This window comes from Halichoeres trimaculatus, unplaced genomic scaffold, assembly GCF_033239565.1.
Source record: "Halichoeres trimaculatus isolate MK-OKI-2021-1 unplaced genomic scaffold, fHalTri1.1 fHalTri1_scaffold_19, whole genome shotgun sequence".
In the NCBI taxonomy this organism is placed as follows: Eukaryota; Metazoa; Chordata; class Actinopteri; order Labriformes; family Labridae; genus Halichoeres; species Halichoeres trimaculatus.
Genome location: NW_027437197.1, coordinates 10,382,377 through 10,590,197, shown reverse-complemented (window position 1 = coordinate 10,590,197; position 207,821 = coordinate 10,382,377). Strand labels below are relative to the sequence as shown.

Below are 207,821 nucleotides of genomic sequence, written 5' to 3'. Positions count from 1 at the left end.
CTCTCCTGGTATGGCTGCTAATTCAAGTTCATCGTTTCAAGAGGCTAAATGATTATTAGGAAACCCTTTTGCAATTCTTTGTTTACAGACTCAAATGGAAAAAAAGAAAGAACTTTCTCTAGATAAGATGACAAAAGATGATTATTTATTCATCCCACAACAGGGAAATTACAGCAGCAAACAAGAAAGTGTTTAGCGAAATACATCACAATAAGAATGTATAAAATAGAATAATATATTAAGTGCATCCTAGAAAAAGTATGTGATGACTATTTAATCACAAGAAATATGTTAAGAACTAATATACAAGTATATAATGTGTACAGACTGTGCTGTCACTTTAACATATTAATTAGATTAGTTAATTACAATGCAAATTAATGTGTTATAAGAATAACTGAGATTAACTCATTGGCTGTGAACCATTTTCAGCACATCTTGAACGATCTTTCAAGACCCAAATAATATTGTTTTCCATGTCGATGTTAACACCAAAACTACCTAAAAGAGTGAACTCTCTTTTTTCTATGTCTGTCTTCCTGTTTTTGTTCCAAAAAACAGACAAAGCGTACTTTTTTTGGGATTGCGTTGAACTCGGGGGCTCCATCCTCCATGATCTCTGTCGTCTCTTCTCATGATTGTGCCACTCTTTCTCTTTGAACAACCGTGACATATCCTCAGTTGGAGCATGAGCTGTCTGAAGTTTTCTGACTTGCAGCATCTCACTATGCCTCTGTCATCTCACATCTTCTCCTCATATCCATGCTGATCTCTCATCCAAAGAGAGCACCGCTCTCACCCACAGTAGTTTACCAGCATGATTTTGATTGACAAGCTCCACCAGACCCCACCTCCTCCTGCATAATTTACTTCTACAGATGCAGTAAACAGTCTCACAACGTCAATGGCAGCAGGTGTGGATTTATAAATCTTCTTTTCTTCGTGTATTCATTTGATTAGTCATGCACTACAATTTTGTCTGAACACTGATAACATAAGGGGCAAAAGTCTTCAGAAAGGGGTAAGGGATGTTGTCCATCAGAAACAACAGCTTGGCCAACATTCTCCTGTCAGCCTCCACAGGGTCTACAGGGTCCACAGGGTCTAGAGAACAGTCCGGGACTGAGCTGGTCGTCTTTATAAGTTTATTCAGTCTTGCTTTCTTTTGAAGGTGAAATCCTTCCTCAAAAGTCATTCCAAACACAGAAAGATGCAGAAACTTGAAAGTAATGCTTGGGGTTTTTTGTTTCTTTTGTTTTTTGAAAGGTTCACTTGAGATTTTTTTTTTTTATCTATCTATTTATTTATTTCATTTAGAGGAAATTTTTATGAAGAAACGTTTTAATTAATCAGTTTTCGTTTTATTGTTATAATTCACCCTTCTGTTGACGAGGGTAATAAACCATTTTTAACACCTTTAAAAGTGCAGTAATGATGGATTACAGATTAGGTGGAGACAACATGATGACAACATCAATGATTGTTAAAAGGATCATGATTTAGAAAATTGGTGCGTAACTATATCAGTAATACATAGTTAACAATCCAGCACTTCTTAGATTTCAAGAAGTGATTCATTCAGACACGCTCAGATAAGCTGTTTATTCTCATGTTTTGTTTCTGATGTGCAGCAAACAAAACAAAAAGTCAATATTTCATAATAATCTTATTGTTTCTTCCACTGTTTATCTGTTAATTAATCAACTTGAGAGCTCTTCACTCCTGATGTATTATCTGTTGGCTTGAGCAGGAACAAAGCATGCATAACATTCCTCCAGATTTAATGTTTTGGAAACATCAAAGTCACATTGCAAAACCACAAGACTATTCTAATGAGGAGCGGTCAGAGTTCATGTATGAAGTTCTCATGTGGAACTGTGCTCGGGGTCAACAGCAGGTCATTCTGCCTGACTTAAAAATTGTATCATCCTGTTTTTGATGGACCTGCAGACACTGGGGGTTTGTTTCAATGAAAAGCAGACTGCTCATCCTTTGTGCAACTTTAAATACTGTTTTCTGCTTTTAGCAAAGGATTTTTTTTTTCATCTTTTCTGTTATCTTCTGCATTTATTTGTCACAATATTTCTGTGGTGAGTGAGACAAAAGAAATTCAGAGCATTCTTAGTCTTCTGAAAAGTCTAGGTAGCAGTAGCAACGTCTTCACACTTCATCTCTTGAGGCAATAACAGGCCACTATATTTAGTAAGCCTGCATCTTGCTAGTACTTAATTAAACCCTCCTTTTTGCCTTCGTGATTGTTTCAGCTCTTTGTGGCCATAATTTCCCAAGGTGCTTGAAATATTCCAATTTTCAGATCGGAGGTTTTGGTCAATATTGACATGATAGTTTGATACAGTTGCTGCCAATTTGTTGCATATCCAAAATGCAAACTTCCATTCCACCATCTGCAGGACAGATCAACAAATATCAAAGTCAAATTATTTTATTATGAACATGGCTTAATACTTTCCTCCATGACATCTGGCAGCACCGTACTTTGCACTCTGACCCCTAGCATGCTCTTATTTGTATAGACATCTGTGTGTCTGCACAGCACCCAGCAGACCCAGTCAGTGTAATCCTGTCAGCTTCCTGTTGGTTTGGGCTCAGGTCCAGTGGGCCCGAGGCCAGGGAGGTGAAGGAAGGAAATCTCTGTGAGTGTCTGAGTATCTGCCCTCATCTGGGGTTCAGGAATGCAGTGAATGCTAACATTAATGGAGGGATGGACCATCCCTCAGTGGATTTCCCTTTCACTTAATGAAAGAGATACAGTCATAGATGGTTGGTAAAATTATTCATCCAAAAAACAAAAAGGAAAATTCAGATTCAGAAACTATGATGTGACATTGCTTTTCAGCCTTGTGTGGGTTTACCATTTGCAGCTGTTTCCAGGATTTGCATAATTAAGAGTAAACAGATTATTTTTGAGGCTGCTTGCTGAGGGCAGAAGCTGGAGGAGGACCATACTGCAGCAGTGGGATACAAGTTTAGAATGTAAACTTCTGTATTTTACATAAATTCTTGTCAGTGGAAAAATTTAGACTTGTCACCTTTGCCAAGTATGAGTGTTTTAACACCAGACCTTATCTGACAATAGCAGAAATCATTTGCAGTTTTGCTTTATTTCATTGCATAAGATACTACTTTGAAAAGGAGCTGGAGCTTAAAAAGAGAGAATCAATATCCAAATGATGGCTTCTTGTTTTGCACAGGACAGTTGCTCTGGGGTCCAAGGGATAAAATGCCCTGCAAAGAGGAGGCTGCTAGGAAATAAATTTCTCTCTTTTTTTTTAAGTATTCACATTTTAAATCTGATAATATGGAATTACATGAGGTCAAATGCCCTTATAGGAAAAGCACAACCCAACTCTTGTTCTGTGTTCAGCACAGAAATTATTCCACATATGCAGGTTCCCAACCAAACAACCACTTCAGCTAACAGAAAGGCACTTTGCTTTGGAATCTGACACTTATCTAAGAAATACAGAACTCCTCATCCGCCTCCTTACTACTGTGGATGGTCTGTGTGGACATGCCGGCTTGTTTTCCAAGGCATGCAGATCATGCACACACCGTTGAATGAAAAACTCTCATGTGTATTGAAAGGTACTTGTGATAAATGAAATAACATCAAAATCAAACCATTTGGCTGAAAGGCACACACTGTCTCCCATGAATCCACACATTGGGAACCTTCAGGCTGAATGACTGCCCAGGAGAGCCCTCAAATTGATTTTACAATCTACAAAGTGCACCTCCATTGTTTTGGCAGGAAATGATTGGCCCATTGGTTTGAAAATTGATGGTGTCGGACACATGAACCCACACAAACAAACAAACAAACAAGCACACACAACCACACTTCCTCACATTCTGAGGGGTTTGTGTGTAAAGCTCGACAACACCTCCAAAATTGGTCCATTAGCTCCAGAATTGATAGCATCACAGAAATAAGACACCACTTAACACACACACAGACCAGGATTGGATAGCAGCATCCAAGGCCACCTTTAAGTGAGCGTGTGTCTAACGCACGCTGGTCTGTGAAAAAGGGTCATTTAAAGATCCATCGCCATCTGTTTTGGTCCCAGCATGCCATTTTCCCCTCAGTGGGGGCCTTTGATTTAGCGACAAAAGGGTACCATTGCTTCCTTCCTTCCCACTGTGCAACCAGACATCCAGTCTGAGCTGGTTAAACAAATCAAACACTGCCGGGCATCCATCATATCATCACAGGTATGACCACCTGTGTAGGTCTGTTGATGTTAATCACAAACACTAGGGGCTCCATTTAAACACTGATCAGGGAGCCTGTTTGTTGTGTCCCATGTAGACATTATATAATCAGATTAAACAGAACTACATGAAGAAAGAGAAAAATATCAGACTCTTGTTGTTTTTAATGTCAGAGCCAAGGTTGGGTGCACAGATCACCTAGTTTGGGATTTATCATCAACTTGAAGAAGTAAAAGCACATGCCTCTGCTCTTTCTCGAAAATGCACAATATCTTTTAATATCTACTTGAACTGTGATCCTTTAAATCCACTGTGACAGATATAGGAAAGAGAAAGGTTAAAAAAGTGTCATTTTGCATAACTTCCTGCAAAGCCTCAGCCAACTAAGTTGACTTTTGTGAGTATTTATGTTCCGATGAGGAGGTTTATTTATTTATTTTTTTAATCAATTGTCGTTTAATCACTATTTTTTGTATATTTATGTGTTGCATTTAAAATGATACAAAAAACTTGAAAATTTTATTTACAGCATTTGTCAAAAAAGGAAATGCTAAATGCGTGAATGAAAGGGTTAATGGATAGTAAGAGGGGCGTTAGGTGAAACAAAACCAAATCCACCTTGGAGAAGTCTGTTTCCTAGGTCACTTCATGTCTATTCTTCTGTGGCTGGGCTGTTTTTCCTGCTCTTGTCTCCTCTAACATTGTTTCCTTTATTACTACCGCTAATGACTACTTGTTTGAAGTTGTCACGACACACCCCGGACCCTTTCACCCTTTCACCAAAAACCATGCCAGAGCCTGACTGTGCTAAACACTGGACCTCTGCGTCACATTAACCTGACCTCTTTACTGCCATTGTTTTGAGCCCATTGTTATAGGTAAAGGTTGTATCAATAATGCTGATGTATGGTCTGTGCTCCTGTTGTATTACAACATTAGTGTACATTACATCATACATTAGCATCTGTATCATACCAGGTTCACCCCTTTCAGTTTGCCTGGAGCAAGAAAGTGAACCTTATGAGAGTGCAGCGCTCATTGGAGTCAAACTAGATTTTGGTGTTGCAACATATTTAGTGTGGTAAGGCTTGCCTGGATTGCAGGACATAAAAGTGCTCCACTTTCACTATCGACCCAGCAGCTCATCACTAGTTAAAAAATGGTACCACAGTGTCAACAGGCAGCCCGGACTTTCAAGCTACAAAACGTTTCTTTTCACCCAACTTTGAATTTAAAATAACTATATTTTACCATGTGGTCAATTAGGTAAGTGAAAAAAAAATATGGGAAGACAAAATACTTAAACATTGACTTTTTGTCAATGTTTAAGTCTGCATTGTGGAAACTATATTTTTGATTGAGATAATTTCCACCGTATTTTGTTCAAATCAAACTCATCTCTTGTTGGAGAAAAAAGCAGAAGCAAATAAACAAAACAAACAAAATAAACCCCCATGGATTTGCTAAATCTCTATAGTAAAACAGACATCCAAACAAACACTTTCCTTTAAGGTTCTCCAACTCTGGACAAACTTTACAAAAGAGCACAGACATGCTACTTCCGTGTTGACCTAGAAGTTATATTTAACTTTAATTAGGCCTTGCTGAGGATAAAGGAGTGTCCTGGCCAAAATAGCAGCACCACATAGAACAGCAAACAGAGATGATGCAAGACATGTAACACAGACTCATAACTTATCACAGTTTTACTGAAAACGTTGCTCATGCTTACATCCTCTACGTTGTCTTGAGCTGATTTCTTTTCCTAATTTTACAAAGTAATTGTAAAAAGTTGTAATAGCTTTATACAAATAAGTTTATCATGTGACACAAAGTTGTGCATTTAACAACCTTGAGGCATGTTGCAGTAAAAGAAAATGCAGACAGTACGCACTGCATGTAAGTGTTTCCCTCTGGACCGCACAGCACAGTGTCTCCGTCTGTGTTAGAAACCATCATTAAAGTCACCATGAAGTCTGCCTCAAGGTGTTCCACATGCATTCTTGTATCCGCGTCAGGCAGGCATTTAGACAAACATGTGGCTTGAAGAACACAGAGGAGGAAGGGGACGCATGCCACCATTGTTTTTTTCACTGGATTAAGTTCACAGGACTTTTAAAATAAAACAGAATAAATGAGAAGTTGATGTTGTACAGGTGGCTTAATGTGTTTTCAAAGGGTGTGTGGAGTTGTGCCGACTCCGACTTGAAAGGTTAGCCTCTAAATTACCTTTTTTGTATTTTTAAATTCATTGTTTGTTGAGGCCTTCTCTAAGCAGGGATCTAAATTACTCTTCCGTTGCCTGAGAATATGATTCACATGCAAATAAAACTTGTTCATCAACCAATAGTAGAAACCGAGTCATCCAGCTAAAGGGAGTGTGCCAAAGCAAACGGTTACCACACCTCCTGTTGAAGGTTTTGAAGCAACTCCAGGAAAGTTACCAGGATATAGAGCTCAATTGTTCAGTTAGGTGACTTGCAGTAACACGTTTGTTGATTTGATGGGATATGATGATTGCTGATTCCTCTACAGAGTCAATTTTGCCTGTTACAAAGAAGGTTACAGTCAAACATTGTCTGACAAAAAGTTTGTGAATGTAAAGTCAAAGGTGTCAAACTTGGGTTGAGACTGAAATTGACAAGAAGAGAAAAAGCAAAATGATAAATTTATGTAGATTGTCTTGCTAGTAGAATAGATGTGTTATAATTTATAACTTCCCAAAACAAATAAACAGATGAATATAAAATGAGTAATCCCTGGCTACTGCTCTGATTTTGTTCCAACACAAACGTAACTGTCATAGTACTGTTATGCACTTGCACTTCTTAGCCTCCAGGGGGCATATAGATATCAAGCTCCATCCACCAGCTCTTTTTGATTTGTGTCCTAAATATCTTGGTTGTACTGTACTACATGTAACTGTAGAAAGACAAACAGTAAAAAGGGACGCCTCCATAAATACTGGATGTTTTTATAAATTCATAAGGGACAGACAACGTTCCTTGACTCAACAGTGGAACTATGCGGTGTACCCGATCATTTCAGGGGGAATTCAGGAAAGCAGAAGATAAGTCACAAAAAGAGGAAGAAAAAAGGGGAAAAAGGGAAGCATGGAGAAGAGGTGAAGCAGGGGAAAGGAAAGGAGGGGGACAGCTGAAAGAATGGCAGGATGGGAGTGTCATTCCCTCCACTCTATCCCACGGGTGAAAGTGGGAAAAGTCAGAGTTCAAGAGCTTGGAACAGGGGTCACACTTTTATGTTGACAAACTTACTCAGTCTCCAAGGAGCAGCAGTGACAGAGGGAGAGGGGTGAGAGGCACTACGGTTTTCAGAAGGAAATTTGTTTTGGAGAGTGTGTGTCTCACACTCCCACTCTACTCCAACAGCTTTGAAGCTTGTTGAACGGGTAACCTCAAGAAGAGGTGTCAGTGTTGGATGTTGACATGAGAGACTCTGTCAAGAGAATTGTGACTTACATGCAGAGCTGGTGAAAAAAATGCTTTCATGTCAGTGAGTGCATCACATTTTTATAGAATAGACTCATTTTGTGGGGAATACAATACAATACAATTCTTCAATTCTTTGCCCTGCAGAACTTTACAGCTTCTGCATTTCTAATTGTCTTGAAATCATGTCTTATATTGATTTGGACTTAACCCGAGGAGAACTCTGAATTCTACCAATAGATTTCGATGTTTTTCTTAGGTGTGTCTTTTCTGTGTGTACACAGGTAGAAGCAGGAAGTTTAATCTCAGTTTAAAGGTGTGAGTACCCTGTATTGATTTTAGAATGAATGCTCGCTGATCGAGCTGTTCACATATCAGGGAAAATCCAATAAAACTCTGTGGGCTTGAATGTTTTCCACAGTCTGCAGTGATGGAATAAATTCTTCTCATAGCTTTCCAGTAGGTTTTCTTCACTGGAATTCATATCACAGATAAGCACAGGCGCTTCTCTCTTTCTCTGTATGAATACGAACAGACATCTAGACACTAGTTTCCTACACAGAGACACACACACACAACATGTTTGGGCCTATTTTAAAATGTGCTAGATTGAATGAGAGATTGTGTTACAGTGAATTAAATATTTACAGCGATAGTGACAAAGAGAAAGATTGAGGGAGAGGGGCGGGGGGCATCATGCCAGGGTTCAGATGAGCTCATTGTTGAAACAGGGATTTCCACATTTCCATGTCAGTGTGCCCCATGCCACGGCACAGAGCAGGAAAACAAGAGGGGAGAGGGAAGGGGAGCTCACACCCTGGCACACTCTTACAAATAAGCACGGGGTCAAATGCATACATACCACATGAGGAAAATATGGGCTGTAGCTTATTTCAGCAGCAGTGGAAACAATTCAGCAGAAATCCTTACACACACAAAACCCTGATGCATTTACTTGGATGTATTTGTGGCATATTTTACTGTTTTGTCAGACACGAACAAGAAAAGTCACACACATGGGTGACAACAATGCAGTCCACTACGTTTGGTACAATGCAAAAACACAGCACAGAGCACAGTGCAGTAAACAAAAGTAGCCTTCACACATATTTTACAAATGCAGCCAGGCATGCACAGAGTGGAATTGCTGGCAGTCACATGAAAACACACACATAAAGCGAGCACACAAGGAAGAACACACTCACACAACAACTCTACCTCTATTCTGTCAGTGGGGCTAGGCCTGCCCGGTTACTACAGCAACCTCGCCCCTCCCTTTGGCTTGCAGGGGAGGTGTTTTGAAAGTTCACAGCGTGTATGTGCCTGTGCGTGAGCGTGTGTGGAGAGTGCAAGACAGAAAGGGGCGTGGATGCTGAAGCAAGTTAAAGAAGTAAAACACCCTGAGTTCAGTTCTGAGCAGCAGCAAGTGACAGTAGCATCAGAGAGCGAGTAGAAGTGCTACTTTTTCTTTGACTTTTAGGTGGTTTAGCCCTTTAAAGCGGGACATTTGACCATCTGTGAACCATGGAAGAAGACGCGTCCCGCGCCGAGCAGAGCAGCGTCTCTGGCAGCACTCACACCATCCCGCAGCAGCAGCCCGAAAACACGGAGCTGCTCATCCCAAGCTTCACCCCGTCCTCTGCCCCGTCCTCCCCGACCCCAACCAGCACCCTCTCCCGCCTGGGCTTCAAAAGTCCCACCAGCCCGAGCTCAGCCGTGCCGTGCAGCCCCGTAGACCGCGGCCAGGTGAGCGCCATCACCGTCGTGGCCATTCTGGACAAACTGGTGAACATGCTGGAGGCCGTGCAGGAGAACCAGCACCGCATGGAGCAGCGTCAAGCCGACCTGGAGTGCGCAGTAAAAGTTGTGCAGGGCGATGTCACCCGCCTGTCCAAGACCCACATCACCACCTGCAACAGCGTCAGTAAGCTGCTCGAGCGCTCCCGTAAGGTGAGCGGACACCTGAAGGAAGTCAGGGAGCGCATGGACAAACAGGCGGTCCAGGTGAAGAAGCTGGAGGCGAACCACAACCACCTGCTAAAGAGAAACCACTTCAAAGTGCTCATCTTCCAGGTGAGAGATAAATCGACTCAGACAAACTCACGCTTAAACACCCTCAAACAAAATAATGTATTAAGAGTAGCCAAAGTAGATAGTTTTAAAATGTTAGAGGCATTGATTTCATGCTACGTACAAGTGCTCACCTGGTGGATCCACACCAAGAGTCTGGAAATCTTGAAGTTTTGGTTTGTTAATGCGGTTTAATGTCATTTTTACCTTTTACGAACAAAAGTTTCTTTAACTTTCCTTGTATTCAAGTCTGTAAACACAGTAAGATGTGTGAGAACATTTTTTTCCGTGATTGTTTGAACTTTCCATCGGATTAGTTGGAAACTAACTTTCCTGATTGTCCTCTCCTCGTGACAACAGCAGAATAATGTCTTGTGGCAATTTCTGGGGAGTGAAAACTGTGTTGATGTCATAGTGATGTCATCAGAGTTACCTGAGCTTGGGCTTGAGATATAAGCTAAATTTGTCACCCCAGTTACAAACTGGAGGTGTGGAGTTTCAAGTATGAAGGCATTCAGGAGGCAACTTGATATCTCCTATTTTAAAAAAATATATCAGGTTGCATTCTGGGAAATGTATTACTTAGAACTTTTAGCTTAAGCTTAAACATACTAGCTTAGTGCTTCATTTACTGCTTCAATTTTGATGAATCTCTTTTATATATCTCTTGTCTGCTCTCAGTTTTACAACAGTTGATGTAAAATGACCAGATTTTATCTTTAATGACTCAGCAGGTGATTTTTTTTGCATAAAATATATTTGCCTGTACTCATTCTGATGCGTGATTGTACGTCATATTTGCATCAATATTTGACTGCTGTAGTGGGTGTGTTTGGATATGTTCCTGGTTGGCACTGAAAGGTGATATAGCTGTAGGCGAACCAGCACTTTGACATTTTCAACACTTAAAACTTGTTGAGCAGGACTTACACAACCTGGAGAGCTGAATTCACTCATAATTTAATTAGATGTTTGCAGTTTTCTCTTCCAAATACATCATAGATGCACACATTTATGCAAAAAGCTCTTTGCTCATGGGTCCACTGTGTGAGTGTGTGAAAAGAGGGAGAGAGTAGATGGGTGTGTCTGGGAATGGAGCTATAGAGGATAATAGAGGAGGGCTCAGACACTGACTCTGACTGGATCTGTTTACACCCCACGGTCATGATTCAGACAGACAGATGGCTTTTAGATGGATCTACCACGTCAACTGTAGTATCGTACCTGGAAGGAAAAACTTTATACTGGCATTAAAAAAGCGATAAACATACCGATTTCCCTGGGAATATACAATTGGAAAGCATTAGAGATATCCTTATTTGCCCCATTCCTCCCTTATCCAATGACATAAATGCAGCGTTAATCTCCTTCTTTACTAAAGAGATAAAAGATAGACTTTGGTTGAATTGAATTCTATAAGCACTTGTCATAAGAAATTTGTGCAAGATCCACATTGTTAAAAACAGATGCAACTCAGCTCAGTAATTTAAGCATGGTCCATGCATGTTACCGCTGCATTAGGGGGTGCGTGTACTTTCATGCTTATATATATGTGTGTGGGTGCGTCTAAGCGTGTACGCACAAGTGTATGCCCAGACAGCAAAAGGAGGGGAGGCATTGTTGACACAGCCTGTGCCGCTGAGAGCTCTTAACCGCCGTTGTTATCTGGTTTCCCAGGTACTGAAGCTCTGTTGTTCAAATGCAACAGGTGCCAAGACCTCACTGTGTACAAGGTGGCCTTGTGTGGAGGCGAGGCACTGGGGATCAATTCAATTGAATCAATTTTTATTCAACCCAGAGAGTGTATCCTGTTGCTTTAAAAAGAAGGAGAGAGCAGGGTTATTTGAGAGATTTTTCTTGTGTTTTCTCAGCTACAAATAGGATTTTTATTTTCCACTCTCATGCATCATGAATGCATTCAGTTTGGGTATGTTCATCGTTAGTTGTGTTAAAGATCTCTGTCAAGAGTTATCAAACTTCTGCTGACTCGATCTATTACCTCTAATTTTAAGCAAACTAAGCATGGAGGATTTGTATAAGGGTGTAGCAAGGCCAAGCCAGGGCGTGTGTGCTGCATGTGTGTGCGTGCAACCTACCTATTGGATGTTAAGTTAGTGTGTTGGGTCAGGTGTCTGCAGTTACTGCGCAGGTAAATGAGACTCTGCGTTCCTGTGGGGAGCGGGAAATAAAAGAACTAAGTGCAGGCCTTGTTCCTTCTCCTTCCTTCGTTTGCGTTGACTTTTTGTGTCTATCACTACCTGCCTCATCTCGTCTCTTCTTTTACCTTCAGGGTCTATCTTTGCTTGATTTTCTCCTCCTGGTGCTATCTCTGTTCTAACATTCTTCATGTTTTGTGCTCCCTAATAGATCTGTTGGAAATGCTCTTTGCATGTGACCCTTTTTTGTATTTGGTCAAGCCACCTGTCCTGATTCCCTGAAACCAGATAAAAGCACGTGGCACCGCTAGCCTCACGCTACTCTTTGATAACGTGCATTGCTGCACACCCAGGAGCCTCAAATGCACTTCACAAGCCCAGTAGCTGTTGGCAAAGGGGCCCAACTCTGCCCTCCCCCCTCATCAAAAAGGATCCAGAACACTTATTGCCCTGTATGTGCCAGTTGAGGTGGAAAACCTGGGAGTCTGTGGGCAAATGCCTACTATCGTACAGAGTAGGGGTATATCAGGTCCAGGCTTTAGCTTCTGTCTGAAATGACAGCACCGGCTGCCGCTCCACTGCGCTCTTGTACATAACAAGAACTAATGAGGACTTAATTACCACAGCTTAGGCCTTGTTTGTTTGTTTTTGTGCACCAGTGCTTTCCTGTCTCCACATGGCCCCGCCCACTCTTGGCCTTTTCTTGTTCGCACACACACACAGTCAGAACACACATGCTTCCCTACCATGTGAGAGTCCAGCATGTACTGTGGGCAAACTGTTTTTGTAGTCAGTTTTTTAACAAGTTTCAGATTGCATGATTTTTATAATTAGTGTTTGACTGATTTCAAGGGCTTTTTGCCCGAGTGTTCAGAAATCAACGCTCACTCGGGAGATCTTAGGACTTATCTTGTTTGCATCACCATGGCATGAAATGTGCCGTATGTAGATTGCATATCTGTGTTCATTTCTCTGAGGAATTTCCCCACAATCAAGTCAACCACAATAGCAAATTGAATTTCAGTGGTGTAAGAATTTCATTTGTTCTGCAGCTTCATACACAAGGGCCCAGATCTAAGTTTGTTTGATAAAGAGCAACAAGAGGGGAGTTTTCTGCGTCTTTGGGTGGAATGGGAAAAGGATGTTAGGCGATTGTCTGTGCGTTGGGGAGCTCTAATCGCAAAGTGACAACTGTCAGAGCTCCTGCACACTATCAAAAGACATTCATATCACATGACAGGGAAAGAGAAACATGCTCCCAGGCCAAACCAAACACAATGACTGCTAGCTTTGTCTCAGAATGGAATAAAAAGTGTCCTTGAAAACTTTCTTTTTTCCCTCAAATTTATTGAAAAACTTATTAATAGTTATTGAATGTGTTAAATCAACACATTGTAGAGTTCTCTGAGCGTGCAGCAGAGCAGATTATCACCACACCCTGACCTGTCATTCAGTGCAGGAGTTCCTTGCAGGGGTTTTACGGTTGTGAGTCTGACTGATTGCGTTACCTTCAGTCACTGTCATTTTGTTTACTTTACTTAACAGTCATCATTGTGCTTCTGTGATTCAACACTTGACCAAAGGTTGCAACTTAATCTTAGCTTTCAGCAGCAGGAAGTATAGGCTATTTTCTTGCACTGTGCTATAAGATGGAGGAAAAACTTTTAGGTCTGTTCCCAGCCTCACCCAGAGCTTTTCAGATTGGTTTAGTTTATGACACCAAGCTCAAACTCTGGAGTGGTAAAGATGTAATAACTTGTAAATGTCAGATTCATGTGGGTTCAGTGTCCTGCATATAAATCACATTGACAAAGTACAAGCTTCACCCCTCCAGAAAAGTAACAGCCAGAGAAAAATCTTGTTGTTGAACAGTTTGCTCATAAAACCCTTTTTCCACTTAATACATCTATGCTTAAATGTTATTAAATATGCAAGTGTAATATTAGTGCACAATCTGCTCGAGCTCAGTGCAGAATATTCTGATCTATATTCTCAACAGGTCGGAGCAGGCCATTAGCTGCAGGCTACAGCTCAGATTTGTTGAGTGTCCTGACCTGGTGATATATTGCACCAGTTAATAGCCCAAAGCAGTGCTAGCTGTTGCAGTGCATTTAAAACTACCTGGTTTTCAAGCTTTTCCCAGGGTTATGTTTAAAGCAAGAGAGCTTAAATAAAAGAAACAGGCCAATTAATGTTACTGCTCCAGCTGTTACTACAAAGGATAATAAGACAAATAGAAATCCAGGAATGGTGGGTAGAGAAACAGAGAAATTAGTTGCAATTCTTGGCCCAAGTTTCAATGATGAAACACTTAATGAAAAGTATACCACTTCAGTTAGTTAAAACAGACATGTTCAATTATCTTGACAGTTGATGTCTTGTTTTTGTATGGAATGTCAAGTAAAGGTAAGAAAAGAAAACACTGAGAAACAGTACAAGTTTAATGTTTTTATCACTGCTAACACAGGATCACAGAGTCTGCAGTTAAACAATGCATTGATTTGCAAAGCTAGCACCATCAGCATTCAGTCCTTCTAGCAGGTCAACATCTGCACGTGTGTGGTGGCTGAGCATTGCTCTGCCAAGTGGCTGTATGTTAGTTTTGAGCAGACACAGCCACCACACAACACAGCAGAATTTCCTTAATCAAAAGAAGGCAAAACTGCACCATGCTACTAGTGTCCGTTTGTTGTCTATCTTGACCAGTGACTAGCTCTACAGCTACAACACAACATATGAGAGTGTTTTTTGGATCATGAAATGCTGATTCAGTAGTCCTGATGCTTGAAAGCTAGCAGCTTCTAATTAAATTGGTTATTGAAAACAGTTTGATCAAATTTGACAGTTTGCTAAAACACAGGTACTATTGTCTCACTCTCTAAAGTGTCATGTAGTGGACTTCAAACTGTGTGAAGACACCTGCAGACAAACAAACTAGCAAATAGCATCTCAACATTTCAGATTGGTACCTAGCAACATTCTTGTTGGGTGTTAACATCCAGGCTCTTGAGGTATCAGAAGTTGATGATTGCTGCTTATTTGATTAGCTTTTATGTAAATAAGCTCTTGTTAAAATATTTTTCTGTGAACTAAAATATTAAGGTAATCAAACATTTGTACAAAAAAGTCTGCAGCTGTATACTTTAAAAAATTATTGCATTATGCCAGTCCTTATATGCTTTTCAGATGTGATATTTACACTGTGTCCTGTCAAATCATTTAAAAGTAAAAGTTAGGTATTTCTAAATTTCATGGATAAGACTCTCAAGAGTAAAACTGGTCTCAGTCACAATTGTCTAACCGTACTGCACAGCCTTTAAGGCATCCTTTACCTCATGAACAATGCTGTTTGTTTACAGTGTGGCTTTTTGCTTTGTTATCATTCTTTTTCTCCCTTTGGGGTTCATTCCTCAGATAATCCCTGTGGGTTTTCAGACAACAGACATTACAGAAGGAAGAAGAGCAAAGAGAGATAAATACAGGGAGCAAAAAGACAAAGGTGAAAAAATGGTCTATTTTTGTCAACAAGTAATAACAGGCTGTGTGACCACCAACGTGAGTATGGATAAGAGATTAAAGTTAGTTTTTGCAAACTCAGTGTGTGAAAGCCTCATGTGGATTAGGAAGAATTAACTGAACTGCTCTTTCTCTCTTCTGCCTGATGTCACATTCAGGTTTGACAAGTCTGCTCAACCCTTTCAGTGAGGCAAGTTTGAAACTGCAGATTCCTCATCTGACAGGCCAGTTTTAACAGATCCAAAGAAGAAGTGATGAGAATTTTCCCTAAGTCTGAACTTCCTTTTTCATTTGATTTATAATGGTATTGCTCTCCTGTCTCTTTAAAAAAACATCCAGTAAAATTTCAAAAAGGTTGTGTGAACTATTCAGACAGTTAAGGCTACAAGCATATCTCATGATACATTGCATTTGTTTTCCTTGGAACCGCTAAGAGCACATTTTAAGCATGGTTTTCATTATGACGCAGGTATTAATACGATAATAACATTAAGCTCTTTTCAGACTTGTACTCACATGTACCTTTTCACTCCAGCTTTCACGTTTTTCTACTGAAATTTCTCTTCTTTCCCTCTTAGCACTCAGAAACCGGTGGATTGTTTGGTGCAGGAGGCAGCTTATCAAAGAGGTCCTGGAAAACAGTATCTGGGGTTAAGTTCCTGGTAGTTTGCCAAAAGTGCTCAAGGTCCCATTATACAGTATAGTCAACCAAGCAGAAACCAACCCTCCTTTTTTGACCTCATTTCTTCCATCATCAAAATTTAGTAAACAGACAACATGTCTGCTCCTTCTGGACCTTTAAAATCTTTTTGTCCTTCACGTCTCATTGCCAAGGACACAACATCCACTACAGGAAACAAAACAACAATAGTGATGATGAATCTCTGTTGTTACTCCTCTTTGAGAAAAAAACGTGAAAATAATAACATGTTGAAAGATAATATGATGAGCTTCACTGCAAACACTCACACCCTTTGACCTCCATATGGTGGAAACAGTTGTATGACAATTGGTGGTAGCTTTATCAAACATGCCCCAAGTTCACAGGCTCTCTCGAACAATAGTTTACAAAATGTGCCGATTGGATTGTAATGAAGCATTGTGTAAAGGGGGGGATTTTGGAGATTTGAACAAAATCCCTAAATGAGATTAGTTTTATCACGGAGCAGGGTAAAACCAGCTGTGAAAACAACTTTTAAATTCCTGCTAACTTTTATAGTGGCACTCTTGGAATCATTTGAACTCATCCACTGCATAGAAAGAGAGGATATGGTGCATGAGAAGCAGCAAAAGTGCAAGATTAGCTATTTGCGATGGTTAATGCACAGTAAGTGACAAGAAGCGCAATGATCCAGTCAGCTGTGGAGTTATATTAATGAATACCATGTCGTGCAAGAATTCATTATGAAGGAGCATATGTCGGCGACTACTAAACGTGTCATCAACCAAAGCGCACAGCCTGCCATCATGTAAATTATAGGTTGGCTGACCGTGTGTCTCCAGACGTCCAGCATCATCATTTATGTCATCAGAACTGATCCTCTCTGGATTGCTATGTTCTTCTCTCCATGTCCTCGTCAGCACTGTAATGTGCCTGAATTGGTTATTGTGTTGTGTGGTTATGCAAAATAGAAGGCCAGCAAACAAGTTGTTTTCTTTTAGTGAGGCAGATAAGGGAGGGGTGAGAATGAGAATGAATGCCCTAACTTGTTGTGCAAAGCTTTATGTGTATTAAGCCAGGAGGCATATTTCAGGATTGGTAAGACGTGCTGATGAAGTATTTATACAGGAGTTTCTTAGGTATGATTATATTCAGTGTTGATTTTTCAATTTCAGATATTTGTAGGTTCATTTATGAGATCAAGATAGTTTATACACTCCCATATTCTGTGTGTACATTACAGTGAGAGTTTATCATGTTATCCTGTCCCATGACAAATAGCAGCATTCCATTTCCTTTCCTCCTTCCTTCCTCTATCCACAGATGGCTCCTCATGCACATTAGGTTAAGGGTGGAAGAGTTGGGATGTTATGTAACAAGCTGGGTTGGGGTGAACTTTGAAACTGCTCTTTGAAAGGAAGGAAGAAAGCAATCAAAACATATGCAGATGAGGGCAAATTTGCACATCAGACATGTTTCACCACCGAGTAGACAAGGTGGAGTGTATGAGAATTTGCAAAGAGCAGAAAGGTGAGGTGGAGGGTATTAAGAGAAGAAAAAAGGTGGAATATTCAGAACTGGAGATTTAACGTAAGCCTTTTGTTTGAAATGGGCCAAATGTCTACATTTCAACACCTGTTTGAGCTTTTAATTCATGAAGTTTTCTGGAAAAACTTTTGAGCCTTTTGTCTTGCTCATTATGTCATCAAATACATTTTAGAGGCTTAACAATCGGAAACAACTGGTTCATGAATTTATCTGTGAGCTTTAGTAATATTGTATCTTTTCTGCAGTACGTACCTGAGTCGGTGCCAACACACCTGCACTAACTTTACCTGTAAGAATTAAGAAATCTGTAGTAATCTAACCTGTTTATAATGCTTTTACACATCTCACATCTGCTTATGTGAAAATCTCCTGAACATTCAGCACTGGGTTCCCTTGTGCATATAGATTTATCACATCTGTAGGTGTTTTTAGTTTTTCTATGCGGTTTTCCTGAGTCAAACTTATATAAAGTGTAAGGGAATGTCTAACATGATCAAGCTGGAGAAATGTGGAGATGCAAGGCAAGCTGCTGACTGATGGTGGGAGGAGATGTACCAGGAGTTTTATGGTACAAGATAATGAAGATTTTTCTATATAATATCCTCTGTACAGAACATATGTGATAATAAAATGTTAAGTATGAGAAGGGCCAGGCAGTAAAAACAAACAATATATCAACCTCCCTGTGAAATAATTGGGAGAGACAGTCATATTGTGCCATACTTTTAACTAATGTCTTCTGCAGTTTTAGCATCAGAGCAGATTTTAATTAAAATGCAGCAATGAGTTATGAATTCTGTTTTTTTTTTCATGCATGATAAATGGGATTCAGTGGTCTATTCTGCACTGTGTAATATCAGCAGGATTTACAATCCTTGTATGGGAGTTGTATTGAATGTTCATGTTCGCATGGTGACAATAAAAGATGTGATGAAGCAAAATCACCATATAAGTTTTGCTGATGTAAAGCTAACCTTAGTAGATGTGTGTGAGGATCACAGGAGGCACAATCCAAAAAACCTATTTTGACATGCTGGTGGCAGTAGATCAAAGACCAGGTTACTATGAATGCCACTACTATCACGTATATAAACAAAGACGAGCAAACACACGCACGAGCAGGAGTATAGAGTATCCTTTCCTATATTGTTTAAACAGAGACACACACTCAGAGTAACGTGAGCCCGCTTAAACTCTTTCAGGGACTCTGTCCTGCCCCGCCCTGATCTTTCTCTGTTTGAAAAGAGGAGCAAGCTCCAAAGGACTTCTCTACCAACACCTATCTGGACTTGCATTTAGATGCAGCTAAATGAATCTTAAATTCATTACATAGGCCTACAAAATAGCTTTGAAGCCTGTAGTATTTAATATAAAATATGCAAACTGTCTCACTGCATTAACTTTGTTTTTTTTTTTTTTGTTCTAAATCTGTTTTAATTTTCTTTCAATTTGCACTCTTAAGCAGTTTTGTTTTTAACAATGGTGGCTGTTCAACATTGCTTTGCACAAAGACACACTGATCTTGGAACACACACATATATTAAATTGTCAGGGTCTAATGAGTGCTTGCTTAGAGGATACATTAATTAACAGGGTTCCCAAGAGAAAAGTGCCAGACCATGTCCACACACACTTACACACAGACACACACTCAGGACAGTCTTAGGTTAAATGGTATTCAGGAAGATTATTGTTTGTTGTTGCATTCTTGCCAAGATGGTTAGGGGTTAAACTGGGGACACCCTCATTATGCATTATTGCTCTGATGGGGAATCCAAACACATGAACTTGAAAAAACAAATAGAAGACATGGGGAAAGAGCTAGATGGAGTCAAATCCACGGAAAAGGGAGTAGTGTGATAGTATTCACTTTTACAGTTCTCAGATCCTGTGAGAAAAAAAAAGAACAAAAAACATTTTAAGCTGTTGCACTGCAGCTGGAGTGATTCAGCAGGAAAGCTCCGTTTGCTCTTTGGAAAGTGTTCGCGTTTCATTTGCTGCCTCCCACACACTCCAGTACCCTCACTGATTGTATCAAACATGTTTGGGCTCAATCACGTTGTCTGTGGCATGCCCAGACTGGAGCGGAGGTATCTAAGATTGATTCTTTAGAAACCTGAACAGCACAGATCAATCAGGAACGATTAGTGCGTGTTCTCTGGGACTCCTCCTGAGAGTCAGATGAGGCCGTATAGGCCCTGATTGCCCATTCATGACTGGTCAGTCTGATTCTATCTCAAACTTCACACTGCTCCAAACTATTTGACCGAAAAGGACACAAAGTAGAGTTATTTCAGCATGAACTGTGGAGTAAAATCATCAGCCAATAAGGACGTTTCCCGGTTTTTCTTCATGACATCTGAGATATTCATTACAAAACCTGACACACACATAGTCCCGCCTTTTTGATTTGATTCTGTATGGACACGTTGAAGTGCTCTGTGGGTGTGGTGCAGAGTCAGACCTACAGCAAACTGACTGGAGGGATCAAACAAGAACAAAACTGAGAGGGAGGAATTAGAATCCAGCTCAAACAAGAGCTGTTTCTTAAGACACTTCTTTTGTTTCTTTTTTCAGATGTTCAGTAACAAACTGACCCTGCTTCAAAACCCAAAGCTTTATTGGTTGGTTATGGTCCAAGTGGTTTTTGGTGCTGAATAAGAGCTTCCAAGCTATCAGCCTTCACAAAGAAGAAGTTTCATTATACGTGGTGCTGTGCACTCTGTCATACTTAAACATTTATTGTTTTTCTCATGGCAGCCTGTTCTCAAGCCTGATGTTTGCTTTTAAAAAACACGCTGACAGATTTATTCTCCCGTCCAACGATACCACTCATGCTTGGCACACACCTGAACTGTGAATCATACCTGCATGTTTGGAATCAAGGCAGGAGGTATCAGGTGTCTACAAGCTGGTGAAAAGGAGGGTTTTTGTTTAGTTTCTCATTCTCTGAAGAAATGTATTGGTGTCTAAAAGGAGAGCTGTTTAGTGCTGTGGATTAGACTGAGGTCTAATCAGACAAACATCCCATGGGTAGTAATTTCAAAACTACCTCATATATGAAAAATACAGATCACAGACAAATACAATTAGGTAATCGGGACAAAAAAATAAAATCATGTAATGTGGTTTGAAGAGTAAAACTTTTTTTGACTGGCTAAATGCTGGTTGGGTATCATGAACACACCAGCATCAGTGCTTCAGTATTCCCATACACCTCATAGGAATGTGCTGTCTGCCTACTATAAATTGGTTTATGTTATGATGATAGATCACAAGTGAAACTCCAATGACACTGTGAGCAAAATCACACTATTGGTCATGAAGGTAGCACAGAATGATTGAGGAATCTTCTAGACCATCTGGTTGGCCCAGTCCTGTGGCACTTGTGTAATAATGACACCTTTGGAGAGATGTGTGTTGCACACTCCTTCAACAACCTAAGGCATCCTCTCACCTTAAAAATGCCTTACAACTGGCTTGCATTCTTTGCAATGCATTCATGCTTTTTTGCAGACTCATTCTTCCAACCCTGAACACAGAAACAACTATTGTTCAACAAGTGTCATTCCACCGGTTTCCGGAGATGACTGAACCCTTCATGAGTACTTTCAAATAACAAATGATGAGGTGAAACATCTCAACTATGATGAGCCCACACATTGACATGTGGAAGTTCAAATTCCAAATCATTGCCACTGTGCAGTTGCTTCTCAAACATGCACTATATCTCTGAAGTTATGCAGACATCACCTGGAGGAACTGTGAAATGCAACAGTCTGAATCAGTTAAACAAGACATTACACAAACTGCTTCAAAATATGAAACGCATAATGTCAGAACTTGTAAATGTAAACTAGTGAATGACCCTGAGAAACTCTTCCAAAGTTTAGAGTCTTGATGAGAGACCCAGGGGCTAACAGAAGTATTTGAATTAAGTGTTTGGGTAAAGGCTTGGCTGTACCTAACAACAAGTTGCCATACTCTGTGCTGCTTCAAGTGAACTAAAAAAACAAGTGTCTACTGTTTATACTTTAAGCTGTGTCAGTAGGAGGGCTCTTTTTTTACAAGAAAGAATTTCAAAGGTGTAGTGGAGTATGTCAACCACTGAGGCTGCACCTTCACTCCACTCCTGGGTGTGAAAGGATGGGGGCTACAAAGGGTGGGTACTGTAGGTCATAAATCCTCAGTGGAGTGGAACGTAGTAGGTGCGCTCCTGCATGTGTGTGATTTTCCGGCCTGATTGCGCACATCTAGACAGGCAGTAAGTAAGAGGGTGGGGAAAGTGAGGTGTAGCAAACTGAAACTCCTGATATGAAATCTAGGGTTCTCCGCTCCCTGTGTTTTCGGTCATCTCTGTGTTCATAGAGGGCGGGTTAAAGGCAGAGAGGGGGCAAAGAAGCGAGAAAATTGAGAGGAGTCTGTGACTCCTGCAGAGAAACAGATGGAATTCCTCAGATGTCTTGAGGAGAGATGTTGTAAGGCATGCAGGGACTGGTTTCTTTAGTCTTTAACAAGCAGACAAAACTAAAATATAAAGTGTGCAGAATGTATTAAATTGCCATAGTAAGGTGACCGCAACCATCTTTAAAAAATGATGTAATTGTTAAGCTACTACTTTATAATTCACCCAAGTGACTCCACTCAAAACCTACTTGTTTCTGTCCTATTTCCCAACAGGAAGACAACGAGATCCCTGCCAGTGTATTGGTCAAAGACTCCCTCAAAACCCCGCAACCAAGCCAGTATGATGCAGAATCCACAAGGCCTACTCCATCTATTGCTGGCTCTGTTGATGGCAGCCACACACAAGAGCAGGGTCTTCACACCATTAGTCTATCCTCTGATGAAGAGGAAGATCTAACAGCTCCCAAAGAGGAGGAAGAGATTGAGTTTGAGGAAGGAGTTGGTTTGGGCACCTCTCGTACATATGAGAGAAGAGCTGACAAATTCAAGCGCTCCAGCCTGAAGAAGGTTGATAGCCTCAAAAAGGCCTTCTCACGCCAGAGCTTAGAGAAAAAGATGAACCAGATCACCACCAAGATTGTTCCACCAGAGAAGCGTGAGAAACTCAAGAAAAGCCTCACTCCAAACCACCCCAAGAGCCCAACTGCCAAGAGCTCTTCCTTCAAAGTGTCTCCTATGACTTTCAATGTGAAGAAGGTCAGAGATGGGGAAGTTCCCACACAAGAAGTCACCTCACCTGAAGGAGAAGCCCATGTGGAGATTCCTGCTATGGATAGCTTTGATGGAGAGATTCCCCTGGCAGAGGTCCACACCCAAGAAGGCATGGTGGAGGAAATTGAAGAGATGCTCAGTCCCACCACCCCAGAAAGTATAAAGGCAGAGCTGGCTATCAACGGAGAGGCTCCGAGCATTGAGTGTGAGGTAAATGGTGATCGCTCTGCAGGCCTGGCAGTGCCAGAGAATGATGAAATTGTTGGGGAGGATGAAGAGGAGGAAGAGGAAGAGGAAGGAAAACAAAAAAGTCCTGTTGAGGTAGCTGCAGATGCCCAGATGCCAGCAGCAACAATTGCTGTAGAGCAAGTATCTTAATCTGTTTGATTGTAGCAAGGATCAGTTCTAGTTTCCATATTTTTCCCCTAAGAGTTCTACATTTTTTGACACACAGCAAGCTCAGATTCTCTTAAACATCTTGGTTTCTTGCCCATCACCCAACTCATTCACCACCAAATACCACTATACACTACATTCACCCATCAACACTGGAAGAATACTCAATTCCATCCTTGGAGTAATAACTTGAGTCACCTATTTTTGTACCAACATGCTCCAGTGGTGCATCCATGGAACAACACACTTGTGTCCATCTGAGGATCAACATACTTGTGATGTACATCCAAGAACCATCGTGTAACTCTACCTTTGATCATCACCAGCCCTATATAAAAGCCTTGGTAGAGTGTACCCAAGCAAAGTTTGCTCCCAGGCTTCAAAGTGTACCAGAATCCAGTGCAAGAGCTTCCTTAAGATTGCGCCAGTACACCATAACTCATTCCAATCAACGGGTGCCCACCTCTTCAATAGCAGCACATCTCCAGGGCACTGGGCCAACCATCTCCCTCCTGCTCTGTTTGTCTGTCTCCAGAGCCCTCTTCCTCACTGACAAATAGCCTCTTTGTTCTTTGTGTTTTTTTTGTGAAAAATAGTAAATCTTTGGCAACGGCGGCCCTGCCCACAGCCTGTTTGAGGCAGTGTGTTGCCTGGTTGTGCAAGAGTTGGAATGGGGAGTTTCTGGGGCTTAAAGTAAGAAGATCCTAGGGTGTTTTGAGGTGGACTAGAGGTTGTTTACTGAACTCTTTGGACCTGTGCTGAAAAAAATCTGCATCTCAACAGCTGACTGTAACTCAGTTGTTCAAGAGGCTCTGTGTTGTTAAATTACTCCTATTGGGATGTGTAGTGTGTCATTCATGATTTTATCTCAAACAGCACAAGTTGTCTGTAGGAAATCAAAGTATTTTACTTTGTGATTGCCAATTAAGTTACAAGGAAACCTCTAGGGACTGAAAATTAGAATCAATATAATATTAATTTGCCTTTTGGTGGCTGTAGGTTGCACAAATAAAGCTTGATTAAAAGAAGATAGGAAATAAATTCCCACAGATAGTTTATGTTTATTCAAATAGATGCAGTTACTACACTAGTTGAAGCCGCCTTTGATATTCAGACATAAGTGAAATCATTAAACCTACTGACTTTACTACGCGTTCTCTAAATATGACTTTTACTGCCCACTGCCTTATCTCTAAGGAAACTGTATTTTTGTGTACAGTAGTTATTTTGTCTCTTTCATTGTAAGACTATAATGCTCTCCAGGTATTCAGAGCACATACACCATAGGCTAATAACTTTACAGTAACTGCCTTGAGTGTGTGCTTTATAAAGAAAAATTACATCTGTAATGTTTTTTGTTTGTTTTGGAGTTTCATTACAATACTTTGGTGTTTTTAACCTGTCTTTTTTCTTTTAGGCATCTGCAGCTAACATGTGAAATGTTTCCTCTGTTTTTGTTTATGACGAGAAACAGTGTCAGGGTTCTATCACTTAATTACCTCCTTCTCAATGTAAATGCGTATTTCTACAGTGCCTTTATCAAGTTTATCAAGCATAGGCTGGCATGAGTGGTTTCACTCCTAAGCGAAAGGATACTTATCTTTTTGGTAAATCTGGGTAATAGGAAAGCATGTCTGCTTCCTTTTGTCCTCATCTGAGGAAAACATGCATCATTTTATGGGGCAGAATTCATACTAGCTATACAAAACAGATATAGTGTGAGTTTGAATGAAGTGCATATTCATTTAAAATCATTAAGAAGTCTTTGTTTCAAGCTTCTTTGAATTGTCCTTTGTGCCATTGCACATCAATAGTGCAGTTTTAGCCGTATCAGAGATGTCTAATACCACGACTCCTTAGAAAATAATTGGAAGAGATACCAGGTGCCAGATCTACAGATACAAGAGAGGTCAAGGAGATGGATTAAAGCAGAGGACAACATTCCTAGCTTTGACTGATGACTCCTGCTCGGCCTATTTTTCATGGTCTTGGCACTTCCTCTTGAGAGAGCAGAGCAACAGGTGTTGTGCCCCTGTGGAGGCTCCTGGGCATGAGTTTGTGGTGGAAGGAGAAAAAAGTGTAGGTGTTTGAGAAGTCGGGGAAATCTTAAGTTATTGAAAAGAATGATAAAAAAAAGGACCTTTAACACGGTTGCCTAAGGGTTAGGCAAATGCACAACTTGGCAGAAAAAATGTTAAAATTGTGAATGCCTAGAAACATCATTGTTGGGGGATTTACATACTAATACCCAGCTCGGCAGGATTCCATTACCTGCACCTAATTACATCTGCTATATCTAGATTGAGCGGTGCATTATAAGTGGGAGGACCTAAATATTTTTCTTTTGGCTATGCAATATCATCTACTTTATAGAGGTCTAGTTAATGGGAGAAAAGCTCTGCACATTAGTTGCAACAATATTTCCAACAGAGGCTCAGCCTTACAGTACTTTATGTCTGATGAAAACCTAACAGCCAGTTTACTTAAAATGTGTAGGGAGAATATGACTAATTATGCAAAAATGATTGTTGAAAATTGTTAACTTTGTTGAATTGTTTTAGTCATCCAGGCTTTCTTGTTTTGATTTTTTCTTTGTACAAATCATCTCACTGAAAAGGGATCAAACACTAGGCTTGTTGTGTACATTCTGCGTACTTTAGAGGTTATACTGTGACTGGCTTGACTTATTTCTTCCTAATCAAACAAGTATTACTTTTGTAATACTTCTATGTGCTGATGTTTCTAGCAAAAATGTTAAAAGCAGATTTGATTCAAAAATTTGAATTTGTCTTGAAATAACCTTTTCAATGTTAAGTCTTTTATCTTGTTAGAAACATCTCAATCTACAGGATAACTAGAGATGTATTTTTTAACACCATCTTTGCTTAAAATATAAATATATATATAATCCCTTTTCATTGCTTTTCCCTTAGTTAACCCCTTAAACCAAAGAAGGTTCCTTCACCGCAGAAGATTCCTTGCCACTTGAGTGTTATTGTATTCCTCCCTCTCCTTGACACTTGTTTTGAAGATCTTTTAAACATACAGGCATTTCCTTTCAACATAGTAGTATTGTCATTCTCAATAAAGAATTTATAAGATTCACACGTGGTTTGTGGTTTTTATTTTTAGGGAAGTGATAAAAGTAGATGAATAAGTGACATGCTGTATATGTTAGATAATGGTGGATAATGTTCCATGTGCAATACATGTCATTATCCTGTTATTATATGTCATATTCATGAATTTCTCTTCGGGGATGAATAAAGTATTTTTTTTTATCTTATCTTATCTTATCTTATCTTATCTTATCTTATCTTATCCATGATTGTGACCTGCATATTTGACCAATAGAGTCAAATTGAGTCAATAATGCTGTTAAATTTACTAACATTTGGGTTATAACTAGATAAGGGAAAATACTTTTTGACCCAAAATACACAAGTGATAACCCAAATTAAAGAAGACTTTTTTTTTTTTTTTTTTACAAATGCTAGATTACTTACATTTTGGTTATCGCTGTATCACTTCAGCTTGCTTGAAGTTGAATTATTACAGGCTGGGGGAAAAAAAAAAGAAAATCCGAAACAGTGTGCATTAAGGTAGTGCGTTTTTGGAGTTCATACCAGGGGTGTTAAAAATATGTTCAATACTTATATAAACCAAGACTGGGCCCCAAGTTACGCTTGGCAATAACAATTTTTCATATTCTAACCTAAACAGCTACAGTGTTGCACCAGTAGGTATGTCTGCCTACACCCCCATATCAATAAATGTAAAAGAAAAAAAATAAGGCAAAAAAAATAAGCTGCTTAAATATTCGATAAGGCTTTCTACTGTCCCCTGCTTCTCAGAATGTTCGAGCCTGGTATTGGTAATTTCTATCGCTGTGTTTGTTTCGTGCTTTTGCAACTCTGGGGATGCTAGTTTGGATGGTCTGACCCCCCAAAAAAACACAAACTAGGACTGAAATCAATGAAGACTGCGAATATCAGTAAGTACTGCATATTAAGTGATTCCAATAGAATCAAAAATGATCTCACATGCAAATAGTTCTCCGTATGTCTGCATGACTTATTTTGCATTTTTGCACGTTTTCGAAGCTACTTCGATTCTGTGTCATATTGTTGCGTCGAACAACTGTGGCTGGGCAAGTGTTTCGATGGTGTTTGTCTCCCTCCAATGTCCAAACTTATGGCAACATCCTGTTGTCTTTGACCTACATCGACAATACTTTTCATGTCGAAAGCGACTAGGAACGGGGTTGAAGAAAAAAAGAGGGGGAGATGTGAACGCTTCAATTAGAGCTCGCAATACAGTAGCAAACGGTAGTGGTTTTGATATTCGAATTGTCTAGCAGCATGTATACTGAGTGAGCCGTCACGGTGGCCGAGAGGTTAAGGCGTTGGACTCGAAATCCAATGGGGTTTCCCCGCACAGGTTCGAATCCTGTTCGTGACGATTTCCTTTTCGCCTTGAGTAAAGGAAACGAACGGCAAGGACACATGCGGCAATAAACCGTACGCGAACGGCTCTCATACTCAATCGTATTGTGTAACCTGTATTGCGCTTCGGAATCCATACAATCTCGTACTGTGTGGTGGATAATCCCTATGTTGTCGTTCTATTTTATTAGAAGCAGTAAGATTTGGATGCTTTAAAGTTACTTAATGACAGTGTTTTTTAGTCACGTAATCATAACAATAATCACTTTCACGTAGCCAAACAATCTAACTTCCTTGTGCTTTCTGATCTCGCGTTGTCTGTGAATGGGATCCATATGGGGCAAACCAACTACTCTTTGGAAAAAAATAACCACACTGCGTGCACGTGATTTGAACTCCTTTAAACAACTGCCGCAGAAATAGAATTTAAAAACGTAAAACCCCGAGCACTGTCACTAGTACCTTGATTTGGTTAAATGTGCAAATAGACTGTCTCGATTTGAATCCCCTTTGTCACAATAGATAATGGAACTTCCCAAGATAAATAAAACAGACCGGCACTGCTCACTTACGTAGACTTTGGGGCATTGTTCAAGCAGGGGGAAGCGTGCTGTCAACAGCCTGTACAGATTTTAAAAAAGCGTTTTGAGGCTTTAGTTGGATTAAGGTTTTACTTAATAGGACACTGTATACAATGCTGTTCGGGCAGTTTAAACAGGAAAGGGGCCACTAGTAGTTTTAGACACACTAGTCTTGTAACAAAGCAAACTGCGCGATAGCCAAGCCTTTAGTTCCTCATACTCTACAGACAGAAGCTCATAAAGGAAATGCGATCGATCTGAAAGCCTTAACGACGGATACCTCTAACTGAAGTACCTAGATTGTTAGCGTCAGTGGTTTAAAACCAGACGAGAGGTCTGTGTGAGTCATTTAGAGGCTCGACTCGCTACTACAGATTTTTTTTTCTTATTTTGATCAACCGCTTTTGCACCGTCTTTATGTGCTTGGGAGCCACCTTTGTGCGTTTTCGGATAAATATAGTTATGTGAAGATTGCTGCTGCCACCATGGCAAAAACCGTGAAAATATCCTGAAATTATAAAATAGCCTACTAGCTTCAAGTACAAGTTAGCTCATGGTTAGCTTAGCGCTTCTCAGGAAAGCGTATTTGCTATCCAGTTTAGTCCCCATAATAGTGCTCTAGCTGTATGATAGGGACCAGTTCAGCGCAAGCGCTTATAGGATAGTGATTTAGATACCTTAAAAACAATTATCTTTGTTATCAAGGCGTTACTTTGAAGTCTAAGTCACTGAAGTTGCGATTTGGTTCCCACTTGCTCAGCAGGCTAATTAGCTTGATAAGCTAAAGCTAACATTTTAGCTGCCTATTACACAGGAACAACTGTGAGCGCTTCTTGCTGTAAAGTGACAGAGGAGAGCACATTGATATTCCCTCAAGGCTCACAATGGCAGCCCCGACAGGCGAAGCTGTGTTTTTGATAAAGGACGTGAAGCCGGGGTCGAAAAATCTGAATATCGTATTCATCGTTTTGGAAATCGGTAAGTTGTTGGACCATGCCTACCGAACCAGTCTTTACATACCATCAACTCGTGTGTTGTTTTTCTTAAAGGGGCAGGTTGGAATGTTGCTTATGATTTACGGTTATTTATCAATGTTACCAATGATTTTCTTAACGAATTTTGCTACATTTATAGGTAACATCTTAGAAATTCTGTGCACAAGAGATGTCGAACTATAAAGCATGGCAGCATTATACATTCAACACGTTTTATACAACGTTGCATACTGAGGCAGTTCAACAGGCAGTGTAGTCCGAAGTAATAATAGACAAGAAACACCGAGAAAGAAAATCTTGCAGAGTAAGGATTTGATCATTTTAATCAAACTTCATTCTTAAAGAAGAAGATGAAAATGTACACAGAATACAGGGCGGAGACTGAATTGTAAAAATAAATAAAGCATAATGACTAATGCCTCTTCACAAATCCAGCCACAAATGTGCCCATGGTCATAGAGGTTACTTATGTCAGAGGCATGGCAAATATGTTTTTGTGGGCTGGCCATAATGAAATATTAACATTAAAAAAATGTTTTGTATTGTTTTTCTGGTTAGTAGCCACTGTAAAAGTTTTAGAATTTGGGTTGTGTGATAGGGGAATCATATCTCATACCAAACTCATATATGCTTTGTTCTTCCAGGGCGAGTAACAAAAACAAAAGATGGCCATGAAGTCCGCTCATGCAAGGTAGCAGACAAGAGTGGGAGCATTGCCATCTCCGTGTGGGATGAACTTGGAAGCCTTATCCAGCCAGGGGACATCATTAAGCTGACCAGAGGGTAGGGGTGGTTTGTGCCTTGGAAACTAAAAAACAAATTAATTTTGAGACTTTTGTTGCTAAAATTTCTAGCACCCAACTGTAGAAGATATCTACAGCCAACTAAAAAGGAAAAAAACAATTCCCATATACTGGCCTTTACACTTGTATTGTTGAAAACAATAGAGAAACCCACCATTTCTTATAAATCCCTTTGGTCAACTATTGACGTTGAATCCTTTAACCAAAACAATATCAAGTTTTCCATGCCTGCAAGTATAGAAATAAGTGTGCAGTAGTTCTTAAGTTCTCAGTTGACTTTCTCATTCAAGTATTGCAGAGGCCATTATTTGTTTTCATCACTTTACCTTTCATTGTCTTTATTAGCTATGCATCCATCTGGAAAGGGTGCTTGACACTATACACTGGAAGAGGAGGAGATTTGCAGAAGATTGGAGAGTGAGTAGCTGCTCACAAGTCATTTTGGTTGCTTTTCATCATGTTTTCAAGACTATCTCAATTACAAAGATTTGTCCATATCTTAGAGGCACATATTTTGCTAGCATAAATCTGTTGCAGTTAATTTTTTAACTACAACTGTTTCATTTAAATAACATGCTAATAAAATACATTTCCTTGCATTTCAGTGTTTAATTTTTTTTAAAATTCTCTATAGATTCTGTATGGTGTATTCAGAAGTTCCAAACTTCAGTGAACCAAACCCAGAGCTGCTTGCTCAATCAAACCAGCAAAACAAGTCTGTGAGTATCCATATATCAACACCCAGACCACACACATTTGCAGGATCCCTGTGGAATTTTTATAGCTCTTTGCCTTCATATAACAAACTACCTCAAATTCTAACGTAACTACATTTCATACAAAAGCAATACACTGTGCTTAAGTATTAAAACATGTTAAAGTACATCAAAGTGAGCACTGATTGCCTCAGTCTCTAATTATTCAAGGGGCTGAAAAAGTGCAATAAAGTTGCATGCAATAAATGTGCATAGCTGTTAACAAGCTGCTTAATCTAAAAAGATACAGTAACTGTTAGCAATTGAGCTAAAGCTACAAGAATACACGTGTGGCATGATACATTACCACAGGGCTAATAAAAGGATAGGAAGTTTACCATCCTCATTTTTTTTAAATTAAACTAACATTTCTTTGAAACTGGAATTATCAGGTCATGTGCTTCAGTGTTGGTTACTTCTTAATAGTAGTAATCTCTTCATCTTTCAGGGTAAACCAGATGGTAATCAAAGAGGAAACTCTCCACCCAATCAGAATTCAGGTACACCTGCCCCACCAGGTCAGTATATCATCTTTGTTTTTCAGAAAACTACTTAGAGGAACTCATGGTTTCCTGTTGAAAACAACAGGATGTTTTACTCCACCCTAAGATTGCCCTTTAAGGAGAACAGCAATCCAAAATTGACCCACATAAAATGCAAGCAGGAATTTTACATGTTCGAATGAGATACATCCTGACAAAAAACATTTACTTATCTATCATTACCAAAAGAAAATTAAAGACTGGTATGACCAAACTTTAACTGTTATTGATTCAATTCAATGTGTATTATGAATGTTCCAATAATGCTAAATTCTGAAAACAGAGTTGTAAATGAAATCCTGCCAATGTCGATTTAATGTCAGTGGCCGTGCTGCTCCCTCAGTGACATGAAGTGATCAATGATAAAGAAAAACCTTTCGTAACTTGTTACCCCAAATAACTTGTCTCTGTTTGGGCTTGTTTTTATATTTCTCTCCCCTCAGGTAATGGTGCCATGCCCCCGTTCGCCAATAATAACAACAATCCACCACCTGGTGCCCCCCGTGACCCTGCATTTGGAAGCATGGGGCGACCAAACGGCCGCTCACCTGGAAATGGAGCCCCTCCTGTAACTGCTGCAGGCCCCCCTACATCAGCAAAGTCTTCAGTTACCATTAGCAATGGCAGGGATCCACGGCGTGCCAAAAGATGAAAAACAGGTTATAGGGGATCTTGTGGGAAAATAACGGATGTCACAATGTCCCCCTTTCCTTTTTTTTCTTTATTATTCGTGCCCTCTCCTCATCACAGCCAATCTCTGCTTTCAAAAGAATGAAACAGATTTGGGAAGTTTTGCTTCATTTTTTCTGGAACTTTGTACTGGCTACCATAATTAACTGTGGTGTTTAATTATGTGTAGCACAAGTGGTGCACTCAGTAAAGCAGCACAATGGGATCATGATCTACCATTCGATGCACTATCGGGACTCCTTTTACAGTCAAGCTTTATGCTTGAGTTGTTGTCTGCCTTCTCAGTCTTGTCCTCTTAATCTCACTGCAAATTGCAAGCTCTGTGCCAGTGTTACCCCCAATATACCCTCCTCTGGCCCCCACCCTCTTCTGTTTTGAACTATACACCCTACTTGAACACTTGATGCACTTTCTTCTCTTAATTTATGTCGGCAAGGTTGCCTGTCAGTTAAATCAGGAAAACCATTTCTACTTTTTAGTGGAAAAGGCCTTAAGTTGAGGAAGTGAGTTCTTTGACTGAATGCACAAGCGACATTTCTCTCTTAACCAAACTCTGTCTGATGTGGCTCTGTGACAGGAAAGGTGTTAGTTTTGAGTTTTTAATAAAGGATAGGTAGATTGATATTAGACTTTTTATTTTTCCTAGGACATGTTTTCTCATTGCCATCAATTGTACCATAATCATGGTGGGACCACTTCAATACTGGCAAAACGGTTCACCGAATAAATTTTCCAGTAATTGTGCCACAATTGGTTTTCTGCAGTGTATTTTGCAGTTGAACACAAGTTACTGGGAATGTCAATAAAAGTACCTACATTTGGATAAACTGAACTTCAGTCATTTTAAATCCCTTTTTGAATATTTTGCCATCCATTCGCCTTGAAAGTTTCTTTTTTTTTTGCTTTTTTTGTCCCCAATTTCCTGACAAGTCAAATGCACAAGTATGAACAGTATCGTTATCACCCCCTACAAAATATATTACAAAAAATATAAATCACACACTAATAAACAATATCCATGCCTGTAAACAGATAAGAACAGAAATGTTATACACCCAAAGTAAACATGAAATCCACATGAAGTCCATTTTAAATCTTTTCTACAACACCACCTAGTGTTTAAATAAATGAACTACATGTCTACATAACGCATTTTGAAATACAAATACACCATTTTATATTTGTCTGAAGGGTTACATTTTGACACTAATTGAGACCTTGAATCAGTGTTATAAAAACACCAGTAAATCCCCCTGTCAGTATAGATATATAAAAACTTAAGGCAGAAATTCTAAATTTTCCCACTTTAGTAATATGTTGCACAGATCAAAACTGTTTCCTAATTTCCTTTGTTGCACCAAGCACCAGAGCTATAAGGCTCTCAGACCTCATGTCGGCCATTTAACAAATAACACACTTAATGTCATCCTGGTGAGTGTCTCTTTACTGGTAGCTGTGGAGAGCAGTTTGAACCTACATTTTGGATTTTGGATTATTAAAGTTAATTTCATACCATCCATGTCCCGATAACAACCATAAGTAAAAGCCATGAGAAGAGATAAAAGTGGCTAAGAATGAAGAATACAAAAGAAGTTTTAAAATGGTCATATGATTCTATCTAATGCTAAAAAGAAAACAGTTTAGTAGCAGCTTCTCAGATTTCCCACAGTGCTCATCCTTAAATGATCAAAACAAACTTAGGTATTTCTCCCCCGATTGAAACTTGTACTTGTGACATGAAGGAAGTTAAAACATATGAGAAGTGTTGCAGGAAATGTGATGCTAGTTGCTCATGTGTCAACACAGACGTATGTCATGAGCTGGGAACTTCCTCAGCAGCACTGGCCAGTCGGATATGTGGTTAACCCTTATGGTTTATGACATTATTTCAGCAGGTATAACAAGTGGCACTTATCAAGAATCTTGGGTGTTGCTCTCGGAAACAAGAGCCTGACCCAGTATTTCAATAGATACATAAGTAAAATCACACATCTTATGCTCTGATTTTCTACATTTATGAATTTCATAACAGTTAACTGTGTTTATTTTGAATGTGTAAACATCACAGTGACTGTTAGTTTCTCTTTCGATCAAAATGCAATGTGACACATCCCATGACATAGTGACTTGGATAACAAACCATGTGTTTGTTGATGGGGAAGTTTTGTGTTGAAGTGACAAACGGTGACAATTCAGAATACACAGTTTTTTTTGTTTGTTATGTTTTTTAATTATGTTTTTTTTTCTTTTCTTTTTTAAGTAGGGTCTGAAAAACAATATTTAAGTATGTGTTCTTAATATCAGCTAAAAAGAAGATAAATACATTGATTGTACATGAAATCATTCACTATAATAAAAATAAAAGCATTAAATCTGTAAATATAAAAACAATTTAGATTGAAATAAAAGTATGCAGTAAAATATCTACTACAGATATACCTTATAATACAAGTGTTTGAGAAGTGAACTGCAAAACACACAGAAAAGGTGAAAACACTGTTGGTTTTTGAGAAATGTCATACCCTAAATTTGCTGGGACGTGTGAAAATGTGCCTTCCTTTTTATGTTTTTGAACAAAACACCATGTTTGACTTTGTGGCCAACAGGGGAAAATGGGCTGATGAGAGATGGGAGGGGTGTAGAGACATATAGTGTTTGTTCCTCAACCTTCCTGTCCCAGATTGAGTGCTGTGCATAAAGAGGACACCACAATGACTGGTGAGTATTTTCAACTGTTAATTTTCAACTTATTTTGATGTTTTTGTAGAAAAAGTGGGTTGTTGCAAAAGGCTCAACAGAGATATGTAGTTAGCACATTCAGAATTAAAAGTCCAATAAAATGTAAAAATGATTTCTGTTTTACTGTTTTGTTTTTTTGGTAAAGATTAAAAATTCTGTTTCACCAGAAATATTTCAGGCTGAGCTGATTTATTTAAAATTTGATGTATGATACAGATGGAGTTGTTTTGAACAAATGTACCTTGCTTGTATACAAAGTCAAGCTTATCTGTTAGAAATCTGTTTTGTTACTTTTTAGTAAGTTCATGTCAATTTCTTTGAAAAGTATTTCCAGTACAGTTGACTAAAGTTCTATTTATATTGCTGCCAACAGATCCAAACACATCTTCCTTTTTCATAGACTTCGGCTCTATCTATGAGGAACTCAACTTTACGTACAACGACTCAGAGTTCATCTTGAACCCTGATACGCAGCCATGCAACCCTTTCACCATCCCCGACCCACTGACATTTGTTGTCAGTGCATTTTATGTCCTCATCTTTGTGCTGGCCATCCCCGGTAACCTCTTGGTGGGGCTGGTGATTGGTCTCAGCAAGCAAGCCCTTCCTCCCTCTGACCTCTACCTCCTGCACCTGGCAATTGCTGACCTCCTGCTGGCTATTACGCTCCCATTTTGGGCCACATCTGTCACACGGGGTTGGGTGTTTGGAGATGCCATGTGCAAAATTATCACCATCCTCCAAGAGCTGAGCTTCTACTCCAGCATTCTTTTCCTGACATGTATCAGCATGGATCGCTACATGGTGATTGTTCGAGCTATGGAGGCACGCAGAGCTAACCGACAGCGGCTCAGTTGGATAGTTTGTGCTTTTGTCTGGGGTGTTGGAGCACTTCTGTCTCTCCCTGGACTTTTAAATTCATCTTACAAATCTACAAACTCCAGTAATATGATGTGTGCTGAAAAGTATGACCCTGGCAATGCTGATGTCTGGAGGCTGACCACCAGGCTCCTTCGCCACACTTTGGGTTTCCTGTTCCCATTGGTCACCATGCTGTCCTGCTATGGAGTAACCATTAAACGCCTTCTTCACATCCGTGGAGGTTTCCAGCGCCAACGAGCCATGAGAGTGATAGTGTTTGTGGTTGTTGCCTTCCTGCTTTGTTGGACCCCTTACCACATTGTAGTGATGGTGGACACATTCTTCAGGTCAAAGGTCGTACCTTACAACTGCCAAGCAAGAATGGCGGTTGACGAAGCCATGTTCGCCACTCAGAGTCTGGGTTTGCTGCACAGCTGTGTCAACCCAGTGCTGTATGCTTTTGTTGGGGAGAAGTTCAGGAGCCGGCTGCTTCAGATATTAAAGAGAATTGGCGTTGTACAAAGAAAATCTGTGTCAAGATCTAGCAGGTCTTCAATGTCTTCGGAAATCACATCCACATTCATGTGAGAAAACAAGACAAGCAACTTTTTTTTATACAGAACCAAGTGCTGGACACCAAATCAATATTTTTGATACTCAGATGTGTTGTTTTGACTGTGGATCATATTTTGCTAAAATAACTCATTTTAGAATCTATCTGAGGTAGCCTTGGATAGTCTCACAAATTGGAAAATGCATTTATTTTTTTCCCTAGGTTCTTTGTTTTCATTTTAAATTGACTTTGAATTGCTGTTGTTAAATATTTCACCAACCATTATATCTTTTCCTTTCATTCATTTTTTAAAGTCTTGTGGAAGGATTTTTTAAAAATCTTGCTAAATGATGTTTTGATATGACTAACCTTTTGATATAGTTAGACATAATGTAAAGTTTGTTGATATTTTTCATTTTGTAACTTGGTTTTAGCATAGGTGTATTATTTTATTTTATATTTAGGCCATTACACATTCACTTCTTTTTTTGTCATATGAGGAAGCAGGTGTAATTATAATTTACTTTATCAACAGTGAAATGAAACTGCCCTTAAAATATTTTATAACATTGCACAAAGCTTTCTTTTTGTTTTTTCTTTTTCATTGTATGTTTTACACGTTTGTATAAGAGAGGCATTTTACTTTGCACTGAGTTAGCTGGGCTTATCATAAAATAAAATAATATAGATATAAGATAAAGAACCATGCTCCTTGTCTTTCATACCTCACCACTGATCCACTGATGCACTCAAAAGCTCGCTTTTAGGTACAACAATTAGGATGGCTGATTGAAGAGTAGTTCAGCCCATAAAACCAAATAGGAGAAAACTGTTGATTTATGTATGCCCCAATAAGTCATTGAAACATGTATTAAGTTTTTTTTTTAGTCACAAAAGCAATTAATCGTAGACAATTCTAGTTGCAATACCACCTTAACAAGCAACAGATGCCACAATCAGTTTTTTCAATACTACTAGCAGCCATTTTGATTTTTATTGTGAAGCAATAGATCTTAAACTGTATTATGATAACTTAATAGCATCCCATCACCCTTTTAAGTAACTGTAGTCTAAATAATATTTTGTGCTTGCCTTAAGTGGAAACACAATGTATTTCTTTTTCCTTTGTTTTTTTTTTTGTTTGTTTGTTTTTGTTTGTTTGTTTAAGTTCTTTTTTTTCTCGGTCTTTTATGCCTTTAATTAGAGAGGATAAGATAGCAGATATAACAGGGAACATGGCGAGAGTGGGGAAAGGCATGCAAAGGATAGGTGATGCAGATTTGTCGGCTGCATGTCCATGATGACCATCTTCTATTCCACCACACCTCAAAGATGCTCCGTCCTATTGAGATCTGGTGACTTCGAGTACAGGGAACTCATTGTCATGTTCAGGAAACCAGTTTGAGATGATTGGACCTTTGTGTCATGAAGTTTTATTACTTAAATCACCCCTACATTCTGATACTTAGTTTAAACTAAACCAGCTTTTCTTGATTATACCTGGATGTCTCAGTGCATGGTATTGCTGCCATGTGATTGGCTGGTTATATATTTACATTAATGAGCAGATGGTCAGGTGTTTCCAATAAGGAGGACGGTGAGTGTATGTGGCAATGCTATCAATTCAAAATGACTCGTAAAACTTTATTTAAGCTTTTTTGAAGTGATTTGACCACATGACACGCAGCAGTAAGATGTTGCTTCACTAATTATTTCATTACTTGCTCTCTACATTTTATTGTTACACTGCAACACATGGTTTTCCTCAGATATTTCATGTTTGTAGCATATCAGTAAAATTGTATGCAAAAAGCAAGTCAATTTAGAGGTAAATTTAAATTTTAACCTTTAAAATCAGAAGGCGTTATTTAAGAGTATCCAAGTCTAAGGCATTAATTTTTATTTATTGTGAAATTCTGATCATGAAAAAATAACTTGTGTTGTTCATTTTGTTCAACAGGTTTATTTATTTATTCATTTATTTATTTTACCCCATAGGAGTTTCTTTCAAATTACTTCATTGAGCCCTCATTGCAGTCTAGGATACCAACACAGCATTGTCAGTAATAACAGAAGACACCTAAAACATCTGACATAAGGCCACAGCTTCCCAGCTGCAATATTAATACAGTGTTAACATTTATGTTTGTATGATATTTGACCACCTCAACACCATCAGGAGGCTAACATCAGCCCCAACATTTGACCTACAAATTGAATATCTGTCCCATACTGACCGCCGCCAGCTGGGTGCCAAGTGTTGCACCATCTCACATGTTCTACTGACCCCAGGTTGGCTAAAAATGAAGAGGGGGCGGGAGCCTAGCTGTGAGTGGGCAGACGCATCACCACGCAGCTGTCATTGTAAGGCTTGCCGGGTTGGGACTGTCATTTCCCCCATTGGACTGACTGTCAGAGCTAGGGGAGATCATGAGTGGGGTGGTCTAGCTCATGGGAGGAGAAGGGGGGGGACCCGGTGCTGCTTGCTGGACAGGACTTGTATTCAAACAGAATGTAAAGAAGAACAGATATCAAAGCCAACAGGAATAATAAGAAACTCAAGGAAGATTTGCACACTTGCTCTGCAGAAGAGTTTCCAGAGGTTACACACTTTGGGAAATGGTTACTAAAGGCTGAAAAGGAAGGAACCAGAAGAGGAAAAGCCAGGCCGTCACTTCCAAAAGACAAGTCAAGGGAGCTGTTAATGCAACTTGATCCAGTGGGTCTTGCCCTAAAAATACCTCTGGGCAGGAGAGTGGCAGCTATCTCTATCTGCTAAATTACCTGGTAATCAACAACAACTTTTCTTCATCGGAGAAGAACTGAGGTCAGGAAGTAGTAATTTTAATTAACTTAACCTGTTTCTAAATTGTTTAAAGAGGCATTTCAAATATAATGCAGTTAAAGGTCTCAAATCAAAAATGTAAGAGCTTTGTTTACTGTAATCTACACTTAATCCTGCTCATAGTATTTTATGGCCTCCCTAATTTTTGGAGTAGATAAGTAAGTGAGGGCCTAGGCATTGTTAGAGCCTTACAAACCACACACAGTTACAAAATCCGTTAAAGGATTTACCAAGTAAGTTTCATCATGAGAAAGGCTGAGGTGCAAATGACCCTGAAAAAAGGGGCAGACGATGCCATGGCACCCCCAAGCCCCATCATCCCACCCAAACGATCCAAAGCGAGCCTGGAGCAAGTTGTCCCAGAATCCCGAGGACCTGGTCTTCCCACTCCAACTCCTCCTGTTTTCATCCGGAAAATGAGGAATGCTGCTGTGGGGACGGGATGTGACATCCGCCTCAAAGTGACTGTGGCTGGAGACCCTCAGCCCTCCTTGTACTGGTACCACAATGATGACCTCCTCAACATGGAGAATCAGGAGTATGGGGGACTCTGGATTAGGGATTGCAAACCTAGTGATGCTGGCCTCTATACCTGCATTGCTAATAACCACCTGGGAGAGGCCCGGAGTAGCGCTGTACTTGCCGTCTTGGATCTGGGGGAAGGTAATACCAGTTTATACATTTAAATCTCATATTTTTTTCTCATCTTATTTTATTCAGCTGAATCTGGGATGAATTTTTTTAGCATTTTATGTTGTGTTTAAATGTAACTAAGAAAAGAAATTCTCTGAAAGCATAGAAACTTAAACTGTTTTGAAAGAATATATTTGGCAACAAATTCCTCAGTTCCTCCTTAGCAGTTCACTGCAATATTGTAGGAAATCACCTGGTATTACAAAATATTACTGTATCTGGTACACTGTGGGACAAAATGTACTGAAAAATAGAAGTAGAATCATTCCCAGATTCACTGTGACAATGTAGTTTCTAACACCTTTTGCAATTCTAACTTAAAAATAATCATACAGAATGCAGTCATTCATTCTACACATACTCCTAACAAGCTATCAAAAAAACCTGAGAGGCCAAAGAGTTAACTTCCTTTTCCTTTAGCTGTGCTTAAGATGCTAATATCTTTCCATGTTTTTGTGTCTTTCATGGAATGCGTTGGGATATCTGCTTAGTATCCGTCATACTTAAACATTTATTTAGACAGCTTCAAAAAATGTCTGTCAGTTAGTTTGTTAAAAAAAATAAAGATATGAATTTGGAATAAAATAATGCACAGGTTTGGCATTGCCCAAAGAAACGAAGAAAGGAGACAGATTTGAGAAATAAATATTTGCATTAAGAAACTGGATTATGATGGAACGCTTAGTCTACTCTCCACACAGGTACATTTGTTGTGGATATATTTTTAAGACACACCACTGAGACTCATGCAATAGTATTTCCCAGATGCTGAATTTAAACCCTTGGTTTTTCATTGATTGAAACAGGTTTTATTTCTAAACATGTACATCACTTGTACCATGAGCTGATCTCTCCACCCAATTACATGCTCCATATGTCTCTCCAAGGCTCCTCTGAGGAACTCAGGTTCCTCGATACTTGAAAGAGACATCCCTGCATGAATGTGGAAATCAGTGGATCTGAGTGTACTTAGGTGTTAAATCCTAGAGCAAGGACTTCATAACAGTGTGTCTTGAATAAATATTCAGGTCAGCTGTCCAGTAAGTCAGTCGCCATACATAAAATCTGGTGTAATAGCATATTCTATCTCATACTACTCTGGTACACTGTGTGTAGATACCAAGGAAAATGCAAAGCTTTTATCTTTACCTTTATATATCACAAATGCATTTGTAACAAATAAAAAAAATCCATCTTATACTCATAGATAAAGGCTGTCGGCTTAAATTGGTGGATTTACTTCCACAAGGCTTTACCCCCAAGCCAATCTTTTTTTTTTTTTTTTAAACTTCAAATAGAATCTGTTAGAGACACTCAAATCATTATTTAATCATAAGGTGTTGTCTTTCTACTTTTTGTTTTACAGCATTTCACTATTAGTCTCAAGAAAAAGTGATGTGTGTTGACGTTATGTTTTGCAAATAACAACAGGAACTACTGATGAGTCGACACTGAGAGATCATTATAACACTTAAACTCCAGGTTCCATTTTTCATTAATTTCTTCAAAATCCATTATCCTGAATACAGTTTGTGTGTTGTGCCCTTAGAGATCCTTTTTCTTTTTCTGGTTTTTATCTTTGGTTTATTTTTGTATTGATAGGAGCTTTGGAGTCCCACTGTTTGAGATGAGCAGTCAAGGAAAGTAGTTAAATTAATTTTCTGCAATGCTTACAGAGATGCCAGAAATTAAAAGTTCATTAAACAACATGTGCTTGGACAAATCAGCCAAAGGGAGCTTTTGAAGCATATTTCAGTCAGATTCCTCACTGTCTACGCAGGGATGCACTAAAGACTAATGTGGCTCCTGTTGGTTAACAGACCTGCTTTCTGATCATCAAAACCTCTCTTTATGCATTGTGTGCTCTCCAGCCCTGATCTAAATTCAGCTCACCTGAATGCGTTGACCACCTCAGCTGCTGTGAAAAACGACATTGCCATCAGCACAAATAGGCCCATCATATATCAGCTCGAGCAGTCTGTCATTGTTTGGCAGAGCTCTGCATGAGTGTGTAGTGAAAACTCTCTCCTCATTTTGGATCTGCCTTTTCCTGCTGAGCGAGCATATCAGGCATGCATTTGCATGAACAAAAATGTCAAGTCTCATCACCGCTGAACACAGTTCAATCAGCAGAGCAATCATTTTTGAGGTTTTGGCAAACGATTCCTTTCTCTGATGAAGTAGCATAAAGCATAAAACAGAGTACTTACATAACATTCCCTGCTGATTTACAAAAGACGAGATGCTCTGTACAAGCTTAAGACAAAATGTGGGTACTGAAGGAGTGGTGATATCTGCAGATTAGGCACAGTGATGATGAGGATTCCTTTTATGTGGGATGCAAGACACCACACTGTATAACACAGTATAAGGAGAAAAAATATGGGGGTTCAGGTTCTTAAAAAGAAAATTTAGTTTGGTTTCTATCAAGGTTCTCTTGTTCAAAATACTTGATCGCATCCTCTAAAAAATAACTGCTTTGGACATAATACAGGTCAGCAGGACTGATTTAGTTGTGAATTTATTGTAATTTTTTACAACCAGAAAATAGAGATGAAGCCAAAGTTATGAATACAGTAGTTATGTGAATTTTAACTGATCATTCCATCTGCAGCTTAGTGGTTGTACAGTAAAATGCCTGTGGTCTTTTTGGTGTTCACAGTTTGACAGGGGGGCCACAATGTTCTGAAATAAAATACCACAAGGGAGGAATACACTGCAAAGAATGAAATCTGATCAAGTGTTTTTGTCTTATTTTCAGCACATAATGTATTTTTAGACTTTATATGAGCCACATTTACCTGACTAGTTCAGAAAAATGTCTTGTTTCAAATTATTTAAAGACAAAAGTGAGGCCTGAATTGCTTGTAACAAGTAATAAAAAAAAAGCCGCCAATCGAACAAGAGAAAAGTTACTTGTATAAAGACATTGTTCTAGTTTCAAGCAAACTCAAGCACATTTTTCTTGTTCCAGATTTCAGTTTTTGCAGTTTATGAAAGTGCTGATTTATTGCACCCTTGTGATACAGTATGAAAGCAGCAGTTGTGCTAGGGGACACTAAAAAGTGGTTTTGGGTGATAGTCTTGTAGATTCTCGTGGCTTAGTTTTGTTACTTTTCTGTAGTAACATTGTGTTGTGTTGTCATTAGTAGTAAAGGAAATATTTTAAATCCATCTTTTATTTTGTGTTGTCGTCAGCTCAGAATGATCAGACTGAGACAATTTTCCGATTTCAGGCTAAGAGCTGCAGATACTGTATATCTGAACCTGCTCAGGATCCTCATTTTTTGCTAGTGTCCTGAAAATCCTCTCACTGAGGTTTGAAAGTAACATCTTGATTCAGCAGTGTTCTCTTGATTCTCCATTTTAACCTTCAGTTTGATTCAGCCCCGTATAGCTTTTCCATGTGCGTAGTCTACAGCTGTCCCATCACTCAATGGTCCTGCCTGAACCTTTTCTCTCTCCCTCTCTCTTCCTCTATCTGCCTCTTTGAAAATGTCTCTCTGTACCGCCCCCCTCATCCACCAACTCTCTCTGGTTATTTATACAATGGAATGTGCCAGGCCTTAGATTTTTGTGATGTTAGCAGGCCAAAGTCTCTCCTGTTACATGGGAAGACATCACAGCTAATTTTAGCCCGGCCCTGTGTGACTTTTTTTTCTCTCCTCTGACTAGGGAAAAGGCTTATTATGAATCTGCAACACCTACTAAACATGCAGGGGCATAAAGATGTCTGCCATGTGTTATGGTGTTGTATGTCTTTCATGATCTATGATGTTCTTTCTCATGTAAAAGTCTCTATCCCTCTTTAAATTTTGACCGCTAATAGTGCAGCCAATTGATAATTCATTAATCTGACATTGGTATTCAGGGAAAAAGCAAAAGATAAAACATTCTGACTCATTATATATATATGTTTGAAAAAAAGGTCCAAAGAGCAAATTTGAATAACAATGGAGGTAACAGTAGATGAATAAAGAGGTAGGAGGCTGTAGAGATCCACCATAATTGGAATGGTCCAAAAACCAACAGATGGCATTAAAGAGATGGTGTTCACTTCCTAATACTAAAACAATTTACCAAAAGGCTGCAAAGCTGAGGAGAACTTCAGAATTCGTTGTTTCTATTCAATGAGACTGCACAGATAGTATTTGTAATGTACCGGCTGTACAGTTTGTTCAGTGCTTGAAGATGAATGACACTGTTTGCAGACACATAGCACTGGCAGCTTCAGATGTGGCCCCTGAGTGTGACCATGGCTGCTTTCCAGGGTGTTTGGATAGTTTCCTCACCATGTTGTCTTCTTCTAAGAGCATGAATGTGAGCGAACAGGTGGAGCTGCAGTTACACTGTGGAAATCCCCTACTCTGCCATGCTGCTCTAATTAGCTGAAAAGCAGATCAACAAATCAGTGTTAGTGGAAAACAAAGCCTAACGTAGTTTAGATTAACTTGAGTGACAAATTGTTTTGTCAAAATCCAGGTGTCTCTTGATCATGTGTAATGGGGGACATGTACTCTTATCCTTTCAGATTTGAGAAAATAGATACAAGAGTAATGGTCTGCACTTGTAGAGCCACTCACAACACTTTTACACAGCACGTTACCTTAACCTTATCTTCAGTATTACCTAACCCTATTCATTTGTATTCACACACCTTTAGCTGTGTCATTGTGGAGAAGTTTGAGGTTCAGCCCAAGGACACAACAAGTAGACTGTGGGAGCAAGGGCCGCTATCCAACTTTACCACTGAGGCACAGCCGCTAGCAGCTAGGGATGGGTACCGAATTAGGTACTTTTATAGGTACCAACTAAATTCAGTCAAAAGTACCTGGTACCAATTCACGTAAAATCAAAAGGCATCATGGTTTGGTTCTGTGAGGGAGTGGAAGAGTAGGATATTTCCATGCTGGACATGAACGCAGCATTGCAAGGTGATATACTGAAGAGCAAATATGTTAAATTGAAAAAAAAATGGGATTTTATTATGGAACAAATTTATATTTTTTACCACATAAACACAAAAAAAGTACCAAAAATTGGTAGTGTTGAGTACCGATACCGATTGCCAGGTACCGGGCATCGGTACCATATCGTTTCAAATGTGAAAGGTACCCATCCCTATTAGCAGTTAATGCACATAAAATAAGACAAAGTAATGTCAATATTTTTCAGTCAAGGTTCTGTTGATGCTGACAAAACTATGCTTATCTTTAATGTTTTATCATTAGCTCACATTATAAAGCGAACAGATAAGCTACCTTGCAGCAAATTGCAAAACAAACAATACATTTTGCTGCATGTTCCTGGAAATTGTCAAATGTCAAATTAGTTGTATGTAAATACTTAATGCCGTCCAGAAATTTTTTACACGGATATTAGAGTTGCTCTGCAGGCTGTAAAATGCTTAAAATTAAACACAAATCAGATATGATCAGATCTGTAAGAAGACAACAGAATATAGTGATGACATTCCTGAAAGATACTTCTGTTGCTTTACATGTAACCATTTATCTGGCCGAAATGTATTAGGGTTGTATGTCAGTGACTATGGGAGATATATTAGATAGAATGGCAGCCTATTTATTGAATGTGTTCCACCAGCAATGGTGGAGTAAAGCAGTTTGATGTAAGACATACTCTGAAAAATACTATTTTTACAGCTGTGAAAAGCACTTCATTTGTCACAGGTTATTACTGCAGAACATAGCCTGTGTGTCAGCATGCTGCAGTCAAATATGTTGTTATTTTGACACAGAACTAAGAATCACGTAGGAATTCCCCTCTGTGTAATAAATATTGAATTCATACATTTAAAAACAGAGGAGGTCCACATAAAGTGCAGCTGCCAAGGAAACCAGAAGGCACTCTCCATGACCTGAGATTACATAATACACAGACGATGTAATTAAGCCTGTAGGTATGTGGAGTTTATAGAATCATGTTTGCCTTTTCTGCACAATAATAATGATCATTTAAATGCAGTCAGTTGTTCTAAGCACAGTGCAGTGATGTGCCAATTGGAATAAGCATAGCTATTTCAATGCACTGGTTTATTCTTGGTAGTGAGATGAAATGTGTAAGCAGTAATGCCTTTTCCTCTTCCTCAGGGCTAAGAATTTTTATCTACTGAGTCATTCAAAATAAAGCACATGCTACAGAATTCAGAATATTCAAGGATTGTCCGATTTATTTCATTAGCAGTAAGTGAAACTGGGCTGCACAGTGGCACAATAGCTCTTTTATGTTCAAGGAGCGTAGCTGTGAGTACATCACTTCCATCTATCACATGCTTTGGAAATAGCTTTGCTTTGTGTGATCAGCCCAGCAACACATTTTTCTGTGAGAGCTAACAGAGCTCCAGCAATGCAGAGGAGTGAGGAGCTCCCGTTAGCTGATGCAGTGATTCTCTCCTTCTCTGCCGACAACACACCATCGGCTCATTACACCAGTTGAAGAATAAGACACAGACACATGGGAAGGAAGGAGAAAATGAAAAATGTCAACCAATGCTGTAGAACACTGATCTCAAGAGGGCTGGATCACTCCCACTGGTTTTTCTGCCTATCGGTGTGCACTGCCTGTGGGGTGGAACACAGCGGGGGAAGATGCTTACACTGTCGCTGGCTATTGTGTGGACAGGGGGGCTCCCTCAGAGTGGATGATATGCATTCAACAGACATTTCCACCTGCGAACGGAGGTCTTTTCTCTCTGCTTTTCAGAAACAGATCCTCTCTGAAGAAGTGCTGAGACTCTGAGGAGCAACTTGTTACGAAATGGACCAAAGTGCCTTTTTTTCCTCCTTCTTCCTTTGATTTTGATTGAGGATTATTAACTGGCATCATAGGAGACTTACAGTAGATCACAAGTTTAATCTTTTTTTCACCCACTTGCTGATGTCTTGGTTGAAAAATGCCTAATTTAGGTGTGTAGTAATGGCTCGGAACCCCCCTGTGTTTTGGGGAATACCCTGCTGCTGAATGTAAGCCAAGACAAAAAAATATCTTTCGAGGATATACCAACAGTGGCCATGAACAAAATCCATACCAAGGAAAATATCAGGCAAGTGCTGTTTTATGTAACCTCTGTCAGTCATTTATGTCTTTATTCCCCTTCTTAATTGCCTCAACCATTTGCCATGAGGAGATACAAGGCTGTGAAATATTCCATGTGCAATCTTGAATTGATGAATTATCAAATATTTCTGCTCTTCAGCTGGAACACAATGTTTCTCATTTGACAATGTTTCTCATTAAATACGACCAAGCTATTCTGTAATCTAAAAAGAAACAACATTATACCAGCGTTATAAAGGAATTACATTAGCAAACGGGAACCATCATTAGAGCTTTGATAAGACACACAAGCTCATGGCACAACCACAGCTTTGAACTTACTTCAAAGACTTTCAGAGTTTCACTCAAAAGCTGATATTGTAATGTTTCTTATGCTGCTTATGCAAGAGGAGGATATGGAGTTCCTTACCACAGTTATCTGCTTTTTTGTGTTAAGAAGATGACATATAATACAAATTAACTATCATTTCCCAAACCAAACATGGTAGTTCTTTACAGAGTATAACTCTTATTTTGGATACTACTACTTTAGCTATGTGGTTTTCTATAGTTTATTGAGACAAGTTTGTGATCCAGGACTGTAGTGCGATATTGACAGTAATACCTTTGCATCCATTCTGCCGACATTCCCGTGTAAAGCCCAACAAATTCAGAGATTTGACACGCATTTGCTTCCTTAGAAACCAGCTTAGCGCTAAGATGGGTATCATCACCAGCTCTCCCCTAATAGTAAATTTGTACTCACTGTCAGGTGATAGATTTAAAAAATGCTTCACAAACACACACACTCACAGTTGCATACGCGGAACTCAGAAGAAGAACTTGAGTATTTCATGTGTCATTTTTCCTTCCAAGTTCTCAACAGTTCTGTAACTGAGAGCAGTAATTACTCTACAATGGCAAAAAGTTATCGGCTATAAGAGAAGGTTGTTGAATAGTAGACTTTTTTGGACTCTGTTATTTATAACTCAACATTTTTTTAATTATATGATTACTGGAATATGCATTGGTGACATTTTTGTTCCCAGAAAACAGCTTCAGAATGTAGGATTAAATTATTTTTTCGAAGTAATGTTACTTGTAACTGCTCTCGAGATTTTTGCTATGCTTCGGTACGGTGCAACATGACTTGAAATGACACAACACCGCACTACACAGTACGGTACAGTAGAATGTGGCACTCTTTTGTTTCCTTACCTAATTTTATCTCGAACTAAGGGCAGCAGCACTCAAGTGTGGATGTAAGCAGTTTACTTCGTGTAGTTTTGCACATGATTTTTTTATATTATGTCAGTACCACACACTTTGCTATGTCATATGGAGGGCACTTATATTCTAAATATCTTTATTACATCATTATGTGATTTTTTTTCTGAGAAAAGACTGCAATTTAGATCGGAATCTATAAAATTTTGCCTGGCAATGTAGATTTTTACTTGGCTTTAAACATTTAGCCATGCAATGTTAAATTTAACTGTCTAACATTTGGTATGTCATGGCCTTCCTCCGTATTTCTGAAGCGTTTGTCTGCTGTATTCAGTGCTACAAACATCATCCTATTGTGATCTTTCACTGCAACAGAACAACACATAGCCTCTGTTTATAATAAGCAATAACACCTACTGTGAAGCAAATGCCTCATGAGAGCTGCTGGGATGGCAATGACTCAATAGTGCTTTCTATTTTGAGTTCTACCAATGACTGAGTTCGATCTCAGTCAAGGGGATAAAAGTTATCTTTTGGATGGTTGAACTGGAACGACAAACACCTTTCTTTAAAATACTAGATGTTTGTTCATTTGATCATTAATGTTGTAAAGCTGTTTTCTAAAAACAACATGCAGATGTTTATGAGATAATTATGAATGATATATACTCAGCAATAATACAGCTGCTGCAGATTTCATTACATTTTGCTCAGCTCTACTAATTAGTCCCTGTGGGTGACATCTTTGTAAGTAATGGACTGTGACAGTCAGATAGGAGAAAGGTTTATTACAACAGAAAACTCAACATTCAGTTCATGAGGGTGGTGTTCATCTTGAATATGCTGTACTCTATACAATTCCTCTTATAGTTAATTTTTGACCATCTAACATGTTTTTTTATTCTGTTATGGAAATATACTATTGTCTTGTGTTTCTCTTTGGTTAGCTCTGTAAATTGCCTCTGTATGTATGCATAGTCACAAACCTGTATTTGGCCTTAAAGTTATCTGTATACAAGGATAGTGTGGCTCCAGTTTGAATTTGATAAGATTGACTTGTTCCTGCCTCCTTGAACAGTTGAGATGTTTTTTTTCTAATTGCAGTATAAAGGGAATGCTCACATTGACATCCTAAGCTAAATCTATTGGCCTATTTGATAGAGCGCAACCTCAGAAATGATAAATGCTGAACACGCAGATAATTGACTTTTCCACAAACTATGCATGTGTGTATTGTGGGTCACTTTTCCTTGATCAAGCTATATAGACTATTTCAACTTGAGCCATCTGAATCTCCTGAGTTTACACCTGTACAACATTAGTTTGCACTTGGCAAAAGTTTAGTTGTAGTTTACCTTTAAAGGAGTAAACTGAAAAGGAAAAATGAGGTCTGTTGTTTTTTTTATTGTAAAACTATCTAGTTCTGCTGCCACCATGGTAACACTTTTTTTTCCCATCAAGATGCCAGAAAATAAAACAAAAGAACCGTTCTGTTATGTAAACTCTTTTCACTAACATTCTTTAAATGTATTCTTAAATAGTATTAACTCCACAGGAATCGCTTTGGCTACAATCTGCCTACATAAAAAAATGACTCAATTTCTGTGACATGTTTTTCAGAGTCTGACACAACAGAGGATGAAGGTGGAGACCAACTTGAGACCAAAGAGGAGGGTGGGGATGAGGACAACCAGGCTTTGCATGCAGGTAATAGACATTTTTTCCCAGGTGCAGGAATTGATTTTGACAATTTGTGATATATTTTGATAGGCAAAGTTGAAACCGTTAAAAGTGCCTTTTTGGTGAAAGTGACTGCCTTCAAACTGATTATCCAAGAAGTCAAATTGAAAGCCCTTAAAGTGGCTGAATTATACTGTAGTATTTTATGATGTAAGAGACTCCCTTACAATTAGACACATCTTTCAATAATATCAAAATATCTGAGGCAGATTTACGTTAGACACATAACCAGTGCAAGTCGTATGATTATGAGCCTGTACAATGAGATGTGTCTCCTCTTCACACTTGTTGCAGTGACAGATAGAAGTCCAGAAGATGAAAACAGAGCATATGGACATGAGGATCACTCAAACACAACCAGGCAAGAAAGAACTGTCCAAACAATCCCAACATATTTTTTACTGGAGTTTACTTATTGCATTCTTGTACTCAAATACTCCCCATAGTCCAACATATTCTGCATCAAACCTTCTATTTCAGGAGCCAGTCAGAGAATTTTTCAAGAGAATCTCCCCCAGAAGTCCTCCCACCCCCATCCCCTAGACTCATCAAACGTACCTCCACCTCTCCAATGCCAAGCCGCTCTGGTTCAACCACACCCCTCAGCTCAAGGAAGAAAACAGTTTTGCCAGCTGAGTACCAAGACACAGTACCTGGAGAGTTTGAAGATAAGGTTAAGCAGCCAAAATCTGTAACACAAAGTAGCACCCAGGACTCCCGGCCACAGACTCCAGTGAGCGAGTACTCCCGTAAAGAGTTTACTCACAGACCATCTCCAAAGCTGACCAGGGCAAGCTCCAAGGTCTTCGAGAAGGTTCGTGGCTTAGAAGAGCGTAGGCGAAGCCTTGATATTCCAGAGGGTTCAATTTCTGGAAGATCTTGGGCCGGGTTCAACCGTGCTGGATCTGTGGATTCAGATGATGGAGGAAGCCGATTGGGCATCTCAAGAGAAAGTTCACGAGAAGATCTAAGGGAAGCATTGAAAGAAGATGCAGCTGAACGTAGATCTATGTTTAGACAGAGAGCTGCCTCGCTGGAGGAGAAACCTCGCTACTCCCAAAAAGTTCAGGACATTGAGAACAAGTTCACAGAGGAACTCCAGCGCATCAAGAAACTTGTGGGTAAACCTCATCTGAAAAAGTCTTTTTCAACTGAACAGCTCACTCTAAGGGGCAAGCAGCGTCAGCCTCTAAGGAAAATAGAGCCTATTCCTCCGCAAGTCCTTCAAAAGCTCCAAGAAAGGGAACGAGCCCAGTGGGCGAAGGAACAGAGAGAAAAGCAACCGAGTCAGCAGCCAATGCAGCAACAACAGTCCCCGACCCAGAGTACAGTGAGCACCAGTTCAACAAGTGTAACAGTCAGTAGATTTGGAGAGGTTGCTGGCACCCCAGAGTCCATGCAGTTATCTGACTTACCAGGACAACGATCAGTGAGAGAAATAAGTCGAGTCAGTCCAGTCACAGAGATCATTCAGAGATCATCATCACCAGCTTTATACCAACAGCAAAGGGAGGGCTCACCGAGTAGAAATGTTGCTGAGATGACATTGCGTAAGGTTGAACGAAGGCCCCCAAGTCCACTCGTACAAAGAGTATCTCGAATGCAAGAATCACAGCACATCTCTGAATCTCAAAAAGACGAGCCTTCAGGGAGGAAAACTCCAATTGAAGTTGTATTAAGAAAGATTGAGAACAGACCTGAAAGTCCACTCGTACAAAAAAGAGGCATAATCGCTCAAGATTTTACCTCTCAGCCTCCTCCAAAACCTCCAAGGATGTCACCACTTAGCTCAATGGAGGAGAAAATGGAAGTGGAGCAATCTAAACCAGCCTTAAAAATAAGGATCCCAGCAATCATTGTTGAAGATGAAAAGATGGAGGAAGATGCTCCCCCAAAGGCGGTGGAGCCTCAGACGACAACAACTAGCCCTGCAGAAGGACAACAGCCAAAGACCAAAGCAAAGAAAAGACGGCCTCGACCCTTGTCTCCAGAGTTAGGTACGTTTCTTTGCTTCTTTTATTTAATTCTCTGTAGTAGTTTGAATTGTGAGGGTTGACCTTCAATTTAATCACTGGAAAAAATATAACTGAAAGCTTTCCTTTTGATGAACTGTGCAGATTCGTCAGATGATTCTTATGTGTCAGCTGGAGAAGACCCAATGGAGGCTCCTGTGTTTGAGTTTTCCCTGCAGGATACTGAAGCATCTGCTGGAGCAGATGTGCAACTAAAATGTATTATCGCTGGAACGCCCATTCCTGAAGGTGTTTTATTGTGATATTGCACAGGGATTACAGATGATCTCTGAATTTTAACTAGAAATACCCAGACGGTGGATTAAATATGTAATTTAACCAACATCCTTGTTTCCTCTGCTGTAGTTACCTGGACAAAAGATGACACAGGGATCACTGGGATTGCAAACTACACCACCAAAGTGGAAGGTGAACGACACAGTCTGTTCATTCGATCAGCAAGAGTAGCAGATGGGGGAAAGTACTGTGTGACTGCTGTCAATCAGATGGGCAGGGCGTCGAGCAGTGCGATGCTCATTGTCAAACCAGGTAAGCTTGACTTTTGGGACTATTATTGTGATTCAGCTGCTCATATGATTAATCTGCACCTTTTTAGATTCATGCTCTTCTATTTTGTGGTACTTTACTTGAAGACTTGATGTCTAATCATAAATAAGAGCTACAATAATGCAAATATTTTGTTTGAATTACCAAATAGAGTATTTTTTATCTGGCTTTGTAAAAATAAAAACAAGCCCAATACATTCAGAAAGCAGGCTAATGTACCTGACAGTAATTTGTTACTCATTTTCCATCACATAACAACATCCTATGGCCTCTTTGCACTCTGTTATTGTGTTTCTGCTGATTTCTCTCCCACACCCTTGTCATTATCTCTTTGAGGAAATGTCTCTGCCATATATTCCAGCTGAACAACCTCACTTATAGTTTCCATAGCAACTCAGTGGTGAAACTGAACCTATAAATTGCCCACCGAGGCTCAGTGGCTCCACCCACTGTGAATCCACTATTGTTTGGATATCACATTTGACATCTCAGATTCTAATTGTATTTTATGGGGGCTTTGTCTTTGCTTTGAGAATAAACAACCTCCTTGAACTTGTGTGCTGTCACAGCTGTACTCTCTATAACAATAAACTAAGTGGGCAGAGGGAGGATAAAAGGTGTTTTAAGGACTTCCTTTTAGGGAGAGTAAAATGAAAGCACAACACAAAGCATCATTTCACCCGCTGCTTTCACAGAGTCTCTACATGAGCCGAGGGGAAACCTGGGTGTGCCCATGGAAATCAGCAGTCCTATCACATCAGATGAGGAGTACCTCAGTCCCCTAGAGGAGGGCATGGATTTTGGAGGACCTGAGCCAATGCGAAACATTGACACACGATTCAGATGCCCGCCTTCATTCCTGGTGAGATATATGTGGCTTGATTTGATCCTTTATTTCCTTTCTGAATCTTACTATGATGTTGCTATGTCTGGCAGTTAAATAAATTAGACAACAGGACAGTTAAGGTAAGGTTCCTGAACTTTTCAACCCACAAAATATCAGTGCCGGAGGCTGGCTACCCCTTACTACAAGACAACACTGATAGGCCAAAAATGAACCAAAAAAAAGGGGCAAAGACAATAAACTTAGTTGATCTAAAGAACATCGGACTACCTGTGTTGACATATTGCTGTGTTTCTTAAATTAATTTGCATCCACTGATATTACCGTTACCCTGGCTAGGTCATCAAATGGGTCTTGTGACAACAAAGAAGTGTGGTGAACAAAAAAACAAAAAATGGTTGCTTGTTTTTTTGGAAACTTAAACCCCTATGTTATTTTTATTTTTTGAAATAATGTATAAAAATATAACTTTGAATAGTTTTTGATATTGGATGTGTTTTTCAACTCATTATCAGCGTTTTGTGACCCCAAGAGTTGAAATAATCAACAGGAGGTGGGTCAAACTCAGACATGCACAGACAGTTTTGTTACTGATGTGGCTTGCAGCATTTCTTTGTAACTCTTCATGTCTGATTTTTAAATGAGCTCTGAGATTTGAGGAGTTGTCGCTACTTGAAAGAGCTCTCAAGACATTACTGGAACACGTCTTACAAACTGCTGTCTCAGAGACGGAGAAATACTCCTACACTGATGTTATTGTCTTTCATGTTTGAAGAAAACAGGTGATTCTTCCTCACCAAAAACTTCTCTGAAACAGATTATTTGCTGACTGGCCAGTAAAGATTAAAACACATCACCTGTTTTTCTTTACAGTCACATTTGTGTGTTCTCGAGATCACAAAGCCTGTCATCAGTTATGAAAAAAATAACTTGCAGGTGAATTAAATGCAGTTTTTAATTTCGTTTGCATTATGCTTCAAACAGGTAACAATGAGTGACCAAGCTGTCATTGAAGGACAGGAAGTCACCATGTCTGTCCGGATAAGTGGGCAACCTAAACCCATGCTGTACTGGTAAGTCCTCTCTGTTTTAAAGTCGATCAGACTTTTCTTGCAAGAGAGATCGAAGAGAATCCCTCTACATAACAAACCTTGAGCGAAGCTTGTGCACTTCACTACATGGTTTGTCTTTGAGCTTGCTGCTTGATTTCATCCATTAAAGGAAGGGGAAGCTTAATGTTTACTGCCTAACAATCTCCTGGCTGACAAAAAGAGTCTTAATAGGGAAAAGTGAAGAATAACATGCTCTCCCTGTTTACCGGGGAGCTGCTCAGTGCCCAGAAACACAAATGTCTGCCTAGACTAATGAGCTCTTAGATAACATTCTGCAGTGTTGAGGCCATCCAACACAGAGCCTGCTATTTTTGGTGCTTCTTCACAACAGGCAGGTCCTTAAGTGTTTGTAGCACTCTTCTATGGGATGTTTTATTAGCCAGTTGTTCTGTACTTCTGTTAGAGTAAAAATCTGCATCTTACCAGAGTACAGGAAGTGAAACTTACATTGAAACACAAGACCACAAATCAATTTAATGTCTTTTGATTTTGTTTGATTTGAATAAAGACTAACGGCCTCTGCAGAGAAGATGGGCTGTATTGACTAACACATCGTAGGTGTTGGTCTTTTTATGGGATTTGTTGACACTAAGAGAAATACAAAATATTGCAGGCCCTATCTTTTAATATAGGAGACGAGAATAGGCTGAATCACCCAGGCAGGTTCTGTCACTGGAGTTAGTCATGGCTCTCAAGAGACAATAGCTGAGAAGAAAGTGCTAAACATAATATTGGCAGCCCTGGATAATGTATCCCACCCCCATCTCCTACCTACTAGCCAGAGGAGAGCTTGCGGCTGAAAAAGTGTGTGCTTGGTCATTCTTTATTGCATAAATATAATAAACCCTGAGTGGTGTACGAGTGATTCATCACTTGTTTTAAAGCATTGGAACAATTCTGCTCTTTTGTAGGCTGAGGGACAGAGTTACTGTGAAATCAGGCCCACGCCACATCGTCCAGGAGACAGAGGAAGGCACTTTTGAAATGACCATCAAGTCAGCTGTAAAATCAGACTCTGGCATTTACACCTGTAAAATCATCAATGAGTATGGGACGAAGCAGTGTGAAGGCAAGCTGGAAGTAAAAGGTAGGCTTCTCGTATTTTTTTTTTCTTTTCTTTGGGAGCATGAAATCTTACATTGATTCTTCTTTCTGTGCTTGGCTGATGGATTCATTTGTTGTGTTTACTATGAACCACAATATGGGGAGTTTATCCATTGTTCATTTGTTCATTAGCATACACATTTATACCATTACTCCCAGTTTATGAGAAGACTAATAATTACCTGAGACTAGTTCACACACATGCCCAGGTGTCACTTATCAGCACTCTTTAGGAAATGTCCTTTATTTAAACTCAGCTCCACCAGTTGAGCCGGGTCTGGCTGTGATCCGACCAGTCAGGGACATCACAGCCAAGGCCGGAGAGACCGTTCTGTTTGAGTGTCATGTCATCGGACCAAAGGACACTGACGTGGACTGGCTGGCTGATGGGAAACTGATCCAGCCGGCATTGCTCAACTGTAAGATGCACTTTGATGGCCGAAAGTGCCGTCTGCTGCTCAACTCGGTGCATGAGGATGACAGTGGGACGTACATGTGTAAGCTTAGCACTGCTAAAGGTATGTGTTGGGATTCAAGTAAAGCTTATTAATTATAAAAATTTTGTCTTAGCTAAAATATTTAATTCCATTTCCCTGGCTTATTATTTCTGTTTTCGCGTTTTGACTCTTCAGAGGAGGTTACATCATGCGGCAAACTCAAAGTCCTTCCATCAATTGAGCCTCTGTTCACTCGTAAACTGGATGTTTTGGAAGTGATCGAGGGACGTAACGCTCGATTCGACTGCAAAGTCAGCGGAACGCCTGCTCCTAAGGTCATCTGGAGTCACTTTGGTAGGATTATTCTTTCTTTTGATGTACGTAATGTGCAAAAAAAAGAAAAAGTTATATTTTAATGCTTAAAAGAGGTGTTAATACAAACCATTTCTCATGGGTGATTAATGTTCACATTAACCTGCTCATTTCAAATGCCTTTTCAAAATGTTTGCTAAAAGTTGGCAGAGCCTGAGTCTGAATGCAGCAGTATGAAGATGGTGTACATGAATGGAAAAGTTTGAAAACTACAGCTTTAAACCTGAACATCCATGCTTTTGTAAAACCTGAAGTGTTAACACAGAATCTTGTTTTCCCTCCATCCAGACCACCCGCTCGCAGAAAGTGAGGAAATTCGTATTCTTCAGGAAGGTGGCCGCCATTCTCTTATCATTTCCCATGTGACCAATGATGATGAGGGTTTCTACACAGTCATAGCCCGTAACCCACATGGCGAGGCGGAGAGCTCTGCTGAGCTTTACATACAAGAGCCTCGGCCAGCCATCTCCTCACAGATGTAAGAGCACAGATTACAGATAACCGTGCAAAAGGTTCTGTGTTTATAGATTCCAGATTTTATTTTCTCATGTTCTCTGTCTTGTCTTTCCCTCCCATTCAGGGCCAAACTGGAGAAGATGCCATCAATCCCAGAGGAGCCAGAGGTCCCAGAGAATGAAGTGGAGCGGTTCACCATGCCAGACTTCATCAAACCTCTGTATGACCTGGATGTGATAGAGGGAAAGGAGGCTGTGCTCAAATGTAAAGTGGCTGGTTTGCCATATCCCACCATTGTTTGGTTCCACAACGGAAAAAGGATTGAGAGCACAGAGGATAGAAAGATGACCCAGTGTGAGTATTTGGATGGATTAACTTTCACCAAAAGTTCAGGTCTACTTCAAATCAGCGGTACACCTGGTTCACCTTTTATCCCTGTTTGCTCTTGCAGTCCGTGACGTGCACAGCCTGGTGATCCGCTCTGTGTGCCACGCCCACGGTGGAGTCTACAAGAGTGTCATCTCAAACAAGATTGGCAAAGCTACCTGCTATGCTCATCTCTACGTCACAGGTGACTCACAGACAGCAGCAACTTCTGCATTTCAGCAGAGATGATGTAGAAGGAGAAAAAGATCACCTACTGTAACATTTCTGTTACTGTTGAACTAAACCCACAGCTGTATTTGTGTTTTCTTAAAGCTGATATTTGCATAATTATAGTTAAAGTAGTGGGTCAGAGCATGTGGTGACGCAGCCGTGGCAGGTCAGAGAAAATTATCAACCTCTCATTTCACTGTAATTATCTTCAGATATCCTCCCTGACCCTCCTGATGGGACTCCAGTGATTGAGTCCATTACTGGTAAAACCATCATCCTGAGCTGGAAGAAACCAAGAAGACTGGACCCTTCTATTGGTATGGGTGAACCCATTGAAAATAAATGATAGGTTTTGTATGACATCATAGTTTTTAAAGAGATGTTACCTTTTAAAAGAAGCATATTCTTGTGTCATGTTTTTGTAGTCTACTTCCAGACCCATTTGTTTTTTTTGTTTTTTTTTTTGGAGAAGAAAGGAATGTAATTTAAATACCAGAATGTTTTCCTTTCAGATCCAAGCTCCCTGATGTATGCCATCCAGCAACAAGCCCTGGGCTCTATCCAGTGGACCATAATAGCCTCTGGCCTGAAGGAGACCATCTACACCATCACCACTCTCTCCAAAAATGTTCGCTATGCCTTCAGGGTCCTGACCATCACTTCCAAAGCGTTTAGCAAACCCTCACCTGCCACTGACCCAGTGCAGCTCCTGGACAGAGGTTGATACTCCGCTCGTTCATTGCTTATCCTCACCATCAGTGTTTAATCATGGTTTATTGAAATGGTCTTTTTCTTGTAGGAGTCTATCTACAGGAGGCTCCAGTGATTATTGATAAACCAGAAATTGTGTATGTGATTGAAAACCAGTCAGTCACCATCACCATAACCCTCAACCATGTCAATGCTGCTGTCATCTGGAAGAGGTATCTGCATCATGTGTCTCAAGGTTTTAGTTCTGACTTTTTCTCCATGTGACTGGATCTGTGACTCAGTGAAGTCAGCTGCCACAACTGGCCTTCTCATAACAAGATGAAGATAAAACAGAAAATCACGCTGTCTGAGTGTATCAGATCATAGCCATAGCAGTGTAGCAAGAAATATAAATGCATGAGTCACCACATGACCCAAAATCCCTCCATTCTGGTGAGTTTAAATCAACATCCTCAACTCTCACAGAGGCCACGTATCTAATAAGTCTATCAAATGCTTGTTTGTTGACATTTTAAAATATCTCTTGTGTTTATCTCTAATCACAACCCTACTATAACCACAAGCAGAGATAACAGCCACATTGCTAGTGCTTCAACAGACATACACAGAGGTTATGTACCCGCTGTAGTACATGGTAACCAGGCTGCATGACAGAGCAGCATAAATATGTATGACAGTGCATACAAGCAGCTGTTTAAATCCAAGGGCTCAACACAGATTCCAAACCAATGAAGTCTGTTATAGTGTCCTGAATTACACTCAAGCAGCAGCCAAAAGTGCATAGTCATCCTCTGTCGGCTGCTCTTCTATCTGTTCTAAATTCATCATGTTTTAAAACTCCCCAACAGACGAGGAATGGTACTGTCCAGTAAACCAGGTGTGTATGAGATGACGATGCCAGACGATGACCAGCACACGCTGAAGCTGCTCAAAGTGAAGAGTTCTGATATCGGAGAGATGACGTTTGTGGCATCCAACAAACATGGCAGTGACAGCTGTACCTTTAATGTTGAGATAGCAGGTGGGTTTTGGAAAAATTAACCCATCCATTAAGCTGTCCAGAGATTATTCCGCTTTGATCTATGCTTGTGTAACTGTGTCCACAGCTCCACCCACGTTTGAGACTATCATGGAGGACTTGGATGTTAGTTCTGGAGAGACACCTCGCTTTGCTGTGGTTGTGGAAGGGAAACCTATTCCTGACATCCTCTGGTTCAAGGTGCTTTCTATGGTTGGATTTCAACTTTAAGAAATTATCAAGAAAGACTTCACTTCCTATTGGCTAAACTTTTCAACAGAATGGTGTGATGTTTTTATTTCTATTGAAGGTCTTTGAAGTTTCTTTGTTGACACTCAGAGTTTTTGCTTTCAGAATGATACCCTACTGTCAGAGAGCAGTCATTACACCTTTGTGTATGATGATAATGAATGTTCCCTGGTGGTCCTAAACGCTCGTCCAGAAGACTCTGGGGTTTACACCTGCACTGCAAGGAACTTGGCAGGATCTGTGTCCTGTAAAGCTGAACTCACCATTCACGAAGGTAAGAAGTATGTCAAAATCAGATGCATACATACATAAAAAGGACGTTAAAAAAGGTTTATCCATGATTTTATATGTTGTATCGTTGAGTGAGGTCTGGATTTTGACTAAAAAAAATGTTTTCTATAGCGAAAGCCAAAGAGGACACATTAGATGATGAGGAGACTATTCTCAGGAAAATGCGCCGGCTGACTGACTATTACGACATCCACAAAGAAATTGGAAGGTTAGTTCCAGAGAATCCCTATGTGGGAAAATATATTCAATTATTTCTGTCCTAAAAATTATATAACTGTCTCAACAACAGTAAAATTTTAATTCCCTCTCTGTTTCTTTCTTCAGAGGTGCCTTTTCCTATGTGAAACGTGTAACCCAGAAGGTAGGCAAAATGGAGTATGCTGCAAAGTTTATCTCCACCCGGGCCAAGAAGAAGGTGTCTGCACTGAGAGAAATGAATCTGCTTTCAAAGCTGGACCACGAGAGAGTCCTTTATTTTCAGGATGCCTTTGAGAAAAAGAATGCCGCCATCATCATCACTGAGCTGTATCCTTTTTTAAAATACAGAGAACTCTGAAGCAGGCAAGGGAAAATGGTGAAAGTGTTATCATATGCGAGCAAGGTGTGATAATTTATTTTTTTTACTGTAACTAATGTTTTGTTATGTACATTCTGCTGCTGTTTACAAGCAAGAAGTAATTATTGCACAATGAGCTTTAATTCCCTCAGAGGGCAGCCTTAATTAATCTTTAAAGATGCCATGAGGAGCTGCTTGACAGATTTACAAGGAAATCTTCTATAACGGAGTCAGATGTAAGTCCTTTGTGTTATGACAACACAGCACATCTTCTACTTAAAGCTGGGGTAGGCAACTTTGAAGGAAGCAGCTGGAGTAAGCTGGATTTTAAAAGTAACTTCCATGCAGAAGCCTGGCCCTTCTCCTAAGGTGCACTGCTCTGATGCTGTGAAGGGAAATAATCAAACTAGTTTATGACAGGCCTCCAGCTGTGACTGAGTCTTTCTAATTATGAACTCAGGAGTTAATTTGGTATCTGGATGAAAATAGGAATTCAACAGATATATCTTTGAAATTGTTCGGAAATATTTTGCCTACCCTGGCTTTATGTGTTGTTCAAAATGCCTACAATTTTGAGCTAAATTTCAGTTTTACTATGTTTGTTTTCTTGCCACACCAGGTGCGTTCATGTATTCGACAGCTGCTTGAGGGATTAGACTACCTTCATCATCTCAACATCATCCACCTGGACATTAAGGTAGATTACACGGATCAGAATTTTTTCTGTTTTGTCTTTAACAATTTTACTCTCATTGTTGAATGATTGTAAATTTTCTCAATCCCTCCTCAGCCTGATAATATCCTCATGGCCGACCCCCATGGTGATCAGATCAGAATCTGTGACTTTGGCAACGCCCTGGAAATAACACCTGATGAGGCTCAGTATTGTAAATACGGGACTCCAGAGTTTGTTGCACCAGAAATTGTGAATCAAACCCCAGTGTCAAAAGCATCAGATATCTGGTAAAAAAAATCTCTTGATTTAAAACTCACTGTATTGTTTTTTTTGGTTTTGTTTGACTGACACACAATCAATTTCTAATCTCTGCTCTATTTTCACAGGTCAGTTGGAGTTATTGCATATCTGTGGTGAGATCATTTTTTTTTTTTTTTTTTTGTATATTCCTTTTTGCTATTAAGAATTATCATTAATCTTTAAACATATTTGTCCTATTATGGATGTTTGTATTAGTCTTAATGAATGGATGTGTTGTCTGTTTTTAGTCTGACAGGAGTGTCTCCCTTTGCTGGAGAGAATGACCGCAGCTCCGTCCTGAACATCAGGAACTACAATGTAGCCTTCGAGGAAAACATGTTTGCTGATCTTTGCAGAGAGGCCAAAGGGTTCATTATAAAGCTGCTTGTGGCAGACAGGCTGTGAGTAACAAAACCAGATCAATTTTATTTCAGTTTGTCATACTTAAAATTTTGCTGTCAGAAAATGAAGATCTGCATGAAAATGCTCAGAAAATTAAAGTAGCTATATATTCTGATTACCAGCTGCCAGGGGTAGCTTTCAGTCAGGATAAACCTCTAGACTGCTTAAGGAGTCTTTCTTTAAATAGAGAATTAGACAGTTCCTTACAGGAGCTTTAAGGGAGATTTAGCCAATGAGATCGAAACATGCAATTTCTTTAATTAGTCCACTAATAGATTTATTAAAATATTTTTAAATGTTGTTAGAGTATTCAACTGTTTTCGTGTTTTGTTTTTTTTCAGATTCCATACATTTTTTTTACATGTGGCAACTTTAATACAACATTTATGTTTCTGGACCAAATGTATGTACTGGGGTTTTTTATAACCAGTATACAAAATTTGTTATTTTTCGTTGTTTTTGTCATAGATATCAGATAAGACGGACATTTGGCTCAATATTTAATCACTTCCACTCCCCCACTTGTGCTTTCAGTTGGCTGAACCTTTGCACTTTATGCAACTAGAGAATGAAGAAAAATGGTCCAAGCCGGACGTATGTAAACATGCTGTTCGTTATCTTTCTTTAGGAGACCTGATACTCAGGAATGTCTCAGACACCCCTGGTTCAAGGTAAGTCAGTATCTTTCTGCAGTGGATACTATCTGACAGTTTTTACAAGGTCCCATCCTTGATTTAATCTGTTGTGTGCCATGTTTTATTCATCACTCAGACGCTCAACAAGGGGAAGGCTATAAGTACAGAAGCCCTTAAAAAGTTTGTGTCTCGCAGAAAATGGCAGGTAAGGAATGCTTTACTTTAAATTCTGCTTTTGTGCAGATAAACAGTTCGACAAGTCTGGATCTATAAATTCATTATGTTTTCCATTACAGCGTTCACTTATCAGCTACAAATCGAAAATGGTCATGAGGTCAATACCAGAGTTACTGAATGATTCGTCAAGTCATATCTCCATCGCAGTTCCCAGGCACCTCAAAGAAGGCTCACCTCTACCATCATCATCTTCAGATTCTGATGAAGACCTCGATGAACTGCCTTTTATTCCAATGCCGCTCAACATGGAGTTCTCTGGATCCAGGATGTCACTGAACGACATCCAGACTAATGAGCAGGAAACGGGAAAACAAGATGGCACAAGTAAACGGTCGGGGTCCGTTCAGACTCAGGAGGCAATGGAGTGTGAAATGAAACAAATGGATAAAGAAGGGGCCGATGGAACGGTTAAAGGACGCCACCGAAAAAGGTCATCACCAGACAACGACAGGGGCTCTTCAGATGAAGAGGCGCCTGCTGAATTGCCGCAGAAGTCAGAGCTGAGGAAACCCTTGAGAAGGGGTTCAAGCATGGAGTCAGACAAACCAGAGGGTGGACGACGAAGAGGAGAGCTGAGGCGAGGGGGCTCAGCTGACAGTGCATTGCTGCTTCGAATTACACCTGAAGATGGCGCTACAGAAGGAAACCAAGAGGAAGGCAGGAGAGTTTTGAAGAAAGCTGTCTCCATGGAACTACCAAGGAGGAGCACCAGTCCTGGAACTGTGAAGATGAGCCAAGAGGACTACGCTCTTAAACTGGAGCTGATGAGACAGCGTCTTCTTCGTGGAGGGTCTGCAGACAACAAGATGAGTGGACTGAGGGGACCTCTGTTGGAAACACTGGGAATGGGTGATGAAAAACGGGCAATTTCCTCAGATCGTTACTCCCGCACTGCTCGTTTGGGCCCGCCCCCACTAACAAGAGCTGCTTCCAGTGATTCTGCAAGGGATGAAATTTCCAAACCCAAAATTTTGCGCAAAACCGCGTCTTTCAGTCAGGGAGATTCAGAGCCAATAGCTTTACACCGTCGATCGGGAGCACCCTTGGAGATTCCTTTGGCGCAGGTTGAAGAGAGAAAGCTGAAGGAGGCTATATCTATGTCTGCACTCACTGATCAAAGCAAGTTTGATTCCCGCCCAGTGACTCCCAGGGAGCCTTCACCAAAACCACCGACACCAGAGTCTGTCCTGCAAGACAGTCCAACCAAAACTGAAAGTGAGGAATCATTCATGGACAAAGAGATGAAGCCTGATGAGAGTATGAACGAAAAGATGGACGGGCTAACTACAGATAGTAATTTTGATGAAAGATCGAGTACAAGTGGCTTTTCAGAGAAGGACATGAGCATATCAGAAGAACCAATGATTGAATCAGAGTATACAGGCCAGAGGATTTCCACACCTCCTCTAGTGGCTGATAGCTCTAAGCTTGAAGAAAAAATGGAGGAAGAGGAGAAAGGGAAAGAGCAAGAAGAAAAGGAAGAGCTAATGGAAGAAGAAGAAAGACCTGTAACTCCTGCTGAAACACAGGCTAAGGGAAATGAAGAAGTTTCTGAAATGAAGGTAGAAGAAGTAAACACAGCACCACAGTCTTCTGATATGATCATAAGCACAAGTTCAGTTATGGTGAGACCACCTCAAGAACCACTTCACTCCCCAACAAATGTTGTGTCTACTTATGTTCCACCCTCGCTTCCTGCTCGAGTTGTTCTCCCTGATGGAAGGATGTCAGCGTATGCTAGTATCATGCAGACCATCATGGTCCCAGCACTTCAACCTCTGAATGAACAACCTTTAGGCCCGTCCACGCCTGTAACTGTACAGGAGGTCTCACCATCACCTGTATCAACTGAACCAACTTTACACCCATCTACATCCACTGACATGTCTTCTCCTGTGCCTGGTTCACTAAAGCCAGTCATCATCTCAACAACTGAGCACCCCGCTGTATACTCACGTGTGGCCTCACCAGAAATGATCACAAAAGAGCCCAGCCCACCAAAAACAATCACACATTCCTCATCACAACAAGAGCTCTCAGCAGGAATGGACTTTGAAGACATTACGTCTGAGGAGGTCTTTGAGGCCCGCTTCAAGAAGCGTGAGTCTTCCCTCTCGAGAAGCTTGAAATTCCTGTCACGGTCAAAAAATGATGAGAAATCACAAGCGACTTCCTCAGACTCCACAGAGTCAGGGGAGGAGATATACAGACCTGGGCCAGTTGGTGCACCATTGGAATTCGCACCAAGGAGACTTGAGGAGAAGTCGAAGTCAGTCCAGGACCTCCGTGAAGCTCAAAAGGACCAAGGCTTTATGAGAAGACTATCTTTGCGGCTGAAGAGGACTCCATCTACTGAGCGCAAGGAAGAACAGACCAAAGAAGATGATTCACTTAATTCGAGACGAAGGCTGTCTTGGACTCTTGGCCGCAGAGGATCACAGGAAAAGAGGGAAGTCGAGATGACACGCATGGATGGTGGGGGTGAATCATTGGAAGACCAAGATGAGAAGGATCTTAAAAAGCCGAATCAATCACCAGTCTTGGCAATGCGAAGGAAAATTGAATCCACAGTGGCCGGGATCTCTACCAGAATTCGCAGCTACTCAGAGGAAAGACGAGCATCAGAGGACAAGGAAACTAAGAGGACGCCGATTCTGTCCATGCTTCGCCGTGCCACTTCAGAGAGCCGTGCTCCAAAGGTGACTAGTGTTCCTCAGAACCAGCTGGCAGCTCAGACCAGTAATGGTGCCTCAACGGAGTCTCTAGACTCAATGTCCAGCCTAAAGTCAGACACATTAAAAGGTAAAACACAATTACTCAAATTTTGCTTGTAAAGTTTTTGACTAGGGTTCTTTCAAGTGTATGAAAGATGATTGATGGAGATAATGTTTTTTTCAAATAAAGGTATGGAGGCCGAGCGTAGATCCCGCTGGGACCGATGGGGCCTGACCAGAGGGAGACGGGACAAGACAGTATCACAGCCCGACATACCAACAGCAATCTCCAGGGAAAATAGTTCCATACGCTCACGCCAGTATTCCAAACTGGCTTCAGGTAAGTGCCAAAGAGTCTTCTTGAGGAGACTTTCACTCATTTGAAAATTTGAAATTTTACTTCCCCCACAGAATTGGTACTTTTGATCTGAAACAGATCATAACCATCAATCGCAACAGATTGCCTTGCAAAGAAAATTTGCACACTGTTAAAGGCAATTTTTGGCTAGCCTGCTGCTGGACCTTCATATTTATTAATTTAAGATGGGTGTTCAATTTTTCATCATCTAACTCTTGGTGGTGATATGAAAAAAAAGAAAGAAGTAGGAATCTTTTGTTTAAGATACCTTTCTGTATAACTCATTGACTGACTGTTACGTTAGTAAACCAATGGCATTTGATTGCTGCATGAGTATCCATGTAAGCCAGGGTATATATATATTTACCTCTACACAGCAACAGCAAAAAATAGCAGGTACAGTGTGTGGGTAGACATAAACCTGGATGCTATCCAGAAAGTGTTCCATGAGCCCAAAGATGGTAATAAGCATCACTGGGTAAAAGGGTTTGTGTGTGTTTTTTCCTTTTTTTAAATGTCATCATGTTCTTGTTTTTGGTTCCAGATTTCCCCCCTGTATTCCACATCAAGCTGAGAGATCATGTCCTGTTGGAGGGGGACCCAGTCACACTCAGCTGTCTGCCAGCAGGTAGCCCTCACCCACACATCACCTGGATGAAAGGTAAGGGTCTCTAATGTAAACAAGTAAGCACTTCTAACAGAAAGATGCTCAGTATCACTCCTCTTGATAGTGACAGTCATGCATGTAATAACACCTGGGTGCGCCAATGCAGAGACATGATGATGCTTTACATTGCATTCCACTACATCCTAATAAGCGGTACTATGGCAACAGAAGCTTCATACAGTGATTGAAATGTATAGGAGATAAGAACAATTATGATATGTGAATTCTATTGAAACTAACAAACATGTATGTGTCTGACTCCTCTCTGATCAGGCATAGGCCTAAAAGAAAGCACAATTCACCCTCTTTGAGGGATTTTACCCTTTTCATATTTCATTCATCATCATCAATCTAAAATCAAATACCCATGAATGACTATTTTAGTATGTTCTACTGTGTTCCTCAGATAAGAAGCCTCTGCAGATTGATGCCAGGATGAACATGATTGCCTGTCCTGATGGCCGACAGCTGCTGATGATCATGCAGACGACCAAGAAGGATGCCGGGGTTTACGAATGTGTTGCTACAAACCCCCTGGCTGCTGTGTCCAGCTCTTGCACAATATCTCTCGCTCGTAAGAACTGAGACGTATATTACTCCTGTATCGGTATATGACAAGTACTGAAAACTGTTAGCTCTGCATATAGTATATACAGTATCCAAATATGAAGGCAATCAAAGTGTAATAAATAAGAAAACAGAAGGGAAAACTGATGCTTCAGGAAATATAAGTCGGTAAAAGGGATATATTTGTTTATGCAGGTCTGCCCAATCGTCCTGGGACCCCTGAAATACCTCAGAAGTACAACAATACAGCCTTGGTGCTGTGGAGGCCCTCGGACACCCTGGCCCCCTGCACATACTCTCTGGAGAGGAAAACAGAGGGTAAGTTCACATGTTTATCTCAACAACACACGCTGTCACATAAAAGAAGATATTAACACAACTGATATCAACGAAATTTAAACCCAGAAAGCAACATCAGTGATTAAAAAACACTCATAAGATAGCTACTTTAAGACAAATGTGGTGGAAGGGATGAAATATCAAAGACACAAATCAACTTCTTGAAACACACATAGTCACATTTGAACTAACACTCACACAGATGGAAAGAAAGCTAGACTACCCACCCTACTCTAGTCCTTCAGGACCCTGAGGCTTGCAGGTTAGATTGTGGTTGGCCCTTCTCACCCCAGTCACAGGCAAACAGCTGTGGTTAATTAAGACCAAAACCCTCTCACCACAAGAACAGTTTCTTCCTCTCTGCTGCAGCCTCATGAACCAGGCTCAGTCTTAAATAATTAATCTGGTTCTGTCTGACACTGATCTTTCTTTACTTTTGCTCCTCAGGTGAAACCAACTGGTTGATTGTGGCTACAGGAGTGGCAGACTGTTATTACAATGTGGTTGACTTACCAGCAGGGGGCGCCTTCAGGTTCAGGGTGGCATGTGTGAATAAAGCTGGCCAAGGCCCCTATAGCAACCTCTCAGAGGTGGTCACCTTGGATGTTTCAGGTAAGTGCGACCAAATACAGATTTTAAGTGTGCTGAATGTATTAGTTATGCACAGTAGTGTGTAGTTTTGGTTCAAATTGTTTGAGAGCACAGCCCTGCATTAAGACAGCCATGTTTACATTTTGTCTTGGCTTATAATTTGGGTTCTTGCGTACTATGCTTTGCTTGTTTCAAATATCATATGTTTTCTTATTTTTGGTCTTTTGTTTATTAGAACCAGCTAAATCTAGTGCTACTGTGGTGGTTAAGACTGTCCCAGCAACTTCTCCCCCTGTGGTGATGATGTCATCCATGAAAGTGCCTCCCATCAAACCAGCCCCCAGTAAACCCACTACAGCAACAGCAACCACCCCCTCAACGTCAGCTCCAGCTCCTTCTGTGGTCAAATCTCCCTCTCCAGTGACCATTAAACCCACCGTGCAACCTGTCGTCAAACTGCCTGTTAGCACAGCTGCACCTGTGCAAGTTCCCCCTGTGCAAGTTCCCCCTGTGCAAGCTCCTGCACAGACAACCCCAGTTCCACCAGCCAAAGCTAAGACCACCCTGAGCATCAGTGTGGGCAAACCCCAAACCAAACTGGCAACTCCCCCTGTGGTCCCACCCAAACCTCGAAGCCCCGTGAGTGCAAACCCCACTGTGACCATCAAGCCCCCATCCCCTGTCCCTGTCATCGGGAAACCCATTTCATCTCTTCCCATGTACGTGCCATCTGCAACCTCTCGTGTTACTCCACCTTCTCAAACTACTTCTACTCCAACAATGGCCACCACCACCCCTCCAGTCATCCCTGTGACCATTTCACCACCTGTGGTGGTGGTACAGAGCTTGACACCAGTGCAGGGAGGAGAGAGTAGGGGTACCCCATCAGGGAGGATCACACCATCGGGTCGGGTCACACCCTCAGGTCGGAGGACGCCACTTGGCAAACAAGGAGAGGGGTCTCTGCGCCAGGGAGTGCCACAGAAACCGTATACCTTCATGGATGAGAAAGCAAGGTAGTGATAACTGATAGAACTCGACTTGAATATACATTAAGAGCTGATTAAATCAAAACTAACTCTAAGACCATTTAACAACTACAAAGTGAGTAATTTCATAGAAATAAAACTTAAATAATTTGTGCCTCTTTATTTACAAACAGTAAGTACCTCACTGGTGAACATACTGGGGCACTTGACAGCTGAAGAGCAGCTCAAAGAAGTCTAAAATCTGACTTATTCTAACCAGGAGACAAGAGACTTGAATTGTAGCTGTATTATTTTTCCTTGTCGCACAGGGGTCGGTTTGGTGTGATCCGAGAGTGCCGGGAAAACGCCACGGGAAACCTCTTCATGGCCAAGATTGTTCCATATGAAGCAGACAGCAAGCAGGAGGTGCTGCAGGAGTACGACATCCTTAAGTCCCTTCATCATGACAGGATCATGGCCCTGCATGAGGCTTATGTCACGCCACGCTACCTGGTGCTCATCTCTGAGTACTGCAGCGGGAAGGAGCTGCTCTTCAGTCTCATAGACAGGTGAAGACAAACAGCTGCTCTTGATGAGTGTTTGTTATTCAGATGTGGATAAATGAGTGCTCTGAGCTGTTTTCTGCTCTGCTTCAGGTTCCGTTACTCAGAGGATGACGTGGTGACCTATATCGTACAGACCCTCCAGGGTCTGGATTATCTCCACACACGACGAATCCTCCACCTGGACATCAAGCCAGAGAACATCATTGTCACTTACATGAATGTTATCAAGATCATTGACTTTGGCAGCGCTCAGACGTACAACCCTCTCTTCCTCAAGCAGTTCAGCCCTCCTATCGGAACACTGGAGTATATGTGTAAGAGAATATGAGCAGCTCTCTTCTTTATTAAAGATGAAAACCAAAATTATTCGAAACAAAAAAAACAGATGAAAAGAATACAACTACAATATCTTGCTCTTGAAAGCTTGTTGATCTGTAATACAGATCCTTGGTGATACAGATCCTGTTCATGTGGTCAGTTTATATAACTGTTTTGTCAGTAGGCGTGCACTGGCTGTGAAAATACAGGAAAACTCTGAACAAACTAAAACTATGTTTTCACACATTTCACAAAGCTAATCTCACCACCTAGTCTGTACATCTACAGTTACTCAAGCAGAAACTCATAAACTCTGGTTTCAGTGCTTCAAAGACTTTAATGCAGATGTAATTGAAGTCCTGTGTTGTATGATGAAGGCTGTGTTCCCCCTCTCTTCCTCTTGCAGCTCCAGAGATGTTGAAAGGGGATGTTGTGGGCCCTCCAGCTGACATCTGGAGTGTGGGTGTACTGACTTTCATCATGTGAGTGCAGCCTTCAGAGCCTCCAGGAGGCCCTCTTTATAAGAAATATTCTCTGTGTGAAATTAAGATTGTGGTTCAATATTTGTACACTGCATGGTTTTTAAAGTAACACCAGGGGTGGGGACATCTTGATGTTCATGTGATCCTTGTAGTTTAAGCAAACTGGATTATATCAATAATTGATCTTTTAGAGTCTGAGCTGCTTCTCAAGGATCTGAACTTTCTTTGATTTTCCAGGCTGAGTGGTAGGTCGCCTTTTATTGAAGTAGATCCTCAGGAGACTGAAGCAAGGATACAGGCGGCAAAGTTTGACCTCTCTAAACTCTACCAGAATGTGTCCCAAAGTGCCTCTCTGTTTCTTAAAAAGATCCTTTGTAGCTACCCTTGGTAAGTTGAACACCAGTCTTGTTACTCAGATATTTTTCTGATTCAGACTTTATTTTACCACAAATTGAAAATGTGAATAAATATAAATATTTAAGTACTTGGACCCTTCCTGTCTGATGTCCAACAGGGCCCGTCCCTCCATCAAGGACTGCTATAATAACTCTTGGCTCCAGGATGCCTACCTGATGCGCTTACGTAGGCAGACTCTCACCTTTACAACCACCCGTCTCAAGGAATTCTTGGCCGACCAGCAGCGCAGGCGAGAGCTGGTGGCCACCAAGCACAAAGTTCTCCTGCGGTCCTACCAGAGCTCGCCACAAACCCCCACCAGCCCTGCCATGCCAAATGTGCCAACCACACCCACCACTCCAACAACACCTGTCACCCAGTGAAATAAAGGCTTCCACAAACCAGTTGGCAGGACTTTATGGCCAGACTCCGGGGCCAAGTGGCGGGTTGTTCTTTCAGGTTTGAGTTGTTGAGCCTGATCAGAGGAAACTAGAGAAAGCGGCAGTGGCTGTGATCCACACAGATGTTTCTTTTTTCGTTTCTGGCTCTTAAGGAGGAGCTAGAAGGACTGTTTTACACTGAAAGGAAACTCTTACAAAGTTACAAGAGCCTGATGGCATTTTATATGGTGGACCTCGTTCATATAAGGCAGAATGTTGTGTTCAAGTTTGTACCTCAAGGTTTGTAACTTTGCATATTTTTAGATGAAATGTTCTATTTCTTACTGTCTGCTCTGCAGTGATTAGAGTGGACACATATTAACACAGTGAAAAACCCCACAATATAAAGCCCCAAGAAGCTGTTTAAGAGGTAAACACACATTATTTTAATGAAGGGGTTTACACAAGAATCCAGTGTAAAAATATATATTTTGAAGAAAAGACAAAATGGCAACATCCTGGCTTTTAAAGGTTATCTGACCAGAGGTTTATTCTTTATGTCAAAATATATACATCCAACAAACAACAGCCCAAAATGCAAAGTATTACCTTTTTAAAGCTAATCGTATTTTAATGAAAGCAGTTTTATCTTTGCTACAGTACCAGAGTTTTTATACTGCTGTAGCATTTCAATGATTGTCAAGATTGGAAGTATGTAGCTGTTCCAGTTTTGAGTTTTTAAAAAGTGTTGTAAGTCAGATGGATTGTCTGTAAGGGCTATAAGAAAAGCACTCCTATAATCAGCAAAAAAAATCTTACCCTGTGGTTAAAACTAGGAAAATATGTATTTTCTTATTCTTTAGAGAAGAATTTTTACTTTCTATTAGATAATCTCTGCCCGAGGGATGGTGTGAATAGCAGAACTATCACTGCGATGGTAGGCACAATATTCCCAGCAGCACAAATAAGCTCAGAACCATCACATTGGCTTCCAGGTGAACTCAACTCTTCCACTGGTGCCCCGTGTAAAGGATCAAGATTAATTAAGCGTAGAGGAATAATTACACTCATTAAAGTTTACTGAAATGAGGTTCATGAGTTTATGAGGTTAAACTGCTTCAGAAAAATCTTACTGCTGATACTGGGGTGCATCCAAGTGCCCTTAAAGAGTTAGCATGAGTCAGCATAAAAAATCTTTAATATGAATCAACAAAAGGATGTTCATGAACATAGTTTTAAGTGGATTAGTCCTTAATCTAGCTCATTATTAATTGTTACTGCTATTAACAAGTTTTTGCTTTATTTTGTTTTTATAAATCCCACTTTTTTAGTGCAACTAAGTTTTGAAATAAATAAAACTTAGAATAGCAGAATTTATATTTACCATTACGTTTTACTTAAGAGTCAAAACACCATATCCTAAAAGCTCACAAGACACTTGAAGCCCTTAAATTCTGCAAAAGCAAAACTACAAATATTAAATCAGCAAAATCTACAGAGCTCTGGGAGACTGTAAAAAATAGTGAAACACTTTTGAAATGCCTTTACTATGAGATTTCTGAAATAATATGTGCCCTTAATTGTTGAAGTAGAAATTCACTTTTAAAAAATTAGTTCTTTATTCACCATCAAGTAAATGTGTACATGAGCAACAATCTCCCATTTTTGACTCCAGGTTAAGTTTCAAAAAAACCTTAAATGTTTTTTTTTTTTTTTTTTTTTTTATTGTTTTTGTCATTTTTCGTCATTCAGTCAAAAGAAGTGATCATGCACTTGTGTTTTGGTCCTTCCTCACACATTTACAGTAAATTAATGTCTAGGTTGTGTTGTCTTTTTCAGTTAGCTTTACATTGTGAGTTTAGACTTAGCTTAACACAGCGATGTAAAACATTTGCACAAACAAAAAGATATTAAGTATAGATTTGCACACTTAACACACAAGTGTAATTTTAATGACAGAGTGGTTTAACTTAAAGAGTGCTTTAAAGAGTCACAATCAGACACTGATGAGTGTTTTACAACAGTTTTATGTAGAGCTTGGACACAAGTGAAATCTCCAGTTGTTATATTCTGTGTATTGACTGACAGATTGTTAGCAATTCTATAAAACTATTTTATTAGTTCTATACGTTCTAATGCTACTGCTAGATACTTACTGCCCTTTTCTGCAACTCTTTGTCTTTTTCCTATGCAGTTAAAGCTAATCACAGGAGTTCTTTAAAAATGAAATGAAAACATGCAAGATCAGCATGAGAATGCAATGTTGCATTAACTCTAAACGTCTGTGCAATATATACCGATATACTCTTTAATCATATAAAATGAAACTACAACTGTTTGTAAGCAGACAACAGGGTTTTGAAGATGCTGAATGCTCCACATTTTGTAATGAAATCCTATGCCGTATTTTGTGGAATGTGTTGCAGTGCCTCGTGATGGATATTAGACCCACAGAGAAAATAGTTTGTTTAATGAATGACAAGTTCTTTATTTTGATTATATGGATGTGACTGCTTCGTGTGTGGTTCGGCAATTTGTTTATTTATTTATTGAGTGACTGTATTTGTTACAGCTTCTGCTTTTTATTTTGTGAAATTTCTGAATCGGGCATGGAAAAGGCATGACAGCTGTTAAAAAAGCTATGGAAATAAAGAAATTACGACAAATATGTGAATAAATGTGGCAGGTTATTTCATTTTAGAAATACTTATGATCTTTATAAAACCATGTAGCAGTGAGTATTTGCGTCACTGGTGCTCTAGGCTAAATAACTGGTGAGTCTTGTGGCTGATTTGCCATTAACTAACGCAGGACACTTGCTGTGGGATAACTGGATATTACATAACATTTGTCTTATTCCACGAAGCACATTTAATCAAGGCTGTGCTTAAACTTTTACATAACTCCAATAGATTTGAATGGCATTGTGTTTTTGAAATAGTCAGTGTATTTACACTGACAAAGTCCTTCAAAGTGCAGTGTTGGCATCCAAAACCCAACATGATGAAAAATATTTCATTTTAAAGAAGCTAGATCAGAGAGGCATGCTTTTCCTGGGTTGCAGTACTATCAGAGAGGTCTGTTGCAGACTCTGTCAAGGTTCACAGTGACATGAATATGCTTAATATTGAAAGAAGATGAGGCAACATCATTTCTTACATAAAGTCAGAGATTTATGAAAACTTACACCACCTGGTGGTCAGGTGGTATATTCTTGCGTGTAATGCAGTGAAAACAAGAAAGAGTCAAAGAAGGTTCAGACTAGAGTATGCAAACAAAAAGGTGAGTGTTGGCTTGTTTCGATCCCTCTAAGTATAATATAAACACACAACTGCACAGGTACCTGTACCATAAAGAAATGGTAAATAAACCATGTAAGATATTATAGATACGTAAAAATGGTGATAAGACATCTTAGTCTTTTTTGCCATTTTGTATTTATTAATTTTTTTTAAAATTTTTACTTTACTTGTTTATTTTGTAGACCTTTGATATGATTTAATTTATGATTTTATTTTGTAAAAAGAAAAATGATAATAATGAAAAAATCGTCTTCCTGTCGAGAAAACACATCTGCTTTCTATGATTCTATGATTTAATAAAGATTAGATGCCATGATGTACTGTGAGGAAGCCAATACGTTGATTGTAAGTCCTGTAAACTTGGTGATGTTCATTACAAAATAGTTAAAATATAAATTGAATCATTTAGAATTTTTTTCTTTAATTATCTTGATACGTAAAAGTGGTTTTATTTCTTTGTATTCATGTATGTATTTGTTTTTGTGTGTGACTTTGATCTTACATGGGCACTTTAAAGACCGCCCCTTACTTCCTCTTTCTGATGGACGGTTTCAAGGCCCCCCAGCAAAACGTCAAAGATAGTGCTTCCAAAAATTTAAAATCAGACCATGCACTTGAAACGACTCACTTTAAAGTCCCTAAATTATACAGCATGCAATACAAAATATTCTTTTAGTGTAGACTGTGCACATACATATTGACTCTGCACTCAAAAAAGGAAAAGTTAAAATAAATACATATTTTTTCCCTTCTTGAAGTTTTTCCACTCTACTTTTTTTTCTGAACTTTTATTTCTTTAAACCACACAGGGGTGTTTTGTAAAAATGTTCACATCCTGCATTGTGGCTTTAAGAATGGGGCTCCTTGAAACAGTCCACGTCCATGTTAGCACGGTGAAATTGATTAACTTCTTCAACGTAACATCTTTTTAAATAACTTTTTAGACGTTTTAAACTTTGCATTACGGGTGGTTTTGTCCACACTATACCATTTTGTATCCTTTTCTCTCTCTTTTTAAACATTTTAAGCTAAGTATGCGCGTTTGCAGACAGGGAGTGGCAAAATATAAATACATTTTTTGCCATAAATCCTCGAAGTAAGTCCATCCAGCAACAACGTCCTTGTCTCTGAGTGACTGATCTCATGGACCATTCGTCGTCGATAATCACACAAGTAACTAAAGACGAGGGCGAAAATGCGGCTTGTCGTGAGGAAGGTGAGTTTGGGAAAAAGTTTGTCAGAACTTTTCAGCATGCTGCGCATGACAATGTCAGAGGGGCACGAGACAGCAGTGTTTATACGACGCCACGGCGTCAGAAATGTCAGCCGTGGATCCGTCGACGACCTCAAAGACAGTTTATTTTAATTTTCTGAGACGCATCTGTCCTTGGGCAACTTTGTTATAAAAATCTGCAGACCAGTTTTAAGAGGGTTTAAAGCCGGTCGTCTTCTGGGTAGGCCACAGCCATGCGCAGCCGCTTAGGAGTCTTATCGGTACAAAAGTAGCCGGATTTTCTTTGAGATTGAGCCTTTGAAGCAAACAGGGAACTAACTGAGCTGGTTTCAGGAGAGTTTTGCAGTAGAGTTTCATTTAAACATCACAAAATGATGTTTCTCTCAAAAGGGGGCGGGGTCATTTTGACAGCTCGCTCCTTGTTTTGGACACTGACGTTGCTGCTTCAAATTATATCCTTCTTATTCACTCATACGAGTAGTATTCACACTTATAAAAGCTCCTTCTAAATTACTTTCATACCATATAAGTTTACAATTAATGCAAGTATGTTTCTCACTTCCTTTGGTTATTTATTTAGCGCATCTGCATCCCTCACTGTGTTAAACACATTGATATGGACAAAAAAACGTGTTCAATGATTCCGTATTTGAAACTCACACTAATGTCTCTTTGTGACCTGTGAACTGCTGCAGGTCAGACTGGGGGTCATCTACTAACGACTCAAATAGCTATTTTAAACTTTTCTCCCTCTGAGGGAAATATTTGGCCTGGGATTTGACCCGGACGTACTCTATACCATGGAGAAATGAGTTTTAGACCAAAGGAATATCTTAATCATACTTTATGCAAAAAATGTCCTAAATAAGGATCGAACTCAGGAAAATATGTGCATTAAGTACATTATACAACAAAAAGTAAATATTTGGACATCAGCATCTTAAAGTACCTTGCCTAAATAATGCAAATACTCTTAATGGGAAGTTATCTTGTGACTGTAATCAAGTAATACATGATCAGTGAATGAAGGGATTTAACGCTCGCTTGACTTGTTACACCACCCTTTTTCTCAGTAAAATACAACAAACTTATTGGGGTAGGATGAATGAATGAATAACATATTCTTGCATGTTGGGAATTTATAGATGATCAACACTCCAAGGTTTCTGTCATATCCCTCTGCCACCTTCTGAGTCCAGTCAGAAGATGGCAGTACTGTCTAGCTCACATGATTACTCCATCCTGCTTAAGGATTTTTCCCTCCTGTCCAAGAGGTCATGAGTCCAAATGATGGCAGCTGTCCAGCAGTGAGGCGCCAGGAAGAGAGGAAACTATGTTTTAAAACGTCTTGCAACAGTTTTCAGTGTGTTGACGGCGCTGCTTTTTAAGGGTTTGTGTGTATTTCGTCTCACCTCTGCACTACTAAATGATGTGCGATGCGTGAAATCATAATTCTTTTATAAAATTATATTTAGAGTTTATAGAAGTGCTTGGGGTGCTTTGTGCTTAAGTGGTCACATTTCCTTGAAACATTTTAGCTTGCCTGCCTTGAGGATAGATAACGCTGGTGTTTTTTATGTCTCTGGACTTCAGACAGACTGTAAGGCGAACATGATGAGAGGTTTATACCTGGACCTGACCTGACTTGGGTGTTGCCTGGCCACCATGAACCTGCTGTACCATTTGCTCCGTGGAAGTGTGAAGCGAGTTGTCAGGTTGTAACAGAATATCGAGTGTCAAAGTTGCAGAAAGTCGGTTGTGGGAGGCCTCATTCTTTCTGCGTCTGCATAGGAATAGAAGCTGCAGAGTTTGAAGGCATGCCCTCACGGAGCCTGAAAGGGTCCCAGATAAGTCTGCTTTCACTAAGTAGGCTAAACATGCTGTTGTGGCGTGAGGTCGTTGCTGCCTGTCAAAAATGCTGTAGCCTCATTATCAGGGTCTGAAACTCTTGGAAGAGGAGGTGTGAGGAATGCTGCTGAACAGTTTGCTTCTTTCTCATTTTGTGCAGCCTTATCACAGGAAACAAAAGGAGAAAGGACAGGAGTATGATCAAGTTGAATTATAAAACATATTTCACATATTAGAAAAGACTAATCAGCAGAGAAAATAGGACAAAGTTTATTGATACCACATGTGATAGAAATACAGGATTATAACTTATGGGATAAATATAAATATGGGTTTTAATAAAAAAACAAACAGAATTCATGGGAATAACAGTTCAAGAGTAAGATGATACAATGGTTTACAAGTTACTAGAGTGAAGAATAATATCTTACTTCAAGCAGAGAAAAAGACCGGCCACTTTAAACTGATCCTTCAAACTTAACCTAAGGATTGCATAAAGGTTTTGGGTTTGAATGCTCCTTTTTGGATGAGACACTGTTTTTGCAGACCCTGGTTCATGCAGAACATAATTTCGAAGATAATAGAATACCAAAGTATAATAAGTGAGTAATAAGAATATGGTGCAAGAGGAGTGGAATGACACTGTACAAAAAAACGGCGCAAAATAGTTGCCATGTTCAGGTGCATTGATGACAAGAGGTAATTGTTATATTGTAATTATTATGACGACAATGATACTACAGTACATTGGCTTCAATAAATAAATGTTATCCATATTTGCTACTGGGAGTGAAAGCCATGCAGAAACTCGGGATTGTGCACTTTTGTTTGTACTTTCTATATTTTGGTCTTTAAAAAGAAGAGTTGTAGTTGTTAGTACACACACTGGCATATGACTAAAGGATCTGAACATTAAGCTGAAAAACATACAAGAGCTTTGCCAATGTTAGCGACATCTCTGTCATCTGATTTTAGCCATGTAACAAAAAAAATGAACCTAATCTGGACAGTTTTCCATGTTACTTCACCTTCAGACTGAATGGTTAGTCCAAATTTGAATTTCAGTTTTATGACAGGGATATTTTTGGCTCAGAACATGCAAGTCATGCACTCATCATGTTAATGGGGTAGAAAGATATACTGGTCATAGCTTTGAAAGTCTTGCGTAATATATATTTAGTGTTTTAGTAGGAGCCAGAGGTGAAAACAGGATGATGTGCTGGCGGTCTAACCAAAGAAAGATGAGCGGTATATGCTTTTTAAAGTTAAGACCAGCATCCACATTTATGCAAGTTTGTGATGTATGCACAAGTTGCCTTGGGGGTGTCACACATAATCTGTTTTTATTTTCATTCATTGAGTTGTGAAAAAAAGAAGTAAGAATTATTTTTGTTGAAATTTAAATGCTGAAATGATGACTTTTTTTTTATTTTTTAATCTCAGCAGCTTTTAAGTACTTCTGTTCAGTTCAGCTATACTTGGTGTGTAATCTTGCCTGTGCTCTTTTAAATCTGCCTGCATGGCTATTATCAGTATGTAGGTATTTAAGTGTCTATATTACACGTGTATCTCTGGTCCAGCATACCATGTATATGAGCCACCTGCAGATCAGGATCCAGCCTTCACATGTTACATGGGGCTGCAGTACTGAATGTCTGTACCAGTATTTCCTCTGGAACATCAGTGAGTTGGCTGAGTCAGACCTATTCCAGCATGGGTTTGGCACTTTTTTTAATCAAACTTTGCAGATGTGAATCACATACTTATGTATCGTGTTTATCTGCAAAGTAATGTTCTTTTCTCATTTAGTTTAATGCATACTGTCATGTTGAGGAAATTGGTACACCCATGTCATGCTCCCTCTTTATTTTTAGCCTCACTAGCTGTGGGGCTCTGGGGATGGTTGTGGTGGCATGGTTATGATTACAAGCAGGGGAACAAACTTGAAAAGGATACACCCTCAGCAAGGGTCAAAATTTGTCTGCATTCCTGCTCTACCAGACTTATGGGACTACATCAGTAGAGAGCTAACAGCTAGATGCAGAGATAAGTAAAACTGGATTCCTGTAGCAATCAAGAATCTATCAAGAACATCATATAACTGAGAAGATCTGGAAAGAGACTTTTGTCAGAACATGACCTGATTTATTTTTCACAATATATTTATCATTAATATATAGAACTTGCTGAACATAAAAGTGAGAGTAGGCATAGGAATTCTTTAGAATGAACAATAAGGGTGTTATTGTGCAATACACATAGATCCAAAGAAATCAGCATCTAATAAAAATATCTACAGTCGCAGTCTGTTTGGAATTCTCCAGAAAAGTATTCATCAATCATTATTTTATTCTTCAGATTAGAGAACTAATAGAAAATGAACAAAGACAGCCTGGCAGTCTTATTTTTTAATCATTATAATTAATGCCAGTGAACTCAGCTAATTTAAAGTTTTGCCAAAGCGCCAGAAAAGCCTGTTAAGCATATGTTAGCCTATCTTTTCCGGTGTGCTATTTTCAGTTCATGAATGCAGTTAAGCTTAAAGGCATGTTTCTCACTATTGTAAACATTCAGTCTACTGTTTGATTTGACAGACTGTGACTGACAGGCGCAGCTGGAGTGCAGATTAAGACTGTTTCACCTTACTCACAGATCGGGCAAAAATTGTATGTTTGCATTTTTTGTGTATGAAAATAGCCGAAGATAGAATTATTATTTATACCCTTTTGACTGAGACATGAGTGCAAGGGAAGAACAACTAAAATCTTGGCAATACTTTGTGTCAAGCATTAACCAACAATGTTAGCATACTAACCTGTTTCACAGAGGGGAGCAGGTTAATACTTTCTGAGAATAACCTTTATAGGGGTGACATTGTAGCCAATGGCAATGCTTTGTAAATAGGTCAACATCCCTGAGACTATCATGTTATCTTTCAGAAAAGAAATAAAAATCATGAGAAATGCATTAATCCTAAAGCTGCCTCTTCATTAGCAGCACAGTTCTGTCATCAAAGCTTGGCAAAAAGAAGTAGAAGTAAAGGTTTGTCTTAAGATATTTTCATACATAATACTTTTTCCTCATACTGGATTTGCATTTGAGTGGGAAAAATTAGTACATTTTTTGGTTGAGGTATTGTTTAAGACTCAGATACTCTGCAACCAGGACTTTCCTCCCTGAAAATGCAAATTTGAGCAGGAATTTAATATTTTTGAACTATGAAAAAAAGCACTGAGCTTCAAATGAACCTTGGTAGGAGCATTGGGACCCATCCTGTTTTAGATCTTACCCCAGTCTATTAGGAGTTGGTGCCATCTGTGCAGCCTGGGATTCTGTTTATGTTGACGTGTTAATGTAGACATGACCATTAGGGTGCTTTGGATGTCAGGTGATGTTGCACGGTCTCAGTAGTTAAGCTGTTTTTTCTGTAAATGCACTGAAATCTGATCTCCTGTTCACAGTGGACATGCACAACAATGTTTTGTTTTTGACAATGTATGACTTATGGTATGCAACATTATATTTTTATTCTATAATCTCATTATTAACCAGTATCAGCAGCTGTTTTGGCTATTTCCGTCACTCTGATGTGTAATGTCAGAAGCGGTAAATCCCTGAGCTGCGTGATGTTTTGAAGCGCTGAAGCAGGGAAAGCTTCACCTGCCTGATTCCCTCACACGTGTTTGCACACAAACCTTTCATCTGAGGACCAAGAGAAGAATGTCCCAACAAGCACGCCTGCATGCTCTTTAATGACTGCTCTCTAGTGGCTTCTTCCACTTTGAGCCTTAGTTGAATGAAGCAGTCAGCAGACCAGAGCCATCGCGAACAACACGTGAAAGTGGGTCAGACTAATTCAGGGATAGAGCTCAGAGTGGACCAAACACAAAGGTTATCATGAGGACTTCCTATTTGTTTATTTGAATTTAGCTGTCCCAATTTTTCTACAAGATGTTCATTGATGCATACCTTATGTGCTATAATAGTGTGCTGCTACTAACTTGCCCTGTAACATTGTCATTTTTACATCCTCAGCTCTGCATTTTTTTTGTTTTATCTCATGGGGAGTCAAGAGTTAAGAGGATTTTATGTTTTTTATCTTTATTTCTAATAAGATTGTGAAGATTGTTATCTTATTTGGTAATTAAAAAGGCCAAATTTCACTCAAATTTGTGTTGAACTGACCCATATAGAACAGACCAGGTTTTTTGAATCTGCACACATCAAAACTTGTCAAATATGACTTTTTTTGGAGGCTTTTCCTTCATCAGGATAAATAAGATGCAGGTGTAGAAACAATGCATCTTTGGAAACTTGCAAAAGCAAACACAAGAGAGGAAATACACAGCAAATGAGAAAACATGCTGCAAAAAGTCTTGCAGGTGGTCTCAATGGTACCTCTCATCCCTCTCATTCGGCTTTTGTTCCCACTGTGTCTTTGCCAGAACAGAAACCAGTTCAGATGCCCCTATCAGAAGTAACTTCTTGTTAAGTTCTGATGTCAAATCATGATCATTTCCCTTACCAGCAATACACGCAGTATTTCCTCAATTTCAAGCACTTTTTTGTTTTGCATTAGATGTGTTTTCAGAGCATATTTGGTGTAAATGCATTTGCTTTTTGCAGCACTTTTTCCTCTTTTGTAAGCTGTTGTTGCTGCTGCATGTGCTATTAACTCTTGCAAGTGCTAATGCATCATTTCTGCATTTTCATATGTCTGGATGGAGATCCTTGTGGCCAAAGTACATGGTTTGCCCTTATTGGCTGCCATAGGGAAGTCATACAATACACGCTACACTGTTAGCAAGCTGTAATGTTGCAGTTTTGAATTTGTAATGGATGAAAACCGTCATGATACACACCATCAGGTGTATGAAGCAAAAAAAAAAAAAAAAAAAAAAAAAAAAAATCAAAAAAAAAAAAAAAATCTCAGTTATGATGCTTTTAGGAAATTTACCTATCAAAGGCATTGGTACTCTTTATTGAATCAGATAATGTGACATCATTTCACAGTTCATTTATTAGTGTAGACTTGCTGTGATATTGCCAATTACTCTGAAATAAGTCTCTTAATGATAAGAGTCTCTTTTTGCAATAATCAGTCGTATCAGTACTTCACACTGTGGTTAATATGCAGCAACCATTCATAGCTAAGAAGATATTAAAAGTCTTATTCTGTAGTCTCTCCACTGTGTTTTGGTCTGGGTGATCACAAACGTTCTGCACTGATACTTCCCAACATCACTCAAAGAAATAGCAAAGCTGAGTTTGTATTCACACTTACATGTGTTTTCTGCCAAACAAAGTATCCATTGCAATCACGACACATTTCCACACAAAGCAGGCTGACAGGTCTGTGATAGGCCCCATAGAGAGGCCACAGATATAGCCTTGTTTGAGCAGCAGGCTAATGCCTCGGCTGACAGCTCTGACTGCTCATCAAGCTCACCTAATTTATCTTTTTTTTTTTCTTCCAAACACTGGCTCTCATCACTCTGCCACCAGTTGATGACTTGTTTTCTACTTGATCATGCCAAAAGATGTCAGGACATGGCTGAGTGATGTTTATAGAGATCGTTTACTCTTCTCAGGGTTTGTAAGGCTTTTGAGTGGTTGATGTAAAAGTTGGAGTTGGATTGGTTCTAGTTGTATCAGTAGAGTTGTCCTGGAAGAACAAGTGAACTTTGGTGAAGTTGGCCTGTATTTCTAAGACACAAACCTGGTCAAGAGAGGAATAAATATCAAGTTTTACCATCATTTCCACTGTGTAGCCATCTCTGAAGTGATGCAACTGCAAAATTACAAAATGTTCCTGTTGATTCAAAATGTTCAACAGTTGTAAAAGCAAACATGCACATGAACCTAGAATTAAGATTTGTTGCTGAATACTTGCTTAAAACATTCTTGGCTGTCGTTAACTCTATCAACCTGATCCTGTTACTTTCATAGCGGGTGATTTTAATTTGCTGGATTTATTTATTGCATATAGAATATCAAATATCCACTTCTCTATCTATTTTCAGCTGCTGGCGACTGCTATTTATACTTGTGCACATTGTGTATTTCCAAGTGTTACTATTTGATTTAGTCTTTAATTCACTTGAAAGACATCAAACCTAAAAGACATTGCTACCAATAGGTTTAAATCTTTTTATGAGTGTCGTTCCCTTATAAGATCTACCACCAAGAAAAATCTGAGTCTGAAAAAGACTGAAAATATGCTTAACTTAGAGGACATTTTTTGCTGTCAGAAATCGTTGGATGTTCATTAGAAATGTATAAATAAAACAGCTGAAATATGTATTCCTCTTAAAGAGTAAAATTCACTATGTTTCAGTGTTTCGTTCAGCGTGATGTTATTCACTCAGAGGAATTGTTGATACCCCATTAACAAACTTTATCATAAAAATGATTCTAGTCTGTGATTTCTTCACTCAACTGCTTTTTGGGCCTGAAGCAGACACCTCTGTTTGTTATGTAATGTCTAATAACCTTTAGCTGCACTGCTAAAATAGGCTTGGTCAAGTAATGCATAACATGACAGAACCCAGTGGGGGTCCTGCTGACAGTCCAGACTGATGCGCAGATCAGGTGTACTGGATCTACGCTGGTGCCAGTACTTACATCACGCAGTGGATCACATCTTGGCCTCATGTGACCGAACAACACAAAACACTATTTCTCAGGGGCGTCAGAACAAAATGTTTGCTGAATGATACATTTCGTTCCATAAAATAAAATGATTTATTAAAAAATATGAAATCCATAAAGTACATGAGTGAACAATATGGATGATTTCTTTTAGGCTGTTGCAAGACTTAAACAACCTAGAGAACATAATGGAAAGAACTGGCAAAGTTTAAGGATGATATCTACTCATGCTGTCCCCAGTGGCAAAGCAAGGAGTCAAGAAAAAAGAGGTGTTCTTTTTTTAATCTCAGTTATTGTAGAATACTACCCATCAGCCGTACTATTTTAATTTTAGCCGCAGCAAGTATTTCATGACACATCACATGTGTAACATACTAAAGGTTATTTTTTGAAAAGAAAGAAGAACCTCTTCTCAAAGGCAGAAACCTGGAGCAGAACAATCTGTTTGCGGTCACAGTCATCTGCTGTAGCCAGATGGAACAGAAATAACAAGCTTGTGGCCGAGTCAGAAAGAGAAAGATAGATGAAGAGAGTGGAACAGGCTGATTGACAGACGGACGTAAACACCATAATAAAAATAAGAACAGACATATAATGAGTCTAACATGAGCGTCATGTCTAATGTTTCGTCTCTCCATTTAGGTTCCAATGATGTCTCCCCCTCCAAGAAGCCTCGCAGCAGGGGCCTCCTCCACAGTCTCTTCTGCTGTCTGTGCCACCAGGAATCAGAACCACCTCCCGTCAAAAACAATGCCCCCCTGTTGATCGAAGAAAACGGGAGTCTGTCAATAGTAAGTCCCCCTTTCTCTCCCTCACTCTTCCTTGAGATATCAGCTTACTCTCACCTTGCCCCTTGACCGGCGTTGAACAGCATGTGGTCAGCATTGCGAGAAACACATGTATTCTTGGCTCAGAGGGTTTTTTCGTGTTTACAAGAGCATTTCTCATGGGTTGGACAGTAATCAACGCCAGTGTTGAAAAGTACTCCGTGTTCAAACATCAATCAGGATGATTGGGCGCAAGGAACATGGATGGAAAAGTTACAGAGGGGGGCGCTTGACTGGAAGTTCACTGCGTTGGGAAAATCTAAGAAGAGCTACTGTAGATGTGCCAGCAAAAGGCCCATAACTCAGCCTACAGTGAGGAAGACGCCCCAGGGCTAAAGTAAACTATAGAATAACCAAGGTATCAAGAGTGACCAAGAGTGTGTGGTGATCAACTGTTTTTAAATTTCAGAAGATCTGAATAAAATCAAAAATTCTCAGGGTATTAACTTATAAATGGAGGATTTGCTGGTAAGGCTTGGTTGGATATAAAACGTGTGAATGGTGAAGATGCGTGCCAGGACAGACTGATAGTCCATCAGTGACTGACCACTACTCTTTTACATAACATGTTGGACAATTGACAATTCTGTCTACGGTTACACTGAGTAGATATTCTGGGAAAACAACATGACTTATGAGAGTTATGGTCTTAAGATCAAGTGGTCAAGACGTTCTCAGGTGTCCGTTTCAGATTAATGTCTTAGTTCAGCCTTTTATAGAGATTTGATATTCCAGAAGTTATTTGTCACGGCTCTCCAAAGCCCCAAAAATAAATTGCTTGGTCTCTGGCAAAGGAAAAGGGGAGTTGAGTCAAGGGCTAGGCTCAGTTTTGGTTGTGACAACTTGTCATGTCGACTCGCATGCTGCTCCTGTTGCTGTTACTCTCTTGAGCTCGCTGCAGCCTCAGTGACTCCCCCCACCAGCTGTGTGCATATCCACTCTGAATGGACCCCCCAGTCACCTGCCTGTCATTTGCACTTGGACTTTGCAGGATTCAGACCTAATGCACGGAGCAAAAACTCTGAACAACCAAATTCCAGACGGAGAAAAAGCTTTCTCATGTATTTGGAAGAGTCTGAGAAGAGGAGCAGCTCTGAGGAAGAGGAGCTTTCTACTGAAGCCATGATTGCTGAACAATGCCAGGTTTCCAAAGCAACAGAAGCTGAAGATTTAACCAGCTCTTCAAAGGGGAGCACTGAACTAGGCATGAAGGTCCTTGTGGAATATCCTGAAGAGACTGATAATGCCTCAGAAAATGACTCCTCTGCCCTATGTGTGGATAGAGATGAGAATGCAAACTTCACATTTTGCAGCGGACACTCTGAGAGCTTTGAGCAATACCCTGAAAGTGAAGGATCCTTTGAGTCCGACCAAACCCAAGAGAAGTGTGACACTTCGGGGTTAAGCCAACCATTCGATGAATGTGCTCAACACTGTGAGTGTTTTAAACCTTTTGAGTCCTCTGAGCACTGTGCTAATCATAGCTTAGCTCCTGAATGTGGTCCTTGCTGTGAACATTGTGCAGAACACCTCCAGTTATGTCAGCAATGCCAGTCCTCCGATCAACAGTTTGAGTCTTTTGACTCTGAGCCAGATCCTTTAGCATTAAACGCTGATAGTTATGGGCAGAGTGAAATGTCCGATTTCATCCCTGAATGTGCCGATGACTTTGAGTTACTGCAACAGTATGAGTGTGCTGATCAGCTGAGTGAGGGCTTTGACACTGAGCCAGACACATCAGCACAAGACTGTGAGCAATGCCAATCAAATGGACCCATAACTAATGTTTCTGACTTAGTGGAGTCACTGGACTGTGGTGCTGACCTCTATGAAAACGATGGCATTGAGGAGCAAACTGAATGCAGTGAAGATAATGAGGAAGATTATGAAGAAAGCTATCCAGCTGATGAAGCAGATGAGCAAAATGAAACACAACCTATTGAGGAAGAAGAGTCAGGCATGTATTTCTACGACAATGAGGACAGTTCCTTTGTGGAGGAATGCACTGAAGAAAACTCTCAGCAAGAAATCCCCACAGACCCCACTGACATGTTTGAGACTGATTACCCTGAGACTGCCCAAGACTATGATCCGACAAGCCAAGACTATGATCCGTCAGAGCAGTGTGCAGCTTCGGAGCCCTGCTACTCTGGAAAGACGTCAGGGTTTTGCAGTGAAGAAGATGGCTCCTCATATTCCTCTTCTTTTGAAACCAAATCCTTTAAAACTTGTCCTCGATTCAGTATTCCTTCTGATTGCTACTCTGAATCATCTGGGGAATCTGAAAAAGGAGCTCAGGAGGATTCAGGGGATGAGCAGCTGGAGTGGGAGTCTTTTGAAGACGATGAGTACATAGAGCAAAACAATGTTAACGAGAATAACGAAGACAAGAAGAAAACACCCAGTGTGGATATTGTCATTGAGGACTATTTTGATCTGTTTGACAGAGCAGACTATCATGGACAAGGCTTTGCGCCAAAGAGACATTACATCTCCTGCTTTGACGGAGGAGATATTCATGACGGCTTATTTCTTGAAGCAGTTCAGGCCGAGGCAGAGAAACTTGCAAAGGATGCTTACAAACTTGATGAAGTCAATGAGAATGTTCAAGCATGTGCCACAGAGACATGTTCTGATTCCCCTGAAGGAACATGTGAGGATAATGAGGATGATGAAAGTCCGAGAGATGATCCCTCTTGGGAGTCCTTTGGGTTAGAGGAACAACCTGAGGACTTGACGGTAGAGTCAGAATCAAGTTTGGCGGAGGAATCAAAACCAGAAGCCAAATCTCCTCTTGTGGAGGAGGATGAAGAAGCCTCTGATGGCCGTGTTTCTGAAAGCTCAGGTGAAGAAGACTCAGAGGGGGAGAGTATGTCTGCTCCATGTGCAGAGGACATTTCTGTTGAGGGTGATGCTTATGAAGATGAGATCTCCTGTGCTAACAATTCTGACTCTCTTGCTGTCAGTCATTTTTCAACAGCTGTTACTGAAAGAAAAGACGAGCTTGGGCCAAAGGACAAAGAATTTATTGAATGCTCAGAAATGGAGCCGTATTGGTCACTTGTAGATTATGAGGAAAATGAAAAAGTGTTTATGCCAGGTGTTGAGGAATATTATATGTATCACATTAAAAGTATTGAGTCGTGTGTCAAACAGGCACGGAATGGATTAATTATCAGTGAAAAAGCTGGAAGTGACCCTGAATTAATGACTTTAGAGTTCTGCTCTGTGGCAGAGAGGACATCTGATGAAGAGGAATCAGATGAAGACCCTGAGTTCAAAGAGATTTCAAGAGAATTAAAGGCTCCTGTAGATATCATTCACAGTGTCTCGAAAAATGAGGAAACAGAAGCATATATGCAGAAAAGGACTGAGGACAGTGAGGCCTCTGAACGCAGCACGGATTCAGAAGAGGAGCAGAGTGAGGATGAACAGAGCGAGCTTTGTGAATGCGAGTACTGCATTCCCCCAAACGAGCAGGTATTGTGAGTCTTCGCTCTCAGCCGATGCGTGTTAAGAAAGATTAAAACCAAACTTTAAGAGCCATTGGAGAAACTTCTAACACCCCAGAATAGAGGCAACGCAGTCTATTTTTACATTTATTATTAGTCTGTACCAACTGTGGTCATTAATAAGCTGAGGGTGAACCCATCTGTGGGTCTTGGCAGATTTTCTGTGTCAAACTCCAGACCTTTCATTACCATCACATGTCAGCTCATTCTGCACAGACACGCATGCTTCAGCACTCCTCTCTGACTCTTGATCAGGCCAACTTGTTTTTAGCATCAGAATCACATTAACAAACACCGATCCTTGACCACTTGTTGAGGGATGAAACACAGAATGGTGACACTTACATGCTCCGTCAGCATGGCAGCAGCTGTAGCATCCCAAGCTTCCTGTAACCCCTCAACGAGACACCAAAGCACGATTCATACTCCTTGTGATGAGAAACACACACAAATTAGCTGTAAGTCCAAGGTGACAAAGTGAGACAGCAGTTTCTTTTGCAATCATTAAAGTGTACATCCTGTTACAGACAGTATCATGCTGAATTAACAGATAATATTGATAGAAGTGCAGGCTTTATAACTAGAAGAGCTCTCTGAGTACTTCACACTCTCCCAATAAAAAAGGCTTAAGTCTGAGTTTCCTTTCATCCTCAGGTTCCAGCTAAACCGCTGCTCCCACGCCTGAAGTCCAATGATGCAGGGAAGATCTGTGTGGTCATCGACTTGGATGAAACACTAGTGCATAGTTCATTTAAGGTAAGGCTAACCTTCTTCCTCATAGACAAAAGCTGTGTTTCTCAGTGTGCGAGTATGTGTTTAGTGTGGATGGAGGTTAGATTCTCAAAGTTTTGTTGTGGGTAGGTCTGATTGATTTGCCACAATTTTTCAGTGAAACAAAGACAACAGTTAACTTATCTTTGTAAATGTTTTTTTATTATGGTGATATAATATAAGTTTGACATTTTTAAGGGGGTAACAGAAGTGTCTTTCATATGGAGTGTTGGTACAATGTGTAATCATCTCTGATTTACAGGGTCAAACTCACAGTAGCTCTATGAAAGTTATTGCTCATACTGAAAAAAATGGTTACTATGCAAAGTAACCAATATTTATGTATTTATTTATTCATTTATTTTTTACAATATATTCTTTTTTTGAATCATAAACAAAGCCATGCTAACTGTGCAAATAGCTGTGGTTTAGGCTAACCAGAAACTGGCTCTAGCCACAAACTTTAAACTGAGTCTAAAAATTGTATCAGTGTTCTGATCAAAGTCATCCAATTAAAAAAAATAAAAATAAATAAGTTTGCCCTAATATTAAACTGTGCCTTTTGGTGTGATAATTCTGTTACGTTTCACTCAGTTTATTTCAGATAGCTGTAAGAGTCCATTTGCAGGTAATGAAGCAGCTTTTACATAAAAAACACAAAAAGTACAATTCACAATGACCACATTTTATTTATATGTTTTTAATAGATTGAACACATCTTAAGTGATCAGTGGTAATATAATAATTTCTTAAAATATAATAAAACTTAAAACAACAAAAAGATAAGTCTTGATAAAAGAATAAATCGACTTGTGTTGCTAAAAATGATAAAAAGTCCACAACAGTATACAAAGCACAGGAAACATTAAGCAATGTGATCACAGAGGGGATGACTGTTAGTTTCTCCAACAGATAAAAAAAAACCCACAATGTTCTGGAGGTAATTGAGAAAATGCAGCTAAAAATATGAATATATATGAATATATACTCATATTATATCATTCATATAGTATAAATATCAGAAGAAGCTGAGACACTACTAAAGACTCGTTCACATCAATACTGTATGTGTGAGTATGAAGTATGCCATTCAGCGTAGCTTTGATTGTCAAAGCAAACAGATATTTAAAAATATTTATTAGTTTTTTAATAATAAAAATAATAAACCTGTTATAAAAAAGAAGTTAAAATTAGTTTTCTCATGTACATCTTCAATTAAGTCTTTGATTCCAAAATTTTGCAAGTATTCAAAAATAGATCTCACACTGTCATCGAGTGTGACTGTCAAAGAAAACAACCCGCCTGCCAAACTAAAGAGGGCAAAAATAGCAATAGGATTTGCACCTCATCATTTTGCATATTTTTTAGGGGGGCGATGACTTATTTTTATCTGAAATTACAGGATCCACGTGCCATTTAAGCATTTACCACTTATTTATGGCTGCTCTAGTTTCATGATAAAAACCCACCTGTACACAGATTTCAAAGTCAGATCTAAAAATAGAATGGAAATCTGGATTTAAACATTTGAAGGTAACATGCAGCAGACATTGGTTCCACGGTAAGCTGTAAAGTACCATTAGTACCGATCGTTGTATAATACGTATAGATGCAATCTGCGCAGCATTGTTTCCCAAAAAAAGGTGACTCGTTCGCTACCAAATGACAGTTTGAACTTCACATTGTTCCCACAAATATCAGTCAGTTTGACACCTTTTAAGGTAGCATCCAGTGAACAAAGTAATCAATGCCAAAAGCCAAAGCTCCTGTGACACGACTAATTATGTAATGAATGCCATGTGGTATTTATTCCTTCTCAGGTCACAGACTGTCCTAAAGGATGTCACTGGATATTGCCACTAGCTATGTGTAAACAGGGTCAGACTCTATGAACTCCATGTTTGACACTGGGTAGATAATAAAACTCATTATTACTGTGACCAACATTCTAAAAATATAGTCAGGTAAGACTGTTTTGGAAAAGGTTAAACAAGAGGCAGATGGGACTTTTTTAATCCATAATTAAAAAACTAAAATATTCAGATGAGAACAGAACATTTAATTATTAAACAATTTCATATATTTTAAATGAACCTGAAGATGAACTACTTCTTAACATTTTATGTGTTTTTGCTGCTCTGGAGTTGTCTTTGCTGGTTCACACCTACACCCACACCTACCAGCTTCCTCAGCTTGTTAGTCGAACACACGCACATTTTTTTGAGGTAAAAGGTCAAATTGCCCTGTTCTCATCTGCAGTAAAATTAGAACAAACTTGTCAACACATATTTTGGTATGTACTCTTGAATATTGCAACTGCTGTGTGTCCACAGAAATAAGCTTGAAATTACAGCCCTCAATGTTGCATCACTATTTAGTTTATAATCTGAAATAGTTTTGAAAAATAAAAAGCTGTGGTTTGTTAGGCCTTCATCAGAGCATTCAGGAGTCAAGCAACATACAGGTTTGAAAAACAGGACACAAGTCTTTGGCAGTTTGCAACACCTCTGCAAACCCAGTAGTGTGCACACAGTGGGAGATGTTTCGCTCAGGTCTGAAGAGTCAAAGTAGACACTAACTACATTTTATGACATTAGCTTGGCAGATTAAATCTTCTTTTTTACATCTAATCTCTTCAAAACTCTAGGCTGAGTGATATTCCTACTGTTTTATTTTCAGCCTCAAATACAGGCTGTAAGCTATATCTAAGCTAGCATAGCCAAAAGCCATGAGTCAGGTCTGTAGCTGCAGTTGAAGGATATTGCTTTAATACTACGATGCACTAATAACAGGAAATAAAGAAGCACAGACAGCAGAGTTTTGAGAATAGGTATTCGTCACTTTAAAATACCTGTTGATTTTTGCTAATGGTAATTACATGGAGACAAAAATTTCAGATTCAAATTTGAAGTGCTAAATGCATATAATTGTGTGTTTCAAGATGAAATGGGCGTAATTAAAATCAAAATCAGAATGGTAAGTGTAATGGAGTTTTTTTTTTTTCGAAGATGAGTGCAGCCTTGGGCAATGATTGTGAACAAAAGCCTTAGAAGAGCAGCATGCCTTCACTGTAAGGGGGGGAGATGGAGACTGTGGAAGCAAGTTGCTGGGAGATCAAACCAGACATAGTTTGAATATTTGATTTGCATTTGGACCAAAAACTGTGCTCTTACCAGTTCGTGCTTATTAAAATTCCACAATGTGAGACCAGGATGAGTCTGTCAAGAAATAAATAAATAAATCATGAAGTCTTGACTTTTTAAAAATAATACATTTGACTCCTACTCAGATGCTTGGCCATAACAAATTACACATGCTTGTTTATATCCTGCATTAACACAGTTACTGTACTGGATCAAACTCACTCTGTTCTACTTACATTACCTTAACGTTGTACATATTCAGCCATGGTGTACATTCCCGCTGGCCGGGGGCAAGACTAACATATGATACGTGTATTACAGGTGCTAGACCTGTCTGAAGATCAGAGCTATTTTAACAAGCCCCATCACTGTCTGTAGTGACTTGCTGCCTGTATTTCGATGATGAAAGTGACCAGCGTCGTATTATTTACGATGACGTGTGAGTTGGCGTCTTGGCGTCGGTTTGGCTCATCCTCTCCTCATATTTCTTGATATCAATTACATCTCTGTGACAAGGCACAAATTCTCTTTGGAGATTATGTGAAATTAAAAAAAACTCTCTTCAAGTGTTTAACTCTTAAACTTTTCTTCTCAACAGCCAGTGAACAACGCTGATTTTATCATTCCAGTGGAAATTGATGGAACAGTTCACCAGGTAGGTACATGAGAAAACATTGCTTTTTCATTTTGTTGTAATAACCTTGCAGCAGTGTCAAGTACAAAGCATGAGTTTATATTAGGTTGCAAGACTTCCTGTTAAAAGCCCTAAACATTTATAGAAGACCATTTTGTCAGTAGGTTATTTTATGTACATCACATACTAAAATCAGTGTTACGCAGCTTCTAATCTGAGCATTACTGAAAACTTTAAAAACGTAGATTAAAAAAGTTAGGAAGTAGGACTAGAAGTTCCTGCCCAGACGCTCCAGCTTCCATTAGCAGCACAGTACTCGCAGTCTGACAGAGCTGTGGCCCACTCTGTTGATGGCTCCAAGCAGCAGGTGTCTATTTCCATGGCCTGACGAAATGAGGAAACCCTGGCAGGCTTCTCAGAAATCACTGCCATCAATCTCACACTGCGGTGCATATTATGCACTGCTCATTGGTGCTCTGAAATGGCAGTGACTTTTCCCTGCAGGAGTTAAATGGTAACTGTTGTGCTGGGCCTCTCAGAGGACAGAGGAGCTTTGTTGTCCAAAGGGCCTGGGTCTGTTTCAAGTAATCCAGGATAGGCTTGTTAAAGTGGGGAAAGCCTATTCGGGACAACTTGGTTCAGAAACAGGGCCACCAGCATCTCAGTGGAAGGAGAAATTCCTTAAGTTCTTAGAAGATTTAAAAGTAATATGATGAGTAAAATTAAATACTTCGTGATTTATGATCCATCATTTTATGACAAGTTGGCAACGTCAACTTTTCCATAGTTCCTAAAAAAGTAATGAATGTTTTCTAGGTATGTAAAATAAAAAGAAAGAGTACGGAAGTGTTTCTGTTAATTTGATATAAAATTGAAAAAGATTTTTAAAAAATTATAATTCAACACCCAGTGCTCCGGTGTTTGAAGACGAAAGCAAGGACAGCCAAAATGTTTACCACTGTGAAAGTAACAGCCAAAGTGAGCTTGATGCTGTTGAAAGCCGTGCTCAGGAAGTATGCAGTGTGACCAAATACTAACTCCTTTGAGAGCAGAGTTACACCTGTCTGTCTGTCACAGCCTGCAAAACAGCTCTGCCCCTAATAACTGAAACCAATCTGCAACCATATCAGTCTGAAGAATTACACATGTACAGTACAAAGTGTCAAACACTGAAAGAGAACATTTCGTCCTTTTACAGGTGTATGTGTTAAAGAGACCCCACGTTGATGAATTCCTCAAGAGGATGGGAGAAATGTTCGAGTGTGTTTTGTTCACTGCGAGCTTATCCAAGGTAAGACTGCTCCTTTATTTCTGTGTGGCTTGTGGTTAAAGTTTGACAGCTTGGGGATGAACGCAAACAATTCTGATACAGAGGCTTACACCTGTTTTCGTTCAGAAACAGTATTCTTTGAATGGCCGTGTTATTTGATTTATGGCTGACCTTTCACACACACTTGCACAAATAAAGATTTATTTATGATACCTGTCAGTGGATTGCACAGACATCTTAACCTCTCACATTTACTTTAACCCTCAGCCTTGACTCCGTTTTGTAAAACACTTGGTCAGTTATAACCCAGTGACTCACTCTGTGTTGATTCATGAGATTGTGGTTGCTGTGTTTGTCTACAGCACGTGACAGCATTAGGAGTATTTCGTGACCTCTGTCTGAAACCAAATGCTTGGATGAGACTGATCTTCCACTGCAGAAAGGGCCTTATAGCTGACACCCACAGTATGGATGTGCTCAGGCTGTGCATTGTAATTTGATGCAGCCTCTGGGTTTATGTAGGTTGTAATATTTGAGTTTCAAAGGGTTACTATTAAACAAGATACTCTTTGAAATCACCTGTAAAGTACCACAGTATTTACAGACTAGCATACTTAATATATGATGAAGTTATAGTTTCTTGAAAGAGAAACTTTAACCCTCTACATTCTTCAAAACAACATGTTGCTATGGCAGCCCTTGTTTTTCATCTCTTTTTTGCACAATACCCTTAATTTTTTCATCATTTATTGCTCAAAAATAACTTTATAGAGATTTTTGGCTTTATCTTGAGTATGACTGCTTGGGAAGGAGGAGAGGAGATTCATGCACCAACTTAAATTTAGTTTGGTTTTGTTTTTTAAGCTCTATTTCTGGTTCCTTATACCAAAGCATCTGATTTATTTGTAGCATTTCTCATTTAGGGGAATTAAATTCACCCAATTTCTTCATAACCACCGAAAACACTTTATCGACAGTAGATTGGCATTGTTTTAACCTTGCACTTGTGTTTTTTTGCAGTATGCAGATCCTGTGTCTGACCTGTTAGACAAATGGGGGGCTTTCCGTAGCCGTCTCTTCAGGGAGTCATGTGTTTTCCACAAAGGGAACTATGTAAAAGACCTGAGCCGCTTGGGAAGAGACCTAAACAAAGTCATCATCATCGACAACTCTCCGGCCTCATATATCTTCCATCCTGACAATGCAGTATGTTTCTCAGATTTCTGTAAAACATAGATGTGCATGAGAATAAAGATACTTAGTGGTTGTCTGATGTTGCCTAAATTCTAATTCCTCCTTGTCTTCTTTTAAAACCTTCAGGTTCCTGTTGCGTCCTGGTTTGACGACATGTCAGACACAGAGCTCCTTGATCTTATCCCTTTCTTTGAAAGACTTAGCAAAGTAGACGACATCTATGACTTTCTCCAGCAGCAGAGGACTTCAAGTTAACAGAGGCAGGACACTAGGATGAAAACGATCAGCAGCAGCTGTCTCACGGGGCCACGGAGGCTGGTGAGCCAAAGGCTCAACGCTGCTTCCAACTACATGGACCACACTGCAAAAAAAGGCTTGTCATTGAAACTCATATTCATGCTCTTCATTGCACAAAAAAGGCAAAAAAAAAATCTTCTGGTGAGTCTGGTGCTTGAGCATTGAAAAGTCCACCAGAAAGTCCACAACAGAACCCAATCTCAGTTGTAGATTTTTCTATATTGTTTCCTGTTTAATGCTGAATATGAGGTTTAATGATCTCTGTAGATATCCTTTGCAGTGCAGCTAGTGCGTTGTTGTTGTCATAATGTGACAGCAGTGACAGATGTAAGTGTGCTGTTAGCCTAGATTGTGTGAACAGTTGTTCAGTGCCATTTTACAAATGAACCACATCAGCCATTTTCATGTCAGTATCATGTAGCAGAAAAAAAACCATCAAGGCATTCACAAATTCCCTTGAAATGAATGTGCATGTAGTAAAAAACAGTCACTAACTGTATAGATTATGTTGGAGAAATAATGTCTATAACATGAAAAATGATTGATCTGCACTTATAATGTGGCTCAAAAATATTGAACAAACCGTTTCTTGGGGGGATCAGACTCTAGAAACACCTTAGCTTTCTCCTTCAGATTGAAAAGACTGGAACATGGGAAGCCATATTTGGGTGTCCGTTGATTATTCATAACTCACTACATTACAGATGATTAACAGAGTCTAATCACTAAACTGTGATACTGGAATCTAATTATCTTTGTGTTTTATCCTTTTTATCTGGTGTCTTTTTCCTGTTTAGCCACAACACATCATAAACCTTTCGTTTGGTGTCATACCATCATCCATCTGGATCATAAAAACACAATTATTAGACGTCTATCTCTTCTTTGTTCAAATTTTCTCCACTAATCTGACATTTCACAAACGCACAGACTTGTACATGCAAAATGGTCATATTTCTCTGTACACACCTTGATTTTAAGCAATCATTTGTTTGGTTTTAATTTTATTTTAATCATTTGTGTTTTTATCTTTGAGTTTTATTTGAATCAGCTACAACAATGAGAGGCTAGTCAGATAACGTAAGTCTGTTTTTGTGTGCAAGGTCCATGGCAACTTAAAGGGAAATTTCAGGATTTTTAATTCTTGGTCCTCCTTTTTTTAAATATTTGGGAAACTGAGTAACTGATTGGTATAAACAATTCAGAATTTCTTCACAAGGTTGTTGGAGCCAGTTTCTGTGAAACTGGCTTTAATAGCTGCTATATCTTTTGAGCCACTAAGCAGCTTGGATCATTATCAAAGTGTCTGATATGTTAAAAAAAGAAAGAAAAAAATCATAGTTGTGCCCCACTCTCAGCCCTTTGCCACATGACATTCCCCCTTCTTGCTTTGATGTTTTGTTCTCTATCTACAGTCCTTGCTCTTAATATAGGATTAGAAAAAAGATTACCCTCCAAAAAAGCTGCCTTTATGCAGAAATTGTCTCTTCATGTTGTCAGATCAGTTAAACTATAGTTAAAGCCTTTAAGAACCTATTCTCAACACACCTTTAATTGGACACAGTCATCGAGAATCAAAAGTTGCTATCATTACAGCTTGTCCTGTAGCTGCCTTCTGAGGCAATCTACTGAGTATCTACTGTGACACTTTTTTCACCTACTTGCTGTTTAACCAATGCTGAAAAGAGACTCACCAGGCCTGGTTTTAAAGCTACTGGAATTTCCCTTTAGATAAGTTTGCTGTTAAATTTCAAAGCACACATTGATGGATGCTTTCAGCAAAAGCTGAGGTTTTGTTGTCTATAGGAATCAAGTGTAACAGAATTATGGCCTGTTTATTCAGTTTCATGGGAGAAACTTGAACCAGACATGTGCTTTTGCCCTGATTGATTTTTGCCTTGGTCTGGAGTAAATGTGTATCTGTGTGTGTGTGTGTGTGTGTGTGTGTGTGTGTGTGTGTGTGTGTGTGTGTGTGTGTGTGTGTGTGTGTGTGTGTGTGTGTGTGTGTGTGTGTGTGTGTGTGTGTGTGTGTGTGAGTGTGGTGGATTTCAGTGTGATTGCGCCTGTGTGAGTATTTACATTGTTTTACGATAAAAAAGATACTTTGACAGTATGTGAAAACCATAACCTGTCTTTGAATAATGATTTAACTTTTTTACTGTATACAACAAGAGTATTAACCTTGTGACTCAAGTAAAGAAACTGGTTTATGTTAGAGAGTTTTTAAAATTGCTGCTGATTAATGCTAAGATTGAGAAAAAAAAAACACAACTAGAGATATTTTTCATTGCATCAATAAAGCATGTTTTATTGAAACAGTCATATGACACCACAGTTGTATTTTTTATACCTAACACTCAACCTAACATGATCAAGGTGAAAACAAATGGAAATATGGAATATGGAACAGGTTTCATATGAAAACATTTATCATTTGTTGTTGAATTCAAACACAACACCTACAGAACCTCAAAGCTGGCACACCCACCCAGGTGATTAAGTCAATTTTAGACTATTTCTTTTCTAGATTACCCAATTTTTGGCCCAATGTATTTACAATACAATCCCCTTGAAGACAGAATTCTGTTCATTCAAACTTGAGCTCCCAGTTTCACAAAAGCACAATGAAACAGACAATAATGAAAAAGGCAAAAACTAAATGACCCTAAGTAAAACACGAAGCCAAATGTGAACTTAAGATTCATTCATGTCAACTTACATCTTCTTAAACTGATGCTTATGTTGAGAGTTCTCACTGTCGCACAAAACCATCCTCTAATTTATGTTGAAATTACACTGAGTGCAAATCAGGTTAGACTGTTAGGAAATGACACAAATACATGAGTTTGTCTAGTTCTGAGTACTTCTGATATCATTTACACTGAACATAAATGCTAACAACCAACAAAATAACCTCTTTCAACAGCCACCTGCAACATGACATAATTAAAGAAACTCTACAGAGGACTAGAACATTCGGTATACAATATAAGGATTATGTTGAACTTTTTAAAATTAGGACCAGACCAATAAAGTCTGTCATTTTCACACCCTGCTGTTTTTAAAAACTGTGATCAATAAATCTTTCCATAGTCCTCTGATTTTCACAGAATTCAAATCAAACATTTAGTGTCAAAAATACACATTCAGCTCAAACCTCCACAGTCAAATCACTTACACACAGAACATTATTTACATCCAAACTGTAGTTGGCATTAAGAAACTGTTAAACACGTCCTCACACTAAAAATGACACAAAATAGATATTTAGTTAATAAGAGTTATGATATGAAAAGAAATCTACCCTTTTAATCATTAAAACTGCTTGAAAGTCTATCACAACCCTGTTAAACCAATTTAATAGATGTATCATTTGTAAATATAGAAGCAAAGTCAATTTCACAACTCAGAAGCATCAATCAGTGACAATTAGGCGATGACAGGTAGAAGATGTCAGTTAGGGATCACCTGAAATTTGAGCAGAGAAAAATTAGACTGACAACCAGACAGCATCAGTCAAAAGGTTGACCCTATTCTGTCAAGATGTACAGTAGTCACATGTAACCGGTCCAAACAAAGAGTTTTTACTGTTGCACTAACCATGCAAGTAATTCTGCAATACATCTTTTTGGTTTGTGACCAGGAAAATATAATCATGCCAGAAGGTGTCAAACTTTTTTGGTGCCAAGGAACTTCTTGTTCATGTTGGTTTTTGTGCCCCCTGTGGACAAAGTGATAACTCATATCTTTGCTGATCTCATCTGAAAGGTTTATTCTCTGATAAAATATTATCCTGTTTTTCTTTAACAGCCATGTGGATTCCTTTTCAACATCTGCTCCTGAAAAGGTGAGAAAGGGCTTTTCTTCATGCTTTGTTTTAAATGATCTGGCATCGAGATGCTAGTCACACCAACTTCACAATAGAAACTGTCAAACTTTGAAAGCAAAGGTTTTGTTTGTGGGTCATATACACATAAATATTACTTTGTATTTATGTACAATGGCAATGTACCAAAGATTTAAGAAATTTCCAAAAGGCCCCTGCCTTAGGCTAATGCTCTATGGGGGTCCAAGGCACGGCAAAGTTTGGGAACCCCTGATTTAGGAACAGCACTCTTTAATCGCCCTTTTTGCTGCTACCAGCTGAAAAAAATTATCACTGGAGCTCTCAAGTATAAAAATTCAGTTTCTGATGAGCTTCTTGACATTTGTATTTAATTGTTTTATTTTTCTTTCTTTCTAGGCCAAACATGCTTTCTGGTGGTACTTATCTTCACTACTGGCACTGCATCACTTTCTGAACTGGTTCACCATCAAAGTCACATGCTTGAACTCTTTCTTTAAAGCCCACATAATAAAAAGTAACTAAAAATAGTTTACTCCTGCACATTTAAGAAGCCAAAGAAGGTTTTGAAGGTCTGTGCGCTCTGTATTGGCTGACCTACATAGCCTGATGAACTATAAACACCTTATAATATTTACAGGATGCAGTGGACACGAAGCCAAAACATTCACTGTGTTCATTACTATGTGCTGCATGTGCAGCGCCAAGTCATGCAACCCACTTAACACATTATGTTGCCAACTGGGAATTAGGCTGGAGGATTTATGTATTTATGTGATTCATAGTTTATATGTTTACTTGTAGTTAAACTTGTAGAAATATTGCTCCTTTGCTGAGTAGTTTCATTATAGCTGTGTACTCAAAATATTACACATTTTTCTCCCATAAATTGATAGTTCATCAGTCCACCACAGGTGATGCTGCTTTGCCCGTGGTGGCTAATGCAAGACTGTAGTGTTACCACCATCTTGTGGTAAGTTGAAAAAATTACATCACAGGGCTACAAATGCAGTGTTCCACCTGCTGGTCATATGAGTTGTGACATGAACAGAAAGAAAGAAAGAAAGAAAGAAAGAAAGAAAGAAAGAAAGAAAGAAAGAAAGAAAGAAAGAAAGAAAGAAAGAAAGAAATGTGTTTGGGATGATTATTTTAACTACTAAATCATGTCTTGAATTGAAAATCTTTCTCATTCAAGAAACATTCGACAGCAGTTACAGCAGCATATTCAGGATTGGTAGTTAATGAAACAGACATCTAATTACTCTTTTATTACTGAGTTTTTCAGTCTATCAAGTCCTCAAAGGTGACCACTTTTTTGTTATATATATATACACTTTATCAAACAGTGCAAATTTCACAGTGTTACGGATTCTACTTGCTATAAATTGCCACTATTTTTATCCAGTGCCATTATTTGCCAGTTAATGTTTTTTGGGAATCGTTCAACTCTCATTTATTGTATGGATATTTAAAGGAGCATTACACCGGTACTGTTTCTTTGTGTGTAATATGAGCGTCCTCTGCTGGGCAAAATTGAGACTTGCACCCCATTTTCTGTTGATATGCTAAAACACATTAGGCTATTTCAGATGCATGTAGCTAGTCACTTACTGTGACTTAAGACTTATCAAACCACACTAAGGACTAAACAGTGAAAAAGGTGAAAGAGAATCAAACAGGTTTATTGCCTTGGATGGCTGATGCATGCAAATCATTGTGCATAACTGTCACAACAATGCAAATGCAGTCACAATATACCCACACTGAGTTATCATAAGGTATAATGCTTAAGATGTTAAACTACTACAGCTCCTTATTCTTACCCAGTACCCGAAGATGTGCTCTGCTTTTTGCTTTCCCAAAAGAGAACTCCACCTCTCCACTCATGTCTGGGTAGGTTTGTCTGAGCGTCAGCCTGTGGACAGTGCCCATCTTCTCCAGTAGGACCCGCGAACTAGCCTGTAATGGCTCTCCATTCAGACTCCATACGGGGGCTTTGAGGACCGGAACTGAGACCTCACATTCAAAGCAGGCTTCATCTGGAGCCATGACCTCCACATCTTTCAGCTCTCTGACCACCTGCACAGACTGGGCTGAGTCAGAACACAAACAATAGGGGGAGCCATTAGTTCAAAACACATATCTTGATAAAGTTTTGATTGAGAGAAACAAAATCTCCAACCATATCATCACAGGTGCATTTGAAAGTTGATTTGCAACTTGTCTTACATAAAAATATCCTTGGTTCAGTCATTTGGACACTGCTGTTTTTTTTTAAGTGTTTCTTTTATCATCAATAGAAATACTGACTTTTAAAAAAGTTTTAAAAAACATTTGATCTTTTTGTGCTATGAGTTAAGGAGGTTTAGTTATGTCTTTCTGGATACAACCAGATAAAATACATGTTCTAACTTTGTTTCTCCAGGAGATGGAGCTCTGATGTAATATGAGCTTTAGTACAGATGGGAGCTCTTACCCTCCACTGTTAGTTTTGCAGAGCATGAATGCTCTCCAACCTGCACGCTGTATGTGCCCTCATCATGTAGCGCCACCTCTTGGATGATTAGTTTGCGATAACAGCCTTCACTGCAGATCTCAAAGCGCTCAGAGGGTAGAATGACGTTGCAGCCTTTGTACCAGCGGATGCTACATCTAGGGTTAGACACTGCACAGTCCAGGAGCACACGGGTCTTCTCAAGGGCAGTCTTATCCTCCAGAGGTTTTACTATGTTGACAGGAAGCTCTAGACAAAAAGTAATTTATAAAAAGGGTTCATAGTATGACAAATAACTTTTTTTTTCTTCTTTGATATTCATTTAGTTTGGAAAAATAGAAGACAATACTTTTATACCTTTGACCTCCAGGTGAGCAATAGATTTAACTTGTCTAGCAATGAACTTGATTTCTCCAGAGTCCTCTGCTCGCACATTGCACATTAGAAGAAAATGTTTGGTCCCTGAAATGAGAAAAAAAAAACTGTCAGCATACATTTTTTCTTTCTTTTTTTTTATACTGACTGCAAGTGAAGAAATGTCTCCCCATTAGCAGAAATGTTCCAGAACTAAGACACATGATGGGGATTTTGAAGCTGACCTTCCTGACGGATCTTGATGGTGCTGGTGGGCTGTATCCTTTCGCCATTTTTGTACCATTCTCCTGGCACATCCTCTGCTGAGATCTCACAAACAAACACTGCATTCTGATCTTCCTGCATATCCAGGTCTTCAAGAGCCTGGAGGATCTGCAGCTCACGCTCTGCATGGAAAATTGACAGCACAAAAAAACATTCACAGCCATAACTTCCATCCATGTAGGACATTTTTAATGTGAGATTTTTTTTTTTTTAAGTTTACTCAATACACAGCTTTGCACAACTTTCATCACAGCTATCATTACTCACTGTCCAACCTGAAAAGCTCCACTCCTTTAAATTTTTAAGTTTAAATGGGCATTTTAAACTGTTTTGCCCATGATTGTAATAACTAAACTGTTGTTTTCACTCTAGTCTAGGTAATATATTTAGGAGATTCACAAAAAAAGTATTCCAAATATGCATTTGTGACAAAATCGGCACACATTTTGGCTCATGGAATGTAAAAATACTACAATTTCATTTTATTTTTTTCTTAGGTAATCCAAATATTTGGGTAATTTTAAAAGCTGGTACTCCAACACTTTGCTTTGACTTGAAAATTGAAGCCATGAGCTGTCAGCCACTGTGAGACAGCTTTGAAAACAATGCAGCATGGCTATAAAATAATCGTGCCAATGATTCTGTATGGTGTATCATGCACCAATGATAAAGGTTTACGTGTGTTTGTCCCGCCCTTTTCAGAAGAGCGAGAGAGACGTCAATCAAATCTACGCACGTGCAGGTCTAATCAGGCGCGATTTAAATCACCTGTGGGAACCACAAGCGTATGAGGCCTTTAACCTTTTCATAGCCACTGTATGCTTTCGTGGTAAGCTTTTTATTTCTCGAATTGGAAAATTCGGTTAGTGTTTAAGTATTTTCTGCTACTTAAATCAAAGCTTGGCTCAGTTTACTCAGTTAAGGAAACATGGGATAGAGGTAAGTTTTAGGTTTAAGATAGGAGACCTCAGTTAGCCTGATGTCGTGTTGTTAGCTCTGAAACTTGCAGCCCCCCTAAAAAAATGTTTAAGCCTCCTCTAGAAGAACCCATACAAGAGCACTGTGCTGGAAAAAAAAAATCAGCTTTCTTTAACTTATTTAAATGTAAAATAAACTGCTAAGCTGAAGCAGAGCTTCTTTAAGCTGCAGTTGTACTCAATTAAAGTTAGGGGCTGCAAAAAGTTGTTTTGTTTATTTCTTTTCCATCAACTTTTTAATGAGACGTTTGACTTATCACAGGAGTCAAAACGAGGTTGAAACCTACTTTGGTAAATGAATATCATAGTTAGCAAATATGCCTTGTGCTGCAGAATAAGCTGTAGATAGAAACAAATTGAAGTTTAAAATATATATAAAAGGAAAAAATACAGATAATACAATGCGTCTATTTTTAAAACCAAATGTGAACAGAGTCCATGGTTAAAAGATTGTATACCAAATATGTTTAAAGCTGCAGTCTGTAGTTAATTAAAGCAAATATAGCAATACAATTTTATCTGAGCAACTCGTTTAAAATGGTAACGCTATTAGACACTGAACTTTGTACAAGGATATGTCAGTTCAACACAGTTTGAACATGCAGCCTCAGGGCTCATTGAGATTTTGGAGCTTCATATGGTGTTTTTATAAGGATGGCTCCTTGTTTATCTTTCTTGGATGCATTTTTGTCCAGTCCTGCAGAAATATGACACACTCCTGTTGCTTTCCTGATACACCCATACCTGTTGTTGTTCTGTCACCCAGGATATAGCACAGCTGAACTGCAAAACTTGAGGTCTATGAAATTATGAAAAAAATTTGATGGCAGACTTTACCATAGACCTCCACGGTGCAGGAAGTTGTAACATCTCCAGCATCACAGACGTATATCCCAGAATCACTGACATTACATTTCATGATCTGAAGAAACCGTTTTCTTCCCATTGCATAAATGCGCAAGTCCTTGGTTGGCTTTACTTCAACCCCATTCTGAAAAGAAAAATAGCTATTGAATTAAAGAAATGGGAAAATGTACGACTTCAAAGCAACATACACATTTGTGATTTCTTGTTTGTTTTGGTCAAGACAACATTGATAGAATACAATTAAGAGAGCTCTTCAATAGTAAACCACAGCTTAATAGTTATAATAATAATAATAATAATAATAATAATAATAATAATAATAATAATAATAAAAACTCTCACCTTCAGCCATTTCACGTCAACATTATGTCTTGAAAGCTCACACTCAATAGAGATTATCGCCCCATCAGGGAACTTCTGGTCTTCCAACTTTCTGAAAATAGTCACGGGGGGCTCTGGTGGGGTAAGAGAAGACTTAGTTAAGCAAACCAACCTCATTTAATTTTTCTTACGCTTAAAGAAGCCCATCCAGTTAAGTTATGTGGACTAATTTACCGTGATGACATTTTCATCCAATCGTCATCCTCGGCTTTTCAACCCTGGCCTCAAAGGGATGATGCATACTGAGTGACTGGGTATGAAGCGGATTATTTTACAGCATGAGGTTAAACTAGCACCTGACAGAATAGACTAAACAGAGCTGCCGCTTTTCAATAGGTCATGCTAGGCTATTTTGTGTTGGTAATGTGAGACTAGATAAAGGCAACAGTGGCAGAGCCGTCCCTGTATTCTATTATCATGCCTGTGCTGTTTGGCATTTGGTCTATTGAGAGTATTGACGTGTGCTGTACAATGTTTGTGAGCTGAAAAAATAAACAAGACTTTTTAGAATATTTAGATGAACACTTTTTGTTGTAATTGGCCTACTTAAAGTGACAGTAGTTAGTACATTTCAAAAAGGAAGTGAGGGATTTCTTAACCTAAAACCTTTTTTTTTTTTTTTTTTTTTTTACAGTTAAGTGAAAAAGTTTTAGACTGTAAACATAAAAATGGTTGAATATAATTGCTTTGACTTTATCTCTTAGTTGAACTCAATCCAAAAAAAGTAACATTTACAAGTGGTTGTTTTTGCCTCCAACAGGCTGAAGCTTCAATAGTCTGTCAGGCAGTGCAGAAAGGGTCAAACTACTTGGTTGAGGTAAGATTCTTTTTTTTTTTTCAATGAAAAGAGCTGTCTGCAACAGGCTTCATTGACAAAAAATTGTAATTTACCTTGTAAACTGTAGGAGTCACTGGTCTCCTACTGCATGGTTAGATTTAGGGAGCATGCCTATGTTCTCACACTTCCTGCATTTTTCAGATTTTTTTTCAAAATGTGGTTTTGTCTGACTTACGGAAATGAAATTAAGGATTCGACATCTGTAGACTCTGCTTCAGCTGAATCCCTTTTCGAACAGCCAGTTTTATTCATTTATTTATTTTGTAATGGCATCTGCTGCTGGTGATGAAAAGAAACTACTCATTCATTAATCCATCAATTCACTAAAAAATGCTTCCACAAAATTTTGTAGAAGGATATGGCTTCAATTGAAGGGAAATATAGGAAAACAAGACACAATTTTGAAAAGGTTTAAGAAATGTGGGAGCATAGGGCTGTGGCAACAAAAGGCTGACCCCAGTTTTTGTGTATCATTTTGTTTGATATGAGGAACTCTTTAAAACACCAAAGTCACACTACAACAAAGACAAATTAACCAATGGAGGCAAATGTAGACCAACTCTCTTGATCTGCAAGTTGAAATAATGTATTGCACAAATAAAATCTGGGGACTTGATTAATGGCTAATCTGAAAAATCAGTCAAAGCTTATCAGTAATAAATACAGATGCTTAAAGTTGATGAAGCCATAAGTAGACTTTTTAATGGCTACAGCCTGCAGGTTGGAGGACTACTGTTCCCCTTTAACAACATTACAATGGCTCCTACCTGAAAATTACACTATATTGTCTGAGTAGTGAAATCAAATATAGGTCGATACTTTGAAACACCACCCAAATCTTGTTTTCTCAACCTACCCTTTACAACAAGCCTGGCAGATGTCTTCAAATTCTCCACACAGAACATAAATGTCCCGGTGTCCTCTACAGAAAGGTTAGAGACAGTGAGGCTGTGGACTTGTCCTTTGGCGCTCATACGGAAGTGATTTGTGGGCTTCAGTTTAATCCCGTTTCTTGTCCAGGTGCCTGGAACGTTTGGATGGGAGAGCTCTACTTCAAAGGATGCTGTTTCCCTCTCAGTGGTTCGAATGTCCATCAGCCCTTTCTTGATTTTGATCTTCCGAGCTGTGAAGAGAGATTTTAGAGCTGTGTGAAGAAACGTACTAACAGGCAACATGTAGCTAACTACTTTGTTAGTGATTTTTGTGGCTGTGCTTTTAGTAGAATGAAAGCCTAATTTAAATCAAACAAAGGTAATGATTGCCCCCAGTCGCTAACTATTTCATTCCACACTTACACCAGTAGCCATTGTGTCCAATCTTTGTAGCCAAATGGACTTGGACTCTGTTATGTGAACAGACTGCAGCTAAACAATACAAGCTGGCACACATAGACAAGCTGATATTTTAGTCATTTGAGTATGAGGCTTTACACAAAAGCCACATCTGAAACTGCCAACATTTTTCACTTATTCTAACACAGACGAGCATTCCCCATGGAAAAAAGGAGTGTTTATTTTGGAGACCTGATGACAACAACCTTAGTTTTGAAGGCCAGGGTATAAATTTAGATGCAATGAGAGGAGATCCAAATTCATAGGAGGTGCCAACAGCAGCCTGAAGTCCTGACTGTCCCCTTCCCACCCATGCTAGTGTTGAAAGAACAGCCTTTAATTCAACCATTGGCCTGTGGATCATAGGACTAAGAAATATAATCAGCCTGTACCAAGAAAAACAAGCCTAAGCACATCTTAATCACTACGAGATGTCTGTTTTAAGGTGCATAAAGTGTGTGGTTTTTTGTGGGGCTTCTTCTGGGGGAAATTTTAGTTTTATTCCTTTTCTTATTACTGATAAGCATTTAGTATTTAATGAGAGATTTCACACATTTATGTCAAGTTGATTCCCCCCTGACTTCAGAAATCATCAGGACTTTTTGGATCTTATGTCAACACAGACACCCTGGTCTGAGAGTCTGCCTTGAATGTGAGGTCATCACCTGTTGATTGCCATCATGTTCCAGCACAAGTGCCACCCTGGTCCCCAGTCACTCAAATTACTCCTACTCAGTTAATTGAGCTTTGCCTTCACGAGAAGAAGCAATGGAGGCAGAGTCCTCTGCATTAGCGGTAAACAAACAGCAACAGGGCATAGTGAGAACACGTGCACACTCACGTTCCACTGTGAGCTGGGCCTGCGTGCGGTCATGGAGAGTTTCACAGCTGTAGCTGCCTCGGTCAGACATGGCCAGTGTGTGGATGGTGAGAGTGTGTTTTCGGCCTTTGTGCTTCAGGGTATACTTTGCTCCGGGGTGGATCAGCACCCCTTGCCTCATCCACTGCACCTCTCCAGATTCCACACTCGCCTCCACCTCTAGAGTTGCTTCGCTGTACTCTTCTGCCACAACTGGAGACATTTTCTTGGTGAACATCACCTGTTGCTCTGAAAATGAATTCAGCAGGTTACTTGATCTTTGCGTCGTGTCTGTGTTCAGATATACTTAAACATCAGTAAAGATACCCTGCAAGTTCAAGCACAACAAGGAAGTACAAACATTCAGGAAGACTAGCCCTGCTGTGTCGTATGCCTCAGCCACATGTCTCTGTCAGTTACGTGAAGAAGTCTTACAGGAGAAGCTGCCAAGCACTAACTGTTGACAGCCCGTCTTCATACATTTCATCTCATCTTAAAGAGCTGGTGTGTCTCATAATGTTTGTGTTTGGGCACAGAGCCATTCAAAGTTTCTAGTATTAATGTTCATTTTGCTACCAGCTGATAACAGAGATATGAGGTTACCGGGGAATAAGTGGTTGTGAAATGACTCAATTTTTGTTATGTAATTCCCCAGAGTCAAATTTATGTAATCAGAACGTGTTTGTATGGGGCTACAACTCACCTTGAACCTGGAGTTCTGCCTCTGAAACCAACCCCTCGGCATCAGCTGTCACTCTGGCGCTATCTGAAACCCTGCAGTTGTGGATGCAGAGCATGTGGCACAGTCCATTGCTTGAAACGAGAGTGCGCTCATTCAAGGGGACCTGCTTGCCATTTAGGCGCCACACCAACTTAGTGTCTTCTGGTGAAACCACACACTTAAATACTGCATCTTCTCCTTCACAGATGGTGATGTTACGAAGCTCTGCTATGAACTCAACAACCCGGGGGGCTGAAGGCAAAACATTTAAATGATTAGAGAAAAATCATGTGAATTCCAGTGAATCTAAAGATTTCTGGTTTAGAGTTTACTCACTTTCTACAGTGACCGTGGCTGAGGTCTTGTCATCTGTGGATTCACAGGAATATTCTCCAGCATCTTCATCCTGTACGTGATGGATGGTAAAGCTACGCTCTCGACCCTGTGCCCGTATTGTGTGGCGACGACTTGGAGTGATCTCTTGGCCATTTTTTAGCCACTGGACATCTCCTTTGGGCTTGTTGATATCACAGCGTAATATAAGGCTACTGCCCTTCAAAGACACTGTGTTCTCCAGAGGCCTGTTGAATTTCACTGGCATTTCTGATTTTGAGGGAAATGGAGACAGTAACTTAAAAGATTCACAGGTAAAGTGATGACATTATCTTTAGCAGTGCCAAATTCTTACCTTTAACCAAAAGACTGAAATACATCTCATCCGTGTTTACGTCACAGACATATTCTCCTGAATCTGACAGCTGCAGGGGATTAATAGTGAGCTTGTGGGTATTATCCTCACTGGAGATGTGAATGTTGTCCTCGTTCAGTAGTTGGCCATCTTTCAGCCACCGAACATTAGCTCCTTCACGGCTCACAATGGCACACAGTGTGACACTCTCAGTTTCATAAGCTAAGATTTTATTATTTGCATCTTTATTTACAAACTTGGCAGGTGACTCTGGGGAAATGAGAGAGTTACTCATAAATTGCATGTTCATACATAAAACACTGAGTGAATCAACCAGAAGTATAGAAGTGAAATGTATTGAAGTGCTTTAGCTCTTACCTTGGACCTCAACAATTGTTATCAATTTGTCATCAATGGCATCGCAGATGTATTCTCCAGAGTCCGAAGGCCGAAGTCCAGAGAGCACAAGCTTCCTTGTAACATCATGGCTGTCAATTTTTATGCGAGTGTCTGGTTTCAGTATTTGGCCATTCCATAACCACTGAACAAGGGCGTTGGGCCGAGACACCTCACACTCCAGAATAAGGTCATCTCCTGCCATCAGAATATGATGCTCTGGGGTACCAGAGTTTCCAATAATCTGTACTGGAGGCTCTGAATATAAAAGAAAAAGCATTATTTGAGCTCCAAGCAAAAGAAAGTCCAACAAATACTTTGCTCAATAGTATGATCACCTTTGACAGTGATATAGAAGACCATCTTATCATCCTTTGCATCACAGGTGTACTCTCCTGAGTCCTCCGGTCCAGCATTAAGGACAACCAGAGATCGGAAAACCCCTTGTTCCTCGCTACAGTACCGTTCAGTGTCATCAATTAATTCATTGTCTTTGTACCAGCTGACAGAGGCAGTTGATCTTGATAGCTCACATACTAGAATTATGTCATCCGACACTAAGAACTGCTTTTCTGTTTTTGCATCAGTTTTGCCAAGAATTTTTACAGGCAACTCTGAAAATAAACAGAAAAGAACAGAAAATCTGCTGAAAAACATTTTTTTTGTGTGTTTACTTTTCATGACTCCAAAATTAAGTCACCTGGCCTTTAAAGGGCAATGGTACAAAGAATAGTTACCTCACACCAACTGGAGAAACTTAAACAAAGTAGCTAGATCATGGTCAATGTTGCTTATGATTGCATGATTTATTTATACGTTTTCAGAGCTTGTGCGTCGTAGTAAAGGACTTTGGGTCATCTGTCAAAGCTTTTAAGGTTTTCTTGCCATATTGGAGTAAACCATTTAATAACATACCTTGTACTTTGACTTGGAAATCCATCACATCATCCTTTGCATCGCAGACATATTGCCCAGCATCCTCAACTGTGAGTGAGTGGATGGTTAATTGGCGCAAGACACCGTCTTCAAGGATTGTGACCTTTCTGGAGTCCTCTACTTCCTCCCCATTCTTCTTCCAGCTGACCTCGGCGTTAGATCTGGAGACTTCACAGTCTAGCACAAGCGTCTCCCCAGCCACCTTCTCCACTCTGCTTGCCATTTTCCTTGGACGTATGAAGCGCACTGGGGGCTCTGCATAAGAGAACTTGGTAAAAACAATGAACATACACAAAAGTAAGGCTTTTTAGAGTAAAATTTGGTGTTCTTCACCTGCTATGTTGACAAAGAAAGTCATGGAGTCGTCTGCAGTATCACAGACGTATTCTGCAGAATCTTTGACAGTAGTCTCAGGTATTATAAGTCTTCTGTAGACACCGTCCACCTCAAGAATGAGGTTATCATTCTCCTCCACTTCAAGTCCATCTCGATACCAGCGCACCACTGCGTTAGGCCGGGAGATCTCACAGCTAAGTACCATTCTCTCAGAGGTCTGCTGGCACAGCTCCATTTGAGACTGACTTGGGGACACAATCCGCACAGGAGGTTCTGGACAGAGGGATTACCAACTCGTTAGTCATCAGTAAGACGAGTGCTACAAGAGCTCAGAACCTGTTTATAGGCGTAAAACTGATGGTTGTATCACCCTATATTGTTGGCTTAAATCTTTGACTCTGGGTGACTAGGTAAAGACCTGTGATTACGAATTATATACTAAATACTAAAAAAATTAAATGGCATGCCTAATTTAGGTGGCACTTGGCCAGGTTAAAAAGGGTGAAAGAGGATCCAAGATGTACTCTTGGTTAAATTTATCAGCTGGGATGACAATAAAGTGATCTGCACTATTGGTTACCTGCATGGTCATGTAGACCTTGTATACAAGGGACAGGTTTTTTTAAATAATATGATCAGATTTTAAGATGGATTGAGGAAACCATTTGGTATGAAGAGAGAGCATTAGCATAAAGACGATGACAGAGTCTCCCTACTGTTATGAACACTTGTTAATTATTCCTCTTGCATTTGAAGAATTTGCAATCTCATTGCAAAGGTAATAGTTTGCAAAACTTTCTGTACAGAATCATTCACCCATCTCATTTGCTTCATGAGCGTGTTTTCGATTCCAATTACACATTGTCCTCTTTTTTTTTAAAATACATAATGCGAAATGCTCAGAGTAGTACAATGCCTTTTACCTGTAATATTCAGATGAAAGAATATTGAATCATCAGCTGTATCACAGACATATTCTCCCGAGTCCTCGACTCCACCAGAAAGTATTTTCAGTCGTCTATAAGGGCCTTCAACCTTGAGCTTTATGTTCTCACTCTCTTGCAGCTTTTGGCCATCTTTGTACCAGCTGACCACACCGTTTTGACGAGACAATTCACAGCTCAGAATAATTTCCTCAGGGACGTGGCGGTCGAGATGAACATCTTCCTTAGGATAAGTTATCATCACTGGAGGTTCTATGAAGAAAATACATTAGGTTAGCACATTATTCCCGCAGGTTATTAATGGTGAAACATTAATAACTTATTTGTACTATATGTTTGTATTTTTTCAGTCTTACCTCGCACATTCACCTTGAACAATAAAACATTGTCACCTGTGCGACAGGTGTAAGTGCCTGTATCAGACAGTTGGGCTTGATGTATTGTGAGACTCCTTTTAGTATCATCTGCTTGCATGGTAATATCATTGCTCGGTTGCATTTCAGTGCTGTCTTTGTACCACTGGACAACACCATCAGCCCTCGACACTTCACAAGACAGGACAAGCTCATCCTGCTCAACAACACTCTTGAAAAGGTCCTCCTCTGGAATATCAGCGAACGTCACCGGTGGAGCTGCAGGAAACAAGAAACAGAAATGTTAGTTGTTGCTTGTAGGTAGCACTGGTTGTTTATGCTCATACATGCAGCAGCTGTAAGGGCGGGTTTTTCAAAGTTTAGACAAGCCTTGCCATCCCAACAACAAATCCTTGTAAGTTTGATAATGGCAAGTTTTAAGTGCAGCTAAAAGAAAATTAAGGCACTGCACTAAAGCAATGGTAAAGCTTTTGTGTTGTAAAACAGCCAACACATCAGAAGCTCTGCTCATGTTCAAACAAAGCCTTGATTGTTAGGGATGTGTATGGACAGATTCCAGGTGTTTCAGTAAGGTTATTCTGAGGGAAATCAGCTGTAGAGAAAATGACGATGATCAGGTTTTGCTTCCTTCTGAGATGTAAGCAATCTAGATGGTGAATGAGGCACTACAGTGACCACATCTTCTGAAGAAAAAGCTCAGCATATCACCTGTCACCTCCACATTGAACTCCTCGCATTCTGAATCATCATCAGCTTTACAACTGTACGCTCCCAAACATGAAGAAGTTGAAGCCGTTTTAACTTGTGTCCTCTCAATTCCCTCAGACTTAATGTGTATTCCTGATTTTGGCAACGTTTTTGTCCCATCCTCATACCAGCAGGTCTGGTCTCTGGGGTCTGAGATCTCACACGGCAGCTTGAACAAGCTGCCTGCTTCCACAGACGTGCTCCTTTCAGCCTCTGGAACAGCTGAGAATCAAACCAGTGCTATAGGAATTTCAATTCATTGAACAGTAACCAGATAGTAATCAGACCCACTATGCGCTATCATCCAACATACTTGAATTACCAGACTGGGAGACAAAGTCTAGATTAGCATTTTGTGCCGGGACATGTGTACAGTCAGGTTACTCTGTAACTTGAAACCAGCAAGAGTCATGGACCCTTGTGCAATCAGTGATTCAATATAAAGTGAAATTACAAATGACATTTGAAAATGACAATGATATTTACTGTTGTGCTTGGCATGAGTTGAAAGAGTACATAGTAGTTTGAAGTGTTCTACTCTATTTGATTGTCTTTCTGTTTATACTCTTGAGGTTGTTAATACAGAAGAGCAAACTGGCAAGCTTAGAGTTGTGCTCAGCGTCCTGAAGCAGGTTGTGTACTTGGACGTGGTCAGAGTTGGATCACTACTGTTACTGCAGGACGGAGCAGTTAATTAGCATGTCTTTTCATCCAGCAGAACAAGCTGTGAACAACTTTGCCATACAGGGAAATCACTATTTAAAGTTGTGGCCGTTATGTTAGCAAACAGTTTCCCCTTCACAAATCCAGCTGGTGGTGAGAAAATTTGGCATTTCTTCAGAGGTGTGTTCTTTACAATTGTACTTTTCCCTCTGTTTTGAACCCCACCAACTCCTTTTTAGGATAACTGGCAGTTGTTGCACAAGATTTCTCTATGTTCTTGCTAAGTTACTCTCTGTGCCCGTGATTCAATAGTGATCATGTAAACTTTAACCTGTTTATAGAGCTTGAAGCATCACTTTTAATCAGTTTAAGACGACAATAACATTTGGCTTAATGCCACCTTGCTTTTAATGTTCACTGTTTCACATACCAGTGATCACCTTAAGTCAAATATTTTCTCTCAGGGCCTGTCTGTCCACAAACTTCACAAGTAAATAAATGACTGCGCATTAGTGCACGACTATGGATAATATGTTCAAAGCCTTAATAGACAAAAGTTAGTTATTCTGACAAAGCTGGAAATACTTATATCACCTGCAACATCCACCTTGAATTCTATACGGTCATCTGCAGCCTCACAGCTGTACGCCCCAGAGTGTCTGACTTCTGCTGATTGAATAACCATCGCTCTCAGTTTTTCTTTTGTTTGGATTTCATATTCATTCTCTGGGGGTAGCTGCTCTCCATCCTTGTGCCAATAGACTTGGGCAGTTGGCTCTGAGACTTCACACTGCAGCTTAATTGGGCAGCCTGCTTCCACAAATTTGTTTCTTGCAATCTCTGGAAGTGTGGAAAACCTCACAGGAGTAGCTGTGGGCATTAAAAGATTTGCAGAGCACTGTAGTTACAATTTCAGACAAGATATAATAAGTAGTGCTGTCAATATTTCGCTGTTTGTTTATTTTTTAGCACAAATAGTGTAATAATGTTTAAAATAAGTGTATATAGAGAGATAACAGTGTACATGCTCAATTTTAAGCCAACAACTTTCAAATGCTAATATATTATGATGTATTAAAGAAAATCACCTTCAACGTCCACTTGGAATGTCACAACCTCATCAATGAGACTACAGCTGTAGAGGCCCGAGTCAGAAACCTTAGCAGAGTGAATAATTAATTTTCTCATGCTGCCGTCTCTTTTCATATCAAGGCCAGTTTTGCAAAAAAGCTCCACATTGTCTTTGAACCAGGAAACCTGGGAAGCAGGGTCTGAGACCTCACACTGTAGAATAATTGGACAACCAATTGAAATTGTCTTGTATTTTTCTGACACTGACACTGGCATGATCTTTGGTGATCGGCCTAAGAGAAGAGAATAACGGGTAAAAGACAAATTCACTTACAGAAGACAAAACAGTGTTCAGACAGTCACACTGCTATCTGTAAACAAAGCAAACCACTCACGCCGCAGAGAATGATTGGTGTGGAATGTTTAGAAAAAAAGTTGGAATAAATGTATATCACCTTTTATGTCCACTTTAAATGTGATGGTGTCATCTGCTGAGGAGCATTCATAGGTGCCACCATGCATGTTTTCAGCTGAACTGATGAGTAGACTCCTTGTTAGACCATCTGACTGTAATTCCATATTGTTTTGTGGTAGGAGCTTCATTCCATCCTTGTACCAATCAACATGTGCAGAAGGGTCATGAGACAGTTCACAGCTGAGGATGATGGGAGATCCTTCTTCGACAGACTTGGTCCTGTCACTCTCTGGAAGCTCTGAGAACTTCACAGGTAGGGCTATGGGTTTCAGATATTGCAAAAAGAGTGTCTTAATAAACCTCAAATTTAGAAGATTTTTGACACTTAACATAACACAAACGTAAACACAAGCCGTCTCACAACAACTGGACAACATAAGACAAATATCCTTTGAAGCGTTAAAGAGCGGAATATCAAGAAATTAGTCCACAGTCATAGTGCACCAATAGAAGAAGCTTGAAGAAGCACAGGTAATGCCAAAGCATTGTTTGATCATGGCAGAGGTCTTTTTCAGCTAGTGTCCTTTGAAACAAAACAAAACAAAGAAATGTTTTAAGTCATGCATGAATAGAGGCTGCAATGTGAAGCTGCATGTTTAACACAAATTGTGAGGTTGTACTTGCTAAATGTTTTATTTTTACTGTTGAAAAGAGTTAGCAACTATATCTTGGAGTGGTAGAGTATTGGTTTACTTTAGAATTACTGCAAATTATATGAGCAGTCGCTGTGCTGTTGTAGGCTTAAGCTGTTTTTATTTTGTGTTCAGTTGACCAATTTTTTAAAGCATATTAATTCTTATGTTTTTTTTGTTAGAAAATATGGGCTTTGTCATCTGAGGTTAAAGTTAGTTGGCAGTGCAAAGCAGTGAAGGCTTTATTGTTTCTGAGTATCACCTGTAACTTCGACAGCAAACTGGATGTCATCATCCTTTGACTCACAACGATATATGCCAGTGTGAGCCCGCTCTGCTGATGGTACAACTAGACTCCTCAAATTCCCCTCTGACTGGATGTCTACTCCACTTTGAGGTAGGAGTTGTGTTCCATCCTTGTACCAACTGACTTGTCCAGTAGAGTCTGACAGTTCACACTGCAGGGCAATGGGACAGCCCGCCATGACCGTCTGTTTCTGGTCAGCCTCAGACAGAGCAGAAAACTTCAGAAGAGGAGCTACAGGATTGAAAATAAAACAGATTTTTTCAGTTTAACAGGTTCTAATAGACACAACTCACAGCTGAAACTCAAGCTCAAGAAGCCATTCAAGAATTGAATATTAAATATGTTTTAGTCTAACAGACAATTAAACATTCAGCATTTATGGCGGAAAAGTAAGCTGCTATTAATAACAGTTCATGTGACAAACTGGTAGTACTTTTTTGTGTACTAAGCGTTAAGTAAAAGCTGCAACAAAAATAACCCACAAGTTTTTAAAATTTAATCTGATAATCAATGATAACAACCAAACTTGTCTATCCGTTAGTAAAAGTTAAGAATATGTTTTCAGTCTGTAGCCTTTTTAAATTTGATAGTTGATACACAGTTTAAATATTGCTTAAGTGCTGAAACATTATTTTGTAATTATTTACTTAAAAATTAAAGGACTAATCAATTAAATTTGCGAGTAAAGGTTTCAAAGCTATACAAGGTATTTGTAAACATGATTTTTTTTTGCAGTTTGAGCATTTGCACGGACTTTACCTTGACTAAAATCTACTAGCATAACAGGAATATAGTTTTTGTCACCTTTAACATCCACATGAAACTGCACTGCATCATCTGTTGTCTTGCAGCTGTAAATCCCAGCATGAGACATCACCGCTGACTGGAAAGCCAGTGTTCTTAAGGAACCCTCTGCCAGCACGTCCTGCCCTGCTGCTTCATTTAGTTTTTCTCCATCCTTGAACCAAGTTACTTGAGCATTAGGATCTGAAATCTCACATTGAAGGGCTAGGGGTTCACCGACTTCAACAGACTTGTTGCTCTCAGCCACACAAAGTGTCGTAATTCTCACAGGCGAAGCTGGGGAGGTTTGAGGTAAGATCGAAAAGAAAATTTCATCACTATTTCTGACTTCAACAAAATGATGCTTTCAAACACAGAAAAGCAAAATCACAGATTAAGATTAGTCATGCCAATAATACTTAGGAGTTAAAATAAGTAATATTTGAGATCATATTTAAGTTATTAGTAATCTAACAAGAGATATCTTTGGTTAGATTTGAGATAACTAGGCATTCAAGTTAGGATTCAAAGCCAATGTATTTGTTCTTTTCCCTGTCCTTGATATTCCTAAGACCACCCAAGCTCAAAGTTTTTTACTGACTGAAGTAGTTTTAGTACAAGCAAAATTAAGTTCTTATAGAAATGGTCAAAAACTCAAAGATTGCAAACAGCAATCTCTTCACTTTACACAATGCAGGATTGTGCCTGATCATTTTTGGTTGATAATGCTAGCCATTTAAATCACCTTCAACAGCCACCTTATTTGCAGTGACACGGTCACTCCAGTGACTGTCACATGGCCTTGATAGATAGATCTCTTCTGACTGGATAATAGATGCCGTCTTTACATAGCTAGGCTCTGCCGTCTGGGTAGATGAAAGTTGCACAGAATTGACTGTGCTTCCTACTTGGTATTCTGTGGCCTTCATGATAGGGGGGTGCACTGCTTGAACTGCGTTGGCCGGCATGGACTTGCACAGCATCTCTGAATAGTTGGGTGTTTCCTGTTCTGGGCAATGAAGATCATCACATTTGGCATAAGGAGTCAGTTGCAAGGTGCTATGCGCCCCATGTTGGACTGTTTCTGCCTCTTGAGTGTTACACATCTCTGAATGGACAGAGGCAAGCTTAGATAAGTCATTGGTCTTCTCTGAATTGATGTTTGAAGTCTGACAGGGTCTGCTGAACTCCTTGGATTTTTCAGTTGCACTCCATAATGAGTCACTGGGCCCCTCTGGCACATATTCAGCTTGTAAGCAATTGCGACGTTCCCCGCACGCAAGAGCTGGTATCTGCATGGGACAACAGAGCTGATTGGATTGGATACAAGCAGTCTGTAGGGGTTTAAAACCCTCCTCTGATGGAACAGTTGCAGTGCATTGGGATGTACACTGCCCCTCTGATTGGACAGTTGCAGTGTTTGAGGTTTTTGAGGGTCTCTCTGAATGCAGATTTGCAGCTTTTGGGAGATAGAAGTCTGATTTGACTGTAGCAATCTGTAAACTGTTAATAAAATGCTCTGACTGGGCAGTGGCAGTTTGTTGGGGGTTACCTAACACTGAGTTCACTGCTACTGTCTGTATTGAGCTATGTAATTCCCCTGATTGGCTGGTCTGATTCTTGATCGTGGATTCCTCAGATTCAACAGATGCAGTCTGCTGAAAGTCATTGAACTCCTCTGATCGGACCGTTGTTCGCAGAGGGTCACCAAGCCGCTCAATTGAAGTCTCTTCATGCTGTATATAGTAAATGAATTCCTCACCTTTGTATTCAGTGGACCGCTCAGGGTGACAAAATGTGCTAGATTGTATTTTGGATGGCTTTGTGAAGTTAACTGAAGATTGGGCAGCAATTGTTTGTTGATTGTTTGAGAGTTCCTGTTGCTGCTCGGTTGTGATCCAGTCATTCGTACATTCAAATGTTGAGTGAGAGGTTGGTATTTGGCTGGAATGTTCATATGTCTTTGCATCTTCTGTCTTGCCTCCAGAGACGCCCGCATTACATTTTGTAGATATGCAGTTAATGCCAACAGTAGAAGCCTCTTCGGTTGACCTCTTCTCTTGGTCAGAAGAAAGCCTTGGCGGTGTCGCTGTAGCATTGTGATGTACACAGAGAAAGGTTTTCAGTGGTAGATGGTGTCAATATCTCCTCAAAACAGAATTTGACATCAGTGTGGGTTAGCATGGAGTTATGGGATAATTCATTGCAAAGACAAACAAGAAGGTCGACCAGTTTTGGTCTGAGATTGAGCTCCTATATTTCCCCCTTCAACTGACTCCTAGGGCTTTTATACCATCAGTCTATAAATAACCACTCTAAAAACCTAAGACGTACGTCAATTTTCTTCTCTTTGAAAAGAGTTCGTTGTCATTGCAACGAGATGTTCAGGGCAGCAATGTGAATGGGAGGATCTCGTGATGAATAAGAAGATGGACTCAAAGACTTGCAAGCTGCTTGTTACAAGCAAAGATGGCTGTTAAAATGAAGAATTAATAGACAAACGTGACATATATGTTAGTATGAAGAGCAGCTATTCAGCTACTGACATCCACATAATGGATTAAGAGCCAAGAACTGCAAAAGAATTACATGAAGTCAGAATTCATCATGACATAAAGCAACTTTCTTATGAAAAAAAAATCAGATGCCTTGGATGATTGGGTAAAATGCACCACTACTGTTAGTGGCATGTATGTGCTGGGTTAACATGGATGACTGATGTTGAAATATATCAAATCACCTTCGACATCAAGAGTGTATTGGGTAGATTCATCAGCTATCTCACCAATCTTGTTACCATAGTGACACTGCTCTGCTGTTTGGACAAAGCCAAAAAGAAAACAATGAGCTGGGTAATGGCCTTATTTACAAAACTAAATTATTGATCCTGAATTGTGCAGGTACAATGTGGAACACCACCTGTCTTCACCGCACTTAGCTGTACATCCCCAGATGTTTCACAGCCAAACCTCTCATCACCAGACAAGTCATGTGACTGAAGGGGCAAGGCTTTGCTGCTGCTTTGTGATTCACAGCCAGCTTCCCTTTTTGGGTAGATCTGGGTTCCATCTTTGTACCAACAGGCTTTGGCAATGGGATCTGAAATCTCAAATTGCTGAACGATTGGACTGTGGGCTTCAGCAGACTTCTCAACTTCAGGACCAAGCAGATATGTTGGAGGTGGCACTAAAGACAGTCATTGGGAGGATAAAAAGAATATGCATTGCCCTAGATTTTAGAAAACTGACTTAAAAAAAGATATTTCCAAAACTGTCACATGTATTAGCTCTGCTTGTAACACAGATAAGACAGACAAAGCTACACAAAGGGTTAGTGATAACTAGGATACATAACACATTTACAAAGGAAAAATCACCTTGTGTTTTTACTATTAATTGGGCAACATCATCTGCTGTTGCACAATAGTATGTTCCAGAGTTTGATGGATGAGTTGGTTCAATAACAAGGGTCTTCTTGATGCCCTCCATTTCAAAGTCAGGCTCTCTATTTGAATCATGCTCTTTGTCTCTCTGCTGTGACACCTGGGAAGCAGATTCTGAGGTTTCACATGTTGGTTCAGTTGGGCAGGACACTTCAACTGACTGCGTCTCCACATCCTCTGGCGAGGGCGAGGGCGACAACAGCAACGTTGGAGCTAAAGATGATGATTCATATTATAATCCAGACTTAACAGCGCACACATACAGTCCGATTTAAGTGCTAGGTTCAGCTTTACCTGAACTGGAAACTAAAACTGTAATATGACCAAATTCAAGGTGGAAAACTCACACTTTCAAGGACAACAATATAAATATGTATTTCTTTAGTCAGTAGAGATTAATTTGACCATGGTTTAAGAAACAGTTATAATTTCACACAAAACACCCACTCACTTGAACATGAACGGACAGAAATGCATATCATAAAAGTTAGTTGCATCTAGCCTCTAGAAAGCTCTAAGGTTTGTTCTAAGATTCAGCAAATTTTAAATAAAAATCACCTTTGATATCCACAGTGAAGTGGACAGTGTCATCAGAGGTTTCACAGCTGTATAGCCCTGAGTGCAAAAGCTCAGCAGATGGAATAATGAGTCTCCGCAATGTGCCATTAGTCTGTATTTCCCAACCATTCTGCGGACAGAGCTTTACACCATCTTTATACCAGCAGACAGGCACAGTTGAGTCTGCAACCTCATATTCCAGCTCCAAAAGTTTGCCCGCTTCAAGTGACTTGGTTCTCTCAACATCAAAGATAGGCGAGTACGTCACTGGCAAAGCTAGCATTGGGAATTCAGGAAAACTAAATAAAATCAAGACTGTGGACAGGACCTTACAAAAATATAACTTTTGAGCAGAAATGAAAAAAGGGTTGGGGACTTTGAGATCAAGATACAAAACAGTGAAATAATTACCAAGGATGTTAAATTATTTAAGGTTATGTGCATGAAATAGTTCTTCAAACCACATACACCTGAAGCAGGGATTATTAGTCGCATCTAGAAAGAGGATGTGGGGTTACTATATTAACGCACAAGAGAAAAAGTGTAAAGTCACCTTTGATCTCCACTTGAAACTCCATGGTATCGTCCTGTGTGGTGCACCTGTACACACCAGAGTCGGACAGCTCTGCAGAGTGAACAACTAATGTCCTGTTGTTGCCCTCTGAGTTGATTTCTAATCCAGAGTTAGAAATAAGCTGGCTTTCATCCTTGTACCAGCAAACATGAGCCTCAGGATCGGACACCACGCACTGGAGCATTATAGGGCAGCCTGCCCGGATGGACTTGGTCCTCATTTCTTCAGGAATTGCTGAGAACTTCACAGGTGGAGCTACAGATATGTGTAGATCTCATGTCAACCTCAAATCAACCCTTCAAAGTCTACTGACTACAATGCTAACATGCTTTGATGCATTAAAGAAAGATGTCAGTTTAGCTGCACTTTTAATAAGTGCTAAGGAAGAAGGCAACAGACAACATCAACAGAGTTAGTTGCTTTGCTGTGGAGAGCTTGTTAATGTTTCAAGTCGCATAAGGTAAAAAAAAAAATCACCTCTAATGTCGACATTGAACATGATGGTGTCACCCTTTGTCTTGCAGCAGTATAACCCAGTGTGGAAATATTCTGCTGAAGGGACCATCAGTTCTCTTGCCAATCCCTCGGATAGAATATCTACTCCAGTTTGAGGTTGGAGCTTTGACCCATCTTTGTACCAGTACACCTGGGCAGAAGGATCTGAGAGCTCACATCGTAAAACAATGGGGCATCCTAGTTGGATGCTTTTGTTCCTCTCAGCATCTGGGATTGCTGAAAACCTCACAGGTGGGGCTATGGATTTTTAAATATTTTAATAGATGATTAATTTACCAGTACAACTGTTTTTATGTAAGACAGGCTTAAAATATCAAAATACATAGTCGTATGTATAGAAGATAAAATAAAAAAGAAGATAAAAGGAGTAAACTTTGGCAGTAAAGATGGTTAGTGTCTGAGAAGATGTCAGTATTGTAAGATGCTCAAGCCACTCACCCTCCACTTCCACATTGAACCTGATGACATCGTCAATGGCGTCGCAGCAGTATACTCCTGAATGTGAGAACTCTGCTGATTGGATGACTATTCTTCTCATGGTGCCCTCTGATTGGATATGCAGACCCTCTGTTGTTTGTATTTCCACCCCATTCTTGTACCAGTGCACTGGAGCTGCAGGGTCTGACAGCTCACAGTAGAGCACAATGGGGTTCCCAATTTCTACAAATTTGTTTCGATCCATTTCTGACATAGGTGAAAACTTGACAAGAGGAGCTGCAAATTGAAGAAAAACAATTTTCTCAATCCCTACATTCCTTGGTTTCAACGCATAACCGTAAAAGGTTATAATTTGTTGGTGTTTTTATTTTTACCTGTTATACCCCAGTGCATTAAAACAAAACAAACAAAAATCACCATAAATTCATAGGTAAACTTGGCTCATACTAGGTATTATTGTCGTTATTGTGACCTGCACTTACCTTGAATGTACAGAGCCGCAGAATCCCGGATGCCATATGCAATAAATGTGATCTCAGCTCCATTGTCAGTATCACGCACTCCCCGAATTCGTAGAGATTGGTGCGTTCTTGTCCGGCGCATCGAATAACGTTCATCTTCCTGAAGCTGTGTACCATTTAGGAACCATGTACCGATAACTGAAGCAGAAAGCTCAATAGAGAAGAGAGCGTCTTGACCCTCGGGCACTAGGGCATCCTGTAAAGGAGCTTGTATTCTGGCAACTGGAACTGCAAAACAAAACACATTCATTTGAAATTGCAAGTCTGTCTCTTAACTATAGAGTTCAGACCATCAGCTTATAAGAGGAGAGCATGTTCATCAAAATGTTGTTTCTAAACTTACCTAAGTGAACAGCCCTGGGGAACTCAACGTTGTTGCTCTTCCCATATTTGTTTACACTGCAGATGCGAAATCGGTAATCAGCTTCACATGGTACACTGTCCCCAAGGATCTCCACAGCTGTTGCCGAGTCAGTGGTTAGGCACTGCAGCCATTCCTGTGAGCCTGTGCCAACTTCCTGTCGTTCAAGCACATATCCGGACGGAGGATTCTTTCGTGAATCCTGAGCAGGAACCCATGACAGGAGAGCTGCATTAGCACGCTCCGTGTTGATCTGCACACCCACTGGACAACTGGGAGGGCAATGTCTTGCAGCTGTAACGAAGAAATTCAATAATGACGATGATGCCCTGTTGGATTCGAAATTACTTGAACATGTTTAACACTTTAAATTTAAAATTTAGATGTGATATAAGTAATGGATCTAAAATGCAATACTTTACAAAGTCTACCTTTCACTCTGAGCTGAGAGGAAGTCTTGGATTTGCCTACGAGGAAAGTCACTAGACCCGAGTCTTGAGGCATTGTATTGACGAAAACCAAGATGTGAGTGCGGCCAAAGGACTTCAGGATGGTCTGATGTGTTTCACGGAGTTCTCTACCGTCTTTGTACCAGTGGATGTCCATTTCTTCTTTTTCAACTTCAACACAAAAAGCAGCATTTTCTCCTTCCAACACATCAACTTTTCTTGGGAGCTTGCGCAAAATTGTCCCTGCAAAAACAAGAAGATTTTGGAAGTGAGAGAGTCCTTCAAACATTAACAGTTCTTGAACTTAAATGGACAACATTATCAGTCAGTTGTAATGGCTGACTGATTTCTCAATTGACACTCTTGTCATCAGGACATTGATTGATTGTGCCTTCCAAATTCAAGTAGTTATCAGTCCCGGCACATTCAATGAAGGTTTGGCTTAAAGACTAGGATGACTAACTTGTGTTATTTTTATTAAGTGACATTGTCAGAGAAATGTTGTGTTGTTCATTTTGGAAACATTTTCAATGCAAGAGTGATCTGTCAACAGTCAACAAAAGGTTGCACTTTAGCAGACCTGATCCCCCACAATCTTCTCTCCTCCCTTGCACAGAAGACACAGTGTCTTTTGCTGACGGGGCTTTCCTGCTTGACTATACACATACTGAATGTTGTTTCTGTAGTTGCCATTCTTTTGGAAGGAAAGTCTAATGATTAACCAATGGCACTGAAAAAACAACCATACTATGTGCAGCTGATTTGATGCCAGACTTTTCCCAGGTGCTGGTACAAAAACAACTGGACATAAGTTTGGACTCTCATGTTCACTTTCCTTGTCATAGCAACCATTTTCATGCATTTACCTTTCACAGCAACCTCTGCAATGCTTCTCCCCCCATCAGGCATCTCACAGAGGTAGATCCCATCATCATCAACTCCAATGTCACGAATAGTAAGTCTTCGCTTTGTTCCCCACTCCTCCATTCCATATTTGGCCCCTGGCTGCAGTCGTCTATCCTCCAGATACCATGTGATGGGAACAGAGTCCTCTGGAACTTCACACTCTAGAATTGCCAAATCTCGTTCCCATACCTCTAGATCGATGAGGGGCTGCTTGAACCGCACAGGTGGCTCTAGGGAGGAAACCAAGGAAGAACACCAGTTTTAAAAAGCTAATTTCATCTTCAGCTGCTGTTGAAAATCAAGCTTGCAAGTTTATATTCAGTTCTTTGCTATCTGTGTTACTTTATCTAAATCAATTCTACAGGTCAGTTGAGCCTTCAGAGACTCACACAGCACATCACTTATGTCCTTGCAGTAAACACTGTAAATTGAAATATATTTGACAGTAAATTCCAGTGAAGCAAACAAGATGAGCAAAATCATGAGACAAGTGGCTCATTTAGTTGAGGAATGGATAGGTCATTAACACATCAGGGTGCTAGATAGAAAATAAACTGAATGTAACTGACACCAGCAGACAGTACGCGACAGTTGTAAGCAAAAGAATGTGCACTGTATTTAGTAGTCTGTGTGCAAAGCTTTTCATTTCCTTATCTTACTAATGTTTTAAGTCCAGTTAAGCACTCAGACACTCATAAAATACCTTCACCATCTACCACTTAAAACTCCATTCAAAGCTTATAACAAGCCATCCCTGACTACTTTCCTGCATCTGTAATTTTGTTTATTTCAGACTGATTCAGTACAATGCTTTATGTGGGAGCCTTGAGCTTGGACTTCTCTGGGCCATGTGAGAAATATGATCCGCTTTGCAAAGCCTTCGATCACATGGACAAACTCCCCACCCCCCTAGACCTTTCATGAGTTAAGTGACTTTGCAGACATCAAGTGCTGTTGGAATCTGTCTCTGGCCGATGAACTTTGCCTGTTTAGATATCTCTGAGCTCGTTCTCATGAGCTATGTTCATAAATCCCCCCATGGACATAAGATTTAATTGCCCTAAATGAAATTGGTTTGCAATCATTGTGCAAAATCCTTGATTATATTTGCTGCCCAGTGGTCTTTAAGGGTGAACTGACTGATGACACAAAGTCCTTAAAACTATATTTGTAAACAGAAAGCTGCCTCAGGGAATTAGTATTGCTGTGTCCCTTCTTAAAGCACTGTCCACTTAAGTGAATAGGAACATAACATACCTAGGCTGGGAGCATCAGAAAACTACAATGTGTAATAGTTTCTACAAAGCTTGTCAATGTGTTTGTAAGATTTCAGCAATGTCATGGAGAATGACCTGTTTTTTTTTAAAGCATCATAACAGCTCCATAAAGCTTTCTTTAGTTGTACTTTGCCCTCCCTCCCTGGACTAACCCCAATAAATGATCTCAGAGAGGCTCTTTGAATATATCTCACTGACATCATGCTAGCATCAAATGGATAGAAACCTTATACTAGACTCCACCACACCCTGACTCACTCAGACTAACCGCATAAACTGTCACAGGCTGCAGCCGCGTATGCTTTCAGTCAAATTATAAACATTTGTTAAAATTAAAACTCCCAAACAGATTTGACTTACCCTTTACAGAGAGGTGGACGGCACTGAGGGTTTGGCCTGCAGTATTTGAAGCAGCACAAACATAAACTCCATTATCCTTCTGCTTACAGTACAGAACTTTAAGTGTGAAGTATCCTTCTCTGTCCTCGTACAATAAGTACCGCCTTCCAGACAGTATCAGTCGGCCATCTTTCCTCCAAATTATTTCTGGTTTAGGTTTCCCAGTCACAAAGCAGCGGAATTTGGCATGTTTGCCCTCTGTCACTGCAAACATTTTCACTTTCGTTGACTTGGTCATGGTGTCATCTTTTAGCCGGTTCAGCACTTGTCTTCCACTCCTTTGTTTTCCTTGGTGGGTTTTCCAGGGACCATTTGTGTAGCCATTGCGATTTCCTTCATCCTCGTGTCCTGGGCCTGCATCAACAAGCAACACAGCTCCTGCCAAAGCTTCTCCGAACTCATTCCTGGCCTTGCAAGTATAAACACCGCCATCAGGTGCACGAGTCTTAAAGATCTTGAGCTGGAACCATCCACCATCCTGGTAGCCCACATTGAAATGTGTGCTTTCAAATATTTCATTGAGTTTTCTGCCATCTTTCTCCCAGACGACCTCTGGACGTGGGTTTCCCCAGAGCTTACAAGAGAAGACTGCATCTTCACCCCGACCGACACGAGTAGAGAGGGGCTTGATAAGGAATCGTGGCTTATTTTCTTCTCTTAACTCCATCTCTTGTGCTTCACCCTCCACGTTCAGTGTGGCCGCTGCATACGTTTCCCCAATGCCGTTCTTTGCTTTGCAAATATACTGGCCACTGTCCTCTGTGGTCACAGCTGAAATAATAAGATTGTAAACATTTCCATCCTCAAAGACCCTATATCGTCCTTGTGGGTCAATCTTTTCATTGTTCCTTTCCCAGATAACCTTAGGCCTTGGATCACCACCAATTTGGCACTTTAGGACTGCATCAGTTCCACTTTGTACCACCACAGGTCGTGGGTAGGCAAAGAATCGGGGTGCACCTCCGAACACATCCATTTCTGCTTTTTTGTCAGCCTGTTTGGGTCAAGCAGTCCAGCGATGTGATATGTCAGTTTTTTACTTTGGCGAGGCAGGCCAACTTCTGCACTGGAAAATTTCTAAAAAAACAAACAAAAAAGCAAGGAAAACTTCAATATCAAGCAGCAAAGGTCGCTCAGATAATATTTGCAAAATAGAAATGATATAGCATTTTAGCCAGATCATGAAGTAACCATATGCATTCCATGATAATACAATGAATCTTCCATTAGTACGGAAACAAACTCTCATTTTGGAATGGAAAACAAAGCTTCTGTCATTTTGACACTCAGCCTTTACATGCATGTGTGGCAGCACCAACAGATGGTGTGATTATTAGGTCTAATTGAATTAGATCTGTCTGCATGAGAGAAAAACACATGCGAGCAGTGCAAGGGGAACATCCCAAGTCCTATTGCAACAGCAGCCACAACACATAGCCAGTACAGCTGGTGCTGTATTTCAATGGGAAAGTGCTTAATATAGTACCCCCTAAATAAAGACTTGCAAGGGAGTGTGTGTCAGGTATCACAAAGAAGGCTCTAAAACCCGCGTGCTCACACAAACACAGGCTGAAATCACAGTCTGCCCACTCAAGAGACTTTGCAGTCAAAATACGCCAAGCCTCCATCACACCCTTTGTTGGCAGTTTGGTTTAGGGAGTTCCTATTCTAAATTTGACTGTTAAAAATAGATTTTAGATCATGTTCATGAATAAATATTTGCTAGTGACATGTTGTTTCATTTCCTAACAGTAAATTTCAAAGCCCTTTTGACCATTATGTAATATTGTATTTACCTAAAAGTTGCCCCTTGCTGAGGAGTCTATCAAATATAAGTCACACTAAATCGGAAATGAGAAAAAAATGTCAGATAAAGTTAAGTAAAGTTTTTGTTATTTAAATTTGGGAATTTGGTATCATTGGAAAATAAAAAAATCAACTAGAAATGTTAGGAGTAGCTTTTATTTATGTATTTTAATGATAAAAATCAAATCAAATCTAAATTAGGTTACTCAAACACAAAAAATATTACTTAAAACTGACCTAAGTACATTTTTAATTTAAATGTATGTTCACATTTATTTGATAAGTATCATGATAACCCCATTTCCCGTTGTTTAACATATTAATCACACAATTTGGACATTGAGTTGAAAGCGTATTCAATATTCCCCTTGGAGGTTTAAAGAGAGGAGATTAACCCCTGTGTTTACTTGTCTCATTTAATTGGAATGACCTCTGCCCCTTGTGAAGCTGTGCCGTGTACCCCTCACATGACCTACCTCGCTTCAGTCGCAGGGAACGACTGTCCACAAACATCCCGCACTTGCAATCTCTCTTAGAGGTAAGAGGCAATGCCACCCGTCTTCAGAAGGCTGAGTAACGTCCCAAGCTGACTCCAGATTCAGACACATACTCTCCTTAAAGGTTCAAGTTTCTACTCCAATGCATCTTTGTCAAAGTTTCTCCAGTTCAAGGACCAGAAAAAGGAGAACTTCAGTATCCACAGCAGCGTCTTGTTTAACAACTTCAGTGTGGTTCCCCAATCTCAGCGTTGTTCAGGCCTTAGACACCCCAAGTGTCATTGTTCATGGAATACCGTTAAATGCTTTTGCAGCTGCTGCTGTCCCCTAAAAATACTGGCTGCCTCGATGACAGCAGTGAAGATAAGTCAGGCACTTCCATTCACTTGCCAGCAGGGGCTAAAGATAGTTCAGGTGGCCACTGTAGGGTGGACTGCTTAGCTTACTTGAGAATTTGCAATAAAAATCTAAGGAGAAGAGCAAGCTGGTTGTCTAAAACATTTTCAACACACTTTAGTTTAATCTACAACATATATCTTATTTGCACTTTATATAATAGGGCACTGTGGAATTACAGAAGGAGAGTATTTGTGATGGACATTCTAAACAACTTAGAAAGTTAACCCTTCTGCTGCCAAAAATTGTACAATACTAAAGCAAATATGGATAATAACATCAAAGCAAAATTAAAGATGACTTCAACAAGTGATTTGCAACTATGTATTAAACAGCCAAGTTTCTGATTATTACAAAGGACAGGGGAGAGAAAACACATTGCTTTCTCCTCTGCCCTAAACTATTCCTTTCTCATTTCCTAGCTTTTCTACATCTTCAATTTTTACTGGATGATCTTTAGCTACTGTGGTTTTTCTCAACAGGAAAGAGATGCCACAGACAAACTTATTTGCATCATGAAGTTTGGCCCATTTCGTTTCTGCCTGTTGCCACTATGACAAAAAGACCAGTGCCAATCTCAGTCTGGCCTTGGGAGTCTGGAAATGATGACATTCACCAGGTATGGATCTGAGAGCAGCCAGAAGAGCTACTAAATCCCAACCATCTCAGGTGGAGAAAAGTGGTGTAATCCTGTCCCTCAATCCAGGCAACAGAACCCCCTAAATTAGGGTCTGGACACCTCAAAGAATCCTTTCAAGCAAGCTTGTGTGGAGAGTGCCTTAATCTTAAATCTACCTAGTCCTTTGACACCAAAGTGTTAGAGGTGGGGTCACCTTTACTACTACCTGGTTTAATCATGCTTTAGAAGCATCATGGAGACTGTCTGACCACTTGTAGCTAAATGTGTCAACCACTCTCTGTAGTTTGTGTACAGTCTGATACACTATGCAAATCAAATGTGTGGAAGACTTCAGAAAGTTTCACTGCACATGTAAACGATTATTCAGCTTTGGGCAGGATGGTTTGAAGATCTTAAAAATTTCTTTTAAGTAATGTCACATGAGTCAGTTTCAATGAGTCTAAAGATTGCAAATGTGTAAGAAACTTAACAGCAGAGAACCTAAATGAAATCGAACAGTTTTGTTTCATTTATGTTGTGGGTAACTTTTGAATGCAGAACTGAAGCTGTGCTAGCTTTGATCTCTTTCTTTTGTATGAAACACTTTTCCAGCTTTCAAAGCAAATTTATTTTATATCTAAGCCAATGTAAAGTTAATGCACCACTGAGTTAGGAAAATAGGCAGTGTCTGCTCCTATGCCTTGATGTATTGATGGGATTGGACAGCACGTGGGCCTGGGTTGTTCAGTATGTGAGTGTGTTGTGTGACCTGCTCTCAGCTTGGGCTGCAGTATCCCTTCAGCTGTTAAGTGGCTCCACAGTCCAACACTCCCTCCTCCTTGATTTCAGCTGTTGGAAGTAATCTGATATAACTTGGACCCTGGTTATGAAACTCTTTGTGCCTACAACTGAAAAACATCTTACAGAGTTGCTCTGTTATCAGAAGTAGTAAAAGGACTCCGAGTTTTTGTAGTCTTTCTGACCACTCAGTGATTTTATATTGTTGGTCACATTCATCCATTAACACATCATTCATACACTCACGGCAGAGCTTGCTATAGTAAGACACCATCAGTATTAAGTGAGCTACCTTACAAATACAGCGAGTCGGGGACATCTGGTAGCTATGTCTTACAATGTCACACCTATGTCTATCGTTAGTATTTTTTTTCTGGCTTTTTATGCTTTTAATCAGAGAGAACAGGACAGTGGATATGCTGGAAACAGGGTCAGGGTGGGTAGTTATGCCATAAAGGGACTTGCCGCCTTTCAAGGGCTAAGTCATGGCATGCAACCAAACTGCTAGGCCATACTGGCGTCCTGCTATCTCTTAATTTTGACCTTTTATCTGTAATTTCCACTTTCTATCTCATAGTTATCACTGTTTATCTTATTACTATGACATGGCATCTCATAATTTCAACTTTAAATTTGTAATTGTGTTTTTTTTTTTCTTTTTGGGTAAATGCCAAGACTCCATTCTAATTTTTTCTCAGCATAAAGGATGATTGCCCCTGATAAACAGAGAGAAACCTGGAGTTAAACCATGATGGAAAACAAACTAGAGTCAAGCTGTCAGCTTGTATCACAAGACCAGTAAATCAGTGAGCCAGAAACATGTGTGAAGCCTTTAAATCTGAGATGTGCTGACAGAATCTGCAAAACATCCACCTGGTTACTAAATGTGTTTCATCAACAGTGACACTGTTTTGATAATGGCCATTGGAAAATTTCCTTAAACATTTGTCACTAAACTTTGAAGAGCATGGTAACAGGGAAGTGCACAACTCAGTCAAAGGTATTATGACCGATAAAAACAAATGATTCTGGTAGTATTTTGTATTTGGTGTATATAATGTTGCATGTATTAGTCACCATATTGTTTAATGGATGGTTAGCACTGAAAAGTCTTTGTAAATGAATCTTTACAAGACTATAAGACATTTATTTGAGTGTTGAAATGAATGGTTGGAAGGACAGGAGTGCCATAAAATCTTGGTCAAATCTCTGTGCCTAACCCTTTGAAGTTGTTATGAGGAAGTATGCTCTTTGAATTCTTGCTCCCCCTGTGGACAAAAGGGGTGCACAGATCTGACTAGTGCAACATTATATTCATTTTAAAAGAGAAAGAAATTATCACTAGAGTCCAATTAATGTTAGCAGTTTTGCGAAGAACTTTTTTTTCCCCAAAATATCTCAAAGTAAAGCTGATCCAAGCATTTTTATCTGTTACAGCAAATTTAAGCATCCATTTTTGCTGTGTGTGTGTGTTGGATGGTAAGATTATATCAGGGTTTTACCTTTATTTTGAGCAGATAGCCAGAAAGACAAGACTTGGGGTTGAGCCCAAGAAGCTTCTGTTCTTCTGACCCATTACTTATATCAAATGAAGACAAGATTGGACAACAATGGACGAGATTTTACATTCTTAATGCAAAAATGATAAATTAATCTTGTAGGACCAAGATTCTCTATGGGATTTATATCATTCATGGTATTCATATGCCCAGAAGAAGAGAATTCATCAGCATATCTGTGACACCCTGCTCACGTCACATGATAACTGATATTTTCAATATAGAGCAGCAGTCTGCACCTATAAAGCCTACTATTTGGCAAAGGGTCCCACTCTGCTCCCTGTAAGGTTACACTGCAACATAGCATTTAACAGGAGATTTTGCCTTTCTTTTCCCTGACACAGGAATGTGAGCAAAGCAGACATCCACGGAGCTGCAGGCATGTTCAGACAGCAGCCTGGAGGCCTGCAGATAAGAGCCTCTACCGCAGCAGAGGCTAAAACAGTGCCAGAGGTCTGAACCATGTGGCTTTTCTGTGATAACTAACACAACTGTCAAGTATGAATAAGTCATAAAGTAGATAGTGCCTGGCACAAGTTGAACAGAAGACTTCATGTTCAATCACTGTAGAAAAGGCAGTAAATAACAAGTTTAAATGGGTCATGCAGCTGCGTGTGTCTGCACTGGATTCATGCATTTATATACTCCAAGAAATGTAAAAAGCAGTGCTGAGGTCAGTATTTTTTATTGCTAATCCAAACAGCATTTTTTCTTTTTTAAAAACAAACTTTATGTGAGTTTTCAATTTTTCTTTCCTCCTTTTTCGCCTAACTGAAAATAATCTGATATAACATTAAAGTCACACTGCAAACACCATCAGCACAGAGTATGTTTGGCTGTGGGCATGAATACCGTACAGGTCAACATTAAGCTCCCAGTGCAATCTTGAAAACATAAACAATTCCATCCTCTAGTGGATGTTCTGGGTAAGTGCCGCATGCAATGCTTCTCAGAGCTTTTCAAGTCAAATACCCAGCCTTTTCTGAAATTTTACTATCATTTAGTTTTTGAAATGTATAATTGTTGAGTCAATCGTGCTTTATTTTGGGGAAAAGAATAAATATTGTGATTTTAATGTGAAGATATCTATACTTTTTTAATGTAATCTGAAACAGTCTGAGTAAAGCAACTGTTTTCCCCTTTAAAAAGCAGAAAGAAGTCCTTCTACCTCACTGAGCTCTCACCTTTCTCTCACCTCTTAGCAGGATAAACCCAAAGTAAATAAGCCACCACTGAAACCTCATGTTGTCATTATCTTGTCACGCCCTGTCTTGCGAGCCCCTCTACAGCTGAAGAAGGCAAAGTGACAGTGTAAACTGTCTGAATAACAGAGGATTTCCTTGTGGAAAACTTGTGTTTACACAGCTCATGCTGTAGTTTGTCAACTATTCATATCCACTCGAGCAACTGTCAGGTAAAGGGGCATAGCTATGTGGGTTTGTCAGGTTTGTTACAGAAGACATGTTGTGCTGTGATACTTTATCTTCTGTTTTAATTGTTTAGATGTGACTGTGAATAGGTTGGGGATAATGCAAAATAATTAATGAAATATACATATCTCATTTTTAAAAAAGGCATTTGTGCATCAAAAATGATGTTACTAAGTTATACAGTCTCAAGTCTTGGCTTGGGTTAGCTGGGTTGTATAGGAAATACAATTTTATTTAACCAAATGCCTTTTTTTTTTTTTTTTTTTTTAACACTGACATCTCACACTTAATTTTTAACTGAAAGTGTATTACTTTGACTTGAGAACTGTCAAGTTAAGTCAGGCTTTTGGGGTCTTAAATATATTTTAAATAAATCTGGCTTTATATTTTTTACATGATGGTGCATGTTTTTACTTTCGATGGCTTTATGAAGTAAAAATTGGCTACATTCTTTAGCAGTTCTTGCATGAAATCCAAAGTTTACCTCTAGCCTATTTTTGAGTAGGTTTCCCTATAGCCCAAAGTGTAATGAATACAATTTTAGTATTTGGAAAATATTTATGATACATGATCAGATATTATCGTAGAGTTATGTGATTGCTGTTTTCGATGCTCTTGTGATTGTGTGTTTGTGATCGTGCAAATAAAAATTCTGATTGAGGCGAACGTGTTCCCTTTTAGGACCTGGCGGAAGTCCGCGCGCTGATCTCCTACAAGTCATTACTCTCGCGCTCCACAACTCTTCTTCTCTGTTTCCATCAAAGTGCTGCGTCTCCATCAGCTGTTCTCCCCGCATGCACCAGCAGCAGCAGCAGGAGCAGGAGCGGTGCAGGACCAAAAGGAAGCTGTAACATTTTAACACCTAGTTATCCTCGCTAAGTCCATGTAGCTTTCCCATCCGACCCCTGCGAAAGAAGATATGAAGATGAGGTACCTAACTTTTTAAGATTCAACTTTTTCATAGCTTTTGGTCAATTGACAGAGCTGTGAATATGAGTGCTTGCTACCTCTGCAGGTGTTCCTCATGGCTGGAGCGCCTTCTCTGCTGCCTCCTTGTTCTTGTCAGCCCGTCTGCATCGCAATGGCCAGGTAAGAACTTTAACACAGAAAACATCATCAATACAAGTAAAGGGGAGCTTCGACTTTGACGTTACTTTGTAACATTTACCAAGTTTTAGAGCGACGGGTTTGTCGAATAGTTTAACTCTTGTGTACCATCAACCACCTTCAAAATAAAAGTACAGCTTTTTTTTTTTTTTTTTTTAACCGACATTATATTGAAGCTGCTTGAATTTAGCAACCCAATTAAACATTTTTAGTGTTGTGGTTGCTGCAGATGACTAATAATTTGTTGTGTAAGCTTTAAGAATGGAGAAATATTCAGACTATTTAAACTGTGCCCCTTATTCTACTCTAGAAGCTCTGGGGTGTTTTATAAATCCTGAGAGTTGAAGCTACTTGTTGTTGCAATGATGCACAACTACCAGTGCATGTTGATTATAATGTTTGCTTTCTATACGTCTTGTTTGAACCACACTTTTCTGAAAGTTAGCACTCTATTCAAAAGAATCAGCAGCACCCTCCCATTTATAGCTGACCACCGGGCTAGCATGGCTCCCACAAAGCCTGGATGACACTTTGTTATGATTTATTGATACAACAAGGCCAAAGTGGCTTTGGGACTGCTTACAAGTTTTTCACAAGTCCAAAGTCTGCAGTTCTCAGAAAACTTGCATTCCTTCTTTGTTTGTCTCGAGTTTTGCTCAGTGGCTGACCAGAGACTGTAGCTTTGAGAGGCTGCAGCTGAAGATGCTTTACCCCCTACTGCTCACTTTTGTACTGATCTGTTTGCATAATACTGTTGGCAACTTGATTTTTCTTTCCAGCTGTTTTCATGTCACCATAGTTGATCAAAGAAATAATGACAAAGGGCTGTTTCTTTAATACACACAATGCTTTGTGTACATATCTGTCAGTAGCTTGTATGAGCCATGAAATGAAAAGCCCGAATTCTGCTGCTGAATAATTCATCTCTGAACCTCTCTTAACTTCTTTGTTTAATTTAGTAAACGGTCTCTTGGAGAACTGTGAAGCTGTCAGATGATATGTAGAGGAAACTGAGAGGACAGTGATTAATATTTGATTGATTGTGATCACCACCAGCTTGCCAGGTGCAATATTTTAAAGCATTTAGAGAAATCATCATTTTTGTGTCAAAGCTGAACCTCTCCATCAGTTGTCTTTAGTGTGTCAAACATGATTTGATGCCCAAATATTCCATCAGTCCCCTCTGAGAGGGTCATTGCAGATAAAAATCAACCTTCAAAGGGATAAAACTTTTAAACAATGTGACACTTTCCCAGGAATGCTGTCCTGTCTGTGTGCGTGTGTGTGTCCAGGTTGAAAAGGCCAGTCACTCTGTCTCAAGAGCACTGCCTTTGGCCGCTTGCGACATGCTTGAATTAGGTCTGATTCATTCCCACTCCCTGGCTGGGTCAGGAATCCCTATTGTCATGTGATCTTTGACATGCACCCAGCGTGGTTTTTCCCTGAGGGGGGAGCAGGAGGGGGCAGGGGGAGGGGAACGGCTGTATGGGGACACCCTGCTGTGCCTTTTAATGGCTGAATTAGATGCCACATTAAAAACCACAGCTGGCTTGGGGCTTCCTCCTCTTCGTTGCAGGGGCATGATGACAGGCTTTCAGCCACTGAGATAAAAGACTAAATATTATTTAAATCCTCATTTCTGTATTTGCTCCAGGATGCCTCTGAACTATAGCTGCATGTTTTGATTGACAGTTCTACTTTTTAACAGATTCTGCAACTTCCATCTGATTTTCCTTGTGGGTGATGCTCGTGTTTGTAATGATATATGATGGAATAGCAGGTTTGAAGCAGAGCACCAGTTAAAAAACAAGTGTTGACATGTCAAGTATAGTTTTAGCATCAGCAGGAAAACATCTGCTTCCACACCTCCGATGAGTCCTTAGCATGAAGGATGGAACTTTCCTCTTTTTATTTTTTTCTCTTTGTAGCTACAAAAAATGGTTTGCTTTTAAGCAACCATTACAATAAAACTTATTTCTTTTTATATTTTATAAGCAAAAAATGGGTTATTAATACTGAAAATCATTGTGTGAACTGTCTGTCTTAAGCTTTGAGAGAGGGGACTGAAGATCCCTGACTGAGTTCAAAGCTGGCACACATATTATGTGCTTTGGTTCCTTTTACCAAAGGAATGATTTACATGTGTCTTCCTGTTTGTAGTGATGGCCCAGGTGGTTGCTGATGAAAAGCCTGCATTAGAAAAACCCACATAATAACCACACAGCATAGTGAGGTCCATAATGTAATTTGTGAGCTCTGTCAACACGGGAAGGTGAGCTGCAAAGTGTAGAGCAGGTGACTACATTTCAAAATAAAAGTCCAATTTCAAGACAAGTTTGTACTGATAAAGGCTTGAAAATGTACCAAAGTACTAAGTGAGCCGTGTTGATGCATACACAATGAGTAAAAGTTTGATTAATTAAAATATTAATTCATACAGGCATAATAAAAGAGTTTAGTCGATTTTCCAAGCTGTAAAACTACATATAGGATAAACTAACAAAATATCTTCGAATAACATACATTTTGATGAAGTTCCCTTTCACAGAGCTTTGCCTTCATACTTGAAAGTCAATGCTAAATGTTTTTTGGCATGAAAAAAAAAAAAAAAACTAAAACTGACGTCCTTTTGTTATGAGTTTTTGTGCTCTTCAAATTTAAGAAAAGTAAAATCCTGTAACTTTAGCAATCAGACAATCAGATATGGACAACAATAGTCTTATGAACTCCACACTGTGCAGTATGTACTGTTTTATTTATGAAAGCTAATTTTTCAGCTGTGAATGCCCAGTAGGTTGGTCCCTCTGTTAAGATCATTGTAACACGCCAATGAAATAAATGGACCGACTGTGCACAGATTCTGTTGACTCAGTGAACCTTGTGATGTCTAATCCCTGGATTTTCTAGTCAGTAAATCTACTTATTCACTATAGACATCCCTGGAGGTGCCTCATATTGAGCTTCGAAAGTTCAGTCTAGCATTTTTGGCACGTCATTATACAACTGCTACGAGGATGATTGTTTATATCTGTGTGTGGAGATAGCTTTGGGTCTGGTTTAAAGTATTGGATTACACGTGTGAGGTCGTGGGTGGGGGTCATTCAAAATGTCAAGTGGGTGTTTGAACCTCCCTGTCTGGCTGTTTTTTCTCTGCTTTTTAAGTTAGACAAAATTGTCTCTTTAGTAATGCATGTGGACTGTTACCCGTACAGCTTTTTCAACTGACTTTTGTCTGTCAGTCATTAAAGTGCCTGGTGTCTGCTGATGTTTGAGATGCAGTAATGGCCTAAACACCTTAAAAAACCTCTGATGTAAAAACACTCTAGAATCCACATATATCCCTTTTTGTTGCATAAAGACTGTCAAAACAACGTTTATGGGTTTGTCTCTCAAAACTCATACAGCGTAACAGGACCACACTCGAAGCAACACAGCTGTCAAAAAGCAGGACAGAACTGTGGCTCTTTATGAGAGGCACACTCACAGGGGAGACAGAAGAGGAAATCGAGACATGGTGTAGTTTACTTTAATGTGGATGTGTTGTTGTAAGAAAACGACAGTGGTCACATCTTGCTTTGATTAGTTAATTAAAACCAGCTGGGTTTCAAAGTGACTCTGATGAGTTGTATATCTGTTCTAGATGTCGGGGACATGGTCCAGTTTTACAGTTAACCCTCGTCATGAGGAACTCTCTTTAAATCAGAGTTTATAAACAGGAGAAATGGTTAGATTCTTCCGAATATTACCATTTGAGTACAACCAGATTATCAATTCATCACTTAAACTTCTTGTGATGACCTTTTGTCAGGGTTTACAGATTTGGACATGAAATAAAACGTTTTATTTTCCCCACTCCACAACAGTTTATCCATCCAAAGCAAGCATTTTCCATCTGGCACTATTGATTGATGGCTTTTTTAAGTGAACAGCTGTTGGATCAAGTAAAACTTCTTTACCTCAGGAACCTTTTTAGTAAATAATAATGTTGTTGTGAATGTTGTGACCAAATTTGGCTTGTGCTTGAGAAAAACTTATGGCCTCAGCAACAGCATAAATGTAAACATACATGCACCAGAATAAATAGAAGTACAGTAGTGAGAGTTTTTTTGGGACAGATGCAGGACTAGGGATGTTCTAGAAGTTCACACAAGTCTGAGGGTAAACAACATTTATAAAACAGTCAAAACTTAGCAAGATGTATTACATATAGATAAATATGGGATCACACAGTCTCCAAGAAAACAAGTTGTTAGCTAGATGTGGCTAACAGAGCTAGCCCCTGCAGCCCATGGTTTTGAATGTCAATACCCACATGCAACATTTCTCTGGTTGAGTGATCTTAACCAGCCCACATACAACTTAATCCTTATTTTCTAGATCAAAACACTAACAAAACATCATTATCAACATCACAAGAGGCCATCTGTCATCTAGGTTTTCTTTACATCCAGGTAGTAGAGCATCATAGCATGACAGGGGAAGCTATCATCTGGCGCTACAGCCCAAGTTAGGCTGCACAATACTTTGACACAATAAAGACCAGCAGCTGTTAAGACTCTGATAACACTACATCAGAGCTTATAGAACTGTTTTGTTAGTGCTAAGTGTGTTGGTGGTACACAAATTTAAAAAAATGTCTTTAGCAGTAAAGATCATTTGGAATTGTTGTCACCGCTTAACCTAATTTTAAAACGTGTGGTGTCATCATGTAGTGTTCTAAGGTGTCACTTATCGTGTTGCACATGATGCATCTGACCCAGATTCTGATCTTGTAAATGGTTTATGTCAGAGACACAGAAAGCTGAAATTATTTATGTAAACCTCACAAATTTATTTGAAGTGCACAAGGATGCCTTTGATTTGCAATGCACTGTCATCTTCCTTTCAGCCTTCTTTTTAAATGTCACCGACAGCTGTTATTTGTATTTTTATGTGCTCCCACCACTCAGTGTTTCAGGTGCGCCCGGCTGCTCTCTCATGTTGTCCCTGATGTCAAAATGCTGGTTTGACAGTGGCAAAATACAGAGGGATGCCATAATTACTGCTTCTGCTCAGAGAGAAAAGGATTTGTACGGCCACTTGCTCTGTACACCCAACCATCTCCAGCACTAATGGCACACTGAGTGCCCTCTTACCTCTCAGCACCTCTTTCCTGTTTGTGGCCAAACCCTTACTTATTTTCCTGTCTTTCCCAGCCGTAATCGAGGTAACAGCTAGTGGAAGGTGTGAAGCTTGGCTCTGTAAATAACAGGACTCTGGTTTTGAAGATTTTAACAAAGAGAAAGATGGAAAAGCTTAAGTGATACTTTGGCTTTGGAAAAGTAAAACTGACCTATTTCCATCCCTGTAATCTCAGTTTTTCATATCTGTAAATACCACTAGAAAGAATTGGCAGGAAAAAAAACAGCAATGCACATCGGGGCACAATTTGAACTTTTTGAAGACTTGCTGAGTGTTCTTGGTGCACAAAGAGACTACAGAATGTTTGAACAAGATACCAAGCTGCTTCAAAGAGTGACAAAACTCTCAATGAAACTTGTGATGGATGAACAGCTCCAGTTATAGACATGTCAACCACCCAGTCTTCTCTGGCAAAGAGTCTTTTCGGCTCTTTAGAGACCATTACATTTTAGTCCAGGCTCACTTTGTTTCTTTGTGGTCTGTTTGTCAGCACTGGAGGCTGCAGCCTGGGCGAACAGCAGTCTCCATGGCCACCAGGTGCAGATTTTTCCACCACAAAGCTGCATTTGGCTGTAGCAAAAGAAACTGGATCTGTCTACCTGGCACTTTGTCCCCAGTCTCCGGCTTTAGGGAGTGTTCACTTGTCCTCACTGACAGCCTACTGAACACAGGGAGGCCTGAAACCAGAAACCCTTTCCCCCCCTTCGCCCATTTACATTCTCTTGTCCTAAGAAATCTATACCATAAGCTGTTCACCCTCCAGAGTGACTGACTGATCCAGAGTGACTGTTTAGCCCACTTTATGACTACTGCTATATTGTGATCCTCTTAAGTTATTTTGAAGGTGCTTTGCAGATTCAGACCGACTATAAGCATATTTTAACTGTCAGATGTGACAGGCAGCAGCTACCACCCAATGCGTTTTTTTTAATGAATGAATAGACCATTCAGAATTTCATGAGGCCCCTCTCGGGAATGCCATTGTGCTTTCTGGAACCTCACTTTGTCATTATATCCCTCTTTTTTTGCTCTCCACATCTTCTTATCTTCTGATTGACTCTCCTGATGTGCAGTCTGCTTTTCAAGGCATCCTTGAATTCCACTCATTCACCCGTCCTTCAAAAGCTGCCATGTCTGTAGGCACTTCTCTTTTTTTAACCCCCTCACAAACCTCACACCATGGGGGTGTGAACTGAGGAGAATCCCATGGGACGGAGAGATTACCATCAAGCCAAGGGCTCCTGTGACAAAAGAAGGATTTGCTCGGTCCTGCACCTCTGTCGTCCACTTTCGTAGGGTCTTGCCGGAAGTTGGACTTTGGTTGTGGTATGCGGAAGTTTGATGACATGGCATGTACCTGTCAGAAACTAAAAACAAGATGGACTCCCAAGGTGCACTCATTATGGGATGTTATCTCAGGTACTGGACCTTGAACTGAAGAAAAACAGATGTTGAGAAAAAGCGAGACCAAAAGTTTTTCTATGCACAAAAATTTGATGAATTTTAAACCTTTCCAGCTCATGTCCTGGGTGATGAAAGAATGTCGTAATAAAACTCTGATGCATTTCAAATATTTTTTTTATTTTTTTTATTTCAAGTACTTTTTCATACACGCACAAACGCCCTGAAAAGTTACTGATGAATGCTGCATGTGTAAACGCAAACAGCCGAAAGTTCCACTCTGATTATATCCGGGATTTTTTGAGAAAGCTTAAAATGTTAGTGGAAATTTACTACGAGTAATTTGCAGGGGAGATTGGCAGTGCAAAGCAGGTTAAGAGACAAGTTCCTGAATGAATGAAAACATCTGAGAATGATGAGGGGGAATCATTTTCAAGATAAGAGCAGCAAACAAGTCTTCAAATCTGTCCATTAGTGTAAATGCAAAAATTCAGTGGTGTCCCAAGACTCATCTCCCATCCTTGGCTTGCACCCTACTCATTTGGCAGGGAAGGACTTCATGCTTGAAAGACATGCCCAAACAAGCAACTGGAAAATGTTAGAACTTTGACAATAAGCTAAAAAGAGATTTTTCTTCTTAAGGTTAGAGGTTAAAATACTTGGACACTATTATTTTATCATTGCCATTGTGATAACTAATAGACAGATTTCACTTATTTTCAAAGGAAACTAAGAAATCGTCTTTTGCAAAGAAAGAGGTAATAAAGTGAAGTAAAAGACCAATACTAACCTTTGAAATGGACAAGAATAAGCATAGTTAAAGTAAATTAAAAGCCAACACATGGAGTAAATACAGGACTTTTAAGTACCACTTGAGTGAATGTATACCCCTGAGGATTCCCCTGGATCATTTGCTGAGCCTGATATTTTTTCGCGAAGTGAATGCCTCGGTCACGTATACCTTGGAAGCTGCTAATTGTTGTGTGAATCATGAGCTCGCAGACAATAAAGGGTGCCCTCTATTCACTGGCTGCTTGTTGTGGGCCAGGTGGCACAGTGCCATCCATTGAGAGGTTTAGAGAGGAGGAACATAGGCCAACCAAGGGGACGTTAAATATTTAGAGGTCCAGAGAAAGATTTGCGGGGCCATTCGTCTGCCGAGACAGTGGCTTTATCTGACAGGAGATGGACTCAAAGGTCTGCAGTCACATTCCTCCCTCTGTGGCCACTTGACTTTCTGAAACAGCCCCGTGAAACCCAGTTAGCGCTATTTTCAACAGAACCCTGTGGTTTCACAGGTCCAGTTTACAACCGTATTATTTGGCCTTGGTAATAGACTTGGCTGTGTAAAGTTTTGTAACCTTCAGTTTCCTGTCTTGAATGTGTCTGCCCATTTAGAGCTTGAATAGCAGATAAGAATGCAATTGGATTGTTGGACAAACTGTGAAATGGTCAAAGTGACAGTTTCTATTCAGACAAGACTATGCTGTTGTCATTTGTCTCTCCTCACTGGGACATGTCTTGATGATGCTTTTGAGGTCTAGCAAGAGCTGTACGATACAACCCGTGGTTTGAATTCATTTCTCTAATAAATGGATAAAACCGAACACAGCTAGATGTGTCTTCATTGATAGTAATACATAAATTTTTATTTTTGAAAATATTTCAGAAACATTTCTGCTGAGAAAAAAATTGTGTCCGTATTCATGACATGCATTCATAAATTGCAGAATTTTTCCAAAGGTTCATTTGGCTTCAACTATTAATTCTAGGTGTTGAAAGAGGAGGGCTCAATATAGGCAGGGCAATATATAAGAAGTGCACTGCAAAGTGACGTTTGCAAGAGATCCAGGATTGGAGATCAAAGCAGAATTCTGTCAATAATGACAGTTTTTCTTTTATATGAATTGTACATTTGAATTTATTTAAATCGATTGAGAGCTTCCTACATGCTGCCACTATAAGGTTCCACAATCCCCTTTGTTCTTACACAGTTCAGCCTGAAATGGCATAATATTAGCATCCCAGTGTGTGATTTATTGTTGCATTACTAAGTTGCCAAAGCGCTAAAGAAAGAGCACGTAAACACACCGAGGGAATTACCACATGCACAGACATGCACACTTTTTCCTCATGAAACTTGATAACCTAACCTCGTTGTGGTTTTATTCTCAGCCTCTAAAAATAGCTGTGTGCACATTTAACGAAGACTTCCCCAAGTCTTAATGTGGTTTAAAGTCATTTTGCTATTTTAATGACTTCCAGTTTGCAATGAAATGCAGATGCACTTTAAATGCCGCAACACTCTCGCAGGCACATGCTCCTAGGTCCTCTATCTACTTTCTCTCTGTGAAACTAAAGGAGTGACAAGGTCTGCATGGGATCAGGTGAGGTGTTTATGTCCAAGCTTCCCTCACTGTTTGTACGGTAGATCAGATGCTGGAGTCATCTTCTGGTGAGATGTCACAGTATAGATTGAGGAATATATATCTGGGTCTTTATTTTTATACCATGTTGTAATTTAGCATCCATATTTTCTAGCTAGTTCACAAAGTTCACCAGTGTTAGATCATGTTGGCGCACCGGCCCACCAAAGCTCCATCACGTGGATTATAACATGCCTTTGCTTGGCTTAAGCTGAAACAGAGGAAGAGCATGACCTGTGGGCTTTTTGTGCTAAAGTGCCCAGCGGGGGGAACAATGACCGCTGGCACCTCGGACCCTAGTCTGGCCTGTACTAATTGAGGGTCCTGATATTGTCTTGTTGATGAAAGCCCTCTTTGTTTCTCCTCATCTACTGTATCCCCTCGGGCCTCTGATCTCGCCATAGGCATAACGTCATTCCCCTGCAGCCATTGTCTCCGTTCATTACAGGGGATTAAAGTGTCAGATGAAGGTGAAGTATGAGCTAGCCGACAGATTTCACCAAGAGCTTTATGAAGATGTTTTGCCTCCTGAGCTAAGAGTTGACTGTGTCAACACCCCAGACATGAGACTCAGTGGTGAGAGGCGGCCGTCATTTAAGCAAAGTGTTAAAGTCTTTCAATCCCAGTCATCAATAATGGGAATTGGAGTAAAATGAATTTGGACAAAAAAGGACACAAATTGGGAGTCTTTCTTCTTTCGTTGACAACCTTCATCCTTCAAACATCTCTGTACTTTGTCCACTTTAAACTCCTTTACATATGAAATTGTCCAGTGTCGGACTCCTCTTTCATCTCATTGTTGTGGTGCTGTCCTCACCCTGGAATTTGTGTCACTGTGCTGCAAATGTCAAGGGTTTGGACCCATGATTCCTCATGATGAAAAGAGGAAGCTTTGTGACAGAAAGAGAAGTGTTTCACCTCCTTTCATGGTTGGATTTACTGTCAAAGTGTTGATCTGCATTGACATGTTCATGAAGTGCTGTGCAGAGCTGAAACTCAACACTTGAGTGAGGCTTGTTGGTCTCCAAAGAATGCGTTAAAGGACAAAGAGAGAGGACTGTCCTGCAGACTGATCTGAAAATCTGCCTCTGTCTGCACAAATACAATCTGCATGCACATTCTTTCCACTTGAAGCCCAGGTTTTCACTGGAGGATTTTATTTATTTATGCAATCAAAAGCAGGGACAAGAATAGTTGGAGATCATTCCTGGCTCATGCTGATGGGTGAGAAGATGTGCGTGTGTATTTGCACCTTTGCCAGCATTTTTAGCCACTTACTAAATCTTAGACCTGTGTAGGCAGGTTGTCGTCATGCATTTGTAATGATTGAAAGGGTATGATGCGCCAAGAAAAGAGATAAATACATGCATAAGTTGCATAAACTGAATGTAGTCATAAATGTATCGCAGATCAAAACTTGTTCTTCTTATTTTAATCTCCAACAAAGACAGCTCTATGCAGAGACGGTTTTAAAGTTTTAAGTTCTCGCGTTAACTCTAATTAATTGCATCATGATTTATACATTTTATGTTAAGTTCTTTTCCTCAAAAGATTGCTGCGTTTTTCAATTTTACCCTTAGAAATATTTCACCGGTGTTATTGAAGGTATTATTTTTGTCTTTGAAGCCAAAGCTGTCCAGGTCTTCATCAGACACTGACGAAACCCTCTACGAGATCAAACAAAACCCTGTCTGCCTTTCTCTTAATTTTGGAAAGCATCTTGTGGAAATTGCTTGAGTAATCAGTGTCTGCGCACAAGCCTCGACATGGTCCTCACAATTTGTAGCTGATTATCCAGACGTCTCTCTGAAGTGTTTGATCTTCAAGTCCTTGTCTTTGGTCTATATGGGTGATGAAAAATCACCTTTTACGAGCCAAATCCCCAACTGTCTCTGTTATGGAGCTGCTAAACCACTGTCAAAACATTGTTACTTTGCAGTTAACTTTATTGCTGTGATACTTGCTGTGTGTGAGAGAAAAAGAACACAAACCTTGAACTTTCTGTGTTGAAACATTGCGTCAAGGTTGTTAGATGGTCAGTCAATAAATTGTCCTGTGTGACTGGCAGGAGAATCTTAAGAATGCTGATAGCCTGGGAAGTTTGTCAGTGGACAGTCTGCAGGCTAAAGAGGTGGGCCTCTATTTTATTAGATATGAGCACGTCTTGGAATGTGACCATAATATACCTTTTGACTCCTAGAGCCAACAATCAACAGCAGGTTGAGTCCTCTTGGCCCTGAGTTCATAACTTTCATACTCTTATTTTATAACACTTCTATCACCTTTTAAAGGTGTTTATTTCATGCTGCAAAGACAGGTTAATTCTCGCTACAGTGCAGGATTCACACTGTATGTTCTCTGTAGTATACTGCTGGAGATAAAATCTCTTACCACAACTTTATTGTGTCCACACCACTATCAGCACGCTTACACACTAAAAGGTTTTTCTTCCTCTGTAAGGAAACAGTGTCTGTAGCGGATAACTGTTGTCGGCGAGCAGGTGCAGTCACTAATGTGTAAAGTCAATGTAGACTCAACACTTTCTGCAGCGGCTTCTAATGAAAGCCCTCAACCTAACTTGCTAAATTTACCTAAAGCATCATCTAATTCAATTTGAACTTGATTCATAAAAAAACAGAAAATGTTTTTGGGGCTTTTGGAACCAGTTAGCAATGGTTGACCAGTATGATGCCAACCATACCCTCTGTATGTTAGATGCATTCTTTACTAACTGAGCTAAAGTGCACAATGTCTTGCCAGCATTTGGCATGCTTTAGTTAGCAACATGCTACTTGACAGACTAAAGCTGCATCAGTTCAGATCAGTATTCAGTTTGTGCCACGTGCTTTAAATCTCCACATACAACCATCTTTGTGTCATGGATGCTTGACAAAAAGATTGACATGAGTGTTTCAGTCTGGCAGTGATGACTCACAGGGCAGACTGTAAGGAGATGTCTGAAATCTCAACTTTCCACTATGGAAGAAGCAAACCTATAGTGCATGGGTGGGAAAAAAAGTGGTTGTTTTAGGCCAGAGTGAGTCAAGAATCTTGGTTAACATCAGTCTTGTAAACTGTGGTGGGTCTGCAAAGAGTGTAAATAATCAAGGCACAGTTTACAGTTCCTGTCATGTTTAAGGCAGCTGATGGAGCTGGCTGTTGTAACTTGTTAGCAGAGTAGAACGATACATCCACAGCACTTTCTCTACATTTGATCATTTAGCAAATGTAAAATAAGAATAAAATAGTGTCGCACAGATCAATCTTAGAAGGAATTTATGACCCTTGAGTTAAAACTAGTTTTTAAACATCCAATTTTCAAAAACTTTATCCAAGTAGCTGATTATTTTTTTTTACTGTTAAAACAAATCATCTTACTTTGAGCCAAAATGGCTTAGGCAAATTTTCCAGAGGGCCTACTGTCAAAGTACTACTCATGCTGACAAAGAAGTGAATCATTGTAAAGCTTCACAGCAATAAGAAAACCTGACTTAATTTGGGGTTTTAAAGTTGATCTGAATCATCGTTTTTTAATTGCTTTGAAGCCTCATGATAATTACTCCTCAAATTCAAAAGCAGTTAAGTTCAGCCGCAGACACTTTGTGTAACCACTATCAGACAATTGCTGAAAAAACAAACTTGAAAACTTAATTTCCTTGCTTGTGAAAAGAAATGGCTCCAGGTGCGTCTAAGAACAACAATAAAATGTTGAATTTATTACAAAGAATATGCCATTGAAATAGTAACCTGTTTCTCATAGAATTACAGAAAATTTAATCCTTTGAAATAAATCTCTGACCACATAAATGTATGCAAATTAACATTTCCTTAGTTGGTTTGCTTGTGGAGGTTTTGTTGCATGAAGTGAAAAAGCCCACGAAGCTGTGGTTAAAATGGGTCAAGTGGTAAGATTAGAAAATTCAAGAACACAATGTGCAAACTTAGTGGTCTGTGGCTTAGACCCATGTTGATTAGTGGTTTATCCTATACGGCAGCAGATTCTGATTAGACTTTGTACAGATTTTTCTTCCTCTTTCCATTTATGGAGGAAAGTACTCTGAGAAAAGTTTATTTCAGGTTGTTGTTTCAGCTGTATGGTTTGTTGCTTTTCCCTGATTACGATCCATGAAGGCCCTTCTGAGTCAGCGGATGTCAGAGGATTGTGTCAATGCAGGCTGAGGAGTGTCCCAGCTCACAAAAAGTTAAGGTGAAATTGGATAAATTATTACAGGCTCAGGTTTGACAGGCAAGTTGTGGATTTACATATGATTTTATTTGCGAAGCGTGAATCAGCTTTGAAAAATCATTATAAGATGTCTTTATTTTAGACTGCAGTGCTTTTGTGGTCTGCACCTGTATGTTTTCTAAAGTCAACCTACAACAGCAAGATAACACAATGTAGTTCATCTACTTTATTACAGCCATAACACTTTAATGTGTGTAAATACTGTTTTATGGATGGCACAGGTCCAGGCCAGCAGAAGTTTAAGTTTGTGTTTGAAACTGATTTAAGTTAACATATTGTGCAAGAAACCACAGAAGGAACATCAAGAAGACATTCACATGTGTTATTTTTACTGTAAATTCAAAGAATGTAATGTGTGCTGCACTGCTGTAACCCTGCATTGATGGATGGCTCTTTTAACTCCTAACTTCAACACAGTATGCTCACCCCAAAGGCAAGTCAGACCTCACTTCCCCAACCTTTAAAACTGAAGTCTTGCCTCAGGCTGCTCGCTCCGTCTTCAAGTGAAAAAGGGGGCTGGTGAGGTGTGTCTGTGGAAGTGGGTGGGGGCTGTGGGGCCACAGGGTCTTGCTTTAAAAGACTGGCTACTTTTCAAGACTTTAATGCATCACTTGGAATTCACAATTGGTTGAAAAGAAAACAGATATTTTACTTCTTGATACACCGAGCTGGAAACTAAGCTAAGGAGCAGATGATTTATCTAGATAGGTAAAGATGGATCCATTGATGTTGAGATGAGTTAGGATGTCACCTGGAAATTTTGCTTCACATGATGTTTTTCCTCCACTTCCTGCTCCTTACCTTCCATATGCCTTTCTTTTCCTGCAGCACTCAGGTATTCATCCACATTCCGGCCGTGCATTCCGCCTCTCTGCCCGTACAGCCGTGCAGCGCTATTGGGTTACTGCAGCGTCACCTAATAGGTCTGATCTGGGCTCAAAAGCGGCACAGTAGTAAGATCAGCTTCCTTATTAAGTCAAGAAGGCAGAAAAGTCTGCACCTCTAAACCTTTTTGAAAATGTAGGTTAGAATGGCCGAGCCAAAACTTTGCACCTACCGTTCCTAAAAAGAAATGTGTTTTTCTTTCAGTGAAACCAGAGAGCGCTGTGATTTACCAGCCAATTTCAAACCTACATGATAAAAGCTGCCTGAGTAGAAGCCCAGAGTCCTCCCAGGGGGTTATTAAATGCTTATGAACACTCATCGCATACTAACAAGCCATGACTGATAGCTTCCTAGAATTTTATTACCAAGGTGGGATCCTGCTTCTATTTACTCTTGTAGAAGGGGGAGATGGGAAATGTGTTTTCCATTCATATTTTGCCATCTGAGAGGTCAGCTCAGTCCAATAATCTACATTTAGAGTGTAACGATAAGAAAACGAACAAGAGAAAAGCGCTGTAGCATACAGCTTTTTAAGGTTTACAAACTCTGTCTCGTAGTCTTGACTTGTCTTGTTTGGTTTCATGTCATTCTTCCCATTTATGTCCTCTCTGTAGCAGATTGTAGCTGCTGCGGCAAACCTTTTGTAGTTTCTGTGGTATTTATCCTCCAGTTGAATAGTGCATTGTTTGTCAGAGAGGAGAAAACGAGGCCACACACTCATATGAACACCCACACACACCCACCTCATCCTCTTTCAAACTGGAGTTCACCTTCCTTTGCTGCCAGAAGCGCCATGGTGTTCGTCTCTGCGTGTTTGCAGCCTCTAATCAGGTCTCAGGATTTCTGTCAGTCCCACAAAAAAACGGTCCCTTTACCCCTCCCTCTGCCCATCTCAGGTCCTGACTTTACTTTATCTCTGCTCCCCCTCAGTGAGTCCAAATGGCCATAAGCTCAGTGTCTGAAGTCAGAGTGAGGGGTCAGCGTGCTTTCTCTGTCTCACACAGACACACACAAAGTGAAGTCGCCTTGGTGAATAGTCACAGCTTGTGGGGAATGCCTCAGAGCAGACAATAGCCATGTATTCTTACTTACAGCTCCCACCATCCAACTAAAACACTGAAGGACTCTGAAATCTGGTCTGTGTCTCTGAGTGCAAAGTGTTCCTGACTGTCTTGTTTTTTTCTCTTGTGCCAAAGATGTGAGATGATAACTAGGCCTGTGAAGTCGCTAAAATCTAAATTAAGATAAACAAGTACAATCTAGAGTTTGAAAAACATTGTGTTAAAATTGAGCACAAGCTTTTTTAACACAGATATTCAGGGCTTTAAAAAAAAATTGCAGGCTTCAAATGTCAGTTTTTTGTGGCTACCAATAGCAGAGCTAGCATCCTTAGTCTTCAGCACTCCTGCAGGTAAACCTCCATATACCTGTACTGGTTATGAATTTCTCCAGTTGAGTGCCTGATATGCTTGTTTTACCAGACCCAGCCTACATATGACTTTTCAGTAATGAAAACTCTATCAACTACAAAAAAGAAATATGATATAAAAAAAGACATTTTAAACACTGACAGAACCACAACAACATGAACACAACAAGCTGCTGTTTGTCTATCTATTGCCCTGGTGGCAGTTTCCATGTTGTGGTGGGTGACCACCAGCTGAATAACAGAGGAGGAATGTTTCCGTCTCCCTGCTCTGTACTTTTGGGTCCTGCACGCTCAGTTCTTTCAAATCTTTGAAGTCATAGGATGAAAGGACGCAGCGTCCCAAACTAGTCTGTTGTCTTCAAGGCCAGTTTGTGCACATTAAAAGTTTCCTCCACACCCTTTGCATTTCTTCTTGGACAAGGTCATAAAAGTTAACTTGCAAAGAACGGAAAGAGGGACAAGTAAAGAGTGCAGGTATTCAGCTGACCAGACTGGCCTGCCCCGCCCAGACTTTAAAGGATGCATAGTGTCTAGTTGACACAGTCCTGTAGGACTCTTCCTGTCCTTTACTGCTGCCTGAGGTGACGTCTGATTTGTTTTGTTTAGTTCATTTTAACTGTGTGTTAAGTCATGTTTGTAAAGCACTGTTATTGCTTGAGAGTTTTCCTTCCTGGAGTTGAGCTGAACACAAAACACTGTTTAGTTGCAGAGTGCTGTGTGTGTTAAAGAGCAATGATTAAAATCTATCATGCATTAAAATCTGGCACAGAACACTCAGTCTGGTCCATGCTTTATACATTTTTTAAGACTGCATCCAGCTTCACTACTCATCTGCCTCACAGGGGCTTCTGCTTCACATCTGGCTTTTCGTAAATAAAACACACGCTCAGTTGGATGGAGGTTAAGTGATTGACCTTGACCAGTTGAGGCCAGCTGAGGACATCCTCATTGTCCCTGTCTGACATCTCCAGATCAAGTCCTAGACACAAATATGATATCCACATCTTAGTTCATTTTTGATATCCCACAATCCTTTTGGGTTGACTTCGAAGTGACTCATTTAGATAAACCTCCAAATAATGCAGAAAATATCAATCAGTAGCTCTCTAACTTCAAGTTCCTGTTAGAGTTTCATGGTATAAACTGATGTTGGCATGACATGATCGATGGCTAATTTCTACTGTTTGTAATTTCTTTTTCCATGCATTGTCACAGTTTACAGTCTGGCTAGAAACCTGGGCAGCAAGAATGGAGAGTGGGTTACGAGACCATGTCAGAGAGGGGATTATTAGCTGCATGGATCAAGCACTGTTGTATGATGGATTGGGTTTGACCCTGTTGCTCTCCACACAGACTTTTTTCCTACACACAGCCACTGCCTGCTGAAATGCTTGCACTAAAACAAAAACCAGAACAGTTGTGATACCAAAATCTGTCCCGTGCCTTCAAATCTATGATGTCCTTAATACTTTTTATTAACTTATTCTTACAATTCCTCACCAGTGACAACAACCACAGTGATACACAGTGATCACAGTACCCTAAATGACCTTAATTCTGGGCTTAAAAAAACATCTCTCCAACCATCTGTAGTCGTTTACCCACATGACTAATGCAAAGCTATGATGAAGGAAATCCCTGTACGTCTGTTATAGAGATTTAGGCCCATAGTAATCTGTATTATGTGTCTGGTGGGTGACAAATTCCTCCACAACCTTGTTCTTTCTGCCTCCCTCTCCTCCTACACTTCTGACTTTTTTTCATTCATGCTCTCAGTGAAAGTCTAACGGATGTGAAATAAATCATATGTGGTTTAAAAACTCCCTCCATCCGTTCCTCTGCCAAATCCCTCAGAAATCTTTTCGACATGCTGAACCAATCACTGACATTTGACTCTGGGACTCCCCTGCCAATAATTTTGCAGAATAGAGATTCATTGAGCATCTGAATGATTCACCTTGCTCTCTGATATTCTCATCTGTAACTTGGGGTCAGAGTTTTTTAAATCTACTTTTTTAACAAAATCTTTACTTTTTTAATGTCTCTTGATTAAATGTTCAATGACTGAAGCTCTGTTAAAGTGCCAGTGATGGCTCAACTGAAATAAAGTTTACTTGTTTGTATTAAATACAAACAGATGTCACTCGTTTTTATCTTACAATGGAGCAGAGTCAGGCTGTGCTTCCAGGAGTCTGTAGGTGGTAGAAATCTCCACCCTCTCCGGCTGACCACACAAAACCACAGCCCAGGGGCGATGCTTTTGGTGCGCCTGCCTGCCGTTCCTCTTTCACATGCAGTTTTTTGGTACTGCAAAGCCTGAACCAACATGATTGGAATGTCTTTTATTCTCTTTTTCTGCCCTTTTTTTGTAGGGAAGCTCCTTTTGTTCTAATGGGATAATTTAGGAAGAATGTTTTCACTTTGGGGTCTGGAGCCGGGGGTGAGGGGGCTGTTGTGGGCTGTTGTGGGCTGCGAGTGAGGAGTGAGGAGATGGAAATGGCACAAAGACTCTTGTTTGTCAGAAATGGCCCATTGCTGTTTGTCATTTGTTTTTAGTCTAGTTCCTGTTGCTTTTCTCCTCCATGAAGAAAGACTTTAACACTAAACCAACTGTGACACATCAAAACAATGCTTTACTGTCTTTGTATCAAATCTTTCTTGTACGTATGATTAATGTGCACATTTGTTGACTTTCTAGTAGACTGTAACAGTTTTCTTCAAAGTGTATAAATAATGACTGTTGACAAGATCAGCTAACAGCTGACTAGGCATGGATGCTTGCACAATTATGCAACTGTTGGTAACTAACATTACCTTGATAAGTTTAAAGCATATCTTAAAAAAATCAAAGGCATGTACATTTGTTTATGCCCTTAAAAATGACAAGAAAAAAAAACGAGATATTTTTTTATTTCGTTTTTTTTTTTCTAGAGCCAGATTTAAAGAGGTAATGTTTTCATGGGAAATGTTAAAAAGTGAAAGGCCCAAGATGAAACTGTAAAAAATATTTCCAGACTGTAGGTCTAACTTTTGACTGTAAGTTGAATTAACCCTGACACTTGAAAGAGAGATGGGTAAGGTCTGCTTTACAGCTGTTTAGCATGCACAACTCTCAGCAGAAATCATAAAGATGCAATTAGACTTGCACTCCAGAGCGTTATGATATAACCCCTCACAGCACGAAAGCGTGCACCAACAGTGACATTCCTCTGCAACTAATTTTGTCATTTATTTCTTTCGACAGGCCACTTTAAGTGTGTTTAAATTGTTGTTGTTGGTCCTCATTAGCCTTTAAAAACACTGTGGGAGTTGAGGGAAGCTCTGTGAGGTCAAAATAGTTATACACAGATGAAAGAATATTACAAAGGCTGCAACAGAAACCCTGAAAAATGGAAACTTAAACAAGTTGAGAACAGCTACACTTCAATTCGTTGCAAAGAGCTCAAGCTTAAATTGATGAAATCCTGAATCTGATAAAGCAAAGTGAGGAACATTGTCTCTTCTTGTGTGTTCCCAAAAGGTGAACAGTCCTCTGATATTACTGTTTACACCTCATCTTCAAGCCATGAGAAGCAGTTTTCATTCAGTTAATAAATACCTCTAGCTCCCAATTACATGTTTACAGACGACTTTTTGTTTATTGAGTCAATAAGTGAAAGTAAATGAGCCCCATGACGAACACACTCCAAATGATCATCAACTGTGCCACAGTCTTACCACAGCTGTCATTATGAATGCAGTAAAGAAAAAAATAAATTACTGGGTGATATTTCATTTAACAATGCTGAGATGGTTACTCAAATTAAGGTACAATTAAACCCAATAGTTCACAGTCTACTGCCCTGGAGGAGCTCAGAGAATATCACACAACTGTACTCATCCATCACTCTCTTTCTGTGTCTTGATGCAGTCTGCTGCTGTCTGATCATGAGTCAGCAGAAGTTTTATTCCCACTGCCTTTGTATGCTTGTATTGTCTTCTCCTTGCTTGGGGCTTTCATCTGCAAACAGTTCTCTGCTTACAGTGGATCATGGAGAAGAAGTTTCACTGAGCTGTCGAAGCCACAGAGTTTCCTTTTTCTAAATCCAACCTCGTCTTTCTAATCTTTCTCTTAGGAGCAGATTTGTTCAGATAGGAGAAGAAAAAAATCCCTTTGATGTTCCATATTCAGAAGGTACTGCGTTTGTCTTTGCCTAGCTTGTGATACGATATTTCAGTCCATCATGCAACATAGGACTCTGTGCTGGACCTGGTCACTGAAGGTGGAACTCGGTTTAAAAAACAGTAATTTTTTGATCTTTGCCTCCACTGTATTGGGATAACACCTAATAGAGTCTCATAATAAAATTTAGTAATTTCAGTTTGGTAAAGTTTCATAATCCACCCTTAAACTACATCAAAAAACAAATAGTTTACATGAATTATATTTGCTTTTCTTTGTACTGGACCGATTCAAGGCACTTCATGCTTGGTCTGACTGAGTAAAGCTTCTGGAAATGACTCCCTTTCATTGGCATGGTCACAGAAGAATGCTCCTCTCACGGCCACAGTCCCAGGACCTTTTGATTTAAACACATGCTTCACTCACTTTGGGATTAAGAGGCTGAGGAAATGGCCTGTTTGGAATTACCCAATGATTTGTAAAGTCTAGGGCTTAATTCCCGTCCATTTAGCATCAACTGGACTCACTGACTTGTGGAACTGCAAGTGCTCAGACACAGGGGACACACGTTCAGTATCTAACAACTATTAACTGAGGAATTTTTTTTGGGGGGGTGCAGAATTACTGAGTCACGACTCTTTTCTTTAATCTTCTCTCGTCTTTAAGGCTGAACAGCTCAAACAGAAAATGCATTGTCCTGAAGACAATGTTGAGAAAAAGGCACAAATGTTTAAAGGCTATAAATGTTTGCAAATCCTGCCATCATCAAAGGCCCGTTTCCATGTTATTGACTGTCTGGTAATGGCGCCTGGATTTCCCCTCCATCTGTTAGTACGCAGGAGAAGTTTCCGATTTACCCTTGTTGATCCTGACTCATGATTTTTTAACTGCAATAGCAGAGTTTGACTCACCGCGGTGTGACTCATCGAGAGGAAATAAACACCGTCTGAGTCTTAACAGATAAAACTGTTTGACTAGAAATGACAACAAAACTGTCAACATGTGCACATTACATTAGATGCATTGCAGTGAGATCCAGAAGATGTGAAGCTTGGCTCTTATGATGTGCACAAAGTGTGAGGTGTGCATAAATAACCACAAGTGATACCTCAGATCTTTGTGAGGAACAATACAGGAAACGCTCCTGTAAATTCATGTCTCGGCGCGTCACTGTCTCAATCCATTCTTGGCAATGAGATGATGGTTTGTTTGTACTGATGCCAAGTCTACCAGCCTGCCCGTCTAAATTCTTTCACATGGGTGAGAAACTTTAACAAAGTCAACATAGCCAGACTTTGACAGGATGTTCTCAAATAGTCTGCGTAGGTGGAGAAATGACCAATTTTGGGATGAATCAGCCAAAGAACGGGACATGGACCCACATAAAAGAGATTTAACCAGAGTCTTCTGGTTAATATGTTAATTTGTCCTTCAAGAAACCCACAAGAATGCTCTTATTTTTCATTCTCAGTAAATTGTATCATTCAAACCTGGAGGATGCTTTTACACATCTTGTTTCCTTTACTTTTTACCATGGGACAAAGTTCTGACTTCCTGTCAACAGATTGATTAAAGGCATCAACACCAGGCCACAAGACATATCTCTTTGTAGCATCTCTTATTAAAATAGAGTCAAATTTAGGTTGAAGCACATTTATGAGTGATAAATTCAAGCTGACAGCAGTTTGATGACAAGATGAATCATTTCTGTACAATCAGTTTTGATAACTGCTGCTAGATGTCAATAACTGACACAATCTCTGAATTTGCAGCACTTTAAGACTCACTTTTCATGACAGAAAACAAGGATTTGCGAGCTATTGGTGTGTTCGGAACAATATCCAGAGTCACAGCTGTTTTGTGAATATATTCCTGCGAGCCCTGTGTGATATGATCATGATTCACATTCATGGCTGATCAGCGACACGCTAGAAATACAACCTGTATCCCAGGAACATGGACGTCCGACATTAGTCCAGTTACGTTTTTGTTTGCAGGTGTGAATGAATGTCACATTTTCAAATACCAAATTATGAAATTGAGCTAAACATATATTTGTGTTCTTAGTATTGGCCAAAGGAAGTTTGGTGCTGAAGTAAACAAGTGTCCAGCCTTCCATCCTGGTCTTTCAATTAGATTTGTCTGTAGCTCATGATCAAGAGCTTGACCCACGTGTAATTTCCAGAGAAATAAACTTCATCGAGAATTTCTCGTAACCCTCATTCTTTGCGCCTGTTTCATCTGGGAAAATATAATAATAAAAACAAACACTCAAGCAAAAATAAACGCAAACAAACAAATCCTCTTGGGACAGATACAGAGTGTACATAAGCAAAAAAAAAAAGGTCAAAGGACTGTTTAAAGATGTGATTTTTTCCATCATCACGCAGTCACTTACAGATGCCTCTATGGATGATCTGTTCATTTTCTTCCCATCCGGTTATGGATCCTAATCCCCAAAGTCAACAGTCCTAATGCGGGACTTCCGATATCCTCGTCGTTTCATCTTTGTGGGAAGTGGAAATGACAGCGCTGTCATCACCCACCAGCTGGCCAACCCTTTCCCCACACGCAGCACTGTAACTGATCAGGTAGCAAGCAGCAGGAATCCTGTTTGATCAGTGATCTAGCATTTCAAAACCTAAATTCAGTATTTATTGTTCTAAACTTAAGTAGGTTTTTTAAATATTGGCTTTGGTTGGAATTTGATTTTTTTTTTTTTGCAAGGTGAGAAAGTATGGCTCAGTGTTTGGCCTCTAAATTGAACCTCTTGGCCTCTTTCATGTGTGTCAGATGTCTGAGGAAGGAAAGGTTCAGACTTGCCGTGCACCGTCCTGTTCAGCAGTCACAGCTGGTATTTGCAATGCCTCCACTAACCTCTCCACCTCCAGACTCAGTGGAAAAACAAAATATGAGCTATTTCCTCTGTTTTTTCTTCAGGGGACTGCTAATTTGATGCCTCTTAGCAAGGGAAGCTGTATTTGGTTGCAGGCTATGTTGAATAATCATTTTTTTATAACAACTCACCAGGATTTGCTAAGTTATCCACCTTCAAAGATGGCGACGGAGTAAGTAAATGAAAGTTAGGCCACAATTTTACTAAACCAAGATCAGCTAAGTGATTGATTCTCTCTCAGCCCAGTAACAACCCCACAGTCATTCATCATTAGCCAGTTAGCAGCTTCAGTTGGAGGTTAAGTGCCTTGCTTAAGGACATTTTGCTGCTAGTTCTTCTCTGGAGATGACACTGCTACTCTTCTGTTCCTGCTATCTAGAATTTTCCAGCTGGTCTTTGGAGTCTAACTCATACCCCTCAAGCTAAAAAGCTCAGTTCTTTTACCTGCAGCCACCTGGTGTTGCTAATGACCCCATTCTCACACCACAGAGAGAGAAAAACACCACTTTTAAGTTAGCTCAACATTTGCTTGTAACACCATACCTGATATCTTTTCCCTTGACTCATACTTCATAGTTAGAATTCAGTCATTTTTTTCTCCTCGAACTTCTTGACATCAGACTCAGATATTCTTTTGTAAATATGTAGCAAACCTAAGTGAGACAATGTCTGGATTCCAGCTTTAGGAGTGTCCCTTCTCCACTCTGTTCAGGTTTACAAAGCAGGTAAATGATTTGTCAAAGTGGGATTGACCCTTCATTTCAAGTTCAACCAAAGACCTCCCAAGCTATCTTTGGAAGAAAAAAAATAACTCTTTGATGCATATTATAAAAAACAGTAGGTAAAAAAGATTTACAATAGGATGAAATACTGAAAATGTAAAAAAGTGAACAAATTAGTTACCTTGCATATTTTTGTAGCTTTGATAATAAAGCTTTTGTTAAAATCTGTTTAAACTTACAGCAAAATATAAGCAATTGTTTCGTCCTGTGCCGGACTAGAGTCCTGTCCTGGCCTGCAGGAGTGGGAGTCTGGTTAACCATCAAAGAGCTGGCAGTTCCTGATTGTGGCTGAGGAGGAAGCACAGGAGCTGGGGGCCAAGAAACATGTTAGGCATCAGCAGGGGGGTGACAGGGACAGACCTATGCCATTGCTCCCTTAACAGGAGATGTATTGGGGTTAAAGAAGTAAAACATCAGTGACTGGTGGTGATCCCTTCCTGATGACTCCACTAGGCCCATGCAGGCATTCAGTGAGGCTGCCCCATGCAGAGGCCCCTTAGTAACACACTTGTGTACAAATGCACTGTTTGAGGTGTGTCAGGCAGCAATGCAGGGCAGACTGAATCTGCAAAGAATAAATAGCTGACATGGTGCTAAGTATTACATTTTCTTTTCTGTTGCTGAGTGCTTTTGGTGCCTCGTGCTGTTAAAACTGACTGTGTCTTTGCAAGTTGTAGAAAAACTGACAACATCATTTTGTTAATTTCTCTGTTCTTTCAGTTTGAATAAGCAGTTTTTATTAATACATGACTTCTCTGTTGTTGATAATGATAATTAATTTGCTTCAACTAAGAAGTTTGGGATCATCTTCTGGGATCACAAAGACAGATGAAAGGAAAAATTGTAGGACAGGTTCCATTACAAAACCAGCTTTGAACAAGATCTGTCAGGCCTTAAACTTCTGTCTGCAACATGGCTCTTTGTTGTAGGTTAGTCTGACTAAATATTTAGGCTCTGTTTCCTGTGACGACCTGGATGGACTTTGTCATCCTGTTTGTCTGCCCCACCTGTCTTTCATTTGATAACGGTGCGTGTTGTGCATGTGTGTGCATGCTAATGATGGTCCTGAGACCTGAGAGCTGGACTGTAATGAGGTCAGTGTCCCATTGAACCTCATCATGAACCTCGCCGTGGCTTAGTCTCCCTCTGCTGATTAGAATAGTGAACAGCCAGCAGGGTTACTGTGTTCTCATGCTCATTTACACCTCAGGTCATGAAGATTATGAAGATATTCTGTGTATGCTTTGGCACAATGATGAAAATCTTTTTGAAATCTATCCAAATCTTCCTTCACATCATCTCCTGCCTTATTAAATGTCAAAGATCCTTAGAAACAAAATACTAGGGCCTGGACATTCAGAAAGCACAATAACTGATGACATGTTTTAAGTTTCTCTTTGTTCTGTGACATCAACTCTGCAGGTGTGTGTCCAGTTTTGCTTCAGGCTCAGCCACCGCATCCCTGCAGCTGGTGAAAATAAACACCTCGTAATGAGATTACTATCTTAGCAAGCTACATATTAAACTCTGTGTGTGTGATACAGTCACTTCCTAAAACCTAACTAAAGCACACAACCATGCCTGAACGTAAACACGCACTTTGCAGAGACGTTTTTAAAAGCACGGTCAGGTATTTTGTTTTCTGTCAGCGTGCCTTATCTGTAAGGTGCGCTGTTTGCTGTTGACAGGCCTTATAGACCCAGTGTTTGATTTTCCACAGCTGTGTTTTTGTAAAGGGGGAGCCACAAATTTTTGATTAGGCTTGCTTTTGGTGCTGCAGATGCAAGAATGTATGACAAAGGGACTAAAGAGGTTAAATTTTTCTCACAATGAATCTGAAATAGTGGTTAATTATATTTTTCTTGAGTAGAAATGTAAATTTAGTAAAGTAGTTTGATATCAAAGACTACTGGCTCGCTGTTGTAGTTCAAAGATTCAGTGTGCTGTATTTAGTGGTATTTAGCAAAACAGACAGTAGAGGGAGCCACTTCCCACATCTCTACCTCACTACCCTGAAGATGCAGAGAGATGATTGCACATCATACTCCCCCAACTCCTGCTTGATGCAGCTTTATGACTATTCCTACCTTGAGAAAGTTTGCTGTTCTGTCTGTGTCTCTCATGGGGTCTACAGATCAGGAAACAGAATTTTTTTCCTTTCCAGCATTGTTGGAAAATACCTTTTACAGAGAGCCTTAATAAAATGATTGATTGCAAACTCTAACAAAACATCTTAAAACCATCAATTAGACTTTTAAAATCCTCTTCCCTGCAAACAGTTAGATGGTCAAAAATAACCAAGTAAAGCAAATGTGTTTGCAGAATCACTTCACCACTCGAGCGATGAAGTTAGTTAACTTCAGAAAAATTGATATCACCTCTGTCATTTGCTAAGGAGACAATGCTCGGGCATTGTGAGACAGTTACAGTCTAGACATTTCTGGCCTGGCAGTGCAGTAATAAGTGAAGTCATTAAAGGTATGAGAAGTCTTCAAGTAGACCTTGCAGAAGGGCAAGATTTTAAGGGTGAAAAGTAGACAGCTGGTGTAAAATGTTCTGCTGCTTACTTCATGTTTTAGGTCTCAGCATTAAAAAAGATAATTCCCCTAATCAATGTGACAGATTTGATATGGAGTTTGATCACATCTATAACACGTAGATTCAGCAAAAGACTTATGCTCTAAGTGACAGCATTTAGTGAAAACTTTGTGTTTCTGAGCCACATCAAAGATGGTGAAAACATCTGTCTTCCCTCTATCCATCCTACAGTAAAACCTCAATTCCTCTCTGATACTGTAACTGTTAAGGCACCACAGGCTACATATTCCCCTGTTGTTATGGAATGTTTCTTATTCAGAGTGACAGCCAAGCTGTTTCTGCTTGCCTGAGCAGGACTGTGAGGAACCCTGCAGGGCTTTGACTGTCTGTCTCTTTCCATGGAATACCCGGTTGGTCTGTGAGAGTCCTTCAACGATGCAGCCCAGCTTTCTCTGGAGGGGCTTTCAGTAGTTTTAAAGGGATTGAAGACAGAAAGTGTCTCCTATAATCAGTATCTGCTAAGATTTGTAAGTTGGGTTAAAGCTGGTTACACTTTAACAAGTCATTAAAGGGAAATTCCCAAAACTTAAAATATCCTTAAGGGGAGAAACACTAAGTAAGTCTCTACAGCAGTTAAAACTGTAATCATTCACTGTATTCAGTTAATGTTAATCTCCACACAGTTCCTGCAAAGCTCTCAACTCATGGGGGGTTAAGATGAGATAAAGCTTCTTATCTTGTCTTGTTGTTGTTAGTTTCTTGTTACCATCACAACTTTTTGTAAAGCTTCTTGAGATAACATTTGTTGTGATATGATGCTTTAAAAAAGGATTGATGGACATAATCAGTCATTAAAAAAAGTCAAAGTTGGTAGAGATAGGGTGACCAGCATTTGGTCTTTTTCATTGCTCACAGCCTACCTAAAGCCTGCCTTATACTGTAATCAGTAGATCAAAATACTACCAAAGCAAGTTGTACTGTGCAACGTCATCTGTTGTCTGTGCTAGTTTGTTTTGCATTCAGGTTTTAAAGTATCCTGGTTGTAAAGTTCATCTTAACTTTTTTGTCAATCTCAGCTCTGATCGACCTCATAACGTACTTATAATCCCGCATGAATGGACTGCAGAACAGTGTATGGGTTATTTGTTACCTATACCCTGATTTGCAGCTGTTAGCCTCAGTGTCAGAATGCCCTGAGCTCTCTGCAGATCTTACAGTGATTGAAGAAACCAAAACGGCTTTGGTTTACAATAATCTCAATGAGAGGCATTTACTCTGCAGGCAAACGTTTCTCATTCACAGCCTGCTCCTGCAGGCCACTCACAAACTGTGATAAGTCTCTATTTGTGGGAAACAGGACTCCTTTCCCTCTTAATCTGATAGCTGTGACCTTCTGACCCTCGTTCTGTTCGCCAACCCCCCACCTCTCTCATTCTCTGGCTGTCCCACACAGTCAGTGACACACATTCACTGGTTGGAGATTTTGGAGATGTCACTTGAATTAGACTCTTTCATTCAGACATTCATCCTGTGCAGAGTGGCACTTCAGAGGCGGGATATACAATATGTTTCAGAGCCCAGTCTGTGGCTGCCAAGCTCAATTAGTTTTAACCCTGTCACAACGAAGCACATTTTTTACATGTAGGTTTAAACAAAGTGGCAACACCAGGTGCTGAAAAGTAACACCATAACAAAAGTCCACACACCTGCAGTTCCACAAAGTGTCCACTTGAGGCTGGTCTTAAAATACAAGAGGAACCTATTAGTTCCCATATAAAAAAAAATTATTTTACAGCAGAATTTAACATGTTTACATCCTGGTACTTTGCCCTTTAGAAAGTCCAACTCTTTACCGAAAAAGTCATGCTCTTTAGACTAAAAATTGCAGCATCATTCCTGTAAGACTGGAGTTGCAAAACATGACTATTTTACTGTGCCCTGAAAAGAGGAGCTGGGATCAGAGATTGCACTCTGTTTTCAAGATTCACACCAGGTCTTAAATTAAGCTCCAGAGCCATGGATAGTCCCTTAACTGTACAGTGATTCACCGCTCTGCTGTGACCTGTTGCTCAGGGATACAGGATCAGAGCACAGAACTTCTCCCTTTGTTAACAGAAAAATGCAACATGCAGAGTGAGCGGATACAGTGGTTGACATTATCAGATGATGACTTAAGGGGCATTTCCTTGTGTGTTTTTATTCCTGTGGTTGATTCAAACTGAGATATGTTTACACTGCTGTCCAACTGTGACATGCTGTATGGTTGCAACTCAGGCAGGGGACTTTGAGTTTCTGTGTGTGTGGTTGTGTGTGTGTTTCAGCCATATGTTCATTCGAGCTGTCTCTGTTTGTGTCTGTGTTTACTCTGCTGTTAAGCTGTGACATGCTGTGCGACTTCAGCCCAACTTTGTGTTTGTGTACTTGTGTGTCTACACATATGCAGGGTCATCCCCAAGTGTCTGTGGACATCCCAATCCTTTATGTGTGTGTGTGTGTGTGTGTGTGTGTGTGTGTGTGTGTGTGTGTGTGTGTGTGTGTGTGTGTGTGTGTGTGTGTGTGTGTGTGTGTGTGTGTGTGTGTGTGTGTAATTTAGGACTCCTAAGAGCTTAATGCTCGTATAACCACAACAACTTGCAGCCAGAGGTCAGTGACCTCGGCTTGCTGAAATAACATCAGTGAAGGTGCAGGAAGAGCTGCCAAAAGGCCCTCCTGCTTCTCTTTGGACTGCAGCTTGCTTTTTTTTATGTTATTAACCTGCGTTTAGTTTTACACTTCTGTGTTTGTGGAGCAGTATAACTTCAACATTTCTCTCTGTGTTTTAAAGACTTTAGTGGTAAAATGATTGAAGGAAAAGTAGAACAGCTCTTTTGATGTGATTTATCACATCTTTCATTTTTTACATATAAGATGTGATGACGACTGTCTACAGGGAACACCAAAGTTAGCCCAACTAAGTTCTTATACTGAAGCTTTAATATATTTAAGTCATTTTTTTAATTACTGAACTTACTCAGTGTTTGTTTGGTGCTTGAGAATACCAGATTGTGCTCCTGAACCCTAATAAAGAAATTTAAAGAAATAAAAATGGAAATTTCAGATAATCTAAAAAGTAAAAACTGAAATGTATATTTTTCATTTTACCAAGTCTCCAGCAGTAGTATAGGATTTTGTGGTGCATGCATTCTTCAACTATTCACAAAAGCTATATTTAGCACAAATGAAATTGGCACTGTGCATATGAAATCCAATATCTCAATGACAGTGAGTTTGGCAGAAAACAACGCTGTGCAGTGACACATAATTGGACGCCTTTGCCCCCTCATGGATTATGTTCAGCAGGTTTTGTTGGTGTTGTAATTAGCCGATCATTCATCCTCCCATTGATGGTCTCAGTCCTCAGACCCATTCCTGGTCTTAGGTTTCACTCTTTTGTCTGTGGATTGTGAGGGCAGGCACTGGGGAGGTCAGGAATTTCATTACATTCCCTACTCAAACACCCCAAGACCTTGCACATTGTGGACATTAGTGAACTTCACAAGTTATAGACACCATAGCTATATTTTTGAAGAAATGTTGATGCACTTTCATCATGTTGAATTTGAACATAAGATTTGCTTACCTTTTGACAGAGTTAATATTTTATGAAAAAAAGCTTGGATTTTCTCATTAAACACGTGCATCTAATACTTTAAGTTTCTCCCTTCTACAGCGGTTCTTTCACGATATTTGTAGAAATCATCTCTTGTTATTGAGCCATGGAGACTAAGTTTAGTTGTAAAGGTGTACCAGCTGAAATTTTACATGCCAAAGCACTTGAATTCTATGATAATGTAGGTTCACAGGCCCTTTAGATGACTGGGGATCCCTGCTGAGAATATGGTCCTCCAGCAGTGGTTTGACAGCCGGCGACCTGTGTGTGAACTGGGTTAAAAGGAAGTTCTGAAACACTTGTAAAACACAACTGTTGAGGAGTCTCCAAAAAAGTAACTGCTGTATGTCATGTTAAGCAGAAGGGAACTTGGATGGTGTACAATTACCCATTAGCTATAAGAGAGATATCTTTCTTGGCCACATGCCTGCAGTATGCACACTGGTACAGGTATTGAATAATTAGTGCATTTTTTAACACAAGACACCCTGGCATTTTCTTTGACGGTGTTTCCAGCCTTAACACTTAAAGTTAAATGAACCCTCACACTAAGGAGCTTTGTACAGCCTCAATGAACATGTTGATCTGTCATCTTTCCCAAGGGGAACATATGTTTGTATTATATATTAGATGAGATGCATTTCATTCATTCCTATCTGTTAGCTGTGCAAACTTTTCAACTCTCTGTAATTACCTGTTCCAATATAAACGCCACTTCTGAACACAGGAAATCTTCATGCTGTGTTGTCATTATCACTCTTGCAGCCTGTATTCTATGCGGGCAAGCAGCAGACATAAAGGAAATGTTGACACAGACTTTTGACAAAGTTCATGGTATGTTGATAGTTTGATAGGGGCAGATTACCTGTGCTAAAAAACTGTCACTCCAAAGGTACCGTCATACCACCATAATTAAGAGCAATTTAGTCTCTTCCTTGTCAAGTTTAAAAGCAGACCTCTTCTGAGTGCAGAGGGGACATGTATAAGCCTTTGACCACCCAAGGTTTTGGAAAGTTTTTGCCTCTCAAAATGTGCATGAAAATTCCCCAAAACTAGATAATCCCCCTCAGTGTCACACAAAAATACCTTCAGGTCTAAAAATCACCATCTGTAGAACAACAACGCTGTGATGTTAGTCTCCTGATGAGACATGCCTTTGCACACAGTTTATTTCTATAGGAATCCTGATTTGGCATTTAATGCAGTTAAGAAGACAGAAGATCTGAAGATGAAACACTGATCTAGTTTGACTGACTCTAATTTTTCTTCCTAATAAGTCCTCCACTATCCCAACCTGTAATCAGAATTATAAGTTCTGTTAGAGCAGAGCTGAAGTTTGGAGCTACTCAGTAACTTTCTCACAGTTTATTACCACGGGGCTTATTATCCAAAGCTTTACTTAACATATTGTCTTTTTGTGTTAGGACTTACTGAAGGTCACTTGGATCACTCAGTCAGACCAAACAGAGAAACACTGTTAAAGCAGTCAGCTTCCTGTATCTCCTGAAACATATCAATATCATTTTTTTCTTCCTCACTATTTCTTTGAAATCAATTTCTTGGCGAGTTATATTTTTCTTCAAGAAGTTTTCAACTTTTTTTTTTTTTTTTTTTGCTTTAAGTAGCTGCTTTCAATTATGTTGTCAATTTTTGACAGTTTTGGAGTCGACAATGTCACGGTTAAAAGTGTTAACTTCCTCAGGCCCAGAGGGTCAACTTTTCTACATTTCCTATAACCACTGACACAAGCTCCTCAGAATTATGTAAATCAAGCTGATGATCTGCAATCCTGAAGTGGACTTATTTTTCAACACTTCCAATGACTTGTTTTCTCATATGTTCCTCAAATGAGACGAATGTTCTTCTAAATTAAGCCAGACACTAGCCTAAGACAGTCATAAGTTTATACTCATGTTTGCCCAAAAGCTGATGCATTTGCCTTTCATTTAGCAAAAGGAACTACTTGAAATGGTTGCATCCTGAATAACATGGTTATTTTTAGCAACTCAACTTTTTTTTCTTTTAACATTTCCCTTCATCCTTTTTATTAATATTAATTTAATATTAAACCAAAAATTCTCAGTTTTGCAGACGGGTCAGTTGGATCATTACTGACTCAAGGCATTGAAAGAGAGCTGCAGGATGAAGTTGTCTAGCTCTTGTCAAGACATGTATGCATTTTAGAATAAACAGCTGTAACCTTTACAAGGACTGGTGCCTAGAGTGCAAAGATGACCAGGGCTCTGTTCTATCAACATTTTAGGTTACATGCCACCTTTATGTAAACCCTGGTTCACAAACCTCCTGTTTCCTTTTAACGCTAAGCTTCTGTTAGCAGACTTCGAGGGTCTTGTCAAGTGATTGCAAAGCCAGAATGAGAAACTAGTCTGGACAAGAAAGTGAGGTCTGAGTTACTGTGTAACCACAGAGCAGTGAAGAGGGGGTCTAAACTGGTTTGAACAATAGATGACACCATGTAGAGCAAGGACAATGTATGCTGGGATTTAAGGTTGGGGATAAATCCCAACTAGAGGAAGGAAACAAGTCACCAAAGTTTGATGATGCAATGTGTCTGATTGTCTCAATTTCAGTAGAAAGTCACATTTTGCGATCTTTCTTTGGCTCCAGTTGATGATTTTTTTTCAACATACTGGAGACAGTTTAACTTCTTGAAAAGAGTTTAGGGACAAAAAATCTACATGAATTCCTTTTTATCATCAACTTGCTGAAATGAAATATTTTTAGACTGCATTCTATCATCTATTTTACATTACTTCAGCAGTTTTACTGAATAGTTGGTTTTTATTGCAGTATGTTGTTTTATCCTTTGGCTCTCCTTGTATTTTAAACCTGTAGACCAAATTATTTAGCTCTCTTTTTTAAATGATAAAATAAAAGTTAAACTTTCTGCCACTAGCAATTAAAACAATTTGCAGCTTTCAAAATCTGGATTGTCCTATTATTTAGTTTAAACAAAGCAACCAAGTCAAGAGGAACAAATTTCCCCTTCTCTTTAAACCACTGAAAGCATCAGTATTGTACACTGAAAGGAAAGGCTGCTGTAATTCTAAGGTGTAAGTCAGCAGGAGAGATCGCTTTTCAGAGCTGTGACAAAGGGAGAAGGAGGGGGAGGAGGAGTCAGGAGTGGAAATATTGCCAAGGCAGCCAATACGGAGGACACCTCCTCCTGCTATCCCCCGTTACTCTCTTGAATGGGGAACTCCTCTTCACTTTTCCTCTCTGCCTGGTGGAGTGTGTGTGGATACAGTGCTGGAAAGTGTGTGTGTGGGTGTGTGTGAGAGGGGGCTACATGGACATGTCATAGTTCGCACAGGGAGCCTGATCAAGCTGCTGGACGTGGTTAAAACTCTGCATCATGCCTAGGATGAGGACCAAGTTTGGAGTTCTATTTTTGTTGGCCCTTTGGCCAGTCCAGTCAGGTGCTTGGTTCTGGTCCTGGACTGGCACTACAGCTCTGCCTCCAACAGTGGAACCTGAGGGGTCTGGCAGTTCAGCAGGTAGTGGAGAACCACCATCAGAGAGTGTTGCAAGGGTTGGAGCTGAGATCATTGATGAGGGGCATGAAGTTGCCAAAGTTGTGAAGACTTGGCATGGGACCACTGAGGCTCCTCAACTGACCTCTCTGTTACCTGCACCAAACCTACATGAACCTGCATCAGAAAGGGGAACTGCAAGGATTTCATCTGGAAATCATGGATCTGGTAATGGCAAATCTTCTCTAATGGGTATGGGTTCTGGAGGAACTGATCATTTCACTTTTACAGAAAATGTATCAGGACTTGGATCAGGGCTTGGGCCTGAATTTACACCAGACGTTGGACCTCCTCTGTGGTCTGGTTCTGAGTCAAGTTCCCAGACTGAAGCTGGCATTAGCCTGGGATCTGGCTTTGAAGCACAGGGGACAGTCATGTCAACCGATTTTAGTGGGTTTGATAGTGAAGCCATGACTGTGTTGGAATCGAATGATCCCAAACTGGAAGGTCAAAATATTAGTAGTAGGATTGTTCTTGACAGAACAAATGAGGGCCATGACCCAGGGCAAAATCTTGATCAATCAGTGGAAATACTCAGTCAAAGTAAAGGAAATCTAACATTTAACAGCAGCTCTAGTTGGGATGCTGATAACTTTACTTTGTCCTTAAATGGAAACTCAAGTTCAGGAGATTTACCAACCCCAAATTTAGGGAACAATTCTGCTGAAAACATCCAGATGCCTAAAGACAACCAACTAATGCATGTTTCCCAGGGTTCAGTTGAGCAGTCAGTAGCAAACAGGGCTGCTTCACCCACCCAAGCATTTCAGAGAACTAGCCCGTCTATTTCAACAACCCAATCCCCAGTTAATGACCCCAAAATTTATATTACCCAACCAGAGACAGCTATGAAAAGACCAGACACTGCCTTGGAGCCCTTTGCTGCCCAAACACAAGTGTCCGGTCAAACATTTACAACTCCTCAGACAGTGGTTAACAACAAAACTGGTCCTTCTCAAACACCACTGAGTGACCAAGAACCTAGCCAAGCAACTTCCATTGACCAGACAGCTGAAAGCCACCCAGAAGTAGCCAAGTCAGCACTACTGCATGAATCTTTTCAGTGCTTGTTGCTCAACACTACTCTTCCTTTTTGCTCTTGGATGATAGGGGAAAGGTTTGTTGTGCCTAACTACCTCAACCAGAGTAGTTTAGAGGAAGTTCAGGGTCTCCTAAAAGAATGGTCATGGCTGTTGAAATCAAAATGCCACCACAGTTTGGAGTGGTTTTTCTGCCTTCTCTTGGTACCAAAGTGCAGCTCCCTGGCACCAGTCTTGCCCTGCCGGAGTTTCTGCGAAATCTTGCGGGACAGTTGCTGGGCACTCCTGGATGAGGGACGCCTCCCTGTGGAGTGTCATACTTTACCTGATGAGCGTGATGATGGGTATCAGTGCTTGTCAGTTAGTAACCAGAAAGGTAATCACTGGTTCAAATGAATCCAAGACTTGAGATTCAATTTGAACTAGCTTTCAATATATCCCTCACTACCCAGTTTGTCTGGTGTCTCCTCCCACTACCAAACACCCACACCCCCAAAAAAACTGACATTCATCCCCGTCAGTCCAGCTAAAGTTAACAAGATCCCAAAGTCTTGGTTCCCATATATAGGGAAATATATCTTTATATTTAAAAAAGCATGCTTTATGATAGTGTGTGTGTTTTTTTTAATTAAAAAAAATTAACAGGTGCAGTACCAGAACTCCTAAATCTGTTGCATGTGTGTTTCCCCTGTCCTTCTGTTGGCATGTGACTCCCTCCTGTAAGGTCAATACAACACACACATACACCCCCCCCCCCCCCACACACACACACACACACACACACACACACACACACACACACACACACACACACACACACACACACACACACACACACACACACACACACACACACACACACAGAAAAGTCAGTTTATGGTTCATTACCAAACCTACTGATGCACATTTCCCTTTCAAGGTGATTCATTCCAAGGCTAATATTTTACTCACATATGGCTTTCTACATCCTGTATGTACTGTTCTCCTGTTTAGTCACAGCATCAACAGACATTAAGTCCATCATGTTCAAAACCTCAAAAAAAACTTGAAGCATGAAATGACATTTAAAAGGAAGAATGTTAAATACTTTAACATCCTAGTTGGGAGAAGATCAGAAAACAACAGAGAAAATGTTTTTGCAAAGCAATCACTTAAAAGAAGGGGATACTCATATATTGAACTGTATTTTTTATGCAGGGTTTCTTTGTTGATCAAGTGCTGAGTGTGATTTATTCTATCAGGCCTCATGAATCTTTTCAATGTAAGATAAGAAACCTATCTTTTGTTAACAACTTTGTGCATGAAATGCTGTAGGTAATTTAGCATAAGGCATGTCTCCTCTGACAGTGAGTGGCCTGCGGGCAGTTTCTTGTGCATTGCTGTCCAGGAATGAGCAGACAGACGTGGTTGTCATGCATGGGAAGCAGTCATGTTTGCATTAGTGGTTTTAGGTGTTTTTGACAGTTGGGAAGTGACTGGACATTTGATATGAATTCAAAAGGAGGAACACTTGTTACTGTCCATAAACATCAAGCCTCTGATTTTTAAGCATCTGAACTCTTTGGTGTCTGCTTGTAAGTGTGCACGCTTGTGATGCATGTATCTGAAATGATTATGGCATGGCAAACACCAGATAAGTAAATGTAGCTGAGATGAATTTTGTCTCAGTGTTATCTTTATGTTTCACATCTTTTTGTTTGTGGTGCGTTAAGTAGCTCCATTTATCAGCATTACTACATCAAAAGACTTATATGTTGATTAATTTTTTATACGACAATAAAGAAGAGGATGTACGGCAGTTATGATTTTAGTTAACTGATTAATCTTCTGCATTTGAGTTCTTGTTCCAGGACTGACAAGCACACGGAACCAAGAAATGAGGCATTAAAAGTTAATACCTTCGATGGGGTACACTGTCCTGCTCGCCTGTCTTGGTTCATATCACTGCTTGTTAGTCACTGAGTCTTTTAACAGTGCCGCTATCGTTTTGACAGCTGGCCTCATTGACAGACATGAGTGGACATGATGTCTGTGGCTACACGACTAAGTGATGCATAGGGGCCAGAATAGATTTGTAATCATTCTAATAGAACTGAGTTTATGTGCTGTTACTTGTGTTGTTTTGTGTGAGGTTATGAAGTCGAGGTTGCCTTGACACACTTAGCTTTCCCTTTTTTTAAAATTCCAAAGCTTCATGCCTCAGTGGCTAGAAACAAGTGAAAGATAAGATATGAGGAGTTTTTAACGGCTCCATATTCTTGCTTAGAAAACCCAAAGAAAGATCCAGATACATGTAGCTGCTTCTTGACTTAGTCCTGACAGAACAAATACACCTGAGGGGGAATAAAAAGTATGATCTTGTTGCAGTTTTCTCTCCTGAGGGGGGCTTCTACAGAGGCTGGTTCACCACACAGATGCACGTGTTAGACGAGCCTAAAAGTATCTCTTTAGTACTTTCAGTCACACTAAATCATTCTGGGATCGGCTGGCCCATCTAGATTGAACCACTCAGATACAGGGATGTTTAAAATGAAACAGCAGATGTTATTTGTTAAAGTCATGGTTGAGAATGAACCCTAAGTCTTGATGGACTCATTTTAACTGATTAGTCTGCCAAAGATTGAGGTCTAACTGGCTCAAAATCTGGAAGATTATTGGTGAACTTCTTAATCTACAACACATTGCCTCTGAGCTTTAAAGCCCCACACAGTTTCTTTCTCATGTGCCTACCTCAAAGGCTTGTTGAGATGTTCTGGTAAAATTGCAAAGTGGCTGACTAGTTTGCAGAACTTTTCCCAGACACGAGAGAAGTAGCGCATAATGAGCCGAGGATAATTTGTCTCAAAGATATATTAATGTTTGCCTTCATACTCTTGTGCCCCATCATGAGCTAGATGATTTTATCGTTGGCTGTTTTATGCTAATGTTCTCATTAGACTCTTCAGTGTGTGAGACTTTTCTGATCTTTTCTGACGTGTGAAGCTGTGTGTGCTTGATGTGTAGGAGTAGGGCACATATTCTTATAGAGACATATACTTTGTTTTGGGCTTTAATAACATCCCACTCCCACATCATTTTGCTATAACCTGTCATCTAGGAATGTCTCTTGATATACTCCCCTTTTGTTGAAGTTTAATTTGAGCACCTTGAGCATGGAGCTAAAAACACACTGAAACTGTTTTAGCTCTGAAATGTGTGTGTGGAGCCCAAATATGTGTAAGGGATGTTACTGTGGGAAGATTGCAGAGATATCACTGCGTGCATGGAAACTTTGTAAAAGAAATCTGTCAGATTTGATCCTTTTACTACGAGGGGGGCTGCCCCTGGAGTACGACAGGATTGTTAGCACACAATAGCCCCTTTATTGATGTTTTCCATGGTTACCAGGCTCCTGCTGGAAAGATGAGCAGTCATTCATATCAGGGTTCAGAGGTCAGCTGCAATTTATTTTGGGTGGTTCTCGGAGGTACAGCTATATCCTGTATGTCACCTCTTTATCGCTTTAGGGTATTTATTTGTAATTAAAGTAAATCCTGTCCCAGTTACCTCTGTGGTGGTCTGAGTACATAAAAGGGTGCTGTCATCTTAATGTAAACAACACTCCTTTGGTGGTATCAGGCTGTCTGAGTATATTTAGTCTGTGTTTTGTGGCTTGTACAACCTTTTGGTGGTCTGACACTGATTTGTACCAACATGGTTCTGTCGAGCGGAGATTGGTGTTTTGTGTCATGAGAGGAAAGCCCAAAGCTGCCTCCAGTTTTTGAGTGGGCCGCTTGCCAGGGAATCATTCTGAGTTGGCTCTCAGGAGGGTTCCAATTATGGGCACAGTGTAGTCCAGCTTCTTTGCTGCCAGGAACTTGATTACTCCCCCCCTGGTTTGTGATGAGCTGGTACAAAACAAGAACTGAAGAGACAGTGGTGTAACAATGAAACACAGGGATGTTTCAAACTGGATCAAATCCTGATTGTGACATTCTTATTCAACAGTTTCTGAATGTGAGCGTTTGAAAGAGCTCTAAATCTTTTTTAAAGCCTGCCAACTGCAAACATCTTGTGTTTTTCTCCTGCCATAGTCAAAAAAACATGAATGATGAAGCTGGTAGCATGCAGTGAGGGGTTTGTTTACACACAGCATGTTGCCTGAAAATGTTGTTTCTTACAGGTAGGGAACTTGAACTGTATCATGTTACCCTTTCTCCAAAGGAAAAAAAAAGGGCACAGCTTGTGGAAGGCCCGTCTTCCTCTGTGTGGTTTTTGAATTACAGTCTTCAAGGCGAGCCAACGTGAAGTCTCCTTCCTGGCTTATGATGTGGGTTTTGGTTTGATATCTTTTTCCGAGCATTCTGCATCATCAGGTTGAAGACACTGCTATATTTGCCCAGAGGCTGACTGAAGACTATTGACAAAACAAGGGAAAATCAATGCAAGGTGTTGACATATGAAATATCATGTGGTAATTTTATTTTCCCTGTAGTGAAACATAAGATATCACACCTTTTAGAGAACTGTAGAAAGAATGCTGCACAAGGGTTTCTGTGATAGTTTTGTAGTTTTGGGTTTGATAAAAGGATAATAGCACCATTCCTCATTGCAGCAGATGTATTATTAAATCTCTTGTCTATGCAAAGGAGTTATTTTTAGCAAAAACTTAGGCTCCACAGCCAAAATACATTTGTCATATTAAAATATTTATGATATATTGTTTACATTTTATGCTTAGAATTGATTTCAGGAAGCACTGTGCACTAGGTCACGATTCAATTTCCTTGTCTTTAGAGCTGAACCCTGACCCTCCAACACAAACCCCTGACATCTTTTTCGCAGAGTGTAGCGGAAGATTATGAGCCTTGTCAGCAGGCCTCCAGGGATGTTTAAAACGGTGATGGAGCATGGTGGGAGAAACCACAATGTTTCTAGGATCAGCCAGATGGTCAAATGTTTTCCCATGGATAATACAGAATCCTGTACCCCCCCCAAAGTTGTATATGTAGCCTCACACTGTTTAAACATTCTCACACTGTATATACAGCTTTATCAACAGGGCATTGCAAACTGTGGTACCCCATTCTGGGGTGGCTGGAAATGAGAAAAAGTCCTACTCCTTGTCAGTAAGTCGCTTTCTTGACGTGCCATAAACTTAGCACCCCTCCATCCATCAACAGTCCCTTTCTAAGCTAGACTGGCCTTGAAGCTGTCACTGGTTAACAAAAGCTATAGGAAAACCTGAATTGAGATTGCACTTAAAATGCTAATGGTGAACCCTTTGAATACCTCACGATTTTTGATCTTTGAGCGAGAGTGACTGGCCGGCCCTTTTCTGACAAAGCCTGCTGACTGAACAGGGCACAGCAGAAGAATTCCTTTTCAAGTCAAAAGCAGGTCAAACCGTATTATTTGCTTTAGATCTGATAATAAAGTTATTCCAAGTACTCTTACTTTTTTCTAACTGGATCATGTGGAACTCTTACATAAATTAACTAAATTAGGTTTGGTGTTAGATGTGTAATTCTTGCAGATTTGTTTGATCATCTTCTTGTTCACATAGTTTTGTCTCGTCTCTGTTCACGTCTCCTGAAAGGTGCACATCTGGTTAGAGTGACTGATGGCTAATGGGTAAATTTTTTTCTCTAATGAGGGGTTTGAGAGCTGTGGAACATGAGGGCACATGTGAAGATATTTGCCGTTCAATTGACGAATGCAGGAAAATCAGGTGTTTGGATTACAGGAGAAGGAGAGAGAAAGGTGGTTGGGCTGCTGCGTGCTGAGAGACTTTGTCCAGGAGATGTGCTTCACATTCCAGCTTATAACAGACTTTGAAGCTTAATCTGCACGCAAATCGGACATTAATTATGACTAAGCTGCTGATTACACAGACGAATCTACATTTTGCGCTGATTATAAAGAAAATTAATCACATCCAGAAAAAAAACAAACATATATCATTGCAAGTTTTCAACCAAAGCGAAGCCATTCTCCTTACTTGAAATAGCTTCATAACTGCTCAGCTACGGTTCCAACTTAAAAGTGATCTCTCATGTCAGCATCAGCCCCCATATAAGGAGGATTACAAATTGAGACGGTGTGCTTTCCCACATGATAGATTCCACCAGTGAATTACGACAAAGTTTGGCCTTTTTCAACCCTACTCTGGCAGAGATTGTGCACATGAGAGGGAGCAAGGTTGAGACATGTGAGCACAGGCCCGCTGAAGAGACCCTTGAGGTTTCTCATTCAGACTTTATCAGAGTAAACATCTGGTTGGCCTGGTGCAAATGGCAGTTTATTGTTCACTGCCATCCATGCAGCCGAGACTCAACAGTCCATCTAAGGTCATGAGATGGACTGTCGAGGTTGGAAAAAGACATTTTTAGAATCAGCTCTTCTTATTTTTAGATTTTCAAATGGATGAAGGATTATCATTTTTTTTCTTAACATGAAAAAGCTGCACTTGCACCTAATTTCCATAACATTTAGACAAATGCCTGCGTAAGACTTAAACACAACATTTGAGTCAACATGTTTGTAATTTGTTTCACCTGTTAGCAATAGCACCATCATTTTTAATTGTTTAGCTGACTGATTACACACACATCCCTGCTGCTGATAATACATCCAAATTTGTCAAAGAACATTTTCATAAATGGATTTGAATTTCAGCGCAATAAGCAAATTTACTGATGAAAATGTTACAATAAGTTGCAGCTTTTAATAAGAATGATGTGCAGTTGTTGCACCTTTGTATTTCTGTTTTTCAGATTTGGAATCCATTGCAGATCTTCAGTCACTATAAGTGAGGTTCATTGCAAGTTTAAATGTACAATAAAATGCATGATATATTAAGTGATGAACTGTTTTTATATACAACACTCTAATAGCTTCAGAGGAAGTCTGTATCAGCAACACTGGAAAGTATTTTTATTGCTTTCCTGTTACAGCTTGACTGGGTCCTCTGTTAGCGCAGATTCAAAAGAAAGCATCGTCAGTTCTCAGACAGCACACAGCAACATTCAGCTGTTTGTGGTCATGCAGCAGTAAGCAGGACCTTGGTTTCAGCTAAACACCTTGTGTGTTTAAGCTCTACACAAAGCAGAGTGTCGACCCCACTGAGATCCAGTGCTTGGGACAGTGGGAAGGCTTTGAACCGAGCAATAGAGCTTGCACATTAACCACCAGGTGGTAGAGCAAAGCATTTCTTCAAAGCAGCAGACACTACGTCAAGTGTTTTACCAAAACAGTGATTTTTCTTTTAGCACAAGGAGACATTACTTTTTGATCTGAGGGTTTGGACTCGAGTGTGGATGTGAAAAATACCCCCATCCTGTATTTGACAAAACACATTGCACTTTGTGCTCTGTTTATGTCCTAAAAGCCTCAAATTATTATGCAGTGACCTCGCCAGAGTCACCCAGGGTGATGGAAAAGCGAGCAGGGATATGCAGGAGGCCCAGCTGTTGGTCCCTGCGTGCCCTCGGGCAGTGACATTTAGCAGCTGTCACTAAGTTCTGTGAAGGTTTTTTTTTTTTTTTTTTAGTGTCTTTAAGAATGAGATTCATAGATATCCCTCTTTGGAGTACTCTCCCTACAGTGGATTGATCAGAGGTCAAGATTAGTTATGAACTTCATGATTTCTTTTTCTTTTTTTGTTTTGTGTGGACTGTGTAACTTCAGTCTATACACCCTGCCTACTGAAGTAATCTTCTCATTTCGGCCTGTTCTTTGCCTTTTATAGTGATGTTGAGCCTTGTTTGAGCCTGGACGTTTTGAACAGTTTCCCTGTGGTCCCCTAAAAAGAGTCACTGTTGCAGATCTGCTCAGAAAGTATAACAGGTTCATTGTGCTTTTGACTGATGTTTTCTGTGTGCAACAAAACACCAAACACTCTCATACAAGTGGCAGCAGTTGTTCCTGAGGCACATTCACTTTAGCCCCTTGCCTGCAGCCTGGTGGACCCTGGTCTAACATGATACCCCGTCATGCAGCCCTTCCTTCTAACCTTCACTGATTTTGTGTATATTTTGTACTGAAGTCCTTTTTCTCCCTCCAGAGGAGAGTGGAGTCTCCCTCCTGCAGCTGATCGGGGATCCACCTCCAAATGAGATCACCCAGGTCTACGGCCCCGATAACAGCCCTGGTTACGTCTTTGGTCCTGATGCCAACACCGGCCAGCTTGCCCGCGCCCACCTGCCAAATCCCTTCTACCGAGACTTCGCCCTCATCTTCCACCTTAAACCCACCTCTGACCAGGGCGGCGTCATCTTCTCTGTCACAGACTCCTCACAACAGATCATGTATGTGGGAGTTAAACTGTCAGCTGTGCAGGGCGGAAACCAAAACGTCATCCTGTACTACACAGAGCCCGACTCGCAGCAGTCTTATGAGGCGGCCAGGTTCCTTGTTCCCTCCATGAGGGATACCTGGACTCGCTTTGCCTTCGCTGTGAGAGATGATAAGGTGATGTTCTACCTCAACTGTGACACGGACCCTCAGGTGATGCGCCTTGAGAGGTCACCTGATGAGATGGAGCTGGAGGCTGGAGCTGGAGTCTTCGTTGGCCAGGCTGGAGGAGCTGATCCAAATAAGTTTCTGGTGAGTTCACTGGCTTTGTTTTACACAAAAATTACATCTGGGTCCTTAAAATCAGGATGCGAAATCATTAAAGATCCATAAAAAATTATAAAGATCTACCTTTAAAGGAAAGCTTTTTATAAATAACAGAAGACTGATTCTATCACTGAGGCCTCCCACTGTGAGAAGTTTGGGGGAAGGAGAGTTTTGTGTTTTCAGTTTCTGTTGCCAGTCATGTGTAACATCTTGGCTGAATGACCGTCTCGTGATTTAATTGCTGAAATTGGCTTATTCTAAACCACAACATAAATGTCTAAAACAGCTCTCTATCATCCTGAAAGAAGTCTGCAAATAATTAGACGACCTCACGGTTGGGATTTTATTAACTTCAGTCATTTGACTGTTGTAAATCCCAGAAGTTGACCGCAACAACTGTTGACCTCAGGAGTTCACCCAGGGCTACCTGCATGAGAAAACATGTAACTTCAGGCATGCAGATTGAAGTTAAAAATCTTTATGGAAGCCTAGAGCAACTTAAGTGTTAGAGAGGTGACACAGATCATTTTACATTACAATGCTTCTTATCCTGTTATCCTTTCAGACTGAACACAGGACCTCAATGTCCCCTAAATAAAACTGGAAGAGGCGAAAAAAAGAAGGTTTTTTTCACCCTATGAACTAAAAGGTATTCAGGAAACAGTGGTTGTTAGGTATTAAGTATTTACACAATTTTTTCTTAATATTATGGATCTCCACTTCCTACAAAGACCTTCTACCAGATGTAAGACTTATTTTAATCTTGTTTAGTGTCATGTTTGAGGACCACAGCTCATTTTGTCTTAAATCTTTTTTTTTAAATTACTACTATAAAACAAAGCTGTCTTTGGTATTTCCTTGTGGTCGGATATTGTGTCAGATGGGTGATTCAAAAACAGCTTATTTGAAAAAGCGTGTGTACTGTGTGTCCTCTTTCAGGGTTGTTTGCAGTGTGACCATGACTTGACCCAAAGCTCAAAAAGTCTTGTAATTTATTTCCCAAATCAAATAAAGACTTGGCAAGCTGTTTTTTGGCACCTTAACATAAACTTTATATTTTATAAGATGGACTTCCCACTCCCAACAAGGGTTCATTTAGTGGATGTCCTTTTTACTTAGTATCCATCATACTGACAGTGCTGGATGAGACTTTCTAGTGTATGACTCAAGATTTATGACAAAGATCTGAAGCAGTTTGTCAGAAAAAAACCACAACATGTCCACTAAATGAAGTACAAGCTTAAAAAAGGCTGTACCAGAGTTAAAAGCCTTTGTAGAGTCTGGGTAGGAATGTCAAAGAGCCTTTTCTATTTATCTTCAAAGGTCTCTTAAAAAGTCTATTTAACTTTTTTTCTCAGGACATAAATGTGTCCTGAAGTGTCAACTTCAAATAACTGCAGCAGAGAAAGCACCTCCTCATACAAAACTAATGCTCCTTTGATGGGCTGTCAGATAGCATCATGCTATCAGTGTGGGTATCCCGTGTGGGAAACATGTATCAGATTGTATGTGTGGGACAGAGATTGTGGCACTTCACAGGGTCAGGCTATAACAGGAGACATCAATAGTCCCTCTCATTACGTGGAAAGAGGGGATTCCCAAAAATATATTACTGGCAGGAAGTTCATTGATGGGGTTCTGTATTTGGAAGCTGAAAGTAAAACAGTTTGTGTGTGGAAAAGTGTTGTTCTTGTAGTCCCATGTGCATTATCAAACATCAAAACTGCTCTTGTTCTCATACAGGGAGTTATTGGAGATCTGAGGGTGGTGGGAGACCCCCGTGCTGCTGAGAGGCACTGTGAGGAAGATGAAGATGACTCAGATATGGTAAGTAACAAATCACTCTTTGTAAACATGAGAGCGTGTAATGCAGCATGATCAGAGACAAAAACTACTGTTTGAGAGAAAGGAATGTTGATACGAGCAAAACATTACTGCTTACATTAGTTGAGGGGATAACAGGTTGTATTTAACATGAGAAAGGCCTGTTTCTCAACTAAGACCTCCTTGGTGAAGATATTTCCCCCCACTAGGAAGCCCACCCTGGGTGCTCTTAAGGGTTTAGGCTAACATCAGCAACCCTGCCTTGCTGTTATTAGACACAGGGAGCTGGATTTGACGGCATATCTACCCTTGTTTTTTCACTGTGAGCTGCCAGTGGGAGGATGCAAAGCTTGAACACCAAAAAAAAAGAGACTTTGTGAACAGTCTATACAGCTGAAATCATCCTTGGCTTGCAAAAAAAGGATGCTGAAAGGCAAGAAATGAATAAACTGAACAAATATTAAATGAAGATAAATTTGCCCTTCAGAAGCTTAATTAGTTAGTTCATGTCGGTTACAAGTCTGACACCAGCCTTCACTGACCGTGACCACCCACACATAAACACAGGTGCCTGGGTGCAGCCCACCAGCAGGCTCAACTGTTATTTAGTAAAACATTGCCTTCACAGCTGCTCTGCTCTCCGAGACCACCAAAACCTTGTCTTCACCAACAAAAGAGGCATCACGATTTAACGCTTGTCTTTGTCAGCTCTTTAGATGTAGTTGGGATTAGACTCACATTCCAAGTGGAAATGACTGGATTATAATTTCAGGATGCATCTTTTATCTCAAATGATAAGTTCACTCACGGCTGTGGTGTGTTTCCCATCCAGAGGACACATTTGAAGGGTTTAATTACCCTGGAGGATCAAGTCACAGATGAGTGTTGTATATAAAAGACAGTCTGACCAAGATGATGGCTTAAATACACAAAATAACACAACAATCCAAGCTTGATAAACTACCCGACACACGGTATAAGGGCAATGTGCACTTGTATTTTTGCTGCGTACAATAAAAAACTTTAAAAAAAAAAATCAAAATGACCATCTTGTAATTGTGAAGTTAAAATCAAACTAAAATGGTTGATTCATCTCTCTAGGCTTCAGGTGAAGGAAGTGGCTTACGAGAAACTGGAGCTTCGAAACCAGCTGGGGAGAAACCTAGATGGACGGTAAGAAACATTTATTTTTTATCATGGGAACTGTTACTCTTTGAACAACACCACTTTTTTTCCTGCTTTATGAATGATGATAAATCATTTTGATAATAAAGTAAACCTATCTGACATGACTGCAACGCTGCTTCTACAAACTGAGTCATCCCTGAGTTGGATTAACCCCCATGTCTCAAGTTACTTGTCATAAGTGAGCGAACATTCATCCCTTTGGAGAGATTAAAAACTGCTGAGTTGATGTCTGGAAATTGAAACGCTTCTGCCATATACATTTGGAGACAAAGACGTTTAACATAAAGTTTGCCCTTGTCAGAGCTGAAAAAATGCCCTCTGTGGGTTAAAAGCGGAGGAGTTAACAAAGAAAATTGTCTGTTAAGTTTATTGCCCTTTTATTGGGTTGCTGTACCAAAGAAGACACGGTCTGCAAAATGAATTTTCAGGCATTAGTCCTGGTTTCAACCTGGTTTTTCACTTTGAGAGATTTAACAGCAGAGGTGATGGCAGATGAGTAGTGATTGGAAATATGAAGTTCATATATGCTGTTATTTTTCCTCACACTTGCACACTTGTTTTTTTTAATTTCACTTATCTTTTTATACGTCGTCCCTGCAAGCTGTGTAAACTATTGCATGTACTTGTCTGATCTTATGGTGCCTTCCATGATCTCTTCCTTTTCACACTCGCTCTATCTATCTACCTCCCTTTGTCTGTCTGTCATCCTCTCTCTGTTTTCTGTCTCTCTCACACTCACACACAATCAGATTCCACAGACACCCACTCACATCCTCCCACTCTCAAAGATAGCGGGCCGAATTGTAGCTCTACTTCCACCCTGCGTCGCCACTGCTGTGCGTGCATGTGTGCGCCCCCACTCACAATTATAGTGGAGAGTCAGAGAAACCAGATGTCAATTTGGACTCGATCTGATCCAAGTCAGAGGCCCCCCGCCTCCAGGCTGTATTATTCTGACTGCTTTCTCCATTAACAGTGTGCAGGAACTGACAGAGGTGGAAAGACAGTCAGGGAGGGCGTAACTACATCCAGTCGGAAGTCTCTCCGTCATTACTGCTTCTACTCTGCCTTGATTGCCTGAAACTTTTACAAGGGGCTTTTCCATCTGTTCAGTAGGCATTTATTAGCATCATGTAATATGCAATGTAAAACACAACAGATGGCATCTAATGCCTACCTGCTGCTTTCTTTCTATCTGATGTCTGCTCACAGAAAACAGCCGACACTTTGTACTATTGTCCAACCAGTGCAATTAAGACAAGTCTGGGCAGATTATACACGTCTGATGGGGGGAGTCGAAGAAGTGAAACTTTCCATTTTGTCATGCTGGAATTCATGGTGATAGATGGCAGAGCTAGTCAGTCATCCTTGACAGTGCCACTGTGGGAATCCAAGTGCCCTCTTCAGCAAGAGGCCTAAAGAGGAAGTGTTTCAAGAACAGAGGTTTAGCTCGAGGTGATGCAAGTGACTGTGTGATATAGGTAACATCCAATTACCTTTGACAATTTATTTGCACAAGTTCATGAATTATCTAAGAGTTACACCTAGAGATACAGGGGCTGCTTCTTGTCTAGGTTTGCTGTCTATAAGACTTGATTAACTTGACGTCTCAAAGACTTTAATTTGCTTATAGCTTTGATTTTAGAATCTTGTAAAACTGTAATTTGTAGTACCACAGCAACCAATTGCACACTTAAAGATGGAGCTGGAAGACTGAAATACACTAAATTTCTAGGTTATGGCACATAACTGAAGTTTGATACCACCAGCCATGACAGCAGTGTGCTTGGCTGGTTATATTCCGACCAAGATTACTTTTCCTAAGCTATTGTCTGTCTTGCTCTTAGATCCAGTTTGGTTCAACCAGCTGTTTGATATGTAAAGGCTATTTAAGTTTTTAAAAAAGTTGAGCTAAGGAGTAGAGCCCTTGTAAGATAAGAGTTGCCAATTGAGACATGTCTGATACATCAAAGTTTTACTGAAGCAAACAGTGTGTGTGTAAAGGATCTTTTACCAAAGTCTCATTTCTTTCATTGAATGCAGTCAAGCAAATGAAAACTAAACCCAGTCATTGCACAACCAGACTGTCCTGATTTTATGGACTACAAAGTAATCTGTGCATTATTTGTACAGTTTACTTTGTCTTCCTTCCTTAAGCCAGTGTTTAAACAAGCTGCAGAGGTGGGATAAATTCACTGCCGAAGGAGCTGCATACCTGCTTGAAGATTCAGGGGGTTATGTGGTTCAAATCCATCAACACTTATGTTCTAAAGATCAGCGCCTCCCACCCGTCAGCCACAGCTTTGATGGATCGTTTGAGGAGTGAAAATAGGGTATTCTTTAGCACATTAATATATATTATCAACTTAAGACAGTCGATACTGGGCTAGCCAAGTGCTTGGCATATCTAGAGCTGTGAAACACAGCAAGGGAGAGAGTTTCCCAGTGAGTAAACTGGTTAATTATCAACGCTTGCTTCACTTGGTCCTTCAGCTGCCCCCTCCACTACATTCTTTATCCCACCCTGTCCTGGATTCCCCATGTGACAATATGAGGTGTGTCACCGGTGAAGAATGATCTTTAGCTGCTTGGGGGTGTTAGCATTATTCTTTCCCTTGTCTCATTTTCACCCTAAGGCATTTTGGAAGCTGAGGGGATCCCAGCTCTCCTGACCATCAATTACTCCTGTCATTTCTCTTAGCCCTGCCAGAAACTGTAGATTATTGGAGGACTGTAGGCTGATCTGTTTCCTTCGTCTACAAACCCTCTTCATAAAAAATACAAAAAACATGTCCTAAACCAATATTTTCTAGATTTATGAAGTCATTTCAAGGCAAGTTGATATACTGGTCCATTATGCCTTCTTTTCTTTATGAATTATTGTTAGATAAGTGATGTAAACATGAACAATTAAAATGGTAACTGATGTGATCAGTCAAATGAGAAGTAGCCACACTTTGCCATTTGACAGTCACAGTTCTTCAATTGGTGAACTCACCCCCTGCTGGCCATTAGAAGGAATGCAACTTTGTTGCACTCAAGCAGGCCTCTTTTTTTAGAGCTGATGGCCAAATCCACTTCTTATGTAGTCTATGCCAGTCACATTAAGGGATACACAAGCATTTACATAGAATATGGTAGACACTAATGTTATATCCCTAGTTTATTTTTGACTATTTTTGTAACTGCAGCTTTGATGTGTGTCAGTTGGAGCTTTCTGCTGTAACAAGCAGTTTTGCAACAAGATGCTAGACAGTGATCAACACATGAACTGCAATTTTAAAAATCTAAACAAGATGCTGAAAAAAAAAAGGGAAACTGGTTTCATTACTTGCAGATTGACTTTATTATGTTTCAAAAATGTGCTGAAGTTGAGATGGAAATAATAACTAGAAGGAAAGCTTAAGCTGCATAAACTACAAACACTTAAAGTATTTAAATGTTAACAGAGTGCAGACACATGAGTCATTTTTGGGTTTGTTTTGGATTGATGGGAACCATCTCAACTTTGCATGTGAAAACATTAAAGGTTCTTGGATTGGTTCAAAAGATCTTAGTTGAAAATAAAAAAAAATACGTAAGGATTAATGAAAACTAAATACATTGACAGCTGTTACATTTTTAAAAATGTGATTGTTCTCCTGCAGACTACTCCTCCATCCTCTCGGCCTATTCAGCAGCCACCAGTGGTAAAGAAGGAGGAGGTTACACTCTCAAGAGGAACTGGTGAGTTAATCTGCTCTTTTAATTGTGAAGAGAGATAATACTTGTTTGTTTCTTAATGTAAAGGTCCCTGGTTGTTGTTTTTTTCAACCATGCACATCAACTTCAAATTAAATGTCATTTGTGTTTCTGTAAAACTTCTGCACAATGCTGTATTGCTCTTGACAATGTGTAGTCTATTTTTTACAGAGAGTGGGGAAACAAAGATTTAGCCTCACATTTTGAAACGTGACTTAGCTCACCTGTTAGGTATGGCAGGTAAAATAATGACGGCACAGGTTGTTGCAGAGTTCATATTCCTAGAAGAAATGCCTCCTGTGGCCTGATTCACTGACATGTGTCTCCATCTAGTGGACAGATAATTTAATGCAGCCCAGGAGCTGGAAGTCTGGGGTTTTTTCTATACTCCTGGGCTTTTCATATAAATGATACATTCAAAATTGTATCAAGTTCACACAAATCTTTTCAAACATTCACTGCTAAAACACATAGCTTCTTTTGTCGTGAATTGACGTAACAAACTTTTCAGTCTTAATATCTCTGAGTTTACTGTGCAAACTAACTGAAGTGTAGAATGTCAATAGCCAAAGCCACCGGTGGTCAAAATAACATGTTTTCTTCCATATACTTAAAACATGCACGGTCTTGCATCCCTTGTATAAATGGGATATAATATTACTTATATGTTTATTGAACTGAATATAAAAACTTAATTTGCAGTTTTAGAGCTGGACATTTAGGTCTAGTAAGCGATAATATGAAATGACAGAATAGGCTGGAACTATACTAATATTTTATGAGTGTTGGTGGAAAAACCTGTGAGGGAAAAGAAAAACAAGTATCTGCAGATAACCTGAGAATAACCATGTTTTGCATGTATATTTCCTCTGCATTATATTCTCAGAGGATGCTGATGGATAACATTTATACACAGCCTATGTAGTTCATGCTTCAGTAACCCCTGGTTATTTAACACCGAGCATTCACGGTGCAATTATAGAGTCTAAGGTAGTGTGTATTTGCACAGAAATGGTATGTTTAATATTTTAAGAAATACATGGCATTCTGAAGCAGCATCATAAATAAAACTTAGAAAAGTTTGATGTTTGATAACTTAATAAGATGTAGCTTGTTGGTATGAATGTAAAGTAAATGAAACTGAAAAATACTTGAAAGTTTATTCACTCACACCCTGACACATCCATCTGCCCTGGCACTTTTTAATGGAGGCTAATTTATCTTTTGCATTGTGTTCAGCAATTGACTCCCGTCAGGTTTCAGTTCCTGTGGAGTCCCGACCTGGTCTTCCTGGGTCACCAGGTGGGTCAAGGGAGAGAAATAAAAATGTGGAGACGTGCATCCACACATCCTGTGTTTATTTTCCTTTCTTTTACTCTCTGCTCCGGTGTCCAACCATGTGTGTGCCTAATGCAGGAACTCACATGGATTTCAAAAGCACACAAGCTGAAGAATGCATGAGACTGTCATCTGCAAGCTTTTGAATTCACACAGGGTGGTGGACATGTTTGTCTGTAAGCCAGAGGGATAAAAATGTTGGGCTGTTCTGGCTGTAATCTCCGTACAATTGGAAAGAGAAATTGCAAAGGAGAGAGAAAATGAGGATAACTTGGAAAAAAAGGATTGCAAAAGAGTTTTGTAAGTCCCCCCATATTTTTTTTCCATTAAATGACAAGAAGTGGATGAGCAGGACTGGTATTCTAAATCAGCCGAGGCTATTAATGCTTTGATGTGGGGGAAAATGTTTTTCTCCAGTGAATTTTCCATGCTTCTGTCTGACTTGGTATTTTTCCTTGAACTAAATAACATCAAAAAGATGCCAAGAGAACATTATTTTGATATCCATGTAAAGCACAGCTAGGGAATGGAAATAACAACACAAGTCTATGTCAAAGTAAACGTGAGGTAGAAACAGATCAGGGGGATTTCAGCAGCAGCATGGTTGTGCATGCAAGCATGGGCTGGTGTGTACAGTAACCATCTTGAACATGTTGTGGCCTTTAAGCTGAGGCTGCTCACACTGGGTTTCTCGCTCCATCAAGCAGAGTCATTTTATTTCCCTCTTTCCTCATCTTCTTCCTGTGGGTGCAGGAAATGTCATGTGTATTGTTTGTGTTTTGGGAAACAATCATTCATCATTTCTTGAAAGGTCTTTTCATGAGGGTATTAATGACTTTGTCTCTGTGGTTGATTTCAGGGCCAGAAGGGGCTAGAGGAGAAAAAGGCGATCGAGGAGACAGAGGAGAGAAAGGAGACAGGGGTCCGATTGGGCCGAAGGGAGAATCTGGCTTCAGCTCCAGCTCACGAGGTGGAGCTCGTGGAGAGAAGGTCTGAACCTTTATTTTTAGGGTGTTGTGATATTGTCTGCTGCAGATATATCAAACACCCTTTGTGAGTCATTTTGGGACTTGGGATAATGATGCATGAAAATAATATTAACCTAATTTACCCCTGAAGGTTGCGATTAACAGTGAGTTAGTAAAACAATTCAGAGAGTAAAAAAAAGGGAAAATACTGTTGACAGTCAATGAGTGGTGTAGTAAATTATCCTAGAAGAACACAAGGGGGAGCTGTAAGCCCTAATTTTACATTATCTCACATCTTATCTAAAAACATTTTCACCACTTTTGTTAAAGATTAACTGAATGTATATCTGTTTCACAGGGTTGAAAATGTAATCAGAAAGACCACTACTAGTGGAGGTGACAACAGCCAGATGTTGATTTACATTTTCTGTTCCTTCTCCCAAGAAAAGGTTTTATTTCAGTTTTAAGTTTGAATACTGTAAAATTCTGATTTGAACAACTTACAGATATAAATACATAGCTCTGGCATTGAATCAACAAACAAAAAAAGTCCTAAATGCCTCCTCTAAGCCAAAATCTCTTTAGAAGCATCCCCTAAATGTTGTGAAATCATATCTGCAGTAGTCCCAGAAATGTTGCCCAAACTTATTTTATTGCTCAGGAAACGTGCCAAAAAGAAGCCAGTGACTTAAAATTTCAATCAAAATGACATTAAAGCTAGGAAAATGAAATATGAAAGTAATTTTGGATTGTTTTAATATAAACTATATTAATCATTTTTGTCATGAACTAATCTGTTTATAATCCAGCGGGAAAAATGCTTAAGTCTACTAATACAATACATGTCATAATACAGGAGTGAAGTTTACCCTTGTTGAGATGTGTATATACTGCATGCAAATTGATATACAAGACTGTTGTATTCAATTTTGTACTCTGATGGGATAAATAAATATACTTTCAACTTAATAGGGTTTCAAGTCAAGTCAGGCAGCTAGGGAAGACTTTTGGCACTGAGGTGACTCTGCTTCTTTTTGTATTTTCAGGGAGAACCAGGAGAAAAAGGATCAAAGGTGAGCTCAGGACAAAGTCTGTCTCTGCCTTCTATAATTTGTGTCTCCTTGGTGCTTCAGGCTGTTGACATGTTTAGTTCACCTGTACACCTGTCAGGTGACAATCTCTTCTATCTAACTGACTCTATTGATCATCTGTTTCCTGAAGATCCCTCTGCTACAACATTGAATTGAGTGAAAGTGAGTCCATCTCCTCAGCTAACCCTGATTTTTCTTTATCTTCAGGGCTCTGCAGGCTTTGGGTACCAAGGTACGAAGGGAGAGCCAGGTCCACAAGGACCACCTGGTCCACCAGGCCCTCCAGGACCTGCCACTGAGTTTTCAGTTGGCAGTGATGGCGCAGTGGCTTCCAGAGTCCCAGGACCTCGAGGACCAGCTGGACCACCAGGTGCCTCAGGGCCCCAGGGACCACCAGGAGCTGATGGGGAGCCAGTGAGTAGTGCTACTGTGCATTCTTTATATAATGCCACAGGTGTTGATCCAAGATTGTTGAAATGTGTATTGTGTACGGTGTTACAACATATAGAACAAAGTGAAAACTTTCAATAATTCAGAATGGCTATTTCAATGTGGCATAAATATCCTGAAGACTAAAAACTTTTTCAGACAAGTTTTTGCTCATTCTTTATTGAACCTTCACAGGGTGATCCTGGTGAGGACGGGAAAACTGTAAGTTGTTGGTTTACCTGTAAAATATGCAAAAACGCAAACTTTTGAACTTGACATGATCTTGATTTTATTTGGGCTGAAATGTCAGGGAAAGAAACTCTTAAAACACAATATCAAATTGTGCTTCTTCTCCACAGGGTCCTGATGGACCTCCAGGATTCCCAGGCACCCCTGGAGACCCTGGACCCAGAGGAGAGAAGGTGAGATGCACTGTGGCATCTAAAGAATCAGAGAATACTTGCTTAACATATACCTGCTATTTCTGTACATGGGAAAAGTCACTGAGCCCAAATAAATTACCCAAATAATTCTTGTGCCAATAGGGAGATCGTGGAGAAAGTCAACCTGGTCCCAGGGGACCCCCAGGACCTCCAGGACCCCCAGGACCAGGATCCAGATCTGTGAGTGAACATTAGTGCCAATCACATAGTTCACTATGGTTAAAAGCAAAGACACATCAACTCAAAACGTTTGTGAATCATTTGTTGACTCCAACTGATTTCAATTATGTACCTCAGACTTTTGTGGACATGGAGGGTTCTGGATTTCCTGATCTGGATTCTATCAGGGTGAGAGAAATTCATCTTTTTTAACTCCACTTGATTACTCTTGGATTTGATTGAGGAAATAACTCTTGCACATACTGCTTGTTCCCAGAATCCTTAAATGTCTTAAAAGTCAAACATGAGAGTCTCATTTTATGCGCCAGTGTTTTCATATACTAATCTTTCACATATGTTACATAACTGATTATATTTCATTTACAACTTTTCCTCTTTTGTTGCAGGGACTTCCTGGCCCACCAGGTCCTCCCGGTCCCCCTGGGCCTCCTGGTCCCTCTACAGGAGGCACAGCATCTGCTTCTGGGGCATTTGGTCCTCCAGGAAGAGACGGGGCGCCAGGTCAACCAGTGGGTTTCCAACTTAATGTCTTCCAATATGTTAATTCAAATTAATTTATATTTCTTCTGACCGTCTGAATCATGATTTTGTTAAAACATCTACTGTAACCAACATTTTCTGGACTTCAGGGTTTGCCTGGTTTACCGGGTACTGATGGCTCACCAGGACTTCCTGGTCCCAAGGGGGAAAAGGTAATCATTGAAATACATGTTGTTTTTCTTTCATCAAGACTAAATCAATTTCATACAGTTTGAAAACTTAAGCCATAAAGCTTTGAAGTAAGTTCAAACATATGAATATGAGACTTATCTTCTTAACCTTTGCATGTAAGATATATTAAAATTTATTTTTCACCTTAAATGTGGTTTTTATTTTGTACTCTAGGGTGATTCAGGTGAGCTGGGTCTTCCAGGTGCAGTTGGAGCAAAGGTGATTATTTCCTTAAAATCTTTTCTTCCTCTCAGATTTTATCTCTAAGTCTTTCCAGCTTCACAGTGAGAGCAGACCGCTACCATCACGGTGTGATGGTGAAAACTTCATAAACGATACATAAGCCTTCATCCGACTACGTCTTGTCTCTCTCCTTTCATTTCTCCAGCCAAGCCCGTACTTTTCTTTCCTCTCCAATCTACTGCCACACTTTTCTTCCTCTTCCTGTCTTAAGTCCTCCAATCCTCAGGTAACTGGAGTCCAGCACTCATCAAAAGGGATTAGTGACTTAAAGTTTAATCTGAGTGCTGACTGTGGTTTGGTTTGACGTTTGGTGACGTCAAAAAGTGGCTCCTAAAACAACGGCATGGATTTGTTTGACTTAAACTGTTCTTTTAACTCAGTCTTACCAGCACTGATAACAAAACTACTGCATGACAAGTTTTAGAAGCTGTGTGCAGGATCCATGTGACACTGATTTCAACATTTCTTCACTGCCCTTCCTGTCAATTTTATTGAGGGTGAATTTCTAAATTTGCATTTTTTTTAATTTTCACTTGGTTACACTGATTTATTGCTTTAATTCAATCCAAAAGGGAGCTTCAGGAGAGGATGGTTTACCAGGAACTCCAGGTGAACCTGGACTGGCTGGTCTTCCTGGACCCATAGGACCAGTTGGGCCACCTGGGCCTCCAGGACCTCCCGGACCAAGTTATCGTGTTGGATTTGTATGTTTTTTAAAAAGACGTCTTTTTGATACATTGATTCAGGGGATAACTGGTGTACAAGATTTTTACCAAAAAAACCCCCAAAGTTTCATTTGGCTGCTGTCAATAAAATTGTTGTTGTTGTTTGTAGGATGACATGGAGGGCTCTGGCAGTTTCTCAAATGGACTTCCTGGCGTTAGAGGACCTGAAGGAAGACAGGTCAGTACTGGGTAAAGCAGGGGCACTTCAGGAAATTTCACCCTCAACAAACAGCACTTTAGACCCCCTTCCCCTTCCTAACATATTTACCTTATGATGAGCAGCTTTTAAACAAAGGAGTCAAGGTAACACCTCACTTAAGTGCTTTAAAAAAATCTATAAATCAAAAGCAATACTCTGGTTCCTTCAACCGAACCATTCAGTTTTAATAAGCTTCTACACAGATTAAAGTACAGCAGATGCTGTGATGACCAGTATAAGGATTTTTTTTTTTAAATGAGGGGGTACTCTTAAATTTTCCCAGTCAGAAATATTTTTGACAAATATAAATGTTATCAGGGCTAGACATCATATTATCGTACCTACCGGAATGACGTAATAATGTCCCGTTATCGACCCAATAATTATTGGTCCAATAGTTATTGTGCATTAGGTTAGTCATTAGGTTAGTCACATTGCTGTGGTGCTTTACTTTGTATGATGATCTAATTAATGAGTTTGTTTCTGTAACAAACAGGTAAAGAGCACCATCAGCCTACATGTCTGTAAATATGTAACTGGAACATAGCTGAGTTAGCGACTAACAACATGTTTTCTTTCAGGGTCCTCCTGGCTTGCCTGGACTTCCAGTGAGTATCTAATTTCTGCTACACTTGCATCTCAATCTTCATGGTCTTTTTGGGCAAACTATTCGTCAAATGGGCTTTTTTAAGTATGTAAGCAAAAATTTAGAACAGCAATTTTTGTGAGATTCTGGAAAACATCTAAAGAGCCATAAAACCCCTCATAGATAATGACCATCATGTTTGCAAAGAGCTGACCATGCTCACCACTATTGAGTAATAGAACAGATATACTAAAAGAAAATATTAACTGGCTGAAACTTTTGTACTAGTAACTTCTGTTGAAATGTCCCTTTTACAGGGTAAACCTGGGTTCCCTGGTTTGCCAGGTCAGAAAGGCCAAGAAGGTCCTGTTGGGCGAGATGGTCAAGCTGGGCTGGATGGTTTCCCTGGACCTCAGGTAAAAATCAGCATTTCTCCCTCTACCTCTCTATTTCAATGAATAAAATTAAGGCTTGGCAAAAGTGGTCACATGGTTACTTTAAACCTCACCAGGAGATGATTACTGCTCTAAAACGCTGTATCAGGACTGCACAGTATCATAGTTAAGTTAAAGGTAAAATCAGAGTCCCGATAATGCAGAAACAAGATCCAAGGTCAAGTGACCTTTGAAGTATTTTCTGAAACTTTTGTATTCCCTAATGGCACAATGAAGGTCCTTACCCAATTTCATACAAAAAACAACATATTTTTATGAAAATATTCCTTATTTTAAACAAACTGGTGGATGTGCTGATGTATGTTTGTGATGATGTATGTTTATTATATTTGGTAACAGACTGTCTTCCAGCCTCGAATGGAACAGGTGCTGAACAAAGGGTGAAAGCCCTGGATGAATCTTTTTTTCTTATTTTCTTTCATCCTGTTCACAGGGACCAAAGGGTGACAGAGGAGACAAAGGGGAGAGGGTGAATATCTATTTAATCTTGAATATCTATTCAACTTGTTACTGAACTGCCATCAACTGAAACAAGACCAAAAACTTAACACTGTTTTAACCCTTTCTTTCTTTTAACAGATATTTTTACTTATATTGAAATTAAATTTAAATATGAGGCATATTTATGATCTATGTATACTCCTCATTCACTTTGTAGTTGACTGACTCATAATACTTTGGTTGCCATTGGGCAAATTGTGATTTTTAGGGTGAAACAGGTCGAGATGGAACTGGACTCCCAGGACCACCTGGTCCACCTGGACCACCAGGACAAGTTATCTATCAGGTTTCTGGCCATGTAAGTCACACCAAACAAACATAGCAGTGCTGGGTAGACAAATAAACGGCATTCATAACAGATACAGCCATCTCTGCGTTTTGAACTTCTGTCAACCAGCAGTTGAGCAGACATCTAAACTCTGTTCTGCTTCTGTCTCCACAGCCTGATGGAAGCACCGGCAGTGTTGGACCTCAGGTTTGATTTTTATAGTTATACTGACACAAAGCTATAGAGAAACATCCTGGTCAAGTGCTCTTTTGGAAGTTAGAGATGAAATGTTGTGCAGGTCTATATTTCACAACTAACAGTGATTTTATTAGATTTATTTAAAGTATAGTGAACTATTTCCAACAGTTGCGTCTAGAAACCCATGAATGAGCTTTTATTACATGAATGCACAACCTCCTTCACTTTGTGCCAATGTCTGTGAGATATTCATGACCTTGTAATTATCCCTGTAGAGGAAGCTGTCAACTCAGACATGACACGGTCTAATACCACATATTGAAATGTACAATTAGCATGTCCTCTTCTATTTTGGGGAAAACACTGACACACCATTCAGAACAGACGTCAGTGCTGACAGGCTGTATCTAACATAATGTTTTTCACCAATAATAAACAGAAAATAAATATTATTTGAGGTAATTAAAGATGGATCTTTATCTTTCATTCTTAGTAACAGCTGTTCATATCCAACAACTCAAAATTTACTCTGTCAGTCCAGTTAGAGCTGTGTATATGTGATGGTTTAAGGTCTGTCTTTTGTTTATCAACTCTGTAAAACAGTATTTGAATAGCAGTCAGATTAGGTTCTATGTTAAAATGTGATGTGTTTGCTCCATAGGGAGGACCTGGTTTACCTGGGCAGGCTGGATTCCCTGTAAGTTAAAGAATTTTTTTTTTTTAAGAGTTTTAAAGAGTTTTTTTTTTTTTTTTAACACCCCCCCAGTTCAAGATTCACATCCCTTACTTGGCCATAGCTAATGTTAGGCGATAATTTAACATTTACTGATAGTTTGCTCCAGTTCCAGCCCCATCTTCAGATAAGTTTTGAACATTTTGGCTAAAAAAAAAAAAAGTCAAGATAACTGGAGCCAAGTGGCTTTACAAATGTAGTCCCTGAACCACATTTTAGTCCCTTTAAACTGGCAGTGCATGTTCTCAATGAAGCCCAAAATGTCTCATTCCCTGATTTCTACAATCAATTTCTAAACAACAGTTTACTCAGCAGTTTAGAAGCTGTGCTGTAGAGACACTTTAATGGAACGGCTGATTGTTTTGGCTTCAATTGATCCAGAGGAACAAAGACTTTCCTGCTGCCAAATGACTGTTACTCTGACCTTCAAGAAGTTAATGAATCTTCTTTCTTTGTCTCTATCTTGCAGGGTCCTATTGGACCAAAGGGGGACAGAGGAGAACCGGGCATTCCAGGCTATGCAGCAAAGGTACAGTCTTTGTTGTTTGTTTATTAATTAAGCTGCTCATGATAATAAAGACACTTCTGATGATAAATCTGTATTGTCTTGGTTCTGTTTTCAGGGTGAGAAAGGTGAGCCCGGCTTGGTTATTGGACCTGATGGAAACCTTCTTTCTCTGGAGGGCCTGACAGGTCTGAAGGTGAGTCTTGCTGTGTTTTGTTGTGGGTTTGCAGGTAACACTTGTTCCTGAAAATTAATCGGCCCATTTTATCATACCTACAGGGTGACAGAGGACCTGCTGGACCTGTTGGACCCCCTGTAAGTGTTAAAGCACCTTTATGTGAGAGTTCCATGAAAAATGAAGTTATAAAATTAACAACTTGTGTAAAAGCACATTTCTGAGTCTTGTTCACCTTGATCTTATGTTTCAGGGTCAGTATGGACCTTCTGGACCTAAAGGTGAAATTGGAATGCCTGGAAGACCAGTAAGTACCCTCTCCAGGGGTCTCATGTTGGTTTACAGAAACACGTGGATTTAATACTAAGACATTTTATTTCAAGCATAGCATATCTGTTTCCCCAAGCGCAAGTAAATATTGATCGGCGGCTTTCTCTCCTCAGGGTCGCCCTGGTGTAAACGGTTACAAAGGCGAGAAAGGAGAGCCAGGGGGTGGTTCTGGCTTTGGCTACCCAGTAAGTATTCATATTCTTCTAACCAGAGCTTTTGCTTCAAAGCTGAGATAACATTGGTGGAATTTAAAACTGACAGTTTGACATAATCTTGCTTACTCTGAAACCCCAAGCCACGCCAGAGTGTCATGAACAGCCTCAAACATCACAATAAGATTTATATGTGACCTGCCTGTGACCTGCATTCTGTCAGAACAGTGGTGGTTGAGGCTAGTCTGGCACGGGTGACATTTGAGCAAAGGATTACACACCTACAAGTGAATGGGAAGAATGAGGATTTGACGTTTGCTAGCTTTTTAGCTAAAACATTAAATAGCCAAATCTGTTCAACACTGAGGTACCACATTAATAATTCAGTTTAACTAACATTTATACAGCTTATTAGCCATTCATAAACAAAATAATTTCTCTAATTTTAGCTGTACTTGGTTGTTTTCTTGTTTGTTTTATGTTACACTAAGTCGCATTAACAGTATAAACTTAGAACTCCTGCCTAAGGCAAATTTCCTCTTTGGAGCTAAAAAACATCTTATCTTATCTTACACAAATGCAAATGTTTGTTGGTGTATCGTACTGTGACATTTCAATGTTACGGTACATTTGTGGAAGATCCGCCCACATTTTCACACTGCTAGAATTACTCAATGCCTTCACGGATCACCCTCGTATCTGTAAACATGTAGGACAGCCTTCAAAGTTTCATTCATTATTAAAAAATCCTGTAAAAGACAAAAGATATTTGGTGTGGGTAACCTCTGCTCGTCAGCTTTTCTGCTGACGACTTTTTGATGTGTTCGCTACCTTTGAATTTTACTTGAAAAAGTGATCTTCTCTAAGTGCCACCATAATGAATGATTGGAGAAATAGCGTGCAGATAAATTATTCCTTAGTGAGAGGATTCTTTCAGAGTGAGCATCCTTAGTCCTCAACAAAGCCATGGTTTACAGAGACAACCAGAGACGGTCAAAACATATGCAACGTTTACAGAAAGTGAGAGAAAGAAAGAGTTACAACTTTTGTTTTTTTCAGGGAGTTCCTGGCCCACCAGGACCCCCTGGACCCCCTGGATCCCCTGGACCAGCTCCTGATCGCTTCAATGTGAGTAAACAAGGTCCCAGACCTCTTTGTTAAAGCTAAATGCTGAAAAGTGACAAGATAAAGTTATATTAATGAGTAGATTAAGCCATGAGTTCATGTCCCTTGTGTTCCTCTGGCTGAACTGGATCATCTTAGTGTCATTAGGGCAGAGGACTCGTCATAATCTGGTTCTTGTTATCTGCATATTTTGCATAATTTACCACAAACTCAAAACTTTCCTGTGCCACTGATGCTGCTTTGAACTCCTAAAGTGACAACTGTTCTTTGTGTTTGCAGCGCTACGATGACAATTCAAGGAACTACTACGGTATGACCTCCAACACACCGTTTGTTGTTTTAGCTCATAAAACATAATACCAGAAGATAGCAGGGGATCAGAGTGATGAAGTGAAGTTATCGTGCCATTCAAGGAAGAGAGATTTAGAAAGAGGTTTAAAGTGTCTGCAGAGATGAACGCTTCTATCTTAATTTCAGTTTGATCCAGCTGCCTCAGCCTGAGCAGGATATTCACTCTATTGTCAAGAGATTAAGCTGTCAAGTCTTTTTAGATTAGAAGAATGAACTGATAAAACACAGAAGACATCACCATCTATGACACGGGGTGGTAACAGCTTTGCAGTTTCAATGTCAAGACACACCTGAGGGCTAACATATCTAACTTCGAGATGTTCTCATTTATATTTGCTGCAGAAACTAAAGGGGAGAAAGGAGAGCGTGGTGACAGAGGACCTCCAGGAATCCCAGGTTTATACATTATTTGCAAATACACATATTCATCAATGTTTACTCTTATTTTCATTAAACTGCAGATCCTTTAAGAGGTGTCACTAAAACGTCTCTTTTTCCTTCAGGGACAGCTTCCAGTCTTGATATTTATGCATTGAAGGTAACTAATTTATGTTTCAGCACCTTTCAGCTTCATTCATATGCTTAATGATTAGCTGGGATAAAAATGATCATGATGTTGAAAATGTGTCTACCAGAATGAGCTGAAAGGAGAGCGTGGCGACAACGGCGTGAAAGGAGAAAAGGGAGAGCCAGGTGGTGGATTTTATGATCCACGGTTTGGAGGAGTACAAGGCCAACCAGGACCTCCAGGAAATCCAGGCCTCCCGGTAAGTTCAGAGAGTAACACTGGTAGTACAGTTATCTGTATTTTAAATCAGGTACTTCAAAAATGGGATGTCTGATGTTTCTTTCATATCAGGGGCCAAAAGGAGAGTCTATCATTGGCCCTGCTGGACCTCAGGGGCCACCAGGGCCACCAGGGATTGGTTATGATGGCCGTCAAGGACCTCCAGGACCACCAGGTCCCCCAGGACCCCCAGGGTCTTCCTTACTGCCAGGAGCATACAGGCCCAACCATCGTAGGTGGCTTCTTTGCTGTTAAACTGTTCTGGATAATTGTAACCACCCACTGCTCTGTAGAACTGATTAAATATATCTCTTAATGTCTGAAAATTAAAATGGTGATCCAGTCGCTCCACCTCCAGCTCACAGACTGTAGAATAGACTGCATTTCACCATTGTACAGTTTTGAAGCCAGAATATCCCCGTCATAGGTGGTATCATTGTGCCACCAATGTAAAGACTGAGGGACCTGGCTTCAAACTGAGCAAATATGATGAACATTTTTTTTTACTGTGTATGCTCCAGCTGGAGAGGCAGTGAAATAAGGATACTGTCCTCACATTACTCCCTGTCACAATGAAGCTGCTGATAAACAAAATCTTTGAAGAGCTTTTTTATTTTTTTCACAGCTGTCAGTGTTCCTGGACCTCCTGGTCCTCCTGGTCCACCTGGAAGTCCAGGTCAATCCTCTGGAGTAAGTCCAGCCACTGCATTTTAATAATCCTCTAACTCTGTGGTTAAAGTAAACTGAAATGACAGTGCTCAGCTTTGCACCTGCAGACTTGTGCTGACCAATAATGTTGTTCTGACTCTGGGCTCTACAGAACTCTACATTTGACTTAACTGGTCATGAGTTTATTTCGCTCTATTTACATACATTAAAAGTAAAACTCAATATGTCTATTTTCCACAGGTGACAGTTCTGAGATCATATGACACCATGATTGCGACCGCTAGGCGTCAGACAGAAGGCAGCCTCATCTACATCATCGATAGAGCAGACCTGTATCTAAGAGTACGAGACGGACTGCGGCAAGTCATGGTACAGTAGACTTCTGTCACCCAAGAAAGTGTTGACCCAAATCTTAATGAATATTGTTGAGCTCAGAACAAAAATTACAAACCAACAACACACCAAGACTTTAAAGGAGTCAGTTTAGTCACAGATCAGACAATGTTTTCAGTCATTCTAAGATTTCACTTTTAACCTTTTGCAACTTTAATGCCCTCAGCTTGGAGAGTACAGCCCCTTCTTCAGAGATCTGGTGAGCTCCATTAAGATAAAAAGAAAAAAAGTATAAACCTGTAATGCTATTTGAAATGCTCTCTGACTGTTATATTATTGTTAATCTTTTGTCATTTCAAAGGAAAATGAAGTGGCTGAAGTCCAGCCCCCACCTGTCATTCAGTACCCCCAGTCCCAGGACCAGTCACACAACAATGGAGCAGGTCATTACTCCCAAGGAGGTTCCTCCATACGTCCCATTGAGCCTCCACCACGTCCTCCTGTAGAGCCCAGATACCCCCCACAGTACGATCCTAGATTCCCAGACCCAAGACACACAGGCCAGACTGATGGAAGACTTGCCCCCAAACACACAGACAACAGATACCCTGTCACACCACAGAGACCTCCCAGCCAACCTGTCCTTCAGCCTGGTTCAGGAGTGAGTACACTTCAGTTGTTTGAACTCTCTATAATCTAAACTTTACTATAGGTCACCATGGATCCAGATAAAGAGGAGCTATCATTCAATGTCAAACAAATAAGCTCAGAAACTGAGTTTTTAAATGACATCACTTTTTTGACAATTTAGTCCCATAATTTATCAAAATACCACACATTCATCTAAGACAGTTTTTAACATGACTCTGTCTTCCTCGCCAGCTGCGCCTCATCGCCCTGAACAGTCCTCAGAGTGGAAACATGCGAGGAATTCGTGGAGCAGACTTCCTGTGCTTCCAGCAGGCTCGTGCTGTCGGCCTGAAAGGAACCTTCAGAGCTTTCCTATCCTCCAAACTTCAAGACCTGTACACCATCGTCCGCAGGTCAGACAGGGACAGCTTCCCCATCGTTAACCTGAAGGTGAGATACTGTTGCTTTGGTCAGAACTGAGTTGTTTGATATTAATCCAATTAAAATCAAAACAGTCTTCATCAATTCTACCTTTAATTGTGGAAAAAGAACTAAGAATGCACCGATCTCTGTATTATGTCAGAAATATAAACTCTAAAATTTCTACTCTGTAGGACCAAGTGTTGTTCAACAACTGGGAGTCCATCTTTGGTGACAATGCCAGCAAAATGAAGGAGAATGTACCGATCTACTCCTTCGATGGTAGAGACATCCTCAGGGACAGTGCATGGTGAGTCTTTTGTTGACTGCACATCCGTATATTTAAGTAACATTTATCCTTTACACTAACATGTCATGCTTACTCAAGCAGAAGTCCTTGTTGGTGTCTTGAAGTTATACATTGTTTACTTCATGTCGGCACACTCTCCACACAGAGTATAAATTCTAACCTACTTTCTTTTGTTTTTGCTCCAGGCCAGACAAAATGATCTGGCACGGATCAAACAACAAAGGCCACCGTCAAACAGACCACTACTGTGAAACATGGCGGGCGGGCGACCATGCTGTGTCTGGTCTGGCATCATCGCTACAGAACGGACACCTCCTGCAGCAGACGCCCAGCGGCTGCTCCGGCTCCTACATCGTCCTCTGCATCGAGAACGCCTTCACATCACAGTCCAAAAAATAAATCCCGTCCAGTCCCTCCTTTGTCTTCTCATTCTGGGCCCTAGGTAATCACAGCTTTTAATTCCCTGACAACACGCCTTGTGAACATGTGGCGTCCAATGAACTGGCCCTGAGGCTCTTTGCCTGGCAGAGACGCTTTGCATCGTCTGCTCCTCCCCTCCACAAACGCCAAAGAGATGGGTCGAACAGAGGGGTGTTGGTCCTTTTTCTCGGGGGCATTGGCACATATTTTCTCCAAGGGGTGGAAACAGAGCGGAGAGGCTTAACGTGTTCTCAACTAGTATCTTTTTTTTTTTTAAATCTGTATATTACATGTTTTATTTTTGTGTTTTTATTTTGTCTTTTATTGGATGTTATCCTTTTGAACTGTTTATAAAAAATGCTATATCCATCCTGTTATTTTTTTTAAAGTTAGGTATTGATTATTTCCACAGTTTTCAAATTTCATTTCTGAGTTTTGGGTTATGACGGGGAACAGCAAACTGCTAAAGACTATTTTTTAAAATTTTAAGAAAATAATAGATATTTATTTTTAAATGAAGTTATGTAAGGACATGATTTGGGCAATAAAACCATAGATATCCTCATTTATAAACACAACACAATTCAATTAAGTGCGTGTGAACTGAAACCGTGCCTTATTACTCATCTGGGACAACTTTAAACTTTAAAATAAGTTCATAAAACCTACATTTCAATGCACTACTATACATCTCTGTAAATGTTATAGTGTGTTCTGCTCAAGTGCATTTGTGCACTTTTACTTGACGCTACATTTAAATGATCTTTTTTGGACACACACTGCTGTGATAAATAATCCCAAATCCAGAGGGCAAGGATCCCTCTGCTGAAATTGAGCCTTTTGAATAAAAAAGTGATTATTTCCCCTTTTACCACTTAATGAAAACCTATCAGTGAGTAAGCTGGAGATGATTAGTTTGCTGCTAATCTTTGTTGGAGTGATCGCTGTCACAAAGTGCTAAGGATGAGAAAACTAGTGTATGTCAATGAAACAGTTTATTTTCTTTTTTTTTGCAGCAGAGTAATTTGGCCTCAGCGCTGCTGCCTTGACTGAACCTGTGAATATCCATTTTTATAAGAAATTGTGTTATACTGTTTCTCCCAGGCACTGAATAAAATCTTTTCAACAACAACACTGCTATGTACCTTGAATTTGACCGTACCATCTCATGTAGATCTCTGTAGGCACACTGACCTTGATGTGTCCACCTCAGCAGCTCTGACCAGCAGTTTTATGTCCTGCTCTATGACACGTCCCTGGTGGCATTGACTCCTCCACAAATCAGTGTCTCCAGTGGCAATGGGATGTCTCAGCACACCCTGGCCATATATCATTTTTTAACCTTCAAAGTTAATAGTTATTTGTTAATTAATTTAGTTTTACCATTAAATTATAACTAAAGAGCTGATTGAGTTAGCTTGGTCTGCTCATTCAAAACATCATGGATGTTCATTTGTCATTTTTTTTTAGCATTACAACCATAACACAGTAAGGTATTTTTTATTGGAAGCTCTTCAAGAAGCATCTTCAAATATGTCTAGATCAGCACTACAGCCAGATACATACATTGTTTACTACATTGGTCCTTAATTGCCTGAATGTGTCAGTATTGATATTACTCTAAACTGTGGGGGATCATAGAAGCAGTCATCGCAGGTCTATAAGTAAAGTAGGTTTTAAAGAGAACTGAATTAGGTCACTGATCAGTGATGATGGCTCATGAAATCCTCTCAAATCTCTTCTTTAAGTAAGAAGGCGTTTTATGATAATATTTGATTAAGAAGATTAATTTAAATTATTCAGAGTTGGCCTAATTCGGTCCTAACTGTAAAACGATAACATCCTCTAAGGGAGAGTGTCTCACACTCAGGTAGTGATGATGGCTGGTGCCTTAATTATCCTCCTATTTGTGACGCAAAATACTACTTTGACTGCAGATAATGCTGGCAAGCTTTTATCATGTGACACAGCTTTATGATTAAATAAGAGAAATCACAGCACAGTAATATGGATCAACTGCAGGGTTAGCTAACACAATGTAGTAATCAACACTGATGTATTTGAGGAAGGTCACGGTCAGGCTAATCATAGTTGGGAGGATAGTCCTCTACACCTTGGTGCAAATTATTAAGAGCATTTATAAAGTACTCAAAGTCTTGATTGTATGTTCGAGCCCAAAATGCTCAAACTCCAAACTCGACAGGCTTGACAATCCAGAACATCACAGACTTGTAGCATTTTCTGTCTGTAGTTTAACAAACAGCACGAGAGCTTTCTACCTTTTCCAAAAAGAAAAAAACACACACTCACAAAAAAAATGGTTCTTGGAGTATAACAAAAGGTGAGTGATAACTTAGCATATCGTTTCATAAGACATCACTATCATACAGGCCCCAGAAACAGCATCTATGTGCTACACCAACCACATAATACTACTTCAAAGCTGCCACTGCTTGTGTGAATGCAACTGGAAAACAAGTCTTTGAGGACATCTCAGCACAACACAGATTTATCATTACACCTTCAAACTTTGCACTTTTACGAGCTTCTCCATGTTTGAAGAATTGTATGCACTTTAGTTCAGCCCTGCATCTGCTGTGCTGGTCTTATTTCTTAGGAAACAAATGAAAAGTGTTATGGCATAGTTAACATCAAATATTTTGACTGTAACTAGTGACTTTTGTTTGAGGTTATAACGCAGCATATTGAAGCTGCATTCGTTTCATCATTTCGTGATCTATTCCACGTCCTTTATTTTCTGTAGGAGCAATAACTAAAGGCAATGAGCTATTATTTCTGTATCAACTAGGCTTCTTGCCTTGAAACCCAGGCACTACATGGCTGTTAGATGAGCTTCTGTTGTGAATTTCCACTTTAAGAAGACTGAATTTCAACAACTGCACGACATTTTCCATCCATCCATCTTCTATACCGCTTATTCTAGTCAGGGTTGCAGGTGGCTGGAGCCTATCCCAGCTGTCATTGGGCGAGAGGCGAGTACACCCTGGACTGGTCACCAGTCAATCGCAGGGCAGACATATAGGGACAGACAGCCATTCACTCACACCTACGGACAATTTTGAGTGACCAATTAACCTGGGGAGCATAATTTTGGACTGTGGGAGGAAGCTGGAGTACCTGGACAGAGAACCCAGGCATGCACAAGGAGAACATGCAAACTCCACACAGAAAGGCCCACTGGCCGAGGTGGGGATTTGAACTAGTGACCTTCTTGCTGTGAGGCTGCAGTGCTAACTGTCGCGCCACTGTGCAGCCCATGAATTTTTCCAGTTCTGTTAATTTGACGAATCCAAAAGACAAAAAAGGTGAGGTGAACAAATATCATTCATCATAAACAAGATGTAGCAGTGAAGTTTGGGACTCCCAGCTTTAACCTAGGAAGAGGAAATAGAGAGATGCTAGAAAGAAGGAGTTGTTGAGCTTGAAGACACAAGGACCATTATGCACATATAACAGTTAACAATTCTAAAGCAGAATGACTAGTGTCTATTTTCCAATATATCTTGAATATAAATAGAAAAGCACTCAGAGAGCACAGACCTCCACCAAGCATATTGTTAGTGTCACACAACACTTTAGTCCTACTTTAATGTTATACTCCCTTTCAGCAGACTGTCTGCTACAATTTGGTGTTAGTTGCAGGTTTGTATAATATTTTGCTACCTGACAGTGTTGAAAATTATGATGACCCAGCACATATTTCATATTTCAGATCTTAGTATTCAGAATATTACCAAGATGTGGATCATACTTTTGCATCTGTCAGAAATTATGGTGACCTTGTCTTGTATTGTTTTGCAAAGCAATCTGACCATTTATCATGGAGTTATATACTCTTATGAAGAAAATGGCCCAATCTTGCAATAAAAAAGAATCCTTTAAAAAATCCAGACAGTGATCCAGATCACCTCCAAAATTCAATCACTTCTTCCTTATCCCATTTTGAACTTCATGAAAATTTCATGAAGATCCAAACTTTTTGAGTTATGCTGTTCACAGACAAACAAACTCCCAAAAACGCAACCTCCTTGGTGGAGTTAATTAAACAAACTCCAAAAGTCAAATTAAAAGTATTAACTTTTCACCCGCTCAAAACATCTACATTAGCAAATTCACATTTGCCCCACTAAGAGGAGGATGAAAATTTCCAAACTTCACTGGATGAGTTTTTTTGTAGTTTATAAACATGTCTAAGTTAGCAGTAAATACTGAGAGCTTGAGGGCATTATCTTAAGCAGCATGTCATTTAGGACTGCTGATCAGACAGAGTCCCTAAACTTATCCATGCACCCACATCCTGATAAAAAGCAAGGATTGCCTAAAAATAATCACTTCCCACTCAATTCCATCAATCTGCCACTTAAGCATCTCCACCCGCTGGGCAGCCTTATGAGAGCTATAAGGATTAAATTAATTGACTGGGGGGACTCAGTGTCGCTGCAGTGTCCCTGCTTGAAAGAAAAAATAAACCAGCATCATAGCTCCTGTCCAATTCCTCAGCGCCCGTTTTTGAGTAAATCTCCAGGAAAAAATAACTTCTGAGTGACGTATTATCCACTTAAGTCTTCTGGACAGAGCTAGGCCTGAGTGGGTGGGTGGGGTGGCCAGGATGTAACAACCCACATCTGGTTCTGCAGCTCACTGCTCTCCCACTGTCTGCCTGGTAAAGGCTCTATTTAGAGGGAGCTAAGTAATAACTAAGTACAGTGAAATGATCTGGCTCTGGTAATGATACTACAAGGTGACAAGCACATACTGGGAGACTTAATTATGTTTTGGGTGGCAGCAAAAAGCCTGTTGTCAGATCTCTGCTCTGTGTTTATTCGAAGCTGGTGACTCACTGTCACATTAACCCAAATCTAACAATATCTTAGTGCAGTCACGGCTCAGCCACAGAGGCAGTTGGTTGTGTGACCTTTTATTAGAGAGAAGAGCAGCCTTTTATTAATGTAACACTAACCTCAGAATATCTGCAGGATTGCTTGAAGAAAGATTTTCTACCATAAATCATTAGTAAATGTCTTCAAGTATAAAATTAATACATTCTGCTTTAAACTACACCCACATGCTTCCCCATCAACTTGAAGGGTAAAACGGAGGCCTAAAGCAATGTTTGCAGAGTGTCTGAAGCATGTTAGACCTACTGCGAGGCGCTCACATTTCCCTGACATTTAGACAGATAATGAGCAACAATCTCCACGTCTTTAAATCCCCATGTGAATCTTCTGGCATTTAAGTCTATTTTTCTCCCTCCTGTCTTTAAATATTTGATGAGGAGGGTGCTATCAGCAGTAGATATTCCTGGCTGTGCGACCACTTCATCATTACCTGCTCTCTTCTCTTACACTGACCACTGTATGAAACATACAGGCCTTTAACACCTTCACACTGAGATGGTACATAACCTGGGACAGAGTATCTTAGTCACTGATGTGGACCAATGTGTACATTTGACCAAAGCCACTCAGCATATATCTTAAAATTCACAGCTTAAAAGATTGTACGTGTGTGTGTGTGTGTGTGTGTGTGTGTGTGTGTGTGTGTGTGTGTGTGTGTGTGTGTGTGTGTGTGTGTGTGTGTGTGTATTAGTGTACATCACCAGTCGAAAGTTCCGGGACACACAATTTTTTTTGTTAGTTTTTATTGGAAATTATGCAGTTTAATGTCTCTCAGTACTCTTTTTTTAGATCAAATTGTCTTTTAGTTGCACTAAAGGTAAATCATTTTTCCAAATACCTTAAAGCTATCTTTTAACAAAGTGTAGCAGCTCCACGGGAACAAACTGCATGAAGTTATTTTAAATGGATACAAATGTTATAAAGTCAGACAGAAGCACTTTATGATAAACCACTGTAGTATTACAATGCTTCTTCTTACATCTCTTCCGTGATGAACCTTCATGATGGCGTCATTGAGAATTCCCCCTGGTCAGCTCTGCAGTGCCACTTCACAACTACCACACCGAGCTTACACAGCTCACTACCCATGGTCATCATCACAGCTGGCTACGTATTCGATGTGACATCTCCTTCCATCTTCTAATGAATTTTTTATGTTCTCCTCTCCCACTTGCACGCAGACAGAGCTGGTATCAGCTCTGTTCTGTACGTCTTTGCTACTGTAAATTACAGTGTCGCCTTTGGAATCTGTGACCCTTCTGTCCTGGAATTATAACTTTAGATTGCACCATTGTACATTTCCATATTGATTGGATTCATGCAGACACACATAGTACAACAGAATCTGATAATATATAACTTATATAGGCAAAAACTGTAGATTTAAGGACGAGGCAAACCTTATGGATTAATAGAAACCACCCATTAAGTTATTTTTCTGAATGTAAATAATGGCATATGATCAGTTGATGTTTGTTTGATCTAAAATGCTATTTTAAGAAATCATGAGAATTCTTTTTAATCAATATGGTAGATTTTTCTTTTTCTCATGCATATCCTGTCTGGGAAGTGTCATCAGCAAGGACAGATAAACTTTTTTTCATTTTACCATTGGGTAAGCTGACAGTTTGATGGCACACTTGTGCTGTGTATATCTGATCAGGTTGTAAGGTAATGCACTCAGGTATCGACAAGCTCTTTGATTTGCAGGGTTGCTGCAAGGGATCATGCAAATAAAGGTGCATGATAGTGTACAAGCTCTTCATATGCAATAAAAGAGACATCTGATCTGTTCTTAGTAATTTCCTCTTAATTTCACTTGGGAGAAAATCATTGTGTCATAAGTACTTACATCTTTATCGACAGCTTTTCCGACTGAATATTTTTACAAAATAGACCTTATTGCTAATGAGGAATAGCCTTCAGATCAAAAGTAGTTTCCTAAGATTTCATCTGTCTTCTTGGAACAATCCTGTAACTGCAAATAGCACAGAAAATGCCAAAGCAATCAATTTCATAGGTCTATAAAAACAAAAGAAGTCTATGTGTCAGTGTCTATGGAAAAGGGGTACAGGGATTCAGTTCAAATCAGTTTGAAGAGACATTATTTCAGGGGAGGTTACATTCTTCTTATTTTGTCATGTTCTCCATCTACTACTGACTCACTGCAGCATGGGCTCACACACTTCTACCCCACAAAAACAAACAGCCTGGGTGGACATGAAACACTCCAGTGTCCACAGGCATCATCAGAATGGGATAAAATTTGTCCCCAAGCCTTACATTGCACTGCGTCATCCAGGGGTGTACTCATAAACTCCTGTCTGACCAGCTGAGATAGTTACTGTGAAAAGACTGGATAATTTTCACAGACTCAGTAAAGACTGGGTATTGTTAGAACAGGGAAAAAACTGAGTTTCACAGCAGTGTATAAAAACCTCCATCCTCCACAGCTGGTGGCCCCTGAGAATTCCCTCCATCCCCTCAGAAAAAAAATTCTACCTTTCAGCAAGTCGCCAAGCTGTGTTTGCTGACAAAAAGGGGACGCTGGAAAATTACACCTTTTCTTGATGTTACATTATAACTGCTGTTCCTTCACTTCTTTGTGGAGAATAAGGAGCGGGGTGGTGATGTGCTTTTCATTCCTCAGCCTGACAGATCACCATCGATCATTTATCAAGCTGGGTGTGAGCCAGGGCCATCGATTGAGCAGGAAGGGGGCAATAAAACAGGAAGTGTTATGAGGCTTTTGGTTAATACACCAGATAAGATGTTATATTTTTTAATCTGATGTTGGTGTTGCTGATGTTAAGGCTGAGTTTAATACTCTGCATAGAAAAAGGGGTCTGGGGGTTAGAGTGTCCTTCATTGAATTACCAATTTATAATAAAATGAAATAGTCAAAACTTTTTGCTTTTTTATTTAACAAGCAAAATCAAACTTTTTTGTTTTTTTCTAGATTATTAAGTACCACATTTTGAATTACCAATTTATATTAACATGAAACAGTTGTAAAAACTATTTTTGTTTTTTTTATTCATAAGCAAAATTAAACGTGTCTTTTTCTAGGTTATTAAGTACCAGATTTTGATGCACTTCTTTATCATTTAAAAGAAAAATCAAGGAATTTATGAAGGCATTAAAGACAGTTTAGATTTTTTTAAACAATCATGATTTAATCATGGAATTAATCTGTGGATTAATCCAGACACCTTATAGGGTTAATGTTTTCCTATCTTTTTCTTCTCTTTTTTTTACTATTATTTATCTGTATTTATAATAATAATATTAATAATAATAATAATAATAATAATAATAATTATTATTATTATTATTATTATTATTATTATTATTATTATTATTTAGTATATTACTATTATTATTTAAAAACAAAACAAACAAACAAAAACATCTCCTCAGAGAAGTTTTCATTTAGCAGAATTCCCAACATATGAGCCTTAAATGTAATGTCAAAGGTAGAAAGAGGCTGATAAATTGTTGATTTGAAAAAGAGTTAGCACACCAAATCCCCAATGATTTTCTTTTTACTGATTTTCATCAGTTTTCATCATTTTCAAGGAGAAATGTGACATACTTGCTTTCTTACATGTAAGAGTTGGCTTCTTTTTTAAAATTGTATGAACTTGTATGTGTTTGGCTTTTGAATATAAAAGCTACAAAAAGAAACAATTTGAAATCACTGAAGAAATAAGAGCTGTTATGGTAATTATTTGACAGTTAATTAACTAAAAGATTAACCCACTGATGGAAAGAAGAGATAATCATTA

At 39.8% G+C, this 207,821-nt stretch overlaps 7 protein-coding genes and 1 non-coding gene across 10 annotated transcripts; 7 read left to right on the top strand and 1 right to left on the bottom strand.

Annotated features, from left to right (window-relative positions):
- The first annotated feature begins 9,045 nt into the window (after positions 1-9,045).
- cavin2a (caveolae associated protein 2a) lies at positions 9,046-26,281 on the top strand. The gene is made up of 2 exons (XM_074695609.1): positions 9,046-9,758; positions 22,317-26,281. The coding sequence occupies exons 1-2, from the start codon at positions 9,210-9,212 to the stop codon at positions 23,190-23,192; spliced, it is 1,425 nt and encodes a 474-aa protein (XP_074551710.1). The 5' UTR covers positions 9,046-9,209; the 3' UTR covers positions 23,193-26,281.
- Positions 26,282-27,589: 1,308 nt separating this feature from the next.
- trnas-cga (transfer RNA serine (anticodon CGA)) lies at positions 27,590-27,671 on the top strand. Its single transcript has one exon. It is a non-coding gene; the product is annotated as a tRNA-Ser (tRNA).
- Positions 27,672-28,210: 539 nt separating this feature from the next.
- On the top strand, positions 28,211-32,494 carry nabp1a (nucleic acid binding protein 1a). The gene is made up of 6 exons (XM_074695119.1): positions 28,211-29,214; positions 29,876-30,014; positions 30,380-30,451; positions 30,669-30,753; positions 31,238-31,307; positions 31,775-32,494. The coding sequence occupies exons 1-6, from the start codon at positions 29,121-29,123 to the stop codon at positions 31,981-31,983; spliced, it is 669 nt and encodes a 222-aa protein (XP_074551220.1). The 5' UTR covers positions 28,211-29,120; the 3' UTR covers positions 31,984-32,494.
- A 154-nt stretch (positions 32,495-32,648) lies between these two features.
- LOC141808491 (C-X-C chemokine receptor type 2-like) lies at positions 32,649-36,449 on the top strand. Its single transcript, XM_074695118.1, has 2 exons — positions 32,649-34,739; positions 35,134-36,449. Exons 1-2 carry the CDS (start codon positions 34,733-34,735, stop codon positions 36,207-36,209), a joined length of 1,083 nt encoding a protein of 360 aa, XP_074551219.1. The 5' UTR covers positions 32,649-34,732; the 3' UTR covers positions 36,210-36,449.
- A 9,646-nt stretch (positions 36,450-46,095) lies between these two features.
- On the top strand, positions 46,096-73,314 carry spegb (striated muscle enriched protein kinase b). Its single transcript, XM_074694440.1, has 41 exons — positions 46,096-46,775; positions 49,616-49,702; positions 50,030-50,096; positions 50,216-51,732; positions 51,853-51,996; positions 52,114-52,296; positions 53,010-53,176; positions 54,143-54,231; positions 55,182-55,357; positions 55,632-55,892; positions 56,007-56,165; positions 56,472-56,661; positions 56,764-56,993; positions 57,091-57,210; positions 57,449-57,553; positions 57,749-57,955; positions 58,036-58,159; positions 58,796-58,968; positions 59,054-59,166; positions 59,320-59,488; positions 59,617-59,713; positions 59,830-60,030; positions 60,240-60,297; positions 60,681-60,758; positions 60,852-61,024; positions 61,124-61,150; positions 61,286-61,438; positions 62,068-62,110; positions 62,211-62,279; positions 62,371-65,113; positions 65,216-65,365; positions 65,928-66,044; positions 66,457-66,624; positions 66,813-66,935; positions 67,404-67,568; positions 67,783-68,563; positions 68,845-69,084; positions 69,172-69,395; positions 69,806-69,881; positions 70,119-70,268; positions 70,396-73,314. Exons 4-41 carry the CDS (start codon positions 50,307-50,309, stop codon positions 70,658-70,660), a joined length of 10,137 nt encoding a protein of 3,378 aa, XP_074550541.1. The 5' UTR covers positions 46,096-46,775; positions 49,616-49,702; positions 50,030-50,096; positions 50,216-50,306; the 3' UTR covers positions 70,661-73,314.
- A 1,506-nt stretch (positions 73,315-74,820) lies between these two features.
- LOC141808729 (carboxy-terminal domain RNA polymerase II polypeptide A small phosphatase 1-like) lies at positions 74,821-97,605 on the top strand. The gene is made up of 7 exons (XM_074695418.1): positions 74,821-75,175; positions 84,335-84,483; positions 88,686-88,787; positions 92,544-92,600; positions 93,778-93,870; positions 94,870-95,055; positions 95,170-97,605. The coding sequence occupies exons 1-7, from the start codon at positions 75,103-75,105 to the stop codon at positions 95,296-95,298; spliced, it is 789 nt and encodes a 262-aa protein (XP_074551519.1). The 5' UTR covers positions 74,821-75,102; the 3' UTR covers positions 95,299-97,605.
- Positions 97,606-98,768: 1,163 nt separating this feature from the next.
- On the bottom strand, positions 98,769-127,060 carry obsl1b (obscurin like cytoskeletal adaptor 1b). Its single transcript, XM_074694730.1, has 22 exons — positions 126,046-127,060; positions 124,369-124,638; positions 123,485-123,745; positions 123,036-123,347; positions 122,654-122,920; positions 122,172-122,447; positions 121,197-121,472; positions 111,571-111,843; positions 110,645-110,920; positions 110,291-110,566; positions 109,714-109,989; positions 109,358-109,633; positions 108,274-108,543; positions 107,553-107,819; positions 106,237-106,503; positions 104,504-104,616; positions 104,132-104,285; positions 102,278-102,439; positions 102,036-102,140; positions 101,661-101,927; positions 101,008-101,277; positions 98,769-98,808 (listed from the first exon to the last, which is right to left on the bottom strand). Exons 1-22 carry the CDS (start codon positions 127,058-127,060, stop codon positions 98,798-98,800), a joined length of 5,940 nt encoding a protein of 1,979 aa, XP_074550831.1. The 3' UTR covers positions 98,769-98,797.
- col18a1a (collagen type XVIII alpha 1 chain a) lies at positions 103,101-200,235 on the top strand. 3 transcript variants are annotated; one of them, XM_074694734.1, is made up of 49 exons: positions 103,101-103,256; positions 105,303-105,359; positions 115,041-115,174; positions 115,831-115,950; positions 116,712-116,955; positions 132,104-132,212; positions 133,954-134,119; positions 134,205-134,278; positions 176,530-177,071; positions 178,830-178,913; positions 180,012-180,083; positions 183,746-183,824; positions 185,079-185,141; positions 186,037-186,167; positions 187,192-187,218; positions 187,444-187,650; positions 187,861-187,887; positions 188,025-188,087; positions 188,211-188,288; positions 188,406-188,456; positions 188,675-188,797; positions 188,918-188,980; positions 189,174-189,218; positions 189,815-189,946; positions 190,077-190,145; positions 190,748-190,774; positions 191,070-191,168; positions 191,641-191,676; positions 191,917-192,006; positions 192,151-192,183; positions 192,836-192,871; positions 193,377-193,436; positions 193,531-193,608; positions 193,692-193,727; positions 193,841-193,894; positions 194,031-194,102; positions 195,129-195,197; positions 195,474-195,504; positions 195,888-195,941; positions 196,049-196,083; positions 196,181-196,312; positions 196,405-196,564; positions 196,958-197,022; positions 197,242-197,370; positions 197,561-197,593; positions 197,696-197,995; positions 198,217-198,414; positions 198,579-198,694; positions 198,880-200,235. In XM_074694734.1, the coding sequence occupies exons 7-49, from the start codon at positions 134,109-134,111 to the stop codon at positions 199,091-199,093; spliced, it is 4,098 nt and encodes a 1,365-aa protein (XP_074550835.1). In that variant the 5' UTR covers positions 103,101-103,256; positions 105,303-105,359; positions 115,041-115,174; positions 115,831-115,950; positions 116,712-116,955; positions 132,104-132,212; positions 133,954-134,108; the 3' UTR covers positions 199,094-200,235. The 3 variants fall into 3 exon arrangements, with proteins under 3 accessions (XP_074550835.1, XP_074550833.1, XP_074550834.1); XM_074694732.1 differs by lacking the exons at positions 103,101-103,256; positions 105,303-105,359; positions 115,041-115,174; ... (3 more) ...; positions 133,954-134,119; positions 134,205-134,278 and adding an exon at positions 167,169-167,613; XM_074694733.1 differs by lacking the exons at positions 103,101-103,256; positions 105,303-105,359; positions 115,041-115,174; ... (4 more) ...; positions 134,205-134,278; positions 185,079-185,141 and adding an exon at positions 167,171-167,613.
- Positions 200,236-207,821: the final 7,586 nt, after the last annotated feature.

What these genes read in the sequence shown, in the direction of transcription:
- cavin2a (XM_074695609.1), top strand. Translation starts at nt 9,210, where the DNA reads ATGGAAGAAGACGCGTCCCGCGCCGAGCAGAGCAGCGTCTCTGGCAGC. An exon ending in TCAAAGTGCTCATCTTCCAG is followed by an intron (nt 9,759 to 22,316) that starts GTGAGAGATAAA and finishes ATTTCCCAACAG; the next exon opens with GAAGACAACGAGATCCCTGC.
- nabp1a (XM_074695119.1), top strand. Translation starts at nt 29,121, where the DNA reads ATGGCAGCCCCGACAGGCGAAGCTGTGTTTTTGATAAAGGACGTGAAG. An exon ending in ATCATTAAGCTGACCAGAGG is followed by an intron (nt 30,015 to 30,379) that starts GTAGGGGTGGTT and finishes TGTCTTTATTAG; the next exon opens with CTATGCATCCATCTGGAAAG. An exon ending in AGGTACACCTGCCCCACCAG is followed by an intron (nt 31,308 to 31,774) that starts GTCAGTATATCA and finishes CTCTCCCCTCAG; the next exon opens with GTAATGGTGCCATGCCCCCG.
- spegb (XM_074694440.1), top strand. Translation starts at nt 50,307, where the DNA reads ATGCCAAGCCGCTCTGGTTCAACCACACCCCTCAGCTCAAGGAAGAAA. An exon ending in ACCCTTGTCTCCAGAGTTAG is followed by an intron (nt 51,733 to 51,852) that starts GTACGTTTCTTT and finishes TGAACTGTGCAG; the next exon opens with ATTCGTCAGATGATTCTTAT. An exon ending in TCATCCACCTGGACATTAAG is followed by an intron (nt 60,759 to 60,851) that starts GTAGATTACACG and finishes ATCCCTCCTCAG; the next exon opens with CCTGATAATATCCTCATGGC.
- LOC141808729 (XM_074695418.1), top strand. Translation starts at nt 75,103, where the DNA reads ATGGACCATTCGTCGTCGATAATCACACAAGTAACTAAAGACGAGGGC. An exon ending in TGCGGCTTGTCGTGAGGAAG is followed by an intron (nt 75,176 to 84,334) that starts GTGAGTTTGGGA and finishes CTCTCCATTTAG; the next exon opens with GTTCCAATGATGTCTCCCCC. An exon ending in TCTTCCATCCTGACAATGCA is followed by an intron (nt 95,056 to 95,169) that starts GTATGTTTCTCA and finishes TAAAACCTTCAG; the next exon opens with GTTCCTGTTGCGTCCTGGTT.
- obsl1b (XM_074694730.1), bottom strand. Translation starts at nt 127,060, where the DNA reads ATGGATGTGTTCGGAGGTGCACCCCGATTCTTTGCCTACCCACGACCT. An exon ending in TTGACGTGAAATGGCTGAAG is followed by an intron (nt 104,286 to 104,503) that starts GTGAGAGTTTTT and finishes TTTTCTTTTCAG; the next exon opens with AATGGGGTTGAAGTAAAGCC. An exon ending in TGCTCACCTGGAGGTCAAAG is followed by an intron (nt 101,928 to 102,035) that starts GTATAAAAGTAT and finishes CTTTTTGTCTAG; the next exon opens with AGCTTCCTGTCAACATAGTA.
- col18a1a (XM_074694732.1), top strand. Translation starts at nt 167,268, where the DNA reads ATGCCTAGGATGAGGACCAAGTTTGGAGTTCTATTTTTGTTGGCCCTT. An exon ending in GAGGACCTGAAGGAAGACAG is followed by an intron (nt 190,146 to 190,747) that starts GTCAGTACTGGG and finishes GTTTTCTTTCAG; the next exon opens with GGTCCTCCTGGCTTGCCTGG. An exon ending in ATGGTTTCCCTGGACCTCAG is followed by an intron (nt 191,169 to 191,640) that starts GTAAAAATCAGC and finishes TCCTGTTCACAG; the next exon opens with GGACCAAAGGGTGACAGAGG.